The following is a 284414-nucleotide window of genomic DNA, read 5'->3' on the forward strand; positions in this document are numbered from 1 at the left end:
TCTAGATCATCCTTAAAAGCCATTTGACTGGCAGCCAAAGCTCTCTGTCACAGTGCCCTTACCCTGTCAGAGAGGAAAACCGGATTGTTTTGACCAGAGTCTGTTCTTGATGTGTCCACATAGCTCCTGTTCATCTCCACTTACACATGGTGAGATTGCATCTTACACTTGGTGTGATTATTTGATCCAGGGTTTTTTTGTTTGGTTGATTGAGTTTTTTGGTTTTGTTTTGTTTGTTTGGGTTTTTTGTTTTGTTTTGTGGGTTTTGTTGTTGTTGTTTTCCCCTGGGGTTTTCTGTCTGTTTGGGGGGTTTTGTTTGTTTATTTTAATGTTTTGTTTGAGGGGGATTTAACTGTGAGCAGTTCCTGGCTTTTGGCTCCAGACCCCATTTTGACGAGGGGGAAATTCCGCGGGAATTCTCAACGACTATTTCTGGGATTGCTTTGTGTGAGGTTCGCCACACCGAGAGGGTCGGAAAAAAAATCCGGTTTATCAAAACACTCTCTTCCTTGCACTTTTCTTATTCAAGGCCAGATTTCAGCCCCCATCACCGGCACGGCTTGTGCTCTGCACTGCCCCGCAGCCGTGTCTCAAGGCTAACACAGAGCGCACCGAGGCTGGGTGCCCTCAGCAGCCGCCGCCGTTCTCCCTCTCAGCCGAGGCGCAGCACGGCCCCGGCCCTGGCTCGTGTCCCGCTCGCACCGCGGAGGGTGCTCCCACTGCTCCTGCTTGGGGAGTGCTGCCCCGAAGCGCGGGATGGGCGCGCACCTCCGAGCTGCTGTACATGTTAAAGCTGGGCTCAGACCGGTCCATAGCCCTGACAGGTGGCGCTGATTTCGGTCCCAGTCGCCGTTCGGGGCCCGCTGCCGTCGGGGCTGCGGGTCCAACCCGACCCGGCCTGAAGCGCCCTCAGCGCGGGCGGCGGCGCCACCTAGCGGCGGGCTGCAGGCGACTAATCCAGCCTTCGCGAAAAACCTCCTCACTACCGTGACACCGGTCCAGCCTTCGCGAAAAACCTCGCCATTGTGACACCGGTCCAGCCTCCAGGGAAACATGCCCCGCCCTCGCTCCCGCTCGCTCCCCAGCCCGGTTTCCCCTGCTCTCGCAGCCCGGAGCTCCGTCTGCTCCCGCCCCGCTCCATCTCCGTGCCGTCCTCTGCCCGGCCTGTGCCAGAGCTGCCGGGCTGCTCCCCTGCATCCCGCACTCTCCTCTCATCCCTTCATCCGCCCCTAAGACAAGTTGTTCCAGCTGTGCAAGAGGCTTCAAAGACGCCTTCAGTGGGGCCCGCGGCTTCCCCCTGAGCAATGATTGCTCCACAGGAGGCAACCGATTGCTCTCCGTGCCCTCTAAGTAAAAAAAAAACAATGCAACAAAAATAGACAAATCCTTAAGATATATCCCCTCCAAAGCAGGCCTCCTGTCTATTTAAGATCACCAGCACACATAAGAAGGACTTTTCTTCACAGAGTACCAGGAGACATTTCTAGGAAGCTTCAGGGAAACAGCACTGACTTGGGAAGGAGGGTGCTGCTGTTAGTGCTCCAAGCCCTAGAAAGCACCACCACTTTCCTCACGCCCACAGGTAAGCACTCCAGATAACTTGCCAAACAACAACAGCAATGTAAAAATCTTTGCCTAGCTAGGTCTGGGAAGTTTACTGCTCTCTCTTCTTTTGCCAGAGAGAACAGCAGAACAAAGTGGTGGATGATGGGCTGGCTGATGGTGCACATTCCCTGGAGAAGGTACAGGGTGGGGGGGGATAAGGTAAAGCCTCCGGACAGCATCTGGGAAGGCAGTATCCTCATTTTGTGTGGAGAGATGTGGCTATTTGAAAAGCTGCAATGCCTCTTGAAGGGGGAGAGAGGTTTCCTATAGGATACTCTCTGCAAACCTTCCTTCTACTGGGCTGATTTTTGCCCCTTGAAAGATACTTCCCACTCCAGCAGCCTGCATGGATGGAAGAGCTCTTAGAGAGTTGAAGCCTTCTGGAGATGCAGAGCCCTGCCTCCAGAGCCCTGCTCTGCTCTGACTGGGGGCAGCACCTGCAGAGCAAGGAGGATCAGGCAGCACACCTCATCCCACAGAGCATCACCTCTGTAGCACCAAGACCACGTCAGGCAGTTAGGTAGAAAAAGAGCAACTGTTAACACACCATTTCTTCAATGTTTTTTGTCTGGCCAGGCCCAGAGAGTTGTGGGGAATGGAGATAAATCCAGGTGGTGGACAATTGCTAGTGGTGTTCCCTGAGGCTCTGTTTTGAGGCCAATCCTAACATCTTTATTGATGATCAGGACACAGAGATTGAGTATACCCTCAGTAAATTTGCAGATGACACTAAGCTGGGTGGGAGTGTTGATCTCCTAGAGTGTAGGAAGGCTGTACAGAAACATTTGGACAGATTCAATCAGTTGGCTAAGGACAACTGCAGGAGGTTCAATAAGATGGAATTCTGGGTCCTGCACCTGTGTTGCAGCAGCTCCAGGCACAGCTACAGGCTCGAGGGGAGTGGCACAAAAGCTGTTCAGAAGAAAAGGACTTGGGCTCAATATGAGGCAACAGTGTGCTCAGGTGGCCAAGAAAGCCATCAGCATCCTGTCCTGTAGCAAGAGTACTGTGGCCAACAGGACCAGGGAAGGGATCGTGTCCCCACACTTGGCACTGGCAAGGCCACAACTCAAGTACTGCTTTCAGTCACTTCAGAAAGGACATTGAGGTGCTGGAGCATGTCCAGAAAGACTCATGAAAGATCTAGAAAACTTGTCTTATGTGGCATGGCTGAGGCAGCTGTGTTTGTGTAATCTCAAGAGGAGGAGGCCCAGGGAGAACCTCATCACTCTCTACAACTGCCTGAAGAGAGGTTACAGTGAAGTGAGGACTGGTCTCTTCTACTCTGCCTACAGAGAGGACAAGAGAAAATGGCCTAGAGCTGAGACAAGGGAGACTCAGATTAGATACTGGAAACATTTTCACTGTAAAGGTGGTCAAGCAATGGAATAGGTTACCCAGGAACATGGTGAAGTTACCACCCCAGAGGTGTTTAAGAGGCCTCAGGATCTGGTGCTGGGTGATGTGGTTTAGGTGTTAACAGTGGTAGCGCTGGGTGGGTGGTTGGACTTGATATTCTTAAAGGTCTCTTCCAACCTTGATGATTCTATGTCTCTGTGTTGGCACAGATGCCTGACATAGCTGAGGGAGGATGCCTGGGGCAGCTGTAGACAGACAGGAGAGCTGGCAGTTGCTTCACCAGGACCACATCTGTTACAGAAAGTGCCCCAAACAGCACCATGCAGGAGAGAGGCCACCCCCTTTCTCCCATATGTCCACCATCCTCTCTCTAAAGAGACCCTCTATATGTGGAAGCCAATTTATTCCTATTCCCCAACACTTCAGGAAGCTGACTGCTCCTGCTTTTCCCACAGCTGGGGAAGGTGCTGTTTCACCATTACCCAACATGCTGCCAAGTCCAGAGCAAGTGCCCTTGTCAGGGAAGGCTGGACAGGGCATAGGCTGCTGCCATCTCCCAGCATTGAAATTGCAGCCCACTGCCCTGTGGTAACTTTCCAGTCTGCTATCTTGAAAGGCCAAATCTCATTCACCAGGTAGGAGCCAACACCCACCCAGAAGCTCAGACTCTCAGACTCAGGCTCTGAGGCACATCTCAGCTTTATGAAGCACAGTGACATGCTCTTGTCAGATGGTAAAACACCAGCCTGATTTTTTTTAACATCTCTATCTCACTTCTAGCTCCCTGGTGGTGAGCAAAGGCACTCAGGCAGCATGACCAGCTGATTGACTGCAGAATGGGGTAAGCACAGAGGGACAGCCTGCTGGACATATCACTAACCCTCAGAAAGATACAGTATTGAGAAGGCAGCACTCTTCTTACAGTTCTGTACAAAGGTCAAGTATGAAAAAGGCATTGAAGAAATCAATCAACCAACCAATCCATACATTACAGTATTTATTAGTTGTTTGAATACATCACCCAGTGGCATGGTGTGTTAAAACCCATCACCCAGAGATTAGTTGACTCTGGGACCCTTCTGTCCCCAGCCCACGAGACCAGCCATGGGCTGGGACCATTGGCAATGCCTGACAGACTCCGCAGGACAGAGCTGGACCCTGCTCATGTTTTAGGGTTTGAGGCAGTAGCTAGTCAAGTTAAACAGATTGTTTAATATTGTACAAGAGGCACATCACAGGAGACAGCCATTAAGGATCATGGGATTAAGTTCCTTACATCACAGAGGAGAAGGGAGAGCCCAGGCAGATCCCCTCCCTACATAAACCTTAAAAACAGCAGGAATTTTCCATTTCAGTGCTTCTCCTATCAGTAATCGATTAGGGTTTCCTGGCAGAATAGCAGCAGGTTTGGGCTCTGTTCTTCCCCAAAGCTGGGGACCATGGAGAAGGCAGTGCTGCTTTGAGAGGAGTTCCCCTTTTTTCCAAAGAGAGTCTTGGTGCATGCAGGATTCTATCAGCCCCCAGAAAGGAAGTGAGGCACAAAGCAAACCCAAGTGATAGAAAGAAGGAAAAGCAGAACCACAACCCCAAGGTTTCCAGCCCCCAGCCTCTTCCCCTTTCTCCTGTCACCAGCCTGCCACAACCTGCACCTCACTCTGGCATACCACCCACTGCAAGGCAGACACACCAAAGGCCAATGTGCAAGTTACTCTGAAGGCTGTTGCCCGCAGTGATCTCTTCCTAAACCCCATCACACCCATCCCATCAGGCACTTGGGCTCCAGACAGAAGAAAAAGTTTCCCCTTTCCCTCTCCGTCTCTCCCCACTTCCATCCCAATCTTTGCTTCCACCCCTTGTTTTTAATTCCCCTTTGATTTCTGTGTGCTACTCAGGTAAGTTTTCATGAAAAAGTTGTAGAAGAGAGCCAATAAAGTGGTATATAAGATAAATGGAATAAGAAGCATTGGCCAGCTAATTTGGCAGCCCTTATCATTCTTCCAAAAGAAGCCAAAGATGTTAATTATTACAAATCCTGCCATCTGCACAATCTGTGAAGTGGTGATTAGCATCATGATGGATTTGGGTACCCGGAAGCCCATGGCTGTCACAGTGTAGTATGAGTACACCACAGAATGGATACTGAGGTTCAAGGCTGCGTTCCACCCCATACCAATCGTCGTAATGTTATAGCCATACCAGGATATAATCATTGTGAAACAGTGGTGGTACCAGTGGAGGAAGATGAGCTTCTTTTTCCGGAGAACAATGAACAGAGTGTCACCTGGGGTTGGAGGAGAGGTGTATCATTAGTCAGGTGAAAGCACAGCAGTTGCACAAGTTTTCACATGAAAAAGAACCAAGCAAGCTTCAATGCTGAAGCCATTACGTGGTTTGATCCCACCAAAACCTAGGTTCCCATTGAAATAACCTGTATTGAAAAACACCATTTAGGCACCCTACTTTCTGACATGTTTGCAGTATTAAGAGTGCCTTGTTCCAGGCTTGCTTCCCCAGATATACCTGCACTGCATTTCCAATTGGCTCTTCTTTACTTCTTTTTTACGAAAACTGTGTGGAAAGCCCAGCCCTCCCTGCCTGTCTGCTGTCCCTCTCCACGGTCATTCTAGTGCAGAATTTCCCAGTCCAGGCACTGGCCTGGGAATCAAACTATAGCAGTAACATCAGGCTGCAAACCCCTGGACAGCAAGCATATCATCTGAGTTGAGCAATAGGGAGCAAGAAAATGAGTGACACATGCAAGGCTAAGCGACCCTTTTCTCCAAGTAACATTTGGACAGAGACCTGTAAAAGAAAATCTGCTTGTAAAAGCAAAGCAGTTATAAACACACAGGATGAGGAGAAGTTTGAGACTCACCCATTTCAACCAGTTTGCTCAGTGCAAATAGATACATCCAAAGCTTGGAAACAGGGTGGATGTAGAAAGATCTACTACACACTGATTGCTTAAATCCCTTGTTAAGGAGGATGAAGGCCATCTGCTTCCAGATCCGACAGGCTGCAGTGATACTGCAAGAAAACCAGAGGAGAGCTGGACACTGTTCCCAGGGCCTCAACATAGCCTCTGACAGCTCTGCATCCATGCATGTTTAGTTGACTCCATCTTGATGCTCAGGGCAATCTCAGAGACATTTAGTCAAACTTCTGCCTTCTTAGACTTCCTAATAAATTTTAGCCAGGATTTAAAACCTATTCCTGCAAGACAAAGCAGCATCAAAGAGTGCTCCCTCATTACACCCCCTGCTTCCATTGCCTGAAGAGGCACTTGAGCAAAAGCTGCCCCACATGATGAGAAATGGAGGACAATTTTCCTGCTGTCCCACAGGACAGGCCCAGGGAGCATTATAACCTCCTGTGGCAGGCAACTCGTACAGCTTATGAGAAGAAATACCACTTTTTCTTTGTTATCAACCTACATGTTTAATTCACACAATCTTGTCTTTGAACAGACCATGAACAGCTATCCCCTGACCTCCCCTCTCCCACAGCTTGTGATTTTACGGATCAATGCCATACCCTGTCCTGACAGAGGACAACCAGTGTCCTTTTGACCTTGTCAAAGCCAATAGGAGTTACAGAGGCAGTAGTCTAGTTTTTCTCTGTCCTACCAAACAGACAGAAAAAAAGATGAGGGGAATTTTCTAAAATTGACATCTGCTTGTTTAAATACAGAGCATGGGCTGAAACATTTTCATGGCCACTGCAGGAAACCTCTACCATAAGACTGGACAGTTTGAAAACACATTTTAAATTACTGTTCTGTGCTTCTGTGAGCGTAGCAGAATTTCCCCCCACCTCCTACACAACGGGATCAGAAAAATGGGGGGGGTAGGGGTGGAGCACAGAGGCAGGGATAGAGAAAGAAATCTAAATTTTAAAGAGAAATAGACCTCACATCAAACTTGCAATTGGCAAACTTTGCAAACTTGCAACTTCCCTTTGAATGAGGGAAGTTGTCTGCTCTTGCAGGCTTCACGTTCAAGTCTAACTACTAATGATTTCCAAGCACGCTCCCTAGCAATCCTTTTGCAACTCATTTGACTTGTTGGAGTATTTCTGGTGAGAAATAAATTACTTGTATAAGCAGGTCACTCCCCTAGTTAGAAAGAGCCTTCAAGAGGAAAATTTAAATTTATTTCCCAAGTGACATAGTGGATAACCAAAACTTTCCATCAATCCAGTTCTGAGGGAAGGTCTACACCTGCCTCCAGATTTAGCAAAGGCTCTTACCTGAACAAAGTCAGGCTGAAGGACCACAGGACCAGTGGTACACGCAGATTGAAGGGCCTCCGTTCCTTCATGATATGTTGGATTCCGAAGATCAGGATGAAATAAATAATAGAAATAATGAAAGACTTTTGCCTGCAAGTAGAGAAGAGGGAACAGTCAGGAAAAGACTGACCTATTTTTAGCCAGACTTTTGTAGCCCTAGCAAAGTACTCTCACCAAGAAACAAAAGATCTCCCACTGTCATGTTAAGATTTGGTTTGGTCACAAGAAAGCCTGCCCTGACAGTGAGCAAGCAAGAACCCTGAGGACTGCACAAAGGAAAGTGAACTGCTACATCATGGGGATTTCTACAAGACCTTGATGGGATGAGGCAGGTTCTGGTAGCCTGTGATCCAAAGTAAACACATCAATGCATCTTAGCCCTTTACACATGAGACTCTATAGGTAGAGGATGTCTGTGCAGGATGTCTAAAAAGGCCAGTTTCACGGAAGATAGAGCCTCAAGTGCCTTGTCTTACATCCCACACATTCCAAGGCTTTAGTGCAGCATGGCAGGGCTGACTGCCCTACTTGCCAGTGCAAGGGCTGCAGTGGCTATCCGTGGGTGCTCTTTGCCCTCTTGCCACTTCGCCATCTCCCTGCAAGCTACAGCACCACCTGGACCACTGTTTGCTCTGCCGCATGTGCTGCTGCATCCCATCCTCCACAGCCTCAGGTACACAACCAGAAACCCCCGATCTTCTCCTCCTCGGAAGTGAAGATCCTTACACCTGCTCTGCTAAAAGCAGCAGAACCCGATAGAGTTACCCAGGCTCGTGAATGCACCAGGTCAGCAACCTCCTCTTACCAATTCTCCTCCATCCATTTCCTGGCTGCCAGGTGATTGAAGTTCTTCTCGAAGTCATACTCCCCCAGTGGCTGCAGTTCCGCCAGGTCAATGTTCGCTTCCATATTCAGCATCCCCGGGAGCAACCCGAAACAAGGCAGTCCCACACGCTTCACCGGTGGATATACTCCCGGGACTGCGCTCCGCCCCAACATCACACCGCGGCGGGGGGTGGGACCGGCGGGGAACCGGAGCCTCCCACTCCTTGCGCTGAGTAAGGCTGAGCGGGAGGTGCTCGCGTTCCCCATCCAGTCCAGCTCGTCCTCAGCAGATGGGTAAGGTGATTCCAACACTGACACCACCAGCAGGCAGACATTCCCTTACCCTGGCTGAGGTTAGCTGCTGTGCTTTCTTCACTACAGACGGAAGCATCTGGCCGCTGCTGGAGACTAGATGGGTTCTGGGTATTCTCCCACTTAAAATTCCTGCTGCTGAAAATAGCTCCATCACAGCCAAAATCTCCTGAATGCAGCATATCTCATTGCACCCTCTGGTCACTTCACTCATCTTGGTGTCTCTCCCAAGTGTCATGTCTTTGCATGTATGCAGCAGCTGCACCCTACAAAGCTCACAGACTTGGGAGGGGTTTGCCTCATGCAGGCATCACTGCACCTGCACACAAATCATCTGCTTAACTGCTGCCCCTTCAAGCAGGTGAACATTTGCCTGGGTGAGACATTTCATAGGACTGTATAATACTTTGGGTTGAAAGGGACCTTAAAGATCATCTAGTTTCACTCCCTCTGTCATGGGTGGACATCTTTCACCACACCAAGCTGCCCAAAGCCTTATCCAGCTAGGCCTCAAGCTCTTCTAGGGATTGGGCATTCACAATTTTCTCTGTTTTTCACAATGCAGAAAGTGTGAAAAATATCAGGAAAGAATTTGACATGTAGGAATTAAAATCCCTTGGTGATTTGTGCAGCACCCCTGACTTACACTCCCCATTTTGGAGAGCACTTGCATGTATCTGTGGAAAGTTCAGCTTACACATGTCAGCAGCAGTGGTTTTACCATGCCCCACACAGAGAAAACACCCTTTACATAGCATGAGCTCCCACTGTGCCTTACACAGCTCTCACCTTAGTGTTTCCAGCTCCAAGGAGGTCCTTCAGGTCAGGGATTGTGCAGTCTCCATTCCTGAGTCACTTGTCTTTCATCTTTCATTGCCTAGTTTGGGCAGTAGCATCACCAGGCAGAATATTCAGGTACATGCTGAAGGAAACTTTCATCTGTTACAAGGGCTTCTGCACACCACAAGACCAGGTGCAACCACCAGTAAAGCCAAGGGTAAGAGCAGAGAAGCAGCAGCTCAGTAACACAAACTTTTTGCACTTCTAATGCATACAAGTCAGTGTTCAGTCTCATTATTCAGCAGCAAAGCAACGTTGGGAGCCTTATAAACTTATCCCTCTCCTCTTGACAATAGTTGCACTGTTGCTGACTTCTTTGCCTGCATATTGTCTGTGGATTTGCTGTTCTTAGGTGGAATACAGTTGTTAGATGTTTGAGACACCACAAGTATGAAATACCTGCTTGTTTGATCTATGCTTTAGCAACTGTTAAACAACGCCTCCTTTACATAAGACACCATATGAGACGAGAAAAAACCTTTAAATACCTATTGAGAGATGCAAGGATGAGTTGGATTAGCTGAGTAGAAAATGTCCTGATATCAACATAATTTCTTATTCCTAATCTAATCCTAGGTTCAGTAAAGTTTTCATTTTGAAACTGTTTTATGCCACATGAACAAGAACAAAGCCTCTCTTAGGGTAGGTCTGTCCATCCATCTCTCAGGTGGTGGCATGTAGAGTTACAGGAGGAGCTCATGACTGCAGCTCTTTGGTGTGACCTGAGCAGGCAGCTGGCAGCCCTTCCCAAGTATCTCCTTGGCAGATGGGAACAAGAACAACACATGTAACGAGCAGAAGCAGATAGCAGGAATGAGGCTCTTGGCATCCTCTGAGGCACATTTCTTGCTTAATAAGGCAGGATTTGTCACAGGATTTGTCACCTGCACAATCCAGATGCAGTCGTGACATTCTTGTTATCCTCTTTTCTCCCTGCTGTCAAATACATGTATCTGCACTCCTGGATTTGGCTGGATTAGCATGCAGAGAACTGCCCAGTCCAGTGCCTGGTCACTAGCACTGCTCAGAAACTGTTGGACTCAGAATGCTTTAGAAGCTGACATGCAATATAGACATTAGAGCGACTTGTAAAAAAAACAGATGAGCTCGTTTTCACACATCACAGTGAATTGCACAGAGCTCAGCTGCTGCAGGTGAGGAAGCAGAGCTCCATCAACACTTTACACAGAGCAGGAACATCAGGGCTGCAGTGCTGAATCAGTGGGAGGGGAGCACTTCATTATTCTGTCCTCCAACTGAGTGGGAAGGAGACAGAGACCCTATGGAACAGAAGCCCCCATGTCTTTATTTTGAGCCCAAAATGGCTAGGTAGAACCTCAAAGAGAAAGGACAATTTTGTGAGGTCCATGAAATAACATTGTGGATCCTTATGGAGATCTGGTTCTCTTATGGAGAATGCTTCTACAGCATTCCAAAAATAATTCTTCTTTGAGGTAGCTCTAAATAGATGGAATTCTCACTTAAAGCTTAAATTGGTATTTTCAACAAGAGTTTCAGTTTTCTGGTAAAGATTCACTTTTTCACCAATACACATGGAGAGAACTAGTTTCTGATACGGTGACTGAGCATCACCTACACTCTTATTTGCCCCGTGGTCAAGAGTACAAGAAACTGATTTTTTCACAAACACCACATTTTGTATCCCAAGTCTTAAAATTAATTTCCTGTAACAGGATAGTAAACAACAAACAGACTACTTCGGTGGTAGATAACACATTTTCCTTCTGTCAACATGACAGAACATAAACATGAGAACATTGAGAACATGAAGATACTTGTAAAAGACTCCAGGCACTGTTCTGAATAACAAGCAGCCAAATCCTGGTACAATCCATAGTGCAGGAAGTGGTTTCTAGAAAGACAGAGTGCGTAATTTCTTTTGTAAGAATACTACAAATTAAGAAAACCAATACTTTAGGCAAGATAAAGGACAGCAAGCATTTACAGCTCCCTAGCCTCACAAATCAACCACTTCCATAGCAAGTGACACAGAAAAGATGACACAGAGAAGTCTGTAGGACTTAAACAGAGTGGATACATGGCAGGAGTTAAGAGAGCAGCTACAATAACTAGGACGGGGCAAAACATTTTAAGTGTGTGGGCCAGAGGCAATGTGGCCACCAAAGTCTTCAACTGCCTGTTGACTAGCTGACCGTCATTGTACTGCCACCAGCTACCTGCCTGACCCACACAGGTGGGGACAGGGAAACAAGGAGGCACAGTTGTTGATTTAAAAAAAAAAATTAGTTCCAGGTATAATATGCCAGTTCAGATTGGCCTTAAATATGAGACCCCCGACAGTCTGCAGGACAAGAGAACACACAGAGTCAGCCTCACTCAAGCTGGGTTTTGTTGGTCTTGAGTTACACTGCCATCCCCATCAGTGAAGAAAACACAGGTCTTTTTTTGCCCAGGAAACAAGGCTATTGCGCATAACCACCTCCAAAACAGCTTGTTGGACTGCCTGTGGTTGTTATTTGTGATTTACACATCAGAGCAGTGAAAGGCATGGAAGGATCTCCTTGCACAAGCACTGCAAGATTTCATCAAAGCTTAGGATAATGGCTTGATTCCATATAACCCTCTTGACTGCAGAGAACATGATTTCATATATGGGCCTTCCCAGGGCAGCTTTTTCACCAGACTATGAACACAAAGAACAATCTTTGTGTTGTTGATCAAAATATCTTTTAACTCCTTTGCCACCAACAGAAGCGGCATGGCAGGCAAGGCATGATTATACATATATCACAGTTTGTTTTAATTAGGTTTAATAGGTAATAACAAATGGTAAAGGTAAGGAAACAAACTTTCTCTCCTGATTGATTCCCTGACTTTGGAAAGCAGACTAGTTTTCACACATATTGTAGCAAAGAGCTTGACATAAAGTGCTGAAGGAGTTACCCTGAGCTGTTATGCCTGCACTTGGCTAACACAAAACTTAGGGCCACACAAGTGGCGAAACAGTGGAATAAATTGCCCAGAGAGATGGTAGATGTCCTGTGTCTCAAAACATTCAAGGCTGAATAGGGCTGTCAGCAAGGTGATTTAGTTCAAGATGTGACTACTCATCTCAGGGGCTTGGGGGCTGGATAATGTTTGGATCCCTTCCAAACCAAACCAAACCAAACCAAACCATTCTATGATAACCCCTAGATAAAAAAGCTGATGCAAAATTAGATATTATTTACATCTTCTGGAACTTCATATGTGGGAAGCTCTGAAGAGCTTTTGTTTAGAAAGAGAAACAGCAAGTAATGCAACATAATAAATAGAATAGCTATTTGAAAACCAAAACCTCAAGCACATGAGCACACACATTTTTTCGTAGATTGAGACTTCATAACAACTAGTCCACAGAAGATTATTAATAGCTGGCTTGGGTAAAACCCAGGCAGTGGGCATCACTTGTTTCAAGGAGAGGGAAGAGTTGCAGTGCAAGTGCCAGAGGCAAAGAGCTTCAGTCAGGAGGTAGGCAGGAGACACTGGCTCAGGGACAGCTACGACATGTGCAGATTTACCAATTTGTCTTTACTGCCTTGCTCTGTCAAGTTCAGCTATAACCCTTTCTCCTAGCCACCATGGCACAGGTGCATTCTTTTGGAGATGTAAGAGAATACAGGGATAACCACCAGCAATCAGAGCTGCAGGAAAAGCTGGGTAAAGCTGGGTAATGGTGAGCATGCTTGGACCTCCATGCCTCACAGGTCTGCTAGCACAGGGCACCCTCTGGCATCAGCCACCACAGCCTGTGACACCAAGATCTCCACCAAGGGGTTCTCAGATCTTTGGCCATTAGAGACGAGCAAACACTGCAAAAGTGCAGGGAGGCATCACCTCCTGAAGAGCAGACAGGGGGTTTCCTGACTCGCTGGGGGCGTTAGCTGTCGTCCCCTGGAGAAACATGTCCTCTGGCCCAGGGGGAAAAGAGGATCCCCTGCTGTTTGCAAGCAGTCCATCTGTCTTCCTTCTGCTTTCCCAGCCTCAGATAAGCTTTATTGCCTTGCAAGAGTCACCCAAGCAGGCTGGCACAAATAGTTTGCTGTTTAACAGCTGCACAGTATGAGAGGCAACAATCCTTCCTTGCAGCTCCCTGCATGATGGTTGATTAGAGACCATCAAGAGACACAGCTCAGCAATAGCACCTCTTCTTTGTACCTTGGCAAGATAGAGCCGTAATAAGCATAATAACAAGACCTTCACTGTACGGTGTTTGGGCATGGTCCTTCTCAAGGATGTGTGTGATGATCAAGAAATTTGGGCATTTGAGAACAATTTTGCATAGGGCAAGACAAAGTACTGTTCCTTCATGCATACATACATATTTTTTAATTAAAGATGCCTTCTGGGGAGCACACTGGATGTGTCTGTCTTTCCCCTGCTGTGAAAGACAGTGTTTTCCAAGCATGAAAAAGACCCAAAGCAGATGGAGTGAATGGGAATATGAGACCTCTCAGAAGGGACTACTTGGAGTCCTTTCTAGTGGCCAATTTATTTCTTGCTCTTTGACCTAGTTACTCTTGCCACTTTGAAAGATCTTAGAATAAAATAAAACCTAACAAAGGAGCTAAGGGTTAAACATCCTAAGGGGTAAACAAAATGGTGGTGACATCAGGAGCTATTAACCCAAAGATGTCATAATCTGCAATGACCCTTCACGAGAATGCTATCAACTCTAAGCTAAGGGTTACAAATTCCATGTAAAACATCCATGATGCAAATCACCTCTAAGGAGCTCTTTTGTTGATACCCTATCATTTACAAACGCTTTTGCTGCTAAAGCCTGTAAGTAGGCCCACTGGTGTTTGGAAACATTGATTAAAACAAGTACCTTGAGTGGGCAGCTGGGCTTTTGCCTGGAGTTGCTATGTCTTCAAGCTCTGTTCAGAAAACAATAGTTGGATACACATACAGAATCCAGAAAGCCTGAGATTAGCAGAGAATCTGCTAATTTAATTCATCAGTGTCTGTTTTTGCAGTTGAAAATTTAAAGACAAGTTTAACAAGTTCTTGAACCAACACATGTACAAAAAATCCCATTGAAGGACTTCTGATTAAGATCAAAGGTGTCCTTTGAACAACCCAATCAGCTATGCTTTTATCACATCTCAAAGCTCAGGCTGAGTTTAAGAACACCTACAGACATTCACACACATATGTATTTGTGTTTTCTGAAGTGTTCATTAGAGAGATACTTTGTACAAACATTCAGTATTTCTCAACCAGAACTGGTCCTGCACCTTCAATAAGAGTAAAATAAACCACAGCACAATAACTATATTATTGTATTGATGAAATTGCCAATGTGAGCTGTTGCCTACACTGGTCATGGTGCATAAGAGCTCTCTACCCTGCATTCTCAAAAATACAAAACATCTTCTGCTTTGCTAAACTAAGCAAAATTACCTCAGGGTCATTCACAGCCAGATTTTGCTGATGGCTTTATGTTGGCCACTCTCCACTTAATCATTCCTGTGCTCCTGTCCCCAGTTGAATCATCTGCTGTCGTAGTTAGCAGAAGTTACACCAAGACCAGACATGCACAAAACATCACCTCTTTGCTCTGGTTGAAGTCTATCAAGGCTGCAGAGTCCAGGTAAATTTGCCAATCCCAGATGACGGTGAGGGCACAAAACCAAAGCTCAGTGCTTTGCATTGCAGAACATCCTGGCTACAGAAGTGGGACTAAAATGCTATTCCTCTAATCCCAGCAGAAAGTGCTTGTCTCTGACTTTTAATGAAACTAACCTAATCAGCATTCATTCTACTTGCTTCTGCCTTGAGACTAATTTGATCCCCAGTAAAGCTTGGATTGCCACTAACAGTTACTTGCCTCTTTTTGCAGACCCCCTTTTGAAACATCTTTGGAAAGTCCTGATAATGAGAACCCACATTCCTTTACCCAGCTCTGAACTGATACAGTTAGAGGGCTCCTTGGTTAGCAAGGTATGACCTGCAAGGAGAGGAGTCTTCAAGCCTTTGTTCAGCATTTGGGGCTTTTTCAACCGATTTGTTACAAAACTTACTGTAATGAAACTTCCCTGATCAGACCCAACCTCTTCTTACAGTATAGCTGTTCCCTCTTCTTGCTACTGGGCAGTCCTGACAAAAGGTGGATGGGATGTAATCCAAACACCCAATTGTGAAAGGTGTCTCTGCGCTGCCCAAAAGGTCTGCAATTGTTTCTTCAGCTCCTCCCCACTTCGTCACCCAAACTACAGGCAGGGCTTTTAAGATCAGCTTTTACCAGTTCTGTCTTTTACACTTGCCAAGGCCCTCAGCTTCTTACCTGTTTAGTTTTAATAAAAATTAACCATTCAACCCTCCTTCCCAGACAGTTTAGCTTTTAAAAAGGCTGTTCTTGGTAGAACATGTAGATGTCTCCATGTAGATAATTCGTGGATTCAGGGCAAAGCCTTTAATATTTCCCTGCCTAGAGCCCAAAACCAACATTACCACTGCCTGAACTGATAGATGACCTTACCCAAAGCTTTGCAGGATGTTCAACTCCATCCATAGCATCTGTTGAACTACATTAGCATTATAACACAGGGTATATAATTTGCAGAATGTGTAATGTTGTTTCTTTTTATTTTTATTTTCCCCAGCAAGATACATAGGCTAATCTGTGTTGTTTTCAAGAGTGCTTTGGATATATATCTATTTTTTTGCTTGTTTATTGATGCACTTTTCTAAAAGTAAACATTAGCTATGTGGGGCTGCTATTGCCTTTGTGAACCATACAATTCTGTTTTCAATAACTCTTCCAACCTTGCTTGTTATCTTGGATTTCTCAAAACCAACTTCCTTTGAACTACAGGTATATGGTTCTGCATATCACTATAACCACACTTATCTCTTCGCAATCAAGCAGAATCTCTCTGCTTTTCATGATTGCCAATAACAGAAGAAAACTCAACCCTGCAAAGCTCTTTAATAAAATAGCTGAGTTTTACATCAGCACATCTATCTTAGAAAAACTTGCCTTATAGAAACTCTTATAACTGTATTTAAAGGCAACAGGATTAGGTTAGTCAACAGCATCGCTACCAGAGCACTTGCACAGATATATTACTAAATAATAATTCAAAAGTTTTCCTTAAAAACGTTGCTACATAGCCATTCCTACAACGGACACCACGGAGAACAGATGTAAGAACCTGAAAAATAACTGTTCTCAGCTGCAGCCCACCCAGAGTCTTTTATAACAGCAGGTAGAATGGTCCTGATGGGGATAAATTAGCTTAGCTGGAGAGGGAGAAGCATCTTAGCAGCAGTCCCTGGAAAAGAGGGAGGAGGCTGAGAGAGAAGGGAGGAGCTTTCTGTGTCCTGAGACGTCAGTCAGCTATTTGGAGTGATTGGCTGCCCTCAGCTGTCCTGAAAGGCATATTGCCCAGCTCCTGGCTGGTGTGTAATCTCTCCTTGGTGTTTGCAAGGATTTGGGAAGCCCTTCCAAAAGCACAGCTTGGGAGAGACCATGGGCATTTCTGGTTTTTAGATCATGCCTTCCCAGAGTACGTGGGAGAAAGCTGCTTTCCATTGCACTGCCTTCAGGAACTTGCTGTGCAGTTCCATTGCCATGACACAGTCCTGAGGAGGCCCTGGTGGGGACAGAGGGACTAGCTTGCTCCAACAGTGCTCTCAGTGGCAAATGGCCACGGCTGGGGACTGGGGATTCACAGAGCTTGGCTCGTTGCCTTCCTCTGTGAGAAATATTTGTAACCTGGAAGCATCAGAGAAAAGCACTGCCCACACTCTCAAGAGCATCAGAGAGATGCATGGGGGCCATGAGGGAGATACCCACAGGCAGAGATGAGAGGCTGGGCTGAGCCATGCACAGGCAAAGGGAAAGGGTTCCTTCACAGAAGTGCTCTTGGGAGTACTGTCATTAAACGCTGTCTGAGTAAAAATCATCTTCTTCGCTAGGCTTTCCTCTGCCAGATGGAGCGATTCACACTCACCTGCAGAGGGAGATGGCTCCTCTTTATTAGCCAAATTTTGTTGACACAGTTTGGTGCTGCTGCCTTACTAGGCTGGAAAAAAAACATATAGGGAATTGATGTGACTGTTGGGCAGCCCACAGCCAGATTCTCCCATGGAGATTCTGCCGGGGTGTGCGGGGACCCTTCCAGAGCCAACACTGGGGCTGAAGCAGCAGTAGTTTATGAGCTGGTGGCAAAGTCCTTCAGGGGAGCAGCCTCTGGGGCAGTGCCAGGCCTTGTGTGCTCCTGCAAAGCTGCAGCTGCTGGCACTGGGCTAAGGAGAGGGGTCACAACAGGAGCCATGTGGCTTCACCCCTTCCCTATTCCCCACAAGGAGCTGCCCCCAGCAGAGGAGCTGCCCCCAGCCCAGGGTTTGGGCAGAGCTGCACAGCCATCATCTGGAAAACACATTCATTTGCAAACCTAGGGTGTTTCCACTCCAGGACGGCTCCCAATCACAGGGCTGCCGTGCCTCTCGCAGAGAAGTTCTGTGAGGAGCTGTGGGGCCGGGTGAACCTGAAAAGCTGGCTCAAGCGTGCCCCAAACACCTCCCCGCCGCACACGGGGCCCTTGCAGGGAGAGCCGCACACAGCAGTGGGGCTGGGGGTGTTGCTGCATCCTGCGGGTGTTGCTGGACCCTGCTCATAATCCCCCTCCCCTGCCAGAAGCAGGACAGAGGGGCAGAAGGCAGCTTGCTCCCGTGCACAGCTCAGCTGGGGTTGCAGCTCTTGGGTGAGGCTTCTTCAGTCTTCTGAAAAGTATTGACTCATGTCCTACTTTCGTTTGAGGGGAAAAAAAAGGTGAATAAAGAGCTTGCTCCCTGCTTGCTGCCTCATAAGCCACAGTTTCAATTTTTTAATTTGCCAAGTTACACCACAGCCCTGCATGCCTGCCTCAGTACCTATGACAGGGAGGGCATTTAGTAACTGCAGGCATCGTGCCCAGATATCAGACACCAAGCTGAAGGCAGAGCTGGATGAAGGATAAAGCTCACCTACATCCCTTCCCCCACCTTGGCTTTTAATGTGTGTGTCAGACTACTCATTATTCCTAATTTAACTTAATAACTAGCTTAAGGCCTTGTTATACTTTCCTTCTGTATTCAATACTGAAAGAATAACAAGGAGAGATGTAGAGAGAAAGCTATATGTTTATTAGGAAAAGATTTACAGAGGACAGAAATAAAGTTGGAAAAGCTAGAGGAGCCTTCATCTTTAATGAGTATATTCAAATACTTCTATAAATCACCTTATAACTTAACAGAATGGCTCCTGACAGTTTCTAAGTCAGTACACAGCTTTTCCTAGGGAACACTCTTTACTGCAGGGGTGCTTTTTGAATGTCCACTTCTTACTCACAGGATCCTTGGCCAGGTTAGTGCTTTACTGCATTAGAAATAGTTGTCACCAAAATGTGGAAATAATTTTTATTAACTATATATATATATGTGTATATATATATATATAGACTCTCTGGATAGACATGGCTCCAAACTCTGCAATACCTTTGGGAATTAAAGCAGCCATGAGAAGTTCAAGAAGGTAAGAGCATATCTGATAGGAGACAACATGATACTGCTGCATGTGGTGCTTGCTTGAGCTTCTTTCTGAAATTGTGAATAGCAAGGAGGAATCATATGAAAATAGACACACTTTTGTAAGCCCACACAGGCTCTTGGGACTCCAGTATTTCTGTCTGCTTCATTTGCTTGCAAACAAAGCAGTATGCAGGTCTCTGTCCTCATGGTGCCTCCACTGGTACACCTGTTTGCAAACATGGTGTATTTGTCCTCTCCCTCCTTTTTCTTCAAGTTCAAAACAATCCAACTCTGTCACCAAGCTGTAAGCTTGCCAACTCTCTTGCTATATTCAGCCTAATCTAAACATCCGAACTCTCACGTAGGCAGCAGTAATCATCTCCTTCCACCTCGAAGATGACAAAATGCCCCACCTCCACCCCCTTGTCCAAACTCATCTGCTAGGAGATGACAACAAGGTCACCATAGTGCAACTGGGAAAAGGCAGGAATGCTGAAAATTTGTGGCAGTGTCTTTTCTATCTAAAAATAAACCCCAAATCCTATCAACCTCTTAATTTCAACTTGCAGACAGAAAGGTGCCAAGCAGACAGTGTTCCTATTACCTATCTCTGTGATGCCCAGTTTCCCCCAAATATCTATTAGCACCTTGGTCTCATCTCCCTCTTCCTGCCATTAGGGACTATTAGGCTCCACAGCCTCAGCTCAGAGGGCATGAGTGCTGCTACAGAGTAAGGTTGATGGGTCATCAAAAGTCACCTTCACCTCAGCCCCTCTGCAAGCTGAAGGTTGGAAGACAGAACTGCCTGGCCTCAGAAGAGCCCCTAAGTGAGAGCCAGGCACTATCCCAACCTAGAACAGCCCAGGAGCCCAGCCAAACTGCAGTAGAAGCACATCTTTCATCTAGAAAAAAACCCACATGGAACAGCAAGAGAGAGCAGAGCCTAGAACCAGCAGCAAGGTCAGCTGTGGCAGTGAGTTTACTCTCCAACTCCTGCTGGGGCAGTGCAGTGGCCCAGTGGGAGCATGGAGCAGAGCCCTTGATCTCAGCACGGGACAGGGGCAGTGAGACTGTCACAAAATGCTGTGGGCAGGCTGTGCAACTGCACCCCATTTAGGTTTGCCTTGGAGTCCAGGGTGAGTTCACAGTGGTACACATTAGGCACCACTCCACAGCACGGCCCAAGTGGCACAACAGTACTGTCTGTTACATTGAAATGAACAGAGTGTGCTGCTTCTAGAGATGTGGTGTATGGCCCAGTGCCTGTCACCAGCTCTCTGAGCTACTGGCTGCTGGGACTGTGGTCCTGGCACGTGCCTCTGTTCCAGATTTTTCTTTCATCACAGGTTTGGAGATATGGGCATGGGTGTGTGCCACATGAAGACAGAGGAGGGAAGGCAATGCATGAAAGCCTGCAGAAAAGCCAAAAATTTGCTGATGAAGGTATGTGGGGACCATAGCTGCAGTAATGAGAAGGATAAAGCACTTCAATCCTGTTTGAACAACTTCCTGTTACAAGAATCACAGGTTTATATTAAACCAAGACCAGAAAACTGCCACACGGGAGAAAGAATATAAGTTTATTTTAAAAAATAATAATTTAGCTCGAACACAAACAGAATTGCAGAGTGTTGACTGAAGCAGGAAGAACAATATTTATCCACAAAACTTAAAACAGACCAATTTTTCTCTCTTGTAGATGATATTTTCAGTGCCCTTCCTTGTCCACAGCTATGCTTCAGGTTCTCATTTGCACATAAAGGCATCCTGACTCCTGGGGCTCTTAGTAACAAGGCAGAGGAGAAATGGTGTCTGCTGCACATTAAATGATGTTCCTACCTCCAGAGCCTCCATGATCCAAAAAGCCAGAAGAGCAACACCAGCATCTAAACCAATGTGCAATACAAAGGGAACAACTTGCACTCCTCCCTGGAAGTCTACCTATCTATGCCCCATTCCCAGCATCCTGGCCAAGTGCTCCCACCCACGCCTGAATTCATGCCCCCCCCCCCGCCCCGCCCACAGGTGCTGTACACAGAGGTGTAGACACAGGCCTTTGCAATACTCCTCCCTCCCCATCTCTTCTCATCCAGACCTGCAGATCTTCCACCTCTCTCCATGCCTGCATGCCATACGTTTCTTGGCACAGCAGCAGTTCATTTCACAGTGATGGGATATGCCCTGGAACATAGTGGCCACTACTGCAGTTTTTTCTCATCTGTGAAGTGGCCTTTCACGCAATTGCCATTCTGATACACAGGGCTGGCCCCCTTCCTTCTGCACCAGACCACAGATTTGTAGACAACAAATCCAATAACAGCCAGACACAGCAAGAGAAGAGCCAGTATGTCCAGGCAGAAGTACTCATATAGGGAGAGGTCGTAGACAGCTGGGCGAAGGTAGGGTGCCCCATTGTGACGAAGGATGTACTCCAACCAATACACTGTCCTGTTGAGAGCATGCATTGGTCTGTCCAGGTGCAGAGCTGAGATGTGCTGGGCTGCTTTTTTGTAGCTGCAAGGAAAGATTACAAGATATTTACCTTTTGACAGAAACTTCATACCTGAGAAGTGGCCTGAGACATCCAGTGATGCTTTCAAGTCCCAAATAATACCTTGGGAGAGGGGCAAATTTCTTCCATTCTTCTTCTGAAAGCCACTCTGATGGCACTTGCCAGCCATGAAGGCACAAGCTAAAGTGTATTTTACTTTGTGTTTTATTAACAACACTGACAGTTTGGCTTGCAAGTACCTGTTCAGTGAGTTCATATGCATGGTACTTTCTGAGGGGAGTTTGCACCCTAAGACCTCACCTGGCATCAAGCAAAAGTTACACGCTTGATCAGTAGCCAAACCTTTCCAGGTACCAAATTGCAACACCTCTTCATAGGTAACAAATATAAAATGTTTTAAAAATCAAGCTCTCAGAGAACATTTCAAAAACCAGCAGTTGCATGCCTCTTAAAAAACAGGAGCTCTGTGCCCCTTTTCTGTTCCTGCCTCAGTTCTAGGAAAAAAAAGACTATATGATTTACAGAAGAAGTAGATGGACCATTACCTGCAGCTCCCTCTCTTTTTCTATGGAAAGTTTTTTTGGACAAGTTCAGGGAGGTCCCAATGGGAGGCTGTGATCTCACTCTCCCTGATGACAGGCTGGTACTAAGAGAAGGGGTCTGTTCCCCAGTATCTCAGAGCTCTATGAGAACATTACAGTCAGTCAAACAGTACTAGACTCCTTGGCAGCAAATGCTGGAGTAGCTCCTCCGGCACTGCATGTAAGAATTTTGAGGCACTGACATATGGTTGGCTGAGCAATGCTTGCAACTGTGCTTGGTACAGAAGCCACCACAGGCGGTGTAGGGGTCAACACAAAGACACGCTTGTCCTACACACAGCCTGCACCAAGGAAGAGCTTGATGCTTCCAGATGCCTCACCTGGGATCAGAGATGACTGCGGTGACAGCCTGGTAAAGTTCCTCTTCTTTTACTCTGCTCCAGTCCATGAGGATACCCATGCCCTTCGCCTGCACTCTGGTCATGATGTCAAACTGGTCCCCATAGAAAGGAAATCCCACCACTGGCACACCGTGATAAATTGCCTCAAATACACCATTCATCCCACAGTGGCTGACAAAAGCTTTCACATTGGGGTGGCCTGCAGGTAAAGAAACAGTAGCAAGTCAATGCCTTCCATGTTGCAACAGAGCGACCAAGGGGTTCCTCAATGCACAATGCTGATGTATGTTTGGGGAAAAACAGGCATGCTGAGCAGAAAGGATGCAAGCCTTTGGGAATACATCTGCCTTTTGGCAGCGCAAAACTGCTGAGCAGAGCATGGAGGAGAAGGGAGACAGGAGACAAGAAGCTTCAAGTAGGTGTTAGGTGAGGATCATGTTCTGTACAGATCAGACACACAAGAAGCGACAGACTTAGATCCACACAGGTGCTGCTATCCTTATGTGCCTTTGCTGTGGTTTGGGCTAAACTCCAGGGGTGTTGCTAGTGGCACACACATGCACAGAACCTAGCCTTACCTAACAGGTCATTCTGGGGCAGCCACCCCATCATCAGTGTATTCTCACCCAGGTTTCTTGGCTTCTGACCAAAATATCTGTGGGAGGAGACAGAGAAAAGGAAAAAAGAAGAGAAACAAAATAAATTCAATCAGATCAAGAGACAGAAAGCAGATTCTGTGATTTGAAATTAATCACCCCTCAACATTGTTTTTCATCCAACTCAAGTGGAAAATGAATCCCGTTCCCTTTTCACCTCCACACCACCCTTTGCGGGAGGCGAGCAAATGCACCAGCCATCTTCTCCACCAAATCGCCTGGAAGAGCTCGGATCCCGATGCCAAAGGAGACAACAACGACACCTGCCTCTGCTGCTTCCACCCAGAGACGCAGACCCTGTGGGCAAAACACATGCAGCTGCCTTGAAGTATTGCAGCAGAAAGGCCCTTCCCCACTCTTACCTCTGTCAGGAGAAAGCTGTCCACAGAGAAGATGAAGCCAAATCCACCCAGAGCACAAAGCTACACGGTTTTCACCACACAATGAAATCTAAAACCACTGTGATTTTTGCACCCAGCCAGGAAGAAATTACTTGAGCACCTACTGGTCTTGAGAGTTTGCAGGGAGGTGTCCAAAACCTGCATTTCATAGCATTGTCTCCTGTTCTGGAAGTAACACAGTTACTCTTTGACAAGAAGGGTTCTGGCAACAGAAAGGCTGCATAGGAACAGCCATGGCAGAGAAGGAAATTGTAGTAAAAAGAGGAAGGCTACTTTCCCATTACCTCTAAGACAGGAGGCCTGTCAGGGTCTCTAGCTACAGGCTGATACAGGAGACAAAACATTACATCGTCAAGAACCACTTCTTCCTGAAGAGTTCCTACAAACTCTCCAATGTCAAAGGCTCCTGGAGGTGGCAGGAAGTCATGCCATCTTGACAGGAGACTTCTACCAATCCTTGATAGCTACTTGCAGACAGCAGATTTAGGTTTTGATCACTGGACAGAGAGGTAGCTGCAGATCCAGTAAGACCCACAGTTATTTGCCCTTCATTTAGAGGCTACCTGTAAAGCTATATAAACAGATCTGTATCTAGAACACAGTCTGTACATTTTTTAACCAAAGCCAGAAGGTAGGAGGGAGAAGAAATCTGCAACCACAGCTGCTGTGAAGCAAACATGGACTATTCCCTCTTATGCCAGGCTGGGCTGAGTCTATTGCTCATTATGAATTCTGTCCTGCTTCAAGTTTCCCATGCATTCCAGTCAGAAGCATTTTAGAATTTTTTTTTTATTAAACTTCCCTATCTTGGAATACATATACTTCCTAAAATAAACATGTAGGAGAACATGAATTTTAAAAAAAATCTTTTAATAAAAGAGAAAACTAGAGTGATTAATTCAGAATATTAATTATAGTCTAAAAGTTAGGGGATCAGAGTACAAAAGAGTTACAAAGCACATTTTAGTGTTACTCTCTGGGGATTTTCTCCTTTGTTGTATGCTTCAGAGACTCAAGCCTATCTTTTCAGAAATGCTTAGAGTGACCTAAAACAATCAAAGAATCAAAAGGTTTACAACAGATATTTTGGTTTTCCCATTCTTTTGAGTTTCACATTCCTTTGAGAGTACAACCTTTGAAACTGCTACAAGAAGAGAAATTGCTGGCTTTCCCTTTCTAAATAAATGTACAATGACTCCTAAACCAGATGACTATGTCATCCATTATAATTGGTCCATAACATTAACTTTTCAGACACAGCATTGAAGTTGCCAGGGAAGCATGGTTGACCACCAAATGTTCTCACTTTCTCTCAAATACATATCTATATTTAACCAAGTCCTAATTAGAAGCAATCAAAATCATAGTGTTTCAAATAGGAGGAAATAAACATTTAATTATGTTTCAGATGGGACATTCTTTAAGGTACACCTAGACCTACAGACGGTCTCTCTTCTGCTGGCATCCCAGACATGCCTACCTGCTAGCATGACAGCCACCACCTACTGCAGGGCTCTGGACTTATCTCCATCATTCTTTCCTCAGGTGCCTTGGGGTCTGTTCTGGAAGCTGTGAAGCACATGAGTAATGCCCTAGCAAACAACTCCCTTCTTTATAAGGCAGGTGTGTACGTGGCCAGGTTGGACCAAGCCAGAGTTTTGCAAGAGCGGTGAGGCAGCCACCCTCTGACACAGCTTTCGGAGTACCCTACGTGCGCTTCATTACCTGCAGGCCGTGCCACGTGGGCAAGGCTCATGTGCAATCAGACACATCTGGAGAGCTTCTTTATAAAGCACCTAATCTCATTTTTTTTAACTGAAAAATATTGGCACCACAGCATCAGTTAAAGTTGCCATTGGAGATCTTGACAGGCCTCTAATAATTTGAAAGTTGAAATCTTTTCTCCATTTCAGACCCATAGTCAGAGCACTGGGACATCTTGACTGCCCAAGTTCCACTATCCAGGTTTATTTCCCCTCAATGTTTGTAAAAGTGGTAAGACAAGTCCTATTCTATTTCAATACTGTCTTCAGCCAGAGGCTTTAGGAGCTTGAACCTCTGGATTTATTCCAGAGATTAGTGAGGCATAGGCTGGAGAAAGCCATTAGAGGAGTTTTCAGGACTGAACCTTGAGAAAAAGGGGACGATACCATTCAGTTTTCCATATTTTGGGATTCTGCACTAAACTTAATGAAGGAACAAGAATAGCTCTTCCCCTGTGGTTTCTTAAGACTACAACCTCAAGGACAGAAATGCTCTGTGAGAAATAGGGTGAAGGAAGAAATTCTGGATTAACATATCAGTGACGAAACAAGGAAGATTGTTTTTCCCATTTCCACTTTAGCATAGGAGCAAACAAATGATCCATTATCAAGCCCTAGGGGCAACACTTTCATCTTAGGAATTCCACACACCATTTTATATCGACAGTGAGGCCAAATCCCACTTCAGATGGGATTCTAATTCTACATCCTCCCTGCAGCCTGACAGCCTTCAGTGTTCTCTGTCTCACTGATGCACCCACAAGCACCAAAACACAGCAGCTTTCCAGACACTTGGGGCTTCAAAACTTTTACAAGGTTCTTCCAAAGAAGATCTGAACTAAGTAGCTTCCCCAGTTGATAGATCATAGATCAAAGCTTTCTTACACTTACCACTGGAAGGGGCTTTGCAGGCTCAGCGAGGATCCCCCCTGTGAAAATGACATGGGGGAGCGTTGGACGGGGAAAGTCCAGCACCACATCATTACAGAGGAAGAAGAGACTAGTTCCATGAACAAGATCCAACATGGATGTCTTGGGCTCCACGCTATGCTTCTCCATGAGACGTTCAAACTTGGGCAGGATGACCAGTTTTGTAGCCACACGAGTGATTATGTAGACTAGGAGATTCCAAGTCCTACCAAAAAAGCCCATCCTGTCTGTCATCAGGGAGTTGAATTCAGGGACATAGGCAATGGGGGAGGTGGCACCAATCTCTGCTGGGAACCAGAAACCTGTGGAAATCACAGCATATTTGACATGTAGGATGTGGGCCAGGATAAATCCACACATCTCGTTGGGATCCACCAAAAGCAGGTCAAAGTGCTCCCACTGGAGTTTCTGCAGAAGGGTAGAATTTCCCAGTACTAGGTCACAGTTTTCCAGGTACTTCTCCAAAAATGAAAACACCTCCAGAGAGGTCATCTTCCCTTGAAAGACACGCTTTATCTTCTCCTGCACCCAGGCATCTGCACTCTCTGTGCTGAAGGTACCCCAGTACCTCTGCATGCGGAAGCCAGGCAGGGAAGTTTCCACATCTCGACCCTCATGAAGCAGCAGCACAGGGTCATGGCCCCGGTCAGTCAGTGCCTCTGCCACCCGCATGAACACTCGCAAGTGGCTGTCAAAGACTATGGTGGGCATGACTAGCACCTTGGCACCGTGAGATGGCTCCACAGTGAATGCAGTCACTAGGAAAAGAAGAGCAGCAGAGCATGGTAGCACCTTCATCATCTTCATCACTGCAAGGAGACAAACACACCATTAATGTCGCATCTCTGTCATGCATTCAGCAACTAACAGCTGCGATTGTAGCTACAAGCCAGGACTCATGAGCTGGGAAAGGAGAGCAATCTGGAGTTCTTCACTGGGGAACATACCTCCCTGTGCATTTTGCCTTGCCCTGTAAAAAAAAAAAAAAAAAAAAAAAAACAAAAAAAAAACACAAAAATATCCCAACAACCAAAGTCAGACATCAGGGAAGTTTCCCAGAAAACCTCTTCTCTGTGCTCCTAAGGCTCAAAAACCAGCAGACTGACTTGCAGAGAGGTACTGAGGGTGAGTGGCTGGAGGAGCTATGCTGGGTCACAGCACCAGCAGGGACACTTGCTGCTCAGTCCCTGTTTACCGCTACAGAACCAGCTCAGCTGGATTTTATTTTTATTTCTGTCCAGCCAGAACAGCTGGTTCTCTCTGAGCCCTTGATGTCTGTGCAAGCTCGCAGGGAGGCCTGCAGAGCTTGGTGGAAATGCCAAGAGGTGTGCTCTGGCTTTGGCCCTCACCTGGCTGGCAAGGCACCTCACTCAGCACAAATGGGGCAGGAGCAAGTCCAGGTCACAGCAGGACCCACTGAGAGGAACCACAATCCCAGAGAGCACAGCAGCAGTCTGGACAGAGAGCTGCTCTGGTATGGCTCAGTCATGGGAGGCTCTGGGAAAAGGAAAGCAGGTTCCAGGACACTCATCCACTAGAAGAAGGCAAACCCAGAGATGACATGCAACACCTGTGGCACACTGATACCCCTTAGTCACACTCCTAAAGCCGTCATCCCCTCTTCAGTTTAATGAAACACCCAAGATTTCTGTTGTGTAAGGGATGTTGCTACATCACTGGAAGCGAACGCGCCTCACCCACACCTAGCATTATTTTGGGAGAAGAATTATGTGATAATTATTTGGGAATAGTCAGAAGCACGGTAGTTTTCTGAGATCCCAGTTCAGACATGCCAGGGAACAGCAGTGGGAAAAGAAGTTACAAAGGGAACAACTAGAAGTGGATTTTGGATGGCTCCCACAAACTAAGCCCTGGTGGGGCTGCAGGGATGTGGTAGAGTGGAATTTGGTACAAGATTTTCTGACAGCCCCTCCACTAGTGCTTGATCAATTACGAGGTAGGAAAAGAAAGTAATGGACAAGATTCTGCTAAATACAATCTTCAGGCTACCCTCAGCAGGCCTCTCTCTGGCCAAACTAAGCACATAAGGATGCAGATATGGGAGAATAAAACTGCTCTATTCTTCCTCCATTGCTTTCTTGTCCCATGTGTGGACAGGACATGGGAAAGAAGCAGAGCAGCTGCTGGTTGGGACCCTTCCCTGTTTCAAAGGCAATTCCTGCTAGTGCTTGGACTCCCAGCCTTCCCACCCAGGGTCAACTGTGTGGCTGTGCCTGCATAAGAAAAGAAACATGAGAAAAGCTAACAGATACCAAGAGGATATATGGACTCACAGAACAAGAGCTCCAGGAGAATGTACACAAAGGTGATGGGCTGGAGAGGAGAATGCATAAGCTCTGCAAGGAAAGTAAGGGTCTGCCTAGCATCCTGCCTCCCTAACAGCAGGAAACAGTCTGTCCTGTGACAAAGTGTTGGTCACAACAGAGCTACAGCCCACAAAGCTGGTCTAGTTCTCAGATTACTTGAGAGGGCCAAAGGGAATTTATCCTGCCCAATACCAAGGAAGTTAAAGCATTTGACTATGACATTCACAGCAGATCTGGGAGCACATGCTGCTTCCAGTAAGTGAGGGAAGGATGGCAGCCATGTACTCCTGATCTCCTCTGGGATGACAGGGAGCTAAGGACAGAAGCAGGCATAGGCTTGTCCTGGGGCACCTAGTGGGTCATACATGCACATAAGTATGCCAAGAAGAGTAGAAGAGGTTTTATATGTGGGGGTAGCATTGGGCAACAAGATGAAGAAATAATTCAGATAAAAGGTATAGTTATTAAAAGAAAAAAAATTGTCACCCATCTTCAGCAAGGACTGTGTTCTGCTGTGGACCTACGTGCCAGACATTGCTGAGACCCTCAGCTCAGCCAGGACCCTCTGGGGACTACCAAAAGACAAGTAAACTGTCAATCTCACCCCCCAGGTCAGGGCCAGATGCTGACACAGTGAGACTTGCAAACTGCTCTTGGTGGTTTCATCTCTTCCAAATCAGGAGCAATCCCTAAAGGTGCTGGCTCAGGAGCATTTTCTCCCTGCCCAAGCAACAAGGGAAGCTGTAAATCTTGCTAAGAGGAGAGAGGATGCCAAGCTGCAGGAAGAGACCTTTTTTCCCTATTTCTGCTCAGTACCACCAGAGAATCTCTGCTCTGTCCATGCCCAGAAAGCTATGACCCTGGTGATAGTTCCAGCCCTAGAGCTGTGCTGGACACATCAGACACACCCCTAATTTTTAGTGCTATTGGGATATAATGAAGGATGACTACCAGCAAAAATGGCACAAAGGCTCTCTGTCCCTTGTCCAGCAACTAGTCATTATTGCAGTCTCAGGTTGATAGCAAAGAAGGAAGTCTCAGACCTAGACAAGGGCTAAATGGCCCAGTTGAGGGAAGGCTCAGAATCCACCTGTTCATCTCACTGGTTTACCTCTTACTAAGACTGAAAAAAAAAGCTGCTCCATGAGCTCTGCAGCAGGATCCTCCAGCCTGGGCAACTGCTGTGGCCAGTGCAGCACAGGCTCAGCCCAGCTCTCTAGCTATGGGAGCTCAGCTACTGCAGGCTGCAGACAGGTAGTCTTCAACAGAAACCTTCAAATACCTGGGCATGGGAATGTGATTCTCTGGGAAGGTGAATTCACAGCGTGTGTCTTGACAGAGGTGCAAAATCCAGCAAATGACAGAAAATAAATGACAGATCCCACAGTAGGCCTGAGAGCAGAGTAGACAGAACCATCTCCTTATTTGTGGTCTGGAAGTCCTAGTGGCTACGTCACATAAATATTGCAAAAATAACTCTGCCACTGCAAGGGGAAGGTTTGTAACAAGAGCAAAGACCCTTCCCTGTTTTCATGAAAAGTGCTTGGCAGAGCCATACCAGCTGGCTGATTTACACAGAGCAATGCCCCTAACATCACATTTAACACTGGCAGCCAGAGTAAGGGTTCAAGGGAACTGTTGGAAAAGCCCACACCACAAATGTCACAAACGTTTTAAGTTTCATCGCTGCAGCATTCAGGGCAGCACAGACACCTCAGTAAAAGCAGGATCTGGGAAAGTGAGACTGTCACTGCAAGCAGCAGCATCCCCCTACCCTGCACACCTGTCTGCCTTCAGCTGCTGGGAGATTGCTTTCAAAGCCACAGCAATGCATTAACACTGAAAAGTGAGGCAGCAGAAAGGGAGCAGAGAGCACAGCTCTCTGAAATGCCCCTGAGAAACCTCTTACTGGGCTGAAATTTGTCCTGTGATTTTGTCCTGTTTAACATGTTTGACAGTGTATGGCTTTGGTATTGATGGAAAATTACACCAATCAGCTTAAGTAAAATAACTGAACAGCTACAGCTCTGATTTAATTCAGGTGCCTTTTATTAGGCTGAAGTACTAAAACTTCTGACAGCAAGCAGTCTAGGCAAAAAACCCCACAAAGGGCTATGAACAGGCTCAGATGCAAGGTCTGCCATTTATATCTCTCCCTCAAGTTTTTAATATTACCTAGTTCCTGCCCAGGACCTGGAAGCTCATATACATGGGACTGAATTAGTTCCCCTCCTGCATCCTAGTCCCTATACAGCTCTTGTACACAGTAAGAAAAATTTTCACTGCAAACTTCCCAGGAGTTAACAAAGCAGCAGAATTAACTGAAAACCAAAAGTAAAAGATACCTTCACCTGGATACTCTAAACTCTTCCTGGACTAAGATAATGAAGTTAGCCGGTTCTGTAGGGTATGATCCAGAAAAACCAGGACCATCTGTTACCATCACAGTGATGACAGCCTAGCTGCAGCTAATTTATGGAAGCCAGGACTCTGTGAAGGCAGGCATGTATTCAGCTCCAAGAGCAACTTTGTCACTGCAGGAGGATGTTGCACTACAAGCAGGGACTGCCCAGGGGAATCCCTAGAAAAAACCTAGAGGATATAATACTGTACAAAGCAAACAAAGCACAGGTTGAAACAGGGAAGTTTAACCAGCAATCAAATCCAGCCCAGTGCTTGGTGGGCTTATGTGCTCTGGTTTTGGTTTATCACAGACTCTGACTCCACCAGAGTCACCTGGGTAAATTACACTAATATTCATATTAGCACTATAGTATACTAATCACAGTACAGCAATACTAGCATGAGGATTTTAGTACAGAAAACAATGATAAAGGAAAAAAAACCCTTTCATAAAGAAGCATCCCCTGTCAGTCTACAGCCCTGAGGCGTTTTTAAAATATTGTTTGCACACAGACTGAATAGTGCACAAATAGTCAGCTCAAAACAACATACCTTTCCAGCATTTTTCCTTCAACATATTCATGGCAGCCCACTACAAGCACAGAGAATGAAGGAAGTCAAGATCTCCAGAGGACCAAAGGGTACAATCACAGCAGTGATCAGGTCAGCATCAGAATGATTTATACTTTTCACCACACTGGTGCTACTGCTGCCACAAAACACAAGAAGTGCTCTGGCTCATCTGGTTTGGACAAAGATTGATGTAGTCCCCAAACAGTTTTGGTACTTTGGACCATCTTCAACATCCTTCCTGTCTCATTAGAGTTATATGGAGGAAGTTCTACAGGCAAGGTGAGAATCTGTGGGACTAGCAGGAGGTTGCCAGATGATAGATCACTGCCAGGGAACCATGACACTAAAGGAAACACTGATCCATAACAATGGAGAAAAATAAAGATCTGGATCTCAGTTCATCACAGTATTTGAAACTTCACACATCTTCAAGACCTTGAGCTGGGGGATAGTGTCAGACACCACACATCTGCTTCCCCCCTGGCCTGTCATCATACATTCACTCTGTCTGGGTAGTAAGTAAGATTTCCCCCATTCAGTATCCACAGGCTTCCTGTTTATCTTCTGAAAGGAACAGAGATGGTTTGTGACACCAGGGTGCTCTGCAATAACAAGCTCTTCCGGACAGCCTTTTTCTCTTGCTTACAACACAGTTGCAAGACAGAAGCGGCTGATGTGAGACTGTGCCCCTTGTGAGTGGTCTGAGGTCTGCAGTGTGGAAGCAAGTCAGAACATTATTTGTAATCCCTGGATGAAAGAGAAAGAACAGCTTGGGGCCATTTCCAAATAGTCATGTGAGCCATAGACCTCAAAGTGAGAGCACATGGCAGGGCAGAGAATTATTTAATCTTAAAAGAAACTTTATATGACACTTTCAGACTGCAGAGAAAACTAGAAGGACACAGTGCACCAAACCTTAGAGAAGCAGTCAAGAGGAATGGAGAGGAAAAGAGTCTTCCCATCTACTGCCTTGTCATTTCAGCTTCTTTCTGCAGAGAAGTACCACATTTAAAGAAAAGTTATTTAACACGCCAGAAGGTTGAGAAATCTTGTGTAGAAAGCTATGGGGACTGATAAAGTCCTGAAAGACAAGTCTGATCACATTTGACAGAGTTACAGGAGTAGAGAAGCTAGGGATGAGTCTTATCTTCAATGAAACAATTGACGCCCTCATGTAAAAGAATCCCATAACCAAACCAAAGAGCTTCTTGGCTCTGAGCACGCCAGAGGAATGAGACCTGGCTAAGCTACCGTAAACAGGGGTTGAAGAGAGTTGCATAGGAAGAGGAGGCAGAACAGGAGATGAAAGATACTCCTGAGATTTAATCTTCTAAAGGAAGATGAAGCAAGTTACACAAAAGCGCTCTGAACGGGTGTCCGCGTGCCAGAGCTCCGGCTCCGCGCATTGAAGCAGATGCTGAACTTGAGCCTCGCCGGAGCAAGCCAGGCTGCCACACACGCGTCCGGGCAGAGTCGGGACCAGGCTGACAGCCGGGAATTCAGACCGAATTGCTGTCCCCGTCTCCCCGGCCGGGCAGCGCCCAGGTGCCATCATCCCAGCCCAGCCCAGCCCAGCCCAGCCCTGCAGCGCTCGCCCGGCTGGCAACGCCCCCCGCGGTCACCCCGAACCCCGCCGCGCATCCACCGACCCCGCCACGCCGCAGGGCGAAGCGACCCTCCTTGCACGGCAGCCGGACAGGACACGACACGAGCCGAGAAGCCTCGCCGGTGGGACAGGCCCAGATGCACCGAGCAGCACCGGCAGCAGCTGCTGCCGAGCCAGCTCCTCCCGGCCCTCGCCGCGGTGCCGGCACCCACCTGCAGTGAGTCCCGGCGGAGCGCGGCCCGAGCAGGAGGCGCGGCGGTGCGGGAAGTGGGAGGGAAGGCAGGGAGGCAGGGATGCAGCCACCACCCGCCCGCCTTCCCCTTTCAAGCCGGCGAGCGCAGGTGGGGCCGGGCGGCGCAGCCTCGGCCCACGGGCCGCACCCCTGGCCGGGCCGAGCCGAGCCGAGTCCGGGGCTGTGGCACGAAGGCGGGGCGAGAGGGGGACGGGATGGGTGCAGAGAGCTGCGCCTTCTGCCCCGGCAGCTCGACAGGCAGCGGGGCAGCGCTCGTCAGCTGCAGCTTGTGCCTCCGGCTGGCCGGTGCATCTGATCGCTGTCAGAGCATCTCTCCAGCGACCGCTGCCCGGACACCCCCAGGGCCAGAACCCCCCTTGGGAGGTGGGCAATAGGAACGCGATAGTCAGGTCAGCAAAAGGGAAAGGCTGGTGCACAAAGAATCGGGACGTGAGGGGCAGTGTTCCAGCACACAGCAGCGGGGGATGTCCTGTTGGTCCAGTTCCAGCACTAATAACAGCTGTAACTGCACCACTGTTACACAGGGAAAACAGGCCTCTACAGCAGGCCAGCAGCAGAGCAGAGATGTAGGCTAAGTATGTCTAGCAGCTGCAAAATCTCGTGAAAGGACCAGTTTTTCCTAGGTGTCAAGAATGTCACTTTGAGAGTCTCATAAAGCACTTCCCACCCCAACACTTGTTGCGCTTGCTCAGTCAGGCACTGATCTCCAGCAAGGCTAATGACATTCTTTACATCCTGTGCTGAAACTTCAGACAGCATTACATCTTCTCCTACAGCATCACATTCAAGGCAGAAGGCTGTAGCAGAGTGCTGGTTACAGAGCAACAGAGAGCCCCAATGCACACAGTGTGTCGTCCCACCCTTTCCAGAGAACCATAGTGCAAGGTTTGCATAGTGCAAAATTGAGCATTACAGCACTCAAGATCTCCGTAAGGCCCTGCCTATCAGCAAGTTTATCTTCCTTGCACACACAGAGGAAGAAGAAATCTAAGGGGAACACATAAATCAGTTATTTTAACTAGATCTGTACAGGGTTTTTCAGTTATGCCTATTCGTTCTTCTTCCTATAATGCTGGTGCTTATATGGCCACATGCCATACAGCTGATTTGGCAGCAGAATTTGAAAAGACCTGACAAGATATTCTGAAGGGAAGGGACTTAGGCAGCCTCAGTTTTTGATATAAGCTTTTACCATCTTACCCAAATTTCTCAGTCACTCACCAGCCAGCTGCACAGGCCACCTTTCACTTCTGAAGGTCTTGTTACGTGTCCACAATCATGCAAGATGACAAAAAATAGTTGTAGACAGTGCTGTTATCCCCAAGCACTGGTACCCTCCCTTTTCCTACCCACTATTCCATATATTTAACTACCAGATCCACTCAGACTACAAAGGCAGCAATCTTTATTTTCTGACACATTAAATTCTCACATTTTATAAACCTTAAAAAACCTCAAAGAGTGAAAGTATTTTAAGGAGTTTCAAATGTAAGTTCCTGATACACAGAAGAGGGCAAATGACAAGAAAGATGATGTTCAAATCCCCATGCAGAAATACTCTTCACACCTTCCTTTGGCCTCTAACCTTTACTTTCTTGTAATAACCATAGTCTCCTGGGCCCCTCTGCACTGTAGCCTTGAATCCAGGCCCCAGTGATTGTGCAGGCCTGGCCTGGGGGGGGGGGGGGGGGGAAGGGGGAGAAAAGTCCTGAAAAATGCTCGCTGGAAAAAGTTGCCACTCATGTACATGGGGGTGGCTCATCAAGTCTCATCCAACCCTCAATTAGGTGACACTGCTTTGCACACAAATATAGCTTCCTGTAACCAGGCTCTTCTCATTGGCACTCTTTGGGGAGGGAATGGAAACATGGAAATCAGGCCCTGCACTAACTCTCAGTGGCTAGCAGTTTCATCATGTGGGGTAAGCATATCTCACAGCCCACTACTCCATTTCCAAACATGCACTACCCACTATTCAACTCATACTGGCTGTGGGCTCAACTCACTGCTCCTCAAACTTGTTAACCCACTTAACAGAGGGCGAAGTATTTGGGGGAATATTTTCTACCAGATGCAAGCTGCATCTAAGGAAGCAGTCACACCACTGAGTGAATGCAAGCCCACCCCTCAGCACAGCATTATACTGTAAGTTGCTCATGAAATCTCAGTTTAGGCTGCAAGTTTCTCAACATTTTTGTGGCTCCCCATACTGAGCATACACTTGTAGCTGGTACTCCAAACCTTACAGCACCAGAGTTTGCCTTAGTGCTAGAGGAAAATGGGCGTTTTACTTCTCAAGAGGGATTTAACAGATGGAAAACAGCTCAAAGACCAAGTGATCCAACTCAGAAAAGAAATTAAGGCATTAATCATACATTCATCTTAACTTCTAACAAGCTGCAGCTCACACTGCTGGCAGTAAATGTAAGCTGGCACATTTTATGTTCAGACAGAACAAGGAGTAATGCCACACTGCAGCCAGAGCATCTGAAACAAAAACACTGCTTATCCACCTCTCTGCCTTTTGCTAAGAGGCCTCTGCAACCTCAGTCTCCTTTTCCCTTCCCCTCAAGTGCAACTTTACAGCCCTTATGCAGTTCAAGTTTCTGTACAACTTCACTCCCCAGCTACACTAATGGAAGCATTATAAAGAGTGCCACACCAGTACTATAGACCTTGGTCTTTCTGACAATAGCCCCCACTTTGCAACTGCAATCAATACTAGTATTGTTATTAAACTACTAAATCATATTTAGAGACTGATTCTGCAAACACTCTGGTTAGTGGCCTCCACAGGAGTGCAAGGAAGAGGAAAGTAGGTATTTATTGCAAGGTGAAACCACAAAAGAGAAAAGGAACCCTGTCACACTAGAAGAGTAAACTTGAAATGTCAGGTGGTGGTGGGGATTACAGCCAGAGTGCTCCAATCAGTTGCTGTTCGTACAGTAACTAGTTAGAGGCAAGTAACATTACTTGCCTTTTCAAAGGCATGAGAGTTAAACTGCCTGAAGAAATGGAAGGTTAAAATACAAGACAATGATTTCTCTTTCTTCTACTAGATGGGCAGGAAACCAAAAATAAAAATCACTGCCAGTCTTTTAAAATAAGACTGTAGAAAATATAAGTCTTGGTGGTCACCCTAGTGCCAATAACACCAGCTTAAGGATGGTTTCAAATCAGAAGACTAAAACAAAATTAGAAATAAAACAGGGTAACATCCAACCATTCTCCCACATCCCTACACCGGAGCTGCCTGCCCCACAGGGGGCTTGGGGAGGTAGCATTCCAGGCAGGCTTGACATCCATAATGTCCATATGCCCATCCAAGATGTTCTGGAGAGCAGATGGTTTATGAACTCCAATATTCTCAGTCACTGTCAAATTTGACGGAATTGACTTGGGTCGATATAGTGCCCCCACGGTAGCTGCCTCGTTTTTTCTTTGTTTTCTCATGACGGAAAGATTTGCCTTTAGTGTATTTCAGGATGTTGTTAGCTTTCTCACCCCAGTCACCAGCTGCTCCTTTCTGTGAGGGATGGAGGGGGAGAAAAAGAAATTCAAGTCAGTACCCAGGAGAGTGAAGGCAATGCCTTGCACTTCACCATACCCAGCAAATCCCAGCACATTCACACAGGAGCTGATACCACTCTCCCACGCGCCTCCTGGTGGAAAAAGTTCTCACCAAACCACTCCCCAGAAGCACACCGAGGCCGCTCTCCAGACATGGACTTACAGAGACCACTTGTTACCATTCTGGCATCACCTAGCCCTACCTTTGCTTCAAATGAGTTATCAGCCACACGGGCATCCACCTCAATCTCTTCTTCCCTTACACGGCGGAATGGAGAGGATGGCTGTTGAAAAAGAAGATGAGATACAGTAAGCACATACAAACACACAATGTTCCTTTAGTAACAACCTCCCTTCCTTGCCCTGCAAATACAGAACCCTGTTCACATCACTTCAATCTTTAAGTGTTTGTCAGATTCATCATTCTTTCCCTGCTTCAGATCAGGCAGCTCAGGAGCACTCCTGTGAAAGTATATCCAATCAGCTTTGGCCAGAATATGTTCTTATGTGCACTCCGTAGGGCTCTCCAGATAAGGTTAAAGTGCTTAAGGAAAGAATAAAAATACCAATAATCCTGTGGGCCCAACCGCCCAGAAAAACCCCCAACCAGCCTACTTGCTCAGAAAGCAGAGGTGCCTCTTCAGCCAGGTGCCACAGTCCACCCTCACTCACCCGTTTCACCTTGGGAACTGTGTGTGGTGTTTTGGCTTTGATCTTTGCTTTTTTACTGTGTGGTGTTTCTGTCTCCTGAACATCTTCCCTCTTCTGTTTCTTCCCGACTGTGCCTGTTAGATGTACAGCAGTAGAACTTTAAAGGCAGTGATGGGAAAAGTAATGATTTCTGTTCCCCAGAAAGCAAACCCAATGTTGATACAGGTGTGAGTACTGGTGTCTGCATTACTTCACCCAGAAAACAGACTGCTGTACCAGACACTAACAAATTCTGAGTGAGCAAGGACCTCCCCATTCTATCCTGATGGATAAAATTTCATGTAACAGGGTAGCTCTATATGAATGACTTTGCATACTTGAGAGAGCTCTGTTGGTCAAAACTTGCCAGATTTTGGATTTGTATCATATGTACTTGCACTTATCACTAGTGCATCACTAGTTGTTTTCCTCCTGGAGGGCTAAAGACTGAGATTATGCACCAGGGCATCAACTGTGGTGTCCCACTCCACACAGACAAAGTCCTCCAGCAGTCTGCTTTGCTGTCACTAAATCTTGTGCATGCACAGATGGCAAAACTGGCAACAACTACACAGACATGTACTTCACATTACCACAAATTTCACTGCCAGAAGCTATGCAATACAGACAAAAAGGATCCCACCAAATTCTAAACTAGCTCTTCCCTCTTACTACTGCACCAGATGGCACAAGCTAATAAAACACAGAGATTAGAATGAGTATTATTTCAGAAAGTCTTCCATTCATGCTTAGCTCAGTAACACTGCCTGACAGACCCACTTCCCACAGTGTTGATAATACCTCCATTGACTTTTCCAGTCTCTTCTTCAGAGCTGCTTTCACTGCTACTACTGCTGCCACCAGCTGGCTTAGACTTCATGTTGTTTGCAGCTACTGCAGATGCTTTTGCTTTCTCTGTGGAGGCAGTGGCTTTAGAACCATTCTGCACCCCCTTCACTGCCTTTTTGGGCTTCCCATCCTCTTCACTGGAACTGTCTGATGAGCTGCTACTACTAGAAGCAGCTGCCTTCTTCCCTGCAGTTGCTTTTGCTGCCCCTGTAGATTTGGTGGCTGGTTTCCCTGCTGGCTTTTCTTCTTCACTGCTTGAGCTATCAGAGTCAGATGTGTCTGCTTTGGGAGCTGGAGTAGAAGGTTTGGACGGTGGCTTAGCCACTTTTCCAGCTGGTTTAGCTGGAGGGCCTTTCTTCTTCTTCTTCTTCTCATCCTCAGAACTGTTCGAGCTGCTATCTGAATCAGAGCTACTTTGTGCTTTCTTTGTGGGAGCTGGTGACTTCTTTGCTGCAGGGGCTGCTGCTTTAATTGTGGGCTTCACAGGAGCTGCCTTCTTGTCAGAACTATCAGAATCTAGAATGGAAAGAAAAAGTGCCATCAAGACTAAGTCCCATTCCTTTAACACAAGGCTAACATTCAGATTCAGTGCTGATACACAGCACACTTCATTATCTAGTTGAAACAACACTGCAATGGGTATTGCTGTCCAACTGCACTCTCAGACCCTGCCTAGAAACAGAAGGGTCTGAACACAACAACATGCAGGTAGAAATTCTCCTCTCCCACCCCAATACCTGAGCTGTCTGAGGAAGAACTGGAGTTCTTCTTTGTTTGTCCAGGCTTGACAACTACTTTTGCTGGTTTGGAAGTATTCTTTATCACAGGTTGTTTACCAGGAAGCTTATTCCCTACCTTCTTTTTATCATCTTCAGAGCTAGAATCTAAAAAAACCAAAAAAACATTCTTCAAGTTAACAGGCTTCATGTGCAAGTTACCTTAGTGGTAATATGTATGTAATTTATAGGTAAGTGAAAATCAAACTCGTTTGTGGGTCAATGCTGAGCCACTAGGTAACTGGCAAGCATCTGATGAACATCTGAATGGTCAGGGGACAGCGTTCATTCTTCCATGCATCTTCTTTGTTGTGAAAAAGTGGAAACAAACAGTTTAAGTTCTCCACTAATGTATGCACAAGGAGCACATATTTGGAGAATAATACAGAAGAGGTACTGAATAAAGAACTTTAGAGAAAGTACCAGTATCATCAAACTTGGGAAGAAGAAACATTGAAAAAAAAACAATCTATGTCGTAAGGATTAAAAAAAACATACAAAAAATAAGAGATAAAATTGACAAGTATACAAAGTGAGGCAGCAACAGGCCAGTATCTCATTTTAGCTACTTCCTCTATCAGATGAGATAGCAGCAGCTTGAAAATGGAGACTCTTGAGTACAAATACATTTTTGTATTGTGTTACATGAATCTGGAATACTAAACCTGATCTATTCCAGTATTTCCCAACACTTTAGTAACAGCAATCAAAAACTTCACAGTTTTGAGAGAAACTAGGTAACAAAACAAGAAAACATAAAACTACTGACACTCACTGTGAGTGTCACACAACTTAGTGCTAGGGCTAGCTGTCTGCAGACAGAGTGGCAGCTGCCACCCAGTCCCTGCTATGGCACCAGAGATGCTGAGATATGCCACAGGAACAACATGAACTCAGAGGGAAATCGTAGCACATAGGAAACTTGCATGGGAAATACCAAACCTCAGACCTAGTCGACAGGAGAGACAAAGTACACTGCTCCCATCTCCAGGGTCACATCAGGAGAAAGCAGCCATCTTCTAAGTCTATTTTGAACTTCATATGGTGATTACATTTTTATTTCAGAAACTTCTCCAAACACATTGAAATAATAAACCCCAAAAATCTCAAGACACAGATGCTCAAGAAGAGTTTAACCATTAAACTTCTGTGAGAAACCTGATTCACAATTCCCTGCCCTTTCCATCCAGCAATATGGGAACTTTTCTGCACCTGCCAATTGTCTTGTCTTAGGGTAACACTCCACCTTGAATAGCAGGCTGCTGGTTTTCAATTTCACATCTTGCTAGCCACGGAGACTCTGAAGCTTTTAAGCTCTACACTAAAGGCTCTTAGATACACCACTATGGAGCAACTTGGCCAGTAAAAACATTAACACAAAATAATCAGAACTTGACTTCTTCAATTACCTGAGTCACTGTCAGAACTGGATTCAGCCTTCTTGCTAGTCACAGCTTTCTTCTGGGGGACAGGGATTGTTTTAGCTACTACTGCTTTGCCTGCAAAAACAAGTTTAAAATTAGTAGCCCATATCCACACCAAACCTTTGTCCCAAGATCCAAACCTCAGCAGATGAGAAAAAGCTCCATCCTCGGTACAACAGCCACTCAGCCAGCCCACTGGAAGCCATGCAAGAACTTGGCTTATTCCCACTAAACTAGGTCTAAATGACTTTTCAAATCAGCATGTGCAAATCCAACCTGACCACAGTTCAGAACCACAAGCTGTACACAGAGTTGTTTGGGATACCTTCAGATTAATCAGAAACTTCCAGAAGAGCAAACAACAACATAGAGCAAAGACAAATGGCTTTTTCGAGGAAGCCAAGACCTTGTAAAGACCTTGCTGGCACAATGTAGTACTTCCCCTGCAGCCTCTCCTCCTCACAACGTACCTGCTTCTGCCTTTGAGGGCACCTGCTCTGCCTCATCACTACTGTCTGAAGAGTCACTGCTCTCAGCCTTTTTTGCAGGAGCCTTATTAGCAAGGCCCTTCTTTGTCTGTGTTCCTTGAGGAGGTGGTACAGCACTGTATGGACCTAAGAAGAGAAACACAGCATTCACATGCCTGCATGGTAAAGTGAGCAGCACAAGATGTTTGCTGCAGTTAGAATAAAGCACTTCTGCTATTCACTTCTATTTATTCCCCTTCTGTAGCTACAATCCAACACTAGTTTATAATTTGAAAGATTATACCCATCCCACTGCTACCTCGTTTCTACTCTAACTCTCTTCTTGGAGTTCATCTGACCCAACCATCTCTGCAGAAGTTTTCTGTGCACTTTTAGAAGAACAGAAGCTTGTCAGCAAACCTTTTCAGGAAAACAAAACAAAACAAAAAACAAAACAAAACAAAAAAACCCAAACTGGGTATGTCAATTTTTCATTGTTTTTATTGACTGCCTTCTCAAATACTCTGGTTAGAGAATAAGACTGACCTTGGATGATTGACCCTCGACTCAGACCAGCTCTCTACTGGAATCCTAAAGAAGTTATACCACATTGAACAGAGGCCCATTTAACCCATCAGCTGAACTTCAACTGAACGGCCCTGGATACTTCACAAAACTCCCATTTAGTATTTTTTATGTACCAGACTTTGGCTTTTGTTTTGCAGGTGGCTTTTCATCGTCTGAGCTGTCAGATGAGTCCTCACTACTGGAACTTTTTGTGGCTTGTTTGGTTTTCCCAGGACATGCTTGAATGGCTGCAGGTTTTGGCAGAGGTGATTTCTTGGGAACAGCCTTATCAAAAGAAATATACATTAAAAAAGAAATTGCAGAAATCTTGTGGGGACAACTGGATGTGGATCTTGTTTAATGCCACAAGTCACTTAAGACAAAGGGAAAAAGATTAACAGAGGCTCTCAGATACAAATTTTAAGAAACACAAGAGCACCATTATCTTTCTAGCTCCTCTGCTATTGTTTTCTGCTCCGTGAACCCCTAATGAGATGCTCCTCTGGACAAAAGGGCAGAGGACTTACTGAAATTTAGCAACTGCCACATTATTAAAAACAACTGATTATTTTTGTGTTACAGGAAATATTTTTAAACACTCATTAGTGGAAAACTTGAAGTTACAGACCAAAAGAGAAAGAGTCAGGCCAAAGAGGCTCTAGATAATGGAGACACAATATGGTTATGACACAAGATGTTTTCCTGTAAAGGAAGGAGCACAGAAAAGTAGTAAGGAGTTATTAGAGAAGAAAGCAGTTACATGGAGAGATGTTAGAACACATAACCCCACTGTATGAAGGAGAAGCAGGTGTAAGAGTTATGCTGAGCAGAGCACCTTGCAGTCAGGTCCTGCAAGATGATAACGCCCAGTCTTACTAGACTTCCACAATGTTCATGACGTTTTTCATAGCCTCATTTACCTTTTTTGGTGCAGTCTTTTCCTCATCAGAATCTTCACTGCTGCTGCTGCTACTACTACTTGCTGCTTTTCCATTGACAACTTTGGTGGCTGCCTGGGCAGCTTTACTTCCTTTTGAGAGAAGTAGAAAGGGACATTGCAAAACACGGTATGGTAGATGACGGATAATTACATTGAAGAGTGAGTATCTTAGAGAGAAAAGAACCACAGAAGCCTATAGAGCAGGTAAGGCAGTACTGCAGAACTATTGGTTTATCCTACTGCAACCCTAGATAAAGCTTTCTGGAAACTGTGTCTTCTAGCTCATGAGAAGTTCCAGAACTAAAGGCTTAGTATAGCTCTTCCCTTCTTTTTGAGGGGAAGACAATGGTAAAAGCAAAACATGAACAGTTATTCAAACAATGCAGTGTTCAGGATCAGATGTTTTATTTGCATTCAGATCTACACCTCTATGTCAGAGGAAACTATACTGGAGTGCAAATGGCAGTGAAAGCAGATTTTCAGACTGCTATGTTACAACATATGTCTTTGCATGTAGGTACTGTCCCCAGCATTCCTCCTTTGCTTTTTTGATTCTGCACTTTACTTATGGTACACACTAACAGGTACCTGATTTAGGTGTTACTGGTTTTGGTGGCTGCTTCTTTGGTGCTCCTTCATCCGAGCTGCTTGAGTCAGAACTGGAACTCTCTGCTTTCTTCTGAGGTTGGATTTTGGGTCCAGCTGGCTTCACCACAGGTTTTGCACCTTTCTAAACAACAGCAGGAAAAACTGATTAACCTTCAAAGTCATGAAAAGAAAACAAGGCTAACAAGACGGACACATACACAGAGTGTAGAAACAGTTGTCTTTCACACAGGTTACCATTTAGATTTGAAAACACCACTCCGCATGCTTAGTGGTCAGGGTCTGAAAATCCTGGATAACAGTTTTTGCTCTAGGGGACTTCCCAAAAATGCATTGGAAGTCTCCTTTGCACATCAGTCTTCAGTTCTGCCTCCTCAAAATGGGGCAGCTCTGAGGCTGGCAATGTTCTCTTCCTTCTACAGATCACACTAGCTTGAAGACTGAAAATACTAACTGGGCAACTCCAGCTGGTCTCCTCTAGAGTACAATGTTATCACTCTTCCTCCCCTGATATCATTCCTCCTTACCTCCACTTCAAGACCACGACTGCAGCAAGAAAAAGGAAAGACAAGATTCTCTTTTTACTTAAACACACACATAAATATGAAGATCAAGCTTATAGTAGCGTCTGTAAGAAAATCTTTCTTTGCAAAGGAAGTAAGCCCTGGCAGTGTTAGGATAAAAGCAAGGACCAGACTTGGATATGAAATTAAGTGAGTGCAGGACAAAAAATTATTTTTTCCTGGGACCAGTCCAAATGGAACTACAGAAATGTCTTTTTGCATTTTATCTGCAGCAGCATGGGCACTTCATAATTCCGGACAAGTGAGCCAAATTTCACAGGCAATTCTGTTGGTTAAATTTGCCATTATTCATCACTGTCAAACGTGCACTACAGATGCTGGAAAGAAAAGCTAACCTTTGCTGGCTTCTTCTCCTCCTCTGAGTCTGAATCATCACTGGAGTCCTCACTGCTGCTCTCTGCCATCTTAGCTGCAGGAACTGCTTTTGCTTTGGGCACAGCTGATGCTTTAGCTGCAAATAAGGGAGAGCATGCATTGATGACAAGTTAATTCACAATTTTCATGTACTTATATCCTGCAATAGTGGGTATCAGGGCAAAGAGATAGATTAAGGTCATTAAACCATGACTGAAGTTCATAACACTGACTTTGTTTCTTGAGTAATGTGTGGCAGACTGCCCCAAAATGGGTAAGCAGGAAGATAAAACCAATTCTAGACTTTATCTTTGTCACACACAAATTTAAGCGCAGACTTCTATCACAAAAAAGGAAAGCCCACAAAGAAAGAGTAGCTCCAAATGGAGATAGTATTAGCTGGCTCTGCACACCTTCCAGCTTAAAGAAACCTGCTGAACAAGTACAGACTCGTGCTTGCAAAAAGAACCACTGCAATGCCACATTAAGGTTCCAGATACTTACATGTGTTTTAGCCAAATCCACTTCCTGGTTACTGATTGCTTTTTATTAATGTGGAGCAAAAGAAATAGTTTTGTCTCATGTTATGTTTACAACTGTCCTTATCAAATAAAAATCAGATCTAAGTTCAAATTCAGCTTTGGGATGGCTCAGGTTGAAGATGTATTTTCTTTCTGTGTCTCTCCCTCTCCTCATTTATTCCTTCCCTCCCCTCCTGCAAATCTATTGCTAGACACACACAATCTTGTGTACAGTGATTAACGAAAGATACAAGAACAGTTTCAGATAAAAGGGAAAAAGCACAGGGATGTATTTTTTGATAGCACTAGTACATGCGCTTGAAACAAAAAAGGGTAGAAACTTCACACAAGCAGCAGGCGAGCATGGATGCCTGCCATCTCTCTGGAATGGCTAAAACCTCCTAGGGAACACAAACTGTGCTGTGCCTAAATTTTAACAAGATAAAGAGATCACCCTTAACTAAAATGAACCTATCTTCCACGTCAGGGGCAAAAGACCTGCCGAAACCGGAATCAGTCAATACAAACCACATCCCTGATAGCTGCTGAAAGACCTCAAAAGAGCTACTGAAGTTGAGCTCTAAATGCACGTGAGGAGCCAATGCCAAACACCGTGCGGCGGTCTGCACTAGGGCCGCCCACAAACCTACCTGGCTTTTTGGCAGGGGGCTTCTCATCCTCGTCGCTGGAACTGTCACTGCTGCTGGCGGACGGCTTTCTCTTCACCTGGGCGCCGTTCGGGATCAGCTTTCTCTTCTTGGCCGCCGGTGACCTGCGGGAAGAAGGGCTGAGCGGGGCCCTGCGGGGCGCGGGCCGCGCGGAGGGGCACCCGCATCCCGAGGGGACTTACCGCAGCCAGTAGGCGAAAATGTCCAGGAGGGAGGCCGCGTTGGGGTCCTGCTCCTTCTAAAGCGAGAGAGGCCGCGTCAGTCAGTCAGTCAGCCACTGTCAGTCGGTCGGTCGGTCGATCGGTCGGTCAGTGAACCCCCGTCCCGTCCCGTCCCGTCCCGTCCCGTCCCGCCCCGCCCCTCCCCGCTCACCGCCGCTGCCTCCTTGGCGAAGGCGCGCGCGGCGCCCTGGCAGCCGCTCTCGCGCAGAAACGCGAGCACGAGGGGGAACAGATCGCTAGGCACGGGCCGCCGCTCCGCCATGATGCCCACGCCGACACGTGCCGCGCGCGCATGCGCCAACGCCTGCATACGTACGTGCGTGCGTGCGTGCGTATGCGCGCGCGCACCGCAGCTGTCCCGCCGCCGCTGCTGCTGGGGTGCCGGCACCGCGCCGCTTCGGGGCTCGGTGGGGGCGCGGGTGGCTCTAGGGCAGGGACGCTCCTTTCATGAGGGGACGGGTCCTCTCAATGTTGGTGCCTGCGTCAAGGCAACGGCAGTGCCGAACGGCTGCCTGTGGTGCAAAGGCAGGAAAGGGGCTGGGAACCCTGGGGTGCCCACTCGACTCGGGAAGCCTTAAACATAAGTCCACTTAAACCTCACCAGCTTACTCCTCCCTGCAGTCCGTTTTACATCACTGAAAGGAGACTACTGAAGAGCAGGAGTTGGGTTGCTCTGGGGAGGAGAACAAGCTGAGAGCTGTGGGCAGCCTCGGTGTTGGCAGAGTCACGCACACGGCACAGCCCCGCACGGCTGGAGCGCGGCAGGCGGAGCGCTGGGTGCTGCTAGCGGGATTCACCCCTAGCCTCGGGAAAGGGGCTGTGAAACACTGAACACGTACAGGAATGTACTGAATACTCGTACTAGATCCATACAGGAACAAAGGGAGTTGGTAAAAGTAACACCATGATCCTAAAGCGGCAACCTGTAAGAGAGAGAAAGAAAAGGAGTTTGAGACTAGGCTGTCTACGATATAGGCTTGAAGGGCTTCAAGGCTGGATATAGGGTATGAAACAGATACAGCTCAAGTAAGCGCTGAAGACCCAGACCTGACCCTAAATGGAGTTTCAGGACCTCTGGAAAGGGGTGGATGTGGAAACCCTAGATGAGGCTGAGTAGGACAAGTTTAGCATGTTAGTGTGCTCAGAACCCTGATAAGGATGAGATTTCATTCACCTGTTGTATATTGCTGTGACTTTAGTTACTTTCCCAGGGAAGTTTTTTTTCCTGTAAAACTGAAGGTTTGCTCTGTTGGAGGTAGCTCTCTATTCCTGTCTTTGTGGTGGATGGTGCTTTTGTTGGTTTTCTTCAAAGGAGTGTACTATAATGCTTGCTAAGGGCCAAGGAAGATGATAGTCCTGTGCTTAATGTCTAGATTTAGGGCTACCAGGGTGAAAAAAAAAACCAACAACAATGGTAGGCAGGCAGTGTTTTGCTTTTTACGCTTCCCCTGCCTAGCCCTCTGCACTTAACTCTTTCCAAATATTGCTGTTCTATGCTATGTGGGTGTTCTGTGCCTGTCTGTAAATGAGCACACACAATTGAGTGGGCTCTGTTCTCAGCAAAGCATGCCTGTTGCTGGTGTTTCTGAAAGGCTCCATGTTTGCATTCATGTGGAAGTAGAAGTCAGCTCTTGTGGTGTTTTGCACTGTAAGATTTTGTCATTTTGTACAGGTGCTATAGCCTGTGTAGCAGACAAGGGGTGTTCAGCTGAGATTTGGTTAGATATGTTTACTTATTTTTGAGATGTGTTGCCCCTTTTATGCATGGAATATGTATGGGGCTGTGTTGCAGAAAGGAGACTGTGCAGTAACTAATATTTCCTAACTTTTGTAGTTTCGCTCTGCAGTAGCCTACAGCTACAAGCTTTATCTGCAAAGCTCAGCAACTTTCGTGCTTCTGCCTGCAATGGAAAGAAAAGGATGCAGCTTTTGCTGGTAAACTGTTGTTATTTTAAGCCCTGCTGTGTGAAGTAACTGCTGTGAGGAACCAGGGAAATTATTGACTGTGTTTGCTTTACTGGCTCACTTTGCGTCTCCTCTGGTTAATAAGTGTCTCCCTCTCCTGCCTGGCCTTTGCCAGTTAGGACTGTTCCCTGTGCTGTGTGGCAGCTTCTCTTCAAAGGTTTGTGGTTCTCTAGGTGTGTTCCCCTGAGTTTTGCCGGCAGCTCTCCAGATGACCTGGCAGGGAAAGCTGTTTTGTCCTTGTATTCCCCAAGGCAGTAGTGGGAGATCCTGGGATCTAAAAAGCATGCAGATTCAACTGATTTATGTTACTGCTCGTGCATTCCTTTGTTCCCCATACCTACTCCTCATAAATCTTTTCAGTCCTCCCCTTGGCTCCCATACCTCTTCTGTGAAAGCTTTAGGGAGAGCTAGGCATAGGATCTTTTTAATATTACAGTGACTAAACTGCCTCCAGCACTGGAGGTGAGGCTGCCCCAGCACAGAGCAGAGCAGGACAATCCCCCCCCTTGCCCGGCTGTGATGCTGTCCCTGATGCCCCCCCCACCCCCCCCGGACAGGTTTGGCCCTCCTGGCTGCCAGGGCACTGCTGACTCACATTTGACTTGCCATCGACCAGGACCCCCAGGTCTGCTTCTGCCGCACTGCTTTCCAGCCTCTCATTTCACAGCTCATCTCAGAAAATGTTTCCATGAGAGGCCTCAGGCCTTTCTTCTTTTCATGACCAAGAAAAGTGAAGAGACACAGCATGGGTATTCAAACACTCAATCACTTCCATGTTACTGCTTGTAAGTACCTAGCAAAAAAAAGCACTGGCCCCAGAAAGAGCAAACCAGCCCTTTTCTTGCACAGGGATAAGACCGACCCATAAGGATAATGGTGCAAATGCAGCTGTGTTCGTATGCTGCACTGAACTGAAGTGAGGAAAGACTTGTACAGTCAATTTTGGGCAAGATAGGAAGAAATGCTCCCATGCTCCCTCTATACCCTTATTTCTTCTCTCTCTCTCTCTCTCTCTCTTTTTTTTAAATTATGTCTTTAGGAGATTTGTAAGTGTTTCTTAGGCCTTCCTACTATTCCAGGGTGTGAAGGGGCTTTTGCCTCAGTTTGTCATATGAGTTTTTAATTGGAGGTTGCTGAAACAACACACTAGCAGTTCTTTTACTTCAGCTCATTTGTGGAGGCACATTAATTTCAGTTTAGAGACGTGGGAAGTTTAAATACTAAAGAGGTTTCCTGCGGGCTTTAAATTGATTAAATAAAATAGTATCCTAAGTGACACTGACAGACATGGAGAAGCCCTGTGGGTTCCCTGGAAGCTGCCTCTGCTAACCCTCTCTTTGATACTGCAAGGCTTTAAAGAGAGAGAATTTAAAAGCTCATTTCATAAGAACATGTTGAAATTCTCATCTAGCATCAGAGAGATGATTTTGTTTTTAACTTTATATACTAGAAGTTAGAAGATACACAGCTTAACAAGAGAAATAATGCAGAACAGTCATAAAGTCGCACATGTGGTTATCCATCTGTTTTAATAATTCTTAATATATACTTGCTGTTTCCTAATAGTAAAATAATTTGCTTAGCGACTAGTTTCCAACTAGTTAACTTCAGTCTTTCACATAAATCCCAAGTTGGTTCTTTATTTGCAAACTTCTGCAGTGCCCATGTGTTCTTTATTCTAGTGTATATTTTTGGGATGATTCAGGGGGGAAAGTTACGGTTTCTTCTTTGCATACCTGGAGTTACTCATCAGGAAGTATTTTTTGTCCTAGTACTTCCCTGTTGGGAGAACAAACACCTTGGTTTTGGAGGACAGTCAGTGGCACACAGTTTGTAAGCTTGAAGTAGCTTTTGAGTAAAAAAAGATTTGGAGGTAACAAGAGAGTTTGACCAACTTCTAATATAGAGCTGATTAGTGGAAAATAATTGGTTATTTTCTGCTTGTAACCACCTCTGTTCTAACATTAGTGGTGACATTTAGCTGCATACAGAATGTCCACTGACTGCTTGGGAATGACTCCCTCGACTGGGAAGCCAGATTATAAGGGGTTTGTTTTTGCTGTGCTGAAATGCATCAATGAAAGACCTCACTAGTACAACTGGGGGTTTTTTTGCTAAATTTACAAAGGAATAGGCTGCATAATTTGGACAGAATCTGTTTGTTTTCAGTGACAGAATCAGTGAGTCCTACTCTCTGAACAATAACAGGGTCCTGCTGCTGCTTATTGTCTCTACTCAAACATGAGCACAGTCTTTCAGAAACTGGTAAATCTCATTTGAAAGACAGCATCTGCTAGATGAAAACACAGAACATCAAGTTACTTCATTGTGTAGGGAACAACTTGACTTCCCCCCTACGAGTTGTCCTTGCTCATAGAAGAGACGACAAAACCTAAGACAGGGATGAGTATGAAGCAGATATTGGTTGTTCTTTTCCACAACTATTGCTCCAGGTTTCTGTAAACCGCTGTAACACAACTTTTCCTCGTTGTAGCGCGTTTCCTCAGCCACCTACAGAAGGTGTGATTGGTTACAGCTGGGAAAGGCGGTGTCCGTCCGTGGGGACGAGTCCCGCCTAGCGCCGGGCAGGAGCAGCCCCGAGCCCGGCTCTGCAGGGGGCGCCGCGGGCGGGAGGCGGGGCCGGGAGGAGCCCGGTGCCGTGTCCGGTGCCGTGTCCGGTGCCGTGTCCGTGTCCGGTGCCGAGTCCCGTGCCGCGCCGGGGGCGAGGGAGCGGCCCCGGGGGGATGCACCGCCTTGCTGCGCCGCCGGTGTGAGGGAAGGGGAGCGGCCCCTTCCCCGCCAGCCCCGGGCCATGGCGGCCCCCGGTAGGTGCCACGGCTGTCGTCCCGGGAGCCGCGGGCAAACGGCGGGATTTCTCCGCCCGGTCGTGCTCCGGTGGGCCGGGGCTCTCCGCAGAGCGGAGCCCTGCCCGCTGCCCGCGGTGCCGCTGCCCGGCTCTGCGCGCCCTTGGCGCTCCGCTGCTGGGGAAAGGGGAAGGGGGCTCCGCTCTCCGGGTTCAGGGAGCCCTGGCGCTCCTCTCAGCAGCAGTGCTGCCTTTGGTCGTAGCCGGGCTGCAGCGCTTTCTAGCTTGCCTTGCTTCACTTGTCTGGAGTTCAGGGCAGCAGCTGGCAGAGCTTTCCTGCATCTTAAGTGCACTTCGGCTTGGCAGATCAGCGAGCTTTGACGGAGGGTGTTCCGTAGAGTAATTTGCCCCGTTCACCTTTACCACTTGCATGTTTTTCTGTGATGTTTTATAGAGAAGTCAGTTTTTCCAAAAAGCGGCTTTATCCTTCAGCACCACTTCCTTTTGGGCGTGTGACTTGGTGCCCCCTTGCCAGAGTGGTATAGGATCACAAGCTGAGCTAGTTTGCCGTGATTATAAATGTTTTAGCTAATATACGTGCAGGTAAAACTACCTAGAATAGAGCGGCAAACTCAGGGGGAGAGGGGTTTAGCCTGTATTACGCAAGTCTTGCTAATGCCCAATTTGCAAGTTCCTCTCCTTGCAGGGAGGCAAATGGGTTTTATCTAAAAAAGGAAAAAAAACGTGCAATTCTCGGAGTGTGAAGTAACATTTGCGTTTCATTGACGCATATCTCCTTGTGAGGTAAAAATAAGCTAAATGCAGGCCTCGGGAGACTTGTGGGAAAAACTACTTTTCTCCTTATAAACAAAAGGTGATTTCACAGAGACCCTTAAAAGAGAACAACTTTAGATTAACGTATGGTAATGCAAATCTCTTGTTCCTCTCTGTAAAGTTTGGTTTGCAGAAATTTTATCTGCTTTGATTCTGCTATTTCCTCTTGTTTGCAGCATTTTATTTAAAGTGAAGATTTTCTATTCCAGTCAAGTAAGAAGTCTCACTGGGATGTTAATAATTACTGCATGTGGTCACTATTACTGTGCATTCCGTGTATGCAGAGAATGCATTTATTTCATCATACATCACTTAAATACACACACTTCACATACTGAACTGTGGAAGGTGCTGAGGATTTCTCTTAATGGTGCACCAGCAGTTTCATCTCCTGGAAGTGCTCTCTCCTTTAAGAATTTGATTATTGAGACTCTTTGAGTTGCGTTTCCTTTATACCATAGACAGTTGTCTTTTATGCAAAGTGAATTCCCATCTATCCAGGATTGTTATTTTGAACAGTAATATGTCTTTATCCTCCATACACATTAATCTCAAAACACACTGGAACAGGTTACATAATGCCTTTCTTATGTAGTCAGAATTGGAGATGAATTTTTTTCTAGCAGATGAAAATAAATTGTTTGCCACTGCATATGATCCTCTGAGTTGGAGTGAAGAACTTAGTCTCAGTTTTTTACCTACTCTGTGGACAATGAGAAGTCATGATCTGCTTATGAGAGGTATGTGAAAGATGACAGAGAAAAGTTGTGTATTACTACAAGTCCTGAATATGCTTTATGCCCAAAAGTACAATGAAAAACTTTATCATCTTTAAATTGAAAAAGAGTCCGACCTTTTGGCTTATGGGATGAAACCATAGATAATAACAGCTGATAATAAAAGATGTAGGCTTACCCAGAGCTGATATGCCAGCTTCCCACTGTACTGTTTAGCTATTTCAGTGGTAATCAGACCCTTATGATAAGGCCATAAACCACTGTCACATGTTTGGGCTGAACCTGAACATGATCACCTTACTACTTGCAGACTTAGTTTGGAGATGAGCCTGATTTGTTTGCTTCTCAGAGAGGGACTGTGAAGACATGACATGGTCATACATACTTCTTTCTATTCTCTTGCCATGAGTGTGTGTGATTTTTACTGAGGTGTTCTGTCCTCTTCCATCCTATGTGTGTTTTGTAAGCTAGGGAAAGCTTTGCATCTTGTCGTTTGTGCTGTTTAATTTGTGGGGCTTACACTTCAGTTACAGGTCTTAGGCATTTCTGTGGTGCTGGTTTGTAATCTCATCAGTCCATTACTGTTGCTGTATAGTGAAATGTGCAGCTAAACACTGAAGAGGCAGTTACAGCTGGAAAGCAGTCCAAAGGTTATGGTTTATCATTGCAAACTGCAACAGAACTGCACCTTCATGATTTTCTGTGAAATAAATGAACGTGCCCCGCAGTATTGTTATAGTGCTGACAGTTTGTAAACAGAGGCAAAAGTGTTTTTAATACTTTAAGCTTAGGAATCCAGTAACAGGGTATTGCTAAAATTTAAACTAGATCACATTTGAGAGTGCGAAGGATAGACTTGTGCCAGCCAATCATTTTTCTTCACCTTGCTATTGTATATTAGTGTTCATATATTTCTTCCTTTAATTAAAGAGTTTTCCAAAACCAGAATGTCAAAAACATTGTCAAACCATCCATCTAAGGGCAGGGTTTAAGGAAATAAAATGTTTGGTGTTCACCAGAGAATTTCCCTATATGTGAACGATAGGTAGAGTATACATTATGTTTTGAACTGTGCTCTGTGGCTTTTTCTGATGTTTGAAGTTTTGTGAAAAACCTCCCTGAAATGTTCTGTATTCTTTGTTATTATACTGTTCCCTGAGGACTGGACAGTAGTTAGTGCTGCAAAGGCAACTATTTGGTTAGACAAATACTAGCATGATCCAGGAAGGAGAGTCCTGTGTCATTCTTCTTTTAAAGGGGTATGTTGCAATTGGCGTTATTTCTAGATTTTTGAGGGTTTTTTTTAATAACAGTTACAATGCTGACTTAAGCTTATTTGGCTCTGCAAGACCCACTTCCAGTATTTTTGCTTATGAACATGGAGCGTTACCTTGGCTGTACAAGTGGAGTCAGTAATTTTATTTCTCAGTTCTCGTTTTAGGAGTATTGTTCCTCAGTTTATTGTGTACATGTAAAAGGCTGTTGGAGCTGAGATAAGCAGGCCTGAGGGAGCTGGTGCACGGTTAAGGGGAACCGTGCTCTCGTAGGGCAGTGCTAGCTAGGAAATCAGTACCTTTCCTAAACACCAGGGGAAGTTCCTGCTGGATGGAAAGGTTGCACTGCTCTGGCAGGGAGTTTGCAGAGTCTGTCAAATTTGCATCCTTTATCTACATAGCAGAGAAGGGAGGGATTCTTGATACTTTGTGCCCCTGCAGTGCAAGGCGTGTTTAAAGTCAAGGGCTCTTCTACCTTGTCTCCAAGCTCAGCTGCTTTTTTTCATTGAAAGCCTGGAGAAGGGCCTGTTGGCTCACAGGTATAGTTGTGGAAGCTGTGTGCTTCTGAAAAGTGAACGCCAGGATTAGTTGTTCCATTTTACAGAATATTAAAGTGCCCAGGAGGCCACTGCTGATTTTTCCACAGACTGGAGGTGGGGCTGCTGCCAGGGAGTGCCAGACTTTAAGAGCTTTGGGCACACCTGAGGGAGTCATTGTGTGGTCTCCCCATCTGCTGAGGTCAGGCTCAGCTGGGCATGGTGTAACGTGTGGGCTCCATTCTCAGCAAACAGTTGTGCTGTCCTTTCCCACTGTACTGTGTGTAAATCAACCCAGGGCAGTAGAAGCAGAAGTCTGTGGTATGTTTCCCTTTCTAGAATAAAACTTGAATTCTGCTAGGTTTTCATGGTTTTGCTCATGTAATTCTGTTTTTGCCAGGTGGTGTCCAGCCACCATTAGTGATATTTTGGTAATGGTGGTGTGCTCACTGGTGTGAAAGCCAACTTTTTTCATAGCAGTTCTACATTCTTAGCTTAGAGATCCCAAGGTTTCGAGTCCCAAGGACTGTGCTTTATGAGTTTGCTGGATCTTTGCCTTTGGGAGCACTGTCTCCTATAAGCCTCCATCAGTGGTTCAGCAGCTGTATTCATTCACAAACATGCAGCTGTCCTAGTGAATATGTCAGCACTCCACTGTCCATGTTCTCCATAGCTAGGATATCATCCTTTCACTGCTAGACACTTCCTTATTGATGCAGGCAATTGTGACACTACTGGTGGAGGACTGAGAGCATCTCCATTCTTCTCAATCATATCACTTCTGCTGAACTACAGTTTAAAACTGCTAATTGTATAGTTTAGGGCTGGGTTTAGAAACATTGTTCAAGTCTTAATTTCTTAATGAAGCTTCTGGGGAAAGTGATAGAATAAAGTCTTTGGAGGCTGTGCAATTTTGGTTGTATTTTTCTAAGGTGACTATAGAACTGTCATCTTCAGTTCTGGTAAATTCATTCTGCGGATCCTCTTTATGGCTGCCAAATTTTAGGCATTGCTCTCTGCTTTAATTGGAAAAATTTGCCTTTGCTTGCTTCATGACAGAGATGGGATGAAAATGTTGAGATTTCTAAAGAGTCAAACTGAAATTAGAAGATGATTTGTTAACAAAGTTTTAAATGCTCAGCTCTGAAATTTACCATGGACCTGAGCTGTAAACCTCATTTTTGAGTAAACTTCATCACAGGTAAATGGAAAAAATAAATTTAGACTTTAAAGTTTCCTTGAAATAGGTGGGAGAGCACTGCGTCATGTCACACTGGTTCAATTTGCATCTATTCTTAGCAAGCTGTTAAAATTTTTAAGTGAACATTTTTAAGTGCTTTTGTGCCAGAGCACTGAAATGCATGAGTGTATAGGTAGAAGCTGTCTTTAGAGAATTACGGAAGTCAACTTTGGTGAGCATATTTTGGACTGTCTTATGGCCACCACTATTGTATTAGCTCTTTTCCTTCTGAAGAGGGTGTTTGTCATTCCAGAAATTGTTGGGAAAACTTTTTAGGACAGTTTTGAGGAAGGACTCTAACATGGCCTTGCAAAATGGCCTTGTAGTATGGCTGTGGTGGGAGCAGTGGGGCTGATGTTCCCTTAGTTGCATGCATGCTTTGCAGGCAGTTTGCTTTCTGCTGCAATGAGAGCAAATATCTAACACCACGGGGGCCGTAGTGACTTCCTGTAAGCATTGTGTGACCTCATTTAAGTAAAGGACTGTGTTATTTTAGTTGTACTGTTTGGTGTCTGTTCCACTTGGGCATGTAATGATCTGCAGTTGTGCTGCAGAGACCCTATAATTGCCTAAAATTATTTTAACTTTTCATGTGAGAGCAAAGTCCCCTTTTCAAGCTAGTTTTTTTGAAGGTCTGGTTTTTGTGGCTTTTTTTTCCTGTCAGAATTCTTTAAATCTGTAAATCTCTGTGTAGTTTGTTCACTTGAAACTACATAGGAAATGCTTTTCTTTATATGAAGAGCATTTTAATAGTTTTTCATTTTTAAGAATGAAAAAACTACTTTAGTAGAGATGCAAGTAGGAGTTCATTCCCCCATTAGAATTGCTCTGTGGCTGTGAACACCTCACTTTGAATGGAACTACTCTTATGAAATGCTTTGTAGTTTCTGACAGGAATTAGAGACAGCGCTATGGAGTTTTTGTTGCAAAGCTGTGGGTCAGTTCATGGTTTGAACTTAATCCTTTTTCCTGTGATCATCTTGCACCTGTACAGGAGTCCCTGGAGAATATGATGTGCTGATTGTGTATGCAAGTGACGCCACTGAGTGGTGTCAGTACCTCCAGAACCTCTTCCTCTTCACTCGGCATGTTCAAAGGCATCGGATTCTGAGCTACCAGCTGGAAGACGACTCTGCCATCTCCCATGAGGAGCTGGAGCTGTTCAGCAGAAGTCGGAGTATCATCCTTTTGCTGTCTGCTGAGCTGGTGCAGAGTTTTTACGTTCCTCACATCCTGCAGAGCCTTCAGGAAGCTTTATGGCCCCCGTGCAAAGTAGTCAAGCTGTTCTGTGGTGTTACAGACTGTGAAGACTATTTGACTTTTTTCAAGGACTGGTATCAGTGGCAAGAACTCACAAATGATGATGAGCCTGATGCTTACCTTGCAGCTGTCGAGAAGGCTATTTCAGAAGGTAAGACCGTAGCTAGGAGCTGTGCTTTCTGGTTGGAGGAGGGAGATAGATGGTCTTGTTTACTCTTATTTTAAATTGGTAATGTGCTTTACTTGAAGAGCAAACTAAAGCAAATTTTCCAACCCTTATAAACTAGAAAGTTATGCAAGCAAATTTTTCTATGCCTGGTTGGTTGGTCTCTAATTTAGGAGAAATTACCAGCAGCTCACAGAGAACTTCTGAATTTGAGATTGTCTTGCATGCCTGCTTTTGAAGCAATTTGAAAATGAAAACTTTATATATTTGAAATACTGCCTGTAAACATTGTATTCTGCAGTTTATTGGCCACAATTAATGGAAATTTGTCCTTTATTTATTTAGTTTAAGGAAAAGAATTACAGATCACTTTTTTAGCTAAGATTAAAAAGGCAGAGATTAATTAAAGAATTGCACTGATGACCTTGAAGATAACCCAACCAGTCTGAAAGTGAACACCTTGTAACTAGTACAGAGGACTTACTAGCACAGAAGTGTTAGCAGCTGGAGACTACACAAGCCCAATTTACTGAGTTTTAATTCCAAACTTTCCTAAACTCAAGAATAGTGTGTAGAATTCCATTCTCATAGTTTCTGTTGAAATGAAGGAGGAGAGCTTTGGGCAGTTGTGCTGGTCTGGGTATTTTTATGACATTGCCATAGATAGGGTTATAGTATCCTTTGTCAGCTTCAGCAAGACTGGAATCCTGTGCTTGCATCTTGGCTTAATACCTATCTCTACTCCATGGCATAAATGAGGCAGTGTGTCTAGTGTTATGTCCATAAAGATGCCTTATGCCAGGATAGCAACTGCAATAATCATGATGAAGGATTTATCACAGTAAAAATAAATTTTGAAAGTCATGGTCTTGGCCAAAATAATTCCCCTGAGAAAAGATTATTTAGGGATTATGCTGAATATGTCATTCTTAAGTAGCCAGGCCACAACAGATACTTGTTAGTATGTTTTTAAAATCTCCGTAAGGTGAAATTTGCATCTTCTTTCATGTACCTATGAAACATCTTGTTTTCCCAGTGCTAGAGCTAAACCAAACCTAGAGTTCAGGTAGTCCAGCTCCTTTGCTTTTAGTTTGGAGGAAGACAGAAAACAGTGGCTCTTTTATACTCCGAAAAATATAACTGAACTGAGATTAAATTAGCCTTTCTGACACTTTCTGTCAAAAGCAAAATTTAGGTACTATTTTCCTCCAAACTTGGGTCTAATGCACAGAACCAATATTTTATTGATTTCAAATATGCTGTTCAAAATTGGGGAGATTTATTAGTGTTGGTGGTGTTACTGAACATACCCAAGGACTGTCAGAGTTATTTTAGGCCAGACTAGGAGTAAGTTCTAGTGTAGTTGAAGAGTGTGTGAGAATACAAAGGGCTGTTGATTCTCAAGTCTTTCCTCAGAGGCAGTCCTTGCCAGTGTTGCCACCAAGCTTGCTGCATTCTGAGCAGCAATTTAATGGGCTGCAAGGCTCTAGAGTCTGATTTCTCATGGTTGATCTGAAGTACTTCTCCATCTGTGCTGCAAGTTAGCATGTTCTGAAACAAACTGTGCTTTGGCTTTACGTAGGTGGTGTTTGGAAAGGGATTTTGTGCTTTGGATTTTTGTTGCTGTTTCTACATAACAAAAAAAAAATCAGCTTGTTTTCACACTTTAATAAGCATACATTGATCTCAGACTCACTCCAGGGTATCTAGAAAATACTTGACTGAGAAATAACGAGATAAAACCAAACTCATTTGCTGTGGAGTCTGCTCTAACATCTTCAGGATAGTTTGGTACACAAAGATTCAGAATTTCTGGACTTCTGTTACTGTGATGGCAGTCATTGCTGATGTGGCTGTCACCTGCATGCCATGTCAGGTTTTTGGTTTGTGCACATCAAAGCAGTTGCAAAGGTGAGCCATCTGCTGTCCCTCTAATTCTTGTGAAGGAAGAACCTATTTAAGACAGGCTGCTTTCATGGCCAAAGTATTTGGATGAGCGTATCAGATCCTACTTCTGTGTGGGGAAAAAATGACTCTGTGACCTCTTCTAGTGTGTGATTCTACACAAGTTTTTTGAATGGCCTCAAATGCAAATGTTCTAATGTTTGCCCTGAAGACAGCCCCAGGTGTACATAGTTCCTTTTTTGGGTGAAACTGTGAAAACTTTCTTCTTGACTGGTAAAAATATAGTATGGTTGCAGCATGAGTAACTTAAAATGTTTGTGACAGCAGACCTCTCCCACAGAGAAACACAGCTTCTGCTCTGGTCTTAGTTGTGTTTGAATTTTTCCTGGTTAAAGCAGCCCTTAATTCTTACAGCACTTAGCAGAGAAAGTTCATGACCATATTTTATTTTTTGGGGGTCTGGGTGTCTTCCTCTGGAAAGCACTTCTCTTCACATGCCCTCACCTGTACTTCTAACAGCAGTGTCAAAAGTAGGCCTGATGCTAAAATGACTCGGCTTCAGCTTCCTAATTTTTGAATCATGAGCTAGTGAGGCATGGTACAGGATGCAGTCAGGGCAAATTCTTCTCCAGAGGCTGCACATTGGCCCTGTGCAGGCTGTGCTGTTGCCTCTAGCACAGCTATTGACTGTGGCTTGTTCAGGGCATCATGGGAACATGACACCCTCAGACATCACATGCTGAAACCTATTTTAATTTTTATTAGTTTAGTATGAATTCAGAAATAGGGAAACATTCATTTAGTTGACAACTGTGGGCTGATGCTGACTCTTGCTCTCTTGTAGATGCTGTATTTTTACTTATAAAGTTTCTCAGTTCTGGCAAACTACAGAGCACATGAAAGTTTGCATTTGCAGGTACTCCTGTTATCTGTGGGGAAGTTTTTCATAATATGCAATAACTGCTAAGGTGATGGAAATCATAGAATTATTACGGCTGGAAAAGATCTTCAAGATGGAGTCCAACTACTAACCTAACACTGCTGTGTCTATCACTGAACCATGTCCTTCAATACCACATCTACGTGGTTTTTTGAACCATTCCAGGGATGGTGATCCCCCCACTTAACTGAGCAGCCTGTTCTGATGCTTGACCACCCTTTCAGTGAAGAAATTTTTCATAGTATCCAATCTAAGCCTCCCCTGAAGCAACCTGAAGCTCTTTCATCTTGTTCTCTTGTATGTTGCCTGGGAGAAGACAGTCTACAGCTGCCTCTTTGATAGTTGTAGAAAGCAGTTAAGTTCCCCCCAAGTCTCTTTTTCTCTAGATTAAACAGTCTTGCTCAGGATGTCTCTGTACACACCAGCTCAGGTCCAGCAGGGTATCGTCACTAGCCATGGTGCAGAGACCAGCCTGCTGCTTAACCCCTCTTACCTGGCTTGTGATAGCTTTGCTATGTGCATTGAGCAGGTGGGAGTCAGAGTCAGTGACCTTTCTCTTCCTCATGTGTTTGCAAAGCTCACTTGACTTTTCAATTGCTCCAGTTTATTTGTCCATACCTATGTTGCTTTGAAACATTTCAAATTTCCCATTTTAAAAGCTGATGTTTCCAGAGCATTTTCTAATTAATCAGTGGCTTTGAGCTTTCTGTATTCAAGCCATCTCTAGTGGGTAAAAACATGGGGAAGTCCACATCTGCCCGAAATTGCTGAGGTGATAACTCAACATGACAGCAGCTGTGCTGCTGACGGACAAGTGCAGCCTGGCTGAGCAGAACTCTTGTGCGCTGAACAGACAAGAATGAATGATGAGTACCAACAAACTTTTTGTGAAATACGAGGGTCAGAAGTCAGTGTAAGGAATCATACAGTGAAGGAGGGCCTTGGGCAATTAGAAGGAAGGTGAGAACTTTTTTTGAGCTTTGTAGATCAGGAAGAGCTGAAGGTTACTCTGTGTACTGAGGGACTCGTCGAGAGATGCCAGAGACCTAGGCAGTGAGTTTTTTGAGAGGGAAATGGCATAAGAACCACATACGCTGTATAATTCTTCCTCCTGTTTATGTCAAGGAATTAAATTAAATTCCTGGCTTTCTTCTGTTGCACTGATGAAACCACAGATGAAACTTGAGAGTGTATCATTCAGGTTGGAAGGGACCTCTTGAGATCGTCTAAATTTTCTTCTCAAGCATGGTTAGGTAAAGCAGGTTGCCCAAGACCATTTCCAGTTGGGTTTTGAATGTCTCTGCAGGACTTTACAGCCTCTCTGAGCAACCTGTTCCAGTATTTGACCACCCCCAAGCGTAACAAAATGTTTTCGTGTGTTCAGATGGAACTTCATCATGTATTTTCGTTTGTGCGCATTGCCTCTTTTCCTGTCAGCGTGCACTATGGAAAAGATTCTGGCTCCCTCTTGTTAATTTCCTCCTATCTTGTCAATATAAGATTCCCCTGAGTCGTCTTTTCTCCAGGCTGAAGACTTCCAGCTCTTGCAGCCTCTCCTCTTATGAAAGATGCTGTGGTTCCTTAATCATCTTTATGGTCCTGTGCTGGACTCAAGCTCTAAAGACAAAGCAACCTTGGAATAAGCTACTCAAAATCTAAGGTTGCATTGGACAGATGTTCTCAACTGTTTCTCAACCCAGATAGGTGACGTTGTAATACAGGTGAAATTCCCATCAGCTTTATGCTTCTGTAATTATTTGATTGCTTACTTTTGTTAATGGTTGCCATTTAGGGCTAGAGACCTAAATTCACAATGTATTTTTAAGTTTGGCAGGAATTGCCATGTGGTGTTTACTTCGGGATCTCAGTGCTCTGTAGAAGAATATGTTCCCACCAGTTCTATCTCAGCTAATTGGATCCTACATTGACTTCTGCCAGTTTATTGAAGTGGCCTTGAAGACATGAGGTGGTAGCATGCACTCTCTCTCCCTCCTCTTTGAACGGGGAAAATTAAGTGAATTGTTAAAACGGTATTTTTCTCTTTTGTATTGTGTTTAAACATAAGATGTGTTTCCTTGACCCTGCTCATTGAAGAGGAACGGGTGAGCTATTAGTCATCCCTCTGGGTGCAAATGAGAGCCTGCTTTGTTATATGGGAGCTCAGCAGCCTGGCTGGTTCTCACTGCCTGCCAAGGAGAGGAAACTGTGACGTTCTTGCACAGGAGTTCAGGTTGAGAGAACATGCTGGTAGCATGCCTCTCCATGCATGTTAATACGTGACTGATGCTGGAAATTCTGACACTTTAGAGAGCTGGTTAGAGCAATTGGAGAAACCTTCACTAAGCCCCCAAGTGATTCTGAGAGAAATGCAGGGATGTTCTTACCCATCTGTAGCATATGGGATCAAGCAGTTAAAATAATCTTCCCAGCTAGAGGATTGAATAATTGTTTGTCATTAAGGTGTTTTGTAAAGTCCCAGTTTATTTACATCAAAAGCAATACTTCATGGGTTTTCTTTCATTGTAGTTTACAATTCAAGCAGTACTAGCATAGATGCATACTAGCTTTCTAAACAGAGACGATGAAATAATAGCCCAGAAATAGTAAAGGACAGAAACCGTTGTGGTTAAGAAGCTTTAGACTGTAATAGTCTTTATGCACCTTGTAAATACTAATTGTGTTCCTCTGTGGCTTGTGGTTCTGACTATCTCCTCACAGGTTGCTTTGTGGTGACGTCCAAGACTAATTCTAGGTACCTGCTAGTGAGAACTGCAAGGCTTTAAGACACTTGCTTAAAGTAAGAGCCCAGTGGTCATCACTGATCACATTAAAATCTGGAGCAGCTGAAGTAATTTCTGAAAAATCTTGGCAGAAGTATGTGGTCAATACAAAGATGCTTTACAGAGCAGGTCTGAAGAGTTGCATGGAACAGAATTTAGGCTATTTCACAGTTACACCTTCTTGTATACTAGGACAGGTGTTTTGCTTCCAGGGCTGAATTATATAAGATTTTCATGGCTGTTTGTTATTACCTCAGAAAACTTCCGACGTGTTTTTCAAAAGTGACCTGAGAATAGCAGTGTATCTTGAGTTACCCAGGGGGAAGTTTCACCAGTGGCATAGGGTGACCTTAGCATGGAGTGCTGCAAGAGAGTAGTCTGCCTCATTCTCCACCTCTCATCTGTTTGGATGATTTGCTGTGGTGTTGGACTGCAAGGGTGGTATTCCCAGAGAAATTACTTGAGGGAGAGGGAAGGTCTAACTGCCCTTGCAGTAGTAATGTGGTCTTAGATCTACTGAAACCACTCATAGAACCACACATTCAGTCAAACAGTGACTGATGGGATGTTTCCAATCAGCTGCCCAACTCTCTTGAGGTGGAGTTCCAGTTTTTTTGGGATTTATGGGGACTGTCTTTTCTGTCATGCAAGCATTACACATGGTGCTTAAATTGAGGCAAGAAGGTACTGCAAGAGGAGATAATGAATTAGCAAGTTGGATGTTCATATTTCTTACCTGCTGCTTCTCAGGAAGACTTGAATTGGTGATGAATACATTGTGGTTCTTGGCACCCTTGAAAGTCATAAGAGTGTGCATATACCTTGTCAGTATGTGTTGTCTCTTTCTGCCAGAAGTACTGGAAGTGAACTATTCCAGCCTCTCTTGCTTGAGATTTTGGTCATGTACACAATGTTTGTTGTCTGGGTAGCCAGAACCCTGCTTCTTCCTCAACATCTTCCCTACGTCTGTCCTGCTTCTGTGCACCCCAGCTAGTTCTTTAGGTTTATACACTTAATCTAGTCACAAATTGACCACTAGACTAGCAAGAACCTTAGCAAAACTTAGAGTAAAATACATCTTGTTTCCTTGATGGAGGATGAGAAATAGTTTATTGTAGTTTCAAACTTTGCATGACATATGAAACATGACTCTGCTCTTTGTAGAACTGGAAATCTGTTCTGTGCTTGTGGATGAGCTGCTTGGGGTGTGGGGTTTAGAGAGAAGGGGATGTCACATACTTTTTTTCTTCTGTATGTACAGTTTTACAAAGTCTTAAATTTTCCTGTGTTTTGTTCATCTCACTTGCTGTTTCTCTGCAGACTTCTTTTCACTCAGTTGAAATGGGAAGTGTTGTGACAGTAACACCCAGTTTTGAGGGCTTATCACAAGATGTTTCTCTGATGTGCGTTTATCTCCTTGGTAAAGCAGGGGCTCTGATGTTAGCTGATGAAAGATGACTTTCCCCCCTTTCCCTGACTACTTGTCAGTACTTACAGTACTTTGCTTCTTGCAGATGTAGCTGGAGTTGCTCTGGGAGACTTAATGTCCTTATTAGCACTTGGGAAACAATACTGGTCAGTTGCAAGCTTCAGGTAAAAGCAGGAGCTCTCTTTGAGGGTCTTCCCTCTTGCTCTGAGCATAGTGAGGTGAAAATCTGAGTTCTTCTGAGAGCTAATTGTCTCAGCTGGTGGATGAACAGAATGGGAGGTGTTTAGAGATGTCAGCAAGGGGCAGGTCTGCGCACGCAGAACTTAAGAGACAAGCTGTTGCCCAGTTGTGCCATTAGCATTAGTATCTGGGTGACAGAGTGCTCTGGACAGACTGCTGAGTTCTTCCAAGAATTCACATGACCTGTGGTGTTAGGGCTGACTTGTGAGAAACCACAGCTGTCAGCTCCATGCCGATAGCCTGCCAGCTTTGCCAGGAGGAAATGGATGATAGGGCGTGCTGTGCGTGTTCTACAGCAGCAGGTCAAAATAACTGGCTGCTTCGTATGAGTTTCTGTAGCTGCTAAATGGCTCTTGAAGCACATGTCCACGCCTGTATTTTCCCTGGGTTTTTCCCTGTGTGAGTGTCTGCAGGACAGCTGTGCAGAGAGCCCAGCAGGGCAGGCAAGAAGGGTGTGAGGCTGCTCTCTGCAGCCCAGCTGCTGATGTGCCCTGGAGGGGCGCATGTTCTTCAAGGGGAAATGTGGTTGGGTTTCTTGGACCGCATCTCCTCCCCTTGCTGCTGTTCTCACAAGTATTTCACACACTGCCAAGTGAGGCCTGAGGTAGCCTCTGTTTAAAAGGGAACAGAAAGGGAGAGCCTCCTAGAACCACGAGTGTTGACCTACAGCTCATGGTCATGGAGAAGCTTAATTCAGGTATTCACTTAACTTTATTGAGTCTGTTGATCCCCTCAGTGATGGCCTCTAGGCTGGCTATTAATGCAATGTTATAACTGCTGAATCTGTGTATGCAAATGAGTTGTCATTACCCAAGTATCTTTGTGAGTGGGAACCAACTCTAACAATGGTTTGGAGCATGGATATTATCAAATGTAATGGGATGGTTTTCTCTTCCAGTGCTTGCATGTTCATAAGTCAGTCACTAGCACATGACTGGAACTTGCAAGATGAATCACAGGATCACCTCACTGCTTACATGGGAATTTGGTACTTTGCAATTTCAGTATTTTCTGAATGAAAAAACAGATTAATAATTCATACCTGAAACTCTTAGTGCCTATTCCTTTAGCTATTAATCTAATTACTGATTAACATTGCATGCTTCTTCCTGTATTACCCAACAGCTCTGCGTTCACATGACCTCCAGGCAGTCAACTCTATTACAAGAATGCAGAAGTGCAATGCCAGAACTTCTTAGAAGCTCTAGTTATTCTTTATTTTCGAAATTTTTTCTAGTATTAAATAGCACCATTAAGCAGGGGGCCAAGGGACTTGTTCTCTCCTTGCCCCCCCCCCCCCCCCCTTTTATCCTTGCTTGCTGTCTGTGTTGTAGCTTTGATCCACAGCTTTGGTTTGATTTTTCTCTGAAAAGGACAACATGTTGGCCAAGTGTGGTAAAAATTACCACACTAATGGTTCTGTATTGGGTTAGGGATGAAGCCCTGAGGATCAGGATGCTGGCAAGTTTCATTTGTGTGTCTGTTGCAGGAGCATCAGTGTGTTGCAGTGTTTTGGTCATCTCTTGGCTCACCTGCTGTAAGCTTAATCTTTCTGTTTTAGTCATATTGGAAGTAACCAACAGAGATTACAGAGACACTATTCTAGTAACAGTTGCCTCTTCTCCCCAAAAGACATGGCATCTTGCTCTGCATGTGCCAAACTCCTGAATTGATAGCTGTCATATAAGGGAAGGATGTGGGACAAGTGCTTTTTCTCCTGTATGCAGCAGGGCACTCCCAGGTGGGAGTTAGTCCATGTTTCTCTAAGAGAAGGGTTCCCAAAATGTGTCTGGTTCTTGCAGCTGATGACTTTGAACAGTATCAATTGAAATGATGACTAAAGGAAGGTAATGCCTCAGGTTATTTTCTCTAATACTTGGTACCAGTCTGAAAATCCCAAAGACCACCTTCAGTATAGCCTTCGTCCTTGTGTCAAAGCAGTTGCTTAGTCAAATCTTCAGATTTGGCCCAGTATTAAAATCTGTTTGCTAAATTACATGTACTGTTCTAGGTTTATTTAAGAAATGTTGATGTTAGTGGTCATGCCTTACTTGAACTTCAGAGCTGCAAGTTTTTGGCTCTATTCTTTCTACAGCAAACATTGAAGCAGCAATCTACTTGTACTCATGTGAGTAGGCTTGTTTGCCATGTGGAGAGATTCACATATTTAGTTAAGTGAGTGTGCACCACAATTTGTGAAAAAAAATTCTGCTGAATGATTTGCTAAAGTTGTGTGGCTTAAAACTTGTTTCCTAAAAGCAAAGTTGATTTCATACAATTCCTAAACTCCCATTTAAATATATAGAAAATACATTTTAAAGAATTGTGTGACAAACTACTTCAAATATACTAAGTTTAAGTCCTTGGTGGTAATAATAATAATGAAATCTACATTAAAATTCCTGACTGACTTCTAGCTTCAGTTCAAAACTAAGAAGACATGAACTCCTAATGGTGGCCCACTTATAGTTATTTTGTCTCTCTTGATTTGTGGAAAATTGGTGTACTTGGAGATTGGGGGAATCTGGGTGAAATCTGAATTCTTGGCAGCTTCGCTGTATGGATGCCACAGGTTTGACAGCACAGTTGATTACTTAGGTCTTTCTCATCAGGACTGAGCATTTTATATAGCATATTTCTTACTAATACAAGAACAATGACTGTCCAAGTCTGAGACTTTTATCTGGTGAATAATTTGTACTAGTCTTTACAGACATGTTTTATACTAGGTAGTAAATAACATGTAAGTTCCAAAATATTGTCTTAAATCCTTGACTGCTCCACAAGGCTTATGAAGTGTGCGAAATTCTGACCACAGGAGATAGTTTTAAGAAGTCTTGATAGTCTTCTGACAAAATTGAGTCAGTGACTCTCACCTTGTGTTCTGGGAGAAGGGGGTGGGGGGGAAATGGTGTGAACCATGTGAATCAAGAAGCAGAAACTAGCTAAAAAAAGTGTTATGTACTAAGTAGCTACGTAATTGTCTCTTGTTTCCTTTTTCTAGCTGAGAGAAGTATTTCCTGGCAGGGATAGGTAATCTTTTTCCATTCTGGCTAGGTGTTTTTTCAGCTGGTGGTATCAATTCAGTTTGTGTGCACTTCTATCTATATCCATGCTGGTTTTGGGAAATGAGAGTGAGAATGTTGTTTTGTCTGCACTGTTGAAGGTTTACATGTGTTTATTCTGCTCTTGATTCTGTTATGGTAAAGTGTTGTTACTCTTCAATGCAAAGGTTCTGGTACTTTTCAATTTCACTCCTGTATAGATACTGAAGCTTATGGTTCTTGCTCAATAAAGAGAATCTCTTCAGACTACTTCATGTTTTATTTTTTGATGCAGTAATGAACTTGGGAGTTGGGGTAAGCAGCATTGAGAAAACTAAAGATGCTACTGAAATGACAAACATTGGTTTTCATGATTTAATTTAGAAAAGTAAGACTACAGGCTGCTGCCCATCCTACAGTGCATCAGAGTGCTGCTGAAGTCAGATGAGTTCAGATACTGATCATTCTTATATTAGACATTCACATGCTAATTTTCCTGTCTAGCACAAGGGGACTGTCCAGCTCAGCAAAGATTGTCACTGTTTTTTGTTCTGTAAGCATATTCAGTGCTACTCTACTCCTTTTACATCTTTGTGAATTTCCCCCTCAAATCCTCATAAGGGGAAAAAAATAGAGGAAACTCTGTAGTTTCCCTTTCTTCAACTAGATCCCCTTTTCTGAGCATTACTTTGGGGGGAATAGCAACTTCCACCCCACCACCTTCACAGCAGTTTTTCAGGGTGGATGTGTGTGATAAGCATTTTCAGTAAAGGGGAGTGTTGCAACAGGACTGTGTATACTTTATTTTAGACTCAGGCTGTGACTCTGTGACTGATACAGAAACAGAAGACGAGAAGAATCCAGCTGACTCCCAGAGACTTGCCATGAGTGAAGAACATGAATCATCCAGGAGCACTGGGGACCATCCAGTGGTGCAGCCCAACCGCATACAATGTGGGGTACTGTATGTCCACTCCTTGGGCTCTATGTTCTTACTGTGAGCTGGTGCAACCCATTATGCTGCTTTGTAATGGTCAGCTTTATAGACCTGGAAATTAGTCCTGAATTTTTCTTATGTCACTTTCCTGCTCAACCCCCCGTCATCCATGTCTCTTGTTTCATGGGCTTGGCTTCCTAGACCCAGGAGTAACTTGGTAACTGCAGTGCTTGGTGCTGCCTAGGCTGTGGTGGCACTTAATGACTGTCTCATGAACATAGCTGATTGGCATGGGTGCTGTGAGGCAGGTTCACACTCTTCCCTTCCTCTCTTCTGGTGGTAAGTGGAGTAAGATGACTGTAATGAACTGATTAACTCCACAGTCAGTATCCAGTCTAATATGACAATGCTGGTGCATGTCTTGCAAGTGACCCTGAAAAGCTTGGCCATGGCTTCTTGTCTGAAAAACAGCACTTTTTAAGTATAGCCTCTCCTCACATGGAAAGAGTCTAAGTTTCTTCCTTTTGTTTCTGTTTAGAATGTGGCTGTGCTGCTAAGGGAAGAGATGGATAGAGTTGAAAGTAAATAATTTTATAGATCTAGCCCTAATCAGTTTATAAATCTGTCTAATAAATCTGAAGCTCTATCAGTTTAATGCTCGTATCTATACTGGAGCAAGCTGTAGAAGCCACCTGCCCAGTTAGTCTGTGACTGAAAGATGCTACTGAAAATGATTCAAAACTGTGAAAATGGTAGATGGTAATTGATGTGTTAGTTGCTTTACCAAGTAAGTGTTTTTGTTTTGAACCTGTGTGTTGTAATGCCTTTTGTCTTAGGTGCAGACAACAGTTTATATTATCATGAAATGTAAACTAGATGGTGAAATGAAAACTGAAGTTGAATTTTCTCCAGAGAATGCATCCTCTGTGCGTGTGCTGGCTGAGATGGAGAATGAGTACACAATCTCTGTGAAGGCTCCAAGTAAGATAGACTGAGATTTTCTTTTTTTTTTCCCCTCTCCTTCCCCATTGCTTCCTTTCTATCTCAACATGTCCTGAGAAGTGCCACAGGGATAAGGGTAACAATTGCAATGCAGAAAAACTTGAGTCCAGAAAACCTCAAAATTACATTCTCACCTGTGATACTTTTGATGAGGAACTGAGAGAGACTGTTGCTTGTGGGTTGTTTCCCCCTTAGCAGCAGTAGGGTTGCAGGGCAACCCTACTGGGAGTAGGGTTGCTGGGAGTAGGTTGCTGGGAGTTCTGAAAACAGATTGCAGCTTGTAGAGCACTTTGAACTTATCTTTGTGTTATGGCCACCACCATATTAACATTGGCAGGGCACCAAGAGAGAAGGTAAGTGCCAGTAAATAATTACATGACTATAAAGGCATATGTTTAATGTGTAGTGATCTCTGTGATCAGAGCTGAAACTATTCTGACTTGCCTTTTAATTTAGGTATGTTCTGTCACGCTGAATATTTACATTTACAGAACTGAAGGTTGTCTAAACTTCAGGGTCACTGAACTTTAAAGGCATGATTTCAGAGCCTTAAAGATTATTTTCCCAGCATTATTTTATTTAATCTACTTTGGTCTGTCCTCTTGAAGAGTCATTGTGCCATTTTCTCTGAGAAAAGAGACTAATAGTCATTGTAGCAACTACCACAGAGTCAGTGAAGTGGATTGATTTAAAGAAGGTGACCTAATGAACATATAAAGGCTTAATTTAATCCATATTAAGTCAAGACTTACGATATAAACACTGACCTGGAAACTAGCTTGTATTTTGAATTATAAACATGACCTTCACATTGATGCAGTGTACAATGTGAGCTCTGAAGTTCCCAACAGTAAGACAAATAATTTTTAATTCCTTTGTGTTATTAACTGTTTTACCATTCCCTGAGTTGATAACATGAAAAGACTAATTTTAGTGGGATTCAAAATATCTGTGTTTCAAAGAGAAAGTTTGGACTTATAAATGCATACTAGACAAAACATCAAGAAGCTCTGAGGTGCAGGTAGAAGGTAATCCTGTGCATGGGTAAAGTTGGAAAGCTGGAATTCCTTTTAATTGCTTTTATTTGGAGACTAGTGAAGCTGACGGAGGTTGCAAAATCTCTGGCAACTTTTCTGATTTCTCTCCACTTCTTCCCCAGCTCTTTGTATTTATGGTGTGGCTTTATAGACAGCTCCAGAGAAGCCAGGGGTGGAGAGATGTTGGGCTTTCTACTCCAAGGTGGAGTACTTTTAACATTAGTGGTCCAGTCCACTGTTAGCAGAGGACCGAGCAGGTTATGTGCATTGACGTAGCTATATAGAAGGTAGTTCCAAAGTTCTTTCCTACCTAGTGTTTCAAGATCATGACTTTTAATAACTTCTCATGAATTCAATATAGCAGAAACAGTTTTGGTATCCATCTGGCTTTATATCCAAACTCCTCCTGTTCTTACAGTATGTCATGTGAACTCATGCCCATTGTTTGTGCTAATGGTGATTTTTGCTCTTCCTTTTCAAAGATTTAACCTCTGGGACTGTGCCCCTGCAGATATATTCAGGGGACTTGATGGTGGGAGAAACAAGTGTCACTTACCATACTGACATGGAGGAAATCAGCAATCTGTTGGCTAATGCAGCCAACCCTGTACAGTTCATGTGCCAGGTAAGGACTTTAGCAAACAGCTGCTTTGGAAACCAGCTCTTTCAGTGTTTAGACAAGTAGGCATAAACAAAAGTGCTTGCAATGAAGTAGCTCTTCTGAAATGAAGAAATGCAAGGTTATTTAGGGATGTTCACCTAACTCTAATATCCCCTTTTATTGAAAGCATGGGTGTTTTTTCTGTGTCTAGGGCACATAGCTGGCTAAGGTGAGTCAGGTTATCAAACTAAGAAAAAAAATGCAGCCAATCAACACTCACATTTAGACCTTGATGACTTCAAAAGATTGGAATGACAGAACTTGATATAACAGAAAGTACCATAAAGAAATAAATTGTTTTAGAATTTGTACCTAGGCATTACTAAATTAAAGATGTAAATAGTAGCAAAGATTCATATTAGCTGGAGGAATCAGAGTAACATAAAATGATTTGTTGATTCTTAACACTTTACTTTTTCAATACAGCCACTCAGTTTCCCTATTTTGTTTGGCCCAGTTGGGGTACCTGAACCCTATTAGAGGGGTAAAGCTTGTACAAGTAAGTTTTCTGCTATGTTGCCCTGTTCCCTTCCTGCATGTTCCTGATCTGCCATGATGTGGAAGCCTACAGAGCAGCCTTGTTAGACACCAATATACCTGGGGCAGGGGAGACTGTTTCCCTTGATTTTTAGCTCAAGTTGTGAAGCAGTTGGTACTGCTTAGGGAATATGCCTGCTTCCCAGTGGTAAAAAACCAGTTCAAAAGCCAAACCCAGAATGTGTACCTGAACAATTCAAAATGGACTAGTGCATACTTAAATCAGGAGTGACATTTCATTGGAACAGTTTCAGAAGTAAGTGTATACCTGCCAAGGAAGTAGGAAGCAAGTTTTCTGTGCTTCAAGTTGCATAAGTGACTTTTTCATTGTGCTCTGTCTTGTGGAGTACAGGGTTCTCATCTGTTGAGGTTGATGATACTCTCTCTGTTTCTGCACCAGGAAGCCATCTGTGTTCGTTGTTTGACCTGAACATTTCTACCTTCTGTGTTTATACCTACTGTTTTCCAGAAGATTGTGTTAAATAATAAAAACGCCATATAAATCTCACCATAACTGAATCTTCAGACTCTACCAAACCAAAGTGTTTTCCATTTATCTGTAGGCCTTTAAAATTGTGCCATACAGCATAGAAGCCCTGGACAAGCTGTTGACTGAGTCACTCAAGAAGAACATTCCTGCCAGTGGTCTACACCTGTTTGGAATCAACCAGCTGGAAGAAGAAGATATGACAGCAAGTAAGTTTAAAGACTCTTGGTTTATTTCTAGATTTTTTTTTTTGTATCAGTTGCTTTACCTTGAAGCACCTTAACACTGCAGTGTGTGGTAGCTGCACAGACTGTCGAAAAACCCTTGGATCTCAGCCAGGAAGCTAAATTTGATTATGTCTATAGAAAGGGGATTGCCATTTGAGTCAGGTGACCCTTTTTTATTACGTGTAACATTCTCACTTCCCTGCACTGTGGCAGATGCTGCTGCTGATGTAGACAGCTTCAAACCAGAGGGAAAAGATGATACTCCCTGAATGCCTCCCAGGTTTTCTGCTTTGTTTTTCTCTGTCTCATGTGCCATTTCTCCACAGCCCAGTCCTTTTTCCCAAACTCCGTAACTCTTAAGACACACAGTGGGCACTGAGCAGTTGGGTTGGTATGCTTTTTGTAATGATGGTCTAAGAAGTCCATGCAAATCTGTAATCCTACATACATTTAGTGCCATACAATGCCTATTAGAGTGCCATATTCCCCTCTAAAGGTTATAGGACTTAAGCCTGGAGATGCATGAGACAATTTGTGCAGTTAGCTCAATTTTGAAATCATATATATACTTTCAGGGATTTCACAGCTGCTTTGGTCTGTTTGCTGTGTCCGTTTCTCACCTACTGGCTCTATTGCTACTAGAGAAAAACTTAGGTTCTAACGGGCTCCTGTTCTCACAGATCAGAGGGATGAGGAGTTGCCAACACTGCTTCACTTCTCTGCAAGATACGGGCTGAAGAACCTTACTGCCTTGCTGCTTACATGCCCTGGAGCACTGCAGGCCTACAGCGTAGCCAACAAGTATGGCCACTATCCAAACACCATAGCAGAAAAGCATGGCTTTAAGGATCTCCGCCAATTCATTGATGAATATGTGGTAAGAGGAGCTGAGCAGTCTTTCTGCCTCGTCCCACCCCAGATGCAGGCTCTGGCACTGAGCTTGGCACTCGGTGTTACTTCAGCAGGAGTGATGGGGGTGATAAAGTGTGTTGTGGTAGGGTGCAGAACACAGACATCCAGCCACACTGAAAGCTTTCAGGCTGGAGAGTTAGGGGGGGTCTCTGGAACCAGGGAAGTTCCTGGGGCTTTTGCACAGAGCAAGAAAGATGGAAGCAGAGACTACCATGCTTGCTTCCATTCCTCCATCCATCTAATGAAATTTCTGCTGGGATGTGGTTGGTGTGCTCTTCTAATTCTTGTCCTGGGAAAAGAGCCCCTTCATCCAACTTACTTTAGGGAGTAATATGGGAACAGACTATGTTTGGGACGATACAAACTGAGGTGCTCTCCTAGTAGTTGTAGTGTGGTCAGGATTGCTTACTAGCTCATTCACAGTTGATCTGTGTAGTCTGCCTGTTCTACTTGATAGGTATTTCTCCCTGCATTGGTATAGCTGTCCATTCCTTATCTGTTCTATCAGGGATCTCAATTGACAGTTCATTTCTCTTTGAGCTAACCCCAGAAAACAGCGCTCTGACTTTTCCAGATTATGACATGGATCTGACTCAAGCTGCACCAAGCAGTTGTTTCTGTGCAGTTCTTGGGTATTCATATAATTTCTCCTTGTGTTTCAGTTTGAGGTGTTTCTGGCCTGTATGCTTCAAAATAATGAGGAGCTCCTTGACTCAGGTCGCATGAATTCTATTTGCCTTTGCTTTAGGTTGAAAAGTTACGTTTAATTGTCCTTAACATTGTCTGAGTGCTGGGTGATAGGTCTGCCAGCTTTACTGTGGTTCTGCCAGCCAATTGCTGTAGTGTTTAAGCCCTGTTTAGGAGGCATGGGTAGTTCTTGGACTTGGGCCTTGTTTCTTGGCATTATACGTTAGAGCTAAATAAAAGTCATTCCATATTCTGAGATCAGGAGGGCTGCAGGAACTGTAAATTGCTTGATCAAAATATTTGCATCGGGGTAAGTGAGAGATGTGCAAGAAGTCCTTCCAACATCTCATTGCAGCACTGTGCTCTTCCCATATTCCCTCCACCAGCACAGTGATGGAGCTGTGTTAAGAGTAGGTCCTACTTACTGACCATCAGGCTTTCAGTGCATCACAGTACAAAGCACACAAATCATCTGCAACAGTGTGACGTCTGCAAGGTAGTGACCACTATCACTAGTAGTATGGATGTCTGAAAATCCCAGTAAACCCCTTTACTTACCTAATTTTCTCTCCAGAAAAGGTTCCTCTGCACCTCTGTAAAGCATCGCATGAAGTACTGGCCTGACTCATTTTGACTGTGGAGGGAAGCACGTGTAGACAGCTTTGACACACATGCCCTGGGGATTGAGGACTCATGATTTGGCATTTGTAGATGGAAGAATATCTTGTAGTATTGCAGCTGTTAAGATGGCTGTGCTTGTGGCATAATAGGAAATTGGGAGCGAGGATGGGATAAAGCTTTACGTTTTGCTTCCTTGTGTGTGATTTGGTAAAGCTCTGCCTTCCCCCCTGCTCAGTGTTGCAAATGCATAAGAAAGGATTCTGCTTTTCTGTGAATCAGAAGTTGCCTGTATTACATGAACTGCTGTCTGCTGTGAGGTTTCCTGTTAATATCACAGAAAAGGGTCTGTGTACTCCCACTCTGGGTGTTACATGCTGCTGCTAATGCCAAGAAACTGAAACTGAATTTACATCAAAGCTAAAACTTTGCTATTTTGCAGATGCTCTGCATGTGATAAGCTTTACCCCTTTTGGGGTATGCTGCCCCAAAATAGCCTTTGACAAGCATCTGTATTTTTAAAATGAGCTGTGCTTATGTTCTGGGAGTTTGCAGACATTGGGTAGGACATGAATGTGATGGGGCTGTAATGGCTACTCAGAAAGTGTCAGCAGCCCTCCTTTCACCTTTGTTACCTACTAATACAACATAGAACAAGTTTGTCCCAGATAGCTGTAGTGGGGATTTAAGACACTTGAGAAGCCTTAACCTTTGGGAATGAGCTGTCTTCAGAGGTTTTTTCCATCATGATAAAAAAGTGAGGTATCTTTTGTTTGCTTTTATTCTCTAGATGTTTTATTTAAGAGACTTTTTTTTCTTGCCCTCCTTCTTCTCTAGGAAACTGCAGATATGCTGAAGAGTCACATTAAGGAAGAGCTGATGCAAGGGGAGGAGGATGAGTCTGTTTATGAGTCCATGGCTCATCTGTCCACTGATCTGTTAATGAAGTGTTCCTTGAATCCAGGCTCTGATGAAGAGCTTTATGAATCCATGGCTGGATTTGTCCCGGGTGCCCCAGAAGATCTTTGTATGTATATTCATAGAATTACAGAATCATGGGAAGGTTTGGGTTAGAAGGTACCTCTACAGCTCACTTAGTCCAAGCTCTCTGCAATGGGCAGAAGCATCTTTAGATCAGATTGCTCAGACCCCTGTCTCTCTTACACACAGCAGCACCTCAGTTACCGCTTTTTTGCTCTCACTGCAAGGAAACTATGCTGCAGTTCTAACATCAACTGACTGATAATGTTGCTCTATACCTTTTTTTAATAGCTAATGTACAAGATGAAGAGCTGTTTCTTCAGTGTTTCAAGAACTCCCTGAACCCTGTGCAAATAAATTAATATATAGAAATGAGACTAAATTTTCTACCATGTCCTGTTTTTTCCTCCTGAGGACTGGGTTCCTAGGAACATTCTGACACTGACAGAAAAGAACACTGTATAAGATGTGATTTTACTGACAGCTGGGAAACTGAAAAACAAGAGCTGAGATTCTAGGTCAACAACTTGAGAGCAAAAGAAAGCGAACATCTAGAAATACATGTTCCAAAAAGATTATAAATGAAAAATCATTATTCAAATCTGCTTGGTTTATTGCTAAAAATAAAGAGCTAATTTTGATAAATATGCATATGTTTAGTTTTTTCACTATTGCATTAATATTCAGTGAGGCCAATTGAAAATACCAAACTAAGTACCTATCTTAAGAAATTGTAAATTTGCTTGTTCTTACTCATCTGTCTGTTTGGTCTGACTTAATCCCACTGATCTATTTTATGATTTCCATAATGAGCAGAGAATTTATCTTCTTATAATTTAAATAGCTCCTTAAGGTACTTAAGGAATTCTAGTGTTTCTGCAGTTTTTAGGTGTGCTGTCTGTGGGGAAAAAACTTTCTTTTAGAAACACTTGTACTTATGGGCTGTATTGGTCCTGGACTCTTTTTTCCTCTTTTAGATTAAATGATACTATAAAACACATTTTTGTTGATTATGAGGTGCAGAAGACTGTGTTGGTTCTTTCCTTGAAATCATAAACTATTTTCTGCTAAGTGCTATTGGCCACTGCAGGGATAGTTTTGCTACCAAAATTAGGATTATTCTGCCTTTAGGTGGAGATAAGCAGTAAATCAGGTTGGACTTGTAGGGAACAAAACTGCTCTTGTTTGCAGTTATGAGAGTGAGAGTTTCTAGATGCTTGGTAGGTCTGTCTGTAATCGGTGCACCTCTGAATGTGGTTGATTGACTAAGCCTGTGGAGGGTCAAAAACAAGCTCAACACCACTAAGCCAAACTTCCCTTCTTCCAGGCCTGAAATGCCCAGATCTCCCAGAAACTATGCACGGAATTTTCTTGCATACTGAGCTCCCTGAAATTTAGTATTTTTGAACCGGACTCTGAAAAGCCTCTCTTTTCTCCTTCTGGAGTTCTAGTGTGCTGCCTCTGCACACAAAGCTCTGCTGCCTTCCATTCAGGAAGTTTTTATTGAAATACTCTGTTTTCCTTACCTAGTCTGTTAGTCTTTGCCTGAAGAATATTAACAGCTTGTCTGAACAGTGCATAAAATCTACCTGTATCCTAACAGATAAGTTTAAATAGGTGCAATTCTCAGCGCTTAGATTGATTCTCTCAAAGTGTTTCAATATCATTTAGAATACCAGCACACAGGCAAACCCTCACTGAAATTAATGGGAGTGCTAACTGGTTTATCACAAATAAAGGATTTAAACTTTTGTACTGACTTGAAGGTTTTTGAGGATGGCTCACTAAGAAATAATAATTAACTTCTCTTGAAGTACTTTTTCTAGGAATTACCCTTATGGTAGATGTGGCTGTGGCGTAGAGGATAATACCAGGGCTATTTTAGGTGTAGCTATACTGTAGTAGTGTGCCCCTTCATTGTGATCAAGATGTGCTTCCACCACAGTTTTTCAGAGACTGATCAAAGGAAGGTTAGATATCACAGGGTCAATTGTTCTGGCAAGAACTTGTTTGAGAATAAGGTAGCAGAAGACTGGAGCCATCGTAATGAGTTAAAAGTATTTAATATTTTCCAATGTAACCCAACCTATCTAGTTTATGTAGCAGTAGCTCTATAACATAGAAATAGATATGCCTCAAAAATTCACTTACATCAATAAGCCTCAGAAGTCCATTTATATCCCTCTTGTTTTTAATATAATTAGGAACATTGTTGCCTAACATCTTATTTTAGTTTTAAGATCAGTTTTAGCGTTATGATGAAGTTGACCTTTTTCTTTTAAATCAGAATTCTTTGTGTCAAAACACTGAATTAACAAAGTATCTTACTGTTTCCTGTCAGTCCTTCCTCAATATTGAATTATCATCTGACCCACTGAACACTTTCCAGATCCAAGTAATTAACTCAGCCAACTGTTTTGACTTTATTCCAATAAATAAAACAAACACTGTCTTTTCTGTCATGGGAAAATTGCCTTGAATGTCTTGTTTTTCCAAGTCACATGGTTTCCTTTCAGGAGCACTGTACAGAGGCCAAAATTTTCACCTGGCCAACACACACTCAAGAATAGCCAAAACTCAGTGCCTGCTTTTGAAGCCTTGTCAGAACTTCTCAGTAGCGCTGTTAGTCACCCTCAAGTGTAAGCATCAAGCAGCTGGAAAAAAATTCGTGCAGAGTGGACTGAACATAGCAACTTAGAAGCCTTTTTTGAGGAAAATGTCTGGTCATTTGCCCAGCTTCTTGGACTTTCACTATAAAGTAAAAGTCCAGTTTATTATATCATATTACATCATCCCATGTATTGAAGGATATAATTAACAGGCTCATCTTTCTGGTTTTTTTTTCAGATGTAGAGATGCTTCAATCCAAACCAGACACTCCAGTTGCTGGAGATGAAGTTTCTATAACTACAAAAGACTCAATGCTCCGCAAATTTTTAGAAGGTGAGACCTACTTTGAGGGAAGAATGGCAGTAGCACAGTTAAAGCAATTAAACAGTATCTGAGATTTCTTCATGAGCTCTTAAGGGTAGCAGATAGCCCACACTGGTTTATTCAGACAAAGGACTAATTCTCTGTAGTACTTCTTAGGCCATCACACATAGCTTTCGGAAACCATTGGTCTGTTTGATTTGTTTACTAATAAAAGTATGTTAATTAACTGAAAGTAATTAAACTAACTGTTCATTGAATTCTTAAAGAGTTAGGAAATTTTTCACTGTTTCTTCAAAACTGATGGTACAGGCATAGTGGCAAACAGTTACATGCTACTGGGTCTTAATGACTTCATCAAGTCCTGTTATGTACATTTAAAGTGCTGCAAAACTGGATGGTTTTGGCTGTGAAATGGCCAGTTTGGTAAGACTGTGATACATAATGCATCTGGAGGGAACCAGTATTCAGTGAAATGGCCAGGTTGCTATCTTACAAACTCTACTCCATTGTAGGTGGTAGCATGGATGTGCCAGATGCTGAGGAAGGAGGTCATGAGCAGTATGGTGAAGATGTGTACTACTCAGTGGAACAAGACCCTTTTCCACAGGAAATGGTTAACAGACCTCCAGTTCCTGTACCAAGACCAGAATCTAGCTCTCCACAGCCAGACAATGAGCTGTACATCTCCAAAAGTGAGTTGGTTAGTGGAAATGTAGACCAGTAAACTGTTAAATAATATTGACACGGGCTCTAGTTGCCAAATAAATGCCAGGGTCCCTGGATTATTTGACTCTGGAGTTAGGTTACCTTTGGGATCCAATTCCATATGTGTTTTTTCATCTTTTGCCTACTCTGAAAATGTGGGGATGTTATATCTCAAGATCTTGGCCTAAGCTTGGTCTTCATGAAAGCAGTAACATGACCAATTACCCCAAATGGTATAAACAAATCCAACTAAATAGGAAAGATTCTGATACTATATAACAAGGATGCAACCAAGCTAATAAATTGAGATATTGCTGATCTGTAATGGTATCTATCGTTGATTCAACTGCATTTGTATAGGACATGATTTTGTACCTCCTTCTGAGGTGGGGTTTTACTGAAATTGAAGAAGATTGTTCCTCTTAGTTCGTTAGGCAGCTTTGGAAATCTTGGTCATATATCATGAACATTCTAACAAGAACCAACAATGACATGTGAGAGAGTAATTTCAGTGACTTCTCCTTCCTGCTGACAGGACTATGGAGAAATCATGGAGATTTCTCTTAGAGGTGGCTGAGCTGAATTCTTTGAGGTCAATAGAGGGGGAATTCTTAGGTACAAATCTTTGTTTTCTTCAACAGACTTAGAAGGGTAACAGAAGCTGTAATGCAGTGAAAAATTGTGTATGCTTGCCATATTCATCCTTGCTATTTCTGTCTTCATGAGATGCATTTCAGTATCTAAAGAATGTTTCTTTTACAGTTTTTGCACAGAAGGCTCAAAGACCTGAGAATCTTTATGTTCCTAGAGGAAGAATTAAGAAAGGTAAGACAGAAGTTGGCCCTGAAAATCCTTTCAGTAATCCAAGAGGAGATCTGTTATGGTAGCTTCATTTGTGTGAAATATGACAGAATAGACTGTTTTGTAAAGCTCTGGGTATAACAGTCCTCTATGAATGACCCAATCTTCTGACCTTTTGTGACACTGGAAACTTTTATGCGGAGTGTGAAGGGAGCACATCTCATGTCTTGGGAACTCATATTTATCCTACAAATGAGTTAGAAAATGTCAGCATGAGTAGAATGAGTTTTCAGTTTCTGGGCTTGACCTACACATATTACCTAGATAGAGTCTAGCTTTGTGACTGCTAAGATAAAAGCTCTGTTCTGTGAATTGCTGAGGAAGCGGGGCACTTTAAGGAATATGTTTTTTGCTCTTTAATTATTTTAATTATGCTTTTAAGAGCAGAGCTTATCTCTGGGATATATTTGTGTACAAGGCTACCTCTCAGCTGGGCTTTTAGACCTGACAAATAGCAGGATGGCCTAAGATGAAAACACTTCTTAGGAAACACAAAGTCTGTAATACCTTTTTTTTTTTTCTTTTTTTTCCTTTTTTTTTTTTTAATGTTTGCTGGATTTTGATCCATTGGGTGCTTGATCTCTTTGTATTCAGTGAGGAAGTAGATACCACAAGTTTAATAATATTTTTGCTGGTGTTCTCTCTTCAGAGACAATAGTCAGACCTGTGAGAGACCTATCTCAGTCAAGTATATATGATCCATTTGCTGGAATGAAAACCCCAGGTCAGCGGCAGCTGATTACATTACAGGAGCAAGTGAAAATGGGCATCCTCACTGTGGATGAAGCTGTACTTCATTTTAAGGAGTGGCAACTGAACCAGAAAAAGAGATCAGAATCATTCCGGTTCCAGCAGGTACAGACTTATGCTACTGTTTAAGAAATACAGCTATCTCTCTGGGTATATATCACAGGCTTCTCAGCCTCGGTACACTTTTTTTCCTGGTTGGAGCAGGAAGACTGCTAACATAGCCCCCAGCTAGCAGAGTTCTCTCCTGCCACGGGGGAGCTGTTCCCAGTAAGCAGCAAGCAGTTTTACAGATCTGTTTGTCTTGCAGTAGTATTGTTAGTTTTTGAAGATCCTTATACAAGGAATTGGATCAAATCCAGTTGGCTACATCACCTTTCTAGAGGTCAGAGATAGCACCTACCTGCTGGCAGGGGACTCCTGCAATGAACATTTAACTTGTTGGTTCTCATTCATTCCAAGTCAGTGAAGACTCTGTGTCCCAGATGGTGTATTGGCTGTAAAGTCCTAGTTGGTAGATGATCTGATTTCTCCAATTGTTTGTTGATGGCTACAGGACTTTTCTTTGCAGCTGGGCAAGGTCTAGCAACAGTCATTTAGTAAAAGCAGAGCATTTCTCCTAACAGAAATTTTGTTGTCAGCAGTGACATAGTGACTGGTGGAACTATCAGTTATAGTTTAAAATTTTCGTTCTCAAGTTAGAGTGAAGCTCCCTCTTTATAACTACTGCCTGCTTCTTTTGGAGCCTTTTGTTCATGCTATGGCAGTCTGGTCTCCAGTGGGTGACACTGTTTTGCAAGCTGTCAGAACAAAGGCAAGGCTTTTCTCCTCCTGATTCTCACTTGGAAAGGTTCTCTGACACAGAACTGGTCAGAGGAGTCCCTTTTTCTACCAGAGAAGAACACAGTGCTACTTAAGTAAATTGATGTAGAGGAGATGAAGTGGCATGCTCTGTGCCTCATGCCGTGAGCAGCTTTCAAAGTCTCTCCTCTGAACTTTGCTTCATGGTATAGTTTCATCTGCTTCTGTTAAAGCTTCTGTTGCTTCATCTGCTTTTCTACCTATTCAAGGATTTCCTCCTCTGTACGTATTTCCCTGATGAAAATGTTGTCTTTTTTGTCCCTACCTTTTTGTACTGTAAGGTGAAATATGCTGCCACACAATGGTGAAGAGTCTTTGCTCCCAGTTAGATTTCTTCATTGAGGATATCCTGAATTCCGAGTTGTACCTCACATACAATATTATATAGGAATATAGGATATAATACATATTATAGCACTGGGATGCATGGCAGCCTTTTCTGTCCCTGAAGTCAGAATCACCTGTTCATTAGTACAGAAAGGACTGTGCAGTTACTTGATGGTGGGTTTTGTTTCTGTGCCAGTTGTCACAGTGCAAATAGAAAATACAGGGAGTTATGAATGCAATCTGCTGCTTATCTGCAACTGTTGATGAGTATGTGAACTTGACCTTAACATACATAATGAACATCAGGAAAAAACTTGGCTTCTGAAAGGCACATGTGGGTTTCTAAAAGGAATAGGTTAAAACCTGTTGATATGGTTTGGACTTCAGCCAGGTCTAGCAAGCTGTGTTACAACTTGACTGCAAAGTTAGCTAAAATATAATAACTGTTTATGTCAGAAAGATGATCATCTTCCTTTATCCAAAGCCCTGAAAAGAGTATCTTGTGATGTTTTTAGGAAAATCTGAAACGTCTGCGAGACAGCATAACCAGGAGGCAAATGGAGAAACAAAAAAAAGACAAAAGTGCAGGTAACAGTCTTACAGTTGTCCTTATGCAATTGTGTTTAACTCTGTCCTTAAGTGTAAAACTGTGTCTTGGAGGCTATAATTGCATAGACCTTTCTGAGCTGTTCATTTTCCCTTCCAGATTTGGAAATTACAGTACCTATTCGACATTCTCATAATACTTTGGGGAAACCAGAATGTGCAATATATGAATACACCCCCAGGAAAAACTTTTTTCCACCAAAAAAGGAGTTAAAACGAGGAGACTGGAAAACAGAAAGCACATCCAGCACAACAAGTAAGCAAGCTCTGAGTGTCACTGTCCCTGCAGGAAGACTGGATGGAATGCAATTCCCAAGCCTGACCAAATTGGAGTCAGCCCAAGGGACAGGCCTTCTATTCCTGAATTCCGGTACTGATAATGCCACCCTGAACCTTGAATGTCTCAGGCCAGTTGTTCTCAAAACTGTAAAAGCAAGTCCAGGTGTGCATCAAGTGGTTTGGGCATCTTTTGTCTGCATCTCTGCAGGAGGAGAACTTGAAAGCTGAGCAAAAGATTCTCTTGAACCTTCTTAGGGAGGGCATACCACCTGTCCTCAGTTCTTAAAAATAAATGTCAACTGCTTTCTTATTGCAAAGGATGCTGCTATGCTGTGTCTGCCAGCAGGCTGTGTGCTCTTCTGGCCTGAAGGGCAGTTATATTTCAGTCTGGAAACCAGTCTCTACATGTTGTTTCAATTGTTTTACATAAAGGACAGCATTATTCATTGGTAACTGTGGGACCTCTTGGATGACTTGGGCAGTCTGCACATTTTTATTATCTTTGCTTTCCACTGTGTTTAATTTGTGCAAATTAAATCTCTGCATGCATTCTTGCTCTTACTGCAGACTGAGCAATTCTCGCAGAAATCATTTAGGATCAGTTTGGTCCTTGGAAAGGAAATCTGACATCCTGTGAGGTTACCACCTTTGGCAAGATGCCACCTTGACTCTTGGCAAGATGCAGCTGGCATGCAACCAGAATAGGTGCCAGAGGCAGCAACTTGCATACAAGCACATGTGAGAGAAGTGCTAACAAGTCTGCTGAGCTGGCTTGGAGAGCTTGGCACTCTTTCTCACAGTGTGATTGTGAGAATGGACCCTACCAAAGTGTTTAGCACTCTTAAGTGCTGCCGTTTTTACCAGCTAATGAGACTTAACAAAGCTAACAGGAAAGGGGGTACATCTTAGGAGAAAACCTCTCAATTTCTCACCATTTCAGTGTAGAGGTTTCTGAGTGTTAGTGTCCCAGTATTTCACAGCCCTATAGAATGTTATCTATTTATGACTGAAACCAGCCATAGCAGTGTAGGATATGTTTGTGAGTTGCTGTCACCTTTGGAGTTGGCATGACTGATTGCAAAAACAACTGTACTCTGAGTCCATGGCAGTTAAATATGTTTTCATAGATGGGTGCTGAAGGTTGTTTGAACAAACTTGTTTTTAGCTTGGAACCTGGGAAGAGTGAGGATTGTTGCAAGAGGGGGTAGTAAACAGTTATTTATTTGGAACAATTATTTCTTAAGCAGTACTCTAGTAATGAATATGACAGTGCTCAGAGCCATCTATCTTAATGCACTTGTTAAAGATATGGGGACTGATAATTTAAATGTACCTAAGTGTTGGGTGTGTAACCCTTGCGAAAATATTTCTGACTTGCCAGATGATATTGGCACTGTATCTTTTCAGTTAGATTATGGTTCTGAGTATTTAACCAGAAGACTGGATAGAGACAGATAAGGCAGAAATCTAGAAAGAAAGCAGAATTGAATGGCTTGGTCCTGTGGTTTGTGTTGTAGGAAATGCTGTTGTTTGGATCCCAAACAGATGGAAAAAAAACAGTGAAAATAAATGAATCTAAACAAGCATTAATTATGTATGCAAGAATTAAGCATGAAGTTGAAAAGAGCCCTAACTCAGAGATTTACAGTTAAATCACCAGGGTATATTAATCAGTTTTCTCTTGCTTACACCAGGTAGTGCAAGTAACCGCTCCAGCACTCGGAGTATATTGAGTGTCAGCAGTGGGATGGAAGGGGACAGTGAGGTAAGCTCTCACCTCTGCTATGTACTGCTCTGCTGTCCTTAAGTACATGCCTTTGTTTTCATGCAAAAAAACAAACAAAAAAAAGCTCAGAGCTGGCATTGCATTTAGAGAAATGCCAAAATGTAGTCACTTATCTTATGAAGATACCAAGAACCAGATTCTGCTGTTGTTTGAACAGTTCTCTTTATTTTTTAGGACAGTGAAGTCCCAGAAACGGCAAGGAGCCGCAGCCCAGTTCTTCACCAAGTAGAGAGGCTTCCTTTCCCAGAAAGGCCTCCCAGAGTGCCCCCTCGAGGTGCAAGCAGGTAAAACTAAAATGCAGCTTAAAATGTGCTTTCAATGAATCCACATGGAAGCCTTGGACAGAAAGCAAGGCAGTTATCAAGGCAGAAAGTGAGTGTGTTTTTGAACAAAGTCTGCCAGACTGCTGTCTGTCAACACACACTGTTAGGAATTGTAAGGTCATTGTTTCTAACCTGTGTGTGGAGGAATCTGTTCGGTAACAAGGCTGTTGCAGTGCTGTCCCTGTGGTTCATGCACAGCAAGAGGCAACACTAGTGAAGCACAGAAGGCTTGCCATAGTAAGACTGACCCAGGTGGAGTGGTATCCTGCCCTTGGCAGAGATTTACTGCCTGACACTCCTGAGAATATCCTCTAGGAACATACAAAGTGTAGTGTAGGGGGAAGTTCCTTTTCGCATTCTCTTGGACTTTATTCTTGCAAAGTTACGATCTCTCCAAAGCATGTATTGTCTGCACTTGTTACTGGCCCTCAAAGAAAGAGCTGCACTGGTTTTATAAAAGGTGTTGAGTTTTGCCTTGATTTGATAATAAATAACTTGTAAACATTCCTTTAGTCCAACCAATGCAAGTCTATGAAGTCTATTCCCCAGAAAGTTCTCTCAGTTACAGGTACTAATAAAATTCAACTATTAAACCAGTAATTGCCACTGCATTGTTAGCTTGGCTTTGGCAAGGATATAGCTGGAATTTATCTGCAGTTAGTCTGAAGAAAAGGTTTTGAATCTTTTGATCTCTTCCTATTGTATCTTAATTTCAGGAGAAAGCTGCCATACTAGCAAAGTTTCACTCCAACTAACTATTACAGCATCTCTTTCCAGTAATCGTAGAATTACTGCAGCTGAAGAACAGAAGAAATAGCTTTGACAGGAGCAGTGCTCTGGCAGCTTGGCATCTGCTCTGTTGCTCAATCAGCCTGTTTTTTTTCTTGTATGACTATTGATTGTACAGTATATTTACATGTGATGTTACTGTATGCAATGTGCTGTTCCAAACTCTGTTTTCTACTACTTTTACATGCATTTTCATTTTCTGTTTTTTTATAGGCCTGTAAGCTGTGAAGGCTTTTATCCTCCACCTGTGCCCCCAAGAGGTCGCTGAATCTCTCAACATCTGTAGAATATGAGATTTTTTTTTCCTGTTTATATATGTGTTTGTACAGATTTTTTTGGGGCTGTTTTAAATTATTTATAAGTGGGACCCAAATGATTTCATCCCCTTCATCCTCCCTGAAGCTCTGGTGACTTTTCCCATGATTTTCACTGGGACTTCTTGACATTCTATAACTTTGTTTGAGTTAGAAGGATTTTGGTGCTTTGGGACTTCAAGAAAAGGTGCCATCATTGAGAAGAACACTGATGTGTGTCTTGGGAGCTCTGCACCAACATGAAGATGCCATTTGATCAAGAAAGCACATAGCACATGTGTCCTTTTAGGAATTAAATTTTGATAAGCATTGTTACCAAACCTCTCAAATATCTCAGTCTACCAGGGCTTGACTGGAAAACGTGCTTAAAAAGTAGACAAAATAAGATGTCTGAAAAATGCTTATTACAGCAGGAGCAGGTGAATGTACTACTGCCTGGCATAACATTTTGGATACAGTTGCATACAGCCTAGAAAATGCCTTTCCTTTTCCTGTTCCCTCCTTGAAGAGGACAGACAAGGTGGTGTGTGTGCTGTATTTACCATGAAAATTCCCAAGACAGCTGGTAAGGGATCTTCTGTATCACAAACCAACTCTACTTAAACCATTTTCAGGCAGGGTGCAGGTGTAGTGTTACAAAATCACATGACTGAGCTCTCAAATTAGAGAAGAAATTGGTGGCAGTGCTGTGTTCTGTGTCTTTTACATTTGGTCATTGCAGCAGCAGTGACCTGGAACAGTAGTGAGTCTCCAAGTATCAGAGCACACCCCTCACAAATACCAGCTGTATTTTAGGTGGCTGCATTGGAAACAGACAGCCTGGGGGCTGGACTCTGCTTGCTCTGCTGTTCCTTTCTACCAATGTGAATCTGCAGCAGCTGTGTCCAGCCTTTTTTCTGCCTGAGGGCTTACAAACTTAAGGAGGCTTCCTGGTTTGGCTCTTCCAGACCTTGAAGTCTTCTGTGCATATCCCAACCCCTGGGGGACAAGTTTAAGCTCTGGTTGACCATGAGTGACAGAGATGGGAATTCTGCAAGACAACATTCAGGGTAGAGAATTAAACATCATTACATGCTTGGTTTTCAGGGATGGAAGAGGGGGAATGGCTTGTAAAACAGGCAGATACATCTGTATTAGGTAATCCCTCAGGTATAGGTAGGACATGTAGAGCTTCTGTCTGATCATGTCAGCTCCCCTTCATCTGTAGGAGAGCAAGGGACAGAGTGGCAGTTCCTTTCTCTTGTAGGGTAGCAAACCCAATATGTGAAACTGCAGAAGTGACAGCAACTGTGGCTTGACCAGCACTGAATGAAGGTGGAGAAGCCCCTGCTGCTTTCAGGGATATAGGCATATGCTAAATATCATCTGTGCATTAGACTCATGGGATCTGGGTGACTCCAAATGCAGTTCATATATTCTCTCCTTTTGATGACAGAGGGATGCAGGTGGTGTGCTGTGTACACAGCACCACAGATTCAGAGTTTTTGGGTTTTTTTAATTTTAATTTTTAAAGGAACCTCAGTGCTGTCTCCAGTAACTGCCACTATAGACTTTCAGTGACACTTTGCTTTTGTTCACTGTAGCCAGGGGAATGGTGAGAGGACCCATCTTTCCAAGCCAATTTTTAATTCTGCATCCGCTCCATGTTACAGCCAAATGTCCTCTATGGGAGGGATTTATCTGAGCATTTGCCTTTGCAGAATCATAATACCATAGTTGTGAACTGGATATTTGTGCTTGTGCTGTGGAGAGATGGTTATATCTGAATTGCTGAAAAGCAGCTCCTAAGTAGCCTTTCAGTCTCCCTCTCCCATTTGAAGCTTAGATAATTCATTAGTCTGACCTGACCTATCACATAGAGCCAAATGTTGGTGGGGCTGTGGTTTGGAGGTGAGCTGGGAAAAGGGAAGCTGAGCCCTACTGTAAATGCATTCTGTTCAGGCCCCTTCACTGCTTAAGGGAGGGAAATTGAAGCTGCAGCTGTAGTTTCGGGTGTTCCTATCTCACTGCTGCTGGATTAGTGAGGGATCTCAGGAACCAACAATTGCTGCAAGACTCCCACTCTATTGAGGAAAAAAGGAACAGCACTAAAACAGCTTTACTGTTAGATGCAGGTAGACAACTGGATGCAGGCATGTCTTTCAAGCCTCTTACAGGCCAACAGCAGTGTACCTGCTTAGCCACCAAAGCGTGTTCCACATACGTTGGATTCATCTAGTTGCTTTTACCCCCGTTTCTGTATTTTGTGCTGGTAAGCACGTGGTGTGTGTTGCTTCCACCCAGCATGAGAAATGCACCGGAACTGAAGATCAGAAGTGATCAGAGAAGAAAATAGCAGGCATGCAGATCAGCGATTGCTGGTTACTTAAGAATGTGCTTGGAAGGGAAAGTGGAAAGGGAAATATGAACAATGTTTCTGATAAATATCAGAGTTCAAGGACTGAAGAAATAATAAAACTGCCTGTAAAAACTTAAGTGGCCTGGCCAATTGTAGGGGCATCAACCAATCCACCAAAGTCAGGTGCCAGCTGGCAGGCTGGGGAAGTGTTTGTTCTTTGTACAGCATGCCTTGCAAACCCTGCTGCAGCAGATGGCTCTGGTTGGCCCTGATGCTGACTGAGAGACTTAAGTACTGAATAAACTGAAGATGCTGAAGCCTCGTCTCTCTATCTCCCAGGGGTAAGCTACTCTATTTTGGACTGAGATGCAGTGACTAGAAAGAAACATATGGTGTTATCAAAACTGTCTAGGTTTTCCTTTTTTGAGTCTGTGTGTAATACAAGCATGGCTTTTGCATGTACCTCTTCAGGGACCTCACTTCTACTAAAACAGTGCATGCACTGTCTCCTGAATCTATGGAAAAGGCTTCATATAAATATACCTTGTAAAATACATTCAGGGAAGGTAGACTTGAATGTGTAAAACCACAAGAGGAAAAGCTTTTAGAATAGGTATGATGGTAACAGGGAATTCTGTTTTCTGCATCATTTCTACAAAGCACGGATGACATGTAACAGCATGGAGTTTTCCTGCCTTCTGGTCATGTCATTTGTTGTCTGTCTGCTTATTTGTTGGCTTTCTTTATTTGAGAAGTTGGTATAAGCCCCCCAGTTTTTCTTTATATATACCATAGCTTTTGAATTTTTTTACTGTGTTTAATTTAAAAGTTGTCTGATGAATCAATGTTCAATACCATGAGCTTTTTGGACTGGGCGGTTTGTTTGTTTTTTTTTTTTTTTTTTTTACTGTGGACTTGTAGTTTGAGGTAGGTCCAAGTTTGGAGGCAGGTTTATGGGTTTTGTCTTAGCCAGCACTGACAAAAACCTTACCCTGAACGGGGTCCAAGTGCAGCTGTGCTGCCTCAGCACCTGCTGTGCCATGTGCTCCCGCTGCTTGTGAGACGGGCCAAGAGAACGAGCCTGCGAATTTCACAGAATGACAGAACTGATGAGCTTGGACAAGACCTCTGAGACCGTCGAGTCCAACCTCTGTCTGAACATCACCGTATCAACTAGACCATGTCCAGTCTTTCCTTAAGCACCTCCAGGGCCAGTGACTGCACCACCCCCCTTGGCAGCCCCTTTCCTATGTTCATGAAGAAACTGCGCCTTGAGGCCGTGTCCTCCTGTGCTGGTTCCCTGGGAGAAGAGCCTCCTTTCAGGCAGTTGTAGAGAGTGACAAGGGTCTCCCTAAAGCCTCCTCCTCTCCAGGCTCCACCACCGCAGCTCCTTCACCTGCTGCCCCCCGGACTTGCGCTGCAGAGGTGTACAGATTTGTACCCAGCCCTGCGTCCCGCCGTTCTCAAGTACCTTTAGATTATTCTATCTATCAAAACGAAATACCGATCACACTTCCATCTCGCAAGAAGGGCGCTGCCAGGCGCTCCCGCTGGCCGCCGGGTGTCCGAGGCCCGCGGGGCGCGGTCAGGCCGGGTCCCTCCCGCCTGCGTGCCCGCGCTCTGTGCCCGCGCTCTGTGCCCGCGCTCTGTGCCCGCGCTCTGTGCCCGCGCTCTGTGCCCGCGCGGCTCCCGTAGCGCTCCCGGAGCGCCCCCGCGGTTCCGGCGGGCGGGCGGGTGACGTGGCGGGCGGGGCGGAAGTGGCGTCGGCGGCGGGCGCGGGCCGGTGCCGCGGCGGGGCCTGCTGGGGACGCCGAGGCCCGAGATGGCGGCGCCCGGGCTGCTCCTGCTGCTCCTGCCGCTCCTGTCGCTGCGCGCCCGCGCCGACGAGCACGAGCACACGGTGAGGCGGCGCCCGGCTTCCCCGGGAGCGGCGCTCGGGCCGCGGCCCCCGTGCCGGGGCGGCGGGGAGAGCTCGGTGCGCTGGGCGGGAGGGACGGGGGAGCCACGGGCCGCGGCCCCGGGGAGAGCGGGCGGCCGCGGCACCGCGGGGCTCCCTGCGCGCCTGCTCCGCTGCTCGGGCTGTTCCGGCCGCGCGGACCGGGGTCGGGCCCCGCGCTGCGGTTCGGCGAGGGGGGACGCCGGGTTCTCTGATCCGGTTTGCACATCCTTGTGCCGCCGGGCGGGGTGTCCCACCTTTTCCTGGAGCAGATAAACGCCCCGGCAGGTACGCGTGCTTTGTTTGGAGAGCGCTGTTTGCTCTGCCCTCCTCTCGGGAGGATGTTTGCTCTTTCTTCAGAGCGCAGGTCCGAGCCGGAGCGCTGTTCTGACAGCCCCGCGGGGCTGGGGGTGACAGCTCCCGTCGGGAAGGGGCAGGGATAGCGTGGGAGTGGGCTGGGGAGTGAGAGCAGGACGGGGACACTGCCACGGACCCGCAAGAAAAATGGCTGTGTAAAATACTACTGATTTAAGCGCTCACGTACTGGCCTGAGAATAGTTTTTCTGAAGTGCTTGCATTATTACCCAAAAAGAATTTCTAGGAAAAAAAAATACCAGTGCATCGTCGGTTTCTGATTTTATATCGGTGTTTCCCGTGGCTTTCAGTGTGAGAAAGTGGAAGTTTGTGTGATGAGCTGAGATGTGGTTTTGGAACGAGACCTTCCTGAAATCCATCTCTGTTTCCTGCAAGTGGAGTGGATTTGAATGTGTCCTTGATTAAACAAGACTCTTGAATGGGTCTTTCTGACTGTCAGGACTTTTTTTGATCTTGAGCAGCCTGACTGGTGTAAACACTTGCTGAGTTTCTTAACATAGTTTTCTCAAAGTGAGGTGTGGTAAAGCTTACGAAGTGTTCTTAATAAAACAGATAAATAGTATTGATAGTTTTTGTATAAGTGGTAGGCAATTAGTTGTGTCATTCCATGCATTTTTGAGGATTTTAAAACTGATTAGGATTGTCTTTATTTTTTGGAAGGGAAAGGGATTTATTTTTTCTGCAGTTAATGATGGAAAAGTTTATCTAATATTCAGTACTTTCAAGAAACAGATGTTCTTTGAAATGGTTTAGGTCCCAGTTTTGTTGCTGAACCTATGCTTTAGAGTGAGGCTTCTGCAGAGGTTTCAGCGTAGCACTGTGTCTATTTTAAGTGCTGGTTGACTTGAGGGATTATTCATTATTAAATTAATATTGGAAATCTTCTAGGGAAAAAAAGGTGTCATCCAATTTATTTGGGTTTGAGCTCTTCCTTCAAAAGTGATTTCTGATGTTTTTTAGGTATTCTGAATGATTACCTAAACAATTACCCATGGAAATCACAGATTCCTTTTGAAGGCTTGTAACTTTTTTCATCTAAACTCCTCAGCTCGGAGGAATTATAAATCTATTTTGGTTTGGTATTCTTGTTCACACAGTGAACAAGATCTAGTTTATTAACTGGATAGGTTATGTGATAGGTTAGGAATAGTTGATGTAGAAAGACAGATACCTTTTTTTGGAAGGCTGTCTCCTTGCTTGGGTATTTTGATATTTTGATCTTGTGTGGGAGATTGGAGTGGAAGCATTAATAGCATGAATGAAACATGACCAGGGTTTGATAGTAGTCTACTGATTTTAAGATAAAGAACTCGAAGGAAATATTCCTTTAATACTGCATTTTAATGAGTTTCAGTTTTAAATATGGTTGCAGTTAGAAGTTTACTTTTCTTACAGTCAAAGTGCTTTATTACATTTTGAAGGCTTTGCTCACTTCTGGAGAAGTGGAAGGGAAATGTAGGATTTGGTAACCTCCAACTTAATTTTCACTGACTTTAAGACTTGATACCTGTTGGTAGGAATACACATCTCTGTCTTTATCCTTCCATTTCCTCAGTGTGCAGCTCCCTGGGGGAAGGTGTGCTGGTGCATCCTGACACAGCTGTACAGGGTGTTAGCAGTGCTTAGCATGTTGGACATACAGAAGTGCTGCCTTAAGCTTTTAATGCTTCTATAACATGGAACAGTATGCAGTATGTGCTATAATATGTATTACACGTGTCCTTTATTTCATAGCTGTGGACTTAAGTAAATACTGTAAAAAGTAATTGTGAGAATACTCTGCATGAAGCTCTAGGTCTGTGCTATTGTTTCTGGAGATATTAGGTATGGATAGTGTCATTGTATCATCAGCTGTTTCTTTTATCTTAAATTTGAATTTGTCTTTAAAAATCACATCTGCCTTTCTTTGGAGGAAGAATAGTGTAAATACAATTATAAGATAAAGGCATGGGTATTTAAAATGAATACTAAGGGAACAGAAATCCTTGATACATCATTTAAAATCTGCATTGTGTAAACACAGCACAGCAGCATAACTTCAGAATACAACAGAACAGTTTATCAGGAACTAACTGAAAACTTGTCTGGTGATTCTTGATATTTTCATGCTTCAGAGCATGTAATATACTTGCTCATTGCCTGTATTATAATAATTGTGACTTTTCTTGACAGTTGTCCTTTTATTTGTGGAAGCAATAGTGTTAATGGGGTACTGGTGGCCTTATCACAGTGTATTCTGATCCTGCAGAAACAGGGCTGGGGGGCTCCTGCCTGGCCTTTGCTTTCATATCTTCTGTTGATAGACTTGTTGGAATTGGTGATGAAATAGACAAACCATAAAACATTCTGAAATATCCTGTGGTTTCTGTTGCAGGATAATGGTCTGGAGAGTAGGTAGCATTTTAATTTTAATGTTGCTTCATTTTAATTGTCTGTGCTCTGTAAGAACAGAAATGCATGAAAAACATTGAAAAATTAACAAAACCCAGCCTGTATTGTGTAGCAAAATTTCTAATTTAATATGGTTGAGAAAAGCATTTTTGCTTGACTTACACCCCAGTGAAGTACATTGAAACCCTGAGCATGTAAGGCTTATTTAAAATTAGTGTATAAAATTAGGAACTTTGTATAGCGTCTGAAAATTGTCAGTTAGAGAAACTGTGGAAAATATTTCAGTTCATTTAAAATACTTATTTGCATGTGAAGCTGTGCACAGATGAGCAGCCTGATTCCTCTTTGAAGTTTTGTTTGCATTTTAAAGAGGTGAAATAAATGTAATGGAAGCAGGACAGGTTGTGCCTGAGCAATCTTGTGCATCTAGGAAGTGTAACAGTAAAAGTACTGCATGTACAGTAGAGCAGGCTGTGCCACCAGTGCAGTCCTAGACACATCTTGCTGAGGCCTAAAATTCAGAGAGAAATAAAGAAGTGTTAGTAGAAATAGCCTCTTTTGTCCAAAGGAGACCGTGAGGCTGAAATCCGCAGTTTAATAGGGTGTGGATGTGAGCTGCAAACATTGAGTATTATCACAGTGCTCAACAGATGGAATATCTGTAAGATACTCAGGACTGCAAGCCTGGGATTTTACTTGCCAGGTGAGTCTTGCTTGCTGTCTCCTGTGTATCTTGTCCTGCTTCTACATCTTTGCTTTGCCAGTAACAAATAATATTGGTCCTTTTTCCCTCCTGAAAGATGTGCATTGTGGAAAGCGTCATTCCAGGCTTCTGTTAGAAAAAAATTGCATATTTTCTGAAAGAAACTGTCTTGATTTTAATTTATTTTGCTGAATCATCACATGAGATTTGGCAGTTGCAATCCTCTTTTTGTCTCCCATTTTTTTTGCAAAGTGTTTTCCTGGTTTAAAGAATACCAGCAACCTGACAGTTTCGTATCTTTTCCTGCAACCTTTTGTATACTGATTTAATTGTTTTGCAAAATAATTAACCTATCTTTAGGCTTAGCATGCTAATTTCTACAGTTGTACAAAGAGAAAACAAAGATGAAGTTGCTTTCCACAGCATGAGTGCCCTGTTGGGTAACAGGAAAGAAGGATGCATGTGCTGTACTGAAGGTAGTGTCAGTATTGCTATACTTGAATAGTTTATAAACTGCAAAGATGTATGGAAATGGTCTTTGTATTGAGCCCCAAAGTGGTGCACACCCCCAATTTTTCACTAGTTGTGTTGCATAGAAGAGATCCACTCCTAGCCAGGTCAGACTGCACAAGCTTCCTGCCAGTTTAGTGTTCAGCAGGGAACTGGAGTGGACCCATCAGTAGCAGCAGCAGGGAAGAGCTGTAGATGGGTTGGGTGTGAATTTGGCTTGCACAGACACACCCCTGCAGCCCAGTGCTCTGAAGGGGCAGCATGACCATACTGTGCTGCTTTGGAGCAGATGTCCTCAGCTGTGATGAGGGTTGTACATGATATGTAGTTGCACTTGAGGTGCAGGTTGCTCCTCCACCACCTCTTGGCAATTATAGAAAAAAGTTTCTGAAGGTTTGTCTCGCTTAGCTCAACAGCTGTATGGTAGGTAACTGGTGTCAATGCTGAGACTTTTCAAGCTGCAAATCTGTAAATATATCATTATATATTCCATATAGGTACAGGAATTACTGAGCTGATATTAAGCTTAGTGCAGAAAAAACATGCAAAGCTTACAGACAGTTTTTCATGAATTACAGTAAGTGAAACATAAATAAAATTCTGTTTTGTAGACTTCTGTCACATGTGGAAGTCACTGAACTATTTGAGTTGTGGCACTGACCAAGTTGTTAAATGCTTGTGTCTGTGAATATAATTAGGATCTCTGAGCTACATGCAGTATATTATCCCTTTAAATGAACCAAAACCAGAAGAGCTTGCTGAGATACACCAGTGTACAGATTGTAGCATCTTATTTGTTGACCTTCTTTGCCTTGTCATTTACTGTGTTCATCTTGGCTTACTTTGTGTTCTCTCTCTCACAGTGTGACCTTTTTGCTAAAGGTGTGTTATATGAAAGCTTACTCAAAACCTGGTAGTCCTCATAAAGAGAAGACTTTGTCTTGCCTAAATAAATTTTCCTTTGTGTTGGCACTGCTGTTTGTTGTAGATGTTTTGATATTATACAGGCACTAATGAAACAGAAAAGAAAATAAACCAGATAAAAAGCCCACCATCAAATTGCCACACGTGCTCTTTAATAGCCAGCCCTGTGTTCTTGCCACCAAGTTACCCTACCACTATGCTAAGAATGTGAGGGTGAGATATGGCATGTCAGAGAAATATATTTAAATGTGAAAGCTCATCCTTATAATTGGCAATGAGCAAAACCCAGCAAAGGTAGATAGAAGAAAATGTCCTTCAATTTCTGCTAGAACACCACCCCCTGAAGGTGCTTAAGTTGTTTTGCTAATTACAATGCTCTTAATTTGAGGAGGCCACTGGGAGCAGGGAGCACCTGATGGACTGCAGATGGCTGTGCCTAAGGACTGCCATGAGTGAAGTGTAGCCTGGGCTGGTTGAGCTGTTGTGCTTGTTTATGTAGCAGTCCTGAAAAGACTTATCTCGTGCTGTTCTGGGGTGTTTTTGAGAAAAGAGGAAATAATAAGTGCAGACTGAATTACTTGGATCTGTTCGATGTGGCCCCTTTTCTCTCTAGAGCAGGCTGATGGCATCTTGGAGTCATTATGGGAAAAACTTGGAAGCCCTGAAGAAGTACTAAGCCCCATGCAGATATGAGACAAGGAAAGACTAGATTTGATATTGCAGATGTTGTAATTATGATTTAGTTACATTGGTAGATCAGGAAACATAGCAAGATTTTGCATGTTATGTTCTTAATCTGTGGGTTTCTGCCTCGTCTGTCACTTCTGGTATAGTTCCAAAAATGTGGAGGTCCCAGCTCAGTATGAAGCATGTCAGAAACAAGCAGCTAAGAAAAGCAGTAGTCAGTGCTTTCTTTATTCAGGCATTCAAAGATGATCTCACAGACCTAAGGATATTGTCATATTCTATTACTGAAGGTTGAACAGAGACATAGGTCAGCTCACATGTAAGCTGTTTGGTACAAGTAGTGCTAAAGTGGGCTCTTGACAAGTTAAGACCATTCTGAAAAAGGGCTGGAAATATGTCCTGCAGCTGTTAGAGGAAGAAACAGAAGACATGATAGAAATAACAGGCTAGGAAGAGATATGGACCAGCTTATCCCGTGCTTCCTTGGCAAGAGCTAGAGGCAGATTAGAAGTGCAGATTCCACTGTGCTTCTGCAGATGAGGGGGTTGGAACTGTGATTTTGCTTTCTTTCTGTTTTCTTTACCAACTTCCTTTGGACAGCTTTGCTGCACTGATATAACCTTTCTGGTTGCTGGCAGAGAGGAGGAATGTCTACTTTTGCTTTCTCCTGTTTACTTTTTATTTGATGTTTCTTTGACATTCTTTACCTGTCAGAAGTGCTCTGAAGTGTGTGCTCTGCAAAGAGGCAGGTTTGTGAAACTGGGAAGTGTTTGGTCTGCTGCAGCTCAGAATGAAATTAGTAAGATATTTTAAGATTCTTGTTGGAAATCACTCACATAAGAAGCTGGAATGACTTTCGTACATCTTTGTGAACAAAAAAGATGAGCCTTTAATTGAGATGGTGTGTTAGTTTAGAGGGATTAAATTATTTTCCAAAACGTGTTTGTTTAAATCCTTGAGTTTAACTTTTAAACACTTCATCTGAAGAATTTTTTTCATTCTGCGTGTACCTAATTATTTCTACATTAACCTCTTGGTATGACTGTGGTTGTTCAGAAAAAATTGAGTTGAAGAACATTTGTTCACCTGTTAAAAAGGGAGATACAGAGCTGTATTCAGTATTTCAGCTGTGCACTATATAATAGGTTATGTCTAATTAACATTTGCTTTATTTTCTTCACCGAGGTGTTCTGTGTCTGTGTTTTGGTCTTATAATAGTACTTTATATTTCTGTACCTATATTTCTGGACCTATATAGTGATTTGCTTTCATGTGTATATAGTTACGAGTAAGGTTTAGTATATAGTATAGGTTTTTTCTGTATATAGTAAGGTTTTTTCTGCTTTAGAAGTTATCTCTTAGAAGTGTACCTCTTATTCTGTTGAAATTATAGGTGAAATTGTGTTGAGTGATAGACTTTGTGTACTAATCAGCAAATCTGATACCTCCTCTGGATGCATACAGATAAAATGAAAGTTGTTATTTCAGATAATACAGTTTTCCCGAATTTATCCAGTATTTGAATACTGATAGATCAATGACTTTAAGTACTTTTTTTGTTGTTCAGAAGTAATAAGGGCTTAAAAAAATTACTGGCTCCTGGACAAGGAATATGTTTTCCTGGCTAACAGTAGCTGTGGAAAGTGAACAGTGAATGCTCCCAGAGAGAATTTCATGGCAGCCACCAGACTTCTTGCTGTTCTGTTTTTTCACTGTGGGAATGCAGTTCTTCTGTCTGACTTTGGCTCTTGGCTACTGTAGGTATGCAACAGTTTAATTTTAGTGCTTCCTGTGAGACATTGTGCTCTTCTGGGAATTTTGAATGCAATTTATACCCTTGCTAAAAAGAATGGGAGCTGCATTTTAGGAAAATACAGCATATCTGTCAGTGTGAGTAGATAGCCTGAATACTTTGCTAAGATCTTAACAAGACATAAATTTGGTGTTTCCTTTCTTTCAGTTGAGATAAGCAGAGTTTTGCTTTTAACTGATCTGTGTTTTTACAAAATTAGTAAAAGCTTATTTATTTTCAAGACTTCTGCTTTTTTCCACTTGTACTCACTGCATCTTCTACATCTTTCTTAAATCCCTCTCGCCTGATGCTTCACTGATAGGCTCTAAGAAAGTGTATGGTCGACTTGTCTTTTTTTTTTTTTCTATGAAAGCAGGCTGAAATTTTTTCCTAGAAACCCTGTCATGCAAAAGACAAAAAAATGCTCGGCTGTCTTTAAATGTGACTGTTGCCTGTGATTGAGCAACCCTGCTAGTTAATATGAATGAGACAGTCTTGAACATTTTTATTCTGCTGGGCTTCTCATCTAACACAATAACTTTATCTTTCAGTACCAAGATAAAGAGGAAGTTGTTCTATGGATGAATACTGTAGGACCCTACCACAATCGCCAAGAAACATACAAATACTTCTCTCTCCCTTTCTGTGTGGGATCAAAAAAAAGCATCAGCCATTACCATGAAACCCTAGGGGAAGCACTTCAAGGAGTTGAATTGGAATTTAGTGGTCTTGACATCAAATTTAAAGGTAAGTGATTCAAAGTGCATTTAGTCACTTAAAAAATACACAAACTCTTCAAGCTTGATCTTTTAATGAGAGGAACTGAAATTTTCTTGCTACTAGCAACTGAGTGTATTTTGTATCATTGATTGGTACATCCTGCAAAGTTGCTACCACTGGCTTTTGAGTTTACAGTGAAGTTTCCATCTATGTGCCTTTGAAAGAATATGCTTCCAGCAGATATTACTACTGAAGTGACTGATAGAATTTTACAAAGTAAAAGTAAGTTTTCTGTGTATGAATGTTTGTTTACTGGAATTAATATTCTGGAATTACCAGTTTTGAAGATGTAGTTTTTTTCCCATGATGATGAATACTTGCAGACTCACTGCAATTGCAAAGGAATAGCAGGGGCTCACCATCTCAAAGTTCCACCTCAACACAAAGTTGATGATTGTATCCTTTTGATTATTGTCTAGTTTAAAATAACTTCGACAAATACCTTTATAGCACTGTCTCTAACTCATCTTATGCCAGTCAGGATGGAGCAGGATGAAGCTGGTTTGTTTTTTTTCCCTGTTGTTTTCCTGTCCTCACCATCTTGCCATACTGTTCCAGCGAAGACATTTAACTTCTTTTGCAAATATATTTCTTGGTATTAAGGCCTGAGTTTTCTATTGCATAATTTCTCTGTTTGTGTCCTTTCAGATATCTGTAGCCAGTAGCTTCAGAACTTCAAATAATAACAGATTCTTTTTGCATCTTGAATTTTAACGTTTATTAATTTAATTCAGTTTATGTTTCTGTGTATCTTTTTTTCCAGAACACTGCATTTCATTGCATCACTAGTGCTTAACTGGATGGAGAACTTAAGAGTAGTATCTCTTGTCTGAGCATTTACAGTCAGATGGGATTTAGTTTCTCTAAGCTGTAAAAGTTTTATCCAAAACTGGTCGTCCGCAAAATAAAAGACCTAATGATGTTTTTGCTAGCAGTGGGATAAGGATCTTGAATAAAAGGTTTTTAGAAAGTTTGTTAATACCTTAAATTCTTCATAATTTAAAAATTTACGTAGAGGATAACATTGCCACACTAAAGGAGTTTGGAATTGAATCTTTCCTTCTAAGAAAGAAACAGTACCTGTACGAACACTGGAAAACAGTTCTAGTACTGGTCTGTAACACTTGTAGTATGCTGAAAATTTGACTCAATGTGAGAGAAATAGTTTTCTTGTCAGAACACTCATAGAGTGTCAGAAACAGAAAATGGAAAGAACAATGAAGGCAACTGGCAGCAATTCAACACAGTAGTGAAGATTAATAAAACTTCTGTTATCAGAATATGGTAAATATTTGTACAGCCACTTCAATATGTAATTTTTACTTCCTTTAAGGACCCTAACTTTACAAGAGATTATCTTATTCATGTGACAAATGCACTCTCTAGGTGTAGCACCAAATTGAAAAGACCAGAAGATTTGTGGGTTGATGTTTACTGTTATGATGCAGTCAGTGCACAGAATTTTAAAAAATTGAATTATTGATATTAACACCGTGGAGTTGAGTAGATTGATAATCCATATTGGACCTGCAGTGAATTGAACTCCCAACCAAAGTGGCTGCAGGTCAGATGTTTTCAGTAAAGGAGATGGTACATGATAGCTGGTTTATTCCTAAATATTTGTACAAGATGTGTGAAGCTGTACATGTGCACTTCCAGTTTTTTCTCTTGCAGTCTTTGTCCTCTGGATAGAAAATGAGAACAGCAATCTCTTTGCTGTTAACTGGTATCCAGCAGCTTCTGCATCAGGGGCTGTTTTACTATTTCTAGCAATGGTCCATGAAGTGAAATCTAAGTGGGAGTCAACTCTATTTTACTATCCTTAATCTGCTGTTAAAAGTATTAAAATACTATTTTTTCCACATTTCAGAGTAACAACTATAAATTAATTGTAACAGTAATTATTGCTATTTAGTATGAAATTAGTATAAGTATTTAATATGAAATTATGTAAAATTTTTGTAATTCAAATCCCCTTGACACACAGGTTTTAAAAATAAAGAAATAGAGCAGAGGATTGCAGTACTTAAATTCATTTTGTTAGAGGTTTAAAAGCGATCATAAACCCAGTACAATTTACATCCAATTTATATGTTGTAAAATTTGGATTTCATAGACCAGTCTTTAAAGTTTGGCATTTGTATAGAGAATTCTTTTCCAGTTCAATTGTTGAAGTGTGATGATAGCTCAGTTTTTTGGTGACATTTTAATGGCAGAACTTGTTCTTTGTGGAAGTGGTGGTAATTTTTTTTATTTTTTTTTTTGCAATTGTAACTAGATTGTAACAGTGAATTTTTTTTTTTTTTTTTTTTTTTTTTTTTTTTTTTTTTTTTTTTTTTTTTTTTTTTTTTTTTTTTTGTAATGGATAAGTTTTATTTCAGTGTGATTGATACAGGCTTCAGTTCTGCATCAGTATTCCAGAAGTTGCTTCACTTAAATTGGAACAGGGCTGTTAGTGTTACTGTGGTGGCTTGGCTTTTTGGTTGGCTTTTATTTTCTTTTTTGTTAACTGAATCTTGGTTGGAACCAATAGATTCATATGTTCTTAAGTAAAAGATACAGCTTGAAATATCAAGATACAGATTGAAGATACAGTTGGGTATCTAAAACCTGCAGCTGAAATAATTAAGATAATAAGTAATAAACTTGCACAGATTTTCTTCATGAATATGTGAATCATATCTAAGTTCTGAGTTAACAGGCATCTGTGCTTTTCTTTGTGTACACTTGCCATTATGGCAAGATTAACAGTTGCAGGCATTTCTTTCTCTTTAAAGCATTGTACGAGTTTACAGAATTAAATTAGATTTGAACTTCATACTTCTAGGTTTTTATCCTCTGAAGTGAGCAAAAGGAAAATAAAATTATTCTAATAAATTAGCTTCTGCAGTAAAAACATAATTCTCAGCATTGTTTGACTGGACAGCAGTAGCAGGTAGGGGTGAATCTACATGTTGTTCATCATATTCAAAGTATTGTTTAGGCTACAGCTGTTACTAGCTGAAGTACTAAAGTATGTAAGTAAAACTGGCAGTTGAATCAGTTGACATTGCCTTTATTTTCTGAACTAGAATAAAATATGATTTTGCAGAAATGTGCCCTTCTGAGAGTGAAGGTTTCCACTTGAACTCTCATAGTGGTGACTGGTGGGGGAGTCTAGTACAGTTCAAGTCTCCATGAAGTAGTGTTTGTTGTATTAAGTGTAGCATATGAAAGGATATATGTGATCATGCAAGATAGCTGGATTTTGCTTCTGTTACAATATGAACAATCTTGTTCTTATATCACAGGTCTTAAATTTGTATAAATATCTGTGTGAAGGAAGAAATGAATTATTAACATACACTCATATTGTAATATAACTTTTAAGTTTTCTGTTGGCTTAATTATCTTGTCAAGCTAAATCTAGGATAATAATGCTTTTTAATTAATATGTCAAGTTCTTTACTCAGGTATTTGAGTGACATCCTCTGTTACACCTGAGACCTAGTAAATTACTAAATATATTGAACACGGGTGTCATAGTGACTTCAGTTTGAAAATTTATTTTTGATATTACCGTACAGTGCCATTAGAGGAGATAAATTTAAAGAGGCAAAAGATGTTTTAACAAAATTGCATTCTGTACTTCTTCAGAAATGTTACTAAATGACCATATTTCTAATGGAGAATTCTTTGCCCAAACTTTTTTCTTCAATGCTTCTAGAAGGATGAAATTTAGTGTTGTTGTAATGAAGTTTTATATGGTTCACATGTTTGAATAAAAACCCATTGATTTAACTGTCCATAGAAAATTTGAAATCTGACTAAACACACTTGCTTTTCTAATGAATCATGCTTTAAAAAAATGTCCTAAATGTGCAGTTGATGTTACTGAAGCTTTATTGCATAGCAGATATTATATATTTGACATCCCTGATACAGAGGCACCACAAAACCTGTCTTTAACTTGGCTCTCCTCTTGGATACACATCCAGCCATAACTTTGATAGGAGTTCTCTAACATATGCAAAACCTTAGATCAGTGTGGTGGTTTGTGAAGGTTTCCTGAAATTTTTACCTGCCCGAGATCTGGGCAGTCTCTCTTGTACCTGACAAGGACCAATCAGTGTCAGATTTTTAGGATTTTGAAGCTGTAATGAAGTAGACATTAGGCTCTCCACTCACTAAATGCTGTTCTTTCATTTAGCCATTTAACACAGTGGATTTAAGCTTGAACATCTAATCCTGTCCTGTAACTAAATGACAGCTTCAGCTGTCAGTAGCTGGAGAAGGTAGCACTTGTCTTCTTTCACTTGTTTTGAGGGGAGGTGAGAGGAATTGTGCTGTGCAGTATTGCTGACATCATATTCCATGTGTAATGTCATGCCTGGGTTTTGCAACAGTTGAATGAGATTGTTTCTGATGATTCCTCTGGGGTTTTGTGTGTGTGTGTGTGCCCTGGAGAAACTTGTAATACAGTTAGTCTAGATTTCATTATATTATCTCTGTGATGATATTCTGGTATTCTGAATGCTGGGAGTAAGATCTGTAAAAAATGGGTGAAGATTTTTTTTTTTTTAATTTTTTTGTGGCACACTGCTATATGCAGCATTGTGTCAATGCAATTGTTTCACTTCAAATGATATTCCAAAGTCTTTTATTTTAATAGCAGCAAATCTCACTGTTTCTATCCTAAAGCGTTATATGAAGAATAGCTCATTTCAGTTGGTAAAGCAAACAAACAAGAGGCAAAGTCCACAGTCTGAAAGCCCATGGAGTAATTTAGAGTAAGTTACAGTCTAACCTACCTGTGCTGGTACCTCTGTGAATCAGAGAGTCACCTAAAGCCAGCCTGGCCCCCAAAATGCTTCTCCAAAACAGGCTTCTTGTTTTGGCCCTGGGAAATGCTTTCTTTAACAGCCTCTGTCAGTTTCTTTTTTACCTGCATTTCAATTAGTGGCTTATTTTCATTTGATCTGTGTGTTGAACAATCCTTTAAGTAAAAAAATGTAGTATTGGAAAGGTGTTACCCTTTATGGGAACATAGTATCACAGTCAAGTGCCAAATATTTTGGAAAGAATCCCTACTTAGCAACAAATCCAGAAAATAATGATTCTGGGGTTTGTGGATTGGCTTTTTTCCCCCCCTTTTAATTAATGTCAAGACAATTTAAAAATCTGTTAATATGAGAAAGTTCCAAGCAGAGGCATTCTGTGGGTGGGGGGAAACATAGTCCAAAAATATAGGATCCAGATCAGCAGAGGCTTAAGTGCAAACTTGAATTTGTATGTCTGTCTCAGCTGTGGTGCCAACTTCCTGGCTTCCTTCTCTTGAATGTACCAGTATGGGCCCTGAGAATGTTGCCCATGCACTAAAAGTCTTCTTGGTGCATTTGTTGACTTGAATGGTTTTGCTACTTTCTTTTTTTCTCCAGAAAAAAAAAGTTTTGTTGACCAGATGTACTTGGCATATTTTGTTTTTTGTTGTTATCAGAGAAATTATGTTTAGTGTTGGAAATATTCTGCTTGCCTGTGCTTTTTCTGTGCAGGTGATTTGATTTTCCTTTTAAGCTTTATATTGTAGTTAGTGTATTGAAGAAAGTAAGCTGAGTTTTGATACAAGTTAGAGCTGTACTTAGGGCATAAAATAATTTTATCTACTAAAATGGGTCCTCAGTTCCAGTGATGACAGAAAGAGGAGAAGCTGGAATTCTTTACTTTTACTGTGTTTCACTATTGGCAGCATGAAAACAATTACGAAGATGTAGATGAGGGAGCTTGACTCTGAATCTGTTGCTATCTGAAGTCTTGTAAATATGGGGCCTCTCATCTTCCTTTACTTGAAAAGGAGGCATTGGGGAAGGAAACTGGGATGCAAAAGAATGGCTGCTAACAGTCTAACTTAGGAATTGTAGATGGGGAAGGATAACTTTCTGGCTGAAAGAAGTGGATTTATTTTATTTCCAAATGCAGACTCTTGTGCATTCTTTGCATTTTTCCTATTTTTGTCTTCTCTCTTTTTTTTTCTGTCTTTACTCTAATTGCTTTTTTTTCTTCCTTAGTGGTAGTTTCTTCAAATCTACTGAGAACTTTTAAAAAGTATTAGATTTCTTTACAAAAATTATTCCTAGTCAGTGAAGCTGATTATACTAAAACAGAGCGATTATGTTGTAAACAGTTTTAGGTAATAATTTCATACCTCTTGTTGAAGTCAGAGAGATCTCATTATCTGTTCAGGTGAATCTGCCATCAGCTATTGTACCTTAGTTTAGTGTGGGTGAAGCAGCAAAAAGATACTGTGAAATCTTTCCTTGTCCAGTATGTGAAAAACCTCTGCATGCAGAAGTATACATTTCTGAACACAGTCATATATTTGCTTTAATGGTTCCTTTTCAAGTGTCCTTTCTTGTTATCTACTTGAGGATAGCCATTCCTCCATTTGCTTGGTTTACCTTCACTTTGAGCCAGCTCTTTAATAAATGTTTAACTGTGCTTTAATTTTTTGCAGATGATGTAATGCAGACTACTTACTGTGAAGTTGACTTGGACAAGGGAAGAAGAGATGCATTTGTGTATGCTATCAAAAATCACTATTGGTACCAGATGTATATTGATGACTTACCAATATGGGGTGAGTGATATATGCATTAATGACTGGATTACACCTACTCAAGACCTGTACTAGTGGGCTTCATGGAGTCATTTAAATGACTAAGCTTTGTTACAAGAATTTCACAAGAATATGAAACTCAAATGCAAGTCAAATTCACAAGAATATGAAATGAAGTAATAGAGGACATAGTCTTAAGCTGCACCAGGGAAGGGTTACGCTGAACATTGGGAAGCATTTCTTCACAGAAAGGGTAATTAGGCTTTGGAGTGGGCTGCCCAGGGAGATGATGGAGTAACCATCCCTGGAGGTGTCTAAGGAAAGGCTGGATGTGGCACTCAGTGCTATGGTCTAGTTGACAAGATGGTGTTAGGTCATAGGTTGGACTTGATGATCTCAGTGGTCTTTTCCAACCTAATTAATTCTGTGTGAAATAAGTTGAAGGCTTATTGCATGGAGTGAACAGTAGGATGGCTGTACTAGCGAAATACAAAAACAGTGAAAAGCTGGTTTGTTTCTCAAGCCCTCAATTAATAACAGCAAGTTCTTAGGTTTAAATTTGTTCAAATGTTCAAGTGAGTGGTAATTAGATAGGTTACACATAAAGGTCCATGTTACTGTGATCATGAATAACAAGTTTCATAAAATTATTTGAGAGTTAAAACTTTATTTTGCTGCTTTTCTTTATTACTCATGCATAGTATTTTGTTTACTTCTATAGTAATTTAGTAGCTGTTGACAGTGTTGCTTTACAGTCTGTTTATACAGAGTTTTATTTTACTTTTGCAGTTCTCAAAATTTCTCTTGCTAGTGTTATTAATCTGGTCTTAGAAGTGCTCGTGTCTTGAATAAAAATGTGTGTATCTTTATTACCATTGTCTCTTAAGGTTTCTGTGTCTTGTTACTCCCTCATAACCTGTGATCCCATACCTAGTAAAGAGTGCTCTGCAGATTGCACTTTGCCCTGATAGCAATCAACCAAATTCTCCAAGGCCTAATCTCCCTGTTGTAGATATAAACTGAAAGGAACAGCCATAAAAGGTTTTGTAAGGTAAGGTCTTTGTTGCCTGTGTTCCATGAAGGAGGTAGACCTGCCCAACCTAAACAGAATCCTGCTGTACCTACAAAAATACAGTTCAAGTCATGCAAGAAATGTTCTTTGATAGCTGGTATGAATTACGCTATCTATCATTGATTCATTTTGACAAAGGGTACTATTTTTAGCTTGCTTATTTTAATTGGTTTTAGAAAATATCTGTCTGATGAACATGGCAGAAATATTAACACTTTATTTATTATTTATCTGGTAGCCAGGAAGGTCTGGGTTTTTTTGGTTTTGTTTTAATGTGTCTGTTTTTAACAGATACCATTATAATGCCTGAAGATATGTACTTAAGTATTGATTTTGTTCTTTTCAGCTGATTTGCTTAATGTGTGTAATGGCTTTGTAGGCAGGCTTGGAGTAGACCTGAATTACTCCGTGTGGCCTTTACTGTACTCCTTGTGCAATTGCTGGGGTAGGCTTCTTAAAATTCTGCATGAGTGACAAGTTGTTGCTACAATATTTTTTTATGGCTTTGGCTTTTTAGCAAAAGACCAATGAAATATTTTTCTAGACTAGTGGCTAGTAGACTGAATTGCCTGAGGATGATGGATGCTAAGGTGACTTTTTTTGGAATTCTATGTGGCTAACAAGTCTTGGAAGCTATATTTTTATAGGATTTATTTTTCTGGTCATGTCTCATCATCTAAAATGCCAAAGAGCAAAAATACCTACTGTATCTTCTATACACTGACAAATTTTATGCTCTCAGCTAAAAAAATGTCTTTTCCTGTGATTCCAGTGTTTTTAATGTTTCCCAGTGGTATGCTTTTTATGCACAAGAAGTCAGCTAGAAAACGTAGGATCTCGGTATCATCTTTGTAAGATATTAAGAAGCTGCTTTTGCTAGCTTGAAACCAGAATCTCAAGCTGTGCTACATAATAGGGCACTACAGGATCATAAGTACTGGTAATATTATGTAAGGATATAATCTGACATCAGATGTGAAAGCAAGTGGTGCTGACAGTTTTGGTCTCCTGTGGGTTAGGTAAAAGTAGCAGGACTGCAGATTGGTCAATATTAGCCTTTTATTAAAAAAAAAAAAATTAATGAGTTCTTTGTGGGGGGCTGAGAAAGGAGTGGATGCATCTGAACCAATCAGAAGTGTTAATCTGCAAGTCTGAATGAATATTTTGGACCTTTGTGTTCCCAATACAGTGGAGAAAACTGGGAATATAGCTTATCTGCAATAATTTTGGTTCAACAACAGAAATGTTTCAGGCTCTGAGTGCTGCTTAAAACTTAAAGCACTGAGATTTGCTTCTAATGGAACAGTTTTTATTTTAAGTATTTCTGTTATGAATATGGCATAAATGATACTATACACATGCCTCTGCCAGCTTGCTGGTGCCTTTGAGTGTGTTGTGTAGACTTGTCTAGTACCACCTATTGTGGTGGCATTAAGGAAAGCCAGTATCTTTTGCTTTGTTATCATTGCATAGCTGTAACTATTCCTAAATAGTTACTAATTTCAGTAATTATAATGAACAAAATCATTAGGACTATTTAAGATACATGGGTGTAAGAACTGAAGTAGTTATGATAGCACCTCTGAATACTGAGAAGGGGTTTTTTGATTTCATGAAGACAGTGTCCAGAGCTGTTTACCCTCAGCTTGCATTGAAAATAGCTTGTGCTGAATCACTTTTTTTGTTACTGTGTGAAGACTTGTCATGTTGATCCACTTCATTTGGATTACCTATCTTGAGAACCTTACTAGACAGCATGTTTTGTATATACTGTATGACCCAATATCTTACTTTTTTTCATTGTTGTTGCTTTGCATCTTGTAGCAGGATTAAACAAGAATTTTGTTCCCTAAATGTAGATGGCTGGAATTCTTTTTTAGTGCTACTGAAACAAAGTTATCTCTGAAGATCTTAAAAGAAAAGGATTCAGATGGTGCTACTATTTATTGAGAATTCTAGGCAACTTCTCTTTAATTCTATTCTTAAAGCAGACCATTCATTTCTCTGGGCTCATCCAGATGCATTCATGGCACTCATCCTGTCTCCTGGCAAATTTTAGTGAAGTTCATCCTTTATGTTCTTTATGGTTTTCTACCTTGCTATGTCTTACTGACATAAGACATGTGCACAAACATTAATTCTTAAAATTCACCTTAGAAGTCCTCAAAAAACCCTGTAAGGAGTACTCTAGAAAGACTAGGCATAAATTAACCTTTCTTGACTGCTGATAACTGAGGGTAATGACATCAAACTGCTGTTTGATGGCTCTGGAAGGTTTGCACTGTTTTCTAACCTGAAAAAGGCAACCAGATCTTTTGAAGTGCATTCAGAAAAAAATATTCCATCTTATATTGTTGCCTGAATTGCTGTCCCACAGTGGAAAGACCAGGCTTGATTGTTTCAGGACATTCCCTAACTACGTGAGGCACTGTGTTAGTTCATTCCTTCAGTGATTATTGATCAGAATGTCCTTTAAGTAGTTTAGAGGTCTATATTGTCATTGTTCTGGATACTACCATGGGAACAGATGGCACGACAGGTGCCAGGCTGTATGGTGGAGGCACAAACTGGCACGTTTCCTGTACATGGCATATACAAGGCAATCCTGACAGATGAGCATGAGTATAAAATTGACAGAAAAATGCCACCTTGAAAATTAAAACATGTGATGCACTAAGGCCCTTTTTTCTTATACCTGGTGCTTTGTGATAGCCTATTCCATATCCTTCACCTACTTGTTCTCCCATTCCCCTCATCTTGTGTGTCTTGAGTGCTGCTTTTTTTGTGACTTTCCATCTTGTACATCTCTTGACATCAAAGCTGATGCTTATAGCCTTGGAACTTGTTGGCTGTTAAAACTTCTTCTGCTTTCGCCCAGCTTGGCACAGTCTCTGGAATTCTTCTGTAGTAGATGAGACATTTTGCACTACCGTAGTGAAAATAAAGAACTTCATCACAGAATGGTTTGGGTGGTTTGAGTTGGAAGGGAACATAAAGATCATCTTGGTCCAACCCCCCCCTGCTCTGGGTAGGAACACCTTCCACTAGATGAAGTTGCACAAAGCTCCATCCAAGAACACTTTCAGGGGTGGTACAGCCACAACTTCTCTTGGGCAACCTGTTCCAGTGTCTCTCAATCCTCACAGTAAAGAATTTCTTCCTGATATAAAACCACATTTTTGGCAAGCATTGGAAACTTGTCTACAAACAAGAGCAAAAAGCATGTGTTGGGAAGTCAACTAATGAGGATTACAGAGAGAAAGTAGAATTTTTAAGAAGGAAAAAAAATGAGGGAATAGGTAGATGGAAGATGGGAAATTATAGAGGTCTTAGCCGGCCAAGTTCTCTTCTGGAAAATGAATCTCTATTTAGCTAGTTATTTATCTGGTAAGAGTTGCAAATAAAAGTAGAGGCACTGTTGTTGGGTCTTCTGCAGTCTTTGTAGCTGCATGCTTTTGCTTTTAATGCCATTACAAAATGCTGCTTTCAGAGACCCATGGATTGAAAGTGGAGTCCAGATATTAGAGTTGAAAAGAAGAGCATAAGGTCTTCTGTGTTCTCTTTGTTTATGTTGCTTTTTTAGCTGGCCAAACCTTTGTAATGCATATTTTTAAAAAATGCAAAATGTCTGAAAAGCGTACCTGTAATAGATACTTACACTTGTTTCCTGTGCAGGGATTGTTGGAGAAGCAGATGAAAACGGAGAAGATTATTACCTTTGGACTTACAAAAAACTTGAAATTGGTTTCAATGGAAATAGAATTGTAGACGTCAATTTGACCAGTGAAGGAAAGGTGAAATTGGTACCAAACACAAAAATCCAGATGTCATATTCAGTAAGTAATTTGGTGATGCACTTATATTAAGAAATTCTACATGGTGGAATAGCTCAAAAATAGATAGTTGTGTACTACAATATGTAATGATATGTTGGGCTATATTAGAGGAAGATGCATCTTCACTTCTTCAATTATTTTGTTTTGTTGCTGAAAAACCATGATAGATTTATTAATAACAAATCTAAAATTATTATTTTTGAAGTACTCCAAACAAACTGGAGCTTCTAGAATGTGCAGAAAAGTGTTTTAGTGAGAAAGGAAAATAACCTGAAAGGATTGAGACTAGAAGTGCAGAGGACCTGCAAGTAGGTATGCATTGTTTTCATGTTTGGACTGCTGACATTTGTATCATAGGTTTGAACTGGGTTCTGAGCTAGGATAAAAACCCACTGTAAGCCTTTATGCTTTGCAAGCAGTTAATATCAAAATTTACTTTGTTTTGCAATTCCAGTATAAATTTCTCATTTATTTAATATGAATAATAAAGCTTTAAGTTTCTTTTTCTGAAGCTCTCTGCTATGATAATGAGTTGCTGTGATAAAAGGTAGTGAATAAACAATGCTTGCTGGTTGAGACAAATTATTTTTTCAGTTTTCCTCTTTATTTAGTTGATGTTACTTAAATCAAGTGATGGTGCACTTGTCACGTTCAACACATTTGTATAGTGAAACCATTTTTTTAAGGCACTGCTTTTCTTCCATGCATTAGCAGTGGGCATCAACACAGGATTTTATTTCAGACAATGTTCTTGCCACAGTTAAATTTCTCTTCTGCTGAATAAGTTGTATTGTTTGAAGTACAGATAACTGGGTTTTGCATGTGCTTTTTAGAATTACATTTACACTGATTTCCCTGTTTTTGTTGCAAAATTGATAGAAATTTCAGAATTTGCTATTTCAAATTCTACCAGCATTGTAAAGTCCATTTGTTCTAAATTTTAGGTAGGACAGCGTTGATTAACAGCCAGTAAGGAAAATAACAAAAGATAGTCCCTTAAAATACTTTTTAGTGTACAAAGCTCAGGACTTTTCTATCAAATTCTGTTGGAACCACTGGGCAATTACTGGGCTGGCCTGTGTGTGGTGATTTATTCACAGATTGTCACTGGTGGGTTTGTTCTAAGCTCTGCTTCATAGTGGCAGATGCTCTAATGAGAACTGTATCTGCTTGAAACAATTTTGAAAGCTATTATGTTCTGAGCTACCAGTCTTGAACAAGGTTGTAATTTGAACTGAGGAACATTAATATCAAACCTCAAAGTGAGTAGTGCTGGCATCTTGGGGTTTTTAATATGTCTCAGGACTGTGGTAAGTGATTGGGGTGTTCAATCTACATTTATATGCTTTCTTTTATACTCAGTAAGAGAACAGCTTTTGGAGGGGATAGTTCGTTCTCATGTATTTTAAAATAGGTATGTACAAGGGGGCTGCATTTGTTTCAGTATCACTAAAAATCCTGGTAATTTTTGACATGCTTTTGAAAAAGGTTTTCAGGTAGGCTTGTATTTAGTTTCTAAAATTGTTTTAATTTAAATTTTCAAATGCAGTCTTGCAAAAATTCTCAAGAATACTTTGTGCTACCATATTAACACCATATAGTTCATTAATGCAATTACATTTTCCAAATCCAAAGCAGTCCTTGCTGCAGCTGGTGGAGAGCTGACAGCAGTAATATGTTGTTACCCTGTGATAGTCTGTCCATAAACACATACTCTTCCAGTTGGTTTCAGAGTAATTTATTGGCAATTGAAGTGTCTAGATTCATAGTAATTGTGTGTGTGTATATATATGTGTATATATATATATATATATATTCTACAATAATGGAAAAGGTTTGTTGTATTTGACAACTACAAATTTGTATCTTTGGTTAGCCTCACAGAGACAGTGAGAACTGAGGCAGAGCAGGACTGATTCTGCCTTGTTCTTAAACATAACCATGGATAAGGTTTGATCCATGAGGTGAGGTGGCTGATGTTCATTCTATGGCTGACCTGTAGATACCAGTCTTTAAGAACATAATTCCATTGTTTTTTGCTAAACCTCATTCATATTGAAGAAAATATCTGAAGAGGATGATTTTTAATATGTGTTCTGGGTTTCTGTAAGGAGCTTTTCAAATATAAACATTGCTCTCTTCAGGTGAAATGGAAGAAATCAGATGTGAAGTTTGAAGACCGATTTGACAAGTATCTTGACCCATCTTTCTTCCAGCACAGAGTATGTATTGTTCTAAGACAGCCTTACGATACATCTCTTTAAAATGGTTGCATTAGTTTAGCTTTCATGCAGTTTTTGGATTATATTTTTGAATTTTCAGATTTTGCAGGTGTTCTGGGACAATAAAACAGGGAGGTCTGACTGTTGTTTAAGTGGTAGTCTTGCTGCTAAAGTAGGATGGCTCCATTTTTTTAGAGTGTGTCAATAAATATGGAGGCAAACTTGAAGCTTGCAGAAAATACAGGGTGGTTCAAGAAAATACATACAGGTGACCAGAAGCAATGAAACCTCAGGGATGTGACTGTGCAACTGTGTAAGCTGAACAAGTGCAGTTGGCCATATGCACACTTCTTTCTGAAGTAAATGCAGAGCAAAAAGCATTAGCCTGAACCAGTTGCACTATCAGTTGTATTTAAACCTGTGGTTGTAATCTCTTGAGGTGTACTGAGCTGTACTACTTTCTGAAAGTAGAGACTTTGCATTCTGTTTGGAGTTCAGTGAAAACCAGAAGGATATGCTTTTGAGAGCAAAAGTAATGCTGCTGCACATTTTGATCCTGTGCAAAGCAGTAATTTCTTTGGCTTTGCTACTTAAACCTCTTCTTTAGGAAGGCAGGAGTACGTCATGTTGACTTTTGCTTACCAAGAGAGTGTGCACAGCCAGTTCTCCAAACTTTGCTGCTGGTTAACTAAGTTGTGGTATCTTTGTCCTGAACAAGGTTGGCTGTTAAAAAGGTTTATGTGTGGTGTTTTACAGGCCAGTTTTGATGTAGCTTTCTAAAAATGTAGTGTTACTTATGATAGGGTCTGTTGTAGTGCTGACAAGCTGACCTTATAGGCATCAATTTATCCTTGGAACAGTTTGAAACACATTTACAGTTCTAAACCTTACGGGTGTGTTTTCTTTTTGTAGATTCACTGGTTTTCAATTTTCAATTCTTTTATGATGGTGATCTTTCTGGTTGGCCTGGTGTCTATGATATTAATGAGAACTTTGCGAAAAGATTATGCAAGATACAGCAAGGAGGAAGAAATGGATGATATGGTAAGATCTGCATTCACACTTTAAAAACTCTTCTTTAAGGCTTTCTGTTTTCTTGTACATTCACTGTTAGCAGCTCTGAATGGCTTTCTTAAACTGGACAGAAAATGCCTTTTGTGTGTCTTGAAAGTGTTACTGGTTTTCTTTATAACATGCTTCTAGACTGCAACGTAAAAATCTCTCTGTAGTCACTGTGTTAATGTTCATATCCAACCTTAGGATAAACTAGGTCCATTCTGAATTTGTAGTAGAAGCCTAATGTATTCCTAACCACCACAGAAGCTCTAGGGACAGGAAGGGATTCTGACAGATTTTATTGTGTCATACATTCAGGTAGTAATTTGTTGTTGTCTTCCATAAGCATCTGAAAAGTAAATTTTTCTCTTAGATTTGATGCATTCAGAAGAGAAGACACACTTCACTTGAAGTTGCTTTATTAAATCAGACCTTTTGTTTTTATGTAGTTTGTATGTTTGTCTTTAATTGTCATGACTAGACTTAAAATTTGTTGTTGTTGTTCCCAGGACAGAGATCTAGGTGATGAGTATGGGTGGAAGCAGGTCCATGGAGATGTGTTTAGACCATCCAGTCATCCTCTAATATTTTCATCGCTTATTGGTTCTGGCTGTCAAATTTTTGCTGTGTCTCTTATAGTCATTATTGTTGCAATGATAGAAGATTTATACACAGAGTAAGTATAATTGTGCCATGTCTTCCATATATAAATGTTAAAGTGAACAAAGTAATTACAAAAAATACTGTTCTAACTGGCCTGAAAAAAAGTGAGAATCTTTAGTCACAGCCTGTAGGTCAGATATAGTATTAAGAAGTACTCTTTTAATTTGTAATGAAACTTTGTCCTACTGTTACCACGTTAGTCAGTCTCCTTTGATTTCCTTTTAGTGCTTGCATTTTTAATGATTTATTATGAAACCAGCTTGTTCTGCAGAATCACTAGTAAAAAATATAGGAAATACATGTATTTGAAGGTACATATTTCCTGGTTACTCCTGGTTTCATGCAGAGTAACAAGATGTTAGTATATTTCTGACCATAATTCCCCACCATGTCCTGTGAAGACTGAAATAAGAGTGTGCTCTGTTGTGAATAGTCCTGTTTTCTGCTAAGTCAGTATTAAGTCAGTCTTACCACAAGTCTGCTTGGGAATGAAAATGTAATTCCCTAAGTTGCTTTGAACACATAGTGCTCAGCCTGTGTTGATGTAGAATCCCCAGAAATAGGTGGGCTGTGGTCCTGACTGGAAATAATCAGTTTTTTAAAAAAGAAATAATACTCAAGTTTAAATTTAACACACTATTTGTAGTTCACCTGTTTTCTTCCTTTGTTTCTTTTTTATTGAGATTTTTGGATTACTGAGTGGACTTCATCTGTTTCAATCATATTTTGGGAATTGGAGGGAATTATTGGCTTGTGCTTTGGGGTTTTTTGGTTTTTTTACAAGTGATCTGTTTTAAACAGTGACTAAACTTTCATCAGTGAATATCACCTGTAACTTGATTTTAACCAGTTGTAATACTTCTAACGTGCCACTAGAGAGAACTCTTGCTTTTCAATTTAGTGGCCTTTTAACGGTGTGTTTAAAAAGCCACTCTGTAGTAGCAGCAGAATTTTGGCATATTTTCATTTTTCATAGGGTGTTTATTCCCCTCCTTTTGCCTCATGGTTATATTTCTAGACAGGTATACATACACACTTCTAATTGTGCAGCATGTCAGCCCTTCAGAGGCCAAAATGAAATCATTTCAGAATATATGTGCCCTGTAGGGAAGCTGTAATGTAGTCATGTCAGCTGTAAAATGTATCAAAACAACATTTTTTGAAAAGATATGTGCACTTAGTCTTTATTGCAGTAGGCCTTTCTGTCACTTTCAAAGTGAATTTAATTCTGGGTGTGTAGCGGAACAGTTGACCAAACATAGTGCAGACAATTCTTACATTTAGGAAAATAGCACCAAGTCTGGTGTTTTCACTGGTAGCCTGCATTTACACATTTGGCAATGCCATTTCAGACTGTGCTTGTTCATGGGGGTTTGCATGTGTTTCTAAATTGTCTTAAGTTACAAAAAGTTTTTAAAAAACAAATATTGACAAAACAGTCCTTCAGTGTGTGTGACCAGCAGGTGTATTTGCTTTGGTCGTGCTGTCTTGGAAGCTTTAAGTGCTAAAGATTGCTTCTTTGAGTGCAGCAGGCATCCAGGAATGGTTCCTCAAAAGCCAAAACAGTAACTAGAATGTCTCAGAGCAGCTAATTTGAAGAAAGTACAGTAAGTCAGCTGAAAACTTACTGCTATTTGCTGTTGAAGAATAGCAGAGGGATGTGGAGAAACAACTCGATTAATTAATAACATTTATATCCTATTCTTAGATATGATCTTTTAAAATGTATTTGGAAATGGCTTCTTTGATTTAAAATTATTAGCTTTGCTTGTAAAATTTCAGAAAAATTATTCCAAAATTAGTAGTCCAACATTTAATGGGGTGACATTTAAAAATTACTAAGCTCTTCTGATTGCACTACTTAATGCTGATTTGTGACTTCATTATAGTATTTATAGTTTCTAAATCTAATTTTCTGCCAAATGAGCACTTTCGATCTTAAAAGTTAATTTCTTGGGGATGGCAGAAACATTATTCACAATCTTGGTATATTTTTGTTAATACTGGCCTTTTGACATTTTATCTGCAGTTGAATCTTATACTTAATGTATGTCATGTAAATAGTTATTTATGCACAAAGTATACACATCCAAATGTCAGAGTATATTTATCAGAGGTGACATTCTGTACTCCCGTTAAAATAAATGCACATTAGAAAAGAATGTAGTATGTAAAAACTCTCTTTCCCACATTGAATTAGACTTGGCCAAAGCTTTGTATACAAATGCTGTCATTCTTATTCAGATTTTACTGTTTAAGCACTTCTAAACATTTGTATTGCATAAAAATAATAAATAACTGCCTCTGCTAAAAATACAGGGGTTTTTTTTTCTTTAATTATGTTTGGTATTGTATTTCATTTACCAAAACATCCCTTGTTCTAGGAGAGGATCAATGCTTAGTACAGCTATATTTGTTTATGCTGCAACATCGCCAGTGAATGGATATTTTGGAGGAAGCCTTTATGCTAGACAAGGAGGTAAATTGTTTCCATGTTTCAGCATTTTCATTGTGTTGTTTAATGGAGAAGTTATTATTTTCTGATTTGCTCTAATGTAGAAGAGCCCTCATGGAGTTAGATGGAATCCACTAGATTCTTAATAAACAGAAAATATTTTGAGTGTGTTTAACTTTCATATTATCTACTCAGTCAGTACTGGCTAAGCTTTCTAAAAAGGTAACTGAAGTTTTAGGTTAATTTAAAAGAGCTAAATAACTGCTAACAGTTGTGACTTCTGAATTGCTTGTTATACTCTTGTATATAATTTTTGGCTCATGACATCCACGGAGTGTAATAGCCTTTCCCTTTTGTGTAACATGTTGTTAAACAGCTCATGTCATCTTCTTCAGATGACTCCTCCGTGGTCCTTTTCTGTATGTACTAGGGGGGTTGTGTTAGGCTAACACCAAAAGGATGAGTAGATTATTTACTGGACCATTAATTGAAGATGGAGAAAACTTTATATCATCTTTTAAAGAAAAATGTTCTACATTCCAGTATATGCAAATCAATATGAGCAAATACTTAGCAAATCAAAATGAGCATCAGTAGAGAGCAGAAGCCAAATAAAATTGACAGAAGATTTGAACAGGCTGTCTTCAAATGCTCCCCACTATGCCTCTGAGTTATGACCAGTTAGATTCTTGCAGTGCACTAGCTTCATCCATTCCCTGTGCTGCAATAAAAGAATAATCAATATCTATTATCTTCTAGAGTGCTTAGAAAAATAATTCTTGTTAAGTTCACAAAAGAATTTATATCTTCTTAGCATGATATACCTGTTAGTGTTCAGTCTCAATTGTACTTTTGAGTTTGGAGGTTAGAAGTTTATTTTCATGTGGCTTGTTTATAAACCTAGCAATTTGTACAAAACCGGATCTAGTTAGAAAAATATTGCAGTGCTGTAATGTATTGTGCTCTATAGTTGAGCCAGATATGCTTTTTTCTTTACAGATAAACATGTATCAAAATGTGAAATGCTGATTATGGTGGCTCATGTTTAAAATACATACAATTATCTTGAAAAAATATGCTTTTAAAATTGTTTTAACTTAATGCATGTTAATATCATGTTGTATAAATATAGACAGTATTTAAGAGCATAAAAAGTACAGGGAATACAGATAGGGGAAATTTTTAAGGTATTGCCCAGAAGGATTTCTTTGAGCTCACCAGGGAGCTCTAAACTTAATAACTACTAATAAGTCTTCTGTTCCCTTGATGCTTGGAGTTTAGAAATCATTTTCTTTACACCTTTTCTGTTGTTGAAGATGTCAAGAGCCGTTTTCCTGTATGTTAAATACTATGGCATTTTGCTTTATACCAGGTATATATCCTTAATGCATCCTGACTGTGTGTGATGAGCTTGGTTGGATCAAGCCAACCCAGAGCAGGTGCTGCCTGGAAGCAGCTGCAGTGCTGAGTTGTCCTGGGAGCAGTGCTGAGCTTTCCTGTGCTCTCAGATTTGTGAGCAGGTTCTGCACAGGGTCAGCTCTGTCTCTTCTCTTCTGCAGCTACATACACCTTTAGGTTTTACACCCCAGGTTCTTTGGCCAGCTTAGTCAGCATATGCTGTTCTTCAGCTGAAATGTTCTCATGCTGTATCCCTTTTCTTGTCTTCTCACCTGGCCTTCTGAGTTGATTCATGTGCTGCATCTTGTGAGTCACCAGGAATCACATGAAACTTCATTTGCTCTTAATTCATGTATTGATGTAGTATGTTGTTACTTATTTATTTTGCCTTTTTGTGGGAGAAATAGTCAAACATGTAAATTCTGGAGTGTTTGCTAATAAATTTTAGAAAAAATATGCTGTATCTTACCAGTCCTATTGAAATATCCCTTCTTACAGGAAGGCGGTGGATAAAGCAGATGTTCATCGGAGCCTTCCTTATTCCAGCAATGGTGTGTGGAACTGCCTTCTTCATCAACTTCATTGCCATCTATTACCATGCTTCAAGAGCTATACCCTTTGCAACCATGGTGAGTTATTTTATTAGAGAATTTAAACTACACTCTACACACATAAAAATTATACATTTTTAATCTAAATACATTTGTGAGTCATAGCTTTAGCTAATTGGAAATCGGTCATGGGAGAGGGGTTAAGGTGCTTCAAGTATAATTGATTTTAATCACAATAGCATGAGCTGTTGGATGCCAAAAACAGTCTTATCTCTGCTTTAAGTGACACTTCTGCTTTGTATTCAAGCTTAATGTTTTAACAATGTGGAAAGTTAGCAACTTGAATTTCCTTCTGGATGGCCAGTGCAAACTGTTTGTAATATAAAGTGTAACAGGAAAGGATTCAAAGTGAAAGATACTTCTAAGTCATTGCAATCAAGCAAAAAAAAAATTATCAGGCAACAATATGAGACATTCTGAGCAGATCTGTCTTTACAAAAATGACTTGCTCTTTTCACTTTGTTTAGTGTTATTTCCTGTCCAGTTATGGTCCTGTGTCTGTACATTTACCATATCACTTGAAAAACTATGTTGTAGTACTTTTTCATTTAGTCACGATGACTTTCTCTATTTCCTTTGTCAGGACTTTGTTTGTGTTGACCCCTTTCAAACAACCTCAACTAATCTTGTGAATTAAATGTAGGAAATAATCACATGCCACTTGGGCAGAATTTCTGTTTGAGCTTGAAAGGATTAGTGTTTTAAAGCAAAACACTTTTTAAAATAGGCACCATAAGATTGCTTTTTTCTATTTCTGTGCAGTAGCACTGTTAACTTAATATCTTAATGCAGGAAGGAGGTCTTGTTTTCAGTGGTATCTGTAGCAAATCTTGGAATTTAACATTTTTTATAGATTTCTTCTTTACATATCAAATTTTTTGTTCTGTTAGGTTGTTCAAATAATTCAGAGACATTGAAGTAGCCTTGGATATCTTAGTTTAAACCTACCATGAAACGAAGCTTAGTATCAGAAGTTTCTATCTTACATTGTATTATTTGGGTTTGTGATGGGAATTCAGTATGTGAGTGAAAATACTTCTAAAGAACACATTGTTAATGAATGAATGTGATAGAGATTATAAATGGTAACAAGAAGAGAGACAATTCTTCAGGCAAACAATTTCAATCAGTAATTTTTTACTGATGGAGGAGTCATTCTGTGTATGTTGCTGGTTCTAGTCACCTCCTTATTAACAGTATTTTCAAAGCATGCCTAAATACCAGCTTTTTACATTGAATTAATTTTTCTGAAACCACTAAATGTAATATAAAGCTAAACATGTTTATAAACACTTAACTTATTTTTTCTGGTTTTCTTCTTCAAGAAATTAGATTAAAATTCTATCTTTGAGTATATTTATGTTGGTCAGCGTCCCAAAGCAACATTGTGTTGTTTTTTCTTTCCTACACTAGCAACCCTATACAGTACTGTCATAAAAGTTTACAGCATTGATCTTTGATATGTGCAAAGAGACTCTGTTGTACTTCTAAGCAAGCAGTTATGGGATCCCATTTCTCACTTGTATTCTCATCTGGAGGCTAGAAATGCTGAGGGAAGGAATTCCACCTGTGCTGAAGTTTGTCTTGTGAATTTGTTCAACTGATTTGTATTTTACAAATACACACATGGGCACGTGCACAGAAAAGCTAATGCATATATAAATCATCAGGATGTTAGAACTCTCTATACACAGTGATTTTAATGTTTGCAAGGTTTTATGAAAACGTTTGAATCATTGTGACTGTGGCAATAAAATTTAAGTGGAGTTAGCAGGCAAGCAGCTTATGAGTCGGAAACCTCATCAGAATGAGCAACGCTCTAATGACTTCAGATCAACAAGCTGGTTTGTAGGAGGAAATGGAAATTGTTTGCAGTTACCATGTTATGCTTCAGGTTGAAGTCCCTTGGAAGCCCTCTGGCTTTATGGATGAGATGCCTTTGTGTCTCTCCACCTCTGTTTTCAATGTAAAGAAGCTTCCAGAATTGTCTAATGCAAATTTGCTGCTTTCTTGGGGAAATAAAACCTCTGCCCCCTAAATGTACTAGAACACAGAAATAGCTTCCTTTACCCTGACAGGTCTTGAAACCACCCTCTTTGATTTAAATTGCTGGCAAGTATTGCCCCCTCATCTTGACTGTTGTAAATCTGCAAAAAGCAGAAACTGAGTTGCTGAAAAAAGTTCCTTAACTAAAAGGTTGCTAAGAGACTATTCCTTAGTATGTCATCCTGCACTTGGCCAGTTTTGCATTGCCATTTCCCAGTGAAGTATCTCAGTAGTCTCTGTGACTTAAGTCTTCCCTCCAGAGGGATTTTCTTATGGAATTTAGGCAAGAGCAGCTGACATAATCAAATCCAGGGCATCCAAACTAACACCCACTCAGTTGCTGCATCTTTCACCTACCTGGTATCTGCTTTTCTACACTTTGTCTTGAAGTCCTCAAATTGCTTGGTCTCTTGAGGATCTTCATGCATCTCGTTATAGTCTGTTTTGAACTTCAAAACTTCATTCACCTTGTGTAACTCATTCCTGGTGTCTAGATCTTCTTGAAGATGCAAAGCTTGTTTCTGATATCAGTCATCACTCTTACGACTCTGCCCTTAGCCCTTTTAGATATACTTACAAGCTGTCTTTTCTGTGGAATGACAAACTTGCAGTGAAATAAGCCATGAGCATGAACAAAACTTAATCTCTTCTTTGGGGTAGTTTTCAGCTGCCCTTCCCTTCAGAATGATAACAAGAATATGACAGATTTTATTCAAAAATGAGACCTTTTTAAAACTTAATGCATTAAAGCTTTCTGGAGCTTCTGAAGGAGACAGAAAATCTCTGCTTTTTTCACTCATTCCTTCACCTTTATCGAAATGCAGTGGGTACTGTTCAATTATTCATGCCTTTTGAGTCCAAATTTGATTCTTTGGTGTATTTTGTTTATTATGTCCTCTTACTAGTGAACATTGAGTTCTGAATTTGTTATACATACATCTTGACTTAGTTTCAGTTGATGTTTATCAGTCTTTCTGGTGTATTTAACAATCATGTTTATATTTTTTTGTGTTTGAGTTATATGTAAAAAGTGGAGCGTGGAAGATTTGAGAAGAATTTTAAATAATGGTGTGTGAAGTGACTTCTCCATGATATGCTTGAGGAGTATGGTACTGGTTCTGTGCAGAAATACTGATTAATGCAGAATTTCTACAGAGTACAGCATGATTGGATTTGAAAGGACCATTTTAATACTGGCATTTCATAAGTTCTGACTGCTTACATTCTTCTGTGAATGATGCATAATTTAAAGATTTCCATTAAGGCTACTATGACTAATGTAATATTCTGACTGCAAAATCTATGCAGCTTCTATTAACTGTTTTAAGAGTTATCATTTTTGTTTTGTTTGAACAATAGGTTCCCTTGTGGCTAAGGTTTCCAGTGTGCATTTTTAATGATTTAATTAAATAAGGTTAAGCACACTGTATTTCTCTTGGGATTGAGACCTTATTGTTTGCATCTTTTGAACCTTGTTTTGAAAAGAAAAAAGTGTTTCCTCCAACAGATAGCTCAATCCAAGCTGCAGCTTTCCCTGACAGCTTTGAGTTGATATTAGTGTTGACTGCCACTAAAAAAAGAGGACCTGGTAGTGCCAATGATTTTCATGCCTTGAGCCAGATAAAGAAATACACCTGGCTAAAAATAGGAAAAAAATCCTGTCGCATGCATTCAGCAGGGTGCTTCGTCGGATTGCTTGAAAGTGACTGTGCAACCCTTGGTCAGACCCCTTTGTTTTGCTAAAAATAGACACTACTTAATTCTTCTGCTTCCATTTTCAACAGTTCAATTTATTCCCCAAAGCAACACTCGAGATTAACAACTTAGTTGTAATAAAACTAATAACACTTTTCTTTTGAAGCCTTCTGTTCTATTCTTTTTCTTGTAGTGTTTGGACAATGTGCAGAAAACGGTTGTATTTTACAAATTTAGTAACCACTGTATGGGAGGCAGTCTCATGACTGAGAGTGCATTTTGGTAGCTGACAGAGAAGATCAGGCTGCTGCTTTGACAGTTAATTTTTATTGCTTTTCTTCCCTGTGCATTAAGCAGACATGGCACCACAGCCTGCCAGTAGCTGTTTAATATTAGATATGCTCATAAAAATTTTAATTATCACCTTTGAAAGAAGTTTAATCTACAGTTGTCAAGAAATAGGAAACACATGGCACTAGGAAATAAATTATTACCTCCTTGACAATGTTTCCTTTCAAATATGGAAAACTGAATTCTGCACATTCAGTCAAGGGTAGTAGAATATTCTTTCCCCTTCAAAACAAAACAAAAAGGAATTAGAAAGAATGCAGGCTTGGTGAGGTTGACAATCTCTTCTATGGCAACTAAAACCTGACAACTAAATCGGCTGCTAATGTATAAATAAGATATTTTGTACAACAAAATTGCAACAGTCAAAAGAGCTATTTTTTTGATGTGCTGGCTTGGTACAAAAAGATCGCATAAATTACTCATGTAATTTGTTTTGGGTAACATGGATTATAGAGAACCTCTGCTTGTTTGCTTGATGAAAAAAACAGGTTTGAAGATGCAATGTATTTGCCTCTTTGTATAATTTGTGTTTTATGAAGCAGTAGTTAGAACAGTTATCTGAATTTCTCACGGCTGATATAACAGCAGTAACTCCTAGAGCACTCTTAAAGCCATAACTTTCTTATCTCTGCCTGTCACACAACTGCTGTTCTTGGGATCGGATTTTTTTTAGTATGTTGTCAGTGATTTTGGCAGGAGGGTAGAGCAGATATGTGTTGATCTTGTCTTCGTTTCTCCTTTCCATTTGCGATGATGAAGTGGAGGCCATTAAGTGCCTGAACTGCTTTTCCCATTGTATTCTTACTCCTGTAAACCTTTTAGGCAGCAATCTTGTAATTTCATCTGTAAGACATTTGTTACCCCAGTACCCTGTGTTTGCTTCAGTTGGGATTTAGGCTCTAGGTTTGGATATTGCCCAGCCTGAAAACATTATCCTTGCCATCTGTGGCTGCGGGCACTCACTACCCATTCAGTTTGAGAGGAGGGGCACTGATTTTACCTCAGACCTGTATTTGAGAGGAACATGCCTGAAAAACACCAGCTATCTCCAGTCATCTCCCACATGCAGAGAAGGCTTATTATTGCTAAGAGTGAAGAAAGTTGTTTTACCAGTCATCAATCTGAGCAGGTAGACTACCTGTGAGTTAGACAACGAGTGGAAGGCAAGAAGGAAGATGCTGCTGAGTTCAATATGGTGTGTACGATCAGTACAGGTTTTGTTGGTCATCTTACAAGACCAGCAGGTTGCTGTCACTAGGGTTGTCTTATCTCACTAGAAAGAGCATGCACATCATCTTCATTTTGGACAGCTTATCAGAGCCAAGTGGGAGTAGGAAGCATTCCTGAGCCTGTGCTGTGGTTCATCCTTGTTTGCTCAATCGTGTCTCCTTTGCACTCCAGAATTAGCTCAGATAATTTGTAGACTCCTGAAATGGCTTCAGGATAAAAGGGAAAAAATGTACTTCACTTTCGTGTGTCCTCAGAACGCAGCATAGCATTAAGACAGGTGGCATTTCACTGTTTAACAAAATGTTGACTTTTTCTAATGCTGCTGTTAGGTATCACTGAAGATGCTGGCTGTTCTGTTTGAAATCAGTTAAATTTTCAGCTAAATGGATAACAGAATGTAAGCTGTTACACCATCATCAGTCATACTTTGACTGATCTGATAATGAAACCACAAGCACTCTGATTTTCTGACAGATGCCAATCATAGGTGTACTGGGAATAGCTTTCCTGTACTTATTGGAGTCATTCTTCAAGGAACTTTGGTCTGTCTCAGATTGTTTTATGCAGATGAACATTTTAGATTTCAAAGCTACTGCTGAATCATTTTCCTGGATACCACAACTGCCAAGCCCTGCTGGATCAAGCTGAGCCCTTTCCTTCCTCACCTGATTTGAAGCCATTGAGCTCTGGAGAGGGTGTCACTGGAATGAAATGCTACTGACAGCTTTGTTTCATCTGGGAGTTTGCCAGCTAATCACTAATTAGGCCTGGATGTTCCTTGGTTGGTTCCTTGTCCAAGGTTATAATCTTTCTGTGTGGATTCTGTAAATTGCACACATTTTGCAAGATGGACAAATACAAATTGCCAGGTGGTGTTCCAGGTGAGCTTAGAGCCCAAGGCGCTTCTTGGGCAGTTTCTTTATGCAGTAAAGCATGGATTCTCTTCCTACCACTGTCCCCAGTCTGGCAAAATTTCTAAGATCAAGAAATTAAGCTACAGTCATCTTAAAACCGGCAATATAAAAGATAGTTGTGGCTGCATGAGCAGTACAGATGCCCTTTCACACTGCCTGGATCTGAGCTTTCTGCCTCAGCCAGGTGTGAAACCTACCTGCCAGAACAACACCACAATGAGACACAGAGCATGATGGACCACCTGACACATCCAGAGGGCCTTGCTGCAGGAAGCAGAGCACACTCTTCTTGAAAATGGAAATGGTTTCAATATTTCTTTGGATCCTATCCAAGCTTTAATTCTTAAACATCTCTTCTACCCACTGCACCTCAAACAAGCTGGGACTTTTTGGTGAGGATTTTAATAAATGTAAACTCAAGATTATGTTCTTTGTTCCTGATACTTTTTGACATTTTTCTCTGAAAATTCCCATCTGCTCATTCATTTAGACTGAGCAGTTTTCAAGGGCGGAACTTGTACCCATTGAGTGAATTTTATGTTACTCCTCAAATTTATTCTCAGGCAACCTCAGTGTCCTACTTAAAACATTATGCTTGCTTACCTATGTTTTTTGAGTAATGGAAGAGGATAGATGGGAGATACTAAATTAATTGTGTAAAAACTATTTTATTGTTATTATATTATTTATACTTAAGTATATAAGTACAACTTAGCGTCTCCTTATTTACCAGTGACACTTCATATTTTCGTGGCTCATGAAGTAATTCTTTAATAACCTCTCCTCAAAGATACACAGAGCAGTCTGGAAGGTGCTTCTGCTTGTTGACCCACCAGTTTGGTGTATCCCTCCTGTGAAGCATGAAGGCTTGCACCATCCAACCCCAGGCAATGTTTTCCCTTCACATCTGACCTAAGATATCCAGTAATAGAAAAATAACCCACTGGCTTTAGTCAAATGTTGCCTTAAATTTGTGTGATTCACCTAATGCTAAGTTTGTAGTGAACTAATGTCATTCTTTCTTTTTAGCTGTTTGCTGTAGACTTCTTAGATACTACAAGCTACAGGAGCAGCTTTTATTTATCCTCAGAATAACTGCTTCTTAAGCAAGTCAACGTGTGCTCTTAGTTCTGTTCTGCTCTCTGTTGTTTTGCATTAATCTACTGCCACGGACTTTGCATTCTGCTGGACTGAAGACAAATGTAGCTCCTTTGCTCAGGAGGCACCAGGGTGTACACAGAGCCTCAGGCAACAAAGCCATTAAAAGGCAGTATTTTCATACGTTTGCATAGAAAAGGTCACAGGGTCAGTATTCAGTACTGTGGTGATTGCTTTATGGGCAACTGTTCTGTCTTTAGTTATCAATATCAAAAAGTTACCAAACTGTCTAATGCTATTTCTTTTTGTATTAGAGTTACAAGTAGAGAATGTCTTGCTTAACACTTGAAATTTTCCTAGTTTTGGGAGATACATTATGTTGCCTTTAAGGAATAGAAAAACTTGAGCTACATAAGTATAGTGGCATAAAACGATTCATGGTAGATTTTTAGAGAGGCTGTTCCATTGGAAAGAGCTGGAGCATTGGCTTGACCTTTCCTGTATTATGCATTAACTTGGTTTCTATATATAAGTAAGGTCGTTGTGCTTCTGAATTGTGTACCTTTGCATACCAGTGGTCACTGGTTTCTTTGTCAGTCTGTGTTCTTAATTGCCTGGTTGGTGCATAGTGGAAAAAATTGAACCCAAAATTGAATCAAAGTTGATAGCATTATTACATGGTTTTGAGATTCTTATTGGGTTGGTTGGTTGGCTGGCTTGAGGTTGTTTTGGGTTTTTTTTACTGGATTAAAAATTTTTGTTGTAATTTTGTCTGCATGCCTAAGTGCTAGATGTTAATTCTCAGAGGTAGCACTCTGCAAAACTGTAAAAGATGCTGACAGTACTTTCTGTTATGAAGTACCATGAAGATTTCCTTTTATTTCTTGTGCAATATATTGGGTATAATGATTGGGTGGAAACAGTAAAGCAATCTGTAATGGTTCTGTTCTCTCACCTGATGGATTAAAATATACTTAATAATGTGTATTAGAAAGTTTCTCAGGGAAAAAAATGCTTCTATTTGATAAAATACATGTTGACTAATGCTTCATAAGTAGGAGTATGATTCTACAGCAATAACTACTAAGGACTAATAATGGTTGATTATCTTCTATTGTTGTCTTAGACCTATTTTTTTAATAGCAACTGTAATTTTTTGCTTGCAGGTGGCAGTGTGCTGTATTTGTTTCTTTGTCATCCTTCCACTGAACCTCGTTGGGACTATTCTTGGCCGAAATCTGTCAGGACAGCCTAATTTTCCATGTCGTGTCAATGCAGTGCCTCGTCCTATACCAGAGAAGAAATGGTAAAGACAAGCATAAATGTTAACTAGAAATACTAGTTTCAGTCCATTTAAAATAGCTTTTCTGGTATTCAGCTTTAATGGAATAACTCCTTGTAATTTAATTTTAATTTGAGTTGTGCCTAGAACCGCTCAACTGACATTTTCTTAATATGATTTTGCTTTTGAATTAAAACACCACGGTTAGTAGTTGTAGCAGATTTTACACTGCTGGATCACTGATTCACATTTTGCCTGAAATGCTCTTTAGTCCCTGTGTAAAGGGGGTGGTGCCAACTCAGTTCTTGTATAGATATATTGACACTATAACCCTTCCTCTTCAGTTAATGCCTCTTACAGGTTTAGGATTGAATGTGCCTTGGAGACAGAACTGTTCTGATTAATGGTCTCCTTACACAAGCTGAGACATATTTGCAGGGTCATGGTGGGGAGAAAGCTTGCAATGCTGTTCCCAATTCTGTACTTTTGTTGATGGCACAGAACCTAAAATATTACAGGTATATGGTTTGAACTGTGAAGAAGCCTTTATAATTTTTGAAGTGATTGTCAAGTGATGCCTAGTCTCAAAAAGTATACTTAGGTTTTTGGAAAATTATGAATGCAATCACTTTTTCCTATTATTTTAATTCTGAGGTGAAAGCAGCAAGCTATGGAAATTAAAATATCCTCAGAGGATTTTTTTTAGTAGACTTTTCTTGCTTTCCTGTTCAGAGGAATGGAACAGGCAAAGTGAAAGGGGCACTGAAACGTGTAAGCCTGTAATGTCCAAGAAGCAGCACACTTAGTCTCTTGTTAGTGGTGGGTTGTGCAGTTCAGATGTTAGAATTTATATTTTGACCTGTATCTTGGAAATCTGATGGATTTTTCTGGATCAGCATGACAGTTAAAGATACTCTCTTGACAATGGTGAAGTAATACACCATCAACTTAGACAAGTCTCCCTATAAATAATAAAAGAAGCTGCAAATTACATCTGATTGCTAGCTGGGTTCAGCATCATTGCAAGTACCACAGAGAGATCACTATTTAGTGATAGTGTCTTCTACACACAGCTGGGTATTCATTTTTAGCTATATGTTCATGACTCAGTATAGCATTAAAAATGTGTACTGGTTCTTATTTATATAATCATTCTTCTGTGAAATTTTGCTTGTACTTTTTGCTGTATTTGTAGCCATCAACAGCACTGTGTTTTCACTGCCTTCATTCAGGGATAGTGGATGTCCTGGGGCTTGATTGCTTAGGCCCTTTTTGTCAAGAAAGATTCTTTCTGTGGCCTTCAGGCTGGTTAGAAGGTTAACCTTATCCCTGTAGGTGATAGGCGTGAGCCTCATGTTCTGTTTCAGCTTTCCTCAAGAATAACTTCTTCTTTTATCCATATGTGTGACATTTTTCCGGGAATCTTTCTAATCTGCTGGTATGAGACAAAAATGTTCTTATTACCATACCTTTTTATTCTGTGCTGTATTAATTGTCTGGTCTTAATATGCTCATAAATGAAAAATTTCAGTTGTCCCTAAACTAATCCTAATATCTTTCAGGTTCATGGAACCAGCTGTTATTGTTTGCCTGGGTGGAATCCTCCCTTTTGGATCAATTTTTATTGAAATGTGAGTATGCCAGCTGTTTCCTAGTTTGATTAAAAATTACAATTTAAGTTAAATTACAATATCATCTGCATATTTTGTTTACCTTCTTCAGGTATTTCATTTTTACTTCATTCTGGGCTTACAAGATCTACTATGTTTATGGCTTTATGATGCTGGTTCTGGTTATCCTCTGCATTGTGACAGTTTGTGTGACCATTGTTTGTACGTATTTCCTGCTAAACGCAGAGGATTACAGGTGGTAAGTGTTAAATTATTTTCATAGTTAACCAGATTGTGAGACTTTTGTAGAAAAGTAGTGCTTCTTCAGTCCTGATGGGTCTTTTAAAGTGCATTGTGGATCTTCTTGGGAAGGCTTTTGGCTAGTTGTATGATGGACATGCATGTTTACTTTTAGGCAATGGACCAGCTTTCTTTCTGCGGCATCAACTGCGATTTATGTTTACATGTACTCCTTTTACTACTACTTTTTCAAGACAAAGTAAGTGATCATTTTCTTGCTTGAATGTCAGATTACTGTATTGCCAAGTAAGTTTTATTGATAAAAGCAGGGGAAGCACCTAGCATAAATTTTTATCTTTCTTTTTCAGGATGTATGGCTTGTTTCAAACATCATTTTACTTCGGTTATATGGCAGTATTTAGCACAGCTTTGGGAATAATGTGTGGTAAGTTCCATATATTTTGACAGCTTTCTAACAGGTTTTTTCAGACTTGTATTTCTGACTTTAGTTTGTGGTTTTGTTGGTTTTGGAATGTGTATGTCTGCAAGATTTGCTCAAAAAGTCTTTAAGAAGAATCCGAAGAGTGTGCTGCTTATGCTTGGTTCCTACCTTATATAGGAAATTCCTGTGGATTATGTCTTCTGATAGGAAGATAATTTTTGTACTGTGCAGGGAATTTCACGTTCTGTGCGAGCTTGAAAAACCCAGTATTCGGCAAGAAATCCTGCAAAATAAATTCAAATTAAGTTGAGACCGTGCTAGCATTTTGCTTTGTCTTTTTTAGTGTCACCCAGGAGAAGGAGCTAGGTCCACCCATTGAGGCATCAGTAATAGCACAGTGCTGATGACAGTACTGTGTGTGTCTTGTGGCATGTATATATGAGGGTGAGCAGATCAGAGGACTGCGAGCTTGAGGATAACATTTGAGAAATAAGTATTGCAGTATTCATAGATGAGAAGAGTGCAGGGTGCTCCTGTGTGCAGCTGGATTTTGTTGCTTTTTAAGATACTATTTTGACAGATGCTTAGAGAAAAACATAGTTCATGGCAGGGAAGTCATCTGATGAAGCCAAACACTTGTTCACATGTTAATTTTGTTTTTATCATTTCCTTTATGACCTTCAGAAAGTGCTTCTTGATTCTTTTCTGTAAAGTTGGGTTTTTTGTGAGTGTCCTTAATTTAATACTTCTTAGCAGTGAATGAACAGTCCTACAGCTAGTGGGAAGATTACTTTGCGTTATATTTGAGATACGAGATGTCTTACAGAAACTTACATCTGTAAAGTATACATTTCTTGATATCTTAAGAGGGTGGGTAATTTCACAGTGCTTTATAAAAAGGGGAGGGAATTCATCACTAAACAGCTGAGTACCTGTTCTCCTTTTCTCTCACACAATGTAATTTTGCTTCATCAGGTTCTTGGCACATTACAAGACTTCCCTGCTGTTTTGGTAGTCTTGCAGCCATTTTTTTTTCTTTAATAGGCTTATACTTTTCAGCTCTAATGTTTTCTTTCTAAAGCACTCAGGCCAGTATTGATTAAAATGTCTGTGATGCAGAAGCCAAGCTTGTCCACCAGTTTCTGTAATTAAAATGTGTTTTAAAACACAAAAAAAGGAAAATTGTCAAATGCTTTATTCTCATGGTAGGACACTATTTGATGGAATATTAAAGTAAAATCCAAATTTTTCTAAACCAGAAAATACTTCAGCATACTAAACTTTATTTCTAAACTTTATTTTAGCTCTATTGAGATTTCTTTTTGTCTTTTTAAATGTGTTGGAAGAGAAGCTGTGAGATTCCTTTTTACTGAGAAGTGCCGTTTTCAGCATGTGGAGTGGAGGAAAAAAATCCCCTGTCAAAAAGCATTTGTGTAGGGAACTTGCAGCCATTGAGGTCTAACAAAGACATTTGTGTTAAAGAATTGTGCAGTGTGTGTGCTACTGACTGTAGGTCTGTGAAAAGTGTGTGGAGCTGTTCTTTGGAGGCTCACCCGGGTGGGCGTGTTGGGTATCACAGTTGGATGTGAGATGAACTAGTCAGGGCCCAAAGCAGCCACAGGGAAACTCTCTGCAGGCATGGATCATCCAGCTCTGGGTTTAATGCCCTTGACAATGCCTAGTGAACTCAATCCCACATGTACTGGGATGCTTTGATCCACAAAGTTTGCTGGTGTCTGCAGAGCATCCCAGTTCTGGGACCAGACAGTAAGGGAGCACATGAGAATTTTCAAACCTTTTGAGCTCCTCATGTTTCCCTCTTAGTGGCAGAAAAGGTTAAGACTCATTTCCCAACTTAGTGGAAGGCTTAGGAGCTACATAACATAGAAAGGCCTCTTACAACAGCACACTTCAGCATTCAGATAAGTACTGTAAGTTAGAGCTTTTAAAAAAAAAATGGTGCTTACAAAGTTACAACAGTAATAATTGGTAATTAGTTTGCAGTAATAGATTAGTCTGTAGATTAGTAATAGATTAATTAGACTAATAGTTTAGTAATAGATTAATTAGGGAATTAGTCTCTTTTTGCTTTGTGGTTGTTCTTCCTCAGTATTTGGATTTTTCTCTTTATTAGAAAGTTTGTTGTTCTGTTGAAATATGCTTGCAGTCTATTTCTGCTAAACCAGTACAGGCCATAACCAGGTTATAAATATCATCTGGTAAGGTGTTTAATAAATAAATAAATAAAATATTTTCCTTTACTACTTTTTTAGTTCAGATGAGCCAGCTACGCTGCATTTGAATCAGGAGGACATTCTTTAGTCCTCATTGCCCAGGGTTTCTGCCTCCCTGCCCCATGTTTTATTCAATGCCTGGGAAGTAGCCTTGAGGCTTATCCCCTGCCTTGGGTATTGGCCATTAGTGGCCTTCATGGATAAGGCACTGCTCTGATTCAGAATAGGTTATGATTTGTTTATGGGGATGAGAGCTTGTGGTCTCATGTGACTGCTACTCTCTACTCCTCCCCCTCAGTTCCACCCCATGCATTCTCTAGATCCCAAGTGAAACACAGTTAATGCTTAGTTCTCTCAAATCTCTGTGATACCTGGCATCACATCACTAGAGGAGCTCTTAAAGAACAAGTTCTGGAATGAATCTGAAGTAGGCATTGGATCTGTTGGCAGTGTTTGCTTTAACAGGAAAAGCTTGGTGAGTCTAAAAGCAGGAGTCCAGTGCCATTAGTTTGTTCATTTACTCCATAAGACAGAAGATTAATTTCTTGACAAGCTGCAGAAAAATCTGCATGTGCTTCTGTATGACTGCCAGCTCACATCACCTCTTCACAGCCTGCTCTTGGGTCTGTCCAAGTGCTGCACTGGTCTCTCCTTGAACAGTCACACTTCCTTCTGCTGCATCCTCAGCTTGCTTGTCAGCAGCAACCTGATCTTGTGTGTACTGTACTTGTTTTAATCAAACTCTACTTTGCCCAAGTCAGTAATGTAAATCCCTTGTTTGCTGGTCAGTGGAATGGTTGCCATGATATTTATACAACTTGGAATGCTGTGCTGTACAGAAGCTGAATCCACAAGCCCATTACTGCTCCTGAAACATTGGAATGTTTTATTATTATGTATTTAGGTTTGCCTTGTGCAGATTTCTTGATTGGGTATGAATGTTGGGCTTTTGAGGGTCTAAATTTGTGACAGCTTAATGGCTACTTCCTAAATTATTCCATCAGTCTTCAGGATTTAAAGAACTTGTCAGGATCTGAATAATTCCATAGTCAGCAATGCCAGCTGCAGGTCTTACAGCCTTAATATGTAAAGGCAAAAGTACCACTTTATATTTTTACTGGGAAGTTTTGCATAAAAATTTTAGCATGGGTTTGACTTCTATATTTAATATGTCTTCTGCAGTTCTGGTGCATCCTAGTTCAGTGCAATGCTTCGTTCTGGGCTTTTCTTCATTGCTTCAAGGAAGGAAAAATATCTTCTCTCTTAAGAGGGCTCTTTACCAAGCATCCAAGCATTTAATGTTAGGAATTCTCTGCAGTGATTTACAGCTCCTGACTTCTTTATCCATCCTGTATTGTGTGACTATGTTGGCAGTCAGACAGCAGTTGTCTCTAATTCTTGCCTGATTTTCAACTTCACTTCAAACATCACAATTAGCCACATTGACTTACTCTCATTTTGCTTGGAGGAGTTGGAGACGTTCCCTGCTGATGTTGTAAGACCACAGTATTTACTGAGCCTGGCAAACCTGAAGTTCTGGGTTTGACCAAGTAGATTGCTGAATCTCTTCCTGAGTAGAGGCCTTAGTCCAGTACATTTCTTTCATTTTTCTGGACGTCCTTAATACTGCAGTATTTTGGGTTTAGCATAAACTGTTGCCCCTATCAAAAACTCAGTGACCCATTCTCTTATTACTGCTGTGACAATGCATACTTTGCTCATGACTCTTACTAATTTGAAAACCACAGGTTGCAATTTCTTTAACAACTAACTGCTACTTGTTAATGTCTTTGTACAGACCTCCATGGAGTGTAAGACTCCTGGGATGGGGATCTATTATTATTTGTGCTTTGCAGGAGGGAAGAAGCCATCTGCCAATAAAACACTCATCCAGAAGGCATGTAACTTATAATAAAAACCCACCCTCCCATCTACCTTCCCTGCAGAGTGGGTGATTGTATGTTTTTTACCCTCTGCTCAAAAAAAATGAACTTGGTTATTGGCAGCAGTAGGGGGGCTGCTATATTTATCAAGGCCAAATGAGCGTGGCCTCTTGGTAAGATGGCTTAATGGATTTAGATTGCTGGACAGGGGAAGTTCCTGTCAGCCATTCAAGGGGAACGTGGATAATTAGAGTTTGATAACAAGTATTGCAGGTAGATAATTTTCTGTGTGCAGAGTATGTACTTTATGTGACTTTTCTCTGTTTAAGTGTGTGTGGTTTATACCACTGGCTCGTTTTGATAATCAGCTCTCTAACATATTCAATCTTCTTGATTTATTTTGCAGGAGCTATTGGCTACATGGGAACAAGTGCCTTTGTTCGTAAAATCTACACTAATGTGAAAATTGACTAAGGAAATAAGAAAATTGAACTATGGATCAGCTCCTGTTTTCCTGGGGATGAACTTGCACAGCAAAAAGCGCGAGAAGAGATTTGGGTTTAACACTGGGCACTATATGGGTCTCCATTTTGTGGATGGCTTAAAGTAACATCTATTTCATTGATCCTAGGTTCTTACTGACTGCTTTCTCCAACTGTTCACAGCAAATGCTTGGATTATATGCAGTAGGCATTACTACAGTACGTGGCTAATCTTTTCCCCCCCAAAAAAACAACATCAAAAAACAAAAAAAACCTCGCTCATTAAAGATGAATAGACTAGCTCTCTTCAGTGAAGAGGACAAACAGTTTGTTTAAAGCATTTGTTCCATTCAATAAAATGAGGGAAACTTGGCTGCTAAAACTGCTTGATTAGTAGTCTTCCTGGTACTCAACATTTCTAAATTATGTAAAAATGCTGTTCCAGAAAGATTACTCTTCTGATTTTTACTGCCATTGCCAGGATAGGAGGTGTGTTTTGTATTTTCAACTCCAGGTGCTTTTTGGTTTATTTGCAATATCAACTACCCTACACTCATTTTTAAAAAAATAATTTAAACTTATATAAAACTCCCATATGCATGTAATATATCAGCTATTGTTCTAGTTGGACCAACTTCCCTTTATTTATCTTTAAAGTAATATCCAGCTACATCTTAAATCCATCCAAAGAAAATACAGTCTGAAGACGGGGTGTGTTCTCTGCAATGCAATTTACTGTAGAGTTAGAAAGCAAAATGTTAAATGAAGAGGATTGTTTGTTTTTTAATAAACACTCTGAGGTCTAGATTAAAACAAAACCAACATTTTAACTGAATGTCTAAAGTGATTCTCCTTTTTTCCAAGTTAGTCTTGCATATTTTTTTTGGGGTTTGGGTTGAATGAAGATTTTCCTTTAGACATCATACAAGGGGTAATAAGTGTATATAACATTAAATAATGTAACTTAGGTGTAGATCCCAAATGTATTTGGATGTACAGATTTACTACAGAGTACTTTTTCTGATGATTCGGTGTAAAAACGTGTGAATTCGGGTGGCTTTTTACATCTTGCCTGCCATTGCATGAAAAGTTGGGGTTTCTTCACAATGTGTGTATGTCATGCTTTTCTGTTCTATTTCTCAAGCTCTTACAGGAATTAAATTTGTAATTTAGAACATTTTAATTTTTGTTAATCCTATCTGAACACTTGTGTAACATCAAAAGCACAGTTGCTTTAGAGTGTTCAGAAAACTAAAATAAACTTTTCAGACAAAAATGTTTTGATTGTGAAAATAGATGAGTTTGCAATTGAGAATGTTTGAAAAGGCAGTACTGCTGAGTGCCAGTTTCTGCATACAATATTAGTGTGGTTTTCATCTGTCGAACACCCCTGCTTTGAATGCAGAATTTGCTTACAACTATATTGTACAGTACAACTCCAAAGTGAACGACCAACCCAAAAAGATTCTTCTTGGCTGTGGAGAAGTGTTTTGTGATCCAGCCAATGTACTGAGAAAAGTGGGGGTAAGTGTGGACTGAAATAAATGGGCAAATAAAGGTTAAGTCTTTCTAAGATGACTGTTAATTATGCACTGTATTTAGTTAGAAAGATCCTGAATGTGTTTGTGACAGATTTGAGAGCCACTGGGCTTGATTTTTTTCATGGGTTTTTTTTTAGACATCTGCCATGTAGGGATGTTTTCATTAGGGTGGCTGTCTGAAATACAGCACCTGCCATGGAAAAGGAAATTTCCTGAATTTAAAAAATGAGCCAAATATTTGTATTGATTAGCACTGTACTGTTTCTGTATAAAAAGTACTGATAATGCAGTAGCCACAGTGAGAACAATCCATATTTAGCTTTGGTGAACTGTACAGGTAGGTAATAGTGGGAAGCAGTGAATCCTGCTGCATATGGCTTCTGAAGAGTATTTGAGCTTTCAGGTCTGATTTCCCTGGCCAGTTTTAACCAGTCTGTCAGAAAACAAAATTAAGTTTTGCTTCAAGTGAATCATTGGTGTCTGCAGGTGAACAGTCTTCTGCTGAACAGAATTTTTTTGTTTGTTTTGAAGTACAGGCCAATTTTAAGATGACCATATAAATGGGGTCAACAGTTAGTTCATCTTTGTTCAAAAACATGGAGACTTAAAGCAAATCATGGATATTGTGCTAGTACTTGCTAGTGCATACAGCTGTGAGAAGCCCTCTTTTTATCCATGTTCTAAATCTGAAGTGAGAAGCCATTATCTCCACACAATAAATACATTAAGTACTCTGCCAAGATAAAAGTTTTTTTAAAGGGAATGTTTTGATAATGGGTCTGCTTCTCTGTTTAGAGCACTGCTATGTGATTAGTCTATCAGAAACTTCACTAAACCATTTGTGAACTTCATTTACTTGCTTTTTAATGCCACAGTGGTGGCATTATGGTGGGCTGCCTACTTGCTTTTTCTATCCTCTGGCATTACTGGCTTTTGCATATCCACATAGGACTGTGTATCTTCTAAAGTGACATTGGAAAGATACTGCACAGGCATTGCTTTTGTTTCTGCAAGCAAGTTCCTCCAGAGAAATACTGTGTTTAAATAATTGACATTTTTATACAACCACCCTAGCACGTAAGCTAGGAGTTTGCTTTGTTTTCCCCCTTTTGGTCTCTGAAGGAGTGCAAAATGTGACCAGTTTTCAACAGCTTGTCTTTATGGTTGCTGTTTGGGGCAAGGCTGTTTGTTCCCCTTTTCCCCCTCCTTGCCCTCCTCCCCAAAAATGTGGGTATAGCTTGAACCATCTTGCTTAATAGAAATTGGAAGCTCTCTGCTTAGATGATGTAGTCCTTCCTCTTTTATGGAAGAAATAAAGATCTTACAGACAACACTCCTCTTACCATTGTTGTTTCTTAAGAGTTTCTGGTTCTTGAATTCAGACTTTTTGATAACTCTTCAGCTGGCTGCTCAGTGCTTTTCTTCCCACTTCTTGATACAGGGGCCAGGAATTTAAATAAATAGTTGCATAAGCAATAGCCAGTCTTGACCAAATATTTTAGGTAAATACAATTGTAAACATCTTCAGTTGAGGCAGAGTGCAACATAGAAAGTGCTTCTTGAAATTCATATATGAAAATATATAGTGAATGCTGGATTGGAGGGAATGGAGACTGCAAATAATCATTTTGTTATGCTCTTTTTGATATCTGAGTGTTCTGAAGCCACAGTGTCTATTAATTCTCTCCAGAATTACATTCCAATGTGTATAAAAGGCACACAAATTGTTTTTTGTAGGATAGTCCTAGGTGTATTTCTTTAACAAGTTTCAGGTTAAAAAACAAACCCAAAACACTAACACTTCTCATAGTTCTGGTACTAAAACAGTAAAATTGATAGCACTTTCTTAACACTATCATTACTGCAGAGCTAACACAAGTGAGAAAGTTATGTTTTGCTCTAACTTCAACATGACCAGTACTTAGCTAGATGTGCCCAGTGAAGTATATGTACACAGCTTCACTGAAGACAGCTAAATTCTCTCATTGTGAGTACTTCAGGAATTTCTCCACATGAATGTGTCCAGAAAGCATCAGCTCGGGGAAAGACAAGTCTCCTCTCTAGTCTCTGGACACGTAAACTGAACAGTTGGAGCTGGAGTTTAGGGCTCCTGCTGTCTTGAATGAATTCTTGACTGCAGCTTATGGTTCATTTGAAGCCTGTTGGAACTGTAGATTGACAACAAATTTTGGATCCCTTGGATCTTTTCTGGGTTGATGCACCACAGCACAGCAGCCCTGCAGTAGCTGTTAGCACTGCTGCCATCTGAAATCAGTGTCTCATACCAGGGTTAGCCCTGAAGTCACGAAAGCCCCTGCTGTTGCTGGACTTCTGTTGGAATAAAGCCACACTTGAAAGTGTTGGGAGCAGTGTGTTTATGGCTTGCATTCTTCAGGAGCATCATACCTCATTAAAAAAAAAAAAAAATGGTGCCATTTTTTTTTTCAAAGCCTTTCAAGGGAACATTTTCATTCTGCTAAATGGCTTCAGTGAGAAAATTCTTAAAAACTTGCAGAGGAGACATTTGCATCATGTGTGTTCTGCATGTAGTGTGCTTTTATCCAGGAGTGCATTTTCAGTTCAGGAAAGGCGTTCTTACTTTCAGTATTTACTTTCATTCAGTCGTTCTGAAATTTTTCTTCCAATTTTGGGGGTTTGGCTTGTATGAGAACACTGTAAAGATGGGGAGGACCCATAAATCTGAAAGGCATTTTGTAGTTCTTGGAGAGACTCACTTTAAAGGGCAGAAATTCATTTGGGAAAAGGATAAGAAAATGGCTTTTTTTTCTGATGGACTAACCTATTTGAAAGGCAGACCTTGAAACAGATATGCTGTTAACAATATCATTGTCCCCAGCCCTGTACCAGTTACAGCGTTTTTATTTTCATTAGTGTATTTGCCACAGTGCAAGGCTTCTGGAAAAAACCAAGGACTCATCTGCTGTGAACAAGGGAGTGATACTGTCTGGTACCAGCATTTTTTGGCTTACTGCTGCATTGATTTTCTCACCAGCTCTTAATAATACAATACAGGACAATTTGTCAGATATCTGGAGGTTCCTCTGTGCTGAGGCTTATTTTGTTATGAAAACCAAACCCATTTGAACTTTCCTTACGTTCTAGATACATCTCCTTCAGGACCATGGGCTTGGAGCATTCCAAAACACCTTCACAATGTCATGCTTATCCTTCAACTGGCATCAGGTGACTACAGCATTCCAGAAAACACATGCATTTGTAAAAATGGGAGTAAAATACCTAATTTTACAGAAATAACCCTGTTTAAAATAACCCTGTTATTTTAGGGTTCTCCTAATACTGTGAGGTGTGCTAACCCATATGGTGCAGTTACCTAGATAGATTCCAGTTCCCCAAAGCCTAGACCTAAGTCCTATAAACTATCTGGGTGAAAAAGACCAGTCTCCAGCAGTCCAAGCTGCCCGACCTAGGAAAATATGCTACACTTAGACACCATACAGTGATTTAATTTTTTTTCTGAACCCTGTGTGTCACAAGCCTTTATTTGGTTTCTGAAATGTTTTGAGAGCTCTAGTAACTTTTTTTTGAGAAGCTTCGAAACAGGGCTGAGAATATCATGTGAAACTTGATTGGGAACTTCCTTGAAGAATTCAAGGAAGCTTTTGTGGCTGCTCATTCTCATTTTCCAAAGGTTTGTATCAGGATTTTTAGACTTAAAGCACTAAGAAAGCACAGTGGTTTTCTGTGCTACTAGACTTGTAATTCTTTAGATTTCATTTTACGCTTTTTTTTATTCTGAATCACTTATCACTTTATTGGGCTGAGAAAAGTGGGTTATGTAATTAATTTAGTGTGAGGCTTTTCTTGCTCTGCTACACAGGAGTAGCTACAAGAATGGGATGGAAATATTCTTATTTTCTTAATGTCTCACCATACATTAGCAGGTGAACAGTGAACATTACCTACTATTTGCTTTAAAAAGATGTGACAGTTTTACAGAGTCAGGCACCCATTTACCTGCAAGAACTGGAGGTCTGTATAATAAAATGTTGAAGCAAGACTGTTAGGTTACTTAAGTTCTGCATTTGGATTCTGCAGAATCCTTTCTAGTAATTTTAATTGGCAAGATGAAAGGTGATTTTTGTTGAGAATTGTTTTCCATTTATCTCACTACCAGAAAGTGATCAAACACCTACCTTTGTCTGAAGCTGGAATTACCATAAATTTTAATTATGTGTATAGCAAAATAAATAATGAAAAAGGAAATCACTGTTCCTGGTTTTAGTGATCTAAAGAGTGACTTGCAAGATGAACCTATTTTAGGGTGTTGCTTACCTAAGAAGAGGAAATACCTGTGTGTTCTGTCTGTGGTTTGGATGAAGATGTCACTATAGTTAAAACTCTGTGCAGAAGCTGTAAGTGGGAAAACTCTCTAAGGCAATTTTTTATGGAGCAACATCTCTGCTTTTCTAGGAGATCCATTAAATTTTGCCTACTTGTCAAACAGCCTTAACTCAGCACGTGTTCCAGCCTCCGTAAAGGACGCGTGCCTGTAAAGAGAGAAATGCAACTATCCCATCTTCATCTCGTTACAGAGGATCGGAGATATGTTTATACTTACCCGGATTTATTCCTCTGCATAAAGACAAGGGAAAGGGGGAAAAAAGACAGAACTTTTCCTATGGCAAAAAGTATTTTGGAAAAACTGATGGATTCAGCTCTTCAAATTTTGAACAACAGATGCTTTTCCAAAGATGTTCCCATGCCCTTCTTCTTAACCTTGCAGCAGAGATCACCAAAACCACCAGCTTTGCTCAGTGCTTTCCAAGCATAACTGACTCCTGTGTGAACCCTGAAAATGGATTTAAAGTGAAGTAATGAAACATCAGTTTGACATGCCTCAGTTTGGGAAACAGTGGTCAAGCCAAAATTCATGCTTCCAGATAAGACAGATTTCTCTCCCTGCCTCCCACAGCTTGTCCCTATACAACTCAAAATTACCCCAGAAGTATCTTGTTTTTTTCTCACATAGTTCAAGGATTGCATTAATGATAGAAAAAAATGTTTGTTGATTTTTTAATGTGGGGTGACTTCAAATCCTTCCTGCTGCTACTTTGGTGAACAAAAAGGAATTTTCCAACCATGGCTTTCTTCTAGCTTCTCTAAGTGCCACTGCCTGTTACGACAAGGCTGTTGTTAATTATACACTGAGTTGTTAATGTGTTAATGCACAGGTGAATGTGCCTGTGACTGCAGAGAGCTCTTTACAGTGGATTTCAAAACCCCTGGAACACGTTTAAGCATGTACGTATCAGCATCTTAAAAGATTTCTTTTAGGTAGCAAATCATTTAACCTTATAGGAGGTACTTCCTGGTTGGTAACATAATAAACTTGATAAAAAATTTAGCCACCCCCAATCTACTGCACAGGAAAGTGACATGGGTGATGGAAAGAAGAGAGAAAAGTGGTTGATAGTTATTTTATCACTTGGATTTGTCTGTGACTGCTCAGGGAAGAATGGACATCCCAAGAGTGGTCAACTCTATGAGTGATAAGGGAGTTGAGAGCATTAGACTGCTAGATACAAACCAGTCAGATTAAAAAAGGAGATGGGGAAGTGAAGAGGTTTTGTCAGGGTAAAAAGGCCTGTAATGGTACTAAGAGTAAATGAGCCTCTGCTGGAAGGGGGTGAAGCAAAGGGAGGGTGATGGCTCTGCAGAGGGCCCCATAGTGCCTGTAGGCAGGGATGCAGCTCATTGGGCCACACTTGCAGCAGGAGTTCTTTTCCTAACAAAAAGAAGCAATGAAAGAAGTTTAAGGAAAAGTGAGGGGCACTAGAAATGCAGAGGGAAGAAGAAAGAGAATGCTCTGGGTTCAGAAAGTCATGTTGCATCTCTCCAGGACTCTATCTGCCCTTGTATGGGTGATACAAATACCTTGGTGTGTTTGGTTTTTTGTAAACTTGGCAGCAGCTGTGGAATCAGTGGGGACAGGCTCCAAGGGAGTGGTGCCTCAGTCCCTTTGTTAGAAGAATTGGTGGACCCCATCTTTTGGCAAGAGGGAAGAAGCAGGTCTTGTGGAAGACCTAACAAACTTTGTGTGAATTTTGGCCTCAGGACACATTGTGTGCAGGGATATTCCATTAGCACCACGTAGCTCACACATAGCTTTGCTCATGGATGCTGTTCAGAAAGAGCTGTGTGCATTCCTGCTCAGCGAGGCTTGAAAGGACAGTGGATTTTGTCTGCCTGTGTTGGGCAGAAGAGGGTTCTGCAAAGGAAAAGACTGCCTTTGGCAGCAATGGTTATGGATTGTTTTCTTTCCAGATAATTAACTATTGGTGTCATGAGTTGCTCTGCTGATGTGAGACTTCACTGACACAGGGCTTTCTGTGTTCCTTAGTTGCACTGATGTGGCCCTGCCACTCAAGATGACATGAGCTGATCTCCTAAACACCAGGTAGCAGTCACTGCTCTGGGTACACTGCTTTGGCTGCCACTTGCAAAGTGCCATAATTGTTGCTGAGAAGAATTTTTGGAAGGTTTTAACAGTTCTCATGTTAGAGACTTCCAGAGTTCCCTGCAGTAGGCCAACATTACTTTCTGTATGTGGATTATAGACTCCTCTGAACTCCCTCACAGACTCACTCTAATTGCACAATTAAGGATCCATATTAATTTGCTCTCTTCCTCCTTCAAAGCTGTAGGATGTCCTCTTCTACATCCATCCATGTCTATAATAGAGGTTCTGTGTGCAGAAGAGGCCAGGCTCCCCAGTGTAAACTGTCAGGCTGGAAGAGGTTAACAAGAAGTTTCCATGTGGTCAAAAGACTGTTCTTAGTGGATGACAGCCCAGCTTTCCACAGGGATGACAAGGATTCATGATGCTGATCAGGGAAGCTGTTGATCACTCTTACAAAGGTTCAAGCTTTTGTTTTCCAGCTTCCCATACCCTCAGCAAGTTATATTGCCAGGACCATTTTGCAGAGAGAAAAGAGGAGCTAGTGCTCATCCCATAAAAGCTAGGAGTTCTGAAACACAGAGAGGTGATCACCTTTTAATTTTAAAATAACCGTTAGTCTGCTCTTCCATCTGACAAAATCAAAGAATGTAGCAACCTAATACATAAAAGTAGCTAGTGTGTAAATGGCAGCATAAAACTCAGAAAATGGAAGAAGTTACCTTACTAAATTTAATCTTGATGGCTGTTCGTCTACACTCCTCCTCAAAAACCTAGTGATGGAAACTCCCTTGTTCTTCATGGCAATATGCTCTAGGACTTCCCTGTTTTAGTGCTAGAAAGTTTGCCTGAAATCTAAATCTGCAATGCTTCATTGGATATCAGCTGTAAGAAACTCCAGTGTGTTTGATTAGCAGAGCTGTTCACCACCATCTTCATGTCAGAGTTTGATGCAGCCTTTTTCACTTCTGTGAAGGTTTGAAGACAATTTTAAATATTAAATGAGAAGCAGAGGCAACACTCAGGAACAGTTTGCAGCGGACTTCATTGCTGCTGAGGAGATGCCTGAATCATGATGTGCCCTTCTGTGCTTAGTTTTCATTCATTGCTGTGGACTGCAAGAGAAGGGACAAATTTATGGATGGCAAATGATTATCTGTCTGAGTGAAGGGAGGGCTTGGAACCCATGCTGTACTGGGAAATGCTGCTTGATGATCCTGCTGTGGGATCTTGGAAGTACACAGCTGAAGGAGTAGTTTTGGCATGGGGAGATGCCAAGTTCACCCCAAGAACACCCCACTGAGCTCGTACCCTTGTTAGCTCTCCTCTGCTCACCGGGATGGCAGCTGTACCCTCTCTGCCTAATGCTGAGCAGCATGGGCACAGATGACCAACCTGTAAATATTGCTTCAGCCTCAGCCTAACATCTCGGCAGACCAGAATTCATATGGAAGCACCTGGCTGGCCTTTGTGAGATTATATGTAAGATGATTTAGCACCCAGTGAGATGGCTGGGCCTTGGGTGTTTGCCCTTTCCCTGTCACTGCAAACAGCAGTCATCGTGCGTGTGTCATCTACCTCCATGACAAGTACGATGTTTCCAGTGCATTACCCCATGCTCTGCTGTTGCAGATGTCCAAGATATTGTACAGGCTCAGACAACCACCAGATCAGATACCAAGGTGTAGATTTTGATGCAATTGAGCATCTTGCATGTGATCCTTCTTCCTGATTTCCCAGGCTTTGCTGTATATAGATCATCCCAAAGCCCAAATTTCCAGTGAAACAAGCCAGTTGCCCCTTAAAACTACCGTGAAAAGCAGGCGAGAGGGACAAACGGACATCTTGTTGTTTAATCCCATCTTTCTTAATTTCTCCCATTCTTTAGTTTGGAATGAATTTATTTCCCCCCCTCATCGTTCTCCATCCACGGTCTAACAACTCCACGTTTTAACGCTGCCATGTGAAACGTCGATTCTCCCGGCGGCGGACCAGCTAATTCTCTTTGGCTGCCCCGCGAAGTACCGACAGAGGGAAAATAATACCGAGTTTGGGCATTCTTTACTGAGCGGTAAGCAGCGGGAGCCCGGAGCGCTCCCGACGCCAAACGCGGGGACTCTCGCTCCGGGGCTCCGGCTCCGCTCGCGGCGGGAGCAGCGGCTGCGCGCGGGTCCCGCTGCCCGCCGGCCGGGGCGGGGCCGGGGCGCGGGCGCGGCCGCGATTGGCTGGCGGCGCCGTGAGTGGCGGCGGCGGCGCCCCCCGCGGCCCCGGGGCCGGCGCCGCCGCCGCGCAGTGCCCGCACCCCGGGCAGCCGCGCCGCCCGCTCCGCCGCCATGGGCCGCGGGGCCGCCCCGCTCCGCCGCCTGCTGCTCTCCCTGCTCCTGCTGCCTGCCGCGGGGACGGGCGCACCCGGAGCCTCCTTAATGCTGGGGGAACCGGAGACGGCGGAGGAGCTGACGGAGTACCGCGACCCTTGCAAAGCCGGTAGGGAAACGGGCTGGCTGCAACTCTGGGAGAAGTTTGGAAGCGCGGCGGCGGTGGACAGGTGTCCCTGCGAGGCGCTCCTCGGTACCGCGGGTCCGCCCGGCCGAGCCGTGCCCAGGCTCACCTGGCGGCGGGAGCTGCCCGGCCCGGCCGGAGCGTCCCCGGCATCCCGCTGCCTTCCCGAGCCTGCGGCACCCGCCGGGCTGCCCCGCTGCTCCCGGTGCCGGAGAGTTCTGCCGCCTCCAGCCCGCGCTGCCCGGCGGCTGTAGCCCCGGCCGGGAGGCTGTACCTGCCTTTTTTTTTTTTTTTTTGTAAATCGCCCCACGCTCCCACACCGCTCCCCCACCTGTCCCGCGCCAGATTCCCGTCTGCAAAACCAGGGAAATGCCCTCCCGTGCTTTGCGTTTTGGGGTAGGGGGTTCCCTCCCCCCCATCCGCCCCCAAGCATTTGGGCTTTTTCTGTGCATTTTCAAAGCCTTTTTGGCAGCTGTTCGAACTTGCCCGGAGCTGTGTCCGGCCCGAAGTTGCGGTGCGTGCCCCGGAGCGGCGGCGCTTGGCGGGGCTCGGACACGGCCCGGGGCATCCAGGTACCGCACAGTGCCCGTGTGCAAGACACCGCATCCTCTCCGGGGAGCCTCCAGCTGCTCCCTCCATCCCTTTCTTGGAGATTTTCGTTCCCTTGTCAGACCGCACTCTGCTGGTTCTGAGCTCGTTGCTTGTTATCTGTTTGAGTTCTGAAAGAGCTGCTGTCATACATAGTGTTGCATTCTCTTAATTTAAAGAGAATATGGACCCAGATTTTCTCTTTGGAAAACTTGGAGGTAGTCTTGATGTGAGCGTAACTCGTTTTGGATCCAGCTGTTGGAGAATGTTGTAGTCTTGTGAATTGCTTTTCTGCTGAGAAATTGGCAACTGATACCTTTTTAGTTGTGTTACATTTACAGGTAATTTTGTGTGAAGTCCTGTTTTCTTAATATTGTAGGAGTTGAAAAAAAGAAAGGTGTTTCTTCGTGTGGGGTGTTCGTGGTCTCTCGAGGGAGGGCTTTTACCCCTGAATGTGCTCCTCGCTGTTACTCAGTGTCCCTTGGTGATAGCTTCTGTTGTTATCAGCTCTCTCCTGCCTGCTTTTGCCGTACTTGCAGCCGTATCTGCTCACATAGACGAGCTCTGTCAGTGCTTTTCAGAGCTTCTCTGCCTGGTACAGCAAGTTTAGCTGGCTTTGTATAGGCTGAGTGTGGTGGATTTCCTTCCAAAATTCAGCTCAGTTCTCTCCAGAGAGTATTTTTTGCACAAAACATTCCCTTGATCAGCAAGTTACCTGTCATTTGATATATAGTTTGGTGTGTGTGGAGGTTAATTCTTAGTAATGAATATGGGATCCAGCCCAAACCTGCTTTACTGTATTTGTGTCTGCTTCTAAATGGTAACAAATTGATCTCTAGGAAACTAGTTGTTAGTGACACAGCTATGGTTTAGACTTGGAGAGCTACAGGTACAGTGCTTCAGCCTTCCCATCTGAAAATGTATTTTCCTTGTTTTCTCCTCAAAATTATACCATCATCTCTGCTGCCTCACTTGCCCTTGTGACTGCTGGGTGCTGCTGTCAGATCAAGTACATGGAGGAATGCTCCTTTAAGGACCACACAGAACATTTACTTTATTTGATTTCTCTACAACTATCAGGGAACCGGTGGCAGAAAAGGGAAAAAATTATTTGCCCAGCCTTCCATTTGCCTGCCTTCATTGGAGGACCTTCTATTTTTTTTCTCCTGCAGTCCCCTCATTTACTGAATTCTCTCCCTCTGACTTCTGCATGCACACAGAAAAGACCCTGGAATACCAAGGACAGCCTCTCTTTACATCATTTACATCAGTGCCTCTTCATGTGGTGGACAGAAAAACTTTGTGTCTGTTATTCCTGTTAATTCAATTCCGTCAATATCAATCGCAAAAATTGTCTTTAATTTCTGACTTCAGTGTTTGCCTTTTATGCTTTTCCAATGTCTTCTTTCCAACAGAAGGGGAGGAGTGAACATGATGTGTGGAGGTCACACAGGCAATTCCTTTTCCTCCCAGGAGCAGGCTGGTGTTTCTGGTGATGCTGGCACACAGCTGTGGTGGGGGCTGCCAGCCAGCCTAGCCCAGCACTGCTCTGCTCCCTGACCCGAGGCTCCAGTGCTGCAGTTTGAGTCTGCCTTTCTCAGCAGTCTGTGCATGTGTGGAGGACAGTACAGTGCCTTCTGCTTTGCTGCAGCCTCCAGCACTGCTGAGCACCGGTACTGGCTTTCTCAAGTTTCAGTCTTGTTTTCTGTAGAAGAAAGAGACTCTGGTTCTTTCAGTGTGTCCTGACTGGCTGTGTTTCCAGGCTCTCTGATCCAGTTTCTCTTCATGGGGATGTGTCTACCTAAAGTGCAGAGCACTTAGAGAACAGGATACTCCTTCCACGCTGTGTACCTCTCTCAGTGTACTGAATAGTTCCAATTTCTAAAGTTAGCTCCAAGACAAAACAAGGCTTGTACCACAAGGACCTGTGTTAGACCCTGCCTTGTATTCACAGCCTTCTTCTTCCTGTTCTAGACCATCAGCACCTAGTGGGGCTAGGCAGGTGTTCTCTGCTGCAGATGCCATCTCAAAGGGTTAGCTGAGCTAAGATTAATAAGTGATCTATTTCTATTGGTGAAACAAGGTGAAGGCACCATTAATAGAGTTGCCTCTCCAAGAGGGCTGTCATCTAATGCCTTATGGGAAGTCTATCACACTCTGTTCCTGATGAACTGTAGCAGTGACAAGTCTTCTTAACTTCCTCAGGCCTGAGTTCCTCCACTCGTGGGACAGTGTCGGGATCTGTCAAGAAGCACGACTGGAGAGGGCAATGGCTGCAGACCTGCTGTGAAATGCTCAGGTGTCTGGTATGTTTTGCAAGGGGAAACATGTGGTCTGAGGAAATGGAGCTGGTACTATGAGACTTGTGGTGATGGTTCCATCGCTGCTGTCGGCACAGGCTCCTGTGGCTGCAGATTGTATGCCCATTGGGAAGACAAGCTGCTGCTCCTCTTACATGATTTCCAAAGTTGTTAAAACTATAGTGCTTTACTTATTTCTTTTTATTATCTTATTTTTTCTGATTTCCTATGGGCTGTGGCCCAGAGGCTGTGATGGATTCAAATCTGTCAGGTTACGATGTGAAAGCTTGGCAGTTCCTCTTCCCTGCAGCTCATGCCCTGAGGTTGAGTGCAGACTGTTGATGGTTGTTCTGCTAGACTGGAAGTGGAAAGCCTGGCACATGCTCTGCTCCATTGCATTAGTGGAGGATGTAATAATCTCCTGCAGTGAGGCAGCAGGGACAGCACAGGGCAGTGAATTCCTAAAGCACTGCCACCACTGAGCTACTGGTGTCAACACCTGTCCAGTTACCAGGGCTCAGGTGATGGGCCGTAGCTCCTCTGCTGCTCAAGCTCTTAACTCCACCCATCCAGGATTTTGTTTTTCCTAATGTGGCTGCTTTCCTGCCTTTTTATAAGGCAGAAAGAAACAAGGAGCTTCCTGAATGGCTGATCAAGGGGCAGCTGAGGCAGCACTGCACTGTCGGGTTGAGTTGCCAGGGAAGGTGGCAGTGCTGGCTCTCTGGGGTGGATTTTGCTGAGTGTTGTAGCAGTTCACTGGAGCTTTTCAAATGGAATAGTACAAAGGTTCCTGCACAGATCTGCTCTGTAATAGATGGGAAGATGTCATAAGCTTTATGTGTGCTTTGGATGGATCTGATTCTCACAGGACCCAGTTGAGGACCCAGGCCAGTGTGCAGGTCTGAGTGAGGCTCTGTGACAGGCAGGCAGCAGGAGGAACCATGGATGCCTTCTAAACAAAACAAGCATGTCCTTCTGAGACTCCTCAGACAAACTGGAACCAAAGGAATTAGATAGACTGCAATTTGTTCTGGTAGTTATTTGGGTGCAAGCAAGCTTGTACAGACTTAAATTTGAGGTTAAGAGCAGAATCTCTGAGGTTCAAAGTGACCGCTGGGCGTAATATCATCCACCTTATGTCAACAAGGGGAGTTGGAGGGTGTAAAGAGGAGGGAGAGCTGGGCACTGAGTAACTTGTCCTCTGGATGTATACAGGCTTGATGATCCCTTCCTCCCAGCTCAAACCTGCCCATGAGGCTCTTTTCCACTTGCCAGGTGGGGAGAAAAAGCTGAAGTTTGGTTTCACCATCTTGTTTCTTGGGTACTTTGGCTCCTAATGTGGTACTTCTTGCCTTTTGTGGGCTGGACGTGCAGTGCAATAGCTCATCTTCCAGGGAGGGGTCCACTGAGGGTATTTGTGTTGGAGTCCTGTTTCTCTCTGCCCTGGACAGTTCATCCTGGTGTGACATGTCCTGCCTGCAGGCTGACCAAGCCCAGGCAGGGCCAGCCTCCATGTGTGACTCCCAGGCCAAGGGCAGTGTTTCTCTGTGCAGATGTTTGTACTGGGGGATTGGCAGAGCTGCCAGCCCAGCCACTGAGGCACAGGCCAAAGGGAACTTGGGCTCCTGCTGCCTCCATATATTTCGGGAGTCTTTCAGGAGGGTTTGTGTTGCTGAGGAGAGCTGGACCAAGGAGGAGTTGCCTATAGGTACAAATGAGCCTTGCACTCGAGCTCAGCTTCTTTCCATGAGACTTTGATCTCTCCATGGCTTTTGCTCTGGGCTGTTGCTTGCAGTGTTCCCAGCAGGCAGAGCCTGGCCTGGGGAGGCTGCAAAACACAACAAGGCTCTGACAGGGAGATAGCACCTAAAAATTTAATTAGTCCCCATGGATTTTGTAGCGTTCTCAGGATATGAGCCCAAAACGGGAAAAACTGAGGCAAGACCTGTGAAGGGGCATTAACTGAGAAGCAATTTCGTATCTCCTGTTTCTTTATCACTAGAAAAGTTATTACAGAAGCAGTTGGACAATGATTTTCCTGCAAACCAAGGCTCCTTCAAGTGTGGATGCTGCTTGTCCATCACAGGATACTGCTGTGCATCCTTGTTCCTGCTCCACCTGCTGATTTGATCCACTAACTTCTAAATGCCCCATGTATTTAGAGTTTTCACACCCAGTGCTGTCCTGAGAGCTGTAAATTGTGCTTCATTATTATTATGTTCCTCACAGCTCTTCCTCTGTAAAGGCACAGTGCCTTTTGTTCTGGAGACTGCACATTTCACTGGGGCTGTGGTGCAAACATCTGAAGTCAGGTGCAGGCATTTCTGTGGGCAGCTGAGGAATTTGCTATTAGGAAATGAAAGCCTCGAGGGGGTAATCAAATGAAAAAGGGAAGAGAGCATCTGTAGAGTCTGGGCCATTTGAATGTCTCTTGGGTTTTGAGTGGGATGTAGATGCTGTTTTCCCAGTTGGAAACGTGGATCTATCATGTTAGCAGGGTAACCAGAAAGCTCTTTGCAGGCTGTGCCATGGATCCAACCCACTGACTTCTTGACAAGAGCTTTCCTGCAATCTTCCAAGTTTGGCAATGGTGGGAGTACTTGTGAAGCGTGTGCCAAACTGCCCTTTGCTTGGGAATCGCAGAATCCTGTGAAGAAATCTCATTTCCATCTTACAGATTTTCTATACAGCTTTGAAGCCTCTGGGCTTGTATGGAAAGTGGCAGTGCAGCTGTGGTGAAGGTAGCAGTCCTCTGGTGTGGGGTCTGAGTTGTAGGAGAGAGTGGGAGCCATGGGCTTAGCCAGGAGCAGTCACTGTGCTGGTGGCAGTGCTGGGAGCTGACTCCTGGTCTCCTGACTTTAGGAGGTATATGGCCTTCCAGAGCAGGAAGCTTCATTCCTTTCCCATCAGTGTTTATATAGGAGTGCTCTAAGAAAAGAGTCTGGGACATGACCCAGTCTGTGGCATCTTTAGTGCTGAGCTGATGGAAACTTCTACAAAGCAAGGAGAGAGCTCTCACTGGCAATCATTCCCTTTGCATTTTTTCCCTGGTACACTGCACGAAGGGTTAAATGCTCAAGGAGGAAATTGACTCTTTTTGGGTGGTCTGGGAAAGAATGAGACTAGACTGTTCAGTCTTTAATTTACCTGCTTTGGGGAGATGACAGCAGTTACAGAACGGAAAACAGGTGGGTGAAAACTACTGCAGTCACTCTTCAGTGATGCAGCTGTTTGCCACTGGGGAGGTGTTTTACAGCGAGGTAGAGCTGCAGCAGAAGTTTCCTCCTCAAAGGGAAGGTTTAAGGTGACTTTGATAATAATCCTAGCTGAGCACAAGCTAATGGCTCTGGCTTAAAGAAATAATAACCACCAACCCTTTTATTGCACCTGAGATTCCTCAGTAGGGAAGTCAATGGCCTGGGGAATTGGAGAGCAAAGCCTTATGATCACTGCAACTTGAGATCTGGGTCTGAAGTCCTTCCAGTGTTTATCTGTCTTCTTGGGATCTGACTAAATCAGGCCTGATTTTTGGTACCTCTTGGGGTGTAGGAGATGCAACCTCTGTTCTGTACCTACACCTTGGGATTTAGCAATGGACAGGACAAAGGATGGGCAAATTTAGGACAGAGGACTTTTTTTTTTTTCCCCTTAAAAAAGCCTGGTAAGGTGGAGAAGAGGTGCTTGCAGTTGTCAGGGATACTTCTCCAGAGCTTTTATTGAAATTCCTAGTCTGGGTGCAGATCACAGGCGTCTGTCCTCCACCATAGCCTGCACAGGTGGGATAAAGGAATGCTGCTTGTTCTTCAGCTGTCTTGTAGCATAAGATTAGTAAGTCAGAGTCCCAAAAAAAGGCATTAAGAAGCTGTGCTTTAAGTCTTCCAGGATTTAAAAGTCCACAAAGCTGAGGATTTTGGTTGGGGGCACTTTGCATATGTATAATTACATTATACCTTTGCAGCTGTGCTTGGAGATTTCATTCTCTTCCTGCTCTAACCTGTGTAGTGTGCATTGCTAATGGTTAACACAAGAAGTTGCTGCATTTAGTGGTAACCCTCCTCTTCCTTGCTGCTAAACTTGTGCCTGTGGATGTCTCCCAGGTGAGTGGCCTGTGGCCCAGCTGTGTGGCTATCAATGCCCACTGCAAACTGCTTAGACTCACACATTACTCCTTGGGAAATTGACAGTGCCCTGTGCCTGATACACTCAGAGTTTAATTTCCTTCTTTTTCCCCCTGGCATTTGCTGCAGAGACCTTTGTGCTCTCTGTCTGCTTCCCTCTCTGTTTCCTACAGATTCATTTCAGATGTTCCCCTGTCTCCCTTTTGCTGAAGCCCTCTCCAAGCCCTGCCTGGAGAATTGCTCAGATCCTTCTCTGCTTCCTGCCTCAGGTGTTCTGCCTTCTCCCCCAGGCTTCTCCCGACATCTGCTCTCCTATCCTTGCTCACCCAGGAGCAGCCCTGTTGTGAATCCACCTGCTGTGCTGCACTTGATCAGCCACTTCTGTGCAGCAGGCTGTTTGCTGTAGTGAATGGGCTGCTCTGCCCAGCTCCCCTCCCTTTGAGAAGCAGGAGGGGAATGTAGGGCTGGCTTCTGGGACTCAGAGTGCAGAGCTGTCTGTGCTGAGGAGGTGGCTGTGGGGCTGGAGGGCACTGACCTGGCAGGGCAGTCTGTGTGCTGATTTGGAAATGGGCAGGCTTGCCAGAAAGGAGGCACCTCTGACACTGAATGACTCTGTTGTACTGGATCATAAGTATTTCAGATATTAAGCTGTAACAAAACCACTCTCAACTAGTGCTGAAATGTGATTTCAGTACTCAGAAGAGATAGATGACTAAGCAGAAACTGGCTGTTGTTTTGATTCAGCTACTAGGACTTCTGGGTTTGTTTGGTTTTTGGGTTTTTTTCTCTCCTTTGTTGCAAATGAGCTTCCAGAAATGCTCATCTCCAAGCACACTTTGATGTTCCCATTCTAGCACATCCTGAACAGGAGAGTTCCCTGTCAACAGAAACTGCTTGAAATGTGCAAGGAAGCCCTTTATTAAAGAGCTATCAACGACTAATTGCCCTTTCTTGGCCAGTTTGTGTCAGCCTAGCTTGCCGTGGAGAAAAGTCTCTTAACTGCATGTTGAGAAGGAAGCCCCCAGGAAATCCTGGTAACTGGTAGATCCTGGTTTCTCAAGCCTCTGGTTTGAGTGGTACAAATAGTCAGAGACCCACAGCTGCTGCTGGCCCATGAATCGGCTCAACTTGAGACCTGAATGGAAATTCATGTCCTCTCAAGTCATTTTGTGCTCATGTAAATGTCAGCACTCTAGTAAAAAGCATCTGTTTAATTTTGCCATCCACAAACCCCAATGCTATTCACAGAGCAAACCATACCACAGTGTTATGAGACAGAAATTTAAGTCTGCTGAGTGCTTTATCTCTTCCTGAGAGTTGCTGTTGGGAGTACAGTTGGGTCCCTCTGCCTCATTTTGGAAGAGACTGACTGATACAGTACTGGATGCTGAGAATTACCTTTCTTCACTTTCCATGTCATCGTGGGTGTTGCCAGTCTCACTCTCCTTCATCAGTTTGACTGAACTTAGTTAGCATTGTCTGCAAACAGCAGACAAGTTGCCTAATCAGGAGCGCTTCCATTTGCTCAGAACTTGGTAAAATGGTCTGTTTGTTTGGCATTTTTGCATACTAAGTTTCAGGTGGGACCTGCTGGGGGTTGCTCATTTCAAAGAGCAGACTTTGAAAGAGACAGATGTAATTACAAGCTGTGCCCTTCTCCCCACTAACAGTGGCTGTACGTGACAGAAGGGCTTGTCCCAGCTCCAGGGACAGACATCTGCTGTGAAGGACTGTTCACACTGCTGTGTGTGTTGGCTGGATGTGTGTGATGAGGGTATTGGTTCAGTAAGGGCATTGGTTTTGCTTTGAAATCCCTCAGATATAAAAATCCTTAAACTCACCAGACTTGCAAAGTCAAAACTGACAGAAATGCCTGTGTTAGGAGGTCTGCTTTGGAGCTTGTGGTGTAGTTCCTTGGGCATGAAGGCAGATGATGTGACATGGAACTCTGAACAGCTCTCTTTTCCAACAAATCTAACCTGAGACTGCATTAAAGACAAGCAACAAAGGGGATTTCTGGCTGCATTGTCTGTATCTCTGTTGCAGAAACTGGGTAGTGGGTAGTAAACAAGGCAGCTGCTGCAGGAGAAGCTTGTGCAGCTGCATGGCAGAGGTGTTTGAGCTGTAGTGGAGTCAAAATGGCCCAGACTGAGAACATCCATTGGTGAATAAATCTTGCAGGCTGTGGGGGAACCCAGTATAGTGACCTACAAGTTCAGTGCTCTTGAAAAAAGATGGAACTTTTGGACCTGGGTTTTCCTCACTGAATACCTTGGATCTAGGTAGATCTGTTCCTTGGGTCACTTGTCAGTAGCTCAAACTAGCTGTGGACAGGAAGTGATAAAGCAGCAAGAGCTTTATCACTTTTTTTTTTTTTTGTGGGGCTTGCCAGTACAGCTCCAGAATGCATCTGACCTCAGATCTGTTTGATATTCCAGAGGTCTAATTTAGCCTTCTGTTATCACCAGATCTGGTACCCTGCCATTGCCCAGATGCTTCTCTGTTTTTTTGTTTTGTTTTTTTTTCCGGGGAGGGGTGGGGTGGGTTTGCCTGTGCATTTCCAACAGAAGTAAGGAACAGAACTTTTATATAAAAGTGAGTTTTGAGAAGTTTTGGCTATGGGGCCAAGAGTTGTCTGTGTGATTTGCACAGTGTGATTTCTGGCGCAGTCTGTTTTTCATGGTTCTTTTGCAGTTACCCACATCAGAGACCCATTAGACCATTTTGTTTTGACCATGCTGGCACTGCTGACCCAAGCAGATGGAGATGCCCTGGCTCTTGGGGTTGGCCCTTTGAGGGGGCAGGGGTTTCCTGTCAGGCTGGTTTTGCCCTGGAAGAGGAGTCTGTTTGTTGCTGTGCTGTTGATGGTGGAAGAGTGTTTTTCTCAGTGGCACTCTGAGCTGCAGCTGGCGCCTGTACCGAGCTGCTGATGTGCTGTGCAGTTGACTGCTGTCTGGATTTAATCTCTAACCTTTGATTGTTCCTGAAAGCATGTTCTAGGGGTTTCATTCCCACCCACCCTGCTCCTGTGACCCCTTCCATTTCCTGGGTGTCTAAGTACAGAACAGAAAAGATTCATTAACCTGGTAAGTAACCTCTTTTTATGAGGGAAGTGATTTTCCGTCACGCTCTGTTAGATCCTATTGATTTCTGTTTTTCCCCTTGTTGGCCTCTTTTGCCATATATTCTCCTCTTTGTCATGCTTCAGTAGGAAGGTGATACGTGATATGCTGGTTTGGGTGGTTTTTTTGCTGTTTCCTGGGCAAAGAGCTGGGATCTCCTAAGGCCATCGCTCAAGTGCCCACATCTCTGGCTTTTCTTGGAAAGCTTTGGTGTCAAGGCAAACTGCTGGCTGGTAATAGGATGTTGATGTGAGGAGTAAAACCTCCTAGCTGCCCTCTTTTGTTTTGATGTTGAAAAGAGCATCTTTTTCTCTCTTTGCCTGTTGTACAATCCTTCATCTCTTGGCGGAGGTGTGACACATCTGCCATGGGGTTTGCAAGCATGCATGAAATGGAGACCTCAAACCATCACGTGTGCCTGTTCTTTCTCTTCTCCTGGGTCATGCCAGTGACTGGGTCCCAGTGCTTTTGTGGTGAAATGGAAGGAGCTGCCAGGTTTGGGCTTGTCCCAGAGGCTTCTTGTTACAGAGACTGGTTGTGGCAAGTGTGTGGGCAAGAGGCATCTCTCTCCTTGGATCTGCGTGGGGGGGCTTGGGGGTGAACCCTGTTTTCAGAAGGGTGGCATTCAGGGATTCAGTGCAGAATTCCACACAGGGAGTGGGGAAAGTGTTTGCTTCCCAACCAGTTCCCCTCCTGCTGTGCACATTTGTGTATTTCTCCCTCTGGATAGCCATCTCTGTGCTATTGCAAGTATTGAGAAGATAAAATACTACAAATATTACAATGCTAAATACAAGACCCCTTGGTTTTGAGAAGGCTGCTGTTGTTGTTTTCTGATGTACTTGATTTTTAGATGGAGCCTTTCTGTGATTCAAGGCAGATATTTCAGTAGTTGGAGAAATAGTTTTCTTTCCTAAAATACATTTTCATCTTTTACGTTAATTTCTCAACTTCCCTGGTTCTTGCTAAGTTCCTCTTCTTTATGTGTAAGTGTTCTGTGCTGGTCCTATGTTGAACTATTGCAACTGAAGCATCAAAGGCTTAAATTTGAAGGGAGTATTGTTGTTTCTCTTAGAATTTTGCATTATTACAGGACGGTGCATTCTGAAGCCATAGTTGGTTTTTGCATTAGTTGGTCCTAGTGCTGCTCACATTTAGCTGATCACAGTGATCAGCTTTACCCAAACAGAGGAACAAAGCTCTGTGTGGCAAGGATGGTCATCTAGATTGTCCTAAAGAAAGGTGCACGAAGAATAGATGCTATTTATTTATGACTCCTAGGCTGTGCTTTCCCTAAACCAGCCAATTAAACCCCAGGGGTCAGTGGAGGGGTGTGAGTTCTGTTTGCAGGCTGAGCAGACTGATCCCTCGTGGTACAGAGTGGAGAGCTGTGCTCCCAGCTCTCAGCAAAACAGGGCATGACTCTTTGGTGCCAGGCTGTTGGAAGTCTGTCTTTCATGGTTCACTGCATTATGTGGGGAAAGAGGAAAAATGTAACTGGAAGTTTTTATTGGGAAAGGGGTCTGTGCTTCAGTGAGTTGAATACACTAGAAATCTGCTGAAGACCTTAATCATAGCCTTTGCTGTTAGTTGGAAGCAGTTGGGAGGAAAAAACCCCAACAAATTAAAATGTCTTAAAATATAGCTTTGATCAAACATTTAAAGTTGTGTCCCTCTTATTGCTTTCAAGGCTTTGAATTTTGAGTCTGTGGTTGGTTTTTCATTTTGTTTTGTTTTTTAAGTTTCTGCATGTCCTTCATGAACCCCAGAGGCCCTAACCTACATTGAAAGGGGCACTGTAATCTGTACATGTTAATGCAGGGTGGAGTGGAGAGGCCGGAAGGTCTCAGTGCAGAACAGGGAGTGCTGGTAATGTTGCTGTCAGCAGAGGGTGGCACCATCAAAGGAACAGCTGGATGGGGGCCTCGCTAGGGAGGCTTGGCACTCTTTGAAGCACATTTTGGGATGGTGTATTCTATCTAGTGAATGCAGGACTGGAGCTTGGTGACCTCTTCCTTCAGGACGTTTTTCAGAGGATGCTTGCACAAGTGTCCTTTCAGTTGATGTGAAGGCTCAAAGGATTGTGTAGTGGGGTGTGCAGGTCTTCATTGTGTGTCAGGAGTGGAGCTCTGCTCTGCTCTGTGATGCCAGCAGCTTCTGCTTCTTCAAGGGCTGGTCTGAGGATGCCATTGTCTTCTGAAGAGGGAGATTCTGGAATGAACCATGTCCTGAATGGACTGGAAGTGAGGGACAGGGTTGTGCCTCTTTTCTCCTCGTTTTGCTGGCGTGGAGGCAGAGAGGGTGACAGATACAGAAGTTCTGGGCATCCTGGGGCTCTTGTTACTCATTGTCAAAAACTGCAGCAAGCTCTGTTACGTTGTCACAAGCCAAGGTCCTGGCCCTGTCTCCATCCCCCTGCCTTGCCCTGAGTTCTGCTAACATGCATGAATACAGAGTCCTGAAATTCAGGTTCATGGTTCCAAAGTTCATGGTCTTGAGCATAAACAAAAAACTATTGTGGTGGCTGAGAGCTGCGTACCCCATTAACCCAGAATCATGAATATTTATCGTGATGGATTACAAAAGAACATAGAGACTATATTGTATTTCCTATAACTTTATTTCCATGGTATCTTTTCTTGGTGGATCACTTTAATGTAAGCTTTGCTTATTTAGTTGCACACTTTAAGCCGATTAACTTTTTACTAATAAAATGTGTGTTGCCTCCCTTTGTCCCAGCTACCGTTTGTTTGTACCTACACTCCTGTGACAAAGAGTCCCAGAGAAATGCTTTAAGCTCTGGATAAATCCCACTGCTGGAGGCTTTGACCCAGCTGAATGTGTCTGAGCTGATTTCAGCCTTGCATTTTCCTTTCTCTCTCTTGCTGCCTGAAAGTTGGACCCTCAAAACAAGGTCTTCGCCTCGAACACTTTTCCGCTCTTGAAACCATAGTGGTGCACTGGGGCTAGCACAAATTATTCAGCCTGTTAGTGCTCTCTGAGCTGGGCTAGAATTAAACTGTAAGTGGTGGGAATTGGGGTTTTCCAACCATGAAGACTGGTTGACTACATCTTAAGGTGATGGTTGATGGTGACTACATCTTCAGTAGTTTCCCAGCTGGTAACCACAGTATTCCTTCCTGCTTACAAAATTTGCCCTGTCATTCAGTGTCCAACATACTGCATGTTTAACTGTGACTTCTAAGAGAAGTATCATCCCAGAGAGACATCCTACCATTTTGCTAAAGACCCTCTATAAAAATTTCCCTTTTTACCAAGACAATTCAGACCAGAATTTTAAAGTTAGTTGGGAGCCAAAAGGCATGGATAAGCACTTGGAAAATAATTTCTAAAGGCTTTTTATTAATCTGTTCTTTTATATTTGGAGCTTTGCTAAAGCTAAAATGATCCCTTAGAAATGTACTGTTAATACTTAAGAATGACTGATCTGCCTCAAAACAAACTGTGTAATCTGTTTTCATTGGGACAGCAGTAAATGCCAAAGGAGATGTAGAAAAGCAGGGTAAGACAGAGTGGTACATCCAGAAAGTCTCCCTGACTGCTGTAGACTCCACAGTCCCCTGTCCAGAGATGGCCCATTGTCTTTAATGGTATTGGATAGCTTTGTCTTCCACCTGCTTTCTTTTTGAACCTGTGTTAGCTTTTAGCATCCATAGCCTGCTGGAATAAGAGCTTAACTGCAGCATCCCTGTGCTCTTTTCTTACCTGTGAAGGAGTCAGAGCATCTGGTGTCTCAGAGGTTTAGTTAGTGTTGCCGACCTGTTTCCATTCTTATTTCCTTTTGCACCAAAGCTTCCCACCTGCTGGCTCTTGCCTCAGAAGAACTCAGCTGTTTTTAATAGCAGAAAATGCTCATTCTTTGCCGTTGAAGGAAAATTCCTTTCTTTATGAAGTCTGAGGTCGCACTGGCTGTGGAGAGGGAGGGGAAATGTTGAGGGCAGTAGCAGGCAGCCATGCTCCACACCTTGTGGGAACTGCATAGTGCTTCTCCGCAGCAGATCAGACAAGCTTATAACTGGCTTTCAGCTGGTTTGGGATTCTACTTAGGAGCTGGGGGTGACCCAGGAAGAGCAGTTTTAAAGGGCAATGGATGGGGCACTTCTCAGTTTGTGAAAGTTCTCAGCCTGTCGTCATTCTGTTGGCACCTGGAAAGCATGAAGTGGCAGTGCAAGTCCTTTGGGTAGCTCATACTCAGTATTCCCTGCTGATGGCAAAAGCATGTGTATTTAGTGTAGCGCATTGGTTTCCCTCTTCAGGGGAATATTTTAGGGTTTGTTTATTGTTTCAGATCTGTGAAGTTCCTTGGGTTTTCTTCCGTAGACTTTCCCAATGTCTGCTTGTCCTCTATGTAGGACTAGTGGAGCAGATGAGGTTTCACATGAGTCACAATAGATTTTCAGCATCAGGTGTGTGGGTCTAAAAGGATGTATTAGCAACAAGCCCAGAGAAATACACTGATATGTTCCCCCTTTCCCTTGCTCTCTCACCCCGTGTACCACACTTGTATTCTTTTCTGTGTGGTCAGACCTGGTAAGGAAACAAAGCCAGGCATGTGAAGCCATCAGCAGCCAAGGAAAAGATGGTTCCCCACCCAATGACCCCCAGTTCTGTGTGACAGTTATGCCATGTCCTGCAGTTGGGACACTTTTGATGTTGAAGAACATTGTGAGCTTATTGTGGCAAACCAGCACGTTAGTTGCTTTGTTTGAGGAATCTTGTATGTTGGAAACTGAATTATGTTTTCTGAGCTTCCTTGAATATTACTTTTCTCAACATCCTCAGACTTCTAGACCCTGGTAATACCCCTTCTTACACGTGGATTTTCCTTTCAGTTCTTCAGTGTCTAATGGTGAGGGAGCTCCATCCTCACACCTGTGTACGTGAAGATTGGATAGAGGTTTGCTCCTCACAGTACTGCAGGTGCGTGTAAAATCTGGAGGGGAATAAGAAGAGCACAGCTTGAAAACCTCCATGTTAGGCCATGCTGCTTTATGGTGGTTTTTAATCTTGTGCAAGCCGTGTGCCATGCAGGGGAGCACTGGCATTTGATGGATGTTGATGTGTCTGCAGAGGGCTGACTGACAGAAGGGAGAGCAGGTCTGCTGCTGCTGGCTTGTTCCAACAGTTGAATAGATGGGAGTGTTTTTTGATGGGGGCAGTCCTGGAAAGTGCCTGCATTTTGCTTTCCACTGATCCAGGGCTGGCTCTGAGAGGGTGAGCCAGAGGCAAATCTGTCCTCTTCCTTTGTGCTAATGGTAGGAGGAAAAGGAGTTTGCCACTGCTTCCTCAGGCTCTCCTGCTGAGCTAATCCCCTGTCCATGACATCTTCTGAAGGAGCAGGAGGGACTGAAAACCAGCAGCCACTGGAGCAAACACCTGAGCACCAACTCTTCTTTCTAGCCCAGGACAAGTGTCCTGCAGTAAATGAGGCACTTACTATTTTGGTGCCTTTCTTTTTTTACCAGCAGGGCTGGTGACCCTGCCTGCTGCTGATGCTCAGGGTTGCTCGTGATAAAGCCTGGCTTAAAGCTGGAGGACAGGAATTAGATTCTGTTTTGCAGTTTTTTGGGTTGGAATTTTCCCTGGCTAATCTGCCTTTGGCTGGGAGGTGTTTTTAGAGCCTGAGCCAACAAAGGGTTTTGTTGTTTCAGGGCAAGGCTAGCATGGAGACCACACTGGCACTGCTAAATCCTGGCAGTTGCCTCACAGCAGCTCTGGTCCCTCTCGCCTTTGCTCCCTGCTTTTGTCAATCTGCAATCTCCCACTTCAAAGACTGACACACTCCTGACACAAGACTTCGTTATCCAGAGGACACAAACATCTTGGTAGGGGAAGAACTTGTCTGTGTAGTGATATTTTATTAAAGCTGAGAAATGTCAAAATTGAAGTTTGCTTTTGTACCTCCAGCCCTGCTTACGTTGCTAATCAAGCGATTGCATGACACTGCTTCAGGAATAGATCCAGTGGTGGGGTGGCGGGCACTGATTTGGACAGAGATCCTTTCTTTCCTCTTGCAGAGCCAGGGAGTACACACAGAGCAAGGATGAAAAAAGATCCTTGCTAGCTTTGTGCTTTACTGTCTGTTTGGCATAGGAGCATATGGATCACTTGCAAAAGTGCCAGATACTTGCTGTCACAAAGTGGGGAGCAGAGCTTTGACAAGGACTAGGCCAATGCACAGGGTGCAGCCGAGGTGTTTCAGAGAGGGATGGCCAGCAGAAACTTGTGATTTATATTTATATGTTTATCTAGTTGAATACTTACAGTGTAAGCTTATGAATGTTTGTGAAAGCCTGGGATGAGTACCTCTGACTGATGGTTTGTTCTCAGGACAAAGCTGGAAAGCAAGGGGTGGGCATACTGAGGCAGAAGTGCACCCACTGTCTAAGGGTCCAGCAACTGCTCTCTGACCCAGCCACATCCACTGGTGCTGCAGTCATGGCCACTTTATTCCAGTTTAAAGCTGGACTGCTGTTGAGGAAGATTCCTCTCGTCCTCCTTTTCCCAGTATCAGTGAGCTGTAGGAACTGAGCACAAAGAGGAACTGATCTGGTTTTTACTCATAACCAAAGGGTTTTTTACTTTCCAGTCCTCTGAATGCTTGTGGTAGTACAGGAAAGGCCACAGGAGCAAGTGATTGGAAAGGAAGATGGTACATAAAGAGATAAACCCAGCTGTCTCTGGGAGAGTAAATTAACAATTCTGCAAGCTGCATACCATCTACAGCTGATGGTATTTCTGTTGTGCATGTGCTTGTCTCATCTTTCTTGTTTGTCTCGAGAGTCATGGCTGTACTTAACCTTCCCTGAGAGACCCTACAGTTTCCATGAAGTTGTAGGAGATTTCATGTATTGACAATCAAATATGACTGGAAAGCACTCAAGGTGAGTTAACAGTCAATGGAGGTGTGAAAGGTAGGCAATATTTGCATATGCATGAAGCATAAGCCTTGTTGAACATCATCATCTGCTGGATGCCTGAGGGAGCAGAGCTCAGCTCTGGCCTTCTCTGGGAGGTGAAGGATTAATGATGCCTCCTTCAAATTGCTGAACACCGTATTTCTATGCTTGTTCTTAACATCTGCTGTAGTGTCTTACAGTGCTAAATGCCATGAAAGCCCTTTTAATGGCAAACAGCTTCCACCCGAGATCCTCCTGATTCCAGAGCCTTTGATTTCAGACTGGCCCTGCAATCTACAAGCAATTATATTTTGTACGAGTTCCTCCATCTTGCCTTTGGAGATGGCGATGTGTTGATTCTAATTCTATTCCCAATCTCCAGCGTACTGATCTCTGTTCATGAGAAGACTTGTATGTTCTGCAGTGATTTCCCCAAAAGCAAAGAAGACTGTGATGGAGATCCTGGATATGTTCTGAGTGCTTTCTGACGCTGGGCTTCCTTTACTGTAGGCTAACATGTGCTCCAGGCTTCCTGCAAAGTTTAGGGCATGAAATAACTCCTGTAATTTGGACCCATGGGAAGAGGCTGAACTGGAGAGGACCCTGCACTAATGGTGGAGGAAGCAGGGGTGGCTGCTATTAGTATGCTGAATTGCACAGCATTTTCATTCATTCCAGCTGTTTAATGGGATTACATGAGGAGTGGCTTCTGCCTGCAGACATTTAGTGCCTATGGAAATCTGCAGCTGTCTGAGTCGGTTATGTGCAAATCCCACATCTCCCCTTTATGCATAGGATTTTCTGAATGACAAAAACCATGTGAATCAATTGCATGAGTAATTTTTCATGTGCTTCACCCAATATCAGATTTGAGTGATATTTTCTGTTAACTGTGTCTGTAGTCCCCAACAACTTCCCCAAAGAGGGAGGAGATGCTGCAAGGTGGCCACTGGAGTAGGAGTAGGATAGCTTTGGTGAATGTGGATCCCCTTGCCTTGAGCAATGGAAGACAGCCCCTATGCAGGGCAATGTGGAGCGGGATGTTCTCATATTCCACTGGGTCTGATTGCCCTTTCTGCCTTGTGAAGAGGCAAGGAGTAGACACCCTCCATCCTCAAGGAAGGGAGGGGAGCTCCAGCACCTTGGTGCTGGTCAGCAGTGGATGGCCTGTGTAATAGTGCAGCACTGAGGTGGAGATCTGGGGCATCAGCTCTAGCCTGGATTCTGTAACTGTAAAATAATAACTTCTTCAGGACAGGCTAAGAAACATATCTGTGGATGGCTCTTAGAGGCACCTGTTTGGTGCCTGCACCAGCAAGCTCTGTCTGAAGAGACAATGTGGATTTTACAGTGCAAGGCCAGTTCCAGTAGGCACAGGCTCTGCACTGCACTTCCCTGGGGTGCAAGTACAGTATGCCGTTGATGACAAGGAAAACAGTGGCGGCATCCGTTTACTTTCCCCTTTGAATTTTTAAATCCTTCTAATAGTTTCCCATCAGTTTCCAAAGAGAGATATTTACTGTATTCTTCCCTGACTGAGAAGGGTAGAAACCCTGACAGGGTCTCTACCTCTTGGAGAGCAGTAATCCTGGGTGAAGACCTTACTGACCGTCCTCCCATCTGCACATCTACAGACCATTAGTTTGGACGTGGTCTAGCTATAATATGGCAAGTGACTTCTTGGCAGGCTGGAATAGAGAAGAAAGCCACTGTGTGTACTTTAGAAGTGAAATGGTAGCTTCTGGTGTCACAGCAACATGTGGAAACATGGAATTATAGCTTATATGGAGCCACAGAGCTTCATTTATGTTTTGAGCAATTCCAGTAGTTACAGCCTGGTGCCCAATGGGAATGTCTGGATAAGGACTGAGCAAAAAACATGGCTGTTCTATGAGTAAGTAACTTTTTCTGGAACAAGAAGTGGTTACCCCAACAGAAGTTAATGAAACACTGGAACAGATTGCCCAGAGAGGTGGCAAATGCCCCATCTCTGAGAGCACTCAAGGTCAGGTTGGATGGGACTCTGAGCAGCTAGATCTAGTTGAAAGTGTCCCTTCATTGCAGGTGGTTAGAACTAGACCTTTAAAGGTTCGTTTGAACCCAAACCCTTCTGTAAATTCTATGATTTCCACATGTCAAGGTGTTCATCACAGGTTTCCAAAGTCTGCCTGCCGTGATCTGTCAAGTGTGTTGCTGCAGTGGCATGATCCTAGGAGGAAGGAGTTTGGACCAGTCAGCAGCATCTGACTCTGGAAGGGGCTGGGGAAGCCCAGGCAAACCTGGGAACAAAGGAGCTGTTGCTCCAAGATGAAACTTTTCTCGGTGGAAGCCAGACAATCTTCTCATTTATTTGCAAGTGGCATTTGGTCACAGCTCTTTGGCAACATATGGAAAGTGTTTAAATTAGCCATATGAGCCATGCGTGAAACAGATGCATGTTCTTGAGCAGGCTTCTATCGTTGATGTTTGAGCGAGTGAAGGGTGCAGCTGGCTCGCTTGGGAAGTGAGAACATGTCCTCACCCAGATGTAGTTAAGTGCTTGAAACAGAACTCACATGTTACAGAATCTATCAATAAAGACCAACTCCTTGTGGGTACCTACTGCATAAATAATATGAATTAAGGTAATGACACTTAACCTTTCACTGCTTTCATGGCTGCTCACAGCTGATGCAGGGTCACCTGTGTTAAAAGAAGACAAGGTGCTTGACTTCCTTGCTAGCATCTTTCACTTGTATGCTGATCTATCAACAACCTAGTTTAAAACTCTGAGGTCTGATCAGAGCACAATTCTACACCTTTCTGAGCAATCTTAGTAAATAGAGCGTAATAAGATCTTGTTGAGGAAAACAGAAAACTGTGGCTACTGTGACTTTTGGGTGTGAATCTTGAGAGCAATTTTGTGTGGTGAGAAATTGCACCCAAAACTGATGTTTCTGTAACTGGAGCTACGACAGCCTCTGAAGCCATGTGGAGCTCTGTACTTTGGGAGGACTGCGTTGCCACACGGTCCTAGATGCTCACTGTGGTGTGTATATAAAAATGCCCTTGAATATTTAGAGCTTTGACTTTATGCATGCCAACTGTGATGGCATAGACCAAGGCGGGAGTGATTGAGAAATTAATGATTGTTGCTGTAGATGTTTGGGTGACTGAGTTTAGCTGATGTGGAACAGTAACACTGAAATACAAGAACAGAGCATTTATGGCAGTGATACTCAGAAAAGGGGGAGGAAGCAATGAACATTTTGGGACATCAGAAAGAACCATCTGAAGGATGCAGACCTCTGCTGTGAGGGCAGCACTGTGATTTTGTGTGCTGCGCAGGGATGTCTGCACAGTGCAGTATTTATAGAGGGGTGTGCTGCTGCCAGATTTGTAGCACTCACCATTGCAAAGCAGACTGGAAGAGTGCCTGCTGGAGCAGGCTGGCTCCATCCTCTGCTGTGTGTCTACAGGTGCAATTCCAGAGAAGCATTTGAGCAGGCTGCTGGTGAGCCTTATGAGCCACAGAAGGGGACACAAGAGATCCTGTTTACTCTGTATAGATGATGAGGCAATCGGTTTTTTTTCAGGTTTCTTGTAGGAGTTTGAAACAGGCAGGGAATGACCAGAGAGGCATGTGGTACTTTAGGGGTTCTAGAGCCAAATGTCTCTCTGAACCAAGAGTCCTTTCAGCAGCCCATGCTGTGGGCTGTGTTACACTGAGCTACCAGCACAGTACCCGTCTGGAGCACCACTGTCTCCTGCAGGATTGTCCCCTTCTGGGGAAGCCACCTCTCTGAATAACATGATGCTAGAGGGCAGTGACCAAGGTGAATTACTTGGCAAGCGTCTCTTTCTGGGCAGGTTGGTGGTACAGGGAGTTTCCCTGAGTGCATAGTGTGGTGTGAGTGCCCCTTCTCAGACAGTGGTGGGCTGAGCCCTTCCCCAGGCTTGTGGACACCAGCAGCCACCTGATGAGCATGAACAGCCCTTGTGTGCAGGGGATTGCCATGGCTGTGGCACCAAGGCTTCAAACATAAAGCCACTACATTTTCAAAAGGTGAAATAAAGAGCTGTTCGTGATGACAAATACTGATACTTTGACTGATGGATGAACCTGGGTGGAACATCTCTTGTGGTGTGTTTAGACCTCTCGTTTGTTTTTATTCATGTGCTTTTATTAATATGCTTCTTTGGACTGTTTTTGCTGGTGGAGAGACTCTCTGGGAAGCATCCTTTTCCCAGGTGTTGCTCTAGCAATGTTCTGTGTATTACAGGGCTGGAGCACTTCATTTTGCAGGGTTGGCTGTTTTTAACCTCTAAATATTTGTGGTGAGACCAGTCCAGGATGGTGACTGGACAGCAAGGAAGGGCTGTGTTCCCTGCCAGGGTGAGTGATTTCCACTCCTCCTGCTGAAAGTGCCACTGTAATTTCTCATGTGTAGTATCTCCTTCCAGGGAGTGTTTGTAGCATTTGATTTTTATAGAGAAGAGTGTAGGAAGCAGATAAAGTCTGCTGGTCTCTTTCTGTTTTGTCTTTGGTTGTTAGTTTAAAGGGGTTTTTTGTTTGTTTTATCTGAAGGGAAATAAACTTTTTTGTTTTGTTTTGCCCCTTACTAACTCAACATAAATGCAATGTATAAGACTTATCACAGCTCAGCATGTGCCTGGGACAGTGCTGATGCCAGCTTGGGACATTTCTCTCCAGAACTGTAATTGCCTAGTGCTTTGCTGTGTTACACTTGCCTATTTCCTCTGCTATCACCTCTTTGCTTTTCACTGATGCTTGTGAGGGCCCCAGTCCTGTGGGTTGCTAAGACCTTAATTCCCTGGAGTGAGCTGTAGTCCTTTCTGGTTTGCAGAGCAGGAATGTTGCATTTGCCTAGTTCCTGAGATCTCATGCAAGGATGACTTTTTCTTGTCTTATTTGCTGGGACACCTGTAATCTTGGGGTGCCTTTGGTTACATCCCATGCCCCCACCGTGCTGTCCATGCTGCAGCCACTCTGGCTTCTAATCTCATTCTGATCTCTTCATTGTGGTGTTTTTGGCAACCCTAATACCCCACCCAGGCCTGAGAATTTAACATCAGCACATTTGCATGACTGATCGGATTTGTCTCGCTTCTGTGACGACATTGTTTCTATGGAAAATTAATGGATTCTCACGTTGTATTTTTAATGGCTGAAACCACCTCCCTGCCCACCCTCCCATCCCCAAGCTTTCAGAAGGAAAGTCTGTAAACAGCTCAAATTAGCTATCCTTCATAAATAGCTCCCATTTCTTTCCTGCCTGCTGTCCGTTTCTTTTTTCTCTTCCAACGGTGCTGCAACACTCCTCTCCTGGTGTTGGTGGATAAAGAACAATGAGTAAAATGAGCCTATGTTTGATTTCCTTGTCCGGCCCTTGAATAGATGTGATCTATCATGAACTGCCTCCTTTCATCCAGGACCATGTGGTTTTAAATTGTCAGCCTGCCAAGTTTGCTCCAATCAAAGTTTGCTTTGCCACCTTTCTTTTCTGAGGATGAAGATCAGTTCATGGCTCCACTTCTGTTCATTTTTGCCACGAGCCAATTTTTTCCGTGGGTGGGCAGGTGGCAGGGAATTTTCTGCCTATTTGGGGTCACCCATTCCCCCTGTTGCAGTGCTTGGAGTGAGAACAGTGAGGTTTTGACACCTGTGTGTGTCTGGCCACCTGAAGGAAAAACATCCCTCCCCAGGTGATGCAATTTGAAATGAAATGTGCTCGGTGGAGGTACAATACTTAGCCACCATTCCAAATGAAATTAGAAGAGTTTTCATCTTAAATTTTATTCTGTCATCTCTTAGGTTATGTTTCTCATCTTAATTTTGCAGAATAAATCCAGTGCAAGTCCCATGGCATGGGAATTATCTGAGGAAAAGGTCTGACTTGGATGTCTCCTCCCAGAAGACTGAAACTGGTGGCCATAAGGGTCAGAAAGTCTTGTGGGACAGCTGCTAAGGGACATGCAATGTTTTAGGTCAAGGTGTCCTAACTTGTGGTACCAAAACCAGCAGTGATGAACAAGAGCCTGAATTCCTGAGACAGAAACTGCTGGCAGCAAGTCTCCCTGCTTGTCCTTGAGGTGATACTGGGTTAAGAAGGTGATCCCTGACTGCTCTCATCCTTAAATGGTTGACTGGTGACAGTCAGGGCCTGGGGTCCCTACAAGGCAAAGGAGAAGGTCCCATGAAAAGAGTTTGTTCCATTGCTGCACAGCTGGGCTGCACTTGGTTTTCCTTGTACTGGGGTGTGCTTGCTGCTAAAGATCCTGTTTTCAACCCCACAAGCCCAAGGTGGGATGCTGTGTCTTGCTGAGAATAGGTCAGGTTGTTAGGGACCTCTGCTGAGCCTTTTTTTCCTGCCTTCTGGTTTTAGGTCCAGATACCTGCAGTACCAAAGCAGCCTGGTACCTCAGCTAGGACGTCGTGTTTCCCAGCAGAATAGGCTTTCCATTAGTGCTTTGGTAATTGAGATGCCCTGCTACAAATGGCAGGCAGGAAACTACAGGGACCTGATGTGTTCGTTGCTTAGAATAAACACACTGTCAGGTTTTTAGGCAAAAATGATGAAGATATGGAAATGAGGTGGTTGCTTTGAATTTTTGTGTTGTTGGGGGAAAAGGGGGCAAGAGAGAATCTTCTCTGTGCTGGCAGAGGCTGTGGTGAAGCAATGGACTGTGCAAAGTGTTACTTTTCTGGATGCTATTGTTGCTTGGGGTTTTGGATTATATTAGCATGGAAAAAAATGCCTCCAAGGGAAGGGGCACAAATCACAACTTGGCCAATAGGGAAGGAAAGAGGACTATAAAACAGAAAATCAATTTAATACTCAGTGGGTGTTTGCAGCGTGCTCACCCTTCCTTCAAATTGCCAAAGGGAAGATTAATTAAAGTTATACTGAGCAGCAAAAATTACGAAGGGGGTGAGATGGGGCTTGTGTAGTTTAGCTTTCTCCATAATTAATTGACAAAAGCATTCTTGGATTTCATTACCCAGAACCTTGCCATCTCCTGCTCTTAAAGGGCAGCTGAAGCATTGCTGGATTTCCGAGACAGCATTGCTGCCTTGCAGGTTGAGGTAACAAGGGTCACTTCATGGGCACTTGGAGAAAGGGCTGCTTCTGTCAAATAGTGCTACTGTGCTATTTATGGGTCTCATAATTTAGGATCAGACCACAAAATCCTTTTAACTGGTTATGGTTTTGTTTCCTGGTTCCCACTTCTAGTAAGGTTGAAAGCTGTGTGATCTCACTGTGGGATGCAGGTGTTGGCAGGGGATGGAGACAGCAGGTTCTTGGGGTTCTTGTCTCTCTCTGCTGCCTTCATTTAACAAAAATAACTTTGAGCAGGGTGTGACAAAAGCTGTTGGAGAATTGTGGCCATGGTGGAATAGACATAATCCAGGAATGATACCTGTGTCCATCAGGTAGCAGGAGGGGGCCAGAGTTGCCTGGTGAGGAAAGCCAAGTGAGTTGCTGAGCTTGAAAGGGAGTGAGGTCTCCAAGTGAATTTACCTGCCTTTGGGGTGGCTTTGAGGATGTATGTTTGTCTGTCTGTGTTGGGGGGGCAGAGCTCAAGCTGCGTGTGTTTGTGAGTCCATGATAGCTTCTCCCTAAAGTCTGTTTCCTGCCTACACAAAAAATGTGCCCAAGAGGCACTCGGCAGATTGTGTGCAGCTTTCAGGGAGAAAAATTCAGAGATGCCCAGCCAGATCCCTATCTCATGTCAGCATTGCCATGGAACTTGCATCATCACCTAGAGCAGAAAACAGAGTGTTATGAAGCTCCCACAGCTTACTTTACTTCCTGTGGAAACACGAAGGGTTAAGCTAGTTGCTTGGGTTTTTTCCCCCACATTACAGGGGTGCAGCTTCCTTAAACCTGTAAGGTGCCCTCAGGTACTGGGCAGCAGAGTCCCATCCCCGGGCAGTGCTCTCTGATCGAGGTGAAGGTGTTTAACCATTTCAGTGCCCATAGAGGGAGCTGCTTTGCTGCCTGTGGCATGGATTTCCAGCTCTGTGTTCACATATGCCCTCCTACACTGCTCATTTTACCAGGAATGGGCTCTTAGATTATTGGATTAGTGTGGCTACCATGCTGAAGTGGGAAGGGTGAAGACCTTGAGTGAGGAAGTAACCAGCAGCAGGAGAACTGTGAATTTTAAAATGAAAATACCTTTCTCCTAGCCTGATTCTGGCAAATTCTGTTGCTCGGTTCCTGGTTAAAATAACAGGTATTCAGTGCAGGGGCAGCAAAGCTGGGAATTGTGTAGGTTCACGTGGATGTTTGCAGTTTTGAAGAAACTCAAGCACAAAGCATTTCTTTGTTCCCACATTGTCACCTTCTAGGATAGGAAAACCATTGAATATAAATTAGGGTTTCTGGCCTAACTGGGTCTCCTGCAGATCACTTTCCATGTGAAGGTGCTTTGGGAGCACTACACATGATAATTTAGGCAGTTTAGGTTTCTGCAGAATCTGAATAGGGATTTGGACTCTGATTCCTAGGAGATTTTGATGATTTTGAAAGTGTGGCCGTTTAGAAGCAGACCATGTTCATGTGCATCCCTACACAAACTGAGAGCAATTTCTGAAACAAAATGTGCTCCCTGAACTGGGGAACTTCCCACTGAAGATAGAATCACCAAGTTCCTATTGCCAGGAAACCCCACTGATGCCAGACACCAGCTCTGACTCCAAACACCCTTGCTGAGTGGAGCCAGTTGCCACCAGAGCCACAACAGGAGCTTATCCCCAAATCTGGCCAGTGGGAAACTTCTGATCATTCCTGCTGGGGAGAAGCAAACTGATCTGGATGACCACACAATGGCTGAATGTAGCAGTTTTGATGCTTTTTGTTTACTAGTTGCTTGTTTCCCATCTTCCTTTTTCTTGAGTGTTTGATGCTCATGGTCTGGCCCTATTTCCAAATTGCTGGTCTGGTATTTTTTCTCTCTCTTCTTTCGCTGGTTTCTGCTTTATTTTGAGGCTTTGCTTGTCCCTCTGACACAGCTGTTACTTTGCCCTGAGCAATGTATTGAGTTTTTGCTCTAAGGTATAAATCTTAGCATACTTCAGAATATTGTTCTATGGGTTCCTGTGCCAGCAGGAGGTTCAGCAGCAGATCCTTCTTCCTGCGAGGCAAGAAATATGGAGGTGCCAGGAACATGCTTTGATCTGTTGATTTATTTTCTCATGGTTAGACTGCAAAGTGTTAGCCCTAATGAGAGTGTGGCCAGCCCTGAAAATTATATCTCCCACCACTCAGACCTGTCAGGTTGGGAAGCATTCTGCAAATGCTCAAAAATAACTTGGCATGTTTTTGCCAGTGCATGAGGAGTTACATTGCTGTTTGCCAGGGGGTGGGATGTGTTACCACATCTGCATATGCCCAGCAGCCCTTGCCAGGTGCTCCTGTTGGCTCAGGTGAGATTGTTTTTCTCTTGTACTGTTTGGATGTGGTACAGTCTGGTCTAGAACAAAAGGAAGTAATTGGTGCTCTAGGACCTTTCCAAAATGTACACGATGGACAGTAGGGATGTGGGTGTGGATAGAGATTGTAGAAGTGCACAGATCTCACAGGTGGGTTCAGAGCACATCCTGCCTTTGCACCATGAGACACAAACAGAGGGTGTGGCTCATCCCTTTGACACAGCTGGGTCTGTGTCAGGCAGGCTGTATCCATCACTTGTACATGATGCTCACAGAATTGGAGATTTCAAGGTTAATTGTGCAAGCACTTCTTCCTTGTATTGTGTACTGGCACAAGTCATGAGGTCCCTGTACTTGGGAGCCCAGCTATTATCCACACACAGGGGTTGGGGTGCTGCTGAAAACTGAGTCTGAATTGTGAGTATTGATGAAACAAATCTGAGGCACCTACTTGGGTTCACATTGCTCTTTGTTTAACCTGCACATTCCCGTATTGCCCTGTGGGACACCTGCTCAAAAAGAGCAGCAAAACTGTGTTAGAGTTCTGCTAGGACAGCTGAAAGGAAATCTGTCGGTGTGAGCTGTGCCAGCTGGCTGCAAATGCAGAGAGGATCCTTGAGCTGGTGACATACAGAGTTTAGTATGACCCCACAGAAAGAGGGCCCCTTTGACTCATATTGGAAGATATAGTCTTCAGTCTAGGTTCAGATCCCATCCAGCATTTAAAACCTGCAATTTTTTAATAAAAGCTTCAGATGGTGAGTCTATATTTGAGGTGGAGTGGGATGGAGGGTGCTCTCCTGGCAGGTGGGGTATACATGTTCCCAAAGTCTCTCTTTCTGTCAATCTCTGTCACAGCTGGTTCTGATCAGTGCTAGAGGGAAAATTGTGGTGGTCTTCCACAGTGTGCAGAGGGTGACTGCTTTGCTGATCCCTGTTACCAGGGTAAACCCATGGTCTGTACTGGTGCTGGAATAGGGGCTTCGAAGCTGGCAAGAGTCTGTGGCAGGAACATGGATGAAAGGTGTGCTCCAGCTTGATGGCTGAAGATCAGTTCAAACACAGACACTGGGTGATGTTTTTCAAGTACAGAATTGTGTTTTTCTTTTGGCAGCTCAAGTGGCTTGTGTTCTTGTAGAAGCTCGTAGCTGACTGTGGTGAGGGTGAAGGACGCCCATCCCCAGGAATTTGTCTTGAAGTGTTACAGATAAACCTGGTTTTAACAAATTGCAACAGTACATTTGGGGTTGAGATGTGTTTTTAGGAACAATATTATTTAGTTTTCTGTCTGAATACCATAAGCTTCTTTTGGTGATTTATTCTTTTCCTTACCTGTCTTTGAAGGAGAAAAAAAACCCCAGAAAGTACAAGATGCTTCTTAGAAAATCTGGATGAACCATACTTCTCCTGGAAAATGAAAGTTTTAAACAGTTGTGAACACTTCTGGATTGAATTCTTGTGAGAGACAACAAAATTAATTTTCTCGCCTGAAATAAGATTGTGCTACTCAGAACCAGGGAAAGGAGAAAATGCAAGTGGGGAATAGGAGAAGGGTGGCATTAAGGGGGAAAAAGCAAGTTGGAGGTGATTTGCAGGGAAGAGTGGTGAAGTTTTTAGAAAGAAGACTTTATGCTGTCACATTGCTGGGGATTCCCCAAAATGTTATTGTAGAAAATGAGGACTGTGAGGACATTGATGGTTTTGGGCTCCGCTTGGAAGCACCTGGAAAAACTGTTGTGCCTGTCCTCTGCCCAGAAGGAAGTGTTCTCTGTCCCAGTGCCACCTGCCATACTTGCCTGGTGTCACGGCACCTCTGTGCTCAGCACACAGTTCAGATGTCAGTGTGTGGACTGTTTTCCTGTGGGAGAAATGTGCTGGGAATGCAGACAGCTTGCCAGGCTGCTTTTTTCATTTTGGTGCTGAATTTGTTTGTTAAACACAGTCATCCTTCCCCTCTGCCCAGCAGACAGATGCTGTCTGGTTGCATGTGCTGGGGGTGGTGAGGTTCAGCATTCAGGTGCTTGGTGCAGGTTACCAGTCCAGCAGAGAAGCAAAGTCTCTCATATTGGCTTCATCAAGCTCAGTAAGAGCTGCTCTGTTCTTACTATCCAGAGTGATTAATGCATTTTCTCAAAGAAAAGCTGGCATGCTGTTGCACTGTGTTAAGAGTTTGCACCTGGGTGTACACTACAGAGCTCTGCCAAGAGAAACTCTGGTTTCCATGCTTGTTAGCCTGCTGTTTGGAGATTTATATTTTTTGTTTCTTTTTTTTTTCTTTTTGGAAATCCTCCCACATTAAATTAAAAAGAAGAATTTAGTTAAAGAAACCAGAAGGGATGGTTTGAGATGCTTCATTTGCCAGCAGTCTCTGAACTTGTGACCCTTTAAAATAAAGTACTTGGGCTTTCCTGTGGGATGGCTCCCTCTGGGTGGAGGCAGGCTTTCAGGCTTACATGTCTTTAGGAAGAGGCCTTTGACAGCACAGGAGAAGTTGCAGTGTAGCATTCTCAGCTGGGACTTCCAGCAAGGAAAATTGTTCAGCTGGTTGGGGACTGTGATAAATCATGGTTGCCTTGGAGCACGCTGGGACTGCAGAGAGCTGGAAATAAATGTTAGGGAAATTCTGCTTTTGTAGTGGGCTATCTTTCAGGATGATGTATGACTTTGTAACAGAAAGAGATCCCTTTGCGAGAACTTGGAGAAAACTGCTGCCTTCCATTGGGAAGGAAAACATAACAATTCCGTTGGTGTGAATCCACTCTGCAGGCTTGCCCTGAGAAACAGGGCTACCTTAGCCTGAGAAGCAGACTGTGTGATACTGGTGGAAAAGAGCCACTGAGAGCCCAGGCTGGTGGCAATTAGTTGGGACAGTAGGTTTGACCCCCCCCAAGAGAGTAGGAAATGCTGGTGGCAGGTGGCTGGTCCAGTCATGACTTACCCAACGTGGCTGGGCAGGTATTTGGATGGCATGGGATGCCATTTGCATCTCTGCCTCTTGAGTGCCACATTGTTCTGGGCAAGTGATTTCTGTGGATGGATGGAATGTCTTCTCCTCAAATTGAGTCACGGGAACCTGTGTCACTGCTTTCTTCCACTTTCATCCCAATCAGCTTGGGATGTTAGGCTGTACTGGCAGACACGTTATCTGGTGGGGATCTGCCAGTGTTTTGTGCTCTCTGTTCTGAGGGATGGCTTCAATTGCCCAGAATTTGGGGAGAGCCAGAGTTCTGTTTGTGTAGCAAATGGAGGGTCTACCTTAGTTATTAATGATATTAGTCTGTGTACAGATTTGTCTGCGTTTACTCTGTCCTCTTCTGGAACTGGGTTCTGGTAGCAATTTTAAGGAGACCCAGTTAAAAAGCTGGAGCCAGCTTCTCGAGGCTGCCATGGCCAGGTAAACAGGGGAGACAGCTTTGTCCCAGGGAGAGGTAGAAGCAGTAGACTGACCCTCTGCTCATGCCAGGGCTCTGCTGCTTGTAGCAGTGGCAAGCAAAGATTTCTTTCCATGCCCACATCCAAGACCAGTGACATTGGCAAATGCTGTTGTGCTGACTGAGGTGCTGAGATACAGAATCGAAGAATAAAAAAGAGAAAAAAGCAACCAAAACAAACAAAGAAAACCTGGTTCAGCATCAGAACCAGTACCATGTTATGTCAGAAAACTGTGAGTTAACTTTTCTTAATTCAGTTGCCACAGATGTGATTGCAAGTTTCTGATATTCAGGCAAAGGTCCATATTCCATTTTGTCTTGGCTGTGAAAGTGAGATGTTTGGTAAAGCACATTGGTTTCTCAGGCCTAACATGCTCTGATCAGTTATGTTCCTAGTGTAGCAGTGGGATGTTTTTTCCCCTCAAGTAATGTAAATGTTGACTTAACAAGAGAAATAGAAAGAAATTTCATCAAATCTGGTCATTGTTGCAGACGGTGCCTTAGCATTGTTCCTTGTCTGTCTGACCAAGTTCTCTTCAACTAGATCATTAATTAATTTGCTCTGTTTTTTCTTATTTTTCATCAGCCTATACAGGCTTCTTGAATGAGTTTTAAGAGCTCTGTTTGTAATCTGTTTATCTCTGAAAGATCTGCTAGGCTTAGTCAACTGCCTCATTACCTGTGTTTATTTTGCTCAGATTCTCAAAATGGTACCTATACACTGTGCAGCATCAATTCAGCCAGGATACTCCAGGGGTATAATTTTTTCCACTCACATGGTTTCTAGTCTGTTTCTCTGAGCTGTGAATGTCAAGTGATCAGTTTTTTTGCTGACTTCTGACTGATATTCAAATATTTGAACAAAATTGAAAACTCTGCAAACTTAAATCTAGGGAACTGATCCAAAAGGGGACAAATAACTGGTGTTTCTCTAGCCAAGTGGAAATGGTAGGCTGGCTCTCAGGTTGGACTGGGACCAATGCAGTGTGTCTGGGTGTGTGAAGTCCTGAAGCCTGCATCCTTTAGATACACACTGCTGAGCTCGAGTGCTTCAGTGCTTACACACTCAGCATTCACCTGGGGATGGTGCAGTGAAACATCTCACTGAGCTGTGACTTACCTGGGTCCTTCACTGGAAATAGGGCAGTGCTGGTGGTTGCCTCATGCAGGCTTTAATGAGTGAACACCACCTCACTGAGAGTCACACCTGTATGAATGAGTGGCACAAGGAATCCCAGCTAATCGTCTCACTTGGATCTGTGCTGTGACTTAATGTACCTGCTGTCACTTGGCTTCCACCGATGTCCACTGTTTGTACTTTTAGAACTGCAGCAGTCTTTGGCCTTCTTCTGGTTCGTGAAGTCATTGCCGTTCAGGTGTGATACAAGCCAAATGGGATATGTACCTTCCTTCCAAAATAAAAACTAAACTAACTGCACTTTGTTTCTCTCCAGCTGCCTTTTGGGGAGATATCGCTTTAGATGAAGATGATCTGAAGTTGTTTCAAATAGACAGAAGTGTTGACTTAACAAAGCACTCAGACGGCAATGCAAGACACACTTCAGGTAAGGGCAGCCCTGGGGTGGTGATGCCTTCTTTCACCTGGTTTTGTCCTTAGGGAAGGGGGATTTCCATTTCACTCGTGATGCTGTTCCCACAGCCAGGGCAGTGCGTTCAGAGCTTAGTTATGGCACTGAGGGTGGGAGCTAACTCTGAACTTCGTTAAATAAAAAACATGTCAGAACTTGATGTAGCCAAATCCTATATTGTCTGAGGGATTTAGATTTTCAGATTTATAGTACTGATCTTTTTCTATGAGGAAATATCTTTTTGCTAATTTGGAAGGAAATGTGTTTACAGTTGGGCCACTCATTTTGTCAGGAGTTCTGAGCCTTACTGTGCTCCTTTTTCTTTCACTGTGTGATCTTAATGAAATAACACGTTTTTTCAGCTGTCTCCCTAGTAAAACCCACTGCAGTTGTGCATACAGACTGCCCTAGAAGTGATATTCTAATCAAAATATGTTAACAATTGTGCTGATTTTCTGTAAAGCCTGTGCTCATTTTGTCCCCCTGTGCAACTCTAATGTATGCTCGGTCTCATGCCAGATCAAAGGTGTTTCTTGACTCAGGAGCTCTGACTGGACTCCAGCTCTAACAGTCTCTGAAACACTCTGCAGCTGGTTCAGAGGGCTCCCCGTGGCGTTTTTCCCTCTAGTTCGCTTTATGCTGCATGAGAGAAATAGCTGTATGTCTGAGCTCTGAGAGGTACCAGAGGGACTGGAGACAAAGAAGGTCAGAACCAACTTCTGTTTTTCTTTTCTGTTCTGCCTCTAGGTTAGCAAGTAGGGTGAGAGGGTGGGTCGAGGCAAAAATCACTGAAATTATATATTCACTTGACCCCTGTGCAACTCAGCTCGTATATCATTTGAAAGCCCTCGTGGCTGGTTCTCTTTCCTTGTAACTGCCTCGTTTTGGCTTCAGAGCATCTAAGTACCATGTAGGTCTGGCTCTGGGGATGAGTGGTCCAGCTTCCTATTGAGATGAGTGTGAAAGATGACACTTCCAACACAGGCATATTTAATTGTCAGTGTAACTGAAATCCTGGATAGAGAAGGGCTGTCCAATTCTTCAGACTCTGGGTAGCTCCCTAGTAATGCCATTGTCGTGCATTGCCATGTCACTTAGCCCATTCATATCGTGCTTTTGGCTGTCACACATTCTTAGCTGGTAGGTTATTAGGAGCAGAAGATAAATTAGAAAATGAGAACTAAGTGAGACAGGTAGCATTAATCTCTTTCACATCCCTTTGTTGATTCCTGAAGTTAGATGAGGACACTACTGGGAAAGCAAAATCAGACGATGTTTGAATGTATCAGTTTTCTCTGGTAACTTTTTTTGTTGTTGTGTCCAGCACATTTCTTTCACTTGGCACTGGTGCCAGACTCGTGCTGTCTGGAAAATGAACTGGATTTTATAACCCACATCTGTATCATGTAATGCTGGCACTGGTCTCTTACAGCCATGGCTCATGGGGTGTGGTTGAACCAGTCTCTTCCTTGCACTTTTTACTGGTGCATCATACAATGCTTTGCCTTGGGTGAACGGAGATGTCACCTCACTCACAAGGAAACCTTGTCCTCATCTCTAGCAGGGTTCATTTGTACCCCTGGGAGTGCAGCTGACAAATGGGCAGCCCCCATGACTGTGTTGCTTTCTGCAGAGCACACACAGAGGGATCTCTGTGATTACCTGCCTTGTGAGGGGCTCTCTGCAGGGGCAGGAAGGGTTGATTTTTCTCTTGTGAGGCTTGTTTGACACTCATGTGAATTGTAAGAGGGTGGCCTACTTCAGCATGGTGGGGATTGGGCTCCATTCTTCCCTGGGAGAAAATCCTACTCCCTGCTTTATTTCCAGTGGGAAGAATGCAACCTCTGTACAGAAACAGCCTGAGACCCTTTATGAATGGAACCTCTTGAATTATAACATTTCAGAATTTCCTAAAGCTGTTAATCGGATTAGTTGTATAGTGGAGGAAGTACTTAATACCTATATGCAGACACACAGGCTCTTCCTATCTGGGAGCTGCAGCTCTGAACATATTAGGCCAGGCATTCTTCTTGCCTGCTGTTGTTCCCTTTTTCCCAGAAAATGCTGTTCAGTTGGGAGGAGAAGGGAAAATTGTGCCATTTGACACTGCTGGGCTGTTTATAGGTGTGCACCCTGATAGTTTGTGTGGAGCATCTGCAGCTGTCAGGCTCTGCAGGAGGATTGAGGCTCCCATGTACTTAGGAGTGATGGGACACATGGTCCTCTGGGTCCAGTGACACTGTATGGCTTGAGGGAAAGCTTTGCCTTGGCTGGTAAAGATGGATTTTGTCAGATGTTTCAAGTTTTCCCCTTTTTCACCCTCTCCCAGTCATTGTCTAGAAAACAGCTAGGTACTTCTCTGGGTCCTTGAGGGAGAGGGGCAGGGAATCAGAGAACTTCTTGGATTCTGCCACGGATCTCTGTCCTGAGCTTAATTTCACAGCATGTGTGTGCTTCAGGCTTGTTTTCTCCATTAATTTCCTGCTTGCAGAAATGCCATGGTCTTGTTTCAGAAACTAAAGATTTATGATCCTGCTTGAGAGTGGAATGCCTTGAAGCTCAGTGTTTCCAAGCATTTTCTGAGCAAATATTGGCGTTAGTGTTTTATTCTTAGTATCTGAAGGCAGTGGACCAAATAACATTGTCTCCTTGGTAAAGTCACATAGCAGGATTGTGGTTCCTTCCCTCTGAGGAATGCTGGCTCAGAGCTCTCTGGCAATCCCTTCAAAAACTGCTCACGTGGATTTTATGGGTGGCTGTCTCCTTGGTACCTTACTTCAGTGCTCCAGCAATGATATTCCTCTGTGGCTTTGTCTGGATTTCTCTGTCCTGTATACCCAGATTCTTTTGTGCTAGTGGTCACATTAAGAACTGACATTACACAGGGAATTGCAGCCTTCTGGAGTGCAGCATATGACCTAATAGTCCTTACTCATGTGAGTGGTCTCATCTGCTCCAAAGGAGCTTCCTTCCTAAAAATTTACCGGGAAGAGTATTTATCAGGTCAGGCATCTGAAAACCGCAGTAGGTTTTCAGCAGCATCTTGTGTACAAACATCCTTCTCTGGTGCAATTACACAAGTGGAGTTTTCTTCAGGCCCTGTTGAGGGAAAGGCAGGCATGGTGGAGGTCTGTGGCTGAGTGGAGCCCATTTAGTCCAAGTAGTTGTTAGAAGTCTGCACATTGATCTTGGTTAAAGCTCTGAGCTGTGTGAGTTAGTAGAGGGTATTTGCATGCAGTGCAGATTAACTGTGAGTGAATGCCTGGAGATGTGCTCTACCAAGAGGGCTCAGAGCTACCAACTAGTTCATTTCTTGTCAAGACTCTTTCATGATTTCCCTGAAGATTTTTTCTAGGGTGCTGTCCTCCAACCCAATTTTAGATTGTGATCATTGCATGACTTTTGGGCTCCTTTCCACAGGTCTCAACCTCAGCTCTGTTTTACCTGAAACCTAGTTTTATTCTAATCAGTGATCTGGCAGAAGAGCTGTTGACAGTTGAACATTTGATCTTTTTTTTGAGCTAGGATTTTTCTAATTTTCTAAACTAGGTTTTTTTTTTCCTGTCATTGGCTGTTCTCCTTTGAACTTAAGTCCTAAACTCAGAGGCTTGCTTGTGATCTGTTTGTTGCTTTATTTTATAAGAAATTTTCCAGACCAGACTATGTCCTCCATGTTACCTGCTCACACTGTTATCACCATATGTAATACATATAACATCTGCTGAACAAGGAATTTTTCCTCTTCCCTTAAAAAATGTTTTCCAGCTAGAAGAAGGGACAAACAATGAGGCATATTGTTAAAATGCAGATCTTAGCTGCCTCCCTATCTCTGTTTCTGTGGGATCAAGTTTGGATGTTATGTTTACTATGAAAATCAGGTGTTTTCATGCAGTGGTGTTGAAATGGATACCCTTAGGATTTGGACTTGTAGAAAGACAGTAATGGTTCAGAACATAATGAAATGAATCGGTTACCTGGGGATCTGCCAGTGAGTGCTATCTCAGCAAGCCCATGCATCACAACTCCTAATCACTTTGATGAAAGATTTTTCAAAAAGCTTACAGTTTTAAAAGTTTCTTGGTTTTTTGTGTTTTTTTTAACTCTAGTGAAAATATTTGCTTTTACAATATAATTTAGTTTAGAAGAATTTTGACTGAAAGCTTTGACGATTCATCTGCTGCAATGGGAAAAAATTTAATCCAGAGGCAGGCTGGGAAATTGTACAGTGTCACCTCTCTTTTGGACCCACATGGGTCCACTGGTACGGGGTGATTATCTGCTGAAGCACTGGCCACAGAGGAAGAAGACTTTATTTCTTGTCATGCCTCTTAGAGGTATGTGCCTGTTTAATTCTAACTGGCTTGATATAAGTTTTTATGGGCATTTTAGGGATTATGAGGACTTTTCAGATACATTACCTCTTTACCTGATTTGTGTATCAGAGAGACAGTTTCTAGTCCTGAAAGGCACCTCTGTGAGTAAGAAGGGAGAGTTTGTCTCTTCAGGGTTTGGCAGCAGCAGATCAGAAGCCAAGGGAGTCTGGCTGCCCTCACTGATGCCATGCTGTGCTGAGCTTGCTGCTAAGAAGCTGACTCCATATCCCACTGTTGCCAGGAATGCTTTTCAGGAACAGTCAAAACAAGTTTTCTTTACCCCTCATCCTGAGAGGTTTTGAGGCTCATGGCTTAAAGGCCTTGATGAGCCTTTAACACTGCCACAAATGACTGGCAGAAGAAATTGAAAGAGCACCTTTTCTGGCTAGGGCATTGCTTCAGATAACAGTGCAGCTGGTGATACATTTGAGCCCAGGCTCTCCACTGAAATCAGGAGAGACAGAGGCTGCTGTCAGTGACTGCAAGCTCTGATAGCAAATTCATGCAAGTAATTCTCTCGCAGATGAGGCAGACAGGAGTTCTGCATTAAACCTTGTCTTAAGAGCAGGGACCTGGTTCATTGGCAGCAGCTCTGCTGTTCTTGAGTGTGCTGTGAAGGTGCAGGCAACTACCTTGCTGCCTCACCACATCTGCACAAGGGTCTATCTGCAACAGGATGCTTTGCTTGGTCTTGTTGTAAGATGCTCATAGTCACTGTCTCTGGTTGCATTCTTGAGGACAGGCAGTGATTCCTGTGTAAGCTGGGTTTACTTGCTGGACATGCTGCTGGAGTGCAGCTCTCCTGCTGAGAGTTGTGCTGCTTAACTTCAGGGTGGGGAGCAAGACTTCTCCAGTGGAGTACTGAAGGTGCTGGTGGCAGTCACAGGCAGGGTTCCTGCTGTTTCACTTTGTGAGAGTTTCCTCAGTGTAGGGGCTGTGGCCAGTAGTAGTGCTGCACATTACTTCAGAGTTCTTTTGAATGCTACTCATGTGTTCCTAGTGAAATTTAACTTAGTGCAAAATACACTTCTAGAAGACTGCAAAATCCAGGGATTTAGACTGTGACTAACTGAGATTCCAGGGAAGATCTGATTTATGGATTTGAAAGCAAGACTCATAAATTCAGCTGACTTGACACATGTTTGCCAAACTCAGCTGGTTTTCCCCTTGTAACTCATATTTGGTGCTCTACTGTAATGTCACTTGGTTCAGGGTAGAAGGAGTGGACTTCAGCATTGCACAGAGCCACAGAGTCATTTAGGGCTGCTTGAAGCCCAGCATTTAATTCATTTAGGCTTAGAGGAAGTCTGTGGGTTGTGCTGACTTAACCTGAGCTGTATGGGTCATAACTGGCCAGGAGCAATGCAAGTAACAGTGTACATGCTGTAACACAACCCACATCTGTGAACTCTCTGCAGGGGTCTGCTCTTTCCCTGGGGGATCTTTAGTGAAGGTTGTTTCCTCCTGTGTGAGTAGAGGAGCATCCTTGTTCCAACAGACCTGTCTGAGGGCTCTGTCCAGCTGTCTGCATCCCTCCTTTCAGTTTTCCACAACATGTGACATGCACTCTGAGGATGTCTCTTTGCAATCCAGGCACATTCTTAACGGGAAGAGGAGCCTCAGGAGTGGAAGGGTAGGTGCCTAGAGCCTGGCCTGATGCTGAGGTTTGGCTAGCTGTGCCAAATGATTTTCCTGTGACTAGCCCAAATATTTACCTCTGCGAGTCAATTCAAGCAGGGGTTTTACCAGAGCAGATGACCATGAAATGAGTTTCCCACAGTTCTGTAGTTTGCTAAGGCAAAGCAGGAGCTCCCCTTTGGGAGAACTGAGTAAGTCCTCTAGAGCTGAGAGTGTTCTTGTTCACTCTGCTTTTCTGAGTTACCCCCTGTCCTAAATCTACACTTCTGTCCAATAAGCCAGTGATCTCTTCGCAGAAAAGCAGATGCTGTGCTGCAGATGCTGTGCTTTTTTTCTCCCAGCCCAAAATCTTACAGTCCTATTGCAACCTGCTCAGACTCGCCTGATTTTCTCCAGCATAAAGATAACTGTCTAGAAATCACATAGCCTTAGCTGGTGAACCTTCTAATTCCCCTTGTAGTTAAGACTCTTCCACTAGAAAATGCCTGTCTTTAGGTTTGATATTTTTCACACCAAATGCTTTTCTTTATGGGTTTCTGAGTGCCAATTTGAAGTCTTTCCTGGAAAGTGCATCTTAGGGATGCACTTTTTCTAGTTGCAGAACTAGAATCTGCCAGTGTAGTGCTTGATGATAGGAGAGGAGAGAAGGTGATCAAGTCAAGATGCCAAAGCATGGAGAGTGTATATGTGCAAAGGGGACAGATCTCCCAGGTAAGGTTGGAGAAGAAACCCTGAGTCAGGACAGCACAGCTGTCAGGAGTGGGGAAGTTGGGTTGTGTTGGCCACATCTGCCTGTTCTCAGGGGGTGTCCAGTGCCTTCCTGTGCAGTGAGCGCTGCTTGTGATCTGCCTTAGTGGCAACAAGAGGTGCTAAAGTCTTTATTCTACCTCTCCCACCAACAGATATGCAGGCTTTGGTTTTATTTCAACTAGGGTCTTTCCAGTATAGCACGTTGCTTTGAAACCAGGCGGGACTACTGGGATTGCAGTATTCCTTTATACACTTGGTTGTGGTATTCCAGACTTGTGACAAACAGAGAAATGAAATCCATCTCCTTTTCCCCCTTTGCTTGTGATAAAGGTTCTGCAGGGGAGGTGAAGGCAGTCCCAAGAAGCAGGTGCTGAGTACACCTGAATGGGCAGAGCACAACCTGAATGACACAGCCCTGTTACTTTTGTCCACGTTTCCTGTGGACTGAGATGTTCTTTTCCCTCTTGTCTAAGTTCCCAGTGGCAGCTGGTCACATGCACCACAAAGTTTGTTTTGTAAATTAACTGTTCCCTGAAATCAAGTTTTCTGGATGGTGGCCTTCCACCTGTCAAAATAAGAGGTTTGATTTCTGCTGTGCAGTCAATATTCAGCCTTACACGGGTTTATTTCAGTGGTTTTATGAACTCTGCAATATTGCTCAAATGAATCCATCCAAGCAATAAGCTTTCTGCATTATAACAAAAATCCCCAGCTATTTCAAACTGTGCCACTTACTCATTCTTAGTGGAAACTTTAGTTGTGCTTATCTTGTGAGCCACAATTCATATGCTTGTTTTAGAAATCATCCAGGAAGGCAAGTAACTCAGTATCACTCTTGTCAAATGCTGCCCTTCAGAAATTAAATAGTGTGGGTTTTGTTAACGAGCAATTAACATTATTTAAGCACCCGAAAACATCTGCAGAAACTGTCTGTTGATGCTGTGGTTGAAGCTGCTTGCAAACAGCCTCTTTCTGTATTTTCTTCCTATTCAGCCTGGTGCCACCATCAGCTTTGAGCCTCACTGCAGCTTTGGGCATAGCTGCTGCTGCAGTGCTCCTGCACAGATGATGCTGAATCCCTGCTGCTCCCCGCTTAACTTTGCCAGGTTTTGGCTCCCAGCCCCACTTCTTTCCCCATCCTCAAAGGTCGATTGGGCACATCTAAAGCACCTGGAAGCTGATACTGGTTGGCACTATTAACCCTTTCAGGAGCTGGGGTAATCACTGTGTAGGAACATTTATAACATCTGATTTCTGTTTGGAACTGTTGTGCTTTTGATCGCTCTTAATTAAATTTTCTTTTGCTCTCGTCTACAGCTGGTGTATCACATTTGGAGGCTGTTCCTTTTACTGATGCCAGAAGAGTCTGAATGGTCTTTTGTGTTTAAGTTGAGGTTATTAAATAGCTTTATATTAATTAACTGTGATGAAGGGAACACATGGGCAAATGTACTTGAGGAGATCAGTTTATCCATATGGAAATTCCATTGAAAGTTAAATCCATTACCCTAATTGTAAAATTCGACAGTGCTTGGCCAATAACTGTGGAATTGACTAAATCATGCATTTGTGCTTCAGAGCTGGGCAAATGCCTAATTTCCTTGAATATTTGCTCAAATGAAAAATTGCATTTGCTTCAATTGCATAAGCTGCCTTGTCATTTCTGAGAGTGTTTTAGGCAAATGAGTTTGGAGGCAAAAACAGCCCATGAAGGAGTAGGTCTAATAAGCCCTGAGAGCAGTCGCTGCAGGATGGTCACCCTGAAAGACTGGCTGGGTTGTCTTGACCCTCAGGCTCTCTACTTTCAAGCAGGAATGTTGCTGTATCCACAGAATAAAAGTTGCTTACACTGGTCAGAAAAATGTCTGGAAGGTCCAGGGAACAATCAATTGCCAAAATAGCTTGTTGGACAATAGCAAAAACCAAATAAATTAGAAGTTGTAAACTGCTCGTGGTTGATTCTGAACAGAAAGGGGTTACATTTGTGGAATAAATGTGTTCACTTTGAGCCACTTGTTCAGGCTTAATTTGGAGACAAGGCTGATGCTTGTAGCTGCAGTGGACAAAACCCCTTTGCTGCAGCTCCCCTTTTCAAATGGTGAGGACAAAGTATTTATTCAGCTGTCAATTGGGGAAAGAAAGCAAATTAGTTTTGGGCTGGAACACTGGACTGTGTTTGCTGTTGTATTTCTGAGGCCAGATGGTGACTTGGACGGCCCCAGGGAATGGGTAACAAGTTTCTCCAGGGCAAAGATCAGAAGCAAAAGGAAATATTCAGATTAACTTGCAGTTCCACTTCCTAGAGGAAAAAAAGGGAGTGCGAGATGCATCAGGCAGTGTTAGGGAGGGGATTAGCCACTCCTTTTCTTCAGTTGTTGTTGTTGCTGAATCCTGGAGTGAGTTTGTGGTAGGGTGGGTTTGGGACCTGACTCCCCCTGCCAACTCCAGCTGTCCCTTGAAGGACAGGGCATCTCCCCCAGCCCCTCTTGGGGCTCTTGCTCAGTGAGGAAGGTGCCTCTGCCCTTAGTCCTCAGCTCCCCCATGGCTCTTCTAATGACAGCAAATGCTTTGGGCACCTGTTTCACCAAGGAGTCAGGGGAAGGAGATGGTCTAAGGTTACCTAGCAGTGGCTACATTTGGCTTGTGCTCCCAAAGTGTTTTAAGTCCCACTTTTCCAGCCTCAGTGTTGACTCCTGCCTCAGTTTCCCTAGTTTGGCAGTTGGTTTCAGGTGCTCTTTAAATGAGCTGTGGTGGAGTTGGTAGGTAACCAAGCAATGAGATGTTTCAGCAATATCTACTTAGGCTGCTCAACTATCTGTTAAACATGGTTCAGGCTCCCAGGGCATAAGAACATACCAAAAACTCTCCAGGGAGCTGCAGGACTGTGAGTGTCTGAATGTCTAGGCAGAAAGTGAAGTGGAAGAAAGGTCTCTCTAGTGGCACGAAACATTCTCCGTGGAAGGAGTTCTAATTCCATTCAAACATAACTTAGCTTCCCATGTAAGTGTTTTCATTATGAGTTAATTTTTATCCAGTATAAAGAAGGTAGGGGGAAAACAAGAGGATTAGGAAGGCTGAAGGGGAGGACAGCATGGCCCAGTTGCTGAGAGCCCAGGCTCTCCCTGGAAGCCACAGCTGGAGCAGGGCAGGGAGCTGCTGCAGGGCAGCACAGGGAATAGTGCATGGCCCTGTCTGCAGTGGCCTGGAGTGCACTGAGGCTGAAGAAATTGCAGTCTGCAGGTCAGAAGGAAAGGAATGTCAGCCAAGGGGGGCTGTGAGGTTGGTACTGTCTACTAGGACAGCAGCGGGTGAACCCAAGCCAGCTCTTACAGTTTCTTCATTGCCTGGAAGTTCACTTGTTTCTCTTTCCTTCCAAACGAGACAGGGAGGGAAGGTTTTTTTTTTGTTAATTGAGAGGAATGTAATAGTGAGGCAGACACTTGTTACAAATAGATCTTGATCCATCAGGTTGACAAGAAATCAGGTGCAAGGGGATGGGGATAGTTGGTGCTATGCATTACTCGATTTATATGCTGGGAGGGGAGAAGTGTTACACAGTGTGTGGGGACCTGGCTAAACAATAGAGACATGCACATGGCCAAAATAGTCATGTACTCACTTTAGCTTTTCATTTTCACTTGCCTTAGTAAAAGCACTGTACTTGCAGGGCTCTTTCTCATTGGAAGAAACCAGTGAGATGACACAAGTTGTAGGTAACTTTTTTCTTTCTTTTACCTCTCATTTATCTGTCTTTTTACCCTAGGGAACAGAATTGATTGTTACAGCCCGCAAGAAAAGACCCCTTTCAGTCTCCTCAGTCCTTACTTTTGTCCAAAGAATGTTGATCCCCTTAAGCATTGAGTCTCAGTTGAAAGGTGGGTGGAGAGGTTGGGTCAGATTGTCCCCTTTCTTGAAATGCCTTTCTTAGAAACAAGATGCATCACAGTATAAAAGTGATGTTGCCGCTTCCAGAAGAGCAGGGAGTATCCAGGGAAAATGCAGGGTGTTTGGGAATGGTGCTGCCTGTACCCCTGCTCTGCCTGCCCTATCACTCCAAATACAGCTGGCCAGCAGAAGATCTTGGTCCATTAAGTGCTTTGCAGCTCATGTCTGTGGCAGCCCTGGGTTTGCTTAGCTGTGCTTACCTTCCTCCTCTCATGAACTTCCCTGTGAGTCCAGTGTCCTCCTTCCGTGCACAAGCATTCACAGCTGATGTGGGGATGACACATCTGCCTGTCAAGCCTCTGGACCTTGGGACTCTCCTGAGTTATTGCAGCTAGTCAGCTTACTCTGAATATGAAAAACAGATTCCTGCAGGGAATTTGGGGTTCAGAATTCTTCCTTTCTTTAATTTATTTTTATTTAAGTAAATTGAGGGAACTTGAACTATTCCACTGACAGGAAATGCTGAAGGATATATCTCAAATGGTTTGCTCAGATCTCCAGGGTATGGGGGTTTATGAAAGGCTTTTGCTATAGACTCTCCACCAGCTCTGGGAAACATCTGTTCTGCATTCTGAATGCATTTTCCCAGCAGAAATTGTTTTAATAAAATCATCACTTTTTCTGTGCTTAGAAAACCCAGTGAAATAATGTTTTTTCCTATGCTAAACAGTTCTTGACCACAGGTTAATGAAGTTAAAAACTGCATGTAACACTGTTTGACTTATCCTGTTTTTCCAGGAGCTTCTGTGATGGTCATAGTATGACAGAACTCACCAGAAGTGAAACTCTGAAGAATGGCTGGTGTTTAATGTTAACTGCACTTCTTGGTTTTGTTGGTGCTTCATTGCAGTCTCTGTTTGAAATCCAGTCTCTAAGCCATGGCATGTGAATAGCCTATATATTGAGTGAGACTATGAAAGCAGGGTGTTCTAAGGCATAGGTAGGGGAGGTGAAATTCCTTGTAATTTTTTAAAAGTATTTTTGGTACCACCCAGCTCTGAAATAGCCTTTTCTTCACAGTATGATATATTAGAAAAAGTCTTGCTGCGGTTCGATTCAGCTGAGAGCAAATAATTATGTGCACAGCCAAGCTACTCTCTGCTAAATCAGAAAAACTGGAAAATCTGTGAAAGTCTTCAGTGGTCACTGTGGACTCCTTTGGCCTCAGCAGAAGGGATGAGCTATATGGGTGGTAGCTACCTTCAAAGTTCAGCTGTGAAACCCTTTCCCTGTGTGGACAGCAACCAGGAGAGGGAAAGGAAAACTCTATGAACATGAAGAGATTCTTCATTGGTCTGGAGAGGAGAAATCATCTTGGCTTGGACCTGCTCTGAAAGTGGTTTTGATTTTAATGGGAACTTTTACATTTTGGAAAAAAGGGAGGTGTTTCAAGCTTACCATCCAATTTCCCATGTAAGAATATTCCGTGTTCTCAGTTGGCAGTTTTTCAGACAACTACAATTCCTATTGTCACTAGTTGGGTTTTAGACTAACGTAGATAGGTATCATTTGAAAATGAAGTTTGACTCAGGATAGACTGATATTTCTCCTTTGCTTTCAGTTGGGTAACTCATCATCAGAGTAGCATTTTTCAATGAAAGCTCAAAGAAGGATGGCACTAAAATGCTTTGGAAGTCAGCTGCCTCTTGAGCAGCTTTGAGATCTTAAATGGACCCAGTAGGAGGGTGGTAGGTATTTCTGGGCCAACTACATGCATTCTGATTCACCAACAGGCTGCTTCACTGCTTTCCCTGGCTTTCTTCTCCTTTTTTCAGACAAGAACCTCTTCATCATGGTCCATAAACAAGTAGAAGAAGCACAGAAGCTTTAGTTAGCAAGAGATCTGATTGGCCCCTCCTTGGTGATTCAGACTACCTGGGCTTAAGCAAAAAAAAACAAACCAGAACATGCACAGCAATAAATACCTTCAATCCTAAAATGCATTTCGTAGAAGACATATATTCAGGTCTGATATATTACTATTTCTCCCAGTCCCACCTCTGTTATTGGAAGTAAGGGTGCTGAATGGAGTGTGCTTCCTGCTCTTCCTTGCACATCTTTTGCCTGTGCTAGTGGAGCAAGGGAACTGCAAATAGTATAGTTTTGGTGGCATGCTTTGTGCACTCTCAATATCTTATCCTTTGTTCTGGTTTCAGCTGAACAACTTGGACTTCATTTAACAGAATTGGATTTTCATTTTCCTCTTTGGGGAGAGTGAGAGAAACTGCTTTCTTCCAAGCAATGCCCCAGCCTGCTGCTTTCTGCTTCACTGGACCCTTACTTTCAACCTCAGGCTGATTCTAGTTCCTGAAAACCATTTATACACCTGTTCTTCAGCCATGCTTGCAGACATGGTGGATTTATCTCAGATTTGTGGTACTTTCAAGCTACTGGACATTTCCTTCAGTTAGCCAAGCTCCCTTGGCAGTGCGGGTCTGTGAGAAATAGAAAAGCAAGTTGTTATACAAATGCACTGTAGGTAGAAGATGAAATATTCCCCAGCCTGGGTAGAGAATCTCTTTTGTGTTTCTGCCAGGTCGTGCACAGAAACTAAGTTTTTAGGAAGTCCAGCAGTGTTCTGCCGGGGTTGCAGCTGTTAAGTAGGACAAATTATAAGGAAGAATTAAATTACAAAAATGTGGAGGATAAGAAGATTTAGGAGATCTAGTATAGCTCTCTGCATGGAGACATGACCTAGCAAATTCTGTATCTTCGACTGGTTGTGGAAGAAGCAGACAAAACTCAGGCTGAAGAAAGATGAGTGCTGGTCTAGCACAGCAGAATGTGGGAAGTACTGAGGGTGAAAGTGATCTTGGGGGGCTTGTTAACTGCTGGGTATCCATTAAAGTCATTGTCATGTCTTTGTGGGATACCAAGCCTGCTTTTATTGGCTTTCCACAGAGCATCATGTCAAACTGAAAATCTCCTTTCTTCCCTTCAGTGTTTTCAGTAATAATGGGCTTCAGTACCTACATGGGCATTTCATGCTCTGGAGCAGTAACACTGGAATATGTTCTGCTTTTGGATGTGACAGAGTAGTCTGACAGAGAGATACAACTTCAGGAATGTGTTGAGGGGACAACAGGACCTACACATTACCTGCAGCCTATGTGCAGCTTTTCTTGGCTGCCTTGTTTATTGTTAATGGCACATCAGTTCTTCTGAGGTTCTGCCTTAGCCCTCTCTTGGAAAGAATCGGAAGAGGACTAAATGTCTGTCAAGTCACTTTAATTTTTGGCATATCTTTAGGCATCATGACAATAGGAAATGTCTAAAAACTCAAGTGAATCAGAAAAGGATCTTCTAAAATTGTCATGTTTGATTCCAAACACCCTTGTGGGACACAAGGCTGTGGATGCTCCCTGTCTGAGTGAAATTAGAGTTCAAAAATACCTGGTATATGTGCACCCCCATATCTGGCCTTTGTGTAGCGCTCTCCCTTTTCATGGGCTACAATAAGACAAAATATGCAAAGATGTTGTAGATTTCATTAGTCACGCTAGTTTATTCAAACCTCTTCTTTGCATAAGAAACCAAGGCCTGCAGTGATCTCTGGGAAAGAATGTGCTGGGAGCTCGGCAAAGCCGAGTGCGCGAATGGCACTGCGGCACAGCAGAGGTCAGCAGCTCGGGCACAGCGGAGGGGCCCGCTCCAGGCTTTGGTGCCATCATTTGCAATTCAATCCCATGCAGCTCCCTCTTAGGAGAACAATTCACTAAATACGGAGTTGTTCTTTTTCCCTAATTCACCATATAATTCACCTCCTAAGTTCAATTAAGAAGCAATCTGTTTGTGACTGGAAGCAAGCTGCATTTATTTAGAAATACAAAATTATCCTTTGCCTCAGCAAAGACTTGCATGCCTTAATAATTCTGGTGATGAATGGCTAGTTGGGGTTTCCTTTAAATGGAATGAGATATTGTGTGAAGAATAGCATACTTTGTGGGGGTGGGGGTGGGAGAAGTCCTGGGGATGTAAAACTGAGAAGGGGAACTTTTGTTGAGCTTGGGCTTAAGGAAGTGAGGAGGACCGGGCATGAAAGAAAACAAAGGGAAATCTTAGGATGGGACATTGAAGCTGGAAAAGAGTGATAGAGTTCAGAGCAATCCATCTTGTTGAATCGGGCTTGTTCCTGTTCACACATCTAGTGGCTTTTGTCCAGCCAAGCTCTGTTAAACTATGGGACTTCCTTTGGGAGACAAACCCCTGATTTACTGTGTCTCTTGGACCAGGAGGCTCTAACCTGTAGCCAGCTGAGAGTCTGGGTATTTTATTTTCTTCCAAAGTGTTTCGTAGCTATCTTTCATCATAATTTTCTTGATACTCATATCAGTTACAGTAGTACGATGTTGGAGATTTGTTACCATCTTCTCAGTCCTTCTCCAAGGTGCCAGAGATACACCTTTTCCCCTGTCCTTGCCCTGTTGGACAGGCTGGAGAAGGATTTGCTGGAAGCCAGCTCCAGAGCAAAGGAGAGGTTTCCAGCTGGCAAAGCAAGACTGCTTCAGTGACTGGAAGATGTCCAGCTGTCTTGAAAGTGAGACATCATTCTTGGAAGTGTCCACACTGCATCCAGCACTGCTGTATGACCAACAGTGTATTCTTTTCTGCATGTGGTGGTGGTTTATCGTGTCCTTCATGCTTTATCTTGCCACCAAGACTACAGAAACTTGCTCTTGGAATACCTCTACCAAGATCAGCTCATTCAGCTCCTGCTCTCATTAAATCTCCATGAAATTAGCCTTCCCTAGAAGAGACTTTCTGCCTATTCAGCATATGGAGAAACTTAGGCATGGTATGGTAATGAGTTGCAAGGTTTCCCTGTAGGCTAGGAACAAATCCAGAAGTGCCTAGCTTTATCAAGTGTTTAGTCTCTGCTCTCTGATCAGGGAAAGCAGACAGCTTTTTCTGTAGCCAGCATACCTCCAACTGGCATTACTGATAGCTGCTGTCCATTCCACATCAGAACTCTGCCAACCAGCTCACCAGAGATGAGTCTCTGCTCTTTTTTCCTTTGCAGGAGGCCTGGGAGAAGACGTGTCAAGTGAAAATGCCACTTCAACCAACCACAGTGACAAAGCAGTTAAAAAGGGTAATGTGGTACCCCACCCAGACCTTTGGGTATCTTTTATTTACTTTCTTTATCCCCTGTAAAAACATATTTTTGTACGGTTTTGTGCACGTGTGTGCTTCTGTGCCTGGGAGATCAGCCCTGTCCAGGCATTTTTTGCTGTGAGTGAACTCTCTGAAAGGGTGGGTTTTCCTTGTATAATGTGGTGGGTTGACCCCAGCCAGAAGCCAAGCACCCAGTCACTATTCCCATCCTTCAGCAGGAGAGGTGAGAAAGCAGGAAAAGCAAGAGTGAGAAACCACATTGGTTGAGGTAAAGACAGTTTAGTAAGTGAATGAGAGGGGAAAAATAACCAAAGTTGATATAAAGGCAACTGCCCATCCCCTCCCACAAGCAGCCCCTGCTACAAGAATGTGTCAGGCCTCTCCAGGGTGGAAGATTTAATGAATTTCAGTTGTTAAAGCAGAAAACTACAGTAGGAGTTATGAGCAGTAGAGAGCTGTTACAAGACTGGTGAAGAGAATTTGCCCAAGAGTGTGTGCTGCTGGCAAGGAATGAAGCTCTGGTGGCACAGAAGTGTGGACCCAGAATCCCCTGTGCAGAGCTGTCAGGAGCTGTCCATGTGCAAATCCACAGAGATTTTGGGCAGGCCCAGGAGCAGTTTGTGAATAGAAGACAAGACTACTTCCGTCTTGAGACCCTCTCTCTTCTAGCTGTGGCCCTTTTAATGCCAGTGCCTGTGCTGGTGCCTGGTACCAGCAGCACCAGGTGTATGCAGGAGGATGGTTCTTCCTGTCCTGGGAGAACCCCCAGCCTCAGAGCATCTGCCTTCCAGGATCCAGCAGCTGGCTTGGGGATGGGGCAGTTTCTGAAATGACAGGAAGGTGCTTAGGAGTAAGAGGAACAAAAGGCAAATTCCTGTTTTTGTCCTGCAGCTCAGAGCAAGGTTTTTGGCAGGAAGGGCTTGACCTGGTGAAGCAGGAGGGAGGGTTTAAGGTTCATTCTTTTTATTCCTCTACACTGCCTGAATTTCCTTCCTATTGTATTGATCCTCTCAGCCTTGACAGTAGTGGTTTGCTTACTGGTGCTTCAGCTGGAGGGATGAATAGGGGAAGAGGCTCTTAGCAGCCCCCCGGTCACTAGAGGAAGGTCTTAGCAGGACCTGTGCTTTTTAATAACCTGGCAGCCCATGTCCCTGACATGGAAAACAAAGCTGTGGCCAGTCTTGCTGATTTACATACAAATTGCCATCCTTTGGGCTTCACAGCAGTCCACCGGTGGGCCACCATCAGCAGTGCTGCTCCTCAAGGTGGCAAAGATGTTCAATTTGGTGTGACCCTTTAGGCCAGCACTCTCTGAAGGCATAGCAACCCCTGGGCTCTGTTACTCCTTTGACCTAGTCCAGCTGATGAGTTGGCTGCACAACACAGGGAGCTTATCTAACAAGTGGTGTCTGCACACAGAGGTTTGTAAAGCCCAGCTGGACTGTGGCTGCTTTGAGGGTTTGAGTTGCCCATAACACATCAATTAGGGGATGAACAACCAGGAACCTTTGAGTAAAGGATTTTTTGAGTAAAGGTGTCAGACTCACAACACATTAAAAGTGCAACTCGTGTAGGCATAACCACTATCTGAGCAGAGCTGCAGCGGAACAGATGCAGGGCATGCTACAGGGTCTGCCTAGAAGCCTGTATGAATTCTTTTGCAGATATTAAGGCTAGCACTGAGCACCACACAGCCAGGGCTCCTCTACTCCTTTTTAACAAGAAATGAGATGTGTTCTTCTTTCCCTTTTGTATTTTTGCTCCTTTTTGTTAAAATGAAGAGATTCAGCATGGATGGAGATTTGTGCTTCTGTTTATCCATCCTGAACATCCCTCCTCCAGCAGACACTGTCCGATATTTATAGATTTCCAAACCACCCAAGACCTGGTATGTGAAATCAAAGTAATGCTTTTTCAGCCTTGAGTACAGATTTCAGAGTTAGGAGAGTGTCACTTTCTTCCAAGGTTGACTCAAATGAGTAGTTGTTGCTGTGAAGCTGTTCCTAGTGAAGCAAACCATTCTCTGCAGATGAGTGGATAGGTAGGGCAAGTTGAGGATATACAGTGACATCTAGGCTTGTTTGATTCCCACCTCCTGTTCCCCTTTTTTATGTACAGAGTCCCCATCTGTTGCAGAGAGTGAGTGGTCACAGACAGGGAAGGATGTGCTATTACATCCTAATGGGAGAGCAGCTTTGGCGTAGTGCGTATGGAGGTTCCAAAACAAGAAGGGTCACTTTTCTATAGATTAGCAGTCTCAAAGTCACAAAAAATCACTGGCAAATCTATCTATGACTGACTTCTGGTTTGGTTTAACACCTTGCTTTTTCTTTTTATCTTTTTCTGAAGCTCCAGGGTATTACCTGAGGGCTGCACATGGAACTAAAGAGGATTTAAACAGTGTTGCCACTCTGTCTTGCAGACGGCAGGCAGAACACAACGCTTGCAAGGAGCCCGAAGAGGAAGGAAGCTGAAGACGAGTCTGGGATGGATGCACACTCCTCTCCCAGATTGCGCAGGGCAACCACATCCAGGGCTGAGAGGATCTGGCCAGGGGGGGTCATTCCCTATGTGATCGGAGGAAATTTCACTGGTCAGTAGTGAAAACACTGCTTTCTGTTTGTCATGGGGCTTGTGGCTCAAACTGTGTGGGAAATCTCTGGAGCAGAGTTCTCCCACAGATGTCTCAGGTCCTTGGGAATCTGTCTCCTGAGGCAGGGTGGGCATCTCATTGCACAAGGAATTGTGCACTGTGGAAGCCTGAAGCTGAGGTGTGCAGTGAGATGGTTCTTCCCTTGGATTCCAAGAAATACTTGAGTGACTGAGTCACTTTTCTTTAGGGGCCAGCACCTGTGAGCTGTGTTTGCCCCCTTTTTTTTCCAGAAGAGAATCCTCTCTGCTGTTGGAAGAGCAGGAGCAAAAGTACTCTGGCTTCCTGACAACAGCTTTGCCTTAGTTTTGAGGACCATCTGTAGCACTCATGAGATTCCTGTGTCTTGAAAGATGTGCTGGTCATTACTTCACATCATGAGAAGAAATTTGGCACATCACTTAGTAGCTGGTGTCCAGATCAGAGCACCTAGCAGCCCTGCCATAATGGTCTGTACCTAGAGAGATGACATGTTTTATATTCACAAATACTGATGCACCTAATCTGTAAAGTTTGTTATGTGTTTAATTAGAGCAGTAAATTCATCAGGCACAGAGAGAGAAAAGATGATACAGGAAGGTAATGCTGTAGGTAGAAATGGGCCCCAGAGTCCAAGAGGTGTCTACAGGCATAAGATGGGCTGTTTGAGAGGTTGACTGTTCCCATATCCAAATTAAGTCCATTAGAGATTTTCCTGAGAGCCAGGCCTTCACTGTTTGCTCCTCTTTGATTTCTTTTCCAGGAACCCAAAGAGCGATCTTTAAGCAAGCAATGAGGCACTGGGAGAAGCACACTTGTGTGACCTTTGTGGAGAGAACTGATGAAGAGAGCTTCATTGTGTTCACATACAGAACATGTGGGTAAGTGATGCACACTTACCTGCAGCTCCCTATTGCAAACAGAGCTTTCAGTGATACCTGGGTTTGTAAGTCTAGCCCAGAGATGACCAGTGGCTACACTGGGGAATCTGTCACAGATGCAGCTGGTCACTTTCAGTGAGGATTGCTAGGATAGTTTAGTATTTGCTCAGAAAGTGCTAAGCCTTCTGGATTCTTTTTTCCTGGGATAACGCTTAAGTGTACGTGTGCATGTTTATAGATATGCACTTTTTTATGTTTTCTTTGTACTTAGATGTAAGTACATATAGTGCATGCAACTGCTGCCTGTCCTGACCCCTGCCAGATGCCATCCTCTGTTCCTGTGTTTTAGAGTTCCTCAGGTCACTGAGGTGCTGCATGGGTTTGTGGATTTTCTTTTCCAGGTGCTGCTCCTACGTGGGTCGCCGAGGAGGGGGCCCTCAGGCTATTTCCATTGGAAAGAACTGTGACAAGTTTGGTATTGTGGCTCATGAGCTAGGTCATGTGGTGGGTTTCTGGCATGAGCACACACGGCCTGACAGGGACCAGCACGTCACTATCATCAGAGAGAACATACAGCAAGGTAAAATCACACTTCAGGTTATTCCACCTGGCTGGGTAGCAACCTTTCTTGCTACACTTGTGGAAAATGCTGATGGTCTGAGGGTTGGGATGGAGAAGAAATATTTCTGTCCTTGGCTAGAATAAATAGCTATATGAATACACATTCTGGATGTCCAGCTGAAATTGCTGAAACTTAGGAGCCTATCCATTTCATTCTAGGCTCTCACAGGTAGAAGTCTTCTTTTTTCTTTCTCTAAGAGTGGTTTGCTTCTTTTCCTTTTTGTTTGTCATCACAGGTCAGGAGTACAACTTTTTAAAGATGGAAGCTGGGGAAGTGAACTCACTTGGAGAGACCTATGACTTTGACAGCATCATGCACTATGCTAGGAACACGTTCTCCAGGTGATAATTCAAAGTTACGTGTCCTTAGGATTATGTTTGGTAGTTGTGGTTGACTCTCTGGGCTATATAGAGCCTAGAAGGAGATCTCTGATCCATTGCTGCATTGTGAGGCTCGAAAAAGATTTGAAAAAGCAAGGTGGGTGTAGTGTGGTGGACTCCTGTTTTCCCCTTTCCACTATGTTTACTCAGTAATAATACTGGTAATCTCAGAGAGTTTCCAAAGCCTTGCTCACATTCTTTGCAGTCTTCCCAGGTAGCACATGTATATCTGTGTGCGTATCTGCCCATGTGCAAGTTGGATAATACTAAAACCAAGCTTTGAATCTCTTGGTTGTCCAGCTTATGCCTTGGAGTCAGTCACAATACAGCCATCAGAGTCTCTAGTGGTTGTGCCAAGGGAGAGTTTAACTCTAGATCATGATCTTTGATTACTTGGGTGTTTTGGTTTTTTTTAACCATTTATGCATGAGCTTTTGATCATGGCCTCTGCAACTATGTGGTTCTGTGGGACTGGGATTTTTCATGGAGGAGTTATCAGTCCTGCCCCAAATAAGTGCCAGTTTCTGCATAGCCTGTTTGTCCTTGCCTCCCATCTCATACCTCCAGATGGAGCCTGTTTTCTGATCAGCCTGTTCTGCTGGATAGAGAGGTGATGGAAACATAGTTATGTCCTGTGTTTGGAATGAGAGGTACTGGATTACCAGATTTGTTTTGCTGCTCTACTAGGAGTTTACTTCCATAAATCCTACTATTGCTCTTTCCCAAGAGCTTTCTGTCACTATATACTTTGAGTAAAGGGGTTGGAAAGTACAATAGAAGTGTTCACACTCTTAGAAAATTTTTGTTGCAAAAATTAAAGATGTATTTGGGACTTTTTAAATTTTCTTACTCCCCCAGTTGTATTGAAGGGCTAAACCTGTTGCTTTGACAGCTTCACACCAACCAGTGGAAAATTGTCAAACATGCTGAAATGCTGCTTTTTGTGGCAGGAGGAGATGCTGTCTGGGCAAGGGAGTTCTGCAGACTTCAGAGATTTCTTTGCATCAGCTATCCAAAGCAAACAGTTTTTCTTCCCTTGAGGCATCTGCTGGACCCTTCCAGCATTTACTAAACTCTAAATGGTTAGAATTGTCTTGCACAAAAGCAAGATTAAGTTACTACTCCCATTTATATTGTAGATACCTTTAAGTCTGTGTCTCTTGAAAATGATAGTCTTTCAGAGCACTGCTGGGCCAAAAGGGGATAAAAATGGCAAGAGTCCTGCTAGATTTAAGTCGGTACTGGATAGGATTTTTAAGTCTGTCTTCTTTAAGCCCTTAGTTTCTGTGACCCATCCTTACCCCAGCTGCAGTCTTTGTGCAGTAACTGAATGGAGCACTAAGTGCCTCTGTAGGCTGATGGTGCTCTCACCACAAATAAGCAGTGCTGGGAATTGGCTTTTACTGCCAAGACCTGTCTTGATACCTGCTCCCCTATGGGAGCAGCAATGTGGTGACCAGCCAGAGAGACTGGTGGGTGTATGCACCTATCCTTCCCACCCCAATGAGGTTTGGGAGTGCTGTCCCATTGCAACCCAAACTGACAAAAGCACAGAGTCCACGAAGATACTAAGTTCCAGCAAGTTTCATTAATACCAGTGGCTAGGAAAAGGGAGAGAGTTCCTGCTTGGCCCTGCAAGGGAAGGGCTGCACTGGGTGTGTTAATACGTTAGCAGGCAGCAGAAAGCTGACATAAGATGGCATGAGCACCTGACCAGTGGAGATGGGGTGTGTGAGTGAGCAGGGGAAGGACAGAGAGTCGTGTCTGTAACTTACTCTCTTGTAGAAATTCTTAGCTGGCACAACCTTGTTTTTAACTTCAATCAATATTGATGGTAGTAAATCATACGGTGCTTGTCATGGTCAAATGCTGCTGTAAATCCTGGGCCCTTTTAATTCTAAACTTTTTACCTAGGACAGAAAGGTACAGCTTTTCTGAGATTTGATGAGTCCTAGCACTGGTAATTGTTTCCAGTGATACTTTTGAGGAGTGGTGTAGAGACACTCATTTCCATTTCATAGTGAAATATGCCTCTCATTTTTGTCTGTGGCTAATAGAAATAGGAGTATGGCACAAGAGACTGTAATGGCATCAGGAACGAGTTTTTATCATTGGAACTTCTGTTTCTCACCTATGTCAGAAATTTGCTTGTTTTGCAGAGTATGGATGCAGGCTTTTATTTCCTGGTGCATTCCTTACAGACATGGCAGCAATCTGAACTGAATGTTGCTGTATCATGAGACAATTTATTTTACCACTGTCAAGTCCCATAAATGGCAACTTGGCAAGAAGAAAGTTTAAACCTCCACAAAGCCCTAAGCAAGTAGGTGGTTACCTTAATTCAGTAAGTGGCTTGCTGGTAGATGTGTCAGCACAGTCTGGAGTTACAAAATATGACCTTTGCAAAGGTCATGTTCAAATCAGGATGTAGGTAGCACTGCCTCTGTGTCAGGATGACATCTTGTACTTGCAGTGCACTCTCCTAATCCTGCACAAGACATTCACAGATCCTCCACAGTTTTTACTGCATGAAGAGTCATATTGTCTCTCTTCTGCACATGGAGGTACAGAATTGGGACAAAAGGTAGCTGCCTGTGCCTGGGTCCTTAGCCTGCCTTGAATATCTGCTTCCTTGAGTGTTGTTTAGGCACCTGTATTTATTACCCTATCTACTGGGACATGAATATTTAGCATTTGTTAAGATCAGTTGATAATTGCATAGCGTTCAGGGTGTTGTGTGGATACTAATGACTTATGTGAGTCTCAAACTCAGTTGTTCTTAGCTGGTAGGAATGGTGGGGTATTGTGCTTGGCTGACAGCTGCAGTGGGCAGCTAATGCATGTTCTGTCTGTGGCTGGACAGAAAGAGAATGGGGCAATCAGGATCCATGGGTTCTTCTCCTACCTCTAGGATGAGAGTTTAGGTATTTTACTCAAGAATGGTTCCAGTGTTAGAATTCCTGAGCTGCTCTGTTTAATTATGTCTGTTGTTTATTAACTTTTGAGTGAAAGTATTTGTACTTTTAGAGACACTCACCAAATGTACAACTTTACACACCAAGTGCTTTTATGCAGATGAGGTTTGGGTGGACAGCGTGGGACTTCTGAGACTTTGTGTGGTTTGGGCCAGAGACTCTCCTGTTCTTGGTTCCTTTGATGGCAAAATGAGAGAAATTGTTACTTACTGCTCTGTAGCTGGGAGTCATGTTCAGCAATGTGTGTGAAAGGAGAAAAAAATTCAATTGGAGGAAAAAGCAAAACCTAAAATCTTACTGCCTCAGCACAGAGTACAGCCTTCTGGAAGAAAATGTGTTTGGCAGGTAGCAAGGGTAGTTTGAATTATGGGTTGTTGCCATTCTGTGAGCAGTGCTTGAGGTGTACACTGTGCAGAAAGCTGAGGGCTGTGTGTGCACAGTTGCGAGGGCTGGAATGGGAAAAAGAATCAAAAGTTTGTATGTGCAAGTGGTGGTTTTTCTATTAACTCTGTCATTCTTCTGTGGTTGAGTGTGAAGATCTGCAGAAAGCATTTCAGAGGCCATAGAAGTATGTCCCTGCCAAATGTTGAGTTCTTCTATGAACTCCTGAGGAGGCTTGAAAATTTACTCTGGGCAAACTGACCTGTTTCTATGCTTGTGGTGTTTCTGGAATTGAAGGATTTATTTTCAACATATAAACTTAAGGCATGCAGCTGACGAATCAAATGACAAACTGAATTTATAAATCAAAATTTGAGGGTCTCACCTCATATCTTGTAGGTATTGGTTTTGGTGCTGATCAGGAATTTTTCCACTGCTGAAAAAATGCCAACATCTCCCATGCAACAGCTGATTCCAGTTTTCAAAACAGATTAAATTCCTTTGCCTCTATTTCCTTCTTCAGTTTGAATATTTATAAAACAATTTCCCCCCTTCCCACCTCTGGACTAGGGAGCACTAAAATTATTGCTTCTGTCCTGATTTCTCATTGGACCCTCTGGCAGTTATACCCTGTCCTTCAGAAAGAGCAGTCTTTCCTCACTGATCTGATGCTGAAGGTTAAGCTCGGTATTAGCCTTGGCATCCCCAAGCCTGTTTGGCATTCAGGGATGCAGTGAAAGGTTTCTGTGGGCTGGACAGCCTGGCTGCAAGAGCTTGGATTTTGCCAGCCTGGAGTTCAGGTTTCTGATTCCCTCCCTCCTTCTCTACAGTCCTAATGCTCCCTTGGGGTGTCTTTTTGCATGCAAGCTCTTGCTTGGCTGCATGGACTGCATTTGGATAGAAGTGAGGCCTGAGCTTAAATCCTTCACTGGACTGAGATCAGAAGTGTGGTGAAGAGCTCCTGAGTGTGAAGCACAAGGACGAAATAGCAAATAAAAAGAGGCAGAGATAAGTGGAGTTACTAGCTTGGAAACTCATACAGAACAAAGGTGTAGAGCACATGATCTTTTCCTCTTGCCTGTGGCAGCCCCACTCACTGCCAGCGCAGCCCCATCTGCTACTGGGAAAACTCCCCTTCCCTCTGCTTCTTTGGCTCAAACACCAGATCTGTGTTCCTGCTGAGCCAGATGTGCCATGAACTGTCTGCAGGAATATTTCATTGCTTTTTCTGATTTATGGCAAGTAATGTGCTACCTCAAACGGAGGCAGCAGCAATTCTGAGATATCCAAGAGGAATTTTCTGGCTTGGCAGACTTGCTTGTACATTTGTAAGCTGTCTGCTATAGTGAGAAGGCTGTCTTGAGGTAGTTAGCAGTTATTAGAAGCTGAACCACAATCGCTTGTTAGCATGGGATATATGGTCAGCGTGATGGGGTGTGGGAGGCCTGCCAGCTCTACTTTCTGTTCATTGTGTCACTTTCCCTACTTCACTGCTCTGTGTCTCTCTGCTCTTCCCCTTAGAGGAGTTTTCCTCGACACCATCCTTCCCCGTCGTGATGATAACGGGGTCCGGCCAACTATCGGTCAGCGTGTTCGCCTGAGCCAGGGGGACATCGCTCAGGCAAGGAAGCTGTACAAATGCCCAGGTAAATGTGGCTTGGGGAGATGGATCCTGCTTTATCATAGACACATGGTTTATGTGGAAGGCACTGGAGTTCAGGAGCACCTTAATGATCCCTTTGAGGAAAGAGACTTGGGAAATGCAGACTATCAAATGCTTTAGGCTGGAGCCATGGGGGAGAAGTGAACTTGCCTAAAATGTCTCCTCTTAGTACTTTGCCAGTATTCTTGTTGGGTTTAGGGCTTCAGATTGGTCCAGTGTAGGTGCTGTTCATGGAAAATTAAACCAATGTACAAGACTATGGGCAGAGTGGGGACTAGGAGTTAGCAAAATGGTGGAAAGATGTCTGGTAGACTGAGACCCTGGAAAGTGGTGGATAGCTGGGATGCAAATCCACTGTTTTTCTGTATCCAACTACAGGTCAGGAAGTATGAGTCCTTAAGGGTCTAGAATGAATTCTGAGGGCTTCAGGGTCTATATGTTCAAAGATTACTGCTTTTAGCTTATAATGGGTGGTATAACTTTCAGGTCTATTAGTTCTAATTAACCTTTTTTTTCTTCTTCTTCTTTTTACCTCCTCATTACATTTTTCTTTCTGCACTTATCTCTAAATTACTTTTGGTTGAATAAAATGTTGTTCTTGCAAAATTATCTTGTGGATTAGTTTAGGGGTTAATTTGTTTTGCACTATGTTGTTTTGATAGAGTCTGACTTAATCCAACCAGGCTTTTCATTCCCATAGCTGGAAGAATCAATTGCAGATTTAGATTTCTCAAAGCAAGCTGAAAAGCCACTTTGGCCTGAAGTACTAACTAAAAGCTACAAAGCAACTTTCTTTAAAATGAGGATTCTTCTGTGAGACTCAAGTTTTCCGTTTGCTAAGTAGAACTTTTCCTACTTTTTTTTTTCCCCACAAAGCTTTAGCAGAGGTTATTACAGTTCAGAACATATTAAACAGCAAAATAATTAGAGATTTAAGCCTACTAAAGACTTTTTTTTCAAGTATCTGTTGTTCTGATTTGTTTTTTTCTTTGCATCAAAATTTATACACAGGTTGCATCTTAGGAGAAGAGGTGCAATATATTTAATGACAATAACATCTTCATCTGCCATTTGAATCTGTAGCTTGAAAAGTTTTCTTCCTCTGGAAAATACAAAGCAAAGGAGTTCAAAACCAAAGGACTTCATCTGCTTGTTCAAGCAGGGTCTGAATGAGACTTTAGGATGAAGATGCTGTTCTGCAGTCAAGCTGAGGATTTTAGGGTAAAGTGAAGCAGCATAATTCAGAAGTTGAGTGGCAGATGGCTTCCCTTTTAGGAAGAGAGTCTCCATCTGAGAATACCTAATTATATCTCCCAAAAAAAAAAAAAAGAGCTGGTATGGTGGAGGATGAGTTACAAGCATGCACTGGAATCAGCCAGAACAACTGCTGTGTCTGTTGTAGGAAACGGGGCTCTCCAGCTCATTAGACTGGAGCTCATGTGCCTGCTACAGTTAGGGCTTGCTTAGCTTGTCCATTCTAAAACCCTGCTGTTTTAAATTGCTCTTAATTCCTCAAAGCTTATACCTGCTGGGTTAAAGTTAGGGGTAAGCCAGGTGAAATCAAATGAAATTTACTGAAGGAATCTCTAGAAGGCAAGAAGCAGTCTGCTACACAGTGGTTAATGCTAGATTTGCTAGGGCTGCACAATTGAGGATTTGATTACTACAGTCACTACAAAAGCTTTAAAACAGCTCATCCTCCTGTCTTGTGCTGTGCTAAAGAAAAAAAGGCTTGTGTAGCTGTGCTAATTGTGCAGGAGTGGTTAAACTGTTAAATTGAGAATGGTCCTGCATTTTATAATTTCATCCAGTTCTCTGGGCATTTTCAAAAAGATACAGTGTACCAGTAACCAGCTGATGAGCTGTAAGTGCCTGTCCCTCAACTTCTTCATTTACAAATTAGTTCTGAAGCATTCACCTTATTGCTTTGCTTTTCTCCTCTGTTCCTTTCTACCTGCTCAATTTCTTGGATCCCAGAAGTACCCAACAGTTGCTTTATTGGACCTCTTGTCTTCTTTGCTACTGAGTACAGTCATATTGTTTTTTAGGGTGCTCTGCAAGAGGTTGTGCTCTCCCCACAAAGATGCATTGCTCGCTGTTGTGCTTCCCCCTGCTCTGCACAGCTGCTCTCCTCCGTGCTGGAAGGAAGGCCAGGCTGTCACAGTGTCTGGGGAGTTTCTTCTGCAAGGGTCAGAGAGTTAGATAGTTAGTCCTTTCACATTGCTGCAGAGTAGTCATTGCAGGTAGACACAGTAGTACCTGTTCCACAATTACAGAATCTTGCCAGTAGCTGTGTAATTGAACTCTGGGAGAATTAAGTCTGGGCTGTTGGAAACCTTCACTGTGGTTCAGCCGAGGGCAATATTCTCATGTCGCTATGGTCATGTTGGGCATGTTTCCCATGATTTAGAGCTCCCTTTATCATTTCATGTTTGTTTGAATAGATTTTTGAGCAGAGAAAAAGAACTTTTATTTATGCTGCTGAGTTATGGATTGGAATTCCCTCTTTATTTAAAAAAAAACAAAAACCAAAAAACAAATCCTCCTTTCTGTGTCCCCACATTTGTTTGTCTAGTCTGATCTGTCAAGCTGTGGATCAAACTTACTTAGGAAAACTAAGAAATTCTGGCCTAGGTGACTCCTTCTCCCCTGCTTGAACGCATTAAACTTTTTCAATGGAACCAGTCTCTTTTCACCTCCAGCTGCCAACCGCCCATCTAAATGTAATCATGGCTGCAGAATTACCTCGTGATAGCATTAAGCAGAGGAACAACCCCTGGCATTTCCATGAGAAAGGGAGGGCCTTGTCGATCTTTCAAAGCACTGCTGCTCAATCAGGGATTTTTGGGGGCTGCCTTGCTGTTTCTGAGGAAACAGTGGAGCTTTATAATATCAGTTGTTTATGAAATTGGGATAACAACTGGGAAGCAGGCAAGCTAAGGTCCCTGCTCCTTGAAATGGGCACTTGGATGTGTCTAGTGGGAACTGTCAAGGAAATGGGAGCTTTGATATTTGTGGTGCTCCCATCCAGGCAGTCAGCTGCTCTACAGATGTGGATGGTCACCCCTTGTTCCAGCTCAGTCATCCTGGCTCAGAGAGCAGAGCTACAGTAGTCACAGGTTTTCCAGATGTTGGAAGCTGCAGTTCCCTAAGGGATCATATGCATGTGCATATTCCTTGCTTCCCAAAAGTCGCTCTGGGATCTACATTTCGTCAGCTGCAGCAGACCACAGAACAGGAAGTTGAAGAGCAATGGGTTGCTGTGCTCAGATTTTGTCCTGTACCGTGTTAGTGGCTGGGAAGGTGCTGGGCAGCAGAAGGATGAGGGTGATGGGACTTGCCTTGCTTTTGTTAGGATGGTTTAAGCCCAAATAACAATTTACAGTGATACCTCAGGAGAACTTCATTGAGCAGCTTGTAATGAAGGGAAAACAAATTTTCTGGCAGCAGTGTGGGGTTGTGAGGTGGGGTGGGGTTAAAACTTTGCATTTGATAAGTGAACGAGATATTCCTCATATATTGAGGAATATTTTGCAATTTAGATATGCTTGCGTAAATAAATGTCCTAGTTGGAACAGTGATGTGTCCTTTCATTCAGAAGGGTCAGTTTTTTTAAATTCTGCTTTTACCTACTGTCCACTGAGGACAGTAACCTGAAACCTGAAAGTGCTGGCCTGTGGAAGGAAGATGAAGGAAGAGCGGTGCTTCTTTAGTAGCTGTTTTATCTGTGTCCTTGCACTCATCATCATCTATCCCAAAAATTCTGACAAATTTCACATCACCCCTTTGGTGTGATGACCTCAGGTGGTCAATGACCTTTGGCCAGTACCATGCATGAGCACTTTTGGAGTACCAGCCACCAACCTGCACACAGCAGCCATGAACAGACAGTTTGGTAGACCCTGATGTCTGAATTTTAGAGTCACTCCTTTTTGATAGGCTTTTTTTCTCCTCTCCTGCAGCTTGTGGGGAGACCTTGCAAGACTCAACAGGTAATTTCTCAGCCCCTGGCTTTCCAAATGGCTACCCCTCCTATTCCCACTGTGTCTGGAGGATCTCGGTGACCCCAGGGGAGAAGGTAGGTGCCACAGCAGCACAAGGTGTACTCTGCACTTCCTTCATGTGAGGTTTTGCCTGTGATGACCGTGTCAAAACCTGCCAGAAGACCTCTGCATGCCTGGTGTGCAGGAATGGAGCCTGGAAAGGCTGCTGAGCACCACTCAGAGGGAGATTGAGTCAGGAATATTTGATTTTGAGGAGAGAAGTGGTAATACTGGAGCAGAGCCCCTCACATATCTGAGCTGTGTGTCGATCTCTGATCCTCCCTCTCAGTTTGAGACTGAGCCCTGTATGGACATTTCCTGCCACCTGTTAGCTTTGGCGAGTGCACATTCCAGAGCAGGTCAGATGAGTTAGGTAAAATGTGCTGCGGTCTGGAGTGCTGAAGGGAGCTGAGGAGCCGTGAGTGACATCCATGGCCTGCCCCTGTCATGCAGGCATAATGTCCCTGTCAGGGAACTCCCACTTCCCGCCTTGAAACGCCAAGCCCCGCTGCACATCAATCACCCACCCTGTCCACTTTCCTCCCAGCTCCTTTTGTTTTATTGATCTTCCTGTAGAAATGAAATCTTTCCTTAATCCAGCAACACCAGCCCTTCAGGCCTGTCACGCCATACCAGGCTGCAAGAATGAGCAGCCAGCCTGGGAGCTCCTTGGCAGAGTGACTTTGCTGAGGATCACCCCCAAGACACGCTTAGGACTCAGACTCGGACAAAGAAGTGCAGAGTTTGTTTGTTGTGCAGCAGCTGCCAGGCTCCTGTCACCTGCAGGCCCTGTCCCATGCCATGCTGAGCTCCTGCCATCAGCTGCAGGGAGAGCATGGCTGGGGTAGGAGGACCAGGAGCCATCCAGGCTTGACAACTGCGAGAGTTTTGACCACAAAACTGTCTTACTGTTTACAGTCTTACTGTAAACCCTCCCTTTGCTTCTGCTGTGTCAAGAAGGACCCAGCATCTAAATGCTGAACCGTAATGTTAAAAAAGGAAACAAAGAATTGATTTTAGATTAAATGCTTCAATTTATCTGTTTGATTCCATGCAGTGATTGGTGCAAATTCTTGCGCTGAGTTGTTGAGAACAGATAGTGGGCTTATAGCATTCATCTGCATTGATACAGAAGAATCTCCTTTTGCTGTCCAAAGTCAGAATACTTCAAAAATGTGAGGAAAGGGAGTGACATCATTACAGACTGCACTCTGCACACCCAACCAGGACTTTTGGGATGAACATCAATTTTAATATAAATAAATTTCTGTGATTATGTTCAGATTATGGATGTAAATGAATTATATGGGAAAAAAATGCAAGACCAATGGTGACTTCCATAGGTGACCTCCCAGACTAAGGCCAGTGATCCATCTTAGAGAGGAAGGATACCAAAATAATAACATTTTAATGCCAAGCTCTGTTTGGTAAAGCCACTGAATGTAATTGCATCACAATGATGGTTGTGAGTCTGGTGGTCAGAATGTGGAACCTAATTAGCAAAATTAGATATTTCTTACAAGTATCATTTATATGCAGGTGTAGACCCTAAATGTGTGGTTTGTGACAATGTCTTTATAATTTCCACATTACTTAAAACCGCAGGGTTTAATTTTTAAAATCCTAACTGGACTTTTTTTAAAGTAACATTTTAGTAACTGAGAAGTATTGAATTTTAATTACAGAGTTGATAGTAAAGACCTTTCTATTGTCATATACTGTCATGGTTTTATTAAAGTACCTTGAGAAGCCTTTCTTTTTTGAGAAAAGGTGATGTACAAATCCTACAAACGGGCCAACTGTCTTTGCCTGCATACTCACTAAGGCAGCACTGTCGTGAAAATGAAACAATCTCTAGGGTCTTCTCTTTAAAGTAACTCACTCCCCCAAAGGGAAATGTGCACTCTCTCCTTTCAGATTATGTTAAATTTCACATCGATGGACTTATTTAAAAGTCGCCTTTGCTGGTATGATTATGTGGAGGTGCGTGATGGCTACTGGAGAAAGGCTCCATTATTGGGTGAGTAGTTATTTCATTTTAATTGCTTTTTATGTGTTTTTCTTGATGCTTTGGAGAGTGGCTGGGGAAAACAAACAGAAACAAACTTTCCTTTACTTGAAAGGATTCTAGGTCCAGCCAGTGCACTGACCATCTCTTGGTGCCTCCATCCAGAGATGTCAGTGTGCTGTATTCACTCCCAATGATCCATGCTCCAAGCCCTGTGGTCACAAAGGCTTTATTCCTTGCTTTTCCAGCTTGAGAAAGGAGGCAGGGAGGGAAGTGAGCCAGGGCCCTGGCTGGAACTAAAAATGTGGTCTCTGGAGTTTTGTTACTGCTCTTTTCTAAGTCTGGGGAAGAGCTGTCAGGCAGGCAGAATGAAGCAGCTGCACAGCTCCTGACCCAAGCTCCTGCCATTATTTCTCATGAAATTGTGTTTACAAATACACATTACTCTTTACTTTGAGCCTCTGTAGTCCTAGCAGGGAACTTGCTAGGCCATGCCATGTCAAATTGTGCAAGGACTCCACTCTGGTTCTGCTCCTGGAGATCTCTAGGAAGTGCAGCTCCTCTGTATCCTCCCTGTTTTTCTGCCTCCTGCTATCATAATTGCAAGTCTTCTGTCACCTTGAGTGGTTCAAGAGTCCCGCCTGCTTTGCCACTGCCTCTGATCCTGACCTTGTCCCCTAAATTCCGTGTCCCAAAGATGTAAAATGTGGCAATGCAAACAGCCCCTTCTGCCTAAAAGGAAAGAAGCAATCAGGTTGGGCATCATCCCCAACTGTGTTAGAGGGGCTGCACCCCATACTGCAGCTCAGGACTGGGCTAGTCAGCGTTGGGTCAGAGGATTTTGGGAGGTTTGGGCACTCTTCTTGGCCCCACTGGACATCCTAGCCCTGGTACCAGGTGAGATGCCGAGGCTGAAGCCATGCTGCTTCCCAGGTTTCAGTGGGCCTGTCTTTCAGGGCAGTTGGCAGCTGGTTTTACTGTTCATTGCCTGTTTTGGGGCTGGCAACATATCCTGCTGCTCTCTGCTGCATGTGTGTCAGGTGACATTGCTCCAGCAGCTGCAACTTAGCTCCTTGGGGTTTTTTTTTTTCTGCTGAGTAATTTAAAGGTACTTCAGAAGCCAAGCACCTCCCTGTCCCCCTAGTGCAGGTGGACTTGGGAGTGTTTCCATCTGGAAGGAGACACTGCATGAGTGGCCATGGTTCCTGCATGGGGCTGAGCCCATGAAATTAGGTCAGAAGAGGCAGACAGACGGCAATTCAGCAGGGGGTGAGGAGGGGGATTAGTGTGAATTGTGAAAGCACGGGCTTCTTGTGGAGAGAAAAAATACATGTGTGCTGCATATTTTCCCAGGAAAGTGTGTGAAAACCCAGCCTTTAAATAGTGTATAACTTTTTATGAATGGGCCCTTTATCACACTCTGAGGAGCTTGCTCATTCTCGTTCCTCATCTGCGTTTCCTCTTCTTGACACCCTTGTTAAACTCCAAGTCTAAATCGAAGAGGAAGTTGCTCAGTGACCCTAGAGGAAGAAGCTTTGCGCTGCTGATGCAGTTTTTAGCATCCCCTTTGGGAGTGGAGATGGGGAATGCTATTGATATGCTGCAGTGCTGTCACACTGCTCCAACAGCACTGGGCAGGTTGGGGGCACAATAGTAGCTGAGTAAAGCTGGGTCTAAGATAATATTTGGATGGGTGACTCTTCAAGAAGAAAAAAAAAACTGATAGTGAAACTGTTATTCCCAGCCAGTTACGTGAAATACGATGCTGTCTTGAAGGTAAGGCATTAACCATGTTTTTACTCAGTGGAAGTTGTTCAAAGATGCCTTTGCCTGGTGTTGGAAGGCCAGGATCCCTATCCTGACTGAATTCCGCTGTCCTGACTGAATTCAGCCCAAAGAACTGCTCTTTGCTTCTGTCAGATTCCAATTGAGATTCAGTTGGACAGAGTGCCAAGACCATGGTGAATTCAGTGTATAGCCCTGCTGGTGTCAGCTGAAGTGGAAAACCGTGTTTGCTCTGTGCAAGCTCCTGACCCAAGTGCAGGTCCCTGCCTGTAAGTGTATGCTTGGTGCTTGCTCTGTTTCTGTGAGGAGCTTATGGCTTCAATAGAGGAGCACCAAATTTGGTTTGTTGAGCTTGTCCAGGCTGCAGATGCTATCTGCAGCTGTTCTAGTTCAGGATTCATTCCTACTGGCAAACTTTTGGAGTTTACCAGTGCTGGTACATGCCAGAGAGCTCAAAGCTGGGGGAATCATGGAGCAAAATTGCTCCTGGTCTCTTTCTCTTGAAAGAAACTAAATTACTGCAGAAGCTTAACTGGGATTTGTTGAACAGATAATAAGTTGGGTTTTTTTTCTCATGGCCATGTCCTGCCCTTGGTTTGACTTGGAGTGTTTGCTCTTGGATGAAGTGCTGAAGGAGTTTTCAAGGCTTAGCAGGTGGAAAGAATATTCCCTAATGCCACATCTCTCAAAGGACAGGGGGATGCTTCCCCTCCATGATAGCTCATTTGCTCTATTCTATGATCACAACAAGATCTCTTTTAAATTTACCTGGGCGATAGAGGCTTCATTCATAATTATTGGTTCTGCTCCCAGCTGAAGAGAACTTTAATTCACTTAATAATGGAAAATATGAATTAAGGAAGGGGGGACACAGAAATTTATTCGAAAGCACAATTAATGGGAGTGAAAGAGTGTTTCACACAAGCACACTCCTTTAACAAAAGACTCCTTGCTCTCCAGACTTGCAGGTGCCCGTTAATGCTGTGCTGTCTCTCGGGAGACTATAGAGATCTTTATTATCTCTTTCCTGCCTTCTAGGTAGATTTTGTGGTGACAAGGTTCCTGAACCAGTAATCTCCACAGACAGCAGGCTGTGGATCGAGTTCCGGAGCAGCAGTAACATCCTGGGCAAAGGCTTCTTTGTGGTCTATGAAGGTACAGCCCTGCACTAGAAGTCTGCATCGTATGGGGCCGATGGAGCAGGATGCAGGGGTTTTATGGGATCAGCAGGAGTTCTGCTGCACTGTGTGGTTAGATACAGCCATGCTCTTGTTTTTATGGGAATTGGGCAGATTTTGTGGCTTGTTTCAGTAGACAAGACGTGGATTTTTCCAACTAGATTGTCACATTTTGGGGGGCACAACAAGATGGGAACACAAAGCAATATCTTCCGTATTTCAGCCAGGCTGTGTTTTTGCTCTAACCAGCCCCTGCAAGCAGCAGTGTGCAGAGCAAGAGTTTCTTTATTTTAACAGGCAAAGTTCTGTTTGGGGTCATACATTTTATATCACTTAATACAGATTGTCTTGGGGTGTTTTTGATTGGTTGGTTGGGGTTTTATTCTCAAATTCAAAGATTGTTCTTTTGTTTCTCCTTTGTACATTTTACTTACAGAAAATTGGAAATTAGCATGTCAGATCTTCTACAGGTCAGGTATTTTAGAAACTTACATGGCACTGAGATGATGAAACCACTTCAGAGGAAGAACAATACTACCACAGTCATTAAAAATCAGTAACTTCCCTTTTCCATATATGCTTGGGTTGGTTTTTTTTCAGTAATGGTTCTAAAATGTATTAAAAGCCCTCATTGTTTTCTGGGCAGCAAGCATTTTTCTTAGAAATACCAGTGTTGTCAACAGTATTGAGGTTGCATCATCTTCTTTCTTCAGCCACAGAAACAAGCATAATACTGGAAGCCCAGTACCCAAGTGTCCCATAAACTCATGAATAATGATACTAACAGAGGGAAGTGAAGCAAACATGGGACTGTTGGGGAAGTGCAAATAAAGCATATGAGGATTTCACAGCAGTTTGGGACTAACAAATCTGTTTCACAGGAGAAATATCTGGTTTCTGCAGGAATTGTTGCCCCAGAGACAGAGGTAGCTTGCCTGATGTTGGGTTTTTTTAACATCTCTCCTGAAAAGCAGCTGTTGCCTGGACCATGTGGTTTGTAACACCCCCTTTATGGTAGTTTGTTGGAATTAGAAGTGATCAAATTAGCATGCATGGCATCATCCTTCATATTGCTAAATGGTACTGGGAGAAAAATTATTTTACATTGGTTGCATTCCAAAGTCACTTTGTGAAGTGACTTTGTTTTTCCCTTGACAATTTCCCGTATTTCCTGTTGATTAATAAATGATCCCTAAACATTCAGTGAATATGAGCTTGCTTAACTTAACTTCTGAATAGCGCAGCTGAAGGTGGAATGTGCATCTACTGGTCAAACAAACTCCAAGTTCGTATTTTCCTGCCTCTTCAAGAGTAGCTTTTTATATAACCCTTTCCTGCAAGAAATTTCCCATTGTAAGACTGTGAATTCCATGGCTGTGCCTGACAGGAAGCATGGAGTATGACTGGTGTAAACTAGCTTGTGCTACAGACACAGTGATAGCCCATTGCACAGTTCCATTCTTATCTCTGGGTGATGAAGGGAATGCTTAAGCATTGGATATCTCAGCCTCCTCTTGTCAGAACAGTGGGTAGAGAGATTATCTTCATGTCTCTCCATAATTTATTTGCTGAAGTAGGATATTTTTTAAAAATCTCTTTAATCCCTATTTCCCTCTTAAACAAGTTCTGATAATGTCTGGTTTCTTTTGCCCTTTGCAAAGAGGCCTGCTCAGCTGTTTTGTGACTTCTGTGCTTAGGCAATAAAGGTAGTTTTTATTTCCAGGAGGGATTGTATATAAGTGTTTAATTTTCTATCATTTTTTGTCCAAAATCTTTCTCTGTTGCCATTAGTTCCCCTTTTTCTTTTGAACTCCTTGCTCAAATTTAGCACTGCTTCTCTGTCTTCTGCTTTAGTGACAGTGCATATGAGTGGTCATATATCTGAACCTTTCCAGTAACTGTGGGTGAGAACTGAGTTTTGGATTTGGGTTCCTCCAAGTCTTAGCCCTAAAGTTTTCAGAAGATGGGAGGAAAGAGGCAGAAGCATGCAGCCACATGATGGTAGAATTACTTGATCCTAAATGAGAGTTTATGTAGTGAAAGTGTTCTCTTAGTTCAGTCATTCTGTTCCTTTTCTTTCATGAGATTTAAGATGGGAAGATGGTGGTGGTTTTGCCCTGCAGCCCGGCTGACAGCCCCAAATTTGCCATCACTATCATCTTCTTAGGCTCCACCAGCAGATATTCTTTCCATTCTGCAGTAAGGCTCTTCCAAGCATAGTTGATGCTCATCTGTATGTCAGTGTGAACTTCTGCAGTGGACAGAGAAAATATTTGTTGGCTGTCAGTTTCATGGCTCTTAGAAAAGAAAGTCCTTTGCTCTTGTAGTCTTCTTTCTGTTAGGTGGGGGAGACAGTTCTTTGAAGGGTCCTTCAGAGGTTTTCTCAAGCACCACTTGTAGCTCTGAATGTATGAACTCAGATTGCAATCTAAATTGTACTCTGCAGCTGAATTTTTGGGTGCAACTTTTTGGTGGTGCTTTGGCACTGATTCTGTAAGAAAGAAGTTAGCTGCACTAATGAAGCAGTGCTTTTAACTTGGTTGCACTAGCAGCTCACAGTGTAAGACCAAGACGGTGTTACCCAATGCAAGCAATTTGCAGGACACTTCATGGAGATCCATATCTGATTTGCTAATGCAATGCCTCGAGGGGAGAATCCCAGGGTGAGGAAGGTTCATATCTGGCAGGTGTCATTGCAGTACCATCTCTCTTGTACTTTCTGCTGGTGCTTTTTGTTTCCTGGACTTGAGGCACAGCCAAAACATTCATGTGTTCTGTGGATGTGTGCTGTGCATCTTGGATAACAGAGGTTTTAGCCTGTGATCTTACTTTCATTTCTTACATAGTCTTGCAGACAATTTTGCTGAACTGCTGTTGTCTTCAAGATCTTTGCTAGTTTTGTATTAAACTGGATTTCCATTAAATTTTATATTTTAGTATTTAAACTTAGTCTTATATTTGGCACTAAAACTTAATCTTTCATGCACAGCAGCCTGTTGGTCTGGTGGTGATCAGCTCAAGTTGTGCTTGTTAATATTGCCATCGTGTGGCTGGATTAGATTTGCAACTTCCCCCCTTCCCACACCCTCCCCATGCCCTCCCCGTTGCTTTTCTTTGTTTTTAGTGCTGGTAGCAGGTTTCAAGCAGAAGGTGAGCAGGAGGATGAATGACACAACCCAATGAGCTCACCTTCTGAGGACATTAGCACGGCAAGATAGGAGACACTGTCATATGACAAAATGTTAGATATGTAAAACCATCCATGTCTTGTGTGTTGTATTTGTATAGCAAGCACTACTGAAACAGATTTGATGAGAAAGATGTGTATGGAGCGGGCTGGACCTATAGAGAAACTTACAATCTTGTGGGTTTGCTGTTTGTTTTTTATGAAGCTATTTGTGGTGGAGAAATACACAAAGATGCTGGCCAGATCCAATCTCCCAATTACCCAGATGACTACAGACCTTCCAAAGAGTGTATCTGGAAGATCACAGTTTCTGAGGGTTTTCACATAGGAATCACATTCCAAGCCTTTGAGGTGAGAAACATCATTGCATATTGTATTGCAGGTATTATTTTGCCTCTACAAACCCTTTAAAATCAAGAATAAAGTAGTGGTGGTAATAATAATAATAATAATAATTATTATTATTATTATTTTAAAATTTTTTGAGTACTTCACAGTATCATTTACTTTATAAGATATTTGCTGATAGATTTTGATTTTTGAAGTTTAAAATATGCTGTGTTTTCAAAAACTGTTGCTCTAGACAGAAGGAATTAGAAGGGACTCAAGAGCATTGGTGATGTTAGATAGGGACTCATGAGTTTGTGACGTTTCACTCTGGTCAAATGGAAGTAAATGGTTGCAATCCAGGCAAAAAAAGCCCCTCTTGTTGCTGTCACTGGGACTTGTCAGATTGCAGGATGTGACTCCCCAAAGAGACATCGTGTTCCCAGATGGCAGACAGACATTGAAGAGCTCACAAAAAGTTTTCTTCTACTGGTTATAGGCTGTCTTACCCTCTTAGCTACATGCCAGTGATCACTCTCTGCTTATTGATGTCAAGTCACAGACAGGAGTGGAAAGGACCTTGGCTGGTGCATAAATCTCATCTATCCCACAGGTTCCTTTGACTTGTGTGCACTCACCATGCTTCTCCTGTGAAGGGCTGACACCACTACCTCCTCACAGCTATTCCTTGAACCTTTATGTTTGTAGTTCTGCTCTGTTTCTTACAGCTTCTCTTGCAGAAGCAGTTTGTAGATAGTCAGGATCTGGGTTTCACCGCAGGATAGCCACAAAGGAGTGGCAGAACTGAGATGTGCCTAGGCTCAAGTGCAGTTTGAACTGCAGAAGAGCTCAGTGGCAGCCACAGTAAGTACTTAATTGTGGCCAATTGTCTGGGGAGCTGGTCTGAGGACAAGGTCTAACTGTGTTACTTAGCCTGGCTGGAAGAGCCCTTACTGGTGGGGTACAGGCACAGTTTTCCTGTTGCAGATTGAGTGGCATGATGCGTGCTCCTACGACTACCTGGAGATCCGGGATGGCCTCACTGAGCAGAGCCCACTCATCGGCCACTTCTGTGGCTACGAGAAGCCAGAAGACATCAAATCCAGTTCAAACAAAGTATGGATGAAGTTTACATCTGATGCAACCATCAATAAAGCAGGCTTTGCAGCAAATTTCTTTAAAGGTATGTGATCTAATACCTCTCACAGTCAAAGCTGGGGACAATTCATCCCTTAAGCTACTGCCATCTACAAATGAATTCATTCTATCTATCAATTCACACATTATCATTCTCTTTACTTGTACTTAGGATTTGTTTGTACAATTTGTTTGCAAATATCAAATTTATGTACAAATTGCTTTGAGAGTGTAGAGGGGGTTGATGCTGAGGCAGGAACACCTCCTCCCTGATTAGGACAGAAATCAACTCTGCTGGTGTCAGCATAAATGTTGCACAGTTGGATGGAATGTCACCTCCATTTAGCCGTGCCAGAGGACACTGAAATTTTCAAATAAGTACTAACACTGCACCAAGAGTGTTAAAAACAGCTCTCTGCTTAAGTTTTATTCTAAAAGAAACCTCTGGAGAGAGGGTAAATCTAAATGCAAGTAGTGTCCCAGTAAAATAATACTGAGACCTTTAGGAAACAAATGTGTTCCTAAACTGAGATTCTCTTCAGAAAGGTATAAGACTAAATTTTTTTCATTTCTTCTTTATTTTTTTAAGAGCTGGACCCTAGAAATGGTCGTTTACCAGCATCCTGATGACTTGATAGAGGCAAGAACCAAATATCTAACTGCTTGGGAAAATACCTGTGGAGCTGCTGGGGAGCAGAGAGTCAGTCATGCTTGTCTTAGGTTCAGTGGCACTTGTACAGAAATAATGGTTATAATGCCAAATTTGGATTGCATAAGTCCTTTATTTATTTCTACCTTAACTTCTGTCTCGTGTTAAGGGTGTCATGGTCCATTTAGGTTTCTCAAATTTTCAGGAGAATGTATACCATGAATAAAACTTTATTTCATCAATTTAAGACTTCAACAAACAAACATGTCAGGGCTCAATCCCCTTGGCTCAGACTAGTCTATCCTGTGAATTCACTTATTCACCATTCAAGGCACAAAATGTCATAACTTATAACCCATAATTCTTAAACCATGTACTTAAATGCAAAAAGAAAAAAAGGTAAATAAAGTTTAATTCACAGATTATATTGGCCTGTAAATTTGAGAGGCCTTAATGGACTGTGACAAAGGGTGATTGAAAGATCACTGGCAAATACTGTGACATTTGATCACAGTCTCTGGACAGCTCTCACAGTACCTAGATTTCCTTGTTTAAATTTCTTAGGTTCCATAAAGGCACAGAGAATACTTCTTCCTAAAGATATTTTGGCTCCTTTCAGGAGTGAACAGTGCAGGCTGATTGTGAAAGAGATATCTTTCAGAGATTAGGATTGCATGGAGACACAGCAAGTCATTCTATAAAATTTGAGTTTCACCTACGAGGTTGTCGGGGAAGAAAGTTGTACCTGAACTTGAAGTTCTTTCTCTGTTGATACAGATAGTCAGAAATAAATTTGTTTATTTTTTTTAATGTAAAATTGTGTGAACTTGTACACTAATACAATTGGAGACACAGGTATTTTCTGTGGAGTTTTTCTTGGCAGACTAGCTCTTTCAGTGTCTGCTCAGATTTCTCATGTTTGAAGCAGAAACCATGTAGTTTGTAGATGGTTAGAGCATTTTTAAGTTCATGCCAGTAAGTTCAGCTGAGGAGCAAAGTGGTTTTCCTTGAACCAGGCATCACAGTAGTCATAGCAGCACAATTTCTAGCCAGCTTGCATTGTGGGCAGAGCTGATGTCTGCGTGCAAAAGCTGTGTAGACACGTGTGCAGGCTCCATGTGGAGTTTCAAGCTGGAATCTGAAGTCTGCAGTCTCTACCAGCAGGATTGTGACAAGCAGGCACTCTATGAGCAAAGGGAGCAAATCAGATGGCTCTGCAGGCACTCTTCAGACTGCTTCTCGTAGCTGATTGAGCAATGGGTAAGCCGTGCCTTAATGAATTATGAAAGGAATAGAACTTCAAATAAATGTCTTACAACACTGAAACAAAATAACTTAGCCTAAAAGATCAGAGTTAAGGATGGAATTGAATGCTATGCTTTGTGAGAACATGGCAATGATAGTGTCTAAGTTTTCAGAGAAAATAAACCTGCATTCAGTTTAGAGAGGGTAAGCCATTGGTCACACCCAAGATGTATTGCCAGGAAGATATGGAGAGCAATTGCCTCATGTCCACCCAGTCAGGTATATCTCATGGAATATCTCCAGGATTGTTCTTGGTTAGTTGTCTTCAATTTGACAACAAATTGTTTGTATCAGTGAAACCTATTTTTAAATGGTTGAAGTGTTAGTTCATCTACCTGGAGTAGGGGAGAAGAATGAGGAGGAGCAGCAGGGTAATGTACTGCCTGTGGCTCCCCATCCCCTCCTGCCCCTGTACAGCCATGGCTTTGCTGAAGGGGTTGAGTGTAACTTGTAGGGGTACAAGTCAGGGGGAGAGGGGAGCTTGAAGTGAAGCTGAGCCAGGAAAGGGAAGCAGAAAGATGTTTTCTGTAAGTGTTTGAATGTATTTGTTTCCCATTTTTGTTTCTCCATACCTAAACCAGCACTCAGATATTTGTATTAATTGGCAGTAAATTAAATTAAATTCCCCAAAATTGAGTAATTTGTGGGCAATTTGTCTGTCTCAACCCAGGACTTTCTTGCTCTTATTCTTCCTGTTTTCTTCCTCATTCCATGGGAGTGGCAGGCCAGGGAGTGAACCAACAGCTAGGTGGGAATTTGGCTGCCAGCTGAGGCTAACCCATCACAGCCATGTTAATAAAATCATCTGTTAAGGGATGCATGTGGGATCAGGCATCAGGGTGAGAAGCCAGTGGCTATCATCTTTATATTAAAATGTTAGTTCAGGTGGTTGAGACATGATTGAAGAACCTGACTTCAAAGTCTAGGGTAGCAAGAGCTCATGTGCCTGTGAAAAGGCAGAACTACTTGCATGTCCTGCCAGCTTCCATGGGGTATGACCTCTCTCAGCTCCATCACTGTGTGTGCCATAATGGGTTGGTACCTGGTAGCTCAAGTTACTCAAGAGCGTGAGGAATTCAAAACAAACAAAACAAAGCCCGAAATAAAGGTGTATGAGAACAAAAGGCAGTGAAGTCTTTCCAGGAGACAGTGTTTTCCTGCTTGTGTCTAGAAGCAGCACTGTTGCCCAGTAGCAGTAGTGGTAGTCCTATATGGTTCTGGTGTTGGAGTGTTTCGGCACCTGTGAGCTTTGCTGCAGTGCCTGCTCCACTGTCTTGGCTCAGCAGCCAGTGCTCTCTTCCTTCTGTCCAGAAGGGTTGCATGAGGAATGTCAGGGTGTTTGGATGGTCAGGAAAGTGCAACTTGCTCTGGTTTTCTTCTGACAGAGATGGATGAATGTTCCCTGCCGGACAATGGTGGGTGTGAGCAGCACTGTGAGAACACACTGGGCAGTTACAAATGCACCTGTGAGCCTGGCTATGAGTTGACAGCTGATAAAAGGAGCTGTGAAGGTAAGTAGCCTACAGATTGAGCCATCTGACTGTAGGATAAGTAATACAGCTAAAAATGGAATTGAACAGTCTTGGAAGTGATTTTCCTTGCCCTTGCATCCTCTTTATTTCACTTTATTTACCCCAGTTGAGTTTTTTTTTTTTAACATCTTCCATTGAAAAACAAGTTTTGGTTTAAAAAAACCTGAAAATACTCTGATTTGTACTGCTCAACATCCCTAAAACCAGTTGTCCTTCATGACCAGAGATTGCTGTTCAGACCAGATGTCCCACAGTGCAACAACATAAGGGAAGTAGGCATTACAACCTAACCACTGAGTCCCCCAAAAGTGTTTAAATCTTATGCTGAATTTATTTGTTTTTCAAAAAGGAATTTACTTCATATAATAAAATATGAATGTTTTGTCTGCATGCAAAACAGGCTTTTCCATACTGAGAAGAATTTTCCTCCCTTCCTCTTTTATGGAGGAAAAAAAAACCCATGTCTATTACAGAAGCTGTTTGTGTCAGCTTTCTAGAGAGTTAATCTCATGCAACAAGTGTTGCTTCTACCAGCAATACAGCTGTTGGTGTACTGAGAATCCATCCATTGTTCTTGTCTTAAAACTCTGTCAGAACATTTAGGGAGCTCCACATGCTATCACTGGTGTTCTCAGCATATCCTGGTTTGCCCTGACTTCTGCTTTTGTCAAACTGTTTGGGTAAGAGTGCTGTGTACTTGGTGAGGACAATCAGGTGTGTGCAAAAGGCTTTTGAAAGCTTTTTTTTCCTTTTTTTTAAAAGTTATTTCTTGCAATTTTAGCAAACCAGTTGCTAAGTTGCTTTATTTTGGCAGGATTTTTAACCTCCAGGATTTTTAACCTCAGGATTTTTAACTCTTAACGTCCTATTTTAAACTTCATTTGTGGGGAAAACAGGATAGTCTTTGAAACTGTAGCAGTATACATCAGAATAAATGGCTTTTTTTCCTCCAAAACCACTTGCTTGCTATTCTATTTATATTGAAGCTGCTCCCTTGGGTTAGTCCTCTTAATGCAAAATGGTGCTGGGAACAAGACACAGAAGGCTTTTATCCCTGTGGGTTTTGAAGATGCAGCCATCTCATTGTTCTCAAGAAACAGCAAGAAGAAAAATAGAAAAAAAATTGCTTTGTTGCAAATAGAATTTTGCAGCAAATTGTAGTTTATTCCTTTGAGGTAACAGCCCTGCCCTCCCACAAGTGGATGAAGCTGAGATGCCTTAAATTTTTAAAGGAAATGGGATAATAAAGCTAAGTCTTGTCTTTGCCTTCAACTTTCCCTTTGGAAGATGCAGTCCAAATATGATAAACCATTGAAGATTTGACAGGAATGTCTTCCCTAGGCTTCCATTATCTTGTAATTATTCAATTACTGATAAACTTTCAATAGTAAGGTTTGTAGCACTGACTGTAGGTGGATTTACCTAGCTGGCTTTTATAACTGTGGCAAGTGAACTGGTTCACAGTAAGGCCAAAGATAGATATTAAAAAGGAAATTAGTCCCACATGGTGGCTCTCAGGGCCATAGCCTTGCTGGGTGTGTTTGACTGGTGATTTACAGCAGGTGGACTTTCTGTCTTCACACTTCCCAGCATTTTAAGCCTGTTCTGGAGGCTGGGATTTGAAATGTGCCACCAACCAGCTTCTGGTTCATTTGCTAGTTAACACTGTGGCCCAGTCTGTGTGTCTGAACAGAACCAAGTAAAACTTGTGTTCATTTATTGCCTCTCCAGCTGCCTGTGGGGGCTTCATCACCAAGCTCAATGGGACCATTACTAGCCCTGGATGGCCCAAGGAATATCCTACTAACAAAAACTGCGTCTGGCAGGTGGTAGCTCCAGCCCAGTACCGGATCTCTCTGCAGTTCGAAGTGTTTGAGCTGGAAGGCAATGATGTACGTAACCAGTCCCTGCATCTCAGAGGTGGGACTACTGGCTAAATCAGAACTGGATAAATCCTTGGGGTACAAGGAAGAGGAGGCTCTGTCTTACTGGTGGAGCTTCTGGTTATTTTCCCACCCTCGACATAATTACCAATAACAGTGACTGTTCTCCTTGAAGTTTGGATGTGCTTTCTCTGTAGAGTGGAAGGATTAAAGCTGTTTTATTATAAGTGGGTGCAATGGTTTAACCCAATCTGGCAACTAAGCACCACACCACTGCTCACTCACTTTCCCCCAGTGGAATGGGGGAGAGAATCAGAAAGTGACAGAAACTTCTTCCCTCTAATCACCCCCATTTTATATACTGGGTAGGATGTGCTGTGGTATGGAATATCCGTTTGATCAGTGAGGATCAGATGTCCTGGCCATGTCCCCTCCCAGCTCCCTGAGCACTCTCAGCCTCCTCACTGGTGGAGCAGTACAAGAAGCAAAAGGCCTTAACTCTATGCAACTCCTGCTCAGCGATAACAAAATAGCTTGATATTATCAACCCTTTTCCCAGCACAAATCCAAAATACAGCCCCGTACCAGTTACTGTGAAGAAAATGAAATCTACCCCAGCCAAAACCAGCACAATGGGCTTCTTTTCTTTACTAGTTTTGCATAATTATAGGTATTTTCCATCCCTAATAGATGTCCAACCTCGTACCTCCCCAGTGCTCCTTTTGCAGGAAAACAGTTGGAAATGAACAACGAAGTAGAGTTCTTCAAGGATAAAGGAAATAACAGGAAAAGAGTCTGTTCTCTGCTGTGCATAGTGGAGTTTGAACAAAGCATTCAGGTCGGAGTTTCACTACTGTAAATGGGAGCAGTGGCACTTCCATAATTCAGGAGGCTGCTAAAGTTCATTCAACACTGTCAGGTTCTTGGATAAGGTGGAAATAATTACTTTTGCTAAATTCAGTGGAACCTTTGCTGTTCTGAAAAATACACCCATGCTTTAAGATCAGGGCAGCAAGCAGAGGGGTGAGAAAACTGACAGAGGAGATTTTGGGCAATATAGAAGTGCGTTTGAGTACAAGGCTGTTTCTGTTCCTTCTCAATGAAGTCTCTGTCCCCTTCCTCTGAAATTCTCTGTTCCAAGGCCACAGAGCTGAGAAATCTCTTCCTCTCTTGGCAGGTCTGTAAATATGACTACGTTGAGGTTCGTAGTGAGCTGGCTTCTGATTCCAAGCTACATGGCAAATTCTGTGGCTCAGAGAAGCCTGAAGTAATCACGTCATATGGCAACAACATGAGACTGGAGTTCAAATCAGACAATACTGTGTCCAAGAAAGGCTTTAAAGTTCACTACTTCTCTGGTATGTGACTGTATTCTTTCACTTGCTGTCTTCTCTGACTGAACCTCTTGGTTTTGGTGAACTTTGTTCAACATCCTGTCAGAGCCTGACATGGTTGCTCTGTTCTGTGTCACCTTCATCTTGGGTTCTCAATGCAGTGTATAGTCCAGTTTCATAGTGTGGTGTCAGGAAGATGCATGAGTCCCATCAATGCCTCCAGTCCTTCTACATCACAAAACAGTGTGGAACCTAACCCTAGAAATTATTTCTGTCCCTAGAGTACTAAACAAAAGTTTTTTCCTCTGAAACTAGAAGATTTAGAAGTTTTCCAGTGGTCTTCTCTATAGCAATTATTCCCATAAAAGCAGCATGTACTAGTGGAAGTTTTTAATCCTCTGTTCTGAATCCTTTGTCAGTGATGTACCTTGTTGGCAGGCAGTTCTGGAGGTTAACTGTATGTCATTTGGAAGCAGAAATACAATTTCGTTCTGTCTTTTCAGCAGAGTCCTAGGAGTATTAATGCTTTTAAAGAGAATGATCAGGCAAAATGGTCTTGAACTAGGACAGGTGCAGAATAGAATCAGAGCTAAGGGTTTGACTTATTAAATCTACCAAGGGGAAGGATGAGGTGGGTGTGATTCATCTAGAAATATGTCTGGGAGTGAGGAGACAAGATGAAGTTAATGAGATCTAGGGAGGGCATTGTCCCAAGAAAAAATGGAGATAAGCTTCTCATAAATTAAATTGGACTGGAAACCATGAGCAGATCCTATGCTCAGAAAGTAAGACTGAGGAATGCATAGTCCTGAACACACAGGAGTCAAGATCCACTGGGGCATATTTCAGCTTCAGGGAGAGGCTCAGACCTTAGATCTTCTTCATCACCTGACTGTTTGTGCTCAGGCAGAGTTATTTAGAAATGGAGGCTCATTAAAAAAAAAAACCAAAAAAAAAACAACATAAAAACTTGAAAATATGAAGTAGATTTTTACGTCAGCTAATGAATTTGTGTGATGCTTTTCCTGGACTCTATTCTTAAAGAATGAGATGCTGCTTTAGGTTTCTTTTAGACAGGAGTCTTTAACCAATAAACTTACATTTTAAAATAGAACACATTTGGGATACATTTTATGGAATATGAGGCAGTTGAAGAGAATAGGATCTGGGCTAAAAAGCTGACTGGAATTGCTTTGCTATCTGCCAGCCTGGGTGTGGGGCTCTCAGCTGGTGGCTGTGGTGGCTTGTGTCACTGTCAACTCAGTGTTTGTTGGTTTGATCCTGCCCAGACAAGGACGAATGCTCCAAAGACAATGGTGGTTGCCAGCATGAATGTGTCAACACATTTGGGAGCTATGTGTGCCAGTGCAGAAATGGCTTCATACTGCATGAAAACGGCCATGACTGTAAAGAAGGTAAAGTCCCCACTCCTGCCCTTGGGAAAGCCAAGGTACTTCAAACACTGTTTGGTTCAGAGCACTTCCTGCCCTGTGCTGAAAGGAAGTTTGTACAGCATACCAGGCAAGGGCATTGAAAAAGCCCCAGCTGGCAGAAAAACTGGCTAGCAATAGGACCATTCCCATTCTCCAGTCTTGCTCTCTATATGGCCACAGGGCACACACCCCAGGGGATGGACAGGGTGGGGATGAGAAACTGGACTTGCAAAAGGATCAGTTGTAGGACATCACCATTAGACTGGTCACTGCTGCTTCATTTAATTACTGTGTTTGAGTCAGAAGAGAAAGGATGGGCTGATCTAACAATTTTCTTGTGCCAAAACTACCTTTCTTCCTGCACCCCTATCCCTTCTATGTGCTCCCATGGCTTTTCTGTATATGGTCTCTGGTCCTTGTCTGACCTCTCCATGAGCTCTATGACCTCTCCATGAGCTGATCCAGCTCTCCAAATTGGCAAAACAGTGCAAGGCTGAGGTAGCACCCACTGTGGAGGGCTAGACGTCATGGCCCTAGGAACCGGGCAGACGAGGTGAAGGAGCAGAAGAAATAGATTAGGGTGTGAGGACATGGGTTAGGTGAATGAGGCACAGGGGAATGAGTTAGACCATTTCACCATCTACCAGATTAGCTCAAAAAATGTACAGGACAAACCCACCAGAACTATGGAGTAAAACTAAATGGTCTTGTTTGGTGTCCAAAGCCTTCTGTGTCTCTGCTCTGTAGAGGGTCTCAGTGGGCAGAGAGGACCATGCAGGACACTGCAGGGTTGCCATGTGAGACTTGCCCCAATGCAATTTCTCTCTCCCAAGCTGGTTGTGAGCACAAGCTGAGCGGTGCAGAGGGAATGATGAGCAGTCCCAACTGGCCTGACAAGTATCCCAGCCGGAAAGAGTGCACCTGGGACATCTCTGCAACACCTGGCCACCGGGTGAAAGTAGTGAGTAACCACAGAGTGGGCACGTCAGGCAAGAAGCAGGCTGGGCTACGAGGAGCTGAAGTGACTTCCCACCACCACTGTGTGTGTAGGAGGCTGATGCTCTCAGGTCTTGCTTGGAGCTCTTGGAGGACAGTTTCCTGGGAGGCTGCCCTGGCTTGCAAAAGGGCAGAAGGTCTCACAGGGATAACACAAGGCAGAGGAGAGGCAGCTTGGAAGAGATCCAGCAAATGACAACTGTGGAGTATTGCCCTCCGTAAACAGATGGCATAAATGCCCTCCCACCCCTACCCCTCCTTCTTGAGCCACTCTGTGTTGGGGCCATATCTACACAAGGTGATGACTGAGCCAGCCCCTAGCCCCTGTGAGGGAGAGGTGTCAGGCCCATTTTACAGCATGGCCTGATGCAAATGGCAGGACATGCCCAAAGCTGTGCAGATGGCTCACGTATTAGGGGAAATAATCCCTGTGCTCAGTGGAAGTAATATTGCAGAACAGCCCATCTGGTGTGCTGGGCAGAATTTTGATCCAGAAAAATAAGTGTTACAAGGCTTGCAGTTGATAACTGTAGTCATGCACCCATGTGAGGCAGCAAGGCTGAGGCAACACAGCACACTGATATGGAATTCTGGTCTTTGCCATCCTGAGATCACTCTGGTCTGAAAGCACATTATTCTGTTTTAGTTTGTGGGGAGAGTGGGACAGATGTACCATTTGGTCTGCTTCTCACTTGGCACTTCACCCTATGCTAAATTGCATACTCAGATTTACAGCTGTCTTAATTCTCCATATTCTTACTCTAGACCTTCAGTGAGTTTGAGATTGAGCAGCACCAAGAATGTGCCTATGACCACTTAGAAATGTATGATGGGCCCAACAGCAAGTCACCTATCCTTGGCCGCTTCTGTGGCAGCAAGAAGCCAGACCCTGTAGTGGCTTCTACCAACAAGATGTTCCTCAGGTTTTACTCTGATGCCTCTGTGCAAAGGAGAGGTTTCCAGGCCAAGCACAGCACAGGTAAGCTGGTTGCCTGCCAATACTCCAGTACCAAAAGATGTCCATCAAGTTTCACTACACTATTTACGAGGTATAAACAAACACACCTTTCTCCTCAATAAGCTTAGCCTACATTTTAAGTAGTGTGCATTCTGTTCCCAGACCGCTGCCAGTACCATACCATAAATACCAGCTCAGAATTCTCTTGGTATTAGACATTCCTGTTCAGGCTCTTTTGTTTCAATTGGAAGTATTTGGTTGAGCAACAATCTGTTTTGTTCCACATCAACCACTGAAAAAGGAGGTGATGCAGTTTAGTCCAGAGCTGTGCTGTGGACAGACACAGCTTGAGCCTCCTGTCTGTGGCAGCACAGAGGTGTGTGTGTTGTGCCAACGTTCATTTCTTTGAAATCCCTGCCACTGTAAATAGATGAAACATGCTCAAAGTGCCCATTCACATGACACTGGTGAAGAAACATCTTCCACACTGGTGGTGGGAAAACTCTGCTAAAGCACCCACGTTCTGCACAAACATAGGGCTACTTTTGTGCATTGTGTGGGCAGAAGAGGATTGTTTTGGTCCCCAGTTTTCTGATGTGTTTGTGCTTCCTGCTGACAAATTACTTGGGGTCAGAATTTCATCTACAGGACAAAGGCAAAGAACAAAGCAATTGCTTTCTAATACAGTTTCTCAGAGTATGTGTCAAGAACCCTATCCTGCCAGTTTAAACTGATCACCTCTTTCCATATGTGTTCTGTACAAAAAGCAAAAGTTCCTGTAAGCTCTGTGGATCTTTGGATTCATGGGTGACTGTAGAATTCACTGGTTTATTGTAGTTTGGTGCAGTGTTTAATTACCTTCCCTATTGCACTTCAAACTGGAGGTCTTCTCCGCTCATGACTGACCCAAACATGGGATGAGTCTTTGTTGTGAGTAAGGACTTTGAGAGACTGTTTTGTGTCCTTTTCTCCCTTCAGAGTGTGGTGGGCTCTTAAAAGCTGAAGTACAAGCTAAGGATCTGTACTCCCATGCTCAATTTGGGGACATCAACTACCCAGGTCAAGCCAACTGTGAATGGGTGATTGTAGCTGAAGATGGTTATGGGGTGGAGCTAATATTCCAGATATTCGAGATAGAGGAGGAGGCTGACTGTGGGTACGACTACATGGAGATTTACGATGGTTATGACAGCACTGCACCCCGTCTGGGACGCTTCTGTGGCTCAGGGGTAAGCCATGATAGTGGTGATTTCAGAGGGGTCACTGGGGGTGGCAAGGAGGTATCCTCATATCGTTTTTAGAGAGGGGCAGCTGTCACAAACTGGTACTGAGAATGCTTTGTGGCTGGGTTTTGCTTCTTTCTCTTCTGCAGAACATCACAGCCATTTTATCTGATGCACAGTGTTGGCTGGAAAATTCTTGCTGACTGACTGTCCTTTTAAGCCCAGGGCTGTGCACAGCAGCATGAGACTGTCACGCTTTTGTGCCCCAGCCCTGCCATGAAAGTGTTGTGTAAATGTGGGAAATGGCTTCCAAAGGCCAGTTTCATCCTCTGCTGCTTCCTGGCTCAAGCCAAGTTATGTTGTGGCCATAATAAACAGTGGAGGGACTTAGAGCTGTGTGATACTTTCTGCCTTTAGGATGGCATGCTGTCTCCTAAACTGTCACCTGCATCCCCATTACCAGGAGTGATTCTAGCATGAAAAATGATGTGTGGTTTTCGAAATCAGGGGGGTCTGTGTTTGATTTTTTCTAGGCCTTCAGCAATGAAATGGAGATGTTTCTTATTGATTTTAAAGAGAGACAGTCAGGGAGCAGGTGTGTGAAAGAAGTTCTCACAAACTGGGGAAATGGTCTGGAAAATAAGCAAAGGCATAGCAGCTTGGTCTGAAGAAGCTCAGGGCAGCTGGGTAGTAATCTACCTACCTGCACACTGATGAATGACGCATGGCTGGGAAAGGGAAGCACAAGGAGATTGCAGCAGGTCACAACAATGGGGGACATAACCAGAATTGTCATGTTAGATAAGTACCCGAGTTATTTGAACCCTGGGAGAGCCTCAGCTACCAAACAGGTTCTAGTTTGTATTGTCTCATCTCCTGAAAAGACAGTGGCAAATTGCACTAAACCTGAATATTGGATCAAGAATATTCAGGGAAACCTGTCAACAAAGTGGCTGGAAGAACTGTGACTGTATAGAATGGAGTGGCATCAGTCTTCAAACATAAAGATCAAAGGAATATGCTTAGGAAGGCAGATCAGGGCATGAAGTACTGAGCATTCAAGTCTTTATGTTTACTGGCCAGTGTGTCTTCACTGTGAGCTTAAACTCTATTATCATGGTGTAGACAGTAATTTAGTTGGCATACTTGACCACTGTGTACTGTCCTCTTTCCTTTTCTGCAGCCTCTGGAAGAAATCTACTCTGCAGGGGATTCCATTATGATTCGATTCCACACAGATGACACCATCAACAAGAAAGGATTTCATGCCCGATACATAAGTACCAAATTTCAGGATGCATTGCACATGAGAAAGTAGTTTGACTGCTCTTCACAGATATTCCCCATCTGAAGATGGAGACATTTAACTGTGATCTTTGTCCTTTTTTCTTAAAGTTTCTGTGCACTTAGCCAAAAGTGGTGTACAGTATTTTCTGTAACTAAAACTAAATCCGGTCTCAAAGGTTTGCCTCTGCAATTATTAGCATGACCCTTGTTAACCTATCCAGGACCAAAAAATTGTCTTTTAATCATACCTGCCAGGGCATAAACATTGTATTTTGCACAACTTGCCATGGGGCTGAATGAAGACTGAACTTGAACTGAGAATAGCCTTCGTCTCTTGTATATCTTGTTTCTTGGTGACATTTCCCAAACATCTACATGAGCTGTCTGAACATATTTTCTCAAGCAGGTGTTTTGGACAAGACAACCAGTAGGATTTTTTCAAAGGACTTTGTGGGCCACCTGCTCTCCCCTACCTGCCCCAACTACTCTGTGCAATAAGAGAACAACCAGGTGGCTGTGCCTGCATCACTCTTGTTGTCCTCTCTATTACTGTCTTGCTTATTGTTGAGTGGAGAGCAAGGCAGGGGACAGGGACAGTCTCTTCAGGGCTCCTAGCTACTTGGATTCCAGGGAATGAGAAGGACCCAGTGTTTGGTTTGTAGTAATTGTCATGGTCTGTGTTGGATGGAAGTATTTCAATGCAGTGCCTAAGGGAAGGGTGGTGGCTGATACAGAAATCCTGTGGTGGGATGCAAGGCATTACTGTGTGATGGTGGCAAAGCTTAGTAACAGGAGTGCTGACAGCATGCTCCACTTACACCACCATGCAAAGCAGCTCAGGAGGCTGTGGCAGCAGTCCAGGCTCTGTCTTAAATAAGGAATCTCTCCTCACTCCACCCATGCCTTTCTCAGCCTTCTTTATGCTGCTTCCTTTCCTTACTGCCACTTCCCTGTGAGCCCTTCTTTTTCACAGCTGAGCTGCTCTCCCCAGGGCTCCCTACCACAACCTAGAAGTGCTCTGTGATTTCAGTGGCAAGAACCTCTCACTGAAGGAAACGCTGGGGCAGGGGGAGTCAGGGTGTCCTGAGGCAGAGGGACACAGGCAATGCTACAGGTCAGCTTTGGTGATCTCTGGGAACCTCTCAAACGTGTGCAAGCTGCAGGCATGGTGCTAGGAGTGGAAGAGTTCTTCTGGTTTCTGCTTCCTCCCTGTGTGTCTGGTCCATGGCCCAGTCTCTTAACTTCATGGCAAGGGTGCAATGAGATGGTGACTTTGACTTAGAGCACTCAGAGCTGTAAGGCTTAGACATGTTCTTGTTTTCTCGTGAAAGCTACCCAGCCACAGGCTTGGAGAATTAACAGGTAGCCTGGTGCTTCTTTCAGAAGAAAAATAAGGAAAAGTGTGTTTTAGGGGAACCACTGTAACTGAGCAGTTGACATGGGAGGAAAAAAACACTTTATTCTGAATGTTTCATTAAGGCACTCATGGGCAATTATGAGCTAAAAGCTGAGGTATGTTAGCTTTAATAAAGTATTTATAATCCAAGGATTACTATGTTTACATAACAATTGTGCTGTCAGGCTTTGGAGTGGCACCTCCTCTCTTGTGGAGACTGTGTGACTGTGGAGAAGTGTGGAGCCAGTACCACTGTGCAGCACAAACAACATTCCTGGAGATAAGGGCATTTTCAGATGGATAATAAATAGACCCAGTCCTCTCCAGAAATCCTTGAATAGTCCAAGTATTGTGAATACTAGGAGAAGCAAATGCATGACAATATTTTCTTGCTTAGAACAAGAAAAGTAAAGTAATTTATACACACACACAGAGAGGATTATATGTATATAAAATGTGCATGTAGAAGACGAGTAGTCAAAGCCTTAATAAGTGTAATGTAAACAATACTGTACCATTGACTATAGCTTTATTGCAGGCTGTATAAAATCCTGTTATCTCTGTTTTTGTTTTGCTTTTTTTTGGTTTGTTTTATTTTAGCTCTGCTTTGTTTCTTTTTTTCAAATTTTGTGGCCTTTTTACAGGCAAGACTTCTGATCTCAAGCTGTTTGACCATGCAAGTCTGGGGAAGTGAGCTCTGCTAGATGGGGTGTGTGTTTGTCCTCCTCTTCTTTGCTGCAGTTCAACCAAAATTACATTGACTCAGGTCTGGAAATAAAAGCATGGCATAAATCCCGGTGAAACAGAAGCAGAGTTTCAGGTGGCAGGCAGCAGTTCAAGTTTCCCAACCTTTTAGTGGCAGCAATGGCTCTAGGGAAAAGTTACTGTAGCAGGTTCCCATGTACTTTAACATCTTTGTTCTATGTTTTGGTAATTTCCCATCCATCCCAGACTGGTTCGATGCAGATGCTGGCAATGTGGTTTGACATATCTAATACACTTGTTAGTGCTCATCCAGGTGTCTTTTGTGACAGTGTGTTCACAAATGTTATACTGTGCATTCCAACCAATGATCTATGTAGAATATTTCTGCTGTACTGACTGGACTTAACAGTCAATAATTCTAAATGAGTGTAATTTTCTTAAGAAAAAATAGTCAAACCCTCTGATGTGTGAATATGTATTCTGGTCTTTGTGTGGTTTTACATTTCACTAACTAAAATGATTTTTAGAGGAGAAGAAGAAGAAGAGGGTGTGGGGACAATCACAAATGTACCTGTGCCCAGAACAAATCTCTGCATTCATTAAAGACTGTGGATTCAATTGCACATTCTGTTGTATGCATGCATTTTCCACTTCCTCAAGGGGAGGAAATTTCTTATTACATTCCTTGTTCTGCCAGCTGTTGTTTGTGTCTACTGCTAATACCAGGAAGGAATGTTCCTGTGGGCCTTCAGGTTTGTACTGATTATTGCAGTCAAGGGAGCATTTAGAGGGTGGGGCAGAGAAACAAGTTGGCCAGCCAAAGGGCTACATTGTTCCATGTGTTGCTCACACTTCAGAGGGATGAGCTGCAGGTCTGCAGTGTTGAGTATAAGGGATCTGGGTATCCATCCTTAAGTACTTTTCACAGGACTGGCTCATTTGCTACACTGCAGGCTATGGCCTTCAGCAGCAGGTCCCAAAGACCCAGAGATATGAAATTCCTCTTCCAAGGGACAGCAGGCGAGGCAGATGTTCCTTAACTGCAAAATTTTAGTCCACTTTCCGTGGCAGCAAAATGCTGCTAAGGCAGCAGCTAAAATGTTTTTCTTCCTGTCCACTGCTTGATGTCTACCCTGCTTGCTAAGAGCCATGTCTGTGTTCTTTCCCCAGCACACACCTAATTCATTTATGTCCCACCACCCAGAACAGTTCCTGTGGTGTGTGTCACAGCTACCCAAACCTTCATGGTATCTGAATTCCCTCCCAGCTCTTCCCAAAGGCAAAGCAGCAATGGAGATGAAGTAAGCACTAAGCATCCCCATGTAACCTCCTGCACCAGAGTACCATGGCACAGTATGACCCAGTGGCATGACTTACTTCAAAGAATGATGCCTCAGACCAGACAGGCTCATTGGGCTCAGCATCAAGCCAGTAGAAATCTTCCACTTTGTCCTGGCATTTCCAGCAAGTGCTCTGGCATATGAGGTGGTAGCCTTAGAAAGCAAAAGCAGGATTCCCCTCTGTGCCTCATTTTAAGTGCACTCTTAGAGCCAGAAGCTGCCTTATTTGCCATGCAGCTGGTAGAGAAGAGATGGAGGCTCCAGTGCCCTGAAACCCAGCTTCCCAGGTGTATGTCAGAGCCTGGAAGTGCTGGGGCCCAGCCAGTTTGTCTGAGTAAGCCCAAGTCAAATGCCATCATCTCTTCCTCTTTGCAGGTCCTGCATGTATTAGCAGGAAGAGAAGCTTATCCTAAAATGAGCACTAACCATAACATTGGGCAGTCTGCTGTTACTGCATGTAGGGATTTTTAATGGAGAATCATGAAATGGTGAGTGGGAGTTGGGTCTTTGGATGGGAATAAGGGGGGAGGTCAGAGGCCACTGGACCACCTATCTATTGGCTGAAAAGCACCCTGGGGGCTGTTTAACCCTCCTGTTCTCTGCCCCAACCAGATCAATCAAACTCACTCCTTCCTTAGCTCTGCCTTTCCTTACAGTGCAAGGGGTAGTTTCAGATACCTGCTTGGATTTTAGCATCTTCCCTAGCCTTTCTGTCCTGGTGGTATTGTCTGGTCTTGGGGCAGTTGGAGCAAAGAGGAGGTTGGTGCCCTAGATTATGAAGAGGACCTCTCCAAGGTCATTCTTGTGGGCGGGTGTCAAGAGGACCCTGCCATTGTCCCGAACGAAAGAGCATTTTTGCATCCAGCTTAGGATATATTGAGTAGTATCCCAAATATTATCCCCTGTGTGGTTATTTTTCCCCTAAGCATGTCCTGTGTTCTGGAGCTGTTTGGTAAGAGAACATTTTCTCACTGCCCTATGCTTCTCATGCAGTTGTTGGTGAATTGTTAATAGATGTTGTTTGTCATGGTTTTGTTCATTGCCTCAGATGAATCAGCGTCCCAGAGGGCAGGAAAGACATGAATATGAGTCATCCTCTCCAAGACCTCCAGATGTAAGCCATTTTTAGCTTGTTCTCAACAAAGCATACATGCTGCTGATATGCGGGACTGGCTTTAAGGGCAGCCTTAGACTAATGAAAACCTCAAGATAATCTCCTCCCATTGTGCCTGGGTCTCACACAGGACTGCTGTTTCTGCTTGCACATCTGTCCATTTGCTGCAATCCCAGATGAGCAGTCAGCAATGATTTGTCATTGTTTTAGAGTACACAAGCGTTAGAGCTGTTGCCTTCATGGGAAAAAAATGGAGGGACAAGGAGAGATGGGCCTGAGATGTGGGCAGATATGATATTTCTGTCAAAATAATGCTAAACATTTCCAAAGGGAGGTGGGAATTCTTGCACACTGTTTTCTTTGCAGTACTCACATGGTCTCTGAATGCCTTCTGACAAATCACAGAAATTATATTTTGCCACTAGGATATTTATATGACCACGATGCAGGGGACAACAAATATCTGTGTAAAAGTAGATCAAGACAAACACAACAAACTGAACATCCAAGCACAACCAAAGGTCATAGGAACAAAGAAGCCCAGAAGAAAGTCATCTGTGGTGCAATATGTTTATGAAAACCATCCACCTCTTACTGAAAGAAGGGTACCAAATTGTAGCTGGGGGCAGAAATATGAGACACTATCCTTTTCCTAAATTAATTCATTTTAATGAGGAACATCTAAATCCCTGCAGTGATACTGATGGTAGAAAAAGAGCTGCCAGAGAATTGGTTGCAGTCTCCAATGCTCAGGTAAGTGATCTCCTTGCAACAGCCTGCAAAAAGCATGAATTCATTCTTGTCACTTGGCAGACAAGCTGCAGGACACCCTTCCCCTCCAGCACTGTGAGCCTTCCCGAGTGGTGGTGTGCTGTGCGCCGTGACTGCTCTGGAGCTCCTTGCAAGCAGCAGCAGTGAGCACAGTGGATGACAAAGGCAGGGTCCTTGCCCAGAAGGAACAGCCCTTCCCACAAGGTGCTGGCCACAGGCTCTGTAATCCTACTCTGCAGTGCAGCAGTAGATGTGGGCACTGCCCCAACCCAAAATAAATAACAGCTCAAATCTTTACAAGTAGATTTTTGTTTATTGGATCGTGAATGTACACGCATGCAGCACTCTCCATCTGCAAAGCATGGTCTTGGGGGGGACACGTGCTGCAGAGCAGCCACGGAAGCTGTGCTGGTGACAAAACCAGCTGTTTGATCCTGTGACAGTCTAAGAGGCTGCGATATCAGAGCCTCCTGCAGTGTAGTGGAGTTCTGGGAGGCTTCAGAGCTCTCCACTTTGTGCATGTACCTGTGTTTGGACTGCCTTCCTGAAGGCCTGGGAAAGGTGGGTCAATGCTCCTGCTCTTAATTTGAGTAAATAAGATGTAAAGGAATAGCCAGTTTCAGGACACTGGAGAGTGGTTCAGTGCTTTTCAGCGGGGGACAGCACAGAGCTGGTAGGCAGGAGGTACATTGCCTGTCCCACTCAGAGTCGGGTTTATGTTGAGCTCCTGGGGTTTGACAACAGACTTCAGAGTAAAGTTCTGCAAGATGGTGGCTATGAGTAAGAATATCTCCATTCGTGCCAGTCCCTCTCCAGGGCATATTCGTTTTCCTGAAAGTGAAAGCAGCAAATAGAACTCAATGAGTCTTTCTGAGTAGACCAGAGTTTGTACTAAGCAGCTATGTTGTTGCACAGCTTTGTTTCTTACACACAGCCATAGCAGTGAGGTGACTGCCAGGGTTACTGAGGACATTTTCAAGAGAAGAATTTGTTGGCAAAAGACCCTTGACAGTTTGGATGGGTGTGTGAAGGAAGAACAGGAGCAGGAGAAGATTTAGCTGTGGAGGGAACATCACAGGAGTCAAGAGAGAGCAGGGTGACATAAAGCACAGGTGAGAAAGTAGAAGGTTGGGCCTATTGACAGGTAAATGGTTTATGTAACCTAAGAGGTACTTAAAAGGTGCTGGGAAGAAGTGGAGCTACCACAAAAATATTTGTTCAGACGACTTGGGTGGTTGTGCAGGAAGGTGACAGGTATTTTAGACAGTGCCAGTGGATTCTATTCACATCATTGCATTGACAACTCTTAGCAGGAGATTTGAGAAGCTTCAGGCCTGAATAAGATGGGAGATGCCATTGGAGATCGGAGCAGCAGGGAGGAGTTATCCAGAGAGCAGTGAGCCCCAAGGAAACACCAGTGGGACCGTGTTGGGAAGAGGCAGTTGTGTGTTGCGGGGAAAGGCAGGGCAGTCACCAGAGGTGGAGGCTGACAGAGAGGAAAAGAGCAAACCTGTGCTTTACCTGCTGAGAAGGGCATGAAGAAGTCACTCTTCTTAAAGGTGCCATTCTTGTGCAAGAAATGTTCAGGATTGAACTCATGGGGGTTTGGAAACTCTTTATTGTCATGGAGGACAGAACTGAGAACAGGGTAAATTGTGGTGCCCTGAAGTAACACAAGAAGAGCAGAACATGAAAGGCAGGCAAATTAGATCACTCAGACTGCCTGACAAGTTGAGATTGTGCTTCCCTGTATAACCCTACCAGTGCCTTTGGTTTCCCTTGGAGACCCTTTAGAGGGGGCAGCTTTAGCGTGACCTTACTGATTGTCACAGCAGTTGTTGCCTGCTCTTCCTGAATTCTCCCTCTCATCTCCAGAACATTCATCTTCACCTTGCTCTGGTCATCAGGGCACATCCCACCTAATTCTTCTCTTTCTTGGTGTTTCATAATACTGTAGATGCACTATGTCCCTTCTTTTCAGAAAGTCCAAAATACCAAGAGCACACAAAGTTGTGGAAAAGAAGCTCCTGTGGAATTCTCCTCTCCTGACAGATTTTTGCTGCCGCAGTCCTCTATCTTCCCACTTCCTGGCCAGCCATTAACAGGGGCTGGAGTATTCAGCAGTGATGCACAAGGGTTCTCTGCTGTCAGCTGAGCAGTTCTCTGGGTCCTGCCTTATGATTTTACACAGCTGGAAATCACACTACCAGCAGCCCATGTGCTGCTGCTTCCCAGCTTCCCACAGTCACCCAGAAGAGCAAAGAGCACTGCTGCAGCAGGCCAGGCCAAGCCATGGGCTGCTCTAGCCCACCAGCCTGTCTCTGGCAGTGGCCAGCAGAGACTGCCTCAGGAAGTGTAGTAGAACAGAGCAAACAGGTTTGGCTTGTTCCATTCAATGCAAACATTCCTACAGCATTTTGTTGCTCAGAGTCTTTCTGTGCTCAATAACCAGCAAATGACTTTGCTTCCAAGCATGTGCACAGACTATCCTGGATGGTGGTGAGCAGCTCCTCAACTTTGCTGCCTTTCATGTGAAGAATCACTGCTCTGGGTATTTGTGAACCCACTGTGCTTCTGCGAATAGGTAAAGCTGCAGAGCAAGGGAACAAAAATGTTGGTCAGAGCTACTGTTCTAGTCTTGGCCCATGGAGCATCAACAAGGGAATGCAAGTGAGCTACAGCTGCCTGAGGATACAACCCTCACAAAGGGCTGGGTGAAAACAAGGTCAGGCCACAACAATTCTAACTTGTTCTTGTAACTGACAGCCTAAGAACTGCTGAACTTGAGGAAGCTAACCTTAGGAATGACATAGTCTCTGAAGCTGGTGTCTTTCGTCACAGTGTGAGGGAGAGCCAGGGGAATAAGAGAGATGAAGCGCTGGATTTCATGGACCACAGCATCTGTGTAGGGCATCTGGGTCCGGTCAGCCACACAAGGTTTTCTTGATCGTCCTACTACCTTGTCAATCTCTTCTTGAATTTTCTCTGTCATGAGAGGCATAAACCATCAGATGGGTAAATAAAACCAACCCTATCTAAATAGGTTGCCCTTATGCTGTTTAAAAATCACTGATGGCAGGAGCATTACATTGGTTTTGATGTTGACTGGAACACAGCTCCATCTCTGCCCATGCAAACAAAGTTCTCTTGATTTGGCTAAATAAAGATTGTGGACACAGTCAGGTCCGAGAGAGAGATGAAGGGAAAATCTGGGAGAAGGATGTGATATTAGTCATGTGCCCAGCCCAAGAGAATAGCTAGAGAGGAAGAGGTCACAAACTGGTACCTTGTATCTTTGGATATTTGAGAAGAAGCAGAAGCCCATATCGTACAGTGGTGCTTGTTGTCTCAGTTCCAGCAATGAACAAGTCGAAGGTGCTTGTTATCAGGTTCTTCATGTGGAAACTGGAATTGGGACGATCTTTCTCCTAAGGAAAAGGCTTTGTTTTTTCTCTGGCTGAGCTGAGAGTAGTGGCCCTTTCTCATGTCATCCCAGACCTTCCTTCTCTCCTAGAGCTGTTGCATTTCTCTGCTAAGGTACAACAGCCATCTGGGGCATTGCAATGCTGCCTTGAGCAGTAAACTCAATACCAAACTTATTTTAAGCTGTGCACTGAATGGCACCCCACTGCTTGTTTTCTGTGCCAACTGCTTTGCAGTGAAAGAACTGCAAGACCAAACTGAAGAAGTCACTGTGTTTTGGTGAAAGCAGAGGAAGCTTTCCCTCTCCAAACAGCTGCAGGTAGTTTTGGCTAGTGAGCACGCAGACCCAGAGCTATAAGCTCCAATACAGGCAATATCTGGGATATTGTTGCTGTTTTCCCATTGCATAGCTAACTTGGAAGGGGTCAGCCCAATGTCTGTGTTACTTATGAGAGGGAAGGACTCAGCATAGATGTGTTTGGGGACAAGCTGGGGCCATCTGTCTCCTTACCTCCTGCATTTTGCTGAGGAAACAGTCGATGAAATCCTGAGGGGAGCTGGGATCTAGGGTGGCTTGGTGCAACTCCACCTCCTCTGCTACAAATGCTTTCAGAGCATCAAATTCTGCAAATATATTATTGTGTGGGCCAGGCAGGTAATACAGGATATTTGAATACATCTGGTAGAGCTGGAAGGAAAGAAACAGGAAGGTCTCTAGTATGACATTTACCCCGTCCTTTGATATTAGCCAAAAGCCCAGGAAAGCCACAACCCTGCCAACTGAGCCAAACAGAAGGACTATGAGGCTGGGCAGTCTAGCAGGGCTTGCTTAGTAGTAGTAGCAGTAGTAATTTTAGAAGTGGAGAAGAAGGGTGTCCAGGATTATTGGGAAGCTGCAGTTAGCTGGCAAAGCCAATTCCAGCTTTGGTGAGGGTATTTCTTCCTCTTGAATGAAATACCTTCAGTGCATCAGAGCATTGATGGGGTCCTAATTAGAGGACTGAAATGGAACTTCACTGGGATAGAGGCCTCCTGCTCCCCTGGGAGAATGTTGCCACTGTGAAATGCCTACTGAATGTACCTGTCCCCAGCGGGAGTTCATCATCTCAAAGATGTTGTTCATGTTGTTCATCAGAGCCAGGAACTTCTTGTCTTTATAATCATACCGTTTCCCAAAGACAATGGAGCATATGACATTGGAGACAGAACAGCTCAGCATGAAGGTTGGGTCAAAAGGTGTTCCTATGATTTCAGAAAAGTTACAGACTGTGAAAAAAAAACCATGAAATGTTGTATGTCTACTTATGGCTACTGTGGGTAATCCGAACCCTGGTTGTTTGTGGAAATACCAGATCAGTCTCTGAGTGACACAGAAGGGTCCTCCACACAGAACAGAACAGAACATGATCACAAAATTATTACAGCTTTGTAATGAGGGGTAAGTGGTGCATGGACCAAATCCATAGGAACTTCATTCCTTGCTAAAGATCTGAGCTCCCTTAGTACAGCCTATTTTTTTCAAACATAAAATATATTAAAAATTGACTGTACCCTTTGTTTTGTTGATCTCTTCCATCAAGTAGTCAGATTCCTCCTGTATCCTCTCTTCAATGCTCCTCTTCCCCATTCCAAAGTTCCGCAGAGCAGTGAGAGAAAACCGCCGAACATGCAACCATGGCTCATTGTTGCTAAAAATAATCCCTGCAGAGGAAGAAGGGAGAGGGAAGACCTGTCTTAGGCATGCTGTGTGTGAGATGAACAGTGGTTCATGGTGGCAGTGAATCCTGTCCCTGGAGAGCACTGACATGGTAGCATCACAGTGTACTGTGGTTTGGGGGTTCTGGAGTTCTGCCTGCCTTTGGCCTTCTCCACTAAATGCCCAACATCCTTGTGAATAATTCATCACTCACCCATACATGATTTCCCTTGCTGCAGCTGGTGGCTGCTGCCCCTTGCCATTTCCCTGCCCATCTTTGACAACAATCTGGCTCCCCTTCTCTGTTGCCTCACACCCTATGAGTGATGGAAATCAGCAGCCCTCTCTGCCTTCCCCTCTCCAGGTGAGTTGCACCCGCCCTTTGCAGTTTTCCCTCATGCAAGGTACACTCCAGCTCTAATCTGCTGGACATATCCCCAGCCCTTCCCTTCACCTTTGAAGGCACTCAGTCAGCAAACATACCTAATCCATTGTTAGCCCTGTCTCCAATTGGCATGTGTCCTCTGGAAGCAAACTCATCTGCACGATCAACCAAGGCTTCTTTCACCACATCATGTCCGTGCAGCACCACCACTGGTTCAGTGCCCATGTGCACTGTGAACACTGGTCCATACTCTTCACTGAGCTGTAAAAATGCAAGAGGGAACATGGCCATGGAGCAAATAGTGAGGAAGAGTTGTAAAGTCTCCTTGCTGCTGCCTCCCACAGCAGGCAGTTAGCCTCACACATTGGTGACATCAAGCTTTGGTTCTCCCATGATAAATGTGGCTGTGGAGATGGGTTCTATTTATCAGCCCTGAACAACATGGCAACAGCAATAAGGGGAAGCAGCTGCAATCCCCATGACTTTTCTGCTCCTCTGGAATTGCAAGTCATCGAGCCATAGCCACAGGTTGACCCCATGCACAGGTCCCACACATTTCTCACCCACAGCAGGAAGAGAGAAGAAGAAGTAACCTTACCTTGTGGAGGGTTTTGGCCAAGTTACTGGGTTTCACCTGCAGCAGGCTACCTAGAATGGGAAGGGGAGCTGGTCCTGGAGGCATCTTCCCCTTTCCAGACCTTCCTTTCCATGCTGCAAAGGAGAGGAGGCAAGCAATGCAAACCAGGAGGACAACAGTGACTCCTCCTAGGAGCTCCATTTTCTTCTGTGGCTCAGGAGGGAGTGGCTCTGGCTGTCAGAATCTGAGTTTATATACCAAAGGTCTGTGTTAGTTCAAGAGCAGGTTTTGGGTCACATGGCAGAGTCAGTCAGTGTTAGTAGTCAATCATTTGTTAGATTGCCCTGTGTTATGAAATTAAGACTTTTATTGGTATTAATTATTCGTTGAAGACACACCTTATCTCAAACAATCACAGTTGCCAACAGAGATTAGGAAATCGGTAATGTGCTCAAACAACTTGTTTGTTTTACCTAAAGTTAATTGTTAAAGAGATCATGCAGGGGCACACGGTCCTACTGAGGCACTCACAGATATTCACTGTCACAAGAGCATCTTCCAAGTATTTCAGTGACATTTGGGTTTTCTGTTTGTCAGTACTGATTGTGCAAACCCTCAGTGATGTGAGCTATCCTTCATTGTTCCTGAAATCTTCCTGACATTATTAATAAAGTTCACACTGCATGTGATTTGCCGAAGGACAAGCAACTGTGTTTTCCTCAGTGCACAGCTATAGCCTCAGTCTCTTTCCATAGGGGTGTCTGGCCTCACAAGAGAGGAAAATATAAAAGATGTATCTGGCAAGGCCAGAAAGGTTTCCAGACATGGCAATACACAAGAAAGGACTTGCTGGATGAGACAAAATGAAGATGTAAGAAAAGGGGGCGAGACCTTGAGACTCTGACCTCTTCAAGGTCTCCTAGAGGAGAAAAAGAGAAAAACAGACAGAGAAGAGAGAAATCCAGAATTTGAGAGAGTCTCCGGGAAATGGCTTCCCAAGCTGGGACAGAGATACACTTCTCTGAGGCTGGGTATAAGCTATGGCAACCTGGCAACCAGTCCTTGCACTTGCCAGGGATGGTCATCCAGCCTACTGCTGGAAGCTGGCATGCACAGGTTCTTGATTTGTTGACGTTTGACTCCACTATGAAGAACTAGTGCCTTGGAAGTTCCCTAGGTGCTCTGGGAGACAGTAGAGCATGTCTTGTGTATTGCAAGGGCTTTAAAAAGAGCTGGAGGTTTCCTGCCCAAGATTACTCAGGCCTGTGTACCAGCAGGGTCCCAAAAGCAGTGGCCAAGGCTGGTAGAAACAATCCTTGGGCTGTGCTCATCTTGTTCAAGCTGGCCTCAGCCCTCCTGAACTGTGGCACATTTTCAGGCAAAACTGATCAGAAGGTGTTGCAAGAGTAGGGGATGTGGGAATTAGCAAGAGGCCTGGGTGAACTGAGTGCTTTGTTGTGGCGTGCTGTGTTTGCTGTACAGAAGTGTGTTAATGTGAGTTTCCCTTTCACTCAGAGGAGCTAGTGAAGGTCTCCATGCCTTGCAAAAGATTTTGTACCTTCCCCACACAAGGGGGTTCTAAGTCATTCTTGTTCTCTTGGGTAGGTGCAAAAATTTTCTAGTTGTTATTTTTAAATTTAATTTTCCTTCTTAGAGAGCCATCCTTAATACTTTGGTGGAGAAACTGAATTGCCAACAACTTTTGGCTAGTTTCTGATCTGCTGGCCAAATTCCTGCATCAACTCAGATGCTGTCAGGTCAGTTCACAGAAGTTCAGGTAGGTTCATGGACTTTCACCAAATGAAGTTCATGAGAGTTCATTTGCATTGCCACGAGGTAGCTGCCAATTACCAGTGTTCATGACCTAGCCACGTTGTCTACAAAGTTCCCTTGTTCCCATGGCACTCATTGATCAGACTAGCGGCCCACAGAGATGTTTTCTTCACCTACCTTCATCCTCTGCATGTCCTTCCTGTCCCTGGTGGTCTTGGCTGCTATCTAAACTGGTGCTTACAGCTGGGTTACTGTAATGCATGAAAACTATCAAATGGGTGAGGAAAAGATTTCTGAGGAAGAGAGACCTGCTTGTTTCATTTCAGCTAGGCTGCTTTCCACTTTCCATAACAACTTCTTTCAAACAAAGCATTTAATTTCCATTAATTTCAGGCTCATTTGAAGAGCCTCCCATCTCTACATGATCAAACACAGCTGTTTGGTGTCTGTGTAGGAATTAGGAAAGGGCAGTTACCTGAAACTGTTCTCCACACAGGTACTACTTGGTGGATCTACAGAACTTCCAGGGTTGTTTCACGTAGAATTATTCTTCAAGTCCATTTAGACATTTTTGCTCTCAGCATAAGTAAAGTATTGATGGGTAAAAGTGTAATTAAAGTTCTTCTCTATAGCTCCGAAGTACTTGACTGATTTTTACCCAATTATCAGCAGGTAATGAAGTCAAGGGAAGCATTTGGCAGTCACACAGTGATTATGCGATTTGGGCGTGCATAGCACTCAGCTTCTAAAGAGATGAAGCCTCCCTCCCTGCCAAAGTCCAAATGTTTTCCCTGGGTGTCTCTCCACTGTTGCTGCCCAGTTCCCAGGCAGGCACTGTGGGGAGCACAGTTGGTTCATGATGGCTGCTCAAGCCTCAGCCATGTAGGCAGCCAGATCAATTGTCTGCATCTCCTGTTGTGCAGAGCTGCTGACAAGGTCTTACACTTTGTGGAGCAGCCATCTGGTTGGTGCTTGAAATTAGCAGAGGTAGGCACCTGTAGAGGTAGTGACATTCTTGACCAGCTGGGATCATGGCATTTTGTACAGCTGTGCAGCAGAGATGGGCTGTGGGCTGGAGAGCAAAGGAAATGCTTCCCTCAGGCTCAGCTGCTGGTGCTCAGCTGCTGGTGCTCAGCTGCCCACCATGCCTGTGATGAGGGCTGACTGGGGCCAGTGTACTGATGCTGTACAGTGCTGTGCAGACGTCCAGGAGCTGGAGGGCCTGATGAGGGCAGAAGTGCAAAGACATTCACGGTTCCATTGCATGAATGCAGAAACATGTATGGAAAGATGGACAATATGGTATTCACTTGGTGTGGCTGCCTCATGTGTGGCTGGGAAGAAGGCTCTCCATGGGACCTTGCAGCTACAGGCAGGGAGCAATGGTTGCTGGCAGGCTGTTTTCTCTGGGATCACAGGGGCTCTCCCTCCCTGTGTTTCAAGCCCATCTCAGAGGCCCCCCTGCCAGTTTTTGGGGGTAGGAGTCCCAGAAAGTACACCATCCTGCCACTTAGCAGACAGGCCTGAACCAGTCCTGCAACTATCCCCTTACAACTACACTGCAAACAGGGCTGTAAGTCCCCAGCCAAGAGTGTTTATGGGAAATCACCACTGTTTAGGTGTGCAACGCCTTCTGAGCTCCACAATTTCTCACAGATTTTATGAGGAGGGCTGTTTCTCTGCTTTTATATCGGCACCCTGTGTCTGGCATTTGAACCCATATAATCTTTAAAAGGGTAAAAGAGCACTGTCACTAAGTTTCTTGCACTTGTGCCATGTAATGAGCAACTAGAGCAGCAACAGGGTGCATGGGGAGAAGCAAGCAGATTTCCTGCATGTCCCAAATGTGGGAGCAACTCAGGGTAGGAAAAAAGGTTTGAAGACCCTCCTGGGGCTCTACAGTACAAATAGAGACTCCTCTCTTGACATTAGCTCAACTCTTGCCCTTTGATTTTCTTCGAAGAGTAAAACAGACCCTGCTGAGTTCAGGTGAGGGCAATGGAAGGTGTTAAACTGCTGGGCTGGGTCCACCTGGAAACTTCGGGGATTTCTGGTCCCAGCTGGCTTCACAATTTAAAAGGGCTAGGCTAAGAGCCTTGCAAGAGAGCAGGATGGGTGCTGTAGAGCAGTCTGGGGCTGTATCAGGAGCTGTGCTCTTCTGGATGTTTCTTGGTCCCCTTGCCTTGGTTCTGGGGGCTCATGTCAGTGTTTTTTCTGATCCTACCCTGCTGACTTGTGGCCAAAAAAGCTTACAGCTCACCTTACCTCCAGGCTGGGAAGGGAATGCTTCATTTGTGCTGACTACTTGGGGTGAGGCAATATCAAGAGGTGTTTCTAGCCGTATCCTTGCCCAAATGAAGAGGTGCATGGAATGACAAGAAAGGAATGGGTTTTGATGTGAAGTGTTGCTGAATAGCTTCTGTGCATCTTGCATAATTGGGGGTTGTTTATATGACACAGCAGTCAAGGACTTGGTGAAGTGCTGTGCCTGGATCTAGATGTCTTGGCTGCTGGATTCTCTCACTGTTGTTCCAGACCCCAGTACTGGCTAGGTCTTTATTTCATAGAGAAAGGTAGGTTTGTAGTGGGTCTAATCTGTAATGTAGTACTCTGAAGCCCCTGCTGCTGTGTCCTCTTTCCCAAGATACTGAAGGGAAGGCACATGCTCTGCAGAACGACTCTGGCTGTGGTCTCTTGGTATCTGGGACTCCAGATGGCTCCAGGAAAATATCCGTCTCTTATTCTGGCTGTTATGTCTTTGAGTGGGTGAGTGACCTTAGGGATTCTGCTGGGGCTGTAACTACTGCTGCTCTGGCTGTCCTGACTGGTGTGGCTTTCCCCTAGGATCGCAATTACCTTATACTGGTTGGGCTTGAAAGAACAGATGATGCTGGGCAAAAGGCTCTTCATGAAGAGACACTGCTTAGGTGCCCTGTGGACCTTCCTGGTAAGGTATAAGCACCTGTTAGGATCTTGTGGTGATGAGTGCCATTCCTTACAGATGGCTGTTCCTAGTCAGTTTGGGGGCTAGGAAAGGGGACTTACTGCTGTGCAGAAAACTCCATGAAAAAGGGTCTGGACATAGGAGCCACCAACTTGCTGGGGACTTGTGCCTCTCTGCAGGGTCAGCAGATAAATATGTTTGTTGTGTCTCCTAGCCATATTCTGGCTACATGAGTTCCTGCAAGTTCAGGGATTGAACTGGAGACTAGGTACAATGATTTTCTTAACTACCGAGAGTTGATCTAGAACACTTTATCTTGACAGATCCAATGTAAATCCAGTTTCCTGTACATGGCCTCAGGGGGAGTCTGTGTTCCATGAAAATTCAGGTCTCTCCTAAGCAGGCTTCCATGCCAGATCCAGACCATGTGTTTGACCGTCACCTGACTCTCATTTCCCCTGATTTGTATGCAGAGTCACCAGGACACCTTCAGTCAGTGTCCTTCATGTCTTTGTCCCCCTGCTCTTGTACTTTAGCTGCAAAGACCTGCTATTTTTTCAGCCCTGGATGCTCCAAGCAGTAGTGTCTGTTTGGCTGTTCCCAGCCAGGACCGGCTGTCGTGTGCCTCCCTGCCCATCAGCCAGGGAGACTGTGAAGCACGAGGCTGCTGCTATGACCCAAGAGACAGGGTGATGCCTTGCTACTTTGGTAACACAGGTAAGCCTGAGCAGCTGTTCTCCCTCCTTCCTGAGCTGCTGCAAAATGGGTTTTCTCGCTTTGCTGGCAGGGCAAGCTTGGTATGTACCACTGCTGCAGGTGGCTCAAGGCTATGTTTTTGGCTATCAAGAATATAATCTCCCAGTGAAGTGTCTGGTATTTTCCACTGTATTGCAACAGACCTGGTTTTATGCCCAGCACTGGTGTGGTTGTTGGAGCTGGTTGCACTTGTCTTGCCCTACTTAGCACTTGTTTTGTAGGTTAAATGCAGGCCAGCTTGCAGGACTTGCTGGTCTTGTCCTGGTTGTGATATTAGGGCCTCTTGTCCACCCCTCTTATCGCTGAGCTCACGACTGATTATATCTTTTTCTCCAGTGACAGCTCATTGCACACCAGATGGCCAGTTTTCTATTGTTGTTTCTCGAGATGTGACCCTGCCACCTGTTGCCCTGGACTCAGTACAACTGGCCAGTGGACACAGTACTGGCTGTGTCCCTGTCCTGACAAACAATGCCTTTGTTGTGTACCGGTTTCCACTCTCTGCCTGTGGCACTACTTTTCAGGTAAGAGCTGCAGCTGTTGCTAGGCTGGAAGAGCTGGAACCACCTGACATGGCTTTGGCTGCTTAATGGACATCCTGCAGACTTCCAGAGGCCAAATGCTGTTCTCCAGCCTCATAATGATCCAGCCTGATTTTTACCACAGTAATGGTGCCTATCTGTCATTCCAGATGAATGGAGACCAGGCCATATATGAGAATGAATTGGTGGCAAGCAGGGATGTGAAGACTGGAAATCTTGGCTCTGTCACTAGGGATAGCATTTTCAGGTATTACCCTGGAGTTGATATTACTAGGTGGTCACTGTGTCCAATGTCACTAGAGAAATTCCTGCTTGTCACAAGCTCTGAATTCACATGAGGGCACTGGATTAGGTTAAAGACTGGTATATCTCTAATTAGGAGGAATAAAGCTGGTGTTGATAAGTGACAATCTGACAATCTTTAGATTCTCAAAGCTAAACACTGAAGAGAATTTAAAGTACTTGTTAAAAGAAAGTGTTGGAAGAGGGGCTATAACTAATTAAAGCAGATGATACATTGCCATACTAGAGAAAAGGAGTATCAGAGTGGCTTTTGTTTTTTGCCCAATTTGGAGCTTTCCTTTCCCACCAGGTTACATGTCCAATGCAGTTATTCCATCAGTGGGAGTTCCGTTCCCTTGACTGTTCAGGTCTTCACATTGCCTCCACTCTCTGCTGTGTCTCAGCCAGGTCCCCTGTCCTTGGAGCTGCGTGTTGCCTCAGGTAGGAGAGGTCTGCAGGACCTACTTAAGCCTTTCAGTGCAGGTCTCTGGTGGGTAACAGTGGACTATTGATGGGTTAACCCATCACTGCTTCCCTGCCATGGTGGGAACTTACTGATCTGGCTATAAAGGATGCTTACTCCTGATCATTCCTGCTCTTAAATGGCTTTTGGGTTTCTTCTGTCCCAGATGGAAGCTATACTTCCTACTATACAGACAGTGATTATCCTGTTCTGAAGACTCTGAGAGACCCTGTTTATGCAGAAGTCAAGATCCTTCAGAGAACAGACCCAGATCTGATTTTAGTTTTGCACCACTGCTGGGCCACACCAAGCCCCAACCCCCAGCAACAGCTTCAGTGGCCAATTTTGGTGGATGGGTAAGTGACTTGTAAAAATCTTTGGGTGAGGGGAATAACTTGCTCTTTTTTCACTGCTTACCTTTCCTCTCAGGTGCCCTTATGCAGGGGACAATTACCAGACACAGCTGATGCCTCCAAGTTTGACCTCAGGACTACTGTTCCCCTCTCATTACCAGCGTTTCACCCTCTACACATTTACCTTTGTGGACTCCACTTCCCAAGAGAAACTCTCTGGGCTGGTAAGATCCTGTCCTGGCTGCCTAGCTTCAGACAAGTAAAATGTGTGAGCAATAAGAACCACTTTGTAACTGGGTCTCTTGACTTCCTTGGGGGAGTGGGGTCGAAGACTAGGAAAATCCCCTGCTGAAACAGAAAGGGAGAGGTTGATGCCAAAAACCTTATTCCCTGAAGTGAATGTGGTAGAGGTAAGAGACTTCACTGGAGTGGTGACAGAAAATGTGACTACTAGATGGGTAGTAGTTTACTTAAGCAAGTGTTAACTTGTCTGGTGAGTTAGCTTAGAGTGTGTGCTCTAGCTATGCTAATCAATATTCTCTAAACTACATTTCTTGACCAAAATGACTTGGAAATAACTTTGAGTACCTTTTGAAGCATCTGTGCTCTGAATCTCATTGATCTCCTCCAGTTAAGTCACATGAAACTCACCCTGCCTTGTACTGTTTGCTCAGCACTCCTGGGGTCAACTCATACTCAGAATTGGTCTCAGCTGTACCTGAGACGTTTCACAGTGAAGTGGTGCTTGGGCAGCGGTATTCCAGGTGTCAGGGAGAAGTGCTGTAATGCAGGATTTGACCGAGTTTTTGAAAGTGTGTGGTGTAAAAGTTTCGAAACTGCCTTGGAACGGACAGCAGAGGGCTCCAAGGCTACAGCCTGGATGTGCAACAAGGCAAACAGACCTTCCTGCCCTCCCCCTTAGGGACAAGGTGCGCTGGTGTGGAGCTAGCTCTCCTCGTAGCAGCCCGTATGGTGCTGTGGCTTTGGATTTGTCGCTGAAAGTGTTGAAAACAGATGTTCTTGCTGTTTGCTGAGTAGCACTTGCAGAACACAAAGACTTTCTCTCCGTTCTGCTGTCTCTCAACCCTAAGTGAGTAGGCATGGGATAGGCTAGAGCCTGGGAGGCAGCAGGACTGACTCAAAATGGCCAAAGAAATATTTAATGATGCAGGATTTTATGCTTGGCAGTAAGCATTAGGGGATTTAATCTTCTAGTGTGGCTGATGCTCCAGCTGCCTGGGCACTGGCCTGCCTGTAGGAGCAGGGTGGGGGTGGCTTCCCTTTACATCACTTGTGCTTTAGGCTTTTTTCTTCCCTCTCCTTCACTTAGTTAACTCTCTTTATCTCTCCAGCTACAGGTTTTCTTCCTTTTGCTCTTGCTATTCTTTCTCTGCTCTGCTGGGGCAGAGGAGGGGGAGTGAATAAGTGGCTGTGTGGGTGCTTAGCTGCTGTCTGGGGTCAGTGCTCCACACTGGGATGTCACCAGTCTCCAGACAGTGCCTAAGGGATTTCAGGCAGTGTTTCATCTTTCTCTAGGTGTACCTGCACTGCAGTGCTTCGGTGTGCCACCGGTCTGTAAAGGAGTCCTGTGTCACCACGTGTCCTTCCAGAGTCAGTAAGTGTCCTGGCCTTCTGCTGCCCTAGCCAAAGGGGTGTCAAGGGCCCAGTCTCCAAGCTGGGGAGTAGGAGACCTGTAGCCTATGGAGTAATTCCCTTGAGGCATGCACAGCTTGACAAAGCATTTCCTGCTCCTTTCCACTGATGAAGGGCTCTTCTTATGCCAAAAAGACAGAGGTCTTCAGGGGCTCTTAGCTCTGTGTGGACTCATGGAAACTGAAACTGAGAAGTTAACCTGGGCAAAGTTTGCTGACCTTCAGGGCTACACCTCTTCTTACCTACAACCTTCACATTGCTCTGTAGGGGGTAAAAGGAGTGCTGAGCATCCTTTTCAGGAAGGTACTTCCCATGTGTCCAGCAAAGGCCCTGTGATTTTCCTCTGGGATGAGCTAAGACGGGACACAGCCAAGGATGGCCCTGGTAAGTGTGGCAACAGAGGAGGGGAGGGGGCTGGTCTGAGCTTTTCTACAGAAAGGCTGAGCCCCTAAGGCATCCCTGTCCCTCACTGTGAGCATTAATTGGGGTGTGTCACCTCTCCCCACAGGAGCCACTGCCCACGCTGCAGCCCCCTGGGCTCTGGGATTTGCTGCTGTGGCAACTGGGACAGCTCTGTGTGTGGTGCTTGTGGTTTCTGTGCTGTGGCAAAGGAAGGTGTCAGCAACACATGAAATCAATGGATTGCAATAAAGTGGCTGTCAAACCTATCTGGCTGGTGGTACCCCTTCCCCTAGAGACCCTAGCTGTAAGACATATTTGCAAGGCAAAAGTCATTCTAGTGGCTGTGAGAGCTTTCCAAATTCATCTCACTCTGGAATTCTTCTGGTTTTGGTGTTTTGTCTGCCTTGGACAAACTGGAGAGCTTGCTAAGGCCTGGGCTGCAGACTGAGGCAGGGTTGAGGCTGAGGGGTGTTGGCATTTTTGCTAATGAATATAGTGTCTTTCAAAAGCAGTGACCTAGGCTCCATTCCAACACTGAGCAGAAGTGCAGCAAAACTCACTAAAAGCAGATCCTGCAGCTACTTCTCTGGGGATGTAGAGCAGATATTTTGACTGCACTGAGGAGTTGGGAATTGCCCACTTGTCCCTAAGTCACTAGGTAACTAGGGCTGAGCTCATGTGGCAGGACTGGAAAAAAAGGATGCCAAAGCACTAGACAAATGGGCCCTCCTAATGATGCTGTGCATGTACTTGCCTTTCTTGCCCTAGAAACAGAAAAGGTGGCATTTTTCTGGTGTATGAAAACATGGAAACATCATTCCAACTGGAAAAATAAAATGAAAGTGTCCAGGTGGTTTGAATTTCGGGGAGGGGGTGGGGATCAAACTTAGAGCTTAATCTTAAGCCTTTACATGACAGTAGGCAGTTGGGAGTCTTCAGAGGTCTTGGATTAAAGCTAATTTGACATCACAGTTATTGTAAAAGTGCTTTTCTTAGTTTTTTAACTTATTTCTTTTAGATAAGAAATAAAACTTGCCATTTTGAGCATCAGGAGCAGTTCACTGTGGTGTTGTCAGCTCCAGCATGTGGACAGCACGCCTCTTTGCTTTCTGAGGTCCTGGGTGAAAACAGTACAGCAAAACTCTGCAGGCTGTAGAGGGGAAATGGGGTCCACCCCCTCCTTCCTGCCCAGCCTGGGGGAGCACTGGTGCTTGCACTTAACACTGAGATTGCTTATAGCTAATGGAGTAGTCCTTGAGGGGAAGGAAAAACGCTTTTCTCTTTTTTCCTCTAAGGCTTAATTAGAAATTCTTCTTGTTAAGGGCAGGAGAAAAGTCTTAATTGTATTGCTTTGGGGCCTTTAAAAGGGAGGAGTAGCACTTGCACATGGAATCAAAGAACTGATCAGTAGCTTGCTTGAGGCAGCAGATATTGTTCTTTTTAATTAGGTTCTGCTGATACTGTGTGATTGGAAGATGTTTAACGAGTGGTTTTAGTTCCTTTCCTATTCCAAGAACTTCAGGAGTAATCTTACACTTTGTCTAGTAGAAATGCCTTTCCCTGCTGCTGTCAGCCTGCAAGATGAAGATTGCTAGTTATCGTATCAAAATCTAAGCAGAAGAAAAGACTGTTCCAAGTTGTATGGTGGGAGACAGAAAGCGATCACAGGCTGGAAAAAAACATCATCTGAAGCTAAGTCAAACAGTCTCCTCCTCTGGCAACTAATGACCTTGGTACAGGTGGAGCTCTGTCTGGGGAAGCTGCGTGTAACCTCATAATGTGCCTTGTGATAATGTTAATTAAGTGGGCAATTAGAGGAGTAAAATAAGGCACACCTTCTCAGTCCACCATGCAGAGTGCTCTGGCACTGGTCTTAATTGTGTGTGTGTGTGTGTGTGTGTATGTGTAAGCCAAGACCTAAACACCTCCTATCTGCTACTGGAACCTTCCTATGCCTCAGTAAGGGAGACAGAAATATTTGCTTAGAGAGCTTAAATGACTGTGTGGATGCTGAAGGGGCTGTAAGAGTGGAGTCCCTGCTGCTCTTTGTTGGGTTACTGAACCATCCCAAGTAGCAGGGAGCTCTGGGTGTGTATCCTGTGAGAATTGCATAGATTCCTCTGCAGGGACTGTCTCTTTTGGTGCAGAGCTGTGTGTAGGAGGCTGGTATGATGCTTAGTGTAGGGTGCAAGCAGTGCTAAGTGGAGGTGGGAAAGTAAAGAAATAAACTTAATTCCCTTATCCACTCTGGGGAGTCTTCTGTGTTTAAGGCTTGCTACTTGGTCCTCAGCTGGCAGGAAGGCTGTGAGCAGCACTGAGATGAGTTCTTCTTATGAAGCACTGGTACAGGGTGAAAGGCAGCCTGGAGGTTTCCTCCTCTGATGCATTGGCTCGGTGTTCACTGCCTGTTCTTTAATGCCACTGGGTGTTAGTGGCTCTCATGGCTCCTGTTATGCAATATTTGGTTCTGCAAAGAGTGTGTTCTTTCCCTTCTACCTTCATGCGCACTTCTGGCTTACTTTCTTCCTAGGCCTCTCTTGAGTCTCACTGATTATTTCACCATTACTTTCTTTTGAATACCTGTATGTGACTTGTGTCAGCACCCTGTTTAGCTTCACTCCATCTCACCTGGTTATACAGCTCAGTTGAAGCTGTGGGGTGGTGCTGTACACAGTGTCTTAGACACCTGTAGGAAAGGAAGCTGCTCTGTCCAGGAGGGTGCTGCTGGCTGGGAATTAAGGCTGAGGAAGAGGAGCTAAGATCTCTCATTTGAGGCTGTTGTGTAGTGCTGCTACTGAATCCAGATTTTCAGAAAGAAATGCCAGTGCTGAGTATCAGTACACTTTGTCCCAGTGCCTTCATTGATTCTTTGAAGTGCTGTGTGTGCTGCCTGTCTGTAGAAGCAAAGCCCAGCAGCAGCACCTAATATAAGGCTGCTCAAAATTAACACGTTTTGTCATACCTGAACTTTCAGAAGTTCTAGATCTTTGAGAACAGCACCTGCTTCCAAAGAGCAAATAAATATCTGAACTATTTGAAAACAATTATCATAAGTGATACTTTTATTAAATTTCTTATGCTTGGATTACAATGGATCCTGGAATGGACAACTATACAGTATGTTACACATAAATACATTTACTTCTGAAAATACATGAACATATTTAATATAAATGCTATAATAAAAAAGAGTGCTAGTTTATCTTTGGTTGTTTTTAACTAACAAACACAAAGGGCCCAACAAACTTATACCATGAATAAAGAGGGCTGTAGAAAATACCAATTCATTATGCTATGTCTTAAAACACTTTAAATTCAATTTACACTGATTCACATTCTGTACAGTCTCTGTAAAAAGCCTGGAGGGATAATGGAGGATGTAAGTAATGCAGGATTTTTATCCCCTGTATTTATGGAGATATACAGAATATTCACAGAATAATCAAGTCATAAATCTTTCTAGCTTTTGATGAAGCTAGCAAGATATACAGTGAATAAACAAGTCCTGCAGCAGCAGCTACAGCTGAAACATTAATCACAGCACCTACTTTAGGGTGCTAACCTTCAGTCAGCACAGCCTTTTTTTTTTTTTTTTTTTTTTTTTTTTTTTTTTTTTTTTTTTTTTTTTTTTTTAACGGGGGTTTGGGTTGTGGGGTTTGGTCATTGTGTTTGTGGGGTTTTCTTGAGATGCTAAGTAACAACAGTAGCAATCCTTTTTGAGTACTTGAACCCTGCCCTCACTCATCCCTACAAACTATACTGGCCCTGGAACGGCATGGCTGAGCTTTCTGAATCCAAGAAAAGATCCTGCTCTGGTTTGGAGGACTCCAACGGCTCCAGCTGATGTGGATGAGCAAGGGAAAGCATCTGGTGCTGAAAGACTAAGCATGCTGAAGCTGATCATTCCTGCCAGCTTGTCGAATATTGGTTCTCAGGCAAGTTGGGGGTGGGGAGGGATTTTTAAACAGCAATTGTTTGACTTGTAATTTTATTATAAATTATGGGGTAGAACAATTCATTATTAAAAGGCAATGTTAGTTCACTTAAATCTTTACTTCATGTGTATTAATTATTTTGCTAGTACCAATAAGAGCTAGTGTGCAGAGACCTCTGTGACCCTGGGATGTTCAGAAGCGTGCACTGCCTGTTCCTTCAGTCAGGAAGCAGTGGACATGTGACAATAAGGCAGCCACTACACACAGTCATAGTGTTACACAGCTGTTAGTGTATCCCAAAGGAGCAGCAGTTTATAAAGGATGTATTTGAATTACTTTCCCTTGCAGACTTGCTCTCTTCACCTTTTCCCAGTAGAGAGAGTGCAGGCAGAGCCATGCAGCAGCAAGACTGCCCGCCTACACAGACAGAGCACTTCAATAGAAGTAGGAATTCAAGCCTGCTGTCCTGTTCCCACATCAAAAATAGGAAAAAGATTGATTAGAGAATGGCTGGGCTTGGGGCAGAGGCTGCCCTGGACACCCCCTCTGTGGAAAGCCTGATTCCTGCAGTGCTGCTTACTCTGGTCTTTACAATGAGTGTGTACAATGCCAGCTTCTGTGCAGGGTAGCACCAGAGTCCAGGGGCCTCTGCAGAAGGAGCAGGCCCACAGGATAGGATGATAGTAGTGGATTCAGGAATGACCTTATTTTTACATACTTTGTTTTCCTGTTGGATTCCAGTGACATGCACAGCTGGCCATAGGTTGCTTTAAAGGGAGGAACTGTGCTGCGGAGAGAGACTGCAACTCAGGTTCCCCAGAGGGAGGAGACTGTCATTTCAACAGCCACCTCTGCCCTGGGCAATGAGTGTCTGACACTCCTCTAGATAATGCTATGTCCCATAGAGCTAATGTTTATTTCAGCTGGAGAAGTCCCCAGAAAGTAATGATTGTTTAAAAGCTTCAGTGTGCCAGGTAATTTTGTTCCCAACCCAGAGAAGAAGAAGAATTTCCAAATCTTAAAAGTCCCTGTTGGTTGTGTTGCCAAGATGCTAAAAGCAATTTTCATCTGTAGCTTGACTTTTTGAAGTACACGTACAGACTCCGGAGCAAAGCCGAGTTGAACATGTATCTGCTCACAGACCCTTCTCAACATCCCCCTTCCTTCTTTCCCTTCCAACACTCAATTCAGAGTTGCTCTGCTGACAATTGTAGGATGTAGTTTGCACAGAGTAACCCCAAGATTCTTGATTTTGTGTCCTTTGGTGTTCTTGCCTTGACTTTCTGAAACAGAAACATGCAGTGAATGTGAGATTAGAGAGTTTCTCTGTATTTAGTCTGTGGGCTGAGTAGGGAAGGTGGAAGATTAAGCTGAGGCTGGTTTTCTTTTAGTCTTTATTATGGACAGAATGTCTCTTTCCCAAGACATCTTCTTGGCTCATTATTTGGAAGTCTTTTGATTGACTGCAGGTAAATTAATTTAGTGCCTTTTATGTTTTGTAAAAAGGTTGTGTGATGTAGCCTGTATGACTACAGTTGCCTCTAAATTGTGGGTTAAAAAAATCACAACAAACCAAAAGCTGGGGGACTATTAAAATGAAGATATATGGGCTAGTCCTCAGTAGGCATCAATCCGCATTATTTGGACTTCAAAAATTGGACCTTTTTCTGTCTTTGCAAGCTGGAGTGTGGATGAAGGAAGGGAACTGCCTCATTTTTGTGCTGAAAGAGGTGAAAAACCCCAACCCACAAATACATGCTGCTTTACTTACTTTACCTTGCTCCATTTGACTCAGGTTATCAGAAAGGCCATAAGTTTTCGTTCTTTGTATTTTGTCCCAGAACAATCATGGAGTTCCTCTCAGTTTTCCTCAGTTCTGAAGACATAATATCTGGCCTTAACAAATGGAAAAATACAACTGAAGTTGACAGTGGCCAGAATGCATTGCTGTGTTCTTAATATCAATGTGCTGTGCATATGTAACTAAGCTATACCCAATGCATCTTCCCCCTCTCCAATCTGAAATTCCATAACAGATGCTGCCCAAATATTTGTGGTAGCAACCAAAAAGATGCAGCACTTGGCAGGGAGCTGCATGGTAATAGATGGACACAAACATGATTTTGTTCAGAGCAACCAGTATATAGCTGGAAGATGGGGGATTGATTTGTGGCTGAATGTTACAGTGAAGTTAAAATTTCTAGCCTAAAATAGTAAGTAGGAAATGAAGTGTTTTGAAGAACAACACTAAACTATCTGCTGTGGACTGTCTCCAGCTTAATTTTTTGTTTATTTATTGCCTATGATTGAAACTAGTACAATACATCCTGTTAGGTTGAAATTATTTAGTTAGCTCAGGTGTTCAGGAATTATGAAAAACAAACCTTTTAAAACACTTCCTAAACACATCTTTAAAATAGGTTCTGCTTAAGAAAAAAATCTGTCATTTGTTTTTTGGGGGGGGTTTTAAAGCAATATTTGAATGTTGTATACAGAAAATAATAGCTAATAACTATTTACTTCAAATCTTTAATATGAAAAATTTTCAACTCAAAGTCCTGAGAGAATACTTTAGTATTAATTTTCCATGTGAAGAGCATCATTCAGATCAGAGTCTGAGGTTCTTGGCCCTTTTCAACCTTTACTACACAATACTGAAAATGGGGTTTTGTAATATTAGAACTTCACTGTCCTTGCTAGCTTACTTTACACTAACCACAAAGTGGGCATCCTATAGCAGCAAGCTTTTGGTGGCTTCAAACTGGAAGTATCACCTTTACCACTGTATTTGAGATTGGCTCATGCCCATGCATCTACATTAAATCTACAGCTCCTGTAGATACCGAGGTGGGTATACCTGCACTAGAATGTCAGGAGGGGTTTGTCCAAAGCTTCCTACATTAGATCCTGCCCTGGAAAGTGGAGGACCATGTGCTGCTTAAGTTCACAACACCATAATGAAGTCAGTCATCCATCTGTTCTGGTCCTTTGCACAGAATAGATGCTGCTTTGCAGGAGCAAATATATTAGTGGGAAAAAGAAAATGAAATTAAAACCTGAGCCTGTTTAGAACAATGTATGACAAACCACTGAATCTTGTGCCAGTATGTTTACCTTGGCAGGCCTCCCCTCTCTCCTGCTAGAAAAACCAAGTTCTTTCTGCTATGAGAATTTTTTGTGGATGTTTAAAAGAAAAAAAATGAGAGAGACAGAAAAGGAAAAGAGCCACCCTGGAACAGATCATTCATCATACACAGAGTAGGAGCATGAAAGGGGATTTGCTTTGACCTAGTTACAAAAACAAAGAGACTTTCTCTAATTGCCCAAATGACTCAAGTGGGACTGGGTGTCAAAAGCAACAAATCTGACTCCTTCAGAGCTGTATGTTAAAACAGGGCACCAGGCTCCAGCCTGTTCCAGTGCAAGACCTGGAGTCCAAGAAAGCCTCGGTAAACAAAAACCAGCCAGCTCCACATATCTGCATGTACAGGACCAGGAGCCAGGACAAACATATTTCGTAAATTATAACAAAGACAGTGGCTTTAAATGCTGAGAGTATCAGGATTTCAGTGTTTGCTTTGCCAAGAGCTTCAGATGAGTGCAGATGACTGCTACAGGAAGGGTTTGTCTTACTGTCCAACAGCATTTGCTGGTCTGTCATTGATCTATTGACCCTAACTTTTTACTTCATAGGAGCCTGAGGGAAACTGCATATCCAAACTAACACATGAACGAGGTGCCCAACTTTTCCACACACCAGTGAAAAGGACTGGGTCAGTACACTGCTATTGCTAGATTTGGGGTAAAAAGAACAAGACCAAGTACAGATAGGGATGGGGAATAAGGGTTAGAATGAAGGAGAAAAGGAAATGGAGGGAGATAAGGGCCATGAGTAGAGGCAAGGGTTTTATGTAGATATATGGAAGAAGAAAGCTAGTAGAAGAAAAGGCTGTTTATCAGCTACTGAAAACAGCCTACAAAATCAGTGTACAAGAGCTCTGAAGATGCCTGGATACAGCCAGGCAAAAAACCTGTCAATTTGGCATCTCATTGTACAGCATTTCCATAATAGCAGTCGTTGCCCATTCCAGGAGACCAATTTCTAGGGAGCTAGAATTTCTGCTAGGAGCTATTGGGCTGAACCTTCATTGGAAATACATTAATTTAGGCAGCAGAGGACCTCGCCTTCAGTTCTCGTGCAGGCAGAGCTGTCACTGTCCTTTGTGCTGTGGAGATGGGGCAAGCAGAAAGTTATGGAGACGGAACTTTTCTGAAACCCAAATAAAAAAGCTGGTTCTGCTCAGGTTTAGAGGGAAGGCTCACAAGAGTTTGTATTTTTTCCCCAGCTGGTTGACCATCTATTTTAGATAGAGCTGTTTGATCTCTGTCTGCTTTGTGTTTCTTTCAGTTTCCCAAACAATAGGAGGAAGCTCTCCTGTTACGTGTGCTTGGACCCCAACCAACCTTTTTCCAGCTGGAAAAATCACTCACTCCATGTATTACAGAGGGTTTTTTTTCCAGCTGTAATTATAATACTATCAGTTCCCTTATGCATTTTATAAGGTAGGTACAGGCTGTCTTAAGGGGAACAATAGGACATTCCTGAGTGCTTAAACAACTGCTGTTTCCCCACTATCACCCCCTCTAAAACTGGAGCAGGGCTTGAGCACGTTTGAGCTGCTCTGCTGAAGGTTACTGAGACCTCAGCTGAAAAAACATACAGGGAGGTGTACAGCTCCATGTACTGCTCCTGCTTTGGTGACTAAGATAGCCAGGCTCTTCCTGTTACCTGATTACATAAACCAACACTCCAAATTCACCAGACTAGCTAGGAGGACTTGGCAAGGGCACAGGGAATATCTGCGCAAGGGGTAGCTGGCAGAACTGTCAGGTGGACATGCACAACACAGTTTAGCTCAGAGGCCAGGCTACAACCAGCCTGGTAGACAAAGTTGCCCATAGGAGCAGCATGGATCACTTAATAGAAATAAGACTTCATATTTGACCCAAATATTCATCTATGGCAACAAACAGGTCCCACCCATGAGCACACATTCAGCAAACTTCATCACTTCTTCCTCTGACAAAAACCATCCAGCTGATCCTGACTGCACCATCCCAACATACCTCAGGTACAATATTGTCTGTCCCACTGGATGGAAGGTGGGAAAGTGAACAAAAGAGACTATTAATGCTAACTGCAATGTTTAGGAGAGAGCAGAAGGACAAATTATTAGGCTATAGAATGGCTCTGGCTAATTGTCATTATCCCCTTGCCCTACTGGGGAGAAGTGCCTTATTTTAGGGACCCTAATGTTTCCATGATTCTCACACAGGTAACATCTAGTTGGGATCCCAGAGCACCTGGGCACTAAGGAAGCAAATGCTACTGCTAGCCAGGACCAGCATATGCAACAGAAATAAGGTAAGGAGTGGTCTTCTCCAGGCAGCAATAGCCGGCGGTAAACCTTCTACCACCTCCTCCCAACACTAAGTGAAAATCTCCCATTCTCTCACCTGTATAACTGTGGGCAGGACCTCTTCAGAGCAGCAGAGGACAGTCCCAGCTTGTTCTGGTTTGTCAGTCGTGTCTTCCTCATAAGTTCTCTCATTCTCCTCCAAGCATGGCTCTCACCCTAGGGAGCAAAAAGAAAACACAACTTAAAGGACCAGAGGCAAATTGCTGGCAGACTTAGTCTGGTCAACATAAGATACTTTGGGGTACCCCAGGGCAGTGGGAAGAGAGAAGTTTTCTTATTTCAGACAGATAGGGGTCAGGGCCCACAGAAGAATTTTTAACACTGCAATGATTCCCAGTGTCCAGCCTGTACCTGTATAGGACACAAGGAGACAGGATTGATGAACTCTTGAGTAATACCACCTTTTTTATTATTATTTTGTTTGGTAACATTTGTCTCCCTCGGACTCTTGCTTACTAAGGATTTCAGGGAGTGAGTGCGGCTCACCCTGAATGCTGAGTAGCTGCCTAAAGGCACGTTTTACCCCATTGTTATGCTGTGCTAAAGGAGAAGATCAGTTTGGTTTCCTACCTACTCACATGCACTGCAGGGGGCCTTTACAACAAAACCCAAGAAAGCAGTTTGACTCTCTTATCCTTTCTATTAGGCCAGGTGCACTGGTATCAGCCTTTTTTAAGGTAGTATCTTTTGTGGACCATGAATTAGAAGAGATCAAGCCTTTGTTTCCCAGTCACTTCAGCAAGCCACAGCTATTGGGCCCTTACATTTGAAATGCTAATAGAGATTATTAGGAGGTCAGGGAGTCTCAGGAGGCCATCTCTAATTTTTGTTCTCTCCAGGCCAGGCTCATCTGGATAGGTGAACTAAATGGAGCTATGAATCAAAGCATTTAATGGGTTGGGTTTTTTTCTGATATTGTTTTAAATTTCCTAGAGTGATGACTGGAAAACCTGGGGAACAGAACAAAAATTATTATATCCCAGAATTAGCATAATGGAGAGAAATTATTCCCATTTATATGAATTTCTCAAACCATTGTCACGTTCCTGACCTTGTTCTGCCCTGTCTCCAGGTTCCTCCTCCAGTGTGCTGGTGCTGCTGTGCCAGCAGCAGAATCATTACTACAGGAGCTGTGGCCACCTGGAGAGCACAGCCTGGCAGCTGCCCAGCCACACTTACCAGCCCCAGCAATGCCTATTGCAATAGATCTTCTTGGGAATCTGCAAAGCTTTCCGCTCAAAACTTCAGGTGAGGTCGTGACTCAGCTGAGAACTGCAACACCTGATTCAGTGCTATTGAGTTAATTGTCTATAAGCAAGACTGTTTACTCATGGAAATAGCAAACCTCTGTGTTTACTTCTAGGATTAATGTGTGCTGTGGAAGGATTTTGAGGCCTCAGCAGTTAGTCCCTCATTGTGCTGGTGTTGTCTCAGACAAGCAAGCACTGCTGATACTGCAGCAAGTCTGAGCAGCTGATGCTCCTGTCATCCATGACAGTAAACTTTGGGGGTGAGTAAACCTCTTTTGTTCATACAATGCTGTGCACTACGTGGGCTTACTCTCTGGTAATGTAGACACAAGTTAAATATATTCTGCAAAGGCAGTACATACCGAGATGTTCTTGCTGACGTCCAGAGCCTAGAAAAAAAAGGCAAATACACTGATAAATAACAAGACAGTGAGACACAGTGAGACCATCTCCCAGCGTTTGCAACAGATTAGACTCTGTTCTCATCTCTGCTCTGGAATGCACCCATACCTTTGGTCGAGTCCTCTATCTCTTTTTAGACTCGGTCCCTCACATGTGTAATAATCTCTTCTTTCTCCTTCCACCTCTTGCCTCTCTTTTGTATTTGAACTGCCAGTTCATGTCTATAGTACCTGTTAGCCTGGGGATGAGTGCAACAGACAGAATTCCCATATACAGTACCTGCATTGTAGGAATAAATGGGGCAGTTCATGTTCAGGGTACAATATCCAATACTAAGTGACAATACTAAAGTATTGTATGTAACAAGAGATGATGAGGATTCAGTTTAAAGAGCATGGATCTTGGTTCTACAGTCCCATGAAGTCATCAGAACTTCCCACATGTTTAAAATACTCTGGAAGCTGGCTAGACACGAGGCAGAGCATGGAGCACCTTTCAGGCCTCAGCCTTAATTTGGGTTCTGAAATTCATTGAAGTGTTTGTGACCTATTTGCAACTTAAGGGTGGAAATTTCATGAGGTCTTTCCCGTGAGAGACCTACTCCTTCCTCTTTCCTGTTTGCAGGGCTGGGAATACTCTGATTAGAGTCTCTACTCTGGCATTTCAGCACTTCTGAACCCCACCGGAACATGAAAGTGCTGAGGCAGACACAAACAATGGGAAAGAAAAGGAGAGGAAAGCATTCGTCCTCACTCCCTTGGACTACAGTGACACAGATTTGCTAAAACACATTCCTTGGAACGTGCTTTGAGAACTGGGGCTAATTACATTGATATGCTGCCAGTCTGGTAATAACTTTGGCCAGCTAAAGATTGATCTGCTAAATTTTTTGTTAGTGGTAATGAATGCTTGGTTTAATCTCACTAGCATCAATAGTGACGATACTTATGATAGAGTCCACACTCTGGACTTGGTGAGTTGTGAGGACTAAACCCCATGCTGCTGTCTGCAGCGCTCCTCTCCCTTGCATCACTGATCCATTTGTGTCTTTTTTGGCATGAAGACATAGTCATTCTTCATTTAAGGCTGGGAGCAGAGATACACAGACCCCCCCGGCCCTCGCTGGCCCAGCTCCACTCAGTAGCAGTCAAGGTTGCCTTGCTCTCCTGGCATCTGACTCTGATTTGCCTGGGCAGACCTTTTCTCCTCTCCCATGGATCCCACTCAGAGTCAGGTCCCAAGCTTATTGCTCACCTTTCTTACTGCAGGGTCCTTTGACACAAAAGCCAGTCCCTCAGCCGTACTCCCAGCTTCTCTGAACTCATTCTCCTTGTTGTTCCTATTGTTTGATGACTTCCTGAGCCCTACCATCAGCTGGCTCATTCCTGATTCCAGGTATCTCTCACTTCCTGCAATGAAATGCAAGGATTTACTTCTTAGCAGTGTCCTGCTAGGATGGCCTCTGAGCAGTGCTGGCAGCAAGTTATGACTTCAGATGGGATGAGAACCCTAAGGACTTAAAGACAGGATAAGACCCCATGTGATCCCAGAGGCCCTGATTCAATCCTGCAATGAAGTTGTTCTGTGTTTCACCAGGTATTAGAAACAAGCTGAAATCCAAGGTTTGAAATAAACTGATCAGCCTCATTTAGTGAGCTGGTTCATATCTAACAAACTTTTCATCTGGTTTTATCATCAGTAGGCTGAGCCCAGTGTTTCTCAACCCTCTGGATTAGTTGGTCTCTGGATCCAAACTTTGCAGCTGGGGCTTATTTCCACTTGGTCTATAGAATAAGTCGTACTCCAGGAATGTATACTGTGCCTACTTGAGAGGGTAGAAGATTAACAACAGGCATAAGGCTTTCCATCTTAGATCAAATCCTACCTTGCCTTGGTGGAGGGGGGCGCCACTAATGATCCCATTCAGGCATGCTAGGTTTCCAAAAGACCTATTTTATAATTTATTTCTCCTAATCTTTACAGCTACAGCTGCAAAGCAAAAACCCCCGATTCACTCACATGAAGTAGCCAGTGTTAAAATCATAGGTATAAACAGCATTTTAAATTACTTCTCTTAGATTTCAGCTAGGGTTTAGTTCTACTAAAACCTTGCTCTGTTCCCAACTGTCTTTCCTAGGGAAAAGAAAGTGGCTGTTCAGCTTGTTTGACCAAGTGGTGGCAAACAGGAAGGCAGGTTAGAGGTATTTGAACTCACCATTGCAGCTGCTCAGCTTCTCGGTGTTTGCTCCTATTTCTGGGATAATGGAAAGATCAGAAGGGTTTCCAGTCTGAACCAAGAGGCTGTGAGGTCTGCTTCTCCCAGCAAAACTTGTTTTCATGTCTTGATATGAATTAAGGAAGATACTGAGAGCTCCACAGGAGCAATGCTGCAGAAGGTATTCCTGTACCAGACAAAAAGAAAGTATGCAGGCTCTCAGGCTGCAACAGCCCAAGGTAGGGGTGGTGTGACACTACAGTGAAATTGTAAACATTCCAGCCCAGTAATGTCCAGCCTTGTTCTAGGACCCACCAGAACCCAGACAAATTATTTAATTCTCTGAAAGTAGTTAGTAATACAGAGCTTTCATGTCTTCATTAGCACTTAACTTAAATTGCCTGATACTCAGCATTTTTTCAGTTTATTTCCCAGAAGGAATTGAATACAAGTTTCTAAGCAGAGAGCTGCCCAGCTAAGACATTAATGTAAATAAACAGATCAGTTATAACAATGACTCATGTTTTAAGATTTTATTTGTTTTGGAGCATGCACAGACAACAATATCTTGTATTTTTATGGATGGGATGCCACCGTTTTCTTGCGTGTTACCAGCCAGATTGACTGTATGTGGTACTTCAGTCTGTGTACTTCTGCTGTTGTGGTGGGGTGAGGAAGAGGAGATTTTCTACCTTGCAGAACCATATCGCAGAAGAGTTTAGTAGGGTAGGAAGGAAGGAGATTTTTATCCAGCTGAAGCAGAAAGGGAACCAAGTTGTTTACTGGTGTTGGAACCAGTTTAGCACCTCTAGAGACTGCAAGCAACTGACAGTTTCAATGTCACTTCTCATCTGGATATGTTCTCACAGCAGTGCATTACCTGCACTTTTGGAAGATGCTGGTTTTGGCCCATTGTATTATAGATTTCCCTGTAAAGCAAAGGAAGATGAGCAGCAGTGCTCCCTGTGTCCCAGCATCAAAGACATCATTTCAGTGGTGATGTCTGTGCACCTCTCAAGAAGAAGCATTGCAAGCACTGGTTATCTACAGTCTTCATGACCAGCTCTTAATACCATGCTAACCCTATGTTTCGGGGGTTGTGTCTTCCCTAGCCATGTCTGAGACATTGAAACCTTTCCCTGCTCCGAGTCTACAGGGAGAGCGTATGTGGTTTGTAAAAGAGTTTTTAGATCCCCTCCAAGTTGTGGATGGCAATCTTGAGGTTTCATGGCAAATGGGGCAGCAGTGCTCCACTTTTACTCAGAGGGTCTATGACTGAAGAATGAAATGATGGAGACCTGCTCAAATATAGGAGATGCAGGCACCACAGGATGCCTGAGAGAGTGTCCAGTTTTGTAGACAATGCTGCAAGCACTGAATGTTACATCTGAGGATCTAATTCCCCACTGAACAGTATGAGACAAATGCATCTGAGAAGACACTGCTGAGAGACCTTCAGAAGTATCACAAAGATCAAAGTTTCAAATATTTAAATCAAAGCACAGTGCCTTTCATTTCAGTGGGAGCTGGGGAGGGGGCACCAGATGAGTTTGCAGTTTGGAAGAGCTACTTTGAGTGAGCAATGACTCACAGTTGTAAAGCTTCAGGAAATGTGCTAACAATTCCCAGGCTCTATGTAGGAGGCTGCATTCCTTTGAGTGTGAGAGATGGGTACATGGAAATTACAAGCTGCTCTGCTCTGCAACTTGACTCAGAACTTGGCTTTGGCTCTGAGGAGGAGTCAGTCACCTACTGCAGATCCAGTCCCAGCAGGTGGAAGAGCAGCACCAGGGGAACAATGACGCTATTGGGAGAATAAAAGACTCCCCACAGCGCAGTTGGGAAGAAATAGCTGAATGTGATAAACCCTTTTTGTTCCTTTGGGGGGTGTTAAAATAAACAAAAAGGCAGGGGAGAAAAAAAAGATGGAAATCTGGTGTGTGACTGAAGGAGAGGTGGGGTAGAACTTAATAAAATATGCAGGGGCTAAAAAGTGCTGATGGAAATGCTAGGAAGACCCTGAAATTATTTGCAAATTTCAGTCAAATTTTCCAGCTAGCTCTGGCTGATAAAAATGACAAATGGGAACACTGAAATGGTTTCATGTCAGCGATTCTTCATCTGGCAGCTCAGGAGCACAGGAAGGGAAAAAAATACGAACCTGGGTCACGGTATTGCTGTTTCTGTTCCCCCTTGTGTTTGTTTTGTGAAAAATTCTGGGATTTTGACAGTTTGAAACCAGAAGGAAATGAAAGATCTTATAATTCAAAACACAATTGCTAAGGAGCTCTGTGGATTTTGTTTTGAGAGTATTGAGAAGAGGAGCTGTGTTCTTAGAATGTTTACAACTGTAGAGAAGAAAAAACTACTGACTTAGAGCAGGCTACTGCATGAGGTGAGAAGGGTGCTTTTTAACTCAACAGAAGCAAGCACATTCATGAAACAAAGTTGAATAAGAACAGAAGCTCAAGCCCAGCCTCAGGAAACTAAACCTTTTGTGGTGGGTGAGGCCTCCCTAAGGACCAGAGTACCCAGCCCAGGTGGGTGCTGGATGTGGTAAATTGGCATTTCCCACACACAGAACTTCCTGTTTAGGCCTTGAGTTTATTATTTAAGATGTATTACTTAATGGAAGAGATATAGTATATGCTTACCTCTTTTATCTGACTCATCTTCTGCTCTTTCTGCAAGCTGCACACTTGTTTTTGGAGACGCAGGTTGTGCTCCTGAAGCTGCCCAATCTTCTCAATCAATTGGCAGATGTGTTCTAGGTATCCCAGACCAGATCCCAGGGCTTTGCTGTTACTTTGGTTCACCTGCAATGACAATGCATCTTGGACCACGGAGTAACAACAGAACAATTCTTACTAGGAGCTGACAGCCCTGCACACTCCTTACAGTCATGTCCTGTGATAAAGTCAGGCTTCCTCTTGCAAGGAGCTTTGGTCTTACCACAGATTTGAGCTACAGAATCACTTCTGAAGCTCTCTTCTGGATTACTCAGCAATTTCCACTGTCAGAGGGACTTTTCTGACTGATCACAGGCTGATGCAGAGGAAAACCTCATGACAGCCTGTTTCTAGTTTCACCTCCCAGGCTAATTTTTGTCTTTTACTGGCCACAGAAGCCTTACAAACAAATATGGTTCTACTGCTATGGATGGTTGGTAGTATGGCTCATTTAGCCTGCTACTCCCTCAATGCAAGTCATACTTAATGTGTATGTACGTAAGTACACTTATATACTGAAGCTGGGCTTGGCTCCTACCCAAAGGCATGTATCTGCAGGTTGCATTGATTTGCTGAGTTGTGACCAATTTGGGGGTACTCTTTGCTGTACTCTGGCCCTCATCACTGGTGTGTCTGTGAGAGAAACATTCTTGAATCAAGCTGCCAAAGTGAAGGAACAAGTTTCCACTAGTCTTTAGTAGATCCCAGCATACATTCCCTGCTGCTACTTTCTCAGTCTCGAAGAGATGCCTGAAGACACTTTGCAGGATCAACTTTGCTGTCTGGATGTGGAAGGATAATCTCTACCACCGAGTTCTCTTCACCCAGGACCTGCCAGTGTCTCACTGCTGCTCAGCCAAAGGCAGTGCTGGAGACAGAGTGTAATCCTATGGCAGAAGAAAGGCTGAGATGCTTCCCGGCCTCCTGCTCTGCCCCTCACCATTTCTGGTGCCAGGACTGCCCCATGCACAGCAAGTGTCCTCCCCTGTGCCGTGATCAGATGGTGTGGAACGTGCTGCTAACAAACACATGCAGGGACTCACTTCCACCTTGGCGCTGCCTGCTGATGTGCGTGTGATATCAGTGAGTAAAATAAGCCTTGGTCTTTACAAAAGCAGTGCTCTAAGTTTATCTTACTTCAAAAAATAAGTTCCCTCTACAAAAGCAGGAAGCTTACTCTGTCTCCTTTCCCACAACAATCTACATTTTTGGGGAAATGCCAGCCCTGGGACTCTTCCTGTCTTTTCATTATGTCAGAAAGCTCATGGTGTGTTCAAAAATAATCAACATTAGGATTTACTTCTTTTTAAACAAATGATGATACGACGTTATTTATAAACAGGTATTATTAAATCCAGATGGTTTTGTGTCTGAAGCTGGGACAGAGGTTGTTGACTCCAAGTCAGACAGTCATTCATTTCATGACTTTTATTTTCCTCTCAGGCAGAGCCTGCAAGAAGTGGTGGCACGACAAAAGTTACTCAGCCATAAAACTGAGTATTTACTGTGGTTGTGCAACAGGAAGGGGCACAGCCCCAGGACCCAAAGGGAGAGCAAAGTCTATGTGGTATCTGGTGGGAAAAGCTTGAAACAAAAGCACTATAACTAATGTGTCTAAAAGCAACTAGGGATTTGTGGGTACCCAGCTTCAGAAACACAGTATTCAGAAAGTACATGGGTATTACCTTCTGAAAATTTGGCCATTTTGAGCTGTCCCAAAACAGTCATTTTTAATACATTGTTCCAGTGGATAGTCAGAAGTTCCTTACTACCACTGAAAATATAGGCTTTCTGCCACACTGTGCCCTCTTTTTGCACATCTAGCAACTCCCCTTCCAGCCGGTATGCTACTGCATGACTGCTGGCATGTTTGTACTGCCCTAAGGAGACACTGAGCCAAATCCAACCCATTTTAGCTGTGGAAACACAAAGGGAGGCTACAAGAGACAGATGAGATCTTGGAGGATAGGATGAAGTAAAATATTTGGCTCTAACTTAGATTGGAGGAAAAGAATGAAGCATTTGACTGTGACCTCTTTCACTGCTCCATATTTGTCCTGTGCTTAATGTTGTACAGTCCTGCTTCATGTCTGTGGCTGCTGGGTTTGTAGAGCAATATGGGCAGGGGGAGGAGAGAAGAAGGTCCTCGTTTTCCATGCTCTGTGTCTAGGGCTGAAGGCACTGGAAAGCAAAGGGGTATTTGGGATGGGCAAGATAAAAACCTGGCTTTTAGCAAAAATTAGAGAGAATCTCTAACTCCTGAGAGTAAGTACAGGTGCCCAGAAAGTGAGAGGGAAAAGGTGTAGAGTAGTTGCTTCAGGTCTTGGGGCAAGGTGGATCTATCCTTGTAGAGGACCTAAACCAGACTGAAGGTTGGACTCAAAATGCTGAAGGTCCCTGTTTCACAGCCAGCCTTCAGAGGCTGTTTAGGCCAATTTGGGCTATTTAATAGCAAATTAATCTGCATTTTATTGAGTGATCTCAGCACAAATCAGGCAGAGCCTCCAGTGCTTACACATTTCTGCAGGACCAGCCTCCTCTGTGGTCAGAATGCAATGGTAAAAACTTTTAGGGGTGTGCTTCACCCTGCCACAGGGCTGGGTAGCATTAGGATTGCTCAGATATGGCAGGTGTTCTATACAGAGTATTTGTGTAATTTATCTGGTTGCCCCCAAAACAATTGCACAGAGAGGGTCCCTCTAGGAACCCTTCAAAGGATTTGTTTTTTCATAGACTGGAAACACCTAAAGACCCCTAGCTATCTTTTGGTGATGTCAAGTGCAGCATAGACTCTGATCTGTCATGATCTGGTCCAAATTATTTCCTCTCAGCATCTATGAGAGTTTTATGCAAGTAGTGAAGAGTCAGCAACCACAGGAAAACTGCAAACGTTTTCTAGGATGTCTCTGCCATTCTCTGTCCTCCCAGCTGAAGCTTCATGACTGAAATTTGTCCTACTCTCCAAGTGGTAATTTCGAATAGTGTTGCAACAAAAGCTGTGTGCCCGTTTTTGAGATGATGAAGCCTACGAAGAAGGAAAAATATCTTGCCTACTTTTCTGTAAGGTGAAGATGTGGAGGATCATAGACACAATTTATGAATCAAAATGGTTAAAGCTTCTCTAGGAAAGTAAGAACCCAATGTATAAATATGTGCCAGATTTTGCTTTTAGGCACAAGACTGAACCAGACAGACCCTCATCTGGAAGAAACAGAGTTAAAGGCTCCCAGCTGTGCTTTGCTGAGTTACTCACATTACATTTTTTTTACCTTGAGGAGTTGAGGTGCACTACATTGACTGTACATCTGCGTAACCAAAGAGGGATCTCTGCTCTTGTCAGTGCTCACCTGACTAAGTTTTGGGCGCAGGTTTTCAGAATGTGTGTGCCTGGCAATAAACCATGACAGTTCTGCTGGCCCACAGATTTCTTAGGACTCTTAAAAACACAGGATCAGCATCTGCATTGGGAACTTTGGCTTATCAAGAGCCCCCTAGTCAATATTATGTCTGGTGCAAATCACATCTTTTCCTCTGCAGCTACCCAGCTCACAGAGATGGGAGCCTGTCTTCTTGTCTCTGGGGAACATTGTGCTTACCGAAGCATCTGATCACTACAAAGATTTGAAGTTCAGTGGGAACTGCAAGAATGAGAGCTACTTTCTATTCTCTTGTCCAACTGATGTATAATCAAACTGTACATGTCTGATCATCTGGTCAGCACTTTGTCCAGCCTCATTTTAACCATTTTTTGTTACTTGGATGCATGTGATGTGCTTTTCTACAATCACACTCAAGGGAGAACTGTCCTGGGCTGGACCTGGCAGCAGGAGCTGAAGATGATAGGCAGTTTGCAGGGGAAGTTTTTCTTTGTTCAGACAAATGCTCACTGATGCATCTTGCATTGCCTTAGGTTTCTGTGCTCCACACAATGCTTTTTGCTTTTCTTGTGGATAGTTTTGGGTTGTACTATGCCATCTGTCTGCCATACATCCCTCACTGTGTGATCTTGCCAGGTGAGCATGGCTGGTACAGGCAGCACAGTCACTGCACCACTCGACACAGACCGTAATTCCAAACCTCCCATCCCGGGCTCAGAGCAAACAATTAGTGAGGCCACGGGCTGAGAGGGAAGCATTTGTCACTGGAAGCTGACAGCACCAAAAGACTAGTGAATAACAGGAAAGAGAGGGATCGTGCTGTGTATTTCTGACGGCTCCACCCTGCTGTGCAGGAGGGGCTGTGCTTGCTGATAGCTTCTGGTTTCCTCTGAGTGGCACACACAGGCTAGGGGGCTGACCATCCCAGGTAGCCCTATCCTTCCACTGAACTGTACCACTCTGTAGAGAAACATTTTGACTGCTTTGGCCCAGGATAAATAGCACTGCATTAATAATGATTTTTTTTTTCCATTTAATGATGAAAGTGCTCCCATCCTTTTTCTTCTTCTAGGAGTATGGGCTGAGCTGACTTTAAATGTAAACTTTACGGAGTGTAAGGAAGTGTTTGTAAAGCAAAAGCATCAAAAGCTATGTATCTTCAAACTTCAAGCTTAAAAGGAAATGCTTTTATTTAGGCTTCAAAGTTCTTTCTCTTGCTCTTTGACAGCTTCCATTTTCTTTCATCTTTCAAAATGTAGGCAAATTTTATAATAACGACAATTCAAAACAAAAGATCAGAAACTTTTGTCTAAAACTGCTGGACTGAAATTATTTGATGTATATTTTCAGCCAAAGCTATTCGCCAAATGGTCAAAACATTTGGTCTTTTCCAGTCCCTGTTTTTCAGCATTTTCCTTCCTGTTCTCTTGGAAGTGGCCTAAGCAGTGAGGGATGGTCAGGAGTTCAAGGGACAATTTCATCCAGAGGCTGAATCCTTGTTTGGCTGTGGTGAGCCAGTGAGCACAGTTTGCACTGCCACAGCCAGCTGGGCTGGGGAAGCTCAACTGCTCTTCTGGTACTTCAAAGTTCCCAAAAACATCAACAGAACTGAGGAAGAGGGTGTCACCTATTACTAAATAATGCTGTCACTGAGCATTAATTATAAGCCAGTATAAGCACTCTTACATTTCTATCAACATTAATTTAATGCAGCAGGAATTGATTTGATGGAGCAATTTGGTTAGCATGTTCTTGCCCAGCAGGGTGGGAATACACTGAGCTGGCCTGCTTTTTTTCAGACAACACTGATTCATTTCCAAGGGTATCTGAGTCCCTCGGATGACAACAAGTCATAGCAGAGATTGGTTTCTAGGAACCTTGGACAGGCTACAGGAAATGTGAAAACCACAGAGAAGGCCTGGAGCAGAGCCTCAGATGGGATGAACCAAGATGCATCTGTCAGCTGTATGGTCAGATGATCATCTGGACCTCACCTCTGAACAGGTCTCTGTTGTATGACAGTGAGGACAGGTCAGCCTGGTGTAAGTTTGGTGAGGGCAGAAGGCTCTGCATCTGCCAGAGGCTGTCCTGGTGCTCTGAGACACACAGAGCAGCAGCTGCTGCAGGGCTGCACTGGAGCTCATGTGCATTTCTCGTCCCAGTCAACTTTGGTGCTACCTGGCATCCCAGCAGTTTGAGGAGTACTGCTCTTGAGATACAGCAGCCGGGAGGTGTGCTGTGAAGAGGGGTAAACTTCCCCAGCATCTAGGTCACAGCTGTATTTACACAGCTCAAAAAACAAAGAAAAGTGCTCTAGGGCACAGAGCTTTAGCACTCAGCCAGGAGGATATTAAAAAGGAGGAGAGATAAGCCACCAAGAGCTTCATTTCCTCTTGAGCTTCTTTCTAATTTATTCTCTTGTTTATTTAAATGCTTTGCTTTGGGAAACTGAGGCTCCATTTCACCAAGGATTTAAAGGAATTTCATGGGCATACAGAGCTGTCAGACAAGACTAAATCTGGCTGCAAACTCTTCAGAGTGCAACAGAGAATTTAGGTAACTTTTTATGAAGTCTTCTTATGGTCAGATTCTGCTGCTCTCATCTTTTCTTTAACTCTGCCAAATGGCCAGGTCTGTTTGGGATCTATGCAAAATAGACATCTGCCTTCTGCCATGTGTGAGATGGCTCTGGGGAGGATAGCACTGCTCAGATGGATCATGTGTTGCTTGTACTGCCTTTATATGCAATGTTAACAGAGATGGAACATCTCTGACCTTCCTCACTGCTCAAGAGAGTTTGGCATGTTGGAGAGGAAATCCAGTGCCTTATTGCTCAGGCCTGCAAGGCCATAGGTAAGTTATTTGCACAGCACATATCATTTGTTACTAAGCTTCCTCCTACCCATCTCCAATTCCAGTTCATCACTATTGCTACCATGAACGCCCCCAAAAAATATCCCCACTAGGCACCATTTGATGCTTTTGTGTGTTTTGTGTGACCCTTTTCACCTAGTCTGCCTTTCTACTTTTCCTTTGCTCATGGGGCTCTTTGGTCTGTCTCTCTGTCAGGAATCAGCTCCCCACTGAGATCTTTGCTTTACTGGTTCCTGGAACTCAATGCAGCATGCAGGAAAGGCAGTGATCTCTCCACACTTCAGCAGCATGAGGCTTCAGGCAAAGAACTGAGGAGAGTGCTTACCAGCACCTGCTATGGGAGAAGGTGTACAGAAGGGCTGTTTATTCTTGTCAGTGGCATAGAGTACCCAGCAAGGGGAAAGCGAGGGAGTATGAAGTGGGACAACCTGCTGAAATTAGGTCTCTGCAGTTTGGTCCATCACAGCTACGCTGGCAAGTTAAAATGGCATCTCCAACTCCAGCCCAACAAAAAACCTGAATTTGTGAATTAGCTCCCTGCTCATGCACTATTTGTGACAGTTGACCCAACAGGAAACAACAGGCCTGGACAGAGATGAATTAACCCTTAGACAAGTTCTTTACAAATTTCAGTGCCCCAAAAGCAAGCCAGCTGTTCCAAGAGACAGGAATAACCTGGTCTTGAAAATAAACCTATGTTCTGACCTCTACCCCATGTATCAGAAGATGATGACTAACTTCATAATCTTAATTTTGAGACCAGAATCAAGTCCATCTTCTCATCTAGGGCTTTTAGATACACCAGATCTCAGTGAGTCATTTGTCATCCTTACTCAGACCTGATATTTATTATTTAATTCAGAATTTTACTGGCATGAAAAGAAATCTTGAAAATCAATTAGCATTTTTTGCTGCTTACAAGTTTCAGGGGAGATATTCTAAACTCACTCAGATGTGTCTAGCTTGTGACACATAGGACTTGAACACTCACTGGGGTGCTTGGACAGGCCTAGATTTAAGATTCAGTTTAGGTGTTTCTCACCTCACTCAGCCTACAGCATTCATCCATGTATTCATCCAGGCTGTCACTTGTGGAGTACTTCTTCAGCTGATGTTCATGGATCTGAAGGTCTTGCATGCTCCCAAAATTCTCTGGGAAATTATCAGCAATTGTCTTTGGTTCTTCTATAGGACCTGGGGTGGAAAGAGTGCTTTCCCTGCAAAGGTCCATCTCTGGGATAGGTTCCTTTTCCAGAGACTGCTTGTCGCCCTGGTCAAAATGTTCATCAGGACTTTCTTCCTGAGGGACATTGAAGTCTTCAAGGGAAGCTGCAGGATCCTGCACAGCATCTTCCTCCTGACTGTAGTAATCAGCTTGCTTTTTGCTCTCTGGATCTTGGAGGCTAACTTTTCTGGCATGTTCTTTACATGTTCTCATTAACTGATGGTCAATTTCTGGAGAAGAAGAGGTGCTGAGCACCCCCGAGTCACAAAATGAGTCTCTGCTGTGGAGCACAAAGCTCTTCTCTGAGCCCGTCGGCGTTGATGGAGAATTAGCACCGCTTGGCAACTCAACCCCTGAGTCCTCAGATTCAAATTTGGAGAATCTGTGAAGCCGGCACTTGGACTCGAAGGCGCTGAGGTCGGGCAGGGTGGCTACATAGTCAGTGCTTGCCGGGCCATCCACACAGTCTCCATCTGCTGCATCTGATGGATCTGCTGCATCTGGGCTTCCCAGGCAGTCTGGTGGGAGACTGGCACCAGGAAGCTGGGACACTTCTGTGCAGGCTGTGTCAGCTGGAGCCTCTGGGATTAACCCTGGGTTTTGAATTCCTTCATTGCTCAGTATCTTCATGTGTGTTAACACAACTTTGTCCTCAGCAGGTGGGCTCTTCTTACCTGCTGAAAAGAAAACAAGTAGAAGGTCACAGGAAGCCACAAAACTCAGTGTCTAACGCATCCCCTGAGGGATGTGGAATGTAAAACTGCCTATACCAAGGCAATAGAGGGGGACAGCCCTAAATTCTTTTTCTATATGAAGCTTTCTTTGTAGGCTTTGCTGCAACAAAAGCCTTGTGTTTCATTGCCTCAGAGTCCTCCAGGGGGGCTCATAAAAGCACAATTCTGATTTGATAGATAGGTAGAAAACAACTTATATAGGCAGGTGACTTTTTAGTAATTATCTGCATGTAGATGGAGAGATGTACATGTTTTTTTCAGCCTGATAGACATTAAGGCTCACATATTTTTTCTGATTAAATGTATTCTGAACCAGCAGAACGAAAGTGTAGAATGAAATCAGTCTTCCCACAGGCTTAAATGATTTTTGGGTTGCAGCAAGCAATTTGCAAATGGTTTGGTATTCTCTGCAGTATTCTCTGCTCATATACAGGTGGCAAAAATCAAGTTCTGATAAGAAAAGCAAATGTAAAAAGCACTGTAGATATTTTTCACTCCCTGTATGGTTTTAGCTATGAAGTAATGTCTTTAAGTGAACTCCTACCTTATTTGTAAAGACGAAACAGATGGGGGCAGCTTTGTTCAAGAGCTTTTGCACATGGACAAAGAAGACTTGTTTTCAAGTCACAATTATTTCACACAGTAATGTGATAAAATGGTCTCTGGATGAAAGGCTGATCTTCAGGAGTCAAAGATCTGCTCCCAGGTTTTCTTACTGTTTTTCTGAATATAATATTCCATAGTACAGTCTTCTGGATCATGATGGTATGAGAGCTAGTGTGAAAGTTCTGCATCTACCTTTTAGCAGACTGCAAATCTCCAAACACGTATGTTTGTGGATTTGGAAACAAGAACTAATGCAGAACAAAATTTGTTTCTCTGGTATCTTTTCCCTTAGTGCCCAACCCAGAGCACCTCAGAGGCCTACAATGCATACACTTTGCTGGATGTCTTACTTTCTACTTCATCCCCCTCTCTTCTTTCCTTTTGCCTGAATCAGACCAGAAGCAGCTTCACAAACTCACTCCCAGTAATGCAAATGTCCCTAGGCAGGCAGGAAAGCCTGGAATCCACCCCAGCAGTGGATCAGGGAGAGCTCCTTTGTGGTAACCCAGAAAGCTCCCTGTTTCAGAAATAACCCATCTTCCAGCTTTACCTCCTCTGGCTTGCTTTCTGCAATGTACTTAGACAAGGGAGACTTTTACTCATTAAGGCCAAGCTAACTCTTACATGGATCATTTTCTACTTCATTTGAATTCCCTCCATTTGATCTTGAGAATTTCCTGGGATACCACTGAAACATGCCTTTTGCTTTTCATAGAACCCACTGATTTAATATTTTACACTGGAATTTCCTAAAGGGCAGTCAGTGATAAATAATCTAATGGACTTTTTGTGGTACGTAGTGCTAATACCCCTTATATAAGGTTTGTTTATCATATACAATTGCACTGCCTCCCTTAGCAGGATTCACAGGCATCTTCCCAGTGCAAAGACCATGTTTGGGACAGTCAGTGCCAGACCTCAGCAATACAGCACCAGGTAGCTCTTTCCCACAGACTGATTGCTCTCACTTATTAATCATGCCATGCTTTCCTTTGACTGGAGATTTTCTCTCTTCTTTCAATCTGCCCCTGTTTTTTCTTGCTTAACTGGTTTCACCCTGGCCTACACAAATATTGCTTTGTCTGAAATCAGGAAGCAGCATATTAAAATGAGGTCTTACTACTTACAGAAGGAGATGTCAGATGATTTACTGTGTATCTTTTAGGACTACAAAAGCTGCAATGTGAACAAGAAGGTTTGGCTGGAGTAGAAAAAAATAGAAAATAAGATGAAATCTTTAAATCTTTGACCCTCTGTGGGACGGCCTCCTTGATGCCAACAACAGTTCTTTGCTTTCCCTGTACTGTGGTCAGTAGCAACAAGTTTCACAAAAATTGTTAATCTGTTCTAGGTTGCAAAGTATTGCTCTCAGCACTGTCAGGTCCTGCAAACCACGGTGTTTGAGCATTTCTGATTTATTCTTCCAACACCCTGTGATGAGGCAAAATGTTATCATCCCCCTACCCTAAGATCAGAATAGTGGCAAAGGACAACAGGATTTTGCAACACTCTTAGGCACCTCATCCTCATTCATTCAATAGTACTTTCCCGTGGTCAGTGAGGTCATCTGTGCTACATCAGAAAGATCTCCAATGACTAAGGCAGTGACTTGAATCTCAAGTTATTCTTGCTGCACTTGACCAACAGAACAGTCTTTCTTCTTCCTCGGTGTTAACTGGATTATAGAATCTAAACCATGGGACTTCCAACAAGAAGATTGTTCCTGCTACAGATCTCAAAAGAGGCATACAGAAATAGTCAGTTCTTTCAAGCATATTGCTAACTAACACCAAAATGGTGCAATTAAAGCTCATCTGTGCAATTGAACGGAAAAAAAAGAAGCAACCCAAACCCTCAGCTGCTATAAATTAACTAATTTCCAGGGCCCTTAACAGAACTGAGTCAGCTAATTTTGGCTGAGGCCTTGGCCTGTAAGTGCTTTGTTCAGCAATACCAGGTGCCCTGAGTAAAACAAGGAAGGGAGGTAACTCCTGGCTGGCACTGGAGGCAGTGTGCTGCAGGGGTATGGTTGCGAGCAGTCCTGCGCAGGGGCTTCTGAAAGGAGGTGTGAAGAACTTCAGAGAGCTGAACCGTGGCATTAACAATGGTAAGATGTATTTACTTGTACTGGAGGCCAGCCAAGTTTGGCACTGCTGTTCCTGGGAATTCAGCCAAGATTTCTGTTGTTGTTTTTGGGGTTTTTTTGTTTCTTTTCCCCTGGACTGGTTTTCCACACCTCTCTGGGGTGAGGATATGATAGAAAATGTTGTAGCTTTTAGGAATCTGACTGGTATGCTGGTGTGGCAGCCAGGGAAGGAGTGGAGTTTTGTGTACATGCTTCAGAATCAGTACAGGTTCCTGAAGCATCTTCAACACCTGTGCCCAGGCCAAACATTGTCTCAGGGTAGTTTGTGCTACTTGCCTAGTAGCCTTTTCAAAGGGTTATATGTTCTGTAATCACCCTAGAGAGATACAGAGTTCTCTAGATTGAAGTATATGCCTGTAACTGGTGGTAAGTGATCATGTGTAGCCTTAGGAACCTGGGTTTCCTGTGTCTGCAGAGCTGGAGGATCAGACTCCATCTCAACTCACAAAGAGGTAGCAACAGTGAACTAGCTAATACTTGGTGATAATGGTAGGGAGTGAAAGGAATGGATGTGTCCCACCCAAGTCTCTAGAATTTTGCTCTGCATCATGTTTGAATTGCTTTCTAGGGTATTTCTGTGTTGCAGTTAGCATAGCCTAGTAGAGAAACTTAAATCTTTCAGAGGTAAATACACTCCCATCAGCTCCTGTCCCAAGGCTTCCCTTTCTTGGGACTTTCAAGTCCAAGTTATTTTTCCAGTTGCACAATAACTAGCAGCTGCCTGATGTATTAGTACAGAGATCTCTGACCAGAAGGAGGGCAGATAGCTAAACATCAAATTACTTCCGAGCAATTTCTTTATCCCAAGTAAGTTGGATGCATGAGATGGATTCAAACAACTGCCCAGAGAAAACTCCTACACATTTCCAATCCTGATCAAGCCCAAAATCCTGCAAAAGCCCCCCCTTTCTAGTAAAGCAAGCCAAAGTCTATATCCAAATACCCATGCTCCAAAGTACTGAAACCCATGTCTGATTTTTCCTTTTTTTCATCTATGCCTGTGGCTCAAGGCTGTGTTTCACTGGCAATTCCTTCAGTGCAAGACCTGTTAAGCTCTGCTACATCCCTGAGAGGGTCAGTGGCCTCTGATGCACTGACTTAAGTATCATAGCACATGGTTTTCTGATGTATGCAACTAATGGAAGCACTGGTGGACAGGAAGAGGCCAGGCTGGCAGTGGAATGAGTACTCCTACAGGCAGTAGAGAATCATACCATACCAGCACTGCCCTTTGCTGCTCTCTTCCCTTCCAGTCTCTGCCCCCTGTCTTCTCAAAATGTTCATCCTGATTTTTAGGCTGCTTGGCATGGGGAGAACCTCTGTTAAACATGGCACAACTGGAGCCAAAGCTTTGCTTGTCTCCATATGCCACTGTCTTACAAAGGATAGCAGAGCCAGAGCCATGGCAGCCTTGTGCTTGTCCCCAGAACTGCAGCAAGGTCCACGTGCACAGCAAACCCATCCACAGTGGGTGGTCCTGGCAGGCTTGTGCAGGATGAACAGTCCAGAGATACTCAGAGAATATGTTCCTCTCCCTGCTGTGTGCCACACATGCTGTAAGACATGCAACCTCCTACACACTGCAGTTCATAAGGCCAGTATTTTCCAACTTTACTGTGCCACCACAAACAAAGGGCATCACCAATGAATTGGGTTGCTGGAGTACCAGGGACTTTGCACAGCTGCCCTGCAAAGAAAGACCAATGTCAAACCACAGGACTCCTCCCAATCTGCTTAGCGCTGAATACAGGAGTAAGGCGCACTTGCAAAGTTCCAGAAAAGGTTTTTCAGCATCCTAGAGAGGACACAGCCTCCTCTCTGGCTCCAGCTGCACCAAGGACTAAACCCTGCCATACAGGATTGATTCTGTGATGAGGCTGTGACCTCCAAGTAACAGACTAAGAGATGATTGTCACCTTTTGAAGAATCATTAGATAGCAGTGACTAGCACACTGGAGTCAAACTCATGACCTAGAAATCAAAGGCTGTCTCTCCCATTCAATCCTTGCATTCCCTCATTTTCCTTCCTTCCCTTACAAAAAGACTCCCTTAGTTTTGTCACCGTGCCATGTTCTCTAGCACTGCTGGCAGGACGGCTCAGGTTGTACTTCCCTTTCATTTCGAAGAGGTGGGTTTTTTTCTCACCAATGATGAGGTCTCAATTTCCCAGCATTTAAGAGAGAAGGGGTCACTTCCTTTCTGAAACAATAGGCATTTTTTGCTGGTGACTTTTCCCCCACGTGTGCAGAAGGGTGGGGCTGGGCGCTGGGGCTGTGCTGGCACCTCCTCAGCAGCCCCCAGACAGGGCCTGCGGGAGCCGTGTCACCTCCCTGTGTCACCTCCCTAGCTGGAAAGAGCTGTCCCTAGCACAGCCCTGGGTGCTCAGTCAGGCGTTGCACGGACGGAAGGAACATCAATGGTCACAAAAATTGAATTACTGTTATGCTTCCAAAAACCCCAAACCAACCCAACAAACTAAGTCCCCTCTCCAAACAATGAGTAACCACTACACTCTGTGAGAAAAATCTATCTCCACACAGCTTTGCCATGGGTTTCCACGCGTGGGGATCTCCCGACTACCTGGAATATTGACGCCAGTCTTGGCAATGGCAGAGGTGCTACTTGTCACCAAAAGTTGCAAATTGTCTGCCTTCCCCAATGCTTTTCAAGCAGCATGCTGAATGTGCTACCGGATCTTGGGCTGTCCAATCTGAGCAAGGCTTCTCCTAAATAATTAGGATAATAATAAGCTGAATTTTTTATACAGGAGGCTTATCACGGGGTCTGTTGTCTTCAGTGCATCTGTTACAACTTCTACCCGCAGCAGCAGAAACTTGTGAAGGCTTTTGAAAATCACTGTCAGAGGAAAGGTCGGGTTTTTTGTTGTTTTATTTTGCTTGGTTTACTTGTTGTTTTGTTTTTTTGGTTTTTTTGGGTTTTTTTGACTGGAGTTGTGACTGAAAAACTCACATTTGCAGGGGAACATGCTCACATGTCATAACAGTATTTGCATGAAAGATCTGATTCTCTAAACTTCAATTTATCCAGCTGGAGAAGTGAAATGCACGTGGATTTCATGAACGTACATATACAATTTAATTTGCTCAAAATATTGAATGCAAAGGAATAGTTATGACCAACCTGAGATTTCAGATAGTCTTTGAATAAAAAGCACAAAGTACTTATATCCTTTGGCTCCAAGGTGGCCTCTAGTCTCAATGTTTTTTAAGTGTGTGAAGTTCCTTAGGATCGGAGTTTGGTAATATAATGTGATCAGAAATGTTATAGGCCCCCACAGCTGCAGCTGGTAATGATTAATCCATATAAAGTAGATGCTGAGAGAAAGATAACAGGGTTCAAGGACTCTGGCTGAGGAGACATTCATTGCTTTAGTACCTATGTTTTACAACAGAGGAGATAATTATAGCTCTTTTCGGGCATTTGAGGAGGAATGAGAGGGAGATTGATTGTTTACTGATTGATATAGTGGGTGAACTAAAGAGGAAATGGATTTTCAAGTGGAGAGGCCACTTGACACTTTTACAGCTTGCTCCTAATTCATTGCAAGTGACCTGTGAAGTTTTTGAAACCAAACGACAGCTCTGATAGATTAGTGACCTCTGGCACAAAGTGCCGGGGCACAGCAGGTCCCCTCAGACCACCTGGTTTATCAGGTACTTATCAGTGTAGGATGGCGGTCACGTTTTTTGGACCAAACCTGACCCCGCGCAATAGCACCAGCTAAAGCGCTGCTCTCACTCATTTCTGCGTTTACGCTGCAGCTTATTTCTTTGTAACTATGAACCACTGGGGAAACCCTGGCCAAGGGCAATTTCGGTGCACAAGGATCAGTGCCCAAATTCTCCCTACTCTGCAATATAACCAGTCCTGTGGGCTGGGGGAGGGAAGAGGTTCGGCCCCTGCAATCACCTATGGGGCTTATTTGTGAGATTTTTGTCAGGGAGATGACAGCTGCCACTAAAGACCTGCAAATCCTTCTCCTTGGAAATTCCCACGTGTTCATCCTAGAGAAAGGTTCAAAACCTTAAATAAAGGAAACAGTGCTTTTATGAGCAGCCCTGTATAACAGCAAAATATTATTTAGCACACAACTCGGTGATATGTCTGAGCAGAAAACGAAAACAATAGAAAGAAATGTATCACACATTGGCAAAAACTGTCTAAATTAAGACCTTTTCCTTGTACATATGATCTGTTAGCTGCCTCATATCACAGAGGATTATTCAGCCAGAAATTAACTAGGAGCCAGGAGGCCCTTGTAAGGATGGAACATGTCCCTCAGGGATGACAGGTATGTAGTAATTCAGGTTTTATTGCCTATAATAAGCTTGGATAAACAACTGTTCAATAGCCCCAAAAGCCAAGGTCATTTAGACACCAGAGCTTCAACTGAAGCCAAAGGAACTCGAGAATTGTATTAGAAACGTTGCTGTTAACCCATTCTTCATGAGCAGTCATTGCTGTCCCTTGGTAAAACCCCGGAGAGCTGCTTCTGCTCAAACAAGGTAGCACTGGACAGGTATAACTATACTCAGGCATGTCTGAAATCTTTTATAGTTGCAGTGAGAGCAAGATCCAAGAATGCTATTTCTGAATAGAGGTGGCATCCAAATCAGGACACACATAATAATTGGTGCCTTTTTCCAGCTGAGGTGATTATAGAGCACTGTTGCTGTTTCTTATTTGGATTAATTCTAGCTGAACCTCTTTTTGGTCACTCGGTGCTCTCTCTCTGTAGGATACCTCTGTTCCCCCACCAAAGCTTTCACCTACCCCATTAACAATACTGCTGTGTTTGGGTAGTGAGGGATACTTCCATGTGGAAGAGCAAGCTTCCTTTTACCTCCTAACCCTGCCTTCAGGTTTGCTCTATATATCTTAGAGGAAACAAACTCATGGTCGAATTACATCCAGGGCAAAAGGGAGCAGTTTCCACCATATGGTAAAACACCCTCTACATCTTACAGGGATGCTGGCATCTTCTCACAGCAGTGTTGCCCTAGAGCCCTTTGTGTCATTGGGTAGCAGATTCCAGACTGAACCCAGGCAGAGCCTTGATGGCAACAGCGCTTAACAATTACAGCATTTCCAGAGGCTCCAGCTCACACTGAGCTCTGAGTAGCTGCCCCAGACCAGGACAGCTGGGAAGCACAATCCAAGCAGAGAGCACCAGAGTGGATGCCCAAGGACGTGGCAGCTCTGGTGACTCCGTGGGAACAATTGCTGCAGCAGTCCAGCGAGGCAGGAGTTTGGTATAAGGATGGAAAGTCAGGACCCCAGGAGGTACAACCACTACAAACACATGCGTTTGCAACATTTTTACCGTCCTGCTTTAACACTACACGCTACATTTACACTCTGACAAACCCTGCCTGTAGCCACCTCCAAGTCAAGCACATCCGCCCTGTGCAGTGATGCCAACGAGACAGAACCTGCCGATCGCGTTTACAGCTGCCACAAGCCAAGCTGAGGGGTAAACAGGGATGCTAAGAGAATTCTGCCACATGGGGCTTGTGGTCTCAAAGCAACTCTGGCTAAGGCATAAAATATAGTGGCCCCATTATGCCTGAAGAAGCATAATTTGTTTGCGCAACGGGCTTAAAAAGTTACAGGTGATCCGCTGCAGGGCTACAGCCGCCTTTCCTAGCAGGGTCACCTCATCTGCACCGGAGGGAGCAAGGAAAACACTTGGAACCCGCGACAGTCCCTGCTGAATGGGATACACTAGCCTAGACAGCGAGGCGATGTCCTTTGCCCGCCGTGACGGGAGGAGGGCAGCCCCGACCCGCCTCACCGTGGTGCCGGTCCCCCGGCAGCAGGGACCGCTCGGAGCCGCAGCGCTCCCGCCTCCGCTGCTCCTCTCTCCCAAGCTTTGCCACGCTTACCAAGGCGAAACGAGTCCATAAAGAGGAAATGAGACCGGTTCCTTAAGCGCGATCTTTGTCCCCGCCGGCCCGGGGCAGGGGCTGACGTGCCGGAGGCTGAGGCGAGAGGGGACACGGCTCTGGCAGCCTTCCTTACCTGCGAGGGGACAGGCTCTGGCAGCCTTCCTTACCTGCGAGGGGACACAGGCAGCCGGAGAGCAGCGAGCGCAGCATGGGGCCGGGGCGGCAGCGGCCGGCGGGATGGGCTCGTCCTGAGTACGATCTGCGCGGCCACCGAGGGGAAGGAAGGGGGTGCGGGTTTGGGGAGGTCTTGGCCGCCGCCGGCTGGCCCCGGGGGCGCGGCCGACTCACCTCTCCTCCAGGGCGCTCCCAGGGTGAAGCTCCGATGCCAGCTGAACATCCCGGCGGCAGCAGCCGCCCTCAGGGGCGGGCGGGGCGGGGGGATGGCGGTGCCATCGCTGCCGACCCTCCCCGAGCGGCTGCGCGTCCCCGGCGGGCGGTGAGCGAGGCCGGGCTAGGGCATGGCCGGGGCAGCGCCGAGCGGGCAGCGCCGAGCGGGCAGCGCGGAGGCTGCGGGGCGGCGGGCGGGCGCCCGGCCAGCAGTGACTTATAAAGGGAGCAGCCCAGAGGAATGTATCTCCTGTGGCTGATAAGCCGAGATGACTGGAGGGGTTTGAACTACCTTTGCAACCCCCGGAGAAGAGAGGGGGAGAGAGGGGAGAAAAGGACAGGAGAGAAGAAAAAGAAAAATATTTCAGTGCTTGCATAATATCAATAAACAACTCCCCTCACTAGTGGCAGAGAAGGCTGGAATGTTTAGGGTGGGGAGGAGAGAGAATAAAAGAGTAGAGTGGGTTTGTTGGGTTTTGTTGTTTTTTTTTTCAGGTTTTGTTGGTTTTGTTTTTGTTTTTTTTTTTTCTTTCCAGTTTTTTCTTGTTCTCTGTTTAAATTGCATGTTATGTGTTCATAATGCAAAACTGCCTTGGCTGTCACTGGCGCTGCAGGCTATGGGTAAGAGGGGTAAGAAGGAAGTGTCAGGACTGTCCTGGGTGCAAGCTCCCATGGGCAGATTTGCAGTGTCACCCTGCTGGAGTGAACTCCAAACATGCAAGACAGGCATTAAGTGTTCTGGGATGCCCTGGGCATGGTTGAGCCCACTGGAAAGTTGTCTTGGGAAATATGTGGGAAATTATGCCTAGGCTAGGTATAAGGAGTACAAGTTCCCTACAGCAAGCAGCCCCATAACCTATACAGGGTCTCACCAGTCTCACCAGAGCAGTCCCTGCATTGCTCCCCCATCCAGACTTCTGCTGACATGAGCACTCTCAGGAGAAAATGTGCTGCTCCACCGGTTAAACCGGCCTAATTCCATGGACTTCAACTGTCCATAGGATCAGTGGCCTCACGCAGATCACAGAGTGGTGCTACAAATGCCATGAGAAAGTGAGTGAGAGGGGAGCTGTCAGGGGAGATCAGTCCAGTTGCCCCATTGCTCTGCAGGTGCCCTCCTGTGCCTCTGCAAGACATACTTCAGGCCAAGTATCAACTAAGGTGAATTCACTTTTTGCTGTAGCAGTCACTGGAATTTGCTGTTTGTCATCTGCTGGAATTTAAAGCTAGGGTGTCTAAGTGGCCTCTTTTCCCACCACATTGCTCATGTATTTAATTATTAATTGCTCCCAAATCTGTGTCATCCACCAAAAGGCATCTTTTCTCCTCAGGGTGGGAGGATTTTACTGCTCCCTCCTTGCTTCCCACTCCAGTGAGATAGAGTTTTTGTGGGCTGCATCTGATTTTCTTGAAACACTCTGGGCACTCACAGTGCACCCAGCACTTATTCCTCTTTTTCTGGGAAACAAAAGAGTATGGTGTGCTGTGTGGACAGAGCCAAGTTTTGCACGCTTTTTGGGCTGGTGAGAAGGAAAGCTGTAGGCTCCCTTGGGGAAGGAGGTCCCTGTTTCCTGCACTGAGACAGTGCTATGTGCTTGGTGTGTGACGTGCTGCTGTGCTCTGCCCATGCAACCAGCTCGGGCTCCCCTCTCAGCTCTCAGCTGCAGTGGGCAGACTTAAACTATTAGATCTGCAGAAGAGTAGTTATAGATGCTTTAGCATGAATGCAATAGCACAGCCAAAGGAATTACGGGGACAAAGAATTAGCCTCTCACCTTCAGCTCTGTTGCCTGTACACAATTGCACTCTCTTTCTGCCTTTGGGCTCCATTGCTTTGCACACTGCTGAGCACACTCCTATACTACCTGGAGACTTTTTTTTTTAATAACTAGTCTAGAGAAGGAAAAAAGCTACAATGCTGATGTTTGTAAATAGCTTCAGTCCAAAGTGTTGTGAAAAGTATCTAATTTGTAGTAAGCAAAGTGTATGATGAATCAAAGTTCCTAAGGAGTCTCAAGCTAGCTCTTTCTAAGCTTGGTTTACCCCCTTGTGTTCAACAAATGCTTGAGGCCAGCAGAAATTACTCTGTTACTAAATATAATAAATAAACCCACTGACAGTAAACTTTTGCACAAGAATAAAATATCCCCTGGAACGTGTACAAGACAAGTACTCTAGCCGTGGGCTAGGGCAAACATGTAATCAAAATAGCTGGCAATGAGCACAAGATTTCAATGCTCTAGGTACTCTCACAAGAGGGTGTGTTTGTGTGTATGAAACTGATAATTGAATTGGAAATGCCCTGTGTTGACACAATATATGACAATGTACAGAGTCTAGAGGGCTCCACAAAGGTTTTGTTAGTTGTTGCATGTGATTATTTTTGTCTACACTTGGAAAGTTGTAGTAGCATAACTGTGTTTTATATACTTTTTCAGCTTGGGTTTATTTGCTATAGTAGCATCAAGATGTTTTACACTTGAATAGCTTAGCACTGAATCGGAAAAAAACGTTAGCATGCTTAGGACTTTTATACCATTGTAAATGCATCTACCCGAAGGGAGATTTTACCATTTTGTGCTCATATTATGAACAGCAGTTGTACCTTCCAGAGCGCAGATACCAATTCCCTTATCAAAAACAGCTCACAGGCAAGAAACAAAAGTAATGCTTGGTTTTGGTGTCCAAGGTTGAAAGAAGTGCAGAAAAGGGAAACTGATTATTAATGTGCTGTTGTCTAAGCCTTGTGAACACTCTTGACGTCGGAAAGATCATGTTCCCTGTGTATATTGAACCCAGTTGCTGCTGCAATTCAACAGGAAAGGAAAGATACCTCTATCTTGCAGCTTCATCTCTTGTCTGGCAGTGAGAGCATTGTCAGATATCACCATTTAATTGTGAGTCTTGAGGAAGATTAACTCCTTTTCTCTAAAGTCCAGCTTGTTAATGAAAGGAGCGTGGGGTGCTGGGGCTGTACATTGTTGTTCTGGGGCAGAGCACAAGGATGGGAAGGAACCAGCCAGGCAGGGAAATGGACTTGGGACAGCCTGGCCTGGGGACTGGGGCCAATGTGACTTTTAACCCACACTACATGTGCCCTTTCCCTGCAGCTGCCAGTCCTTGTGCTGGGTCTTCTTCCCATTCAACCATGTGCTGAGTGTGGGATGTGTTCTCTAAATCTTAACTGGGCAGGAAATTCCCTCTTGAGCTGCAGAGGATGTAACAGGAAGAGGAAAAACCTCTTAGTCAGCATCAGCTTAGTTTTTGATGGATGCATCAATTTCCTCAGTCATGAGAAAACGCTCCACCCAAAGGAGTCCACAAGTGTGGAAAGCTGTTGTGTCTCTGGATCCCTTGGGTGTACAGCTGCATCCTATGTTTCTTGTCTTCTCTGTCCACTTGGAGCTTGTGGGAAGCATCTTCAGAGCAGAGGGTACTTCTGCACTGCAGAGAAGTCAGGCACGAGCTCACAGGGAGCTGCTTGAACCAAGGAGGGTGGGTGAGGGGGTTGGGAGAGGTCTGTTCGTACTACAGTTCCTAAATTAGGTGCCTGGGAAGCAGGAGAGATACATCTAGTGGTGACTCCTAAAACTATTGTGTTGTTCGGGCCATTGTTGTTCCCTCGTGCCCCAGTTACTACTGTGCAATCCCAGATTTTCCATAAAATTACTGCTACAGTGTCCACTGAGATGCTCTGCAGTTGCAAAGGAGGATTCCTGTCAAATGTGAACTTTGTTTCAAAGAATTGCCCAGAAGCCAAAATATGCAGTAGCAGGGCAGATCCCCTGAGGAGGTGCAGCTCTGCATAGGTGAACTCTCCCAGCTGGGAGAAGTGTTCCTCTGCTGTTTGGTTTTTGGCATGTACCACATGCAAATAACTTCATCTCGGGAGAACAGGATTTTTGCAAGTAGTTTCAGGGCCCATCTTCTTTAAGTTGTGCAGCCCCCAAAGCACAGGATTTCTCATGCATGT

The 284414-nt window shown here is 43.5% G+C and overlaps 8 protein-coding genes across 12 annotated transcripts; 4 read left to right on the forward strand and 4 right to left on the reverse strand.

Annotated features, from left to right (window-relative positions):
- Nucleotides 1-4823: 4823 nt before the first annotated feature.
- ELOVL3 (ELOVL fatty acid elongase 3) lies at nt 4824-8172 on the reverse strand. The gene is made up of 4 exons (XM_062496733.1): nt 8060-8172; nt 7213-7344; nt 5840-5991; nt 4824-5245 (listed from the first exon to the last, which is right to left on the reverse strand). The coding sequence occupies exons 1-4, from the start codon at nt 8170-8172 to the stop codon at nt 4824-4826; spliced, it is 819 nt and encodes a 272-aa protein (XP_062352717.1).
- Nucleotides 8173-20969: 12797 nt separating this feature from the next.
- LOC134046165 (2-hydroxyacylsphingosine 1-beta-galactosyltransferase-like) lies at nt 20970-26969 on the reverse strand. The gene is made up of 5 exons (XM_062496449.1): nt 25938-26969; nt 23040-23179; nt 22805-22881; nt 22206-22425; nt 20970-21285 (listed from the first exon to the last, which is right to left on the reverse strand). The coding sequence occupies exons 1-5, from the start codon at nt 26781-26783 to the stop codon at nt 20970-20972; spliced, it is 1599 nt and encodes a 532-aa protein (XP_062352433.1). The 5' UTR covers nt 26784-26969.
- Nucleotides 26970-34556: 7587 nt separating this feature from the next.
- On the reverse strand, nt 34557-45637 carry NOLC1 (nucleolar and coiled-body phosphoprotein 1). The gene is made up of 14 exons (XM_062496619.1): nt 45527-45637; nt 45337-45392; nt 45137-45258; nt 43947-44062; nt 43010-43151; nt 42402-42511; nt 41616-41766; nt 40918-41061; nt 40433-40522; nt 38985-39131; nt 38200-38763; nt 37381-37493; nt 36912-36992; nt 34557-36664 (listed from the first exon to the last, which is right to left on the reverse strand). Exons 1-14 carry the CDS (start codon nt 45635-45637, stop codon nt 36506-36508), a joined length of 2106 nt encoding a protein of 701 aa, XP_062352603.1. The 3' UTR covers nt 34557-36505.
- A 30-nt stretch (nt 45638-45667) lies between these two features.
- PIK3AP1 (phosphoinositide-3-kinase adaptor protein 1) lies at nt 45668-85659 on the forward strand. The gene is made up of 19 exons (XM_062496896.1): nt 45668-45805; nt 46018-46152; nt 49835-50165; nt 55759-56175; nt 67339-67487; nt 68302-68446; nt 69987-70129; nt 71266-71398; nt 72097-72293; nt 74471-74660; nt 77462-77557; nt 78061-78240; nt 79016-79078; nt 79764-79969; nt 81565-81637; nt 81756-81911; nt 83629-83699; nt 83895-84004; nt 85046-85659. The coding sequence occupies exons 1-19, from the start codon at nt 45668-45670 to the stop codon at nt 85098-85100; spliced, it is 2988 nt and encodes a 995-aa protein (XP_062352880.1). The 3' UTR covers nt 85101-85659.
- A 3635-nt stretch (nt 85660-89294) lies between these two features.
- Nucleotides 89295-133824, forward strand: TM9SF3 (transmembrane 9 superfamily member 3). Of its 2 annotated transcripts, none has more exons than XM_062496250.1 (15): nt 89295-89384; nt 97354-97549; nt 104073-104195; nt 108922-109082; nt 111227-111304; nt 112217-112348; nt 112870-113036; nt 115408-115502; nt 117375-117505; nt 125988-126127; nt 127666-127734; nt 127826-127972; nt 128129-128212; nt 128322-128398; nt 132919-133824. In XM_062496250.1, exons 1-15 carry the CDS (start codon nt 89307-89309, stop codon nt 132984-132986), a joined length of 1746 nt encoding a protein of 581 aa, XP_062352234.1. In that variant the 5' UTR covers nt 89295-89306; the 3' UTR covers nt 132987-133824. The 2 variants fall into 2 exon arrangements, with proteins under 2 accessions (XP_062352234.1, XP_062352233.1); XM_062496249.1 differs by lacking the exon at nt 89295-89384 and adding an exon at nt 89690-89708.
- A 9483-nt stretch (nt 133825-143307) lies between these two features.
- TLL2 (tolloid like 2) lies at nt 143308-226628 on the forward strand. Of its 2 annotated transcripts, XM_062496140.1 has the most exons (21): nt 143308-143458; nt 174846-174956; nt 190707-190778; nt 193224-193394; nt 194194-194311; nt 194713-194891; nt 195169-195274; nt 200191-200315; nt 204295-204410; nt 206293-206395; nt 209207-209323; nt 212739-212884; nt 213848-214043; nt 217337-217462; nt 219215-219375; nt 220544-220724; nt 221990-222115; nt 222967-223094; nt 223895-224108; nt 225066-225316; nt 226494-226628. In XM_062496140.1, exons 1-21 carry the CDS (start codon nt 143308-143310, stop codon nt 226626-226628), a joined length of 3033 nt encoding a protein of 1010 aa, XP_062352124.1. The 2 variants fall into 2 exon arrangements, with proteins under 2 accessions (XP_062352124.1, XP_062352125.1); XM_062496141.1 differs by lacking the exons at nt 143308-143458; nt 174846-174956; nt 190707-190778; ... (1 more) ...; nt 194194-194311; nt 194713-194891 and having other exon boundaries at nt 195229-195287.
- Nucleotides 226629-232572: 5944 nt separating this feature from the next.
- On the reverse strand, nt 232573-238205 carry LOC134046407 (cytochrome P450 2C19-like). Of its 3 annotated transcripts, none has more exons than XM_062496856.1 (9): nt 238026-238205; nt 237526-237688; nt 236898-237047; nt 236428-236588; nt 235858-236034; nt 235210-235351; nt 234721-234908; nt 233445-233586; nt 232573-232754 (listed from the first exon to the last, which is right to left on the reverse strand). In XM_062496856.1, the coding sequence occupies exons 1-9, from the start codon at nt 238203-238205 to the stop codon at nt 232573-232575; spliced, it is 1485 nt and encodes a 494-aa protein (XP_062352840.1). The 3 variants fall into 3 exon arrangements, with proteins under 3 accessions (XP_062352840.1, XP_062352839.1, XP_062352842.1); XM_062496855.1 differs by having other exon boundaries at nt 235858-236025; nt 236419-236588; XM_062496858.1 differs by lacking the exon at nt 235858-236034.
- Nucleotides 238206-241888: 3683 nt separating this feature from the next.
- ZP4 (zona pellucida glycoprotein 4) lies at nt 241889-247421 on the forward strand. The gene is made up of 12 exons (XM_062496897.1): nt 241889-242087; nt 242422-242543; nt 242622-242724; nt 243283-243438; nt 243814-244001; nt 244169-244266; nt 244612-244742; nt 244931-245120; nt 245194-245341; nt 246654-246732; nt 247038-247154; nt 247279-247421. The coding sequence occupies exons 1-12, from the start codon at nt 241889-241891 to the stop codon at nt 247419-247421; spliced, it is 1674 nt and encodes a 557-aa protein (XP_062352881.1).
- Nucleotides 247422-284414: the final 36993 nt, after the last annotated feature.

Source organism: Cinclus cinclus, chromosome 7 (genome assembly GCF_963662255.1).
Source record: "Cinclus cinclus chromosome 7, bCinCin1.1, whole genome shotgun sequence".
NCBI classification, from domain to species: Eukaryota; Metazoa; Chordata; class Aves; order Passeriformes; family Cinclidae; genus Cinclus; species Cinclus cinclus.

Coding starts and splice junctions, on each gene's coding strand:
- LOC134046407 (XM_062496856.1), bottom strand. CDS start 238,205: ATGGAGCTCCTAGGAGGAGTCACTGTTGTCCTCCTGGTTTGCATTGCT. Junction 236,589..236,897: donor AGAGATCAACAAAACAAAGG/GTACAGTCAATT, acceptor CTGAAATCATAG/GAACACCTTTTGACCCAACC. Junction 234,909..235,209: donor CAAATATCCAAAGATACAAG/GTACCAGTTTGT, acceptor CTCTCATGACAG/AGAAAATTCAAGAAGAGATT.
- LOC134046165 (XM_062496449.1), bottom strand. CDS start 26,783: ATGAAGATGATGAAGGTGCTACCATGCTCTGCTGCTCTTCTTTTCCTA. Junction 22,426..22,804: donor GCCCCAGAATGACCTGTTAG/GTAAGGCTAGGT, acceptor CTTTACCTGCAG/GCCACCCCAATGTGAAAGCT. Junction 21,286..22,205: donor GCAGTCATCTCTGATCCCAG/GTGAGGCATCTG, acceptor CTTTCCTTGCAG/CTACAAAAAAGCAGCCCAGC.
- TM9SF3 (XM_062496250.1), top strand. CDS start 89,307: ATGGCGGCGCCCGGGCTGCTCCTGCTGCTCCTGCCGCTCCTGTCGCTG. Junction 89,385..97,353: donor CCGACGAGCACGAGCACACG/GTGAGGCGGCGC, acceptor TTTATCTTTCAG/TACCAAGATAAAGAGGAAGT. Junction 111,305..112,216: donor CATCTTTCTTCCAGCACAGA/GTATGTATTGTT, acceptor TTCTTTTTGTAG/ATTCACTGGTTTTCAATTTT.
- TLL2 (XM_062496140.1), top strand. CDS start 143,308: ATGGGCCGCGGGGCCGCCCCGCTCCGCCGCCTGCTGCTCTCCCTGCTC. Junction 193,395..194,193: donor GATCGGAGGAAATTTCACTG/GTCAGTAGTGAA, acceptor TTTCTTTTCCAG/GAACCCAAAGAGCGATCTTT. Junction 224,109..225,065: donor CCAGGCCAAGCACAGCACAG/GTAAGCTGGTTG, acceptor TTCTCCCTTCAG/AGTGTGGTGGGCTCTTAAAA.
- ELOVL3 (XM_062496733.1), bottom strand. CDS start 8,172: ATGCTGAATATGGAAGCGAACATTGACCTGGCGGAACTGCAGCCACTG. Junction 7,345..8,059: donor AAATGGATGGAGGAGAATTG/GTAAGAGGAGGT, acceptor CTCTACTTGCAG/GCAAAAGTCTTTCATTATTT. Junction 5,246..5,839: donor GAGCAAACTGGTTGAAATGG/GTGAGTCTCAAA, acceptor CTCCAACCCCAG/GTGACACTCTGTTCATTGTT.
- NOLC1 (XM_062496619.1), bottom strand. CDS start 45,637: ATGGCGGAGCGGCGGCCCGTGCCTAGCGATCTGTTCCCCCTCGTGCTC. Junction 45,393..45,526: donor TCGCCAAGGAGGCAGCGGCG/GTGAGCGGGGAG, acceptor CTCTCGCTTTAG/AAGGAGCAGGACCCCAACGC. Junction 45,259..45,336: donor ATTTTCGCCTACTGGCTGCG/GTAAGTCCCCTC, acceptor TTCTTCCCGCAG/GTCACCGGCGGCCAAGAAGA.
- PIK3AP1 (XM_062496896.1), top strand. CDS start 45,668: ATGCGCCAACGCCTGCATACGTACGTGCGTGCGTGCGTGCGTATGCGC. Junction 50,166..55,758: donor CCGGGCCATGGCGGCCCCCG/GTAGGTGCCACG, acceptor GCACCTGTACAG/GAGTCCCTGGAGAATATGAT. Junction 79,970..81,564: donor AATCATTCCGGTTCCAGCAG/GTACAGACTTAT, acceptor TGATGTTTTTAG/GAAAATCTGAAACGTCTGCG.
- ZP4 (XM_062496897.1), top strand. CDS start 241,889: ATGGGTGCTGTAGAGCAGTCTGGGGCTGTATCAGGAGCTGTGCTCTTC. Junction 245,342..246,653: donor AAGAGAAACTCTCTGGGCTG/GTAAGATCCTGT, acceptor ATCTTTCTCTAG/GTGTACCTGCACTGCAGTGC. Junction 246,733..247,037: donor CACGTGTCCTTCCAGAGTCA/GTAAGTGTCCTG, acceptor ATTGCTCTGTAG/GGGGTAAAAGGAGTGCTGAG.